The sequence below is a fragment of the Hyperolius riggenbachi genome, chromosome 1, assembly GCF_040937935.1.
Source record: "Hyperolius riggenbachi isolate aHypRig1 chromosome 1, aHypRig1.pri, whole genome shotgun sequence".
Classification (NCBI taxonomy): Eukaryota; Metazoa; Chordata; class Amphibia; order Anura; family Hyperoliidae; genus Hyperolius; species Hyperolius riggenbachi.
Genome location: NC_090646.1, coordinates 624,750,982 through 625,039,339, shown reverse-complemented (window position 1 = coordinate 625,039,339; position 288,358 = coordinate 624,750,982). Strand labels below are relative to the sequence as shown.

The 288,358-nt window shown below is 46.3% G+C and overlaps 2 protein-coding genes across 2 annotated transcripts in view; both read right to left on the bottom strand.

Annotated features, from left to right (window-relative positions):
- LOC137543581 (membrane cofactor protein-like) overlaps positions 1-115,001 on the bottom strand; it is a 121,586-nt gene extending 6,585 nt beyond the window's left edge. Inside the window, exons 1-9 of the mRNA XM_068264724.1 lie at positions 114,887-115,001; positions 108,888-109,048; positions 102,906-103,008; positions 99,371-99,562; positions 86,881-86,977; positions 85,074-85,153; positions 81,305-81,484; positions 78,478-78,657; positions 57,207-57,395 (exon numbers count right to left, since the gene is read on the bottom strand). Coding sequence (XP_068120825.1) covers positions 57,207-57,395; positions 78,478-78,657; positions 81,305-81,484; positions 85,074-85,153; positions 86,881-86,977; positions 99,371-99,562; positions 102,906-102,975 — 988 coding nt within the window. The 5' untranslated portion in view covers positions 102,976-103,008; positions 108,888-109,048; positions 114,887-115,001. The remainder of the gene's footprint in view (positions 1-57,206; positions 57,396-78,477; positions 78,658-81,304; positions 81,485-85,073; positions 85,154-86,880; positions 86,978-99,370; positions 99,563-102,905; positions 103,009-108,887; positions 109,049-114,886) is intronic.
- Positions 115,002-161,937: 46,936 nt separating this feature from the next.
- On the bottom strand, positions 161,938-279,977 carry LOC137529223 (CUB and sushi domain-containing protein 3-like). Its single transcript, XM_068251208.1, has 16 exons — positions 279,938-279,977; positions 278,929-279,120; positions 270,511-270,607; positions 268,341-268,420; positions 258,244-258,423; positions 248,863-249,042; positions 226,750-226,846; positions 224,347-224,426; positions 218,954-219,050; positions 215,031-215,110; positions 212,427-212,523; positions 210,905-210,984; positions 198,413-198,595; positions 175,725-175,904; positions 164,922-164,983; positions 161,938-161,989 (listed from the first exon to the last, which is right to left on the bottom strand). Exons 2-16 carry the CDS (start codon positions 278,969-278,971, stop codon positions 161,981-161,983), a joined length of 1,545 nt encoding a protein of 514 aa, XP_068107309.1. The 5' UTR covers positions 278,972-279,120; positions 279,938-279,977; the 3' UTR covers positions 161,938-161,980.
- Positions 279,978-288,358: the final 8,381 nt, after the last annotated feature.

Below are 288,358 nucleotides of genomic sequence, written 5' to 3'. Positions count from 1 at the left end.
AGGTAGCCGGTGACTTGGTTCTGCACATGTATGTGCAGCTTATTAAATTACAAATTTAATACGTTAAAAAAAAAAAGTTTTGTTGCAGCCACTGTAGCACGGGCCAGACAAAGTCATGGCTTGTACATTTTACCACAAAAAATTGTAGTTTTTTTTTTTTTTTTTAAAGCAAAACAATGTTTGTTGCATCCCTGGTGAGTGTCACTGACGAGAGAAGCGGCGACTTGGTTCTGCACATGTATGTGCAGATTTACATATCAATGTAATTTGTCCCCAAAAAAACCTGCTTCTGCAAACACTGTAGCACAGGCCAGACAATGTCATGGCCTATACATTGTACCCCAAAAATTGAATAAAAATAAAATAAAATGAATGTTTGTTGCATCTCTGGTGACTGTCACTGATGAGAGAGGTGGTGACTAGTCTCTGCACATGATGGTGCAGGTTTACACATGCAAAAAATGTTTGAATTCTGAAAAAAAAATCGTTTTTTGGCAGCCACTGTAGCAGAGACCAGAACAATGTTGATATACATTTTACAAAAGAAAAAGTTATTGTTTTTTGGAAAAAAAAAATGTTGCAGCTGTGGTGACACTGACAAGAGATGCGGTGTGATTCACAATAGAACGAGAATGACAGCGCAATCGCCTCCAAAATGCTGCATGCAGCGCTTTTGCGATTGATCGCAATCATAAACACGCAGTGTGAATGTATCCATAAGGATACATTGGTAGCAGCGCTTTGCTGATTGCCGGCGATTAGCAAAGAGCTGAAAAGGCGCTAAGTGTGAACCAGCCCTAACATGTTTTTTCAATTGAGATTGGAAGTTTGGAAAGTACTGCTAAGTGGAGCCAAATACTAGCAGTTTGTAGGCTAAATTGCACCCAGGGCGAGGGCGTAAAATGCACCCCCAACGTGGAGACCGCAGTATAGGTAGCCCATATAGTTGCCCCAGTATAGGTTAGATAGGTAGGTGCCCCATATAGGTTATATAGGTTGGTGCACGCATATAGGTTAGATAGGTAGGTGCCTCCAACATAGGTAGCCAGTATATTTGCCCCAGTATAGGTTAGATAGGTATATGTCCCCCAGTATAGGTTAGATAGGTATATGCCCCCCCAGTATAGGTTAGATAGGTATATGCCCCCCCAGTATAGGTTAGATAGGTATATGTCCCCCAGTATAGGTTAGATAGGTATATGTCCCCAGTATAGGTTAATGTCCCTCAGTATAGGTTAGATAGGTAGACGCCCCCCGTATAGGTTAGATAGTTAGATGTCCCCCCGTATAGGTTAGATAGGTAGATGCCCCCCCCCCCTTATAGCCAGGAGGAGGGTGTGCGCAGCGGCGGGAGAGAGAAGTTTCCACTTACCTGCCTTTATCCTGCATGCAGCTTCTATCTCCAGCCTCTCCCGGCGTGCGTCACATCGGTAAGAGCTCCCCCTGTGATGACATGCGGTACGTCATCACAGGGGGCGCTGTTACCATAGTGACAGACGTCGGTACAGGAAGTAGATAGAAGCTGTCAGGATCGAGGAAGGTAAGTTAAAACTCCTCTCTCCCCGCCGCTCTGCCTGGTGCCCGCACGCCCGCCACCTGCCCACCGCCAGCAGCAGAGCAAGCCCCCCCGCAGTGTGAGGCCCCAAGTGGGGGCTTGGCTTGCTTGTATGCTGGCGGCGCCCCTGTTGGTCCCTCTAGACCAGGGGCTCTGTTGTGGTCATGACTTCTGCATCCCCTATTTCTTCCACACACACATCTGACTAGAAAATGTGCTTTGTCCACCTTTCTATTTCACTGCACTGTTTTATATCCTACTAGCTGATGACCCAGCATTGCCTGGGTATGTATTTGGCTGGTGCTGGCTCCACCCACTTTTTCTAACCCTCACACACTTAATGACCAAGTTTGTGAGCTTTGGGGTCTTTAGCATCAATAATTTGTATATTCCCATAGAAATCAAACAAATCAGATAGGCTGTTTGTGGCTCCGCCCCTCTCCAGCATTTGAACCCCAGTCAACCAATGGCCAACTGTAGCAGGTTTGAGACATCTACTATTAACAGTGTAAAAATGGCAGCAATTTAGATATTCCCCTTGAAAATCAACAAATGCATTTTGATTGGCTATTATAGGCTCCACCCACTTCCCTGAATATTAATCAGTCACCCAGTGATCATCTGGGCAAGGTTTGAGAACCCTGCCATTTACAGTGTAAAAATGGCTGCAGTTTATATTTTCCCAGTAAAATTTGTTTTTGGCTCCACCCACTTTTTTGTAACCTGAACACAGTCACTCAATGACTAATTTCTGATTGACTGTGGCTCCACCCCTTTTCTGAATTTGAACTCCAGTGGCCCAATGACCAACTGTACCAGGTTTCGGGCTTGTGCCATTAACAGTGCAAGAATGGCAGCAATTTCAATATCCCCCTTGAAAAACAACAGGTGAATTTTGATTAGCTTTTTTAGGCTCAACCCACTTTTCTGAATATTAATCCCAGTCACCAACTGTGCAAAGTTTGAGAACCCTGCCATTAACAGTGAAGAAGGGCTGCAGTTTACATTTTCAAAGAAAATCTGTTTTTGACTCCACCCACGTTTTGTAATCTTGACACACAATGACCAAGTTTTGAGCTTTCGGGTTCCTGGCATTAAAATGGTGTGAATATAAGCATTTTATCCAGCAAAGAAATCTGATTGGCTGCTTGTGGCTCCGCCCCTTTAGTGAATTTTAACCCCAGTCACTTAATGACCGACTGTAGCAGGTTTGAGGCCTCTGCCATTAACAGTGTAAGAATGTCAGCAGTTTCAATATTCCCCTTAAAAATCAATAGGTGAGTTTTGATTTGCTGTTGTAGGCTCCACCCACTTTCATGAGTATTAATCCCAGTTATCCAGTGACCAACTGTGTCAAGTTTGAGAACCCTGCCAATAACAGAATGGCTGAAATCAATCTAACAAATCTGATTGGCTGTTTATGGCTCCACCCCCTTTAGTGAATTTGAACCCCAGTCACCCAATGACTGTTTTAGGTTTGAAGCCTCTGCCATTAACAATGTAAGAATGGTAACAATGTAAATATTCTCCTTGAAAATCAATAGATAAATTTAGATTGGCTGTTGTAGGCTCCACCCACATTTCTGAATATCAATCCCAGTCACCCAGTGACCAACTGTGTCAAGTTTGAGAACCCTGCCATTAACAGTGTAAGAAGGGCTGCAGTTTATATTCCCCCATGTAAAAAGTTTGTTGTTTTTGGCTCCGGCCATTATTTCTAACCTTGACATACAGTCACTTGTTATAATTTAAGTAGGCCTCAGTTACTTGGCCTGAGTTTAGGTAAAAGGCTTGTCCGCAGAGTATGCCTTTAAAATAAATAGAGTTTCTTGTGATGCAGGCAGAAGCATCTCGGTGTCTGCGTGTAGCAGATGATACACGCAGATACCGAGAACATGTTCCTGAAAGAAGGCCACAGGCCTGCACTGACCTCAACATTGGAGAAATACAAAGAATTGAAACCGAGAGCCCAATATGGTGTAGTATGTCACGACAAATGGAGTACAATATTATAGTAATAAGTAGTATACTCACAAGTCTGGGTTACCACAAAGGCAACCACTGGATGTGCAGGTGGGGAGAATTATAACCTGGCCCCACTCAGGTATTAAGAAGTCGCTCTCTGTAGATAGGAAAAAGATGGGGCTATACCCCTCCACCAAGGGTGGACTAGATCAGTATGAAATTTGAGATAACAGAGGCACCAAATTAGAGTAAAACCATCTAAAATCAGTTTAAAAGGAGGGGGGTTGGTGGATACCACCCTCAGGTATAAAAGGACCAGCCAATTAGTCGTTATATATAAACAATTTAGTTTATTATAGATTCTCCAGACATGCAACGCGTTTCACGGGTCAAATGCCCGCTTCATCAGGCAATCAGTGTTGGAGATACACAAGGCTGTATCAATATTCAGGCCCAGCGCCTACTGTGGCGCTGGGCCTGAATATTGATACAGCCTTGTGTATCTCCAACAATGATTGCCTGATGAAGCGGGCATTTGACCCGTGAAACGCGTTGCATGTCTGGAGAATCTATAATAAACTAAATTGTTTATATATAACGACTAATTGGCTGGTCCTTTTATACCTGAGAAAGATCCAGAAAATCCGCACACTCCGTATGAACCAAGTTCACAATTTAATCAAAACATCGTGACACAGGCCATTCCATCAACCAACGATTCGTTTCGGGGCCACGCAGGGTCCCCTTTGTCAAGGCAATAAAACACAGAATGGTGACAACATGTAAAATAGTGAAGAACCTCTTATAAGCAATACCCCACTCAATCAATGAATCAATGAACCACTCCCCTTCCTCATCAGATGCAGCTGCTGCACAGAAAAATTACCATAAGTAAACAGATCCTTGCAGTGTGATGGTATCATAAAATGCTGATAAATGCAACACAGTACAGAAAATACACAGATCACATTTACCTGTCACCATGGGTCCCAAGCAAAAACACTCATCCCCCTGCAAAAAACGCACTGGGACACACAAACTGACGTTACGGGCGGAAATCCCGCCTCTCAGCAGCGGAGGAGCCAGCCCGGACCGTGCACCTGGCTGGTCACAGCCAGTGTCACTCAATCACAGTCCAGCTCCTCCCCGCTTAATCCGTGGTGGTGCTGCGCAGAAAAACTGCGTAGTTCCCGGCCGCTCCCCGCATCAACGCCGAGAAGAGGCCCGCCCACCCGCGTGACCCAACCAGATCACGCAGGCTTGCACAACCTGACGCTGCCATGTTCACATGACGCCCCCTATTGAGGAGGCGCCGTCACCACGGCAACCTGCCAAAACATGCGCACCACACAGGGACAACGTCCTAGCATGTGCGCACGGGCATGCAAGGGCCCGCCCACAAAAGTCTGCTGCCTAGCAACACAGCCAGGGGGAAAACAAAAAACATAGAACCGCGCATAAACGCGAGCAAAAGGCAGAAAAGGTCTGCTGGAAGCCGCGAAGGGGCATCGCAGTTCCCACATGCGGGGGACGGTGCATGCTGGGGAACATACATGGCAGACAGGCAATCTGCAAGATAGCACCAGCGGACTTTTATACCTGAGGGTGGTATCCACCAACCCCCCTCCTTTTAAACTGATTTTAGATGGTTTTACTCTAATTTGGCGCCTCTGTTATCTCAAATTTCATACTGACCTCAACATGTACACCACAAGAACAGTAAACATAGCCCATGTTTTCTAAATACCAAATTCCTGTAAGTATGTCAAAAGCCTCATTAAATATTAATCGAGTAGGTGGGTATTATGACACCACGAGGGGGCTCAGCCAATAGTCTGGTCTGGGGGATGGCGAAGATGAGATCACATTTAACTCTTTCCTAGTCGGTATTAAAGACCCAGACGAGCTGTCAGAGAGCACTCTGATACCTGCTCTGCTTCCTACTTCATGCTACCTAGATGCTGACTAGGACCTCTAAGTATCTTTATTCTATATGTAATCTGATATAATGTATGCTGTACATAGGTAGTCTAGATGTAGTCTAGATGTAACTTAGAATAGATCTAAGAAGACCTGATTACAGTCACTAGGAAGGTAATCAAGAAGCTTGTAACGCAATATGAAGATTGGCGTGGCTAGGATATGATGAACTGTATCTATCTGCATTTCTGTTTCCTGAATAAACTCCTTAAACATTGAAGAAGCCTGAGAAAAGTCTATCTCCTGCTTGCTGTGATGAGTCGTGTGTGCAACTCTTGCTGATGAGTTTGCTGGTGCCGGAAAAAAGGTGATTTAGAACAGTTTATAACAGAGGTGCTGAAACCCTTTGCTGTCTAGCAAAAGAGGCAGACAGGGGCCAGGGGCCGAAGTTTTCAAGACATTCCACAGCGAAACAAGCGGAGTAGACGCGGACTGGAAAGCTTATCAAGCTGATAAGTCGTGTCGTGTGCGTGAGCCAGCACACGGGCGGCAATTCGAGGAAATCAGCGGCGAAACTCTTGGACGTTAAACTTAATCTGCAGGTGCACATGCAGTTACAAGCCTAAAACAGGATCGGAAGGAACCCTCTGAGGCCAGCTGGCAACTTGCTGCGAGAGATCGATCCACTGAGGGGGAGTGGGGGCCCCCTCAGAAGTTCCGGGGTCCAATTTGAAGTTTCGCGGAGAACAGTTGCGAAAAGCTGATGAATTGCCAAGTGTCCGTTGATCAGGCAAGTGTAGAGTTTCATTCGTTTAAGTTTCATGCAAGTGTTTGGTATTACATGTTGACAGTTTGTTCCAGCATTGGTTATTCTACTTTTTCTAGAGAGTGTTTTTCCTGGTCTTCACGTGTTGGTTTTTTTTCTCTCGTGTTATGCTAGTGGCTGCTGCGTGCAGTTCAGGTTTTTTTTTTTCCTCTTTCGCCCATGTGTCACAGCGTGAGTCTGGGAGGTTTGCCAGATATGGGTGTCCCCCGCAGGAGAGATAAGAGGGGGCTAAGGCTTTCGAGTAGTAGAGGGGGGGAGAGGAGATTGGGTAGAGAGAAAAGAGGGAGTGTGAGACAGTCCAGTTGTAAGCTGTGAGTTGTTAGACGTGTGTAAGGTTTAAAGCACGAATTAGCTGTTGAAGTATGTTTTCTCTTCTTTCTTTTTTTTTTTGGTGAGCTGGGTAGACAGGAATGCACAGCCCACGTCTCTGGGTCGCTTTGAAGGTTGGAAACAGTTTATAGCTACAGCTGAGATAATGGGTGAGGGGCCACTGTACTTTTTTTTTGTTTTTGTCTTTCCTCTGTCCGTAGGGGTGTTTGTGAGCTGGTTTGCAGGCTGGGGAAAGTCGTGACTGGGGATCCTTAGGTCTGATAGCATTTAGGATTACAGCTGTGACGGGGGGTTTTTTCTCAGGTTTTTGCAGGCATCCGAGAGTGTATGAAGCGGAATGCTGATTTTCTGCAATATGTGTTGATGCTATATGTAACTAGGCATGAAATGTTTGTTCTGTTGATTTTGTTTTTTTCTCCTAATGTGTATAGGATTAAGAGGTTGCTACGGGAGATTGATAGCAGCCATCTTAGCTGGCAGTCCAGGACTCAAAATGGCAGCATTGGGGAGGGCCCGCCTCCAGGAGTCATGGCCCCCACACGTCATGGCAGGGGGGGAGGAGGGGCTGGGGGGATCCACATCACGTCAGGCTGTGCTCGCGGCTCCGGGAAGAGCAGCTAAAAGGAAGGGGGGTAGAAATAATGAGACATTCTACTGAGTATCTCGGATCCCGAAGTATTTCCCCAGAGCCTGGGTCCAGGGAAAGGAATGCCAGAATACGTGCACCAAGCAGTTGCTGCGAGACTAGCATGGTCACGGATAGGAAGTGTTTCCCAGCTAGCTGCAGGGAGACACGTAAAAGTCAGATATTTCCCAGGGTGGGATTTGCAAGCGCAGTGCAGATCAGGAAAGTATCTGTAGTGGGTTGCTTATGGGATTATTCCTTTAAGTGAGGCATCTTAATGGAAGGTGCAGCATGAGTTCCCAAAAGAGTAAAAGGGGGGACAGTGCATCAGGGGGTGCCGGAGTTGGAAAAAAGGGAGTTGGACCAATCCAGGTATCCGTCGCCGCGGCTGCAGAGCGGTGATGTTTTTTTCCGGTTTTGGTCGTGAACAGGGCCAGAGCTTGACTAAGAGGTCAATGCTGGGCTGAGTGTGTTTGTGTGTTTTTCTCGTCCACTGATTGGTCAAATATGTTTTTTCCAGCTCCTATCAAGTGTAGCACACAGAACAAGAACTGGCAGCAGTTCATGGGGCAATTATAAAGAGGACAGAATTGCCATTTACAGAGTGACAGTGTATCAGTACAGGTTTGCCATACGACTACCTACCAAGTGGGCATTCAGGGATCTGCATACAGGCATTTGACGCTGGAATGCTTAGCCCTGCACCCTGTGTAGTTTAAGTGCAAAGTGCTCCTTCCTACAGGGAGGCAGCCATTTTTTTTGTAGTATGGGGTAGTAGCACGGCAAACATTGGTCAGAGGGTACAACACACAGAACTTCTAGCGGAGCTGGTATCGCAATGAGGTTCTAGATAAGTAAATGCGAAAATGAGTAAGAGCATTGCAGGCTCACCTGCAAAGCAGCAACAGGTGTGGCATCCGTAATCTGTGCATGCGACGGCCGCGTATGTACAGAAAGGGGGGGGGGATGTGGAGGGAGCTTGCAATGAGGTGAGAGCTTCCAAAGGTGAAGTCCGCGGGAGCATATTTTACACAGGTAAGTACTTAGGATAGTACTTAGGTAGGGGAGAGAAGTTTAACTCCAATCTACCAAAAAGAGTAAACAGAGTTCATGAGAACCATAAAGCAACGAGATCAATTACGGTATATATTGATCAATTTAAAGTGTACAGAGTACAAGCCGCAGGGCGAATCCCAAATCATTAATAAGAATTGATTTGTTTGTATTTCGATTTCAGGAGTTTGGCAAAATGGACTCGAGACAGCTGCAGTGCTGGCAGCAAAGATGGAGATGTCAGTCGGATAAGCGAAAGGTTCCAGATGCCAATCTGAGTTTGGAGAACAGCGAGATTCCTGAAATTGGAAAGAGACTAAAAAACGAGGTTCCTGAAATTGGAAAGAGACTAAAAACCGAGGTTCCTGAGATCGAAAAACGACTAAAAAAACTGACTGAGCAAAGCATAATGCAAATTGCTAATGTTTTTCTTTCCCAAGGAGGTGCTTTTATAATGAAGAGTACCGTGCTGATGGTGATCCTAGGCTGCCATTTCCTCCTAGGAGAACAAAGAGAGGACATTCTCATGAATAATAAGGGGTTAATGAGAATGCAAGGCCCAAGCATGTTAATGTTTGGTGACAAAGGTACTAATCCTTTCACTTCTCCCTCCGCTTGGCACAGATGGACCAAGCAGGGATGGAGGAAAAGAGCACTTGTGCCAGGTGAAAACAAATTTCATGGTACAAGGTGGGTGACAGGTCTGAAGGGTCAGGTGTGTGGGCAGTATGAATTGAATGGAAGTGTAAATCTGCTATTGAATGTCACACTCCCAGAATCGATGCACCGATCTAAAGTTTTGTTAAAAGGTACATTGCAGCAGTGGTGCTCAGCAGAGCTCGAATATTCGAGTAGCTCGAATATTCGAGCTCTTTTTCAGCTATTCGAGCTCGAATACCGAGCTCGAATAGCTGTAGCTATTCGAATGGGCTATTCGAGTGAACTCGAATAGCCCACTCACTATTCGAGCTATTCGAGCAACCAGCGCTATTCGAGCTCGAATACCGAGCTAAAATAGCGTCATAGCCTAGATTGATGTCCTTAGAGCCAATCAGAGGGCTCCCAGGCCCTCTGACGGCAGCCAATAACAGAGGGGGACCCTGGCCAGCCCCTACCCTATAAATAGCGGCCGCCATGTTCCGTTTTTCCGTCCTTGCCTGACTTTGTACAGAGAGAGATCTGCTCCTTTGTGCTTTGGCTTAGCAAGTGCTCTATTGTGGTCAACTACCTAGCGTTTTTGCTCACATACACCTGCTCTATACACCTATATTGTTGTTAGCTAGATAGAGATTGTATTTTAGTTAGTAGCTTGTGTGTTACATAGAGACAGGCAGCTGCTGCAGGCAAGCTTACACAGCTTTAGGCCTCAGGGCCTTGCCTGTGTGGGCAGCTGTCCTCCTGTCCTCTGTTACTTTATTTCTCATCTTATCTATACCAGTGTTTCTGCTGTCCTTTACTACTGAGTGATTGTATTTTGTAGTTATTATACTGTAACTGTACTAGGACACTCACTGTCACTGTTTAGCTCCTGCGTGTGTGCGTGCACAGTACACACTCTATTTCCTTCTGATTACTACTGATTATTGTAATTTCTAGTTGTACTTACTACTGTTACTACTTACTACTAGGGACACTCAGTCACTGTTCATAGACTAGCTCCTGCGTGTGTGTGTGCGTGCACTGTCTGTACAGTACACACACTCTATTTCCTTCTGATTACTACTGATTATTGTAATTTCTAGTTGTACTTACTGTTACTACTTACTGTACTAGGGACACTCTGTCACTGTTCATAGGCTAGCTCCTGCGTGTGTGTGTGCGTGCGAGCACTGTCTGTACAGTAAACACACTCTATTTCCATCATGCAACTAATGTAAATAGCTGCAAAAACAACCTAACACCCTGGACTGACTTCAAAAGTATTAGTGAGGAAGAGATCTCAGACATCCTCTGTCGTCTCCGCCAGACAACCTGCGACCTGGACCCTGGACCAACTAAACATATGCTGAAATGCCCTGACCTGCTTGGTCCAGCATTTCACAAAATAGTAAATTGCTCTCTGCAAGCAGGGAGGTTTCCTACCTCTCTAAAAGAAGGAATAATCAAGCCCCTTCTTAAAAAACCTTCCATGCATCCAGATGCTATGAGCAGCTACAGACCTGTCTCCAACCTTCCCTTCTTAGGTAAAGTTATTGAAAAGGCTGTCTATCTGCAACTTGAAACCAGGCTGTCAGTAAACAACATCCTGGACCCTCTACAATCTGGCTTTAAGAATCACCACAGCTGTGAAACAGCCCTCATCCAAGTCTGCAACGATCTGCTCATGGCAAGGGACAGAGGGGAATGCTCCATCCTAATCCTGTTGGATCTCTCAGCGGCTTTTGATACAGTTGACCATGAAATCCTGCTTAACAGACTACAGGAGTACTGTGGCATCAGTGGATCAGTCCTCCAGTGGTTCAGATCATTCCTGACTGACAGAACACAGAGAGTATCCCTAGGACCTATAATGTCCAAACCTGCACCTCTACAATTCGGAGTGCCACAAGGATCAATCCTATCCCCTCTGCTGTTTGCAATCTACATGTTGCCACTCGGTACACTTATCCAACGACATGGCCTGACGTACCACTGCTACGCCGATGACACACAGCTATACCTGTCCTTCAAACCTGGTGGAACAGACCCTACCCCAAAAATAAACTCTTGCTTAGCTGAGCTTCAGGCATGGATGAATGATAACTGGTTGAAACTGAATGCTGACAAAACTGAGGCCCTGTTTGTCCAAAGCCAGTGCTCGCCATCAAAACAGCTCTATCCTAAAGCAACACCAATCAGGATTGGGAATTCAGACATAAACAGCTCCAACCTTGTGCGCAGCCTTGGCGTACTAATCGATGGGGAATTGAGTTTCAGAAACCAAATTTCATCTGTAGTTAAATCTTCCTTCTTTCATCTGAAGAACATTGCAAAGATTAAACATCTGATTCCCCCAGAGGATCTTCCAACCCTAGTCCACGCCTTCATCACATCACGGCTGGACTACTGCAATGCCCTTTATGCTGGCCTCCCCAAAAAGGACCTGCGTCGCCTGCAATTAGTGCAGAATGCTGCTGCCAGATTGCTAACAAACCAGCCTCGCCACTGTTACATTACACCGATCCTTCGCTCACTGCACTGGCTACCAGTAGAATGGAGAATACTCTTCAAGATTATACTGCTGACATTCAAATCCCTCCACAATCTGGGCCCTGGATACATGAAGGACTTGCTGAAGCTGCACCACACCTCTCACAACCTCAGATCATCAAGTTCTATAAACTTGGTCACTCCCAGAGTGCACCTCAAAAAATCTGGAGACAGAGCCTTCTGTCATGCTGCCCCTACTCTTTGGAACTCCCTACCACACCCAGTAAAGACAGCAACATCCCTGGAGCTATTCAAATCCAGACTGAAAAGCCACCTGTTTAGCCTGGCATTTCCAGATTTATAAAATTCTTCCTCTGTACCACGCTGGTCAGAGCCATGCTTATGCGCTTTGAGTCCCACGGGAGAAAAGCGCTTCACAAATGTTATTTGTTGTTGTTGTATTTCCTTCTGATTACAACTGATTATTGTTATTTCTAGTTGTACTTACTGTTACTACTTACTACTAGGGAGGGACACTCAGTCACTGTTCATAGGCTAGCTCCTGCGTGTGTGTGTGCGTGCACTGTCTGTACAGTACACACACTCTATTTCCTTCTACTTAATCTGATTACTACTGATTATTGTATTTTCTAGTTAGTGTACTAGGGGACACACTCACTGTTCACTGTTCACACTTACTGATTACCGATTATTGTATTTTGTATTAGTACTGTACTAGTAATCACTTAGCGATCTAATCACTTAGTGATTAGTGTCACCTCACCCACCAACCCACTCCATTAAAGTACCCCACTTTTTCACCCGCCCTTTTAAAAAACTTTTTTGTTTACGCCCAAAACATCTAAGATGTCTGGAAGTGGCAGCCAGCGCGGTTTGGGCAAGGGGAAGGGCAGCAAGGGAATCAAGAGGAGAGGGAGCAGCATTGTGGCAAGCCGCAGCCACGCCACCATGCACAGTTCCGCAGCAGCAGCAGCTGCGTCAGTGGCTAACATTCCTCCTATAGCCACTGGCCGTGGACGCCTTGGGCGCCGCCCAGCAGGAGCAACTCACGCTGCAGAGACACAGCAGCAGCAGCGTGTAGTACCTGCTCCTATTTTCCTCCAGCCGGGTCGGAAACGTCCCATTGAGGAAAAGGATGCAGCCACTGTGGTGCAACTGATGACGGAGGATGAGCAGCCCGCCATCACCTCTGCATTCGAGGCCTCCACCCTCACCACCACCACCACCCCTGTTCGCAGCAGCCGCCCAGCAGGGCCTGGGGAGGAGGCCAATTCACCGTCACTTGGCGATCTGTCATTCAGCAGTCTTTTGACCCCAGGCATCATGAGTCAATCGCTGTTGTTGGCGATTTGGAGGAGGAGATGCTGATGGGCACTTTGGGGGATGAGGGATTGGACAGCAAGACTGTGGAGACAGTCAAGCAGCCCATCCATGCATCAGGAGAGGAGTTTGGGGGGTCATCATCCCAGCAGGACATGTTTCAGGAGGGGGAGGATGATGATGATGATGATGACGTGGTGACAGACAAAGACTGGGTGCCGCCACCACCAGCACCTGGGGATGTCATCATCAGCAGCTCTGAGGAGGAGGAGGATGCGCTTGTGGGCCTTGCAAGGAGGCGCATCATTGCAAGCATTGGCAGCAGTAGGCAGGTCCCACAGCCTGCTGGTGTCTCAGGCTCAGCAGCAGCAGCATCTGCCAGTACCACCACCAGCCGCACCCAAGCCCCCCCCCCCCCAACCACCACAGGGAGACAGGCAGCAGCGGCTCAAGGCCGTAGGGGGTTGTTCTTGTCACCAATCTGGCGATTTTTCACAATGCCCACAGTTTTCAGCAAATACGCCACTTGCAACCACTGTCAGCGGAAGTTGAGCAGAGGTGCAGACCCCTTAAAGTTCAGCACCAGCTCGCTCATCAACCACCTTGCTGCTAAACATTTACACCAGCATGAGGAGTTCCAGAGGCTGAAGGCATCTGGTGCTGGCAGTGGCACCACACCCATCACTGCACAGCCTTCAGCAGCAGGAGCAGCAACAGCAGCCACCCGCCCTCCTGCTCCTCCAGCAGCACCAGCAGGAGTGCGGAAACGCACTGCTCCTCCCCCCTCTGCAACTCCTGCCGCCGACACTGAGGCCTGTTCTGGCAGCCAGTCCTCAGTGGCCTCCTCTGCTGTGTCCGCTGATTCCCGTGCTAGCAAAAGGCCACGCCAGAGCCTTTTGAGCGAGTCCTTCCAGGGGGTGGTAAGAGCTCTGCCTCCCAGCAGCCGTCGCGTGCGGCAGCTGAACGGCTTGCTGGCACGGGCCATGTGCTCCCAACTCCTGCCGTACACGCTCGTGCAGGAGGGGAGTGACATGCGTGCGCTGCTTGCTTGTGCAGCCCCAGACTGGCAGCTCCCCAGCAGACACTACTTTGCCCGCAAGGCCATTCCTGCACTGCACCGCTTTGTGATGGCCAATGTGGAGCGAGGGCTGGAGCACGCGGTTGGTGAAAGGGTCCACGTCACCATGGACTCCTGGAGCAGCCGCTTCGGGACAGGCCGCTACCTGTCCTTCACTGTTCACTGGGTCAGCTTGGTGGAAGGGGGTGAGGATGGGAGAGCAGCAGCGGGCACAGCAGCAGCAGCAACACAGTGGGTGGTGCCACCCCGCAGGGTCAGGGGAACTGCAGCAGGTTCCTCCGAACCTCTGCCATCCTCCAGCACACCTGGCCAAACCCCCCGCCTCAGCAGCAGCGTGAAGCCACGCCACTGCCAAGCGCTGCTGCACTTGGTCAGCCTTGGGAAGACCAAACTGACGGCAACCCATGTGTTGGCCAAACTCCAGGAGCAGGAGAGGATTTGGCTGACCCCCAGAGGCCTCAGAGTCGGAGAGGTGGTGGCTGACAATGGGGCCAATCTGGTTGCCGCAATTGACAGGGGAAACCTGACCCACATCCCCTGTCTTGCCCACGTGCTGAACCTGGTGGTGCAGAAGTTCTTGCGCACCTACCAGGGGATGGGCGAACTGCTGGAAACGGGAAGGAATGTTGTGCGTCACTTCCGGCGCTCGGCTGCAGCCTGTGCGAGCCTGGAAGACGTGCAAAAGGAGCTGGAGCTGCCACGCCATCGGTTGATCCTTGACGTTTCAACTCGCTGGAACTCCACCCTGGCGATGTTGGAGCGTCTGGTTGAACAGAAGCACGCTGTCAACCAGTACCTTGCCCTGGCCACTGTTTCCGCCGCTCAGAAAAGGGACAAGACCAGCAACATCCCATTCATCATCCCCGATGACGACTGGAGGCACATGCAGCAGGTGTGCTTAGTGCTGGCTCCCTTTCTGCAGGCCACTAACATGGTGAGCAGGGACCATGCTATGGTCTGCGAGTGGGTGCCCCTGGTTTGTCTGCTGAACAGGGCCCTCGATGCTTTGCTGGAACAGGGAGCAGCAGCCTTGGTCCAGCAGGAGCGGCATGCAGCTGCACAGTCCACTTCTGAGGGGGAGGAGGAGGAGGACTTGGTGGAGGTCCCTGACCTTGCTGCTGATGAGGGGGATCAGCACAGCGCAGCTGAGTTGGTGCGGGGGTTGGGGTGAGGATGAGGCTGAGGAGGCAGAGGAGGAGGATGAGGACAGCACTGCCGTCGATGTGCCAGCACACGTGGCCCGCCTCTTCCCAATGGCAGCGCACATGCTGATGTGCCTGCGCAAGGACCCCAGGGTGATCCAGATGAAGCAGAGGGAGGACATCTGGATCAGCATGATGTTGGACCCGCGCCTCAAGGGGAAGTTGAGCCAGTTCCTGCTGCCTGCAGGAGGAGAGCCAGCGCAACAAATAAGGAGCTTGCAGCAGGCCCTTGTTGAGCGCTTGGAGGAAGCCTTCCCCCAACCTTCCACCCCCACTGTCCAGCCAGCACAGAGGCAGCAGCAGCCGGTGCCTGCATCCAGCAGCAAGCGCCCCACAGACCTGCTGTCTCTCAGCAACGAGCTCTACAGGACTGTAGGGGCTCCGGCAGCAGTGACTAGAGAGGAGGTGCATGCAGCAGCATCCTCCTCCGGTCAAAGCCAGCGCCTGACCCGCATGGTGGCTGACTACATGGGGTCCTACAGCGGGCTTGACAGCGATGCCCCTGTTGATCCCATGGAGTATTGGGTCAAGCGCCTGGAGATCTGGAGCGAGCTGGCGCAGTACGCTCTGGAAGTGCTGTCCTGCCCCCCTTCCAGCGTGCTGTCCGAGCGCTGCTTCAGTGCAGCTGGTGGCGTAGTCACCGAGAAACGCTCACGTCTGTCTCACAAGTCTGTGGACAGACTGACGTTTCTCAAGATGAACCAGGCGTGGGTGGAAGGCGAGTTCCTGGCCCCTGTTGTCGGCGAGAGGGGGACATGAACTGGCTGCCAGAAGAACCATCGTTAATGTGCCTTACCACCCTTTACCACCTCCTGGCTCCTGCTCACAAAGCCAGCCTGGTTCACTTTGACTATTACGTCGCCTGCAGCCACACATTTTACATCTACAGTGGGCTGCTGTGTACTGCCCTTCTGCTGTCTGTCTGTCTGTCTGTCTGTCTGTGTTTCCCACTGCCAGGGTACACAGATTTACCTTCTGCTGCCGCTCTGCCACCAGCTATTACGTCAAACAATAGCTGCCCCTGCTGCCTGTATTTACCTTTAAAAAAAAAAAAAAAAAAAAAGGTTTAATTTTTCTGAGGTGCCCGGGTTGAAAACTGTGTTGTCCCAGTTGTGTATTGGACACGATGTGGGCTGCACGACCGCTGTCTGGGACCTCCTGTTGTGTTTATTTACAGCCCTGGTATCACCGCTAGGTACCAGGGCTATTATGTCACGCTGCCTACCTACCTGCTGCCACACTCACACTACTCCTCCATTTCTCCTGCTGCTGCTGCTGTCTGTCTGTGTTTCCCACTGCCAAGGGTACACAGATTTTACCTTCTGCTGCCACTCTGCCACCAGCTATTACGTCAAACAATAGCTACTCACATTACTCCTCCATTCCTCCTGCTGCTGCTGCTGTCTGTCTGTGTTTCCCACTGCCAGGGTACACAGATTTTACCTTCTGCTGCCACTCTGCCACCAGCTATTACGTCAAACAATAGCTATATCTGTGTAATTTGCTGTAAAAAAAAGAAAAAAAAGTAAACCATTAAAAAAAAAAAAAGGTTTAATTTTTCTGAGGTGCCCGGGTTGAAAACTGTGTTGTCCCCGTTGTGTATTGGACACGATGTGGGCTGCACGACCGCTGTCTGGGACCTCCTGTTGTGTTTATTTACAGCCCTGGTATCAACGCTAGGTACCAGGGCTATTATGTCACGCTGCCTACCTACCTGCTGCCACACTTACACTACTCCTCCATTCCTCCTGTTGCTGCTGCTGTCTGTCTGTGTTTCCCACTGCCAAGGGTACACAGATTTTACCTTCTGCTGCCACTCTGCCACCAGCTATTACGTCAAACAATAGCTACTCACATTACTCCTCCATTCCTCCTGCTGCTGCTGCTGCTGTCTGTCTGTGTTTCCCACTGCCAGGGTACACAGATTTTACCTTCTGCTGCCACTCTGCCACCAGCTATTACGTCAAACAATAGCTATATCTGTGTAATTTGCTGTAAAAAAAAAAAAAAAAAGTAAGCCATTAAAAAAAAAAAAAAGGTTTAATTTTTCTGAGGTGCCCGGGTTGAAAACTGTGTTGTCCCAGTTGTGTATTGGACACGATGTGGGCTGCACGACTGCTGTCTGGGACCTCCTGTTGTGTTTATTTACAGCCCTGGTATCACCGCTAGGTACCAGGGCTATTATGTCACGCTGCCTACCTACCTGCTGCCACACTCACACTACTCCTCCATTCCTCCTGCTGCTGCTGCTGTCTGTCTGTGTTTCCCACTGCCAAGGGTACACAGATTTTACCTTCTGCTGCCACTCTGCCACCAGCTATTACGTCAAACAATAGCTACTCACATTACTCCTCCATTCCTCCTGCTGCTGCTGCTGCTGCTGTCTGTCTGTGTTTCCCACTGCCAGGGTACACAGATTTTACCTTCTGCTGCCACTCTGCCACCAGCTATTACGTCAAACAATAGCTATATCTGTGTAATTTGCTGTAAAAAAAAAAAAAAGTGAACCATTAAAAAAAAAAAAAAAAAGGTTTAATTTTTCTGAGGTGCCCGGGTTGAAAACTGTGTTGTCCCAGTTGTGTATTGGACACGATGTGGGCTGCACGACCGCTGTCTGGGACCTCCTGTTGTGTTTATTTACAGCCCTGGTATCACCGCTAGGTACCAGGGCTATTATGTCACGCTGCCTACCTACCTGCTGCCACATTCACACTACTCCTCCATTCCTCCTGCTGCTGCTGCTGTCTGTCTGTATTTCCCACTGCCAAGGGTACACAGATTTTACCTTCTGCTGCCACTCTGCCACCAGCTATTACGTCAAACAATAGCTACTCACATTACTCCTCCATTCCTCCTGCTGCTGCTGCTGCTGTCTGTCTGTGTTTCCCACTGCCAGGGTACACAGATTTTACCTTCTGCTGCCACTCTGCCACCAGCTATTACGTCAAACAATAGCTATATCTGTGTAATTTGCTGTAAAAAAAATAAAAAAGTAAACCATTAAAAAAAAAAAAAAAAAAGGTTTAATTTTTCTGAGGTGCTCGGGTTGAAAACTGTGTTGTCCCAGTTTTGTATTGGACACGATGTGGGCTGCACGACCGCTGTCTGGGACCTCCTGTTGTGTTTATTTACAGCCCTGGTATCACCGCTAGGTACCAGGGCTATTATGTCACGCTGCCTACCTACCTGCTGCCACACTCACACTACTCCTCCATTCCTCCTGCTGCTGCTGCTGTCTGTCTGTGTTTCCCACTGCCAAGGGTACACAGATTTTACCTTCTGCTGCCACTCTGCCACCAGCTATTACGTCAAACAATAGCTACTCACATTACTCCTCCATTCCTCCTGCTGCTGCTGCTGCTGCTGTCTGTCTGTGTTTCCCACTGCCAGGGTACACAGATTTTACCTTCTGCTGCCACTCTGCCACCAGCTATTACGTCAAACAATAGCTATATCTGTGTAATTTGCTGTAAAAAAAAAAAAAGTGAACCATTAAAAAAAAAAAAAAAAGGTTTAATTTTTCTGAGGTGCCCGGGTTGAAAACTGTGTTGTCCCAGTTGTGTATTGGACACGATGTGGGCTGCACGACCACTGTCTGGGACCTCCTGTTGTGTTTATTTACAGCCCTGGTATCACCGCTAGGTACCAGGGCTATTATGTCACGCTGCCTACCTACCTGCTGCCACATTCACACTACTCCTCCATTCCTCCTGCTGCTGCTGCTGTCTGTCTGTATTTCCCACTGCCAAGGGTACACAGATTTTACCTTCTGCTGCCACTCTGCCACCAGCTATTACGTCAAACAATAGCTACTCACATTACTCCTCCATTCCTCCTGCTGCTGCTGCTGCTGTCTGTCTGTGTTTCCCACTGCCAGGGTACACAGATTTTACCTTCTGCTGCCACTCTGCCACCAGCTATTACGTCAAACAATAGCTATATCTGTGTAATTTGCTGTAAAAAAAATAAAAAAGTAAACCATTAAAAAAAAAAAAAAAAAAAAGGTTTAATTTTTCTGAGGTGCCCGGGTTGAAAACTGTGTTGTCCCAGTTTTGTATTGGACACGATGTGGGCTGCACGACCGCTGTCTGGGACCTCCTGTTGTGTTTATTTACAGCCCTGGTATCACCGCTAGGTACCAGGGCTATTATGTCACGCTGCCTACCTACCTGCTGCCACACTCACACTACTCCTCCATTCCTCCTGCTGCTGCTGCTGTCTGTCTGTGTTTCCCACTGCCAAGGGTACACAGATTTTACCTTCTGCTGCCACTCTGCCACCAGCTATTACGTCAAACAATAGCTACTCACATTACTCCTCCATTCCTCCTGCTGCTGCTGCTGCCGCTGTCTGTCTGTGTTTCCCACTGCCAGGGTACACAGATTTTACCTTCTGCTGCCACTCTGCCACCAGCTATTACGTCAAACAATAGCTATATCTGTGTAATTTGCTGTAAAAAAAAAAAAAGTAAACCATTAAAAAAAAAAAAAAGGTTTAATTTTTCTGAGGTGCCCGGGTTGAAAACTGTGTTGTCCCAGTTGTGTATTGGACACGATGTGGGCTGCACGACTGCTGTCTGGGACCTCCTGTTGTGTTTATTTACAGCCCTGGTATCACCGCTAGGTACCAGGGCTATTATGTCACGCTGCCTACCTACCTGCTGCCACACTCACACTACTCCTCCATTCCTCCTGCTGCTGCTGCTGTCTGTCTGTGTTTCCCACTGCCAAGGGTACACAGATTTTACCTTCTGCTGCCACTCTGCCACCAGCTATTACGTCAAACAATAGCTACTCACATTACTCCTCCATTCCTCCTGCTGCTGCTGCTGATGTCTGTCTGTGTTTCCCACTGCCAGGGTACACAGATTTTACCTTCTGCTGCCACTCTGCCACCAGCTATTACGTCAAACAATAGCTATATCTGTGTAATTTTGCTGTAAAAAAAAAAAAAAAGTAAACCATTAAAAAAAAAAAAAAGGTTTAATTTTTCTGAGGTGCCCGGGTTGAAAACTGTGTTGTCCCAGTTTTGTATTGGACACGATGTGGGCTGCACGACCGCTGTCTGGGACCTCCTGTTGTGTTTATTTACAGCCCTGGTATCACCGCTAGGTACCAGGGCTATTATGTCACGCTGCCTACCTACCTGCTGCCACACTCACACTACTCCTCCATTCCTCCTGCTGCTGCTGCTGTCTGTCTGTGTTTCCCACTGCCAAGGGTACACAGATTTTACCTTCTGCTGCCACTCTGCCACCAGCTATTACGTCAAACAATAGCTACTCACATTACTCCTCCATTCCTCCTGCTGCTGCTGCTGCCGCTGTCTGTCTGTGTTTCCCACTGCCAGGGTACACAGATTTTACCTTCTGCTGCCACTCTGCCACCAGCTATTACGTCAAACAATAGCTATATCTGTGTAATTTGCTGTAAAAAAAAAAAAAGTAAACCATTTAAAAAAAAAAAAGGTTTAATTTTTCTGAGGTGCCCGGGTTGAAAACTGTGTTGTCCCAGTTGTGTATTGGACACGATGTGGGCTGCATGACCGCTGTCTTGGACCTCCTGTTGTGTTTATTTACAGCCCTGGTATCACCGCTAGGTACCAGGGCTATTATGTCACACTGCCTACCTACCTGCTGCCACACTCACACTACTCCTGCATTCCTCCTGCTGCTGCTGCTGTCTGTCTGTGTTTCCCACTGCCAAGGGTACACAGATTTTACCTTCTGCTGCCACTCTGCCACCAGCTATTACGTCAAACAATAGCTACTCACATTACTCCTCCATTTCTCCTGCTGCTGCTGCTGCTGTCTGTCTGTGTTTCCCACTGCCAGGGTACACAGATTTTACCTTCTGCTGCCACTCTGCCACCAGCTATTACGTCAAACAATAGCTATATCTGTGTAATTTGCTGTAAAAAAAAAAAAAAAAAGTAAACCATTAAAAAAAAAAAAAAAAGGTTTAATTTTTCTGAGGTGCCCGGGTTGAAAACTGTGTTGTCCCAGTTGTGTATTGGACACGATGTGGGCTGCACGACTGCTGTCTGGGACCTCCTGTTGTGTTTATTTACAGCCCTGGTATCACCGCTAGGTACCAGGGCTATTATGTCACGCTGCCTACCTACCTGCTGCCACACTCACACTACTCCTCCATTCCTCCTGCTGCTGCTGCTGTCTGTCTGTGTTTCCCACTGCCAAGGGTACACAGATTTTACCTTCTGCTGCCACTCTGCCACCAGCTATTACGTCAAACAATAGCTACTCACATTACTCCTCCATTCCTCCTGCTGCTGCTGCTGCCGCTGTCTGTCTGTGTTTCCCACTGCCAGGGTACACAGATTTTACCTTCTGCTGCCACTCTGCCACCAGCTATTACGTCAAACAATAGCTATATCTGTGTAATTTGCTGTAAAAAAAAAAAAAGTAGACCATTAAAAAAAAAAAAAAGGTTTAATTTTTCTGAGGTGCCCGGGTTGAAAACTGTGTTGTCCCAGTTGTGTATTGGACACGATGTGGGCTGCACGACTGCTGTCTGGGACCTCCTGTTGTGTTTATTTACAGCCCTGGTATCACCGCTAGGTACCAGGGCTATTATGTCACGCTGCCTACCTACCTGCTGCCACACTCACACTACTCCTCCATTCCTCCTGCTGCTGCTGCTGTCTGTCTGTGTTTCCCACTGCCAAGGGTACACAGATTTTACCTTCTGCTGCCACTCTGCCACCAGCTATTACGTCAAACAATAGCTACTCACATTACTCCTCCATTCCTCCTGCTGCTGCTGCTGATGTCTGTCTGTGTTTCCCACTGCCAGGGTACACAGATTTTACCTTCTGCTGCCACTCTGCCACCAGCTATTACGTCAAACAATAGCTATATCTGTGTAATTTTGCTGTAAAAAAAAAAAAAAGTAAACCATTAAAAAAAAAAAAAAGGTTTAATTTTTCTGAGGTGCCCGGGTTGAAAACTGTGTTGTCCCAGTTTTGTATTGGACACGATGTGGGCTGCACGACCGCTGTCTGGGACCTCCTGTTGTGTTTATTTACAGCCCTGGTATCACCGCTAGGTACCAGGGCTATTATGTCACGCTGCCTACCTACCTGCTGCCACACTCACACTACTCCTCCATTCCTCCTGCTGCTGCTGCTGTCTGTCTGTGTTTCCCACTGCCAAGGGTACACAGATTTTACCTTCTGCTGCCACTCTGCCACCAGCTATTACGTCAAACAATAGCTACTCACATTACTCCTCCATTCCTCCTGCTGCTGCTGCTGCCGCTGTCTGTCTGTGTTTCCCACTGCCAGGGTACACAGATTTTACCTTCTGCTGCCACTCTGCCACCAGCTATTACGTCAAACAATAGCTATATCTGTGTAATTTGCTGTAAAAAAAAAAAAGTAAACCATTTAAAAAAAAAAAAGGTTTAATTTTTCTGAGGTGCCCGGGTTGAAAACTGTGTTGTCCCAGTTGTGTATTGGACACGATGTGGGCTGCATGACCGCTGTCTTGGACCTCCTGTTGTGTTTATTTACAGCCCTGGTATCACCGCTAGGTACCAGGGCTATTATGTCACGCTGCCTACCTACCTGCTGCCACACTCACACTACTCCTGCATTCCTCCTGCTGCTGCTGCTGTCTGTCTGTGTTTCCCACTGCCAAGGGTACACAGATTTTACCTTCTGCTGCCACTCTGCCACCAGCTATTACGTCAAACAATAGCTACTCACATTACTCCTCCATTTCTCCTGCTGCTGCTGCTGCTGTCTGTCTGTGTTTCCCACTGCCAGGGTACACAGATTTTACCTTCTGCTGCCACTCTGCCACCAGCTATTACGTCAAACAATAGCTATATCTGTGTAATTTGCTGTAAAAAAAAAAAAGTAAACCATTAAAAAAAAAAAAAAAAGGTTTAATTTTTCTGAGGTGCCCGGGTTGAAAACTGTGTTGTCCCAGTTGTGTATTGGACACGATGTGGGCTGCACGACTGCTGTCTGGGACCTCCTGTTGTGTTTATTTACAGCCCTGGTATCACCGCTAGGTACCAGGGCTATTATGTCACGCTGCCTACCTACCTGCTGCCACACTCACACTACTCCTCCATTCCTCCTGCTGCTGCTGCTGTCTGTCTGTGTTTCCCACTGCCAAGGGTACACAGATTTTACCTTCTGCTGCCACTCTGCCACCAGCTATTACGTCAAACAATAGCTACTCACATTACTCCTCCATTCCTCCTGCTGCTGCTGCTGCTGCTGTCTGTCTGTGTTTCCCACTGCCAGGGTACACAGATTTTACCTTCTGCTGCCACTCTGCCACCAGCTATTACGTCAAACAATAGCTATATCTGTGTAATTTGCTGTAAAAAAAAAAAAAAAGTGAACCATTAAAAAAAAAAAAAAAGGTTTAATTTTTCTGAGGTGCCCGGGTTGAAAACTGTGTTGTCCCAGTTGTGTATTGGACACGATGTGGGCTGCACGACCGCTGTCTGGGACCTCCTGTTGTGTTTATTTACAGCCCTGGTATCACCGCTAGGTACCAGGGCTATTATGTCACGCTGCCTACCTACCTGCTGCCACATTCACACTACTCCTCCATTCCTCCTGCTGCTGCTGCTGTCTGTCTGTATTTCCCACTGCCAAGGGTACACAGATTTTACCTTCTGCTGCCACTCTGCCACCAGCTATTACGTCAAACAATAGCTACTCACATTACTCCTCCATTCCTCCTGCTGCTGCTGCTGCTGTCTGTCTGTGTTTCCCACTGCCAGGGTACACAGATTTTACCTTCTGCTGCCACTCTGCCACCAGCTATTACGTCAAACAATAGCTATATCTGTGTAATTTGCTGTAAAAAAAAAAAAAAGTAAACAATTAAAAATAAAAAAAAAAAAGGTCTAATTTTTCTGAGGTGCCCGGGTTGAAAACTGTGTTGTCCCAGTTTTGTATTGGACACGATGTGGGCTGCACGACCGCTGTCTGGGACCTCCTGTTGTGTTTATTTACAGCCCTGGTATCACCGCTAGGTACCAAGGCTATTATGTCACGCTGCCTACCTACCTGCTGCCACACTCACACTACTCCTCCATTCCTCCTGCTGCTGCTGCTGTCTGTCTGTGTTTCCCACTGCCAAGGGTACACAGATTTTACCTTCTGCTGCCACTCTGCCACCAGCTATTACGTCAAACAATAGCTACTCACATTACTCGTCCATTCCTCCTGCTGCTGCTGCTGCCGCTGTCTGTCTGTGTTTCCCACTGCCAGGGTACACAGATTTTACCTTCTGCTGCCACTCTGCCACCAGCTATTACGTCAAACAATAGCTATATCTGTGTAATTTGCTGTAAAAAAAAAAAAAAAGTAAACCATTAAAAAAAAAAAAAGGTTTAATTTTTCTGAGGTGCCCGGGTTGAAAACTGTGTTGTCCCAGTTGTGTATTGGACACGATGTGGGCTGCACGACTGCTGTCTGGGACCTCCTGTTGTGTTTATTTACAGCCCTGGTATCACCGCTAGGTACCAGGGCTATTATGTCACGCTGCCTACCTACCTGCTGCCACACTCACACTACTCCTCCATTCCTCCTGCTGCTGCTGCTGTCTGTCTGTGTTTCCCACTGCCAAGGGTACACAGATTTTACCTTCTGCTGCCACTCTGCCACCAGCTATTACGTCAAACAATAGCTACTCACATTACTCCTCCATTCCTCCTGCTGCTGCTGCTGATGTCTGTCTGTGTTTCCCACTGCCAGGGTACACAGATTTTACCTTCTGCTGCCACTCTGCCACCAGCTATTACGTCAAACAATAGCTATATCTGTGTAATTTGCTGTAAAAAAAAAAAAAAATAGTAAACCATTAAAAAAAAAAAAAAAAAAGGTTTAATTTTTCTGAGGTGCCCGGGTTGAAAACTGTGTTGTCCCAGTTTTGTATTGGACACGATGTGGGCTGCACGACCGCTGTCTGGGACCTCCTGTTGTGTTTATTTACAGCCCTGGTATCACCGCTAGGTACCAGGGCTATTATGTCACGCTGCCTACCTACCTGCTGCCACACTCACACTACTCCTCCATTCCTCCTGCTGCTGCTGCTGTCTGTCTGTGTTTCCCACTGCCAAGGGTACACAGATTTTACCTTCTGCTGCCACTCTGCCACCAGCTATTACGTCAAACAATAGCTACTCACATTACTCCTCCATTCCTCCTGCTGCTGCTGCTGATGTCTGTCTGTGTTTCCCACTGCCAGGGTACACAGATTTTACCTTCTGCTGCCACTCTGCCACCAGCTATTACGTCAAACAATAGCTATATCTGTGTAATTTGCTGTTAAAAAAAAAAAAAAAGTAAACCATTAAAAAAAAAAAAAAAAAAGGTTTAATTTTTCTGAGGTGCCCGGGTTGAAAACTGTGTTGTCCCAGTTTTGTATTGGACACGATGTGGGCTGCACGACCGCTGTCTGGGACTTCCTGTTGTGTTTATTTACAGCCCTGGTATCACCGCTAGGTACCAGGGCTATTATGTCACGCTGCCTACCTACCTGCTGCCACACTCACACTACTCCTCCATTCCTCCTGCTGCTGCTGCTGTCTGTCTGTGTTTCCCACTGCCAAGGGTACACAGATTTTACCTTCTGCTGCCACTCTGCCACCAGCTATTACGTCAAACAATAGCTACTCACATTACTCCTCCATTCCTCCTGCTGCTGCTGCTGCCGCTGTCTGTCTGTGTTTCCCACTGCCAGGGTACACAGATTTTACCTTCTGCTGCCACTCTGCCACCAGCTATTACGTCAAACAATAGCTATATCTGTGTAATTTGCTGTAAAAAAAAAAAAAGTAAACCATTTAAAAAAAAAAAAGGTTTAATTTTTCTGAGGTGCCCGGGTTGAAAACTGTGTTGTCCCAGTTGTGTATTGGACACGATGTGGGCTGCACGACCGCTGTCTGGGACCTCCTGTTGTGTTTATTTACAGCCCTGGTATCACCGCTAGGTACCAGGGCTATTATGTCACGCTGCCTACCTACCTGCTGCCACACTCACACTACTCCTCCATCTCTCCTGCTGCTGCTGCTGTCTGTCTGTGTTTCCCACTGCCAAGGGTACACAGATTTTACCTTCTGCTGCCACTCTGCCACCAGCTATTACGTCAAACAATAGCTACTCACATTACTCCTCCATTCCTCCTGCTGCTGCTGCTGTCTGTCTGTGTTTCCCACTGCCAGGGTACACAGATTTTACCTTCTGCTGCCACTCTGCCACCAGCTATTACGTCAAACAATAGCTATATCTGTGTAATTTGCTGTAAAAAAAAAAAAAAAAGTAAACCATTAAAAAAAAAAAAAGGTTTAATTTTTCTGAGGTGCCCGGGTTGAAAACTGTGTTGTCCCAGTTGTGTATTGGACACGATGTGGGCTGCACGACTGCTGTCTGGGACCTCCTGTTGTGTTTATTTACAGCCCTGGTATCACCGCTAGGTACCAGGGCTATTATGTCACGCTGCCTACCTACCTGCTGCCACACTCACACTACTCCTCCATTCCTCCTGCTGCTGCTGCTGTCTGTCTGTGTTTCCCACTGCCAAGGGTACACAGATTTTACCTTCTGCTGCCACTCTGCCACCAGCTATTACGTCAAACAATAGCTACTCACATTACTCCTCCATTCCTCCTGCTGCTGCTGCTGCTGTCTGTCTGTGTTTCCCACTGCCAAGGGTACACAGATTTTACCTTCTGCTGCCACTCTGCCACCAGCTATTACGTCAAACAATAGCTATATCTGTGTAATTTGCTGTAAAAAAAAAAAAGTAAACCATTAAAAAAAAAAAAAAAAAAAAGGTTTAATTTCTCTGAGGTGCCCGGGTTGAAAACTGTGTTGTCCCAGTTGTGTATTGGATATGATGTGGGCTGCACGACCGCTGTCTGGGACCTCCTGTTGTGTTTATTTACAGCCCTGGTATCAACGCTAGGTACCAGGGCTATTATGTCACGCTGCCTACCTACCTGCTGCCACACTCACACTACTCCTCCATTCCTTCTGCTGCTGCTGCTGTCTGTCTGTGTTTCCCACTGCTAAGGGTACACAGATTTACCTCCTGCTGCCACTCTGCCACCAGCTATTACGTCAAACAATAGCTACTCACTTTACTCCTCCATTCCTCCTGCTGCTGCTGCTGCTGTCTGTCTGTGTTTCCCACTGCCAAGGGTACACAGATTTACCTTCTGCTGCCACTCTGCCACCAGCTATTACGTCAAACAATAGCTATATCTGTGTAATTTGCTATAAAAACTAAACAAAAAAACCATTAAAAAAAAAAGGTTTAATTTTTCTGAGGTACCCGGGTTGAAAACTGTGTTGTCCCAGTTGTGTATTGGACACGATGTGGGCTGCACGACCGCTGTCTGGGACCTCCTGTTGTGTTTATTTACGCCCTGGCATTACCGCTAGGTACCAGGGCTATTATGTCACGCTGCCTGCCTCATTGACTGCCTGCTGCCACACACTCATCCTCCTCCTCCTGCTGCTGAATTTACCTCCTGCTGTCTGTGTGTTTCCACTGCCAGGGAGCACATACAATGGCGCTTCCACCATGCGCCACCAGCTATTTGTTACGCTCAAAAATAGCTGCATTTCTTTAAAAGAAAGATAAAAATATATATACTTTTTATTAATACTTTGTGATATTATTTTTAGAGGTGTCCGGGTTGAAAACTCTGTTGTCCCAGTTGTGTATTGAACATGATGTGGGCTTCACGACCGCTGTCTGGAACCTCATGCTGTGTATTTACGGCCTGGTACCACCGCTAGGTACCACTGCCTATTATGTCTCGCTGCCTGCCTCATTGACTGCCTGCTGCCACACAATCATCCTCCTCCTCCTGCTGCTGCTGCTGAATTTACCTCCTGCTGTCTGTGTGTTTCCACTGCCAGGGAGCACATACAATGGCGCTTCCAACATGCGTGCGCCACCAGCTATTTATTACGCTCAAAAATAGCTGCATTTCTTTAAAAAATATAAAATAAAAAAGAAATAAGTGAAGAAGAAGAAGATGATATAGAAGAAGAAGAAGATTGTGAGAATCCGCTCGGCTGCCTGCGCAGGCAGGCAGCCTTTTGACCATTGTTTAGGTTTGCTTGCTGCAGGACTCTGGAAAGGAGACCTTCTGTCAGTTGTGCAGCTTGTGTTGCTGAGGGATTTGCATACATTAGTCATGCAAATCCCTTACCTGCCTTCTTTTGATGACTGGCACTATAAAAGCATTCTGCTCCCAGAATGCTTTGCTGGACATTTCTCTTCCATGGTCTGTTCCTGATGGACACTGCTGGAGTGTCAGCCATTGCTATCTAGTATAGTTAATTCCTGGGGGGTGCTTTAGGCTCCCCTATAGCCCAGTCAGGTTGTATTATCTGTTTTGCCTGTTCCGTCTGTCTTGTGTTTGGATCGCACAAGCCCTTGCGTTAGCGGCTGTGGATCCTTCTGATTGAGTCTGGAGTGTAGGTTGGAACAGCGGTTGTTTCTGCCTACCTCATCTGTTCTGTCTGCCGTGTGTTTGGATCGCACTCGCCCTAGCGCTAGTGCTGGGGATCCTTCTGTTCTGTCTCCTGGGATCGCGCTAGCCACTTTTCGCTAGCGCTGGGGATCCTTCTGTTCTGTTACTCTGTCTCCTGGGATCGCGCTTGCTACTTTTCGCTAGCGCTGGGGATCCTTCTGTTCTGTCTTCTGGGATCGCGCTGGCCACTTTTCGCTAGCGCTGGGGATCCTTCTGTTCTGTCTTCTGGAATCGCACTAGCCACTTTTCGCTAGCGCTGGGGATCCTTCTGTTCTGCTACTCTGTACCTGGATTGCGCTGGCTGCTTTTCGCTGGTGCTGTGGATCCTATCTCTCGTTTGTCCCTGTTTTCGTGTGTCTGTCTTGTCCGCTACGCTTGCTGGAGGCTCGGTGAGGTAACCGTTAAGCAAGCGCTCGCGTCCTCTGTTTCATGTTTGTCTGTTAATGGTTAGTTAGGCGTGCTTGTCTCTATTGTGCTTATCACGTGGAGATCGCGCATAACCGCGTGCACTGTTGCGAATGAGTGCGGTGTTCGCGGTTAGCTAGCGTTTGTTATTTTCCGTATCTCCTTATTGTATTATTTGATGTGCCTTTGCTACTCTCGTGCTCCGCCTTGCTGTAACCTTGTGTCACGTCTGGCGATCGCACCTCTCGCGATCGCGTTCCTGCTTCTTATCTGCTGTGGTGTGTGCACAGTCGCGGGTTGGCGACTAATTTTATGCACACACACACACACAATCTGTCTCTGTGCTCACTCTCAATCGCTTCTCTTGCGATTGTGTTTCTTCCCTTCGTACAATTCCTGTCTGGCGTGTGTGGTAGGGCAGAGGAGCTGTTCCTCTGCACTCCACAGCTCCACCTGCCGACAGGAATTTCCCTCTGCAGGTGCATAGCACCTAGCCTGGGTGTCCTCAATTATACGCTTGTGGAGGAAATCCGCCGCGTCAGCGCACGTCTGGTGCGCTGACCACGGAGACGATTTCGCAATCGTTACAGAATGTCCAGCCCAACCAAAATTCCCAGGGCAGAGGGAACCTTCGATTTTGTTCAGATGTCATTGCCTGAGGCAAAGGCATATGTGGATCCTATTATAGGTAGGATCGCACACTACATTAAAGCAGTTAAAAAGTCTGTCCTCGTTCCTGACCCCAACCCATATGGAGATTACCTAGATACTGGGTTGTTTGAACCGCCATTTGCCTCATGGGAGATTGGGGCCTTGTTGGAAGAGTTTGATTTTGATTGGAAAGCCTTTTGCGATTTTTATATCGCAAAGAGCGCGGATGACCTGAATGATTGTCTCGACTCTATGTACCTTTTGATCGATTCTGATGAATGTGATGAGTGTGATGTGGATCTGGTGATTTATGTGTGGCAGACTATTTTGGACGAATTGCACACACACCAACCAATTATTTCCAATAAAGAGACACCATTGTCACATGATTATTCCTGTCTTTCTGGGGTAAAGCAAGTGAGTTTGGACACTGTGCGACCTGAAATGAATGGGTGTGCCTCGACTGTGGACACCTGCGTGAATTCTGATGGAGTTTCTCCCGTTTGTTTAGAGGTTAAATCTGTGCGATCTGATGCCGGTTTCTCAGATGTTCCTGTCGATTGTGATCGGCGTGAGCGTGTCAGTTTTGTCAATGATTTGTGTGATCCCTTGTCATGTAAAAACAGATCTTCTTCTCTCAGTACTACTTTAAGATCCTCCATCTATGATCTTGCTATGGGGAAAATTCCCAAACTATGCAGTTTCAAGAGTAAAATTAATATGATTCCTCATGTTGTTGTCACAACTTCCCCTAACATGGTTCAGTATGAATGCTCAGACCTAGTCAGGTGTGAATGGGAGCCCCCGTTCCAGAAAAAACAGCTCGAAGCATTGGCGTATGAATTGGAGAACGATTCAGAGTCGTTTTGTGAGTACTACATTGCCAGAAGTGAATCTGTCTTGAGAGCATGTATAAGTTATGCTTCCGCCTTAAGAGAAAAAAAGGGGTGTGAATTTGACTTTGTGAGTCCGCTGATTTGTATGTGGAAAATGATTCTGAATGAACTACGTGTACGTCATTCAGGTGACGTTTGTAAAGGTACATTGTCAGCTGGCGGTTCTGAGATCCAGCAATCCAGCTTGGAGACCTCAGAATCCCTGTCTTTGGAGTGTTCGGTTTCGCAACCTAAAGCGATTGTGGATTCGCTAATTTTGCGTTCTGTCTCCTCGGATTCGACATCGTTGGCCGAGTCTAAGAGTGAGACAGCACTTTGGTTTTGTGAACCTGATACTGAAGCACCTTTGCTCTGTCCAGAGAAGATGTCTCTGAGCCTGCCCTGTATCATGAATAAAGACATTATGTCCACCCGCATTGACATTTGCGAGTCTGATTCTGAAGTAAGTACTGACTCTCCACCCAGTAATCTGGATGAGTCAATATTACCTTGTTTAAAATCTCCTGCAGTGTCCCTAGAGGCTCGTCTAGGTATTGCAACCATTGTTACCTGTTTCTCTGCTATTTTGGAATTGCAGTCTGGTTTGACTGCTATGGAGGAATTTCCCTGCAGTGAAATGAAACTCAGAAAGCCAGAGTTAGTTTCACTAGATATTTCTGTGTATCCCTGTCCTGATGATGAAATTCAGTCTCAGTTTATGGTGGAACCTTCCCTGGGACATCTGCCCAGTTCACAAAATAAAGTTCAAGCCCTGCCCTGTAACATGGATAGTTCAGAATCCTTCTTAGGAAACTTGAAAAAGGATGTTCCTGAGGTCCTGTCTGACCTCCTGGAGATCTCCGAGTTCCTCCCAAAGGGTGCAGAACTTGTAGGAGACGTCTCCTGCCCCCCAAGTCCTTCTGAGGTGTTGCCCACTTCAGTAGGCATTGCTGCCTTGCTGGCTACCTTTTCAGCTCTGATGGAGCTTCACGCCTGTGTAGTCAATGATGATATTATTGTCACAGAAATTTCTGAATTTGTATCCGAGTCTTCTTTTTAAAGTCCAGTGCCTGTGACCTCCACTCATGATGATTCTTTGCCCGGTACTGGTTTTGGTCTTGACGTGCCGGACTCTGAGGTTGGCAGTTCCCCGACATGTCCTGAGGTTTCTCCTGTGCTGGTGTACCCCAGTGTGCTCTGTGACCCAGAAAGCCCAAGTGTGCCTCGGTTACCAGCGTACTCAGATGCTTCCTCGGTGGAGACATGCTCTGATATGGCCTGCCTGCTTGCATGCCCAGAAGTGGTCCCTGAAAGTCTTGATCTTGATGGGTGTCCTCGTAATTCTGAATCCGGAATTGTCATTGGTTCCATGGGGGTTCTTGGTAATTCTCCATGTGAGCCTGGTGATTGTTCTACCCTCTTGGGATCTCTGTGGAGCTTCAAAAGGTTCTGGGAGATTCCGGGAGAGATTTTGCTTGGTACCCTGGATAAGATCAACGGTGGCTTTTGTGTTGTAAGGGACACTTCGAACAGGTATTGTGGCAGGTTTGGTATTTTCGGACGCTCCTTGGAAGGTGGTGGGTATTGTCTGGAGGGTGTCGATGGCTTCTTCTCTGGTATCCACAGTCCTGATGGGTGTTACGCTGAGACTGGTAGTGCTGACGGGCATGTTTCGGTGGCTTCTGTTTCCGATGAGGTCGGTTTCGGGTGGACTGACTCTGGAATTGGACCTTGTCGGGCTGGCCCGACCTTCATGAGTCTTCTGTTAAAGTGGTTTGGAGATATCAGTTTTGAGGGTCGTCTGGAATTCGACCCTAGGAGGGGGGGTACTGTGAGAATCCGCTCAGCTGCCTGCGCAGGCAGGCAGCCTTTTGACCATTGTTTAGGTTTGCTTGCTGCAGGACTCTGGAAAGGAGACCTTCTGTCAGTTGTGCAGCTTGTGTTGCTGAGGGATTTGCATACATTAGTCATGCAAATCCCTTACCTGCCTTCTTTTGATGACTGGCACTATAAAAGCATTCTGCTCCCAGAATGCTTTGCTGGACATTTCCCTTCCATGGTCTGTTCCTGATGGACACTGCTGGAGTGTCAGCCATTGCTATCTAGTATAGTTAATTCCTGGGGGGTGCTTTAGGCTCCCCTTATAGCCCAGTCAGGTTGTATTATCTGTTTTGCCTGTTCCGTCTGTCTTGTGTTTGGATCGCACAAGCCCTTGCGTTAGCGGCTGTGGATCCTTCTGATTGAGTCTGGAGTGTAGGTTGGAACAGCGGTTGTTTCTGCCTACCTCATCTGTTCTGTCTGCCGTGTGTTTGGATCGCACTCGCCCTAGCGCTAGTGCTGGGGATCCTTCTGTTCTGTCTCCTGGGATCGCGCTAGCCACTTTTCGCTAGCGCTGGGGATCCTTCTGTTCTGTTACTCTGTCTCCTGGGATCGCGCTAGCTACTTTTCTCTAGCGCTGGGGATCCTTCTGTTCTGTCTTCTGGGATCGCGCTGGCCACTTTTCGCTAGCGCTGGGGATCCTTCTGTTCTGTCTTCTGGGATCGCGCTAGCCACTTTTCGCTAGCGCTGGGGATCCTTCTGTTCTGCTACTCTGTACCTGGATCGCGCTGGCTGCTTTTCGCTGGTGCTGTGGATCCTATCTCTCGTTTGTCCCTGTTTTCGTGTGTCTGTCTTGTCTGCTACGCTTGCTGGAGGCTCGGTGAGGTAACCGTTAAGCAAGCGCTCGCGTCCTCTGTTTCATGTTTGTCTGTTAATGGTTAGTTAGGCGTGCTTGTCTCTATTGTGCTTATCACGTGGAGATTGCGCATAACCGCGTGCACTGTTGCGAATGAGTGCGGTGTTCGCGGTTAGCTAGCGTTTGTTATTTTCCGTATCTCCTTATTGTATTATTTGATGTGCCTTTGCTACTCTCGTGCTCCGCCTTGCTGTAACCTTGTGTCACGTCTGGCGATCGCACCTCTCGCGATCGCGTTCCTGCTTCTTATCTGCTGTGGTGTGTGCACAGTCGCGGGTTGGCGACTAATTTTATGCACACACACACAATCTGTCTCTGTGCTCACTCTCAATCGCTTCTCTTGCGATTGTGTTTCTTCCCTTCGTACAATTCCTGTCTGGCGTGTGTGGTAGGGCAGAGGAGCTGTTCCTCTGCACTCCACAGCTCCACCTGCCGACAGGAACTTCCCTCTGCAGGTGCATAGCACCTAGCCTGGGTGTCCTCAATTATACGCTTGTGGAGGAAATCCGCCATGTCAGCGCACGTCTGGTGGAAGGAGAAGAAGAAGAAGAAGGAGAAGAAGAAGATATAGAAAAAGAAGAAGACGAAATAGAAAAATAATAATAAGAAGAAGATATAGAAAAACAAGATATAGAAAAAGATATAGAAGAAGAAGATGAAGAAGAAGATGAAGAAGATGAAGAAGATGAAGAAGATGAAGATGAAGAAGATGAAGAAGAAGAAGATGAAGAAGAAGAAGAAGATGAAGAAGAAGAAGAAGATGAAGAAGAAGAAGATGAAGAAGAAGATGAAGAAGATGAAGATGAAGAAGATGAAGAAGAAGAAGATGAAGAAGAAGAAGAAGATGAAGAAGAAGAAGATGAAGAAGAAGATGAAGAAGATGAAGAAGAAGATGAAGAAGAAGATGAAGAAGAAGATGAAGAAGAAGAAGAAGATGAAGATGATGAAGAAGAAGAAGATGAAGAAGAAGAAGAAGACGATATAGAAGAAGAAGAAGAAGATATAGAAGAAGAAGATATAGAAGAAGAAGAAGAAGAAGAAGAAGATATATAAGAAGAGGATATAGAAGAAGAAGAAGAAGATGAAGAAGGAGAAGAAGAAGAAGATATAGAAGAAGAAGAAGAAGATATAGAAGAAGAAGAAGATATAGAAGATGAAAAAGAAGAAGAAGAAGTATATACACTGTACTGAACAGAATTTTGGACACAACTTCTCTTTCCACCTTTTTTTTTTAAAGGAACATCCCCACATAATCACTTGCTGTTGTTACTTGGAAAAAAAGATGTTTCTTGCATCATTCACCCTCAAAACAAGTGTTGGAAGGCAGCTATTTTTAAGGCCAATTCGAATAGTCAGCTCGAATAATGAGCTCGAATACCGACTCGAATAGTGAGCTCGAAGTCCGAGGCCGAATCGAATAGTAAAAAATATTCGACTCGAATATTCGACCGAACTCAAATAATTTACTATTCGAATTCGACCAAACTCGAATAATAAAAAGGGGTATCCGAGCACCACTGCATTGCAGTACAATGGGTACATGCAAAAGGTGGAGTGTGTGATTCGGGGGTACCTTGTCTTGGTTATCCAGAGTGAGATGGTTCCAGATTGGAGAGGAACAAGCAGGAGGCGTCAATTCTCTTGCCGGAGAGACGCAGGGGACAACATCACACTCTGGGGTTGCCAACAGAGGGTGTCTCTGAAACAACTATACACACGTAAAGGCTGGAAAGCCGAGGGGTGGTGGTTCTCGAAACAAGAAGTAAAAATCGAGATCAAGCCACATTTCCAGGTGATAAAGAGGGTGGGGAGAGCCAACACAGGGAACCCCATTCTCACTACACGGGTCACAACAGGGGACGATATTAAACAGTCCATTTGCAGCCATTTATCCTCATGCTAGTTGGATAAGTGAAGAGGTACTCTTAATTGAAAGATTGCAGAGAGTACAGTCTTCCCGACCTCAGGTACACAGTGTGCCTCAGGACATAAGGGGGGAAGAGGTCCAATCAGGACAGTTGGGGACATATGTTGTCAGGGAGATGCTAAAAGATCCTGTACAACTGAGATTGGACAAGGAGAGGTATATCGATTTTTCTGGAGAAGGATCGTTTGCATGGAAGCTTCGAGATGTTTGGGTGAACAAATGGAAACGGTGCAACATTTCTTTAGACACCGCCACTTCCTTAGTTCCCACCTCAACACATGTCTTACACCAGGACCTGAGAGGTCAATCTTTTTTGGTGCTAGACGGGGAGGTGAAACAAGTAGAGTTGTCCTCATGCGGGCAATTCTCACAGAGGTACCTGTGTTTGCCGGGGCAAGTCAAATTTAGTGAAGAAGCCTGCTGGCTCAATAACACAGAATGCGAGGCTACCATTCAAAAGATCCACCCTGAAGCCAAACCAATAGTTCCGGTGGCTGAAGAAAAGGTTTGTTTTTTTAACAGTGTCTAATGACACATTTAAGGTACATTTGCATAATTGTTCCGAGAAGGGGGATCTGTCAAGGGGAACATATTGTGTGAGCGGAGATCCCATATGGATCAAGTCATCCAAGTTTGATGACGGTATTTCTCAAATGGTTAAGAGAACTCTAAAGTTCAATGTTTCACGTGAAGGTCCCATCCTGAAAGATAACACGACATGGGACAAAGGGGAACAGGTTTTGAGCCAAGACGACCACACTTTGTTACAACGGTTAAACAAACAGTACACTCAGTTAGAGGTAAGATTTCACCATGATCCAGGTGATCTTAAAGAGGTAGAACACAAAAATAGGCAGGTGAGTTCCAGTCTGACCTGGTGGAAAAGCTTTCCGGTGATGTTCCAGGGACACTCGGACTGGGCCTCTGCAGTTCAAAAGTTCTTCCTGCACCCACTGGTCATCTGGATGGGGATGACAACTTTAGGCATCATTATCCAGGTGAGGTCGCGTGTTAAATTACGCAAAACAAATTAACCTGGTCAAGAGATTGGTGCCTCATAAACAATCTCATGAACCAATATTTCCAAATTAAGGGATATACAGGGTTACGGGTATAGGTGTAGCAGTACCTGTGATGGAGCTGATTGTATAAAGGCGCTCTTTTAGAAGGCACCTGGCACTGCTCCGTTGTGTAACAGACACAAGTTTCACTTTTCTGTGGTCATGCAAGTTTGTGAGTGATACGCAAGTGACGCAAATGCTGAGCATGTGGTATAGAGGGACTTAGAAGTAGGGCATCCCTAGAGAGCCTGGTTACAGGAAGACCAAGAGGTCTTGCCCTCTCTCCCAGGGATAACCATCTAGAGCAGAGAAGTTGTGTGAGCACGAACATCGAAAAGTGAAACCTAAAGAAAGAAACCAGGTACTGTGGGGTTCAGAAGCTGGGATCTGCAGATCAAGCCATTTTAGGGGGGATTGTTATAATTTAAGTAAGCCTCAGTTACTTGGCCTGAGTTTAGGTAAAAGGCTTGTCCGCAGAGTATGCCTTTAAAATAAATAGAGTTTCTTGTGATGCAGGCAGAAGCATCTCGGTGTCTGCGTGTAGCAGATGATACACGCAGATACCGAGAACATGTTCCTGAAAGAAGTCCACAGGCCTGCACTGACCTCAACATGTACACCACAAGAACAGTAAACGTAGGCCATGTTTTCTAAATACCAAATTTCTGTAAGTATGTCAAAAGCCTCATTAAATATTAATCGAGTAGGTGGGTATTATGACACCACGAGGGGGCTCAGCCAATAGTCTGGTCTGGGGGATGGCGAAGATGAGATCACATTTAACTCTTTCCTAGTCGGTATTAAAGACCCAGACGAGCTGTCAGAGAGCACTCTGATACCTGCTCTGCTTCCTACTTCATGCTACCTAGATGCTGACTAGGACCTCTAAGTATCTTTATTCTATATGTAATCTGATATAATGTATGCTGTACATAGGTAGTCTAGATGTAACTTAGAATAGATCTAAGAAGACCTGATTACAGTCACTAGGAAGGTAATCAAGAAGCTTGTAACGCAATATGAAGATTGGCGTGGCTAGGATATGATGAACTGTATCTATCTGTATTTCTGTTTCCTGAATAAACTCCTTAAGCATTGAAGAAGCCTGAGAAAAGTCTATCTCCTGCTTGCTGTGATGAGTCAGTGTGTGCAACTCTTGCTGATGAGTTTGCTGGTGCCGGAAAAAAGGTGATTTAGAACAGTTTATAACATCACTCAATGACCAAGTTTATGAGCTCTGTGTCCATGGCATCAATAAGTTGCAATTTCCCACTGAAATTAAACAAATCTGTTTGGCTGTTTGTGGCTCGCCCCCTTTTCAGACTTTAAACCCCAGTCTCCTAGTGAATGACTGTACCAGAATTGAGGCCTCTGCCATTAAGAGTGTATGAAGGGCAGCAATGTAAATATTTCCCTTGAAAATCAATCAATCCCAGTCACCCAGTGACCAAATGTGCCAAGTTTGAGAACACTGCCATTAACAGTGTAAGAATGGTAGCAGTTTATAATGTCCCATGTAAAAAATGTAGTTGTTGGCACCGCCCACCTTTTTTAACTTTGAATCAGTCAATTACCAAGTTTATGAGCTTTCAGGTTCCTGGCATCAAAAATACGGGTCCTTTGGGGTCCTTGGTATCAATTTGTATATTCTCATTGAAACTAAACAAATCTGACTGTCTGTTTGTGGTTCCGCCCCCTTTCTGTATTTGAACCCCAATTACCCAGTGACCAACTGTACCAGGTTTGAGGCATCTGCTATTAGCAGTGTAAGAATGGCAGCAATTTAAATATTCCCCTTGAAAATCAACAGGTGAATTTTGATTGGGTGTTGTAGGCTCCACCCATTTTCCTGAATATTAATACCAGTCACCCAGTGACCAACTGTGCAAAGTTTGAGAACTTTGCCATTATCAGTGTAAGAATGGCTGCAGTTGATATTTGACCAGTGAATTTTGTTTTTGGCTCCGCCCACTTTTTGTAACCTTGATACACAGTCACTCAATGACCAAGTTTGTGAGCTTTCAGGTTCCTGGCATCAAAAATGTGTGAATGGAAGCCGTTTATTAAGCAAAGAAATCTGATTGTCTGTTTGTGGCCCCACCCCTTTAGTGAATTTGGACCCCAGTCTCCCAATGACCAACTGTAGCAAGTTTGAAGCCTCTGCCATAAACAGTGTAAGAATGGCAGCAGTTTAAATATTCCCCTTGAAAATCAATAGGTGAATTTTGATTGCCTGTTGTATGCTCCACCCACTTTCCTGAATCTTAATCTCCTTCACCCAGTGACCAAGTGTGCCAAGTTTGAAAACCCTGCAATTAACAGTCTACGAATGGCAGCAGTTTACATTTTCCCATTAAAAATGAACGGCTGAAATTTGATTGGCTGTTTTATGCTCCACCCACTTTTCCTGGATTTGTAACCTCAGTCACCAAGTGACCAACTGTGCCAAGTGTGGGAACTCTGGCTTGATTACTGTGAGAATGGCAGCCTTTTCCATTTTTTTCCATTGATATGAATGGGTGAAATCTGATTAGCTATTTGTAGCTCCGCCCAGGTATGCAGGGGGGGTGCGAGACCCCCAGAACATATCATCCCAGGTAGTAAGGGATAGGTATACCAAGTTTCATTCAAATCAGTCAAGCCGTTTTCGAGTGATCGCGGCACATACATACACAGTTGGTATAGTGGTTAGTGTGCTTGTTCACCATACAGTGAGACCCAGGTTCAAATCCCAGCCAATGTGAGTTGGCTTTTATGCTACAAATCCTTAAAGGGAACCTAAACGGAGAAGGATATGGATTTTTCCTTTTAAAATAATTCCAGTTGCCTGAATCGCCTGCTGATCCTGCTGATCCTGTGTCTCTAATACTTTTAGCCACAGCCCCTGAACAAGCATGCAGATCAGGTGCTCTGACTGAAGTCAGACTGGATTAGCTGCATGCTTGTTTCAGGGTGTGATTCAGCCGCTATTGCAGTCACAAAGATCAGCTGGACTGCCAGGCAACTGGTATTGTTTACAGGAAACATCCATATCATTCTCAGTTAAGGTTCCCTTTAAAGGAGAACTGTAGTGAAAGGTATATGGAGGCTACCATATTGATTTCCTTCTAAGCAATACCAGTTACCTGGCTATCCTGCAGATTCTCTGCCTCCAATACTTTTAGCCCTAGACCCTGAACAAGCATGCAGCAGATCTGGTGTTTGACATTTTTGTAAGATCTGACAAGATTAGCTGCATGCTTGTTTCTGGTGTGATTCACACTACTGCAGCCAAATAGATCAGCAGGGCTGCCAGGAAACTGGTATAGCTTAAAAGGAAATCAATATGGCAGCCTCCATATACCTCTCACTACAGTTCTCCTTTAAGCAACCTAATGGTTCTATTGCATTGAGCATAAATGTTAAATTTTAGGCTAGCTTCACTTACTTCTGTAGTGGTACAGTGCTTAGGGTGACGTGCCCACCACACAGTGATATCTGGGTTCGATTCCCAGCTATGGTATGATGTATACTGGTTTTTAAAATAGTATAATTCCCTGGCAGAAGAGACCCTCCTCCCTCCGGTAGGAGGGAATATGTAGAAGGGTGCGAGGTGGGAGGAGGGCAATTAAAATCTCCCTAGCAGAGTGTGTATAGCAGCTGTCCCATAACTAATTAGTGTAGGTAGGCAAATGGTATAAAGGACCTTGCTTGGAGGAGGAGGAGGGAGGGTGAGTGGGTGGGTCCTCCAGCAGTGATGTGTATTTCACTCAATTAGGTGTGGCTCCAGGTATTAGAGCTTTTGAAACATGTTTTCTATCATTTTTCCAGTTGATAGAATTTTTTTAAACTTTCAAAGTTCGCCTCCCCATTGAAGTCTATTGCGGTTCGCGAACTTTTTCACGAACCGAACCTTTCGCGGAAGTTCGCGAACAGGGTTCGCGAACCTAAAATCGGAGGTTCGGCCCATCTCTAGTGGTGTGTGCATAATTACTTGGCCCCCTTTGATCTGAGTGCAGTCAGTTGCCTATAGACATTGCCTGATGAGTGCTAATGACTAAATAGAGTGCACCTGTATGTAATCTAATGTCAGTACAAATACAGCTGCTCTGTGAGGGCCTCATAGGTTGTCTAAGAGCATATTGGGAGCAACAACACCGTGAAGTCCAAAGAACACACAAGACAGGTCAGGGATCAAGTTATTGAGAAATTTAAAGCAGGCTTAGGCTACAAAAAGATTTCCAAAGCCTTGAACATCCCAAGGAGCACTGTTCAAGCGATCATTCAGAAATGGAAGGAGTATGGCACAACTGTAAACCTACAAAGACCTAACAAGGAGAGCGCTAAACTCACAGGCCGAACAAGGAGAGCGCTGATCAGAAATGCAGTCAAGAGGCCCATGGTGACTCTGGACGAGCTGCAGAGATCTACAGCTCAGGTGGGAGACTCTGTCCATAGGACAACTATTAGTCATGCACTGTACAAAGTTGGCCTTTATGGAAGAGTGGCAAGAAGAAAGGCATTGTTAACAGAAAGCATAAGAAGTCCCATTTGCAGTTTGCCACAAGCCATGTGGGGGACACAGCAACCATGTGGAAGAAGATGCTCTGGTCAGATGAGACCAAATGGAACTTTTTGGCCAAAATGCAAAAAGCTATGTGTGGCAGAAAACTAACACTGCACATCACTCTGAACACACCATCCCCACTGTCAAATATGGTGGTGGCAGCATCATGCTCGGGGGGTGCATCTCTTCAGCATGGACAAGGAAGCTGGTCAGAGTTGATGGGAAGATGGATGGAGCCAAATACAGGGCAAACTTGGAAGAAAACCTCTTGGAGACTGCAAAAGACTTAAGACTGGGACGGAGGTTCACCTTCCAGCAGGACAATGACCCTAAACATAAAGCCAGAGCAACAATGGAATGGTTTAAAACAAAACATATCTATGTGTTAGAATGGCCCAGTCAAAGTCCAGATCTAAATCCAATCGAGAATCTGTGGCAAGATCTGAAAACTGCTGTTCACAAACGCTGTCCATCTAATCTGACTGAGCTGGAGCTGTTTTGCAAAGAAGAATGGGCAAGGATTTCTGTCTCTAGATGTGCAAAGCTGGTAGAGACATACCCTAAAAGACTGGCAGCTGTAATTGCAGCAAAAGGTGGTTCTACAAAGTATTGGCTCAGGGGGCCGAATAATTACGCACACCCCACTTTGCAGTTATTTATTTGTAAAAAATGTTTGGAATGATGTATGATTTTCGATCCACTTCTCACATGTACACCACTTTGTATTGGTCTTTCACGTGGAATTCCAATAAAATTGATGCATGTTTGTGGCAGTAATGTGACAAAATGTGGAAAACTTCAAGGGGGCTGAATACTTTTGCAACCCACTGTAAATATTACCCTTGAAAATCAATTGGTGAATTTTGATTGGCTGTTGTAGGCTCCACCCACTTTCCAGAATATTAATCCCAATTATCCAGTGACCAACTGTGTCAAGTTTGAGAACCTTGCCAATAACAGAATGGCTGAAATCTATCTACCAAATATAATTGGCTGTTTGTGGTTACACCCCCTTTAGTGAATTTGGACCCCAGTCACCCAATGACCAACTGTACCAGGTTTGAGGCTTGTGTCATTAACCGTGCAAGAATGTCAGCAATTTTAATATTCACTTTGAAAATCAATAGGCAAATGTTGATTGGCTTTTTAGGCTCCACCCACTTTACTGAATATGAATCCCAGTCACCCAGTAATCAACTGTGCAAAGTTTGAGATCCCTGCCATTAACAGTGAAGAAGGGCTGCAGTTTACATTTTCCCAGTGAAATTTGTATTTGACTCCACCCAGTTTTTGCAACCTTGACACACAGTCAATCAATGACCAAGTTTGTGAGCTTTTGGGTTCCTGGCATCAAAATTGTCTGAATGGAAGCAGTTTATCCAGCAAAGAAATCTGATTGGCTGTTTGTGGCTCCATCCCTTTAGTGAATTTGAACCCCAGTCACATAATGACCCACTGTAGCAGGTTTGAGACTTCTGCCGTTAACAGTGTAAGAATGGCAGCAATGTAAATATTTACCTTGAAAATCAATTGGTGAATTTTGATTGGCTGTTGTAGGCTCCACCCACTTTTTTATTAATACAGTTATCCAGTGACTAACTGTGTCAAGTTTGAGAACCCTGCCAATAACAGAATGGCTGATATCATTATAACAAATATGATTAGCTGTTTGTGGCTCCACCCCCTTTAGTAAATTTGGACCGAAGTCACCCATTGACTGAATGTATCAGGTTTGAGGCCTCTGCCATTAACAGTGTAAGAATGGTAGCAATGTAAATATTCCCTTTGAAAATCAATCTGTGAATTTTGATTGGTTGTTGTAGGCTACACCCACATTTCTGAATAATAATCCCAGTCACCCAGTGGCCAACTGTGTCAAGTTTGGGAACCCTGCCATTAACAGTGTAAGAATGGTTGCAGTTTATATTTTCCCATGTAAAAAAAATTCAGTTGTTGGCGCCGCCCACTTTTTCTAACCTGACATACAGTCACTGAATTACCAAGTTTATGAGCTTTGGGGTACTTGGTATTAATAATTTGTATCTTCCCATTGAACAAATCTGATTGGCTGTTTGTGGCTGCGCCCCCTTTCTGAATTTGAACCCCCAGTTACCCAGTGACCAACTGTACCAGGTTTGAGGCATCTGCTATTAACAGTATAAGAAAGGCAGCAATTTAAATATTCCCCTTGCAAATCAACAGAAGAATTTTGATTGGCTGTTGTAGGCTCCCCCCATTGTCCTCATTATTAATCCCAGTCACCCAGTGACCAACTGGGCAAAGTTTGAGAACCCTGCCATTAACAGTGTAAGAATGGATGCAGTATATATTTTTTCCAGTGGAATGTGTTTTTGGCTCCGCCCACTTTTTTGTAACCTTGACACACAGTCACTCAATGACCAAGTTTGTGAGCTTTCAGTTTCCTGGCATCAAAAATGTGTGAATGGAAGCAGTTTATCCACCAAGGAAATCTGATTGTCTGTTTGTGGCCCCGCCCCTTTAGTGAATTTGGACTCCAGTCACCCAATGAATGACTGTAGCAAGTTTGAAGCTTTTGCCATTAACAGTGTAAGAATGGCAGCAGTTTAAATATTCCCCTTGAAAATCAATAGGTGAATTTTGATTGGCTGTTGTAGGCTCCACCCACTTTCCTGAATATTACCCAGTGACCAAGTGTGCCAAGTTTGAAAACCTTGTGATTAACAGTCTAAGAATGGCTGCAGTTTTCATTTTCACATTGAAAATGAACGGCTGAAATTTGATTGGCTGTTTAATGCTCCGCCCACTTTTCCTGGATTTGTAACCTCGATCACCAAGTGACCAACTGTGCCAAGTGTGGGGACTCTGGCTTGATTACTGTGAGAAAAGCAGCCTTTTCAATTTTCTCCATTGACTTGAATGGGTGAAATCTGATTAGCTGTTTGCAGCTCTGCCCAGGTGTGCAGGGGGGCCGCGAGACCCCCAGAACATATCATCCCAGGTAGTAAGGGATCTGTGTACCAAGTATCGTTCAAATCGGTCAAGCCGTTTTCGAGTGATCGCGGCACACACACACACACACACACACACACACACACACACACACACACACACACACACACACACACACACACACACACACACACACACACACACACACACACACACACACACACACACACACACACACACACACACACACACACACACACACACACACACACACACACACACACACACACACACACACACACACACACACACACACACACACACACACACACACACACACACACACACACACACACACACACACACACACATATCTGATTTTATATATATAGATAGATTAACCTGATTGCTGATAAAATTTGCTGTGTTCAATCTCACCTGGGAGGAACTGTAGTGAAAATATAATGAATAAAATTGCTTATTTTTTTTAATAAAATTAATTTATAGATTATTTAGTCAGTGTTTGTGGATTGTAAAATCATTCCGCTCTCTGATTTACATTCCGACATTTATTAGTGGTGATGACCTCTTTAGTTCTGCCAGAGGATCTGTGCAGAATGTTCATTACTGAGAGTTCTAAGCACAGAGGAAGATCTTGCTTGCCTGGCAGCAGTGGTGCTCAGCAGAGCTCGAATATTCGAGTAGCTCGAATATTCGAGCTCTTTTTCAGCTATTCGAGCTCGGTATTCGAGCTCCGAATAGCTGGAGCTATTCGAATGGGCTATCCGAGTACACTCGAATAGCCCATTCACTATTCGAGCTATTCGAGCAACCCGGCGCTATTCGAGCTCGGTACCGAGCTCGAATAGCGTCATAGCCCAGATTGATGTCCTTAGAGCCAATCAGAGGGCTCCCAGGCCCTCTGACGGCAGCCAATCACAGAGGGGGACCCTGGCCAGCCCCTACCCTATAAATAGCGGCCGCCATGTTACGTTTCTCCGTGCTTGCCTGAGACTTGTACAGAGAGAGAGTTGCTCCTTTGTGCTTTGGCTTAGCAAGAGCTCTATTGTGGTCATTTACCTAGCGTTTTTGCTCACATACACCTCCTATACACACCTATATTGTTGTTAGTTAGTTAGACATTGTATTTTAGTTAGTAGCTTGTGTGTTACATTAGAGACAGGCAGCTGCTGCAAGCTTACAGGTTTAGGCCTCAGGGGGGCCTTGCCTCTGTGGGCAGCTGTCCTCTGTTTATTTCTCTCATCTATACCAGTATTTCTGCTGTCCTTTACTAATAGTATTGTAGTTATACTGTACTAGGAGTAGGACACTCACTGACTGTCACTGTTTATAGGCTACTAGCTAGCTCCTGCGTGTGTGCACTCACTCACTGTCTGTGTGTACACACACTCTATTTCCTTCTGATTACTGATAGATTATTGTTAGTTGTACTTACTTACTACTTACTCTTACTGTACCCGTAGGGACACTCACTGTCACTGTTCATATAGGCTACTAGCTCCTGCGTGTGCGCACTGCACTCACTGTCTGAGTGTACACACACAACACACACTCTATTTCCTTCTGATCGCTGATTGATTATCGTAATTAGTTAGTTCTACTTACTGTTACTACTTACTCTTACTGTACTAGGAGTCTAGGACACTCAGTCACTGTCCATAGGCTACTAGCTCCTGCGTGCGTGCACTCACTGTCTGAGTGTACACACACAACACACACTCTATTTCCTTCTGATCGCTGATTGATTATTGTAATTAGTTAGTTCTACTTACTTACTGTTACTACTTACTCTTACTGTACTAGGAGTCTAGGACACTCAGTCACTGTGTTCATAGGCTACTAGCTCCTGCGTGCGTGCACTCACTGTCTGAGTGTACACACACTAAATTTACTTGTGATTACTACTGATTATTGTAACTGCTAGTTGTACTTCCTGACTGTTACTACTTACTTACTGTACTAGGGGACACTCACTCAGTCACCTCACCAACCAACCCACTCCATTAAAGTACCCCACTTTTCACCCGCCCTTTTAAAAAACGTTTCTCTATACGCCCAAAACATTGAAGATGTCTGGAAGTGGCAGCCAGCGCGGTTTGGGCAAGGGCAAGGGCAGTGTGAGAAAACGCGGAAAAACCGCCGCGTGTGCCAAGAACGAGGCGGCTGATTCCGCGTCCAAAGCGGCGGTTTGCACGCATGGACACGCGTCTGGTGGTATGGTGGAATGCGGAAGAGCCGCCGCATGTCCTGACAGCAAAGCGGCTGTTTGCATGCAACAGCATGTGCTTGGTGTGGCTGGGTCTGTTAGTGCACCTAGGCAGATGGAGAGCTATGCTCGCGCGGGCCTGAATTCAGGACCTTTATACCTGCAGAGGAAGTGTCAGCTGATCAGGAAGGTCAGCTGATTCCTGCAGGACTCATGATTGGCTGAATGGTTCGGGCGGGGCAGCAGAGTCCAGCAACTATATATTCTGCTGCTTGTCAGTTGCTGGTTGTCTGCCATTGCTAACACTTGCGTGAAGGCACTCAGACCTTAGCTAGACCCGACAGTGTGCCAGAACCGGCTGGAGCTGGGAATCCACACTGAGTCAGATTCTTGATAGCTTAAAGTACTAATTGTATGGTATTATTTGTTAGACCAGTTCCAGGGTGTTGAGATCAAGGCCCTCACACCCAAGACTAGGGAACTGTATTATCATTTATGTTATGCTCCAGACTAGTTCCAGGGTGTTGAGAATACGGACCTCACACCCAGACTAGGTTGTGTTATTACTGTGTTACGTTAGCCCAGTTCAGGGCAAAGCCTTACATATTAGCAGCAGGGCTCCCTGCTTTCCAGCCTTGGTCCCTCGCTCAGGGGTCCACAGGCTACAGGAATATCACCCACCGCTCAGGGGTGAATTCCTCGAGAGTATAGGCCGCCAGCTCCTCTGGTGGTCTTTACTCAGAGTTGTTACTGTTGCACCAAACACTTACACTCTCCCTGGTGTCTAGAGGTTAGACATATCTGATTATTGACGATTCCGCAGATCCTCAATAATCGGGTATATCTGTATTTTTGGGGATACTGCGGATCGCCAAGGATCAGATTCTCTCTCTGGTTGCTGACACCGATCGTTACAGAATGGCAGACCGAACCCAAATGGACGCACTGTATAGCCATGTTGAAGTCCTGACCACCGCGGTAAACCAACTTTCCGCGGCAGTTTTGAACCAACAGACCCAGATATGTCAGATATTTGGGGCTATTTCAGGACTTCAATCAGTGCGGTCTCCTCTTAGCACAGACATGCGTATGCCTGTACCTGAAAAATTTTCTGGCGACAGATCTGATTTTCGGAACTTTAGAAATAGAGTGTTATCATACTTTGAGTTAAGGCCTAATTCATCTGGAACCGAGGCACAGAGAATTACGTTCATTAAGACTCTATTGTCAGGGGATTCCCAGACCTGGGCATATGGTCTTCCTATTGGGCATCAGGCCCTGACCTCGGTCGATGAATTTTTTGAGGCTATGGCTATGATTTACGATGACCCAGACATCGCCTCGACTTCTGAACGGAAGCTCAGGCTTCTGCGTCAGGGCAAAGGTCTGGTGGAAAATTATGCTGCGGAGTTTAGGAGGTGGGCAGTCTCGGCTAGATGGGACGCATTCGCCCTCCTAGACTGTTTTTTGGCCGGATTGTCAGATAATATTCATGAGGTAATGATAGGCCATCCTGAGCCCGAATCATTGGATGAGGCAATCTCTTTGGCCATACAGATAGATCGCCGTTTGCGCCACCAGAGACAGATTCGTGGTAGAGTGGCCAGAAGGTCTATCTTACACGACTCTTCTCGGTCTCCCTCACCTCCAGGCGAACCTATGCAAATTGGGTACACAAGGTTGAATCTGGGGGAAAAGAGTCGCAGGAGCCCAAAGAAGAACGCTTTACATGATTCCACTAGGCCAGACAAAAGCTATCGCCTAGGATTAGTCAAAATCATAGGTGAGCAGGGTTCATCCCTGAACGATGGTCGGCTGATCCTTCCTTGTTCGGTTACGTGGGAAGGTCGGACCAAGTCCGCAGAAGCCATGGTGGACTCAGGTTCGTCAGCAAACCTCATCGACTACGATTTTGCCAAAAGTCTGGGGATACCGTTATCTGCACCCGACCGGCAGATTTCGGTCACTGCAGTGGACGACTCTCCATTGCGCAGTGCCCAGTTTCTTTCCCAAACCCCCCTACTGTCATGTTGTTTAGGGGCAGTGCATGAAGAGAGTTTACAGTTCCTGGTCCTGCCGATGAAAGGGTCTGCTGTTGTTCTCGGTATGCCCTGGTTGCAACTCCACTCTCCACTGTTTGACTGGGCTTCAGGACAGTTACTGAACTGGTCAGCTCATTGTCATGAGCACTGTTTAAAGAAGGGTGAGGTGGATAAAACCAGGATACAGGTCGCAGGAAAGGCAGGACAGTGTACAGTTATTTCTAATGGTTCCTGTTCCTCACGGTTTCCTCTCATGTATAAATCTGATAGCAAAAGCCCCAAAGCAGACACTTTAGACAGGGGTTTTTGGCCCAAAACCATTCTACCACCAAAAAAACAGGCTGACAAAAAATCATTTCCTGTGTCCCCGCCCGGGTCAGCGCTGCAGGTGGATTCCACTCCCTCCCTCCCTGGGTGGATTGATGGCCGGCCTGAGTATGAGATAAAAGGAAAATTCTCTAACTTACGTCCTGGAAAGCCAGGAAGGAGATGTCCGGAGTCCACTCCTCAGCGGGGGGGTACTGTGAGAAAACGCGGAAAAGCCGCCGCGTGTGCCAAGAACGAGGCGGCTGATTCCGCGTCCAAAGCGGCGGTTTGCACGCATGGACACGCGTCTGGTGGTATGGTGGAATGCGGAAGAGCCGCCGCATGTCCTGACAGCAAAGCGGCTGTTTGCATGCAACAGCATGTGCTTGGTGTGGCTGGGTCTGTTAGTGCACCTAGGCAGATGGAGAGCTATGCTCGCGCGGGCCTGAATTCAGGACCTTTATACCTGCAGAGGAAGTGTCAGCTGATCAGGAAGGTCAGCTGATTCCTGCAGGACTCATGATTGGCTGAATGGTTCGGGCGGGGCAGCAGAGTCCAGCAACTATATATTCTGCTGCTTGTCAGTTGCTGGTTGTCTGCCATTGCTAACACTTGCGTGAAGGCACTCAGACCTTAGCTAGACCCGACAGTGTGCCAGAACCGGCTGGAGCTGGGAATCCACACTGAGTCAGATTCTTGATAGCTTAAAGTACTAATTGTATGGTATTATTTGTTAGACCAGTTCCAGGGTGTTGAGATCAAGGCCCTCACACCCAAGACTAGGGAACTGTATTATCATTTATGTTATGCTCCAGACTAGTTCCAGGGTGTTGAGAATACGGACCTCACACCCAGACTAGGTTGTGTTATTACTGTGTTACGTTAGCCCAGTTCAGGGCAAAGCCTTACATATTAGCAGCAGGGCTCCCTGCTTTCCAGCCTTGGTCCCTCGCTCAGGGGTCCACAGGCTACAGGAATATCACCCACCGCTCAGGGGTGAATTCCTCGAGAGTATAGGCCGCCAGCTCCTCTGGTGGTCTTTACTCAGAGTTGTTACTGTTGCACCAAACACTTACACTCTCCCTGGTGTCTAGAGGTTAGACATATCTGATTATTGACGATTCCGCAGATCCTCAATAATCGGGTATATCTGTATTTTTGGGGATACTGCGGATCGCCAAGGATCAGATTCTCTCTCTGGTTGCTGACACCGATCGTTACAGGCAGCAAGGGAATCAGGAGGAGAGGGAGCAGCATTGTGGCAGGCCGCGGGCGCGCCACCATGCACAGTTCCGCAGCAGCAGCAGCAGCGTCAGTGGCTAACATTCCTCCCATAGCCACTGGTCGTGGACGCCTTGGGCGCCGCCCAGCAGGAGCATCTGCAACTCACGCTGCAGAGACACAGCAGCAGCAGCGTGTAGCACCTGCTCCCATTTTCCTCCAGCCGGGTCGGAAACGTCCCATTGAGGAAAAGGATGCAGACACTGTGGTGCAACTCATGACGGAGGATGAGCAGCCCGCCATCAGCTCTGCATCCGAGGCCTCCACCCTCACCACCACCACCACCACCACCCCTGTTCGCAGCAGCCGCCCAGCAGGGCCTGGGGAGGAGGCCAGTTCACCGTCAGTTGGCGACCTGTCATTCAGCAGTCTTTTGACCCCAGGCATCATGAGTCAATTGTCTGCTGTTGTTGGCGATTTTGAGGAGGAGATGCTGATGGGCACTTTGGGGGATGAGGGATTGGACAGCAAGACTGTGGCGACAGTCAAGCAGCCCATCCATGCATCAGGAGAGGAGTTTGGGGGGTCCTCATCCCAGCAGGACATGTTTCAGGAGGGGGAGGATGATGATGACCCGGTGACAGACAGAGACTGGGTGCCACCACCTCCAGGGGATGTCGTCCTCAGCAGCTCTGAGGAGGAGGATGCTCTTGTGGGCCTTGCAAGGAGGCGCATCATTGCAAGCATTGGCAGCAGCAGTAGGCAGGTCCCACAGCCTGCTGGTGTCTCAGGCTCAGCAGCAGCAGCAGCAGCATCTGCCAGTACCACCACCAGCCGCACCCAAGCCCCCCCCCCCCAACCACCACAGGGAGACAGGCAGCAGCGCTTCCATGCCGTAGGGGGATGTTTAAGTCACCAATCTGGCGATATTTCACCATGCCCACTGTGTACAGCAAGTACGCCACTTGCAACCACTGTCAGCGGAAGTTGAGCAGAGGTGCAGACCCCTTAAAGTTCTGCACCAGCTCGCTCATCAACCACCTTGCGGCTAAACATTTCCACCAGCATGAGGAGTTCCAGAGGCTGAAGGCATCTGGTGCTGGCAGTGGCACCACACCCATCACTGCACAGCCTTCAGCAGCAGCAGCAGCAACAGCAGCCACCCGCCCTCCTGCTCCTCCAGCAGCACCAGCAGGAGTGCGGAAACGCACTGCTCCTCACCCCTCTGCAACTCCTGCCGCCGACACTGAGGCCTGTTCTGGCAGCCAGTCCTCAGTGGCCTCCTCTGCTGTGTCTGCTGATTCCCGTGTCAGCAAAAGGCCACGCCAGAGCCTTTTGAGCGAGTCCTTCCAGGGGGTGGTTAGGGCTCTGCCTCCCAGCAGCCGTCGCGTTGCTGGCACGGGCCATGTGCTCCCAACTCCTGCCGTACACGCTCGTGCAGGAGGGGAGCGACATTCGTGCGCTGCTTGCTTGCGCAGCCCCAGACTGGCAGCTCCCCAGCAGACACTTCTTTGCCCGCAAGGCCATTCCTGCACTGCACCGCTTTGTGATGGCCAATGTGGAGCGAGGGCTGGAGCACGCGGTTGGTGAAAGGGTCCACGTCACCATGGACTCCTGGAGCAGCCGCTTCGGGACAGGCCGCTACCTGTCCTTCACTGTCCACTGGGTCAGCTTGGTGGAAGGGGGTGAGGATGGGAGAGCAGCAGCGGGCACAGCAGCAGCAGCAACACAGTGGGTGGTGCCACCCCGCAGGGTCAGGGGAACTGCAGCAGGTTCCTCCGATCCTCTGCCATCCTCCGGCACACCTGGCCAAACCCCCCGCCTCAGCAGCAGCGTGAAGGCCCGCCACTGCCAAGCGCTGCTGCACTTGGTGAGCCTTGGGAAGACCAAGCTGATGGCAACCCATGTGTTGGCCAAACTCCAGGAGCAGGAGAGGATTTGGCTGACCCCCAGAGGCCTCAGAGTCGGAGAGGTGGTGGCCGACAATGGGGCCAATCTGGTTGCCGCAATAGACAGGGGAAACCTGACCCACATCCCCTGTCTTGCCCACGTGCTGAACCTGGTGGTGCAGAAGTTCCTGCGCACCTACCAGGGGATGGGCGAACTGCTGGAAACGGCAAGGAATGTTGTGCGTCACTTCCGGCGCTCGGCTGCAGCCTGTGCGAGCCTGGAAGACGTGCAAAAGGAGCTGGATCTGCCACGCCATCGGCTGATCCTTGACGTTCCGACTCGCTGGAACTCCACCCTGGCGATGTTGGAGCGTCTAGTTGAACAGAAGCGCGCTGTCAAACAGTACCTTGCCCTGGCCACTGTTTCCGCCGCTCAGAGAAGGGACAAGACCAGCAACATCCCGTCCATCGTCCCCGATGATGACTGGAGGCACATGCAGCAGGTGTGCTTTGTGCTGGCTCCCTTCCTGCAGGCCACAAACATGGTGAGCAGGGACCATGCTATGGTCTGCGAGTGGGTGCCCCTGGTTTCTCTGCTGAACAGGGCCCTCGATGCTTTGCTGGAACAGGGAGCGGCAGCCTTGGACCAGCAGGAGCGGCAACCAGCTGCGCAGTCCACCTCTGAGGGGGAGGAGGAGGAGGACTTGGTGGAGGTCCCTGACCTGGCTGCTGATGAGGGGGATCAGCACAGCGCAGCTGAGTTGGTGCGGGGGTGGAGAGAGGATGAGGCGGCAGAGGAGGAGGATGAGGACAGCACTGACGTCGATGTGCCAGCAGACGTGGCCTGCCTCTTCCCAATGGCAGCGCACATGCTGACGTGCCTGCGCAGGGACCCCAGGGTGATCCAGATGAAGCAGAGGGAGGACATCTGGATCAGCATGATGTTGGACCCACGCCTCAAGGGGAAGTTGAGCCAGTTCCTGCCGCCTGCAGGAGGAGACCCAGCGCAACAAATAAGGAGCTTGCAGCAGGCCCTTGTTGAGCGCTTGGAGGAAGCCTTCCCCCAGCCTTCCACCCCCACTGTCCAGCAGCCAGCACAGAGGCAGCAGCAGGTGCCTGCATCCAGCAGCAGCAAGCGCCCCACAGACCTGCTGTCTCTCAGCCACGAGCTCTACAGGACTGTAGAGGCTCCGGCAGCAGTGACTAGAGAGGAGATGCATGCAGCAGCATCCTCCTCCGGTCACAGCCAGCGCCTGACCCGCATGGTGGCTGACTACATGGGGTCGTACAGCGGGCTTGACAGCGATGCCCCTGTTGATCCCATGGAGTATTGGGTCAAGCGCATGGAGATCTGGAGCGAGCTGGCGCAGTACGCCCTGGAAGTGCTGTCCTGCCCCCCTTCCAGCGTGCTGTCCGAGCGCTGCTTCAGTGCAGCTGGTGGCGTGGTCACCGAGAAACGCTCACGTCTGTCTCACAAGTCTGTGGACAGACTGACGTTTCTCAAGATGAACCAGGCGTGGGTGGAAGGCGAGTTCCTGGCCCCTGTTGTCGGCGAGAGGGGGACATGAACTGGCTGCCGGAACCATCGTTAATGTGCCTTACCACCCTTTACCACCTCCTGGCTCCTGCTCACTAAGCCAGCCTGGTTCACTTTGACTATTACGTCGCCTGCAGCCACACATTTTACACCTACAGTGGGCTGCTGTGTACTGCCCTTCTGCTGTCTGTCTGTGTTTCCCACTGCCAGGGTACACAGAATTACCTTCTTCTGCTGCCACTCTGCCACCAGCTATTACGTCAAACAATAGCTATATTGGTTGCAAAACCAAAACCAAACAAGCCATTAAAAAAAAAAAAAGGTTTAATTTTTCTGAGGTGCCCGGGTTGAAAACTGTGTTGTCCCAGTTGTGTATTGGACACAATGTGGGCTGCACGACCGCTGTCTGGGACCTCCTGTTGTGTTTATTTACAGCCCTGGTATCACCGCTAGGTACCAGGGCTATTATGTCACGCTGCCTACCTGCTGCCACACTCACACTACTCCTCCATACCTCCTCCTGCTGCTGCTGCTGCTGTCTGTCTGTGTTTCCCACTGCCAGGGTACACAGAATTACCTTCTTCTGCTGCCACTCTGCCACCAGCTATTACGTCAAACAATAGCTATATTGGTTGCAAAACCAAAACCAAACAAACCATTAAAAAAAAAAAAAAGGTTTAATTTTTCTGAGGTGCCCGGGTTGAAAACTGTGTTGTCCCAGTTGTGTATTGGACACAATGTGGGCTGCACGACCGCTGTCTGGGACCTCCTGTTGTGTTTATTTACAGCCCTGGTATCACCGCTAGGTACCAGGGCTATTATGTCACGCTGCCTACCTGCTGCCACACTCACACTGCTCCTCCATACCTCCTCCTGCTGCTGCTGCTGCTGCTGTCTGTCTGTGTTTCCCACTGCCAGGGTACACAGATGATTTACCTTCTGCTGCCACTCTGCCACCAGCTATTACGTCAAACAATAGCTGCTCGCCTACTCCTCCATTCCTCCTCCTGCTGCTGCTGTCTGTCTGTGTTTCCCACTGCCAGGGTACACAGAATTACCTTCTTCTGCTGCCACTCTGCCACCAGCTATTACGTCAAACAATAGCTATATTGGTTGCAAAACCAAAACCAAACAAACCATTAAAAAAAAAAAAAGGTTTAATTTTTCTGAGGTGCCCGGGTTGAAAACTGTGTTGTCCCAGTTGTGTATTGGACACAATGTGGGCTGCACGACCGCTGTCTGGGACCTCCTGTTGTGTTTATTTACAGCCCTGGTATCACCGCTAGGTACCAGGGCTATTATGTCACGCTGCCTACCTGCTGCCACACTCACACTGCTCCTCCATACCTCCTCCTGCTGCTGCTGCTGCTGCTGTCTGTCTGTGTTTCCCACTGCCAGGGTACACAGATGATTTACCTTCTGCTGCCACTCTGCCACCAGCTATTACGTCAAACAATAGCTGCTCGCCTACTCCTCCATTCCTCCTCCTGCTGCTGCTGTCTGTCTGTGTTTCCCACTGCCAGGGTACACAGAATTACCTTCTTCTGCTGCCACTCTGCCACCAGCTATTACGTCAAACAATAGCTATATTGGTTGCAAAACCAAAACCAAACAAACCATTAAAAAAAAAAAAAGGTTTAATTTTTCTGAGGTGCCCGGGTTGAAAACTGTGTTGTCCCAGTTGTGTATTGGACACAATGTGGGCTGCACGACCGCTGTCTGGGACCTCCTGTTGTGTTTATTTACAGCCCTGGTATCACCGCTAGGTACCAGGGCTATTATGTCACGCTGCCTACCTGCTGCCACACTCACACTACTCCTCCATACCTCCTCCTGCTGCTGCTGCTGCTGTCTGTCTGTGTTTCCCACTGCCAGGGTACACTACACAGATGATTTACCTTCTGCTGCCACTCTGCCACCAGCTATTACGTCAAACAATAGCTGCTCACATTACTCCTCCATTCCTCCTGCTGCTGTTGCTGTCTGTCTGTGTTTCCCACTGCCAGGGTACACAGAATTACCTTCTTCTGCTGCCACTCTGCCACCAGCTATTACGTCAAACAATAGCTATATTGGTTGCAAAACCAAAACCAAACAAACCATTAAAAAAAAAAAAAAGGTTTAATTTTTCTGAGGTGCCCGGGTTGAAAACCGTGTTGTCCCAGTTGTGTATTGGACACAATGTGGGCTGCACGACCGCTGTCTGGGACCTCCTGTTGTGTTTATTTACAGCCCTGGTATCACCGCTAGGTACCAGGGCTATTATGTCACGGCGAGCTGCCTGCCTCATTGACTGCCTGCTGCCACACACTCATCCTCCTCCTCCTGCTGCTGAATTTACCTCCTGCTGTCTTTGTGTTTCCACTGCCAGGGAGCACATACAATGGCGCTTCCAACATGCGTGCGCCCACCAGCTATTTGTTACGCTCAAAAATAGCTGCATTTCTTTAAAAAAAAAATTGAAAAGAGAAATACGTGAAGAAGAAGAAGACGATATTGAAAAAGAAGGAGAAGATGAAGATGAAGAAGAAGATGAAGAAGAAGATGAAGAAGATGATGAAGAAGAAGATGGAAAAGAAGAAGAAGATGAAGAAGATGAAGAAGATGAAGAAGAAGAAGATGAAGAAGAAGAAGATGAAGAAGATGATGAAGATGATGAAGAAGATGAAGAAGAAGAAGAAGAAGATGAAGAAGAAGAAGAAGAAGATGAAGAAGAAGAAGAAGATGAAGAAGAAGAAGATGAAGAAGATGAAGAAGATGAAGAAGATGAAGATGAAGATGAAGAAGAAGAAGATGAAGAAGATGAAGATGAAGAAGAAGATGATGAAGAAGAAGAAGAAGAAGATGATGAAGAAGAAGAAGAAGAAGAAGAAGAAGACAATATAGAAGAAGAAGAAGATGATATAGAAGAAGAAGATCTAGAAGAAGAAGAAGAAAGATAAAGAAGAAGAAGAACAAGTATATACAGTAACACTACTGAAAAAAATTAAGGACACAACTTATCTTTCCACATTTTTTTTTAAAGGAACATCCCCACATAATCACTTGCTGTTGTTACTTGGAAAAAAAGATGTTTCTTGCATCATTCACCCTCAAAACAAGTGTTGGAAGCTATTTAAGGCCAATTCGAATAGTCAGCTCGAATAGTGAGCTCGAATACCGACTCGAATAGTGAGCTCGAAGTCCGAGGTCGAATCGAATAGTAAAAATTATTCGACTCGAATATTCGACTGACCTCGAATAATTTACTATTCGAATTCGACCTAACTCGAATTTTGAAAAGGGGTATTTGAGCATCACTACCTGGCAGTTGGAAAGAGCCATTATTTCCCACAATGCAATGAGGTTCACAGACAGCAAACTATCAGGACCATGGTCATGACTTAACACTGTGGGAGGGGTTTCACCATAATATCAGCCACACAGACACCGCCTGATCTATTCGAGAAAAAGTAAAGAGTTATTTGAAAGGGGGTATCAGCTACTGATTTGAATGAAGTTCATTCCTGGGTAAAAGTTCCTCTTTAACCCTCTGGGGACTGGCTGCCTAACCCCCCCTTAAGGACCAGACCATTTTACATGTGGGGGGACACATTTGGGGGGAGGGGGGGCAGGCAGCCGAATCCCCAGTATAGACAGCTATGCATGATGTCCCCAGTGTAGCCAGGTGTCCCCCGTATGGCAAGCAGTCTTTACTCACTTCCCAGGCTCCAGTGATGAGCAGCCCTAGCCCCCCTCCGTTCTGGCCGGCATCCCCGCTCGCACTGCCGTTAAGCTCCGGGTCGCGGCTTGATGACATCATCAAGCCAGGACCCGACACTTAAAGGGGAACTGAAGAGAGAGGTATATGGAGGCTGTCATGTTTATTTCCTTTTAATCAATACCAGTTGCCTGGCAGCCCTGCTGGTCTATTTCTCTGCAGTAGTATCTAATTAACACCAGAAACAAGCATGCAGCTAGTCTTGTCAGATCAGATTTATAAGTCTGAACCACCTGATCTGTTGCATGCTTGTTCAGGGGCTATGGCTAATGGTATTAGAGGCAGAGGATCAGCAGGGCTGCCAGGCAACTGGTATTGTCTAAAAGGAAATAAACATGACAGCCTCCATATACCTCTCTTCAGTTCCCCTTTAAGGCATTGCGAGCGGGGATGTCGGCAATCTCAAAAATAAGTAGACAGGAACAAATCTCCGGCAGATGTATATCCATTCTCTTTAACCTATCCAAAACTAGAACATCAAGTTTTTCATGGATTAATATTCTTGCCACTATTCCATAAAGTTCTTTGAACTAACCCAGCTCACAATTTGGCATTTCGGGCGTCCATTGAAAATCTTCAACACAGGTTAGATTTTTCTGCCCTCTTAACCTATAACCCTGGTCACATCCCAGTGTTACGGAATCTTTAACGTCATAGGATCCATCAGTTTTATTCCCAGATATTATCGTTCCATTCTCCAGTTCAGGCTCCGGACAGTATAATTCTGATGGGCAATAAATGAAACTAAGTTAAGGAAAGGTGGGGGGGGGGGGAAAGGCTGCGCATCCCTAAACACATGCTGCAATTGAATGGTTAATGGCACAGGCATACACCGCCTCTGCCAGACTGAAAAATGCATGCCCTGCATCCAAGACAAGTGCTAACATTTATTAAACTAGGAGGTACTTTAGCTTCCAATATGGTTTGCATGCAAAGTATATTATACTAGACACTTGCGCCACGGTGAGGCAAACCTCCGGGCAAGTGACCTAACCTAAATTTAAAACCTCGGGAGCAGCTAAGCAGAAAAAAATGTGTAACTTACATGCAAACCATATTGGAAGCTAAAGTTCCTCCTAGTTTAATAAATGTTAGCACTTGTCTTGGATGCAGGGCATGCATTTTTCAGTCTGGCAGAGGTGGTGTATGCCTGTGCGATTAACCATTCAATTGCAGCATGTGTTTAGGGATGCACAGCCTTTCCTCCCCACCTTTCCTTAACTTTGTAACTATGTAACTGTCAGGTTAGCTGCTCCCAGCCCCTCCTCCTGAGTTTCCTGTTTGCATGATAAGTAGTAGCAGATTTGCATATGATTTGCATCTGAATTAAACGCGAAGTGTGTAGAAAGTCTATATACTGTAGGTGCTACACACTGAGCTGGTCATTTCAGATGCAGCCTTAGTGGTATGCGCTGGCGTTCTCCTCGCTGTTCTACCAAATAAATGAAACTGTCAAAAATATTTTAGCAGTTTGTTAACCAGTTCGGCCTATCTGGACGAGCTTCCTCGTCCAGATAGGCACTGGTGCTGCCGCCGGCTCGTGCGCGCGATCGGGCGCGCCCCCGCGCGCGCTCCCGCTGCCCGCCGCTAGCCCCCCGATCAGTGAATGGGAATATAATTCCCATTCACCGATCTAACTTCCCCGCAGAAATACCGACGCTTTCTCTCCAGAGAGCGCGGTATTTCTGCCCCCAGGAAACAACTTCTCAGCATTTTAGTTCCTAGATGCGAGCTGGTTCGCATCTAGGAATTTTTTCACTGTGGCCATCTTGTGGCCAAATAGTAAACTGCACCCACATACATTTTTGATAAAAAAAAAACATTATTTTACATTTAAAATTAGCAGTTTCCCTCCCACACCAAAAATTACCCACATACACTTTTTTTATTTAAAAAAAAAAAAAACAACAATTAAAAAAAAAAAAAAACAACATAAATAGTTACCCAAGGGTCTGAACTTTTTAAATATGCATGTCAAGAGAATATGTTATTATATTATTTAAAATTATAAGCTTATAAATAGTGATGGACGCAAATTGAAAAAATGCACCTTTATTTCTAAATGAAATATCGGCACCATAAATTGTGATAGGGACATCGTTTAAATGGTATAATAAGCGGGACAGATGGGCAAATAAAATACATGCGTTTTAATTACAGTAGCGTATATTAATTTCAAACTATAATGGCCAAAAACTGAGAAATAATGAATTTCTTCCGTTTTTTTCTTATTCTTCCTGTTAAAATGCATTTACAGTAAAGTGGCTCTTAGCAAAATGTATCACCCACAGAAAGCCTAATTGGTGGCGGAAAAAACGAGCTATAGATCAATTCATTGTGATAAGTAGCAATAAAGTTATAGGCGAATGAATGGGAGGTGAACGTTGCTCGGATGCATGAGATTTTCGGACCGCGGCGCTGAACCGGTTAAATAAAGTCAAATAATAATCAAATAACTTTCCTCAACTAATGTGCAGAAAATCAAACTACAGCCTTGCGTACCAGTCCTTGCTCTGGGTTTAAAACGATTAATTTACCCATATTTAATTATACTAAAAAGATAAAGCTAAACAGATGTTTAATCTATAAGATTGTAAATTTGAAGGCATTAGCAATGTACAACATTTTGTAGATTGGACATTTGTACTTTACTCAATAAACATACTGACAGTTCATCTCTGGCTTATCTCAAGCTGCATCCAGTATCTCCATATTGCCAGGATAGTGGAAGTTCCTTCCCCCGCACAACACCTGATTTTCTTGCTGAATTTCTTGCTGCTGTTTTTTTTAAAGCAAACCGGTGAGGTTGGCATAGGCTTAAAGAGAAACTCCGACCAAGAATTGAACTTTATCCCAATCAGTAGCTGATACCCACTTTTACATGAAAAATATAATGATTTTCACAAACAGACCATCAGGGGGCGCTGTATGACTGATTTTGTGCTGAAACCCCTCCCACAAGAGGCTCTGGTACCGTAAGGTACTCTGGGCAAACTGCCACAATGTAACAATGACACACACAGGAAATGGCTGTTTATAGCTGTCTGTTAAAGCCAGAACAGCTACATAATCTGCCCACAGTAACAATGTCACCATGTAATACATGTCAGAATGTGAATCTGGGAGAGGAAAGATTTTACAATGAGCAAACTCTGACTAAATCATGTATACATAATTATTGTAAAAATTAAGCACCTTTTTATATTAAATTATTTTCACTGGAGTTCCTCTTTAAAGAAGAACTCCAGTCAAAATAACGTAATGAACAAAAGTGCTTAATTTTTACAATCATGTATAAATTGTTTAGTCAGTGTTTGCCCATTGTAAAATCTTTCCTTTCCCTGATTTACATTCTGACATTTATGACATCTTTACTGTTTTGCAGTTGGAAACAGCTGTTATTTCCCACAATGCAACAAGGCTCCCACAGTGTGATGTCAGCACCATGGTCCTGACATCACAGTGTGGGAGGGGTTTCACCATGTGTACATCAAAAAAGGGCACCTGGGAATAAAAAGGGCGTGTGGTGTAGCCAAAATGTAATGATTTGTCAATAACTATATTTTATCATTTCTTGTAATAAAAATCTGAAAATATTGTTTATAACACTGAAAACGATAATATGTGTATAATTGTATAATATTGGGTATAACCTTTTATCATTTCTTCCTGTAATAAAATCTGAAAATATTTATAAAACTGAAATGATAATTTACAGTATGTATAATCGATATAATTGTATAATGTGTATTACCTTAATTTATTGTTTCTTCACATAAGATTTGAAAATATTGTTTATAACAATGAAAAAAATATATATAAGTACATTCATAATAACTGTAGTAAACCATTAGTAAATATTACTAACATTTTACTACACCTAACCCTACTCTCACACAGAACCCTCCCTCTACCTATCCCTAAACCTTAGACCCCCTTGGTGGTGCCTGACCACAAGACCCGCCTGGTGGTGCCTAACCGCAAGACCCCCAGGTGGTGCCTAACCCTCAGACCCTCCTGGTGGTGACTAACCCTAAATTCCCCTGGTGGTGACTAACCCCAAGAGCCCCCTAGTGGTGCCTAACCCCAAAGCCCCCCCCCCCCCCCCCCCCCGTGGTGCCTAACCCTAAGACCCTCCTGGTGGTCCCTACCCCCCCCCCCCCCCCCGTAGTGCCTAACCTTAAAGCTCCCATATTGTTTATCAAATTATTTTTGTAAATCAATGTATACAGTTATAAGCTCCCCTAGTAGTGCCTAACCCTAAAACTCCCATATCATTTTTCAAATTATTTTTAAATTGATATATTTAGTTATTTAAAGGAATTTTGTATTTTCCACTAAATATCGTTTTAGTTATGAAACATTATGTAGATAGAAACAATAACTATGGTAAGTATGTTTATAAACGTTATTATTCACTGGGCACCCACTGAAAACATTATTCACCAGGCACCCAAATTTCCTGTCAGGAGCCCCATTTAACAATATTTAATATGAGAGTCAATGGTGGCGTACTTTTTGTCCACTTGCCTCATGCGCCCAAATTTCCTGCATCCTTTCACCACAATATCAGCCATACAGCGCCCCCGATGATCCGTTTGAGAAAAGGAAAAGATTTCTCATGAGAAAGGGGGTATCAGCCACTGATTGGTATGAAGTTCAATCCTTGTTTACAGTTTCTCTTTCATGTAGATACTTACCTGGGAGGAGGAAGCTTCTAGATCCTAAAGAGGCTTCCCCGTTGTCCTCAGCCAGACCAATCCAATGAAGAGACCTCCGAAGCGCTGCAGAGTGCGCCTGTGCGGTACCACGGACCCGCTCGGGCTCCAGCAGAAAAAGCTGAGCCCGATCGGGTTCATGCTACTGAGCAGGCAGCTTGCGCTTGTACAATAGCAGTAAACCGGAAATGCCTATTTCTGATCGGAAATGTGAAAATTTCACTTCCGTGGAAATTGAATGAGCATCGTTACCCAGGATGCCTTGCTTTATTCCCTGCATGTAAACATTTAGGGGCACACTACTCCATATCCGTGATTGGTTGAAATTTTGCATATGCGTAATGCAAAATTTCAAAGAAAATCATAATTAATTTTGTATGTAATAGTAATATTTCATAGTTAGTTGTAATTTTCAAGTAATTTCATGCAATTTTGTGCCAATTTAGCGGTTAAAGGGAATCTAAACTGAGAGGGATATGGATGTTTCCTTTTAAACAATACCAGTTGCCTGGCAGTCCATTTATTTTTAAAAGGACAAATCCATATCCTTCTACGTTTAGGTTCCCTTTAACCCTCCTGGCGGTCTATTAAAAACCGCCAGGGGGCAGCGCAGCCGTTTTTTTGTAAATTTTTTTTTGTTTTTTAAATCATGTAGCGAGCCAAGGGCTCGCTACATGATAGCCGGCTGCTCAGCGGCATCCCCCTAGCTTCTTCGATCGCCTCCGGCGATGGGCGATCAGGAAATCCCGTTCAAAGAACGGGATTTCCTTAAGGGCTTCCCCCGTCGTGGCCATCGACGTCGTGACGTCATCGGGAAACCCGATCCACACCTTAGCGCTGCCTGGTGCTGATAGGCCAGGCTGCGCAAGGGGTCTAGAGGGGGGGGGCGGCGCGGATAGCGGCGAATCGACGCGGGGCGGCGGCGATCGGTATGCTCACGCAGCTAGCAAAGTGCTAGCTGCGTGCAGCAAAAAAAAAATAAAAAAATTGTACAAATCGGCCCAGCAGGGCCTGAGAAAACCTCCTGCGGGGTTGCCGTCAGGAAGGTTAATAGCAAAGCCCCCATATATGATATTGCTACCAAAATTGCTACATGTGTTAAGGAGAACAGTGGGTACAAGTCAAAAAATAATTTTTCTAAAAGACCTTGTAGTTTTTGAGAAAATCAATTTTAAACATGCAAAGAATTTGCATGTTTGGAAAACTTTTTTACTTGTATATGTTACAGCAAGAACCCGAACCTTGGCCACTTCTAGTTCTGGCCGGCCACTTCGGGTTCTGGCCGGCCAATATGCGAAGTGGCCGCTGTGCTACGGCCAATGTAAAAAATGGAATTATTCCTGTAACATTAATGTATCTTCTGGCCGCAGCGCAGCGGCCAAATGTATCACAACTTAGTTAAGTTAATGCAATTAAGCCAGCGGCGATGTAACAGATGAAGCCGCCGGCTTTTGCTCTGCCTCGCTCTCCTATGGCAGCCGGTGGGGACACGCGTGTCCCCCTGGAGTCGTCCGTCGCGGCAGGGAATCCTGCCGTTCTTGCAGAGTGGGTGCTGGCAGAAGCAATGTCTGCAGCCTCCCCGCTCTGCTTCCCTGGCATGACGAACGACTCCGGGGACACACACGTGTCCCCTCCGGCTGCCCAGAGGAGAGCGAGAGAGGCGGGGGGGGGGGGGGGGGAAAGGAGGAGAGAGCGGCCAGAAGATACATTAATGTTACAGGAATAATTCCATTTCTCACATTGGCCGCAGCGCAGCGGCCACTTCGCACATTGGCCGGCCAGAACCCGAAGTGGCCGGCCAGAACTAGAAGTGGCCAAACTTCGGGTTCTGGCCGTAACATATCCACTATTCTCCGTAACATATGTAGCCATTTTGGTGTCAATAGCTTGTATGGGGGCTTTGTTATTCGCTGCTAAAAGCAGCATGTAATTACGCAAAAATTACATGTAGGCGTAATTGCAAAAATGTACGTGAAATTTTGCGTAATCGTAATTAGCTGATCACCACTACTCCATAATTGCCCACTTGTTTTTTGGACCCAGTAGGCTGGCAAGCCTGTGGGCAGATGGATGTGCACTAGAGAGCCTGCCCATATTTACATGCAGGGAGTGGAGCCAGAGATAGAGGCCACACTGATTACCACAAATCCCAGGAAGGCAAAGCTATTTCCCTTAAAATGTACCTAAGATGAAATGGAGGAAAGGATTTCTTATTTACCTGGGGGGCGAGGATTTATCCAGCTTCTTACTCCCTTGCTATACTGAACACAATCTAGTTCTAAGTAGGATTGGTACTGTATGGTCACATGTTTATCTGATCAGGGGCCTGATGCAGTGAACTGGAAAAGTTGCCATGCGCAGAGAGCACACAACAATTTTTACCATTACTAGCGCAGGGGGGCACTGGCCATTAACCAGTTAGCACCATGTGTGTTACCGCAATAATGCACGCATTGCTTTGGTAACACGTTACCATAGCAACAGGCCCATTAACGCGGTAATACATGGGGTACTAATGTGTTACCAGCCGGTGCCACTATTCCCTAGTAACGGCAACTTTACCAGAGTTTACTGCATCAGGCCGTATGTCACATGAGACCTAAATGATACCCGAGATGACATGTGACATGATGAGAGACATGTGTATGTACAGTGCCTAGCACACAAATCACTATGCTGCGTTCCTTTTTTTTTTTCTCTGCCTGAAAGAGTTAAACATCAGGTATGTAAGCGGCAGTTCCTGTCAGGACTAGGTCAGACTACAGTGATAAGAAATTATAACTATAAAACACTTTTAGCAGAAAATGGCTTCTGAGAGCAGGAAAGGGATAAAAAGGTCAATAGTTCATAGATTTTAGCTCTGGCATAGTTCAATGAATGTGTCATTGAGCAAAAACAATAAATAATAAATAAAATAGGAAAAACTTAGACAGTAATAGTAGATTTAAATATAAAATAAAACTGTGGACTATCTTAAAAAGTCGTTTTAGGAGGAGGATAGATACAATTGTTTATTTCATTCGTTTATTTTATCCCCGGGGGCTGTATGCAATTCACTTTTTCACCTCAGTTTTTTCCTAGGTGAAATTTTAAAACTTGTCAATAAAATGCCTTTTAAACCACCAACAAACATGAAAATACTCAAAATAATTTTGATTGTAGTTTTTCACCAACTTGTAGGTATTTTATCAATTGTAAAATGCTTAAAAGTTTAAAGAGAATATGAAAATTATCATCACCTAGATTACTCAGGAGAAAAAAAAAATGTAATTACATATGGGACCTGGTGTCCTTTAACCAATTCCCGACCGCCCACTATCTATGGGCGGCGGCAAAGTGGCACGCCCAGGACCACGTAACGCCGATCGGCGTCGGGTCCTGGGACGGTGATTTACCGGGGATCGCGCATCCACCGGCATTAGGCTCCACCCACCCACGATGTCAACCCCCCGGCTGTTTACAAGCGCCGGCGGGTTGTTAACCCTGCGATCGCCGCTACAGAGTATATAATACACTTTGTAATGTATACAAAGTGTATTATACAAGCTGCCTCCTGCCCTGGTGGTCCCAGGGATCGAGGAACCACCAGGGCAGGCTGCAGCCCTCCCTGTCTGCACCCAAGCACACTGATCTGCCCCCCCCCCCCGATCACCCACAGCACCCCTCAGACCCCCCCTACCCCTGTTTGCACCCAATCACCCCCCCTAATCACCCATCAATCACTCCCTGTCACTATCTGTCAACACCATTTTTAAGATTATGTCCTAAACTGCCCCCTGGGGGCTTCTGATCACCCCCCCCCCACACCATCAGATCCTCCCAAGACCCCCCCTACACCCCCCGTGTACATCTATTTACCCCTGTAATCATCCACTGACCACCTGTCAATCACCCCCTGTCACTAACACCCATCAGACCAGACCCTAACCTGCCCCTTGCGGGCACCTGATCACCCGCCCACACCCTCAGATCGCCCCCGAAGTGCATTGTCTTTGTCTACATCTGTTCTCCCCTCTAATCTCCCACTAATCACCCCGTCACCACCTGTCACTGCTACCCATCAGATCAGACCCTAATCTGCCCCTTGCGGGCACCCAATCACCCGCCCACATCCTTAGATCACCCTCAGACCCCAGCCCTGATCACCTCGCCAGTGCATTTCTTGCATCTATAGATAATTAGTGATAACAGAGGCGCCAAATTAGAATAAAATGATTAAGATCAGATTAAAAGGAGGGGGGTTGGTGGTTACCACCCTCAGGTATATAATGACCAGCCTATGAGTCGTTATATATAAGCAATGTAATTTATTGTAAAATCTCCAGGTATGCAACGCGTTTCACGGGTCAAAAGCCCGCTTCATCAGGCAATCAGTGTTGGAGATACACGAAGCTGCATCAGTTTTAGGGCCCAGCGCCTACTGTAGGCTGGTCATTATATACCTGAGGGTGGTAACCACCAACCCCCCTCCTTTTAATCTGATCTTAATCATTTTATTCTAATTTGGCGCCTCTGTTATCACTAATTATCTATTGATCTAGTTCACCCTTGGTGGAGGGGTGTATCCCCATTCTTCCTGTCTACAGAGAGCGACTTCTTAACACCTGAGTGGGGTCAGGTTATAATTCTCCCCACCTGCATATCCAGTGGTTGCCTTTGTGGTAACCCAGACTTGTGAGTATTGTCACAGGAGCCCTAGTGGCTGACCGCACTTAGCCTTCTAAACGGTGCCAGCGCACGGATCGTGCGAACTCTGGTCGCAGTCAATGCGCAGGAACCGTTAAGAATTAGCCGCAGACAACTCAGAAGGGAGCCTGTGAGACACGGGTAATTACAACGTCACCCACTGGTTCAGAGTAAACTGCCACCACCGCGGTTACCATGGGACCGTGGAGCCCACTAACTGACTAGTCCTGCGAATAAAACGGTTAAACACACGATATTCTGTCTAGCCAACAACAAACAAACAGTAGCGTATCTTCAGAGACCCAGGATCAGTTCTGTGTGTGCTGATAAGCAGGGTAGCGGACAGTGAATGACTTGGAGAAAGTCGTTTATTCACACAATATGAATAATTAATATATACAGACAATTATTAAAATCAACAATTATTAAAACAGTAATAGCCAGTATAAAAAATAAAAGGGAGAAAATACTTAGTTCCTGGAAAGATGTCCTTTTTGTGGGAAAACAGAGTTCTGGGTTTCAATCAAAGTTCAGACCAGGTGGATGCCAGCATATCCTCAAGCTGGCACCGATGAGTTCAAGATGTTTTCAGGGTGGAGGACACTGAGTTTGGCTCCTCTGCCATTCTTATGCCCCTGATTCAGTAGGAGGGAGTGAGGGCGGGGAGCCACACACCCCCTTAGAAGATGAGCCCTCCCCTTGTCCTGGGGACCAGAAATCATATCTACCCATATATGGGCTCTATCTCACAGAACCGTACAGGTCAGGGCAGATTTATTAACATTTTCAGGTCTGTCTCGATTTACCCAGCGCCCTGATACCAGACATGAGGGGTGGGACCCCTGTGGTATCATCAGGGCACTTTCAAACTGCCTAACTGGCAGTCCTTACCACAGAATGTTCTGAAACTTCCTCAGAACCAGCATCGGGACTCATGCTACACTTCCCCCACGTTTGGCGAAGCTGCCATCTCAGGAACCCCAGAAATATGACAGATCTGGGAAGTTATGGATTATGCTATGAGACTCAGGTTTATTCAGGATGTGTTCTAGCTGCTAACAGCTGACTTCCCTTTGATCTTTACCAGAGAGCAAGGTGTTAAGACCTCCTGAGGATTCGTAGCCTGCCTGGCTGCACCTAGGCATCCTGATCACCCTTTGGTTAATTAACATCTACATGAGATCAGCTAGGTGTCACCTGGTTCCCAGAACAGAAAGGGAAATTGTGCCTTCCACAGGGAACATGTTCAAGCTAATTAACACCTCCCCCCCCAGGCTTCCACTCAGCTAAGACAGATCCCCCAGCTGTTCCTAGGCAGAGGGATACTACACATCAAATCTTGGTTCTATTGATCTGAAGCGCAATCGATGCAGGGAATCGAGTGCGATCGTTCTTTTCTTCACGGGCGGTTCCAGGACGCGCCTGCGGCCCCACAACCGTCCGTGACAAGTACTTTACTCGTTATTGTTTCATCATATTCCATTTATTGTGACATACTACACTATATTGGGCTCTCGGTTTTCATTCTTTGTATTCTTCCGAGCCATTTCTTGCATCTATTCTCCCCTCTAATCACACCCTGATCACTTATCACCCCCTGTCACTGCTACCCATCAGATCAGACCCTATTCTGCCCCTTGCAGGCACCCAATGACCCGCCCACACCCTGAGATAGCCTCCCAGACCCCCTCTGATCACCTCCCCAGTGCATTATTTACATCTGTTCTCCCCTCTAATCACCCATCAATTACCCCGTCACTGCTATCCATCATACCCATCAGATCAGACCCTCATCTGCTCCTCGTGGGCACCCAATGACCCCCCAGATCTCCTCCCCAGTGAATTGCTTGCATTTATTCCCCCCTCTATTCACACCCTGAGACACCCATCAATCACCTCCTGTCACCCCCTAGCACACCTATCGATCAGATCAGGCCCTAATTTGCCCCGTGTGGGCTCCTGATCACTCGGTCAAACCCTCAGATCCCCTTCCAATCACCTTCCCAGTGCATAGATTGCATCTAGTCTCTCCTCTAATCACCCCCGAGACACCCATCAATCACCTCCTGTCACCCCCTAGCACTCTTATCCATCAGATCAGGCCCCAATCTGCCCCCTGCGGGCTTCTGATCACCCGGCCAAACCCTCAACCGCCCCACCGCAGTGACAGAATTATTTTGTTTCCGGATCACTGCTCGTACGACTTAATTGTGGCTGAGACCAACCGTTATGCCACACAATACGCAACAGCCAATCCAAGAAGCTAATATGCCCAGCCTTTTCGGTGGAAGCCACTCCAAGTTTCCGAATGTAATATTTTTTGGGGCCTTCTCCTTAACATGGGTCTAGTAAAAAAGAATGTATTGCGGTCTTATTGGTCTACGCACCCAATACATCACATGCCCATGTTCTCTGCTGCCATGTCCAGGTCACGATTTGAGAACATCCTGCGCTTCCAGCACTTCAGTGCCAATACAACCTGTCATATAAGAGGCCACCCTGCTTATGACCGGTTCCACAAAATTCAGCCCCTCATAGACCACCTGTCATCAAAATTTGCAGATTTATACCCCTGAACAGTCATTTTGGGGCATTTGGTTTCCAGACTACTCCTCACGGTTTTGGGCCCCTAAAATGCCAGGACAGTATAGGAACCTCACAAATAACCCCATTTTAGAAAGCAGACACCCCAAGGTATTGCGTTAGGTGAATGATGAGTTCATAGAAGATTTTATTTTTTGTCAAAAGTTGGCGGAAATTGATTTTTTAGTTTTTTTCACAAAGTGTCATTTTCCACTAACTTGACAAAAAATAAAAATCTATGAACTCACCATACACCTAATGGAATACCTTGGGGTGTCTTTCTAAAATGGGGTCACTTGTGGGGTTCCTATACTGCCCTGGCATTTTAGGGGCCCTAAACCGTGAGGAGTAGTCTAGAAACCAAATGCCTCAAAATGACCTGTGAATAGGACGTTGGGCCCCTTAGTGCACCTAGGCTGCAAAAAAAGTGTCACATGTGGTATCGCCCTACTCAGGAGGAGAAGTAGTATAATGTGTTTTGGGGTGTATTTTTACACATACCCATGCTGGGTGGGAGAAATATCTCTGTAAATGGACAATTGTGTGTAAAAAAAACCCCCAAAAAAACAAAAACAAAACTCATTTACAGAGATATATTTCTTCCACCCAGCATGGGTATGTGTAAAAATAAACCCCAAAACACATTATACTATTTCTCCTGAGTACGGCGATGCCACATGTGTGACACTTTTTTTGCAGCCTAGGTGTGCTAAGGGGCCCAAAGTCCTATGAGCACCTTTAGGCTTTACAGGGGTGCTTACAATTTAGCACCCCCCAAAATGCCAGGACAGTAAATACACCCCACAAATGACCCCATTTTCGAAAGTAGACACCCCAAAGTATTCAGAGAGAGGCATGGTGAATCCGTGGCAGATTTCGTTTTTTTTGTCACAAGTTAGCAGAAATGTAAACTTTATTTTTTTTGTCACAAAGTGTCATTTTCCGCTAACTTGTGACAAAAAATAAAATCTATGAACTCACCATCAGTAGCGTTGTGACGGGGGTGCGACCCGCACCAGGTGGGGTGACCTCAGCCGCTCTAGAGGGGGTGTGCTGGCCCGTGCCCCGGTTCTCTTGCCCGGGACTTGAACTTTGGGGTGCCCATGCTCAGTGCCCCGAACAAACATGGCCGCCGGGTGCTCTACACGCCAGCTGCCAGTTTCTGGGCGGCGCTCGCTGCATGTTCGAATGAAAGTGCAGGCTTGAGTAGCTCCGCCCCCTGCAAACGTGGATGTGGACAACGCCGTTCACCCGCCCACCATCCGCAGCATGGCTCCCTGCATCCAGGAAAGGAGCAAGCCACACTGAAGTGACTGAAGTGAGTGATGTGTGTGTGTCAGTGGTCGGTCTGTTTGTGTTTGTATGTGCATGTGTGTGATATTTCTGCAGCAGGGCTCCCTGCATCCAGGAAAGGAACGAGCCACACTGAAGTGTGTGTGTGTGTTTGTATGTATGTGCATGCATGTGATATTTCTGCCGTGTATGTGATGTTGATAGTCTGTACGTGATGAGTCAGTGGTCTGTGTGTGTTTGTACGTGATGTGTCTGTTGGTTGGTCTGAGTGAGTCTGTACGTGATGTGTCGGTGGTCTGTATGTGATGTGTCGGTGGTCTGTGTGTGTGTCTGTATGTGATGTGGGTGGTCTGTGTGTGTCTGTATGTCTGCGTGTGTCTGTATGTGATGTGTTGGTGGTCTGTACGTAATCTCGGTGGTCTGTACGTGTATGTGCCGGTGGTCTGTGTGTGTCTGTATGTGATGTCGGTGGTCTGTGTGTGATGTGTGGAATTGGTATGTGATGTGTAACCTTGTACTCTGAGCCTGTACTGTAAACTAGCTGCATGGTGTGCTGATCCCTGCTATCTCCAGTGTATGTACAGTATAAGCTGTTACCTCCCCGCGGGCTGCGTCTCCTCTCCATTAGGGGGGGGGGGGGCACCTACCTACCTAATACTGGGGGGCAGCTACCTGCCTCACCGATACTGGGGGGCACCTACCTATCTAACCTATACTGGGGCAGCTACCTGTGTAATCTATACTGGGGCACCTACCTATCTAACCTGTATTGGGGGCACCTACCTACCTAGCCTATGCTGGGGGCAACTATCCTGGCTACCTATATTAGCCTGCTGCCTTACTGTTACATTACAGTTACCCCCACCCATGTGATGTCATGTCCACACCCATTTTTTTTGCCGCTGCACGCTTTTTTTTTTGGGGGGGGGGGGGGGGTCGGTCGGTAAATTATCCGCACCGGGTGTCAAACCCCCTAGCTACGCCACTGCTCACCGTGCCTCTTAGTGAATACTTTGGGATGTCTTCTTTCCAAAATGGTGTCATTTGTGAGTATTTATACTATCCTGGAATTCTAGCACCTCATGAAACATGACAGGTGCTCAGAAAAGTCAGATGCTTCAAAATGGGAATTCACTTTTGGCACCATAGTTTGTAAACGCTGTAACTTTTACCCAAAGCAATAAATATACACTGAATGGTTTGTTTTTTTAATCAAAGACATGTAGCACAATAACATTTGGACAAAAATGTATATAGAAATTTTACTTTATTTGAAAAATGTCAGCGCAGAAAGTTAAAAAACAACAACATTTTTTGGACAAAATTCATGTCTTTTATGAATATAATAAAAACTAAAAATCACAGCAGCAATCAAATAGCATCAAAAGAAAGCTGTATTAGTGACAAGAAAAGGAGGTAAAATTAATTTAGATAGTCGGTTGTATGACCGAGCAATAAACTGTTAAAGCTGCAGTGGTCCGAATGGAAAAAGTGTCTGGTTTTAAAGTGGACCCAAATTAAAAATACAAGATTTCAGAAATAAAATCTATTTTCTAAGTTATAATAATAAATAGCAGCCTTTTTTCAGCTGCATGATGACAAATATAAAATATTTTACATTTATTGGAGGAACCCCTCCCTTTCTTTCAAATTGACGGGATTTTTCCGGCAAACTGGTGGAGTAGATGGTGTCTGGCAATGGAGGAATTGCTAATGGCTGCCCCCAGTATAATCCTAGCTATGAAAAGCGAAGGGTGAAAAGCATGCACTGAAATGATCATAGGTTTGAAGGAGTGTTTATTTATCTTTGTATGTGTCAGAGTGGTGCAACTAAATATTTTTAATTAAAAAAATGTTTGGTTTGGGTCCGCTTTAAGGGGTTTTATGACTGCAGTCCTTAAGTGGTTAAGGTAGTTACTTTAGAATTTCATGCATACTGAAAAACAAACAGAATTTTATTTTTCTGATGATCTCAACCACTTAAAGGATACCACAGTTGAAAAAAAAAAAAAAAGTTTGCAGCAGTGTGTGGGGGGGTTAAAATTACATACCGTTAGCCAGTCCTGCCCCCTCAGTCTGCTGCCGTTAGTCTCATACAAGTCCTAATCATGTGACGCTAAGTGTAATGGAGCGCACACGCAGCGCAGAGGAATCAACGTGCTTCTGAGTCGATCGCTATGCAGCGGCCAGAAGTGAAGAGGGGAGGACATACTGCGCGCACAAGGCGCAGTATGTCCGGGTGGGGGGGGGGGGGTCAATCAAGTCGCCGGGCACCAGGACTTATATGAGACTAACGGCGGCAGATGGAGAGGACAGGACTAGCTAACTGTATGTAATTTTAACCCCCCACACACTGCTGCAAACTTTTTTTCTCAAATGTGGTATCCTTTAAGCCCAACTGGATGAACATTCTCGTCCAGTTGGGCTGCGTGCGCTCCTGCCGCCGGCCATTAGCCCAGCGATCAATGAATGGGATTATAGATCCCATTCACTGGTCGAAGCCCCCCGCAGAAAAACCGACAGCGGTTTTTCTGATTCACAAAAAGTTTCCCGTCCTCCTAATGCGTCCTGGAAGCCTGAACGTACGCTTCCAGGACTTTTTGACTCTGGCCATCATGTGGCCAAATAGTAAAACTACACCCACATCTATTTTTTATTAACAAATGCATTATTTTACATTTAAAATTAGCTGTTTACTTCCGACACCACAAATTACCCAAATAAAATTTTTAATAAAAATAAAAGAATTACAGTTAAAAAAATAAATAATCATAAATAGTTACTAAATGGTCTGAACTTTTTAAATAAGCATGTCAAAGGAGTATATTAATTTCTTAAATTATGGGCTTGTAAATAGTGATGGACGCAAATTGAAAAAAATGTAACTTTATTTCCAAATAAAATAGCGACGCCATACATTGTGATAGGTACATAATTTAAATGGTGTAATAAGCGGGACAAATGGGCAAATAAAATACATGGGCTTTAATTACGGTAGAATGTATTAATTTCAAACTATAATGGTCAAAAACTTTTATATTCCTGTTAAAATGGATTTAGAATAAAATAATTCTTAACAAAATGTATCACCCAAAGAAAGCTTAATTGGTGGCGGAAAAAACAAGATATAGACCAATTCATTGTGAGGAGTAGTAAAGTTATTGGCAAATGAATGGGAGGTGAAAGTTGCTCAGATGCAAAAAATAAACAACCCTTCGGGCTTAAGTGGTTAAAGGAAACCAGGGAGGTTTCATGTAGCATTAATGAATGAAGGAGGCACTCCAATGGCGACAGTTAATCAGAAAAGCTGCTTAACATGACGTTTCAGGGTTTTTCCCCTTCCTCAGGTGTATAAGCACCCAGCAGAACACAGCAAATTTATAACATTAGTGCACCACACCCATGTACAATACACTCCACTTTCATGGTCAGCTGACCAGAAAGGCCACAGTCAAGTTCATGTTAACCCCTAAGGGTAAGTCCAAATTCTTTCTGGGCACTACATTCTAGGTGTCTACCCACAAACGCACCAAGTAAAAACTAGCATAAAGCAAACATTTTGCAATCAAAAGATATGCATAATGATACATTAATACAGATAGCTTATCACTAAAAAGCATAGACTTATTGCCCAGGGATAAGTTTGCTCCCTCTCGCGACCACCAAGTACCGACGACATTGCATCAGAACCTAGAAGGGAGGAAAAAAAAAAAAAAAACACACATTAGTTACAGGAAGCATTTCACACTAAACATATCATTCAGACCCCAAGGGGTAATGAAATCCAATTTTCTTATCCATTTAGCTTCTCTCTGTAACAGTATGTTGTCCCTATACCCTCCTCTGCTGAGTGGTGGTATGTGGTCTAAAACCATCCACCTAAGCTGTGACATACCATGTCCTGAGACAAAGAAATGCTTGCCTAACGGGGTGTGACTGCCTGGCTTGGATGGATCATAACCATGAATGGAGCCCCTGTGTTCTTGTATTCTAGTTTTCACATCTCGCGATTTTACCCACATACATCAGTCCACAGGGACACTTCAGTGCATAGACCACAAAGCTGCTGTTACACGTATACAAAGACCGGATCACAATTTTCATTCCCGTGTGCGGGTGTCTCACATGATCACCCTTTATGATTGAACCACAGCAGGTGCAATTCATGCACAGAAACATCTCTCTCTTTTTGGTCAGTTTGCCCATTTCAACACCTTCTGGAAAGATCCACTCTGCTGACCATATTTTTGATGGTCCTGCCCCGTTTGAAAGAGAACAATGGAGGTTCTTTAAAATCGTACCCCGTAATTTGAATCTTGCTGGAGTATTGGCCAATGCTTATTGACCACCTCACGGACCAAACCCGACTGCCTGCACCATGTTTGCACAAAAGGAATGCGCTTGATCAGTTTTAGGGTGCTTCTCCAACAGTGATGACCTAGGGATACATCCCACCTCTATCTTCACCTTCCCCAGCTCTCCAGGATCATACCCCTTAGCTTCAAATTTATGGATCAGTTTCTCTGCTGCCTTCTGGTACCCCTGTTCTGTGGATGCTATCCATTCCAGGCCGCAAGAACTGTCCCTTGGGTATAGCTTTAATCACGTTTTTTATTGTGAAAGCTATCTACTCTGCGTAGGTTGTTCCAATCTGTAGGTTTAGTATACAGATCGGTTTGCAACCCCTCCTCTGTCACTGCGATGGCTACATCCAGATAGTGTATAACTGTCAGAGCAATCCATTGTGAATTTAATGGTTGATGTGCAGAGTTTGCTTCTTCCACCATCAATCCAAGCCCTTCTCCCTCTCCCTTCCACAAAATTAATACATCTACAAATCTAAAATAACCAACAATATTCGCACAATCAGTGGCATCGCTAGGGGCTTTGATCTTGGGCACCGCCTCCGAACATGTTGCCATGGTGCCCCAGATCAGACTGAGCGGCAGGAGGGGGCACTGTGCAGAGCGGCGGGGAAGCATGCATGGTGTAGTTAAAAACTCACCTTCCGATCCCCACAGGCACAGCCTTCATCTCCTTCCTACTTCCTCCCCTAGCATCCATTGCCTTGGTTACAGTGCACCCTGTGATGACGTGACCGATCTCATCACAGTGCGAGGGATGCCAGGACAGGAAGTAGGAAGGAGATGGAGTGAGTGCGTGCTGGGATTAGAAGGTGAGTTTTTAACTAAACTATGCCCGCTCTCCCGCCGCTCCGCCCAGCGCCCCGCCTCCTCAGCCTGGCACTTACTTGGGGCACCTGGTTATCTAACCTATACTGGGGGAACCTACCTATCTAACCTACCGATCTAACCTATACTGGAGGAACCTACCGATCTAACCTATACTGGGGGAACCTACCTATCTAACCTATACTGGGGGAACCTACCTATCTAACCTATACTGGGGGAACCTACCTATCTAACCTATACTGGGGGAACCTACCTATCTAACCTATACTGGGGGAACCTACCTATCTAACCTATACTGGGGGAACCTACCTATCTAACCTATACTGGGGGAACCTACCTATCTAACCTATACTGGGGGAACCTACCTATCGAACCTATACTGGGGGAACCTACCTATCAAACCTATACTGGGGGAACCTACCTATCGAACCTATACTGGGGGAACCTACCTATCGAACCTATACTGGGGGAACCTACCCATCTAACCTATACTGGGGGAACCTACCTATCTAACCTATACTGGGGGAACCTACCTATCTAACCTATACTGGGGGAACCTACCTATATAACTTATACTGGGGCACATACCTATCTACAGCCAAGCAAAGCCCCTGACCAGGAAAGCACAGCCCCCTGCAAAGCAACCCCCCCCCCCCCTTAGCAAAGCCTTCTGGTCCCAGCCCAGCAAAGCATACAGCCAAACAAAGCCTCATAAAGCCCCCAGCCCATTAAAGCCCCTCAAAATGCCCCCAGCAAATTGCCCAGCAAAGCCCCAGCAAGTCACCTAGCAATGCCAGGCCGGCTCAACATCACTGCCAGCCAAGCTGGCACAGCATCACTGAGCCAGGCCGGCACAGCATCACTGACAGCAATGCCAACAGCATCACCACCAGCCAGGCCAGCATAGCATAGCCACCAGCCCAGCATAACCGCCAGCTAAGTACAGCACACAGGCCAGCTGAAGACAGAAGCCAGGTCGAGGGGCTTATTTATGTGAAATACTGCCTATTGAATATATTTAAGTTACGCCACTGCTATGTTCATGTACATTTGGCCCCACCTATGACCAAGCCCACTTTCCGCAGCATGACCACGCCCATTTTCATTCCCTCTTGGTGCCCCGGATCTCCCAGGAACCTAGAAACGCCCTTGCGCAAAATAATTAATGCCGTTAAACATTGCCTTTTCCAGTTTGTGTATAAATAGGTAAGCAAACGATGGGGCCAAAGGGGACCCCATGTTCGTACCTTGCCTCTGTAGATAATTTTCAAATTTAAAGTAGTTATTACTCAGCACGATTGCCAGACAATCAAGCAAGAAGTAAATAAAGTGATATGTTCTAGGGTTGTTTCCAACAACAGTCCCTCAATATAGGACCCATTAATTGAAGTATGCCAGAGGTAAATCTATGAACTATTGACCCTTTCTATCTCTTTCTTGCTCTCAGAAGCCATTTTCTGCTAGGAAAGTGTTTTATAGTTGGAATTTCTTATCAGTGAGGGTCACACTATAGCAACTTTCTGTCTGAGTCAGGACTGAGTCAGCCACTTACATACCTGATATTTAACTCTTTCAGGTAGAGAAAGAAAAATATAGCATAGTTATTAGTGTGCTTGGCACTGTACATACACATGTCTATCTCATGTCACACGTCACTTCGGGTATCCTTTAATCACCCAGGTGGGATCACATCTACATTTCTCATAATGGTCAGTTATCTGTAACTGTCTATGTGCTTCTGCAACATACTGATTTTTATCCATCACAATAATAGCCCCTCCTTTGTCTGCCTTGATCACCACAATATCCTCATTATTCCTAAAGGCTCGTACACACGTCGGATTTTCGCAAAAACGGCCCGTCGTTTGGACGTCAAATCGGGCGTGTGTACAGTCTGTCGTTCAGCTGATAAGACTGGACTTGAGCGATCCGCTCTGAATGGGAATATCTGTTTGCTCTGATCGCCGGAGGCAATCGGAGGGGGCGGGGGGAAGCCGCTGCACAGCGGCTGTCATGTAGCTAGCTACATGACTTAAAAAAAAAAAAAAAAAGTGCTGCACCGCCCCCTGGCGATATTGTATCGCCCAGGAGGTTAAGCAACTTTTCTGATTAAACGCAAGTTTAACTATCGCCATTGGAGTGCCTCCTTCATTCATGGTTCTTTTATTGTGCGGATGGTGCCCCACAGGGGGATTGTGCACTGGCAGCCCAGGTTATTGTCCTGGGTGAGTGACCGTGTTTGGGGTTACACTTGATTCTGGATGTTTAATGTAGCAGCATTTATACTTACCAGGTGCTTCATCCGGCCCCATGTCAGCCATGGACTCTATCACCCTGTTCCTGCCCCCCCCCCCCCTGTTCCTGGCCCCCCCCCCCCCCATGTTCCTCTGCTGTGTCCCCTGGTATATTTCCCAGGCATGCGTCACCGCGCATGCATGGCCCTGGCTGCACGTGTGCCCGTCGTACTCCCATGGTCCAGGCCATTGTGCGCCTGCACAGTACTAATCACGTAGGTACAGAATGCATCCAGCGATGACTGGGGAATATACCGGGGATACAGCGGGGGAACAGAGGGGGCCCAGGACGGCGATGGAGCCCACGGTCAGCATGGGTCTGGAGGAAGTCCCAGGTAATTACAAAAACTGCTACAAGAAAAATCTCTGGTAATAATCCGATATCCGAACATTTGTATAGCGCTTTTCTCCTGTCGGACTCAAAGCGCTCAAGAGCTGCAGCCACCGGGACGCGCTCAGGAGGCCACCCTGCAGTGTTAGGGAGTCTTGCCTTGAACTCCTTACTGAATAGGTACTTGACCTAGCCAGGATTCGAACCCTGGTCTCCCATGTCAAAGGCGAAACCCTTAACCAGTACACTATCCAGCCACTGGTACACTTTAAGGTGGCCACACCATACAATTAAAAGATCCAATTTTACATCAATTTGATAATTAGTCGGTTGTACCGGAAAATGGAAAGCTTTCTTTTAATTAGTTTTCTATTTTTATTCGATAAAAGAAGATCGGGAGTGCTGTTTTTTTTTTCTCTGTTTTTCAAAATTGTATGGCGTGTGACAGGTTGTCACTTACTTGTTGTACAGACCCAAGCAGGTTTTTTTCTGAGTTTTCAATAATTTTTTTCATAATTGGGGAAGAAAAAAAAACAAAAAAAAAAAAAACACACACATACGTGTGTGGTACATTACTCAGATTTTTGAATTGTTGCAATCAGTCAAAAAAATTGATTGCAGTTCTTGAATTGAAAATATTTTTGAACAATTGTTTTGTGTGTGGCCACCTTTAGAATAAGTTACCCTACCTAACATGTAGAATACTTACTTATACATTTGGGTGGTGGAGGATCCCATGTATTCTGTATAGTGCATTGTATAGTCTTGGATCCATCAAATTTAAATCCTTTGTTACATTCGAATTCCACAATATAGTTTAATCTGTATGGACCATTAAATCCCATAAGCTTTTTTGAGTTTGGCACATTTGGTGAAGGACAATCAACAACTATAAGAAATATAAACACCAATTACCACTGCTGAACACTGAAAAAAAATGTAAATTAATACATTTATATGCTGAAAATAAAATATTTTCTGGTTTGCAATTATAACCTGACCATTAATAAAAACAAGAACAGTATTTACGAAGCTTCACTTCTGGAGAGAAACATCCAGTAACCCTAGCAAAATCAGCATACATATAAAAACATGTAAAACAGTAAAATTCCAATAGTAAAATATCTGTAATCTTTACCGATATTTCACTATGTCCTAACCTTACACTACTCTCACAGAGCCCTCCCCCTACCGATGCCTGACCCTAAGACCTCTCTCTACCAATGATTAACTATAAGACCACCCTCTACTGATGCCTAAGCCCCCCCCCTTACCGATGCTTAACCCTAAAACCTCCCTTTACCGATGCCTAACCCTAAGACCTCCCTCAACCGATGCCGAACCCCAAGACCTAAGACCTCTACCAATACCTAAGCTGCCTCCTCTACTAATGCCTAATCCTAAAATCTCCCTCTACCGACGCCTAATCCTAAAACCTCCCTCTACCAATGCCTAACCCCAAGACCTCCCTCTACCGATGCCTAATCCTAAGACCTCCCTCTACCGATGCCTAACCCTAAGTCCTCCCTCTACCGATGCCTAATTCTAAGACCACCGTCTACCGATGCCTAACCCTAAGTCCTCCCTCTACCGATGCCTAACCCTAAATCCTCCCTCTACCGACGCCTAACCCTGACACCCCCCTTTTGCCACTAATTGCTCCAGAATCGCCCAATAGCAGGCATTGGGCACCCAAATGTCCCTTCTTTGCCACAAATTGTGGCTTTTATAATAGGCACCTATGGTGGCGCCCTTTATTCGATAGGGGCTCCTGCTGCCTTTTTTCCTGATTTGGCAACATTTCGCCTCTGTCACTTGGATCAGGTTATTCAGGTAGATATACGAGCCAAAAAGAAATGGCTTTTGGCAGGGGGAGAGAGAAATTAATACATAAAGCACTGGCCAAACGTTGAGGCTAGGCTCACAGCGGGACATTGCGTTGTGATGCAAAGTTAAAAGTCGCAATGCAGCACTACAACACAATCCAAAAAAGTTGGTAACGCACATTAATGCCTCGTTACCGTTGCATACAGTAGGTACAGTAAATCATAGATGCAATGAAAGTATGCTTTTCTGAACCTGGTAACGTGTGTTACCATAGAGCTACCATACCTGCAGTGTGTTAACATAGCGCTACAATGTGACGCTAACGTTGCTCTATGAACGTCCCATAGGATCAGCATTGCAGTGCAGTAAGCTACGTTATAAGACCTTATACTTCAGCTCTGCAATGTCCCTCTGTGAACCTAGCCTCAATGTAAGATAACAAGTAGCACACTATATTACACCCCAACATTTATCCTGCTGCATTACAATGACCATACAAACCCTTGATAGAACAAGATTAGATGCAATATATCCAGATACACCTCAGGTTTTAAACAACTGTGTCCTGGTGTGTTTTGTGAAACAGTTTACTTTGCCAGGAGTGCAGTTGTTCAGGACTTTGCATTTTTAAGGAGGTGTGTACACCAGACTTGTTCAACAACAACATTTGCCACCCAATTGCACTATTTTTATTTAACTACTTTGCATTCCAATGTTTTTCCCTTTAAGATTCCTGACAATTTTGGCATTTCAGCTGTCACTATTGATACAGCAATAACGTTTTTATTACTTATGCCATCAAAGTGATACATATGTACTTTTTTCAGGACAATCTAGGCTTTCTTTGGGCAATATTTGTTTTTCCCACTATGCCTAGGCAATAAAGATTCATTTAATTCTATAGGCATTGTATAGAGAAAAATAGGTGTAAGTACAGAAAATACAAATTTACCATGGCAACTGCCAGAGTTATAAAACATCTCAAAATATATTACTTGTCTTTTCCTGGTTAAAACAATACCCTACATACCATATTTCATCACTAGTTGGGATGTGGCATACTATTATCACCAACTTGTACGCCGGATAGCGATTGGATCCGATTGCTATGATGCACAGTTTGGGGACCCCAGTGCTGTACAGATACATTGCTAGGCAACAGTGTCGTGGCAATCAAGATCAAAATGGGGGATGAAGGCCACATTTGGGTAACTCTGCCTTGGGCACCATCGTACCTTGTCGCAGCCTTACCTGACCCCCCCATTGCCCGTCTGGCCTATGTCATATCATACGTAAATGAAAGCACAAAGTCCTGAGAGACAGTAGACCACCACAGCCAGACTTCTAACAGGCATTTGCAAGATACAGCAGAGTACAACCCAGGGGTATCAGCTGATGATGGATAAGTGTGCTTTATGGTTGCTTGAGACTCAATGTTAAGAATAGACCTAGCAAATACAGTGCTATACCCCACTCTATATACATACCAATAACTATTAAATGTTAACATACAGTAATTGGAAGTATATTAGCCTTGGGGTAGGTTGGTTGAGAGTTACTGCTGGTAGTTGCATTCCAGAAAACTCTACTTCTCTAATTATTTCAGCTCAGGTTAATAAAGATGAAACTTCTCATTTACTTATGTTTTTGTTACCACAGTCAAACAAAAACACGTGTGTCTATAAAATAAAAATAAAAAAGCATTGCACCTGTACAGCGAGGCTCGGTATTACTCCAGTCTCCATTCTTCGTACAGAACAAAGAGTCATGTTCCATCACAGCATTGCGATCATTGCACATATACGTCACAGAATCCCGGTACTGGTACTCACTTTTCCAGGGACTGAAAGACCCACCTGGGATTGTTGGAGGAGGTGGACATACAGCAACTGAACAAGAACATTACATTGTATAGTTAGCAAAGGTAAAGGACATGCAGATATTTTACATCTATATATACACACACACACACATACACTAGGCCTAGGAGCGATAGGCCACGGCCATGCTCACCTACGGCCTCCCGCCTCCGTCCTCCTGTCAGCCACACACGCGCAGCAGGCAAACAAAATGGACACAGACAGGAGGATGACACAGGGACAGTTAGGTTTTAGTGTATAAGATATAAATTAGATAAAAAGCCTGCTTGTGTGTGCACGTGAGGTCACCAACGTGTGTGCACACGCGGGTTGGGGTCATGAACTAGTAGGTCGCTAGTTTGGGTGCCTTATGGTAAATCCAGCCCTATATATACAGTACAGACCAAAAGTTTGGACACAGCTCATTCAAAGAGTTTTCTTTATTTTCATGACCATGAGCATTGTAGATTTACACTGAAGGCATCCAATCTATGAATTAACACATGTGGAAGTATAGTACATAAACAAAAAGTGTGAAACAACTGAAAATATGTCATTCTAGGTTCTTCAAAGTAGCCACCTTTTGCTTTGATTACTACTTTGCACACTCTTGGCATTCTCTTGATGAGCTTCAAAAGGTAGTCACCTGAAATGGTCTTCCAACAGTCTTGAAGGAGTTCCCAGAGATGCTTAGCACTTGTTGGCCCTTTTGCCTTCACTCTGCGGTCCAGCTCACCCCAAACCATCTCGATTGGGTTCAGGTCTGGTGACTGGAGGCCAGGTCATCTGACACAGCACCGCACCACTCTCCTTCCAGGTCAAATAGCCCTTACACAGCCTGGAGGTGTGTTTGGGGTCATTGTCCTGTTGAAAACTAAATGATGGTCCAACCAGGGATGAGCAGAAACGACGCCAGTGCAAATTTACGCATCGTAGTTCGCATCTTAGTTCGTAGGCGAAGTTTTAAAACTACGCTTACGATTTTATGCGTAGCGAAGTACCGTTACGCGTAGTTTATGCCCCCTACGTGTAGTTCACAAGTGTATTGTGAACTACGAATGAGTTATTTGCGTCTATTTTTCTGCGTACGATTGTATGCTTACAAAATTACGCATTGGATGTACGCATAGAAGAGGTCCTGGTACAAGAATTTGCAGAGAAATGAATGCATACATTTTCCGCATAATGGCATAAGCGTCCGCATACACTACGCGTAATTGCGTATTTTAACGCGTAGTCTATGAAATGCATACAAAGCGAATATTTGATTTCGAAGCCGTAGTTTGGTGAAGTGTAATTGTGTAAAACTACACGTAGTTCCAGCGTAGCAAAGTTGGCTAACTACGACCATCCCTGGGTCCAACTAAACGCATACCGGATGGAATAGCATGCCGCTGAAAGATGCTGTGGTAGCCATGCTGGTTCAGTATGTCTTCAATTTTGAATAAATCCCCAACAGTGTCACCAGCAAAGCACCCCCAAACCATCATACCTCCTCCATGCTTCACGGTGGGAACCAGGCATGTAGAGACCATCCGTTCACCTTTTCTGCATAGCACAAAGACACACTGGTTGGAACCAAAGATCTAAAATTTGGACTCATCAGACCAATACACAGATTTCCACTGGTCTAATGTCCATTCCTTGTGTTCTTTAGCCCAAACAAGTGTCTTCTGCTTGTTGCCTGTCCTGAGCAGTGGTTTCCTAGTAGATATTCTACCATGAAGGCCTGATTCACAGTCTCCTCTGAACAGTTCTTGAGAGGTGTCTGCTGCTAGAACTCTGTGTGGCATTGACCTGGTCTCTAATCTGAGCTGCTGTTAACCTGCGATTTCTGAGGCTGGTGACTCAGATGACCTCCACAGCAGAGGTGACTCTTGGTCTTTCTTTCCTCGGGCAGTCCGCATGTGAGCCAGTTTCTTTGTAGCATTTGATGGTTTTTAAGACTGCACTTGGGGACACTTTCAAAGTTTTCCCAATTTTTCAGACTGACTGTCATTTCTTAAAGTAATGATGGCCACTTGTTTTTCTTTACTTAGCTGCTTTTTTCTTGCCATAATACGATTTCTAACAGTCTATTCAGGAGGACTATCAGCTGTGTATCCACCTGACTTCTCTACAACGCAACTGATGGTCCCAACCCCATTTATAAGGCAAGAAATCCCACTTATAAAACCTGACAGGGCACACCTGTGAAGTGAAAACCATTTCAGGTGACTACCTCTTGAAGCTCATCAAGAGAATGCCAAGAGTGTGCAAAGCAGTAATCAAAGCAAAAAGGTAGCTACTTTGAAGAACCTAGAATATGACATTTTCAGTTGTTGCACACTGTTTATGTACTACACTTCCACATATGTTAATTCATAGTTTGGATGCCTTCAGTGTGAATCTACAATGCTCATAGTCATGAAAATAAAGAAAACGCTGAATGAGAAGGTGTGTCTATAGAGATAGATATATATCGATCTATCGAGTGAGAGATAGAGATAGAAAGCTGCCCTCTGAAAGATATGTATGTCTAAGGTTGGAACAATCAAATTTACCAGAATTCAATTTATGACAACAACACTTTCACCTGCACCCTTAATTAATCTTAAGTCCCTGATCATCCTTTTCTACTCACGGGTATGTGATAATCCTTCATCTTTGCATCTGATCTACAGTGAACCTGCAACCAATATCTTCAGCTGCATCGGTGTATGTGATGATCTATTAAACCCTTTCGGGATCAGCCGCCTAACCCACCTTCAGGACCAGGCATTTTTGCAGAAGGGGGGGCGCGTTTGAGGGGGTCAGGAAGCCTGATCCCTGCTGGGTCTGGCTGAGCTGTCTTCCCCCTGTGTGGCTAGGGGAAAGCTATGGCCACACTCGGCGAAGGGGGGGCGGTCCTCCCTCACCTCGGGCTCTCCCCTCTGTGCTCCCCTCCAGCTTCAATAACCATACGTGTGCAGCGGCGGGCAGCTACATACCTTCTGTGCGCTCCAGCGAGAGAGAAGCGTCCACGCTGGAGCGCACAGAAGGTATGTAGCTGCTGCTGCCCATGTATGGTTATTGAAGCTGGAGGGGAGAGCCCGAGGTGTGGCCATAGCTTTCCCCTCATGCTGCAACCCCTCCAGCCCCCCCAAAATGGCCCTCTGCGGGCGCATGGGCTGCAGCCCCTATTGTTACGCCCATGGGCTGAACTCTCAATTAAAACCCCCAAATCCCAGGGCAAAAATCCACAACTTTCCAGGTCGTGGATTTTGCTGCCTGGGGAGGCAGAGCTTTGTGCTGTAACTCTGCATCCAGTCCAATCAATCTCCACCTCTCCCCGCCCCGCTCAGTGAAAGAAGGCTGAGAGGGGCTGGAGGAGGCGGAAATCCGGAGATTGACGCGAGTAGAGGCAGAGCTACTGCAAAAAGCTCTGCCTCTACCAGAAAGGACAATAGAAAAAATTATGGAAACAGTCAGCTGACCATTCACACTAAACCATACATGCCAGTATACAATCGCGCTCAATTTTGTCCTGACAAACTAAATGTACAAATCACAGCGTGATGAGGTCAGTGACCAGCTGGCCGTGTCACGTGACATGAATGATAGCCATAGTTTTCACAGTATTTACACACTTTTTTTTTACCTTCACAGACAGGACGGGAGTTACTCCATGTTCCATCTGCTAGACAGTCTCTGTAATTCCTTTTTGACTGCATTCTATACCTGGATAAATGAGAACAAACAGAACTAATGTTAATGTGGCTCTACAGCCTGGCATAACGTCGGTTTAACAGTTTTATTACCTGTCTTCAGCTCTAAGTAATGTCTTATGTGTGAAAGTCATAATTGCCCTCTTGGTTGCATTCAGCTAGCCGCCACCTTGCACCTTGCATAATTATGTCAATCAGATCAGTGTGATGTATCGCACTGCCATGATTAGAGACTTTGGGTGTTTTGAGGCCTACCCCATGGAGCCGCATTAATCCATGCCATGCACAGATGAAAATCAATCCGAAACAATTATTGTGGCTCTTCAGGGGCGTAGCTAGAAATGAGTGGGCCCCATAGCAAAAAAAAAAAATTATGCCCCCCCCCCCCTTCCAATCCCACAGACCTCCCACCAAAACATTTTGTGGGGAAATCAGATTTCCCCACAAAATGCAACCAGATTGGCAGCAGATTTCCCAAAATAATGCAACCAGATTATCGCCAGATTGTCCGACAAAATGCAATCAGATTGTCGCCAAATTTCCCCAACAAAATGCAATCAGATTGTCGCCAGATTTCCCCACAAAATGCAGTATATGTAGCCAGGTCTATAGTGGGCTAACATTAATTACCTGGAGGGAGGGTGGTTGGGCAGGCTGGCACGCTATTTGGGTTGCAGGCACGGCACTGGGTAGGCAGTTAAGTAGCTGGGGGGGAGGGTAGGCAGATAGGTAGCTGGGTGGCAGGGTAGGCAGATAGGTAGCCGGGTGGGTAGGCAGGTGGGTGGTTGGTTGGTTGGTTGGTTAGGCAGCCGGGTGGGTGGGTGAGTGATTAGGCAGCTGGGAGGGTGATTAGGGAGCTGGATGGGTGGGTGGTTAGGCGGCTGGGTGGGTAGGCAGGTAGGCAGTCGGGTGGGAGGGTGGGCGGTTAGGCAGCCTGGTGGGAGGGAGGGCGGTTAGGCAGCCGGGTGGGAGGGAGGGCGGTTAGGCAGCTGGTGGGTGGGTAATTAGGTGGGTAATAGGTAGGTGGGTGGGTAATTAGGCAGCTGGGCGGGTGGGTGATTGGGTGGGTGGTTTAGTGGGGTAGGGGACAGACTCCTCTCCCCCCCCCCGCCTCACCTGGGGTCCCCCCTACTTTTACGAGCGGCGGGAGGTGCGGCATATTCAGCAGGCTCCGACGGGGTAATCAGCTGCTAGAGGTTCAGCTGCCCCCAGGCTATGGTGTCTCCTCTGTATGCCGCGCGCAATAAACGAGGGAGCAGTGCGCGTGGCATACAGAGGAGACCGCGTAGCCCGGAGGCAGCTGGACCTCTAGCGCCCGATTACCCCGCCAGAGCCTGCTGTATATGCCGCACCTCCCGCCGCTCATAAAAGGAGGGGGGCCCGCCGAGGTGAGGGAGGAGGGGGCGGGCCAGGGCCGGCAGTTTATTAAAAAAAAAAATCCTCTCAGGCAGCTGCGGGCCCCCTGTGACGTAGGGCTGCCACAGGGCCCCATAGCAGCACTATGGCTGCTATCCCCATTGCTACGCCTGTGGCTCTGTAATTAACAAGCTGACACATTGCATTCCAGCGGATCTGGAGGTGTGGCTAGCTTCCAGGGACAACAATGAATAAGGATCACTTGTTTTGGAACACTAACGTGACCAGTATTTTAGGGTTAACACTGCATTTTTGCAACTGACCCTCTCTCGTGTTATGCGTATAATCCATCATTTTATTTGTAATCCTACAGTTTAAACTTACCCTTCATTACAGAAGTAAGTCGCCCTTGAGCCAAAGAAAAAGGACTCTGCTTCAAAATATCCATTTTCTATATCTCCAGGATGCGGACATCGTTTTACTGTGAATAAAACAAAATAACACCCATCATTTAAGGCCTCTGGGCAGAGCCGGAACAAGGTCCACCAGCACCCAAGGCTAAGACACCAAAGTGCGCCCCTCCATCCCTCCCACCCCAGCCGTCACACACTGATTGCTATTAGAGTAAGAGGTGCCCCAGGGCCCCAACACCTTAATCTATAGTTATCTGGCTGGCAGTCACTGCCATGAATCCCCTTTTCTTATTTCTCTCTGCTTCAAACACAGTTGGAGTATGATAGCTGAGTTGTGCGCCCCCTCCTACACTGCGTCCTGTGGCTGAAGCCTCTCTCGCCTTTGTATCGGCCTGACCCTGCCTTTGAGTTTGCTGCTAATAGAGGGGTGTGAAATAACCTGTCGCATACATTAATATAGCCTAAGAAAATTAATGTAGACCCCCCAAAAAAGTGAAGTTGGGGGTAGGTTAAAACCAGTGTTAGCGTGCGCCTGTGATCCTGCTGGGAAGATTGGCTCCCACCTTTGGGTGGCAGCAGTGGCATACTTGCAATTCATGCCCCCCCCCCCCCTGTGAAACTGATGCCCCCCCCATGTTCACACCCCTTGCCTTCACAGCCTGGAAGCCGATCTGTCAAGGGTCATAACGCAAGTGTGGCCATCATAATCTTCACACCCATAACAAGTGTAGCCACAAAAACCCTGATCTGAAGCATAGTCTTCTGTATCAATGGAAGGGAAGGTTAGTAGTTGGGGCTCCCCTGCGATCACCCCTGGAGTTACGCCTCTGTGTCCTGGGTGGGAGACAATAGGTGGAAACTATAAGATAAAACAAATAATTGTAGCACTATCTGTTGGTTTGTCAAGCAAGTGTTGTAGCTACTAGCTAGACAAAACTCTTCAAAAATTCTTATATAAAGGAATCTGAGCACCTGGCTGCAGAAACCGGAAAAAAGGCGCATGTGGCAAGTGGACTAAATGGGCACCGCCATAGGCACCAAAACAAAATGGTGATCTTTAGGTGCCCGGGTGGAAATTTGAGTTAGACCACTATTTTGCTTTATTTGCCGCACGTGCCCTCTTTCTCTCCGGGTGCTGGGCATGGAAGGGGAGCTGCTGCAATCTGCATCCCCAGCCAGATGACCCTGGTGGTGGCTCTGCACTGAGACTTGTCTAGGCACTGCATGTCTCTGCTGTATCGTGCAGGGGGTTCAGGGAGTGTGTGGGGTCATGTGGCCGGGGGGATCCCCCACTGCAGCCATTCTTACACTATTAATGGTAGGGTTCTCAAACTTTGCCCAGTTGGGCACTGGGTGACTGAGATTAATATTCAGAAAAGGGGATGAAGTCACAAACAGCCACTTAGATTTGTTTCATTTCAATGCACATTATCGATGCCACAGACCGTAAAGCTCACAAACTTGGACATTGAGTAATGGTGTGTGAGGGTTATAAAAAGTGGGCACAGCCAACACCAGCCAAATACATACCCGGGCAACGCTGGGTCATCAGTGGGTGGAGACAAATAAAAATTTCACTGGGAAAATCTAAACTGCAGCCATTCTTACACTGTTTATGGTATGGTTCTCAAACTTTGCACAGTTGGTCACTGTGACGGTGACTGGGATTAATATTCAGAAAGGTGGGAGGAGCCTACAAAAGCCAATCAAAATTCACCTATTGATTTTCAAGGGGAATATGTAATTGCTGTCATTCTTGCACTTTTAATGGCACAAGCCTCAAACCTGGTACAGTTGGTCATTGGGTGACTGGGGTTCAAATTCAGAAAAGGGGGCGGAGCCACACCCAATCAGATTTGCTTCATTTCAATGAAAATTACTGATGTCAAAGACCGCACAGCTAGTAAATATATAAAACTCCCTGTACAAATATATAAATCTATACCCTTCCCATAAATGCTGTGGGCTTTTGGGGTGGGCAGCATGCATGTACATACCTACTGAGGGTAGATCCATAGCCCCCGGTCTATATGAGGGCCTCCATCTTCTCTATCCCTGTGCCACAAAAAAAAAAACCAGGTCGAAGAACCCACTAGGATCTGGGGGGAGGCGGGAGGATAAAGTCTCAATACGTAGACAAGATGAGGTAAAAAGACAGTGGGAACCTATCATTATGGAGGGTGGAGAGGGGGGTGGGGACAGTGTAAAGATTAAGGAGGTTGGTAAAAATTCAAGTAGCCCATTTCATGTAAACAAAATTGGTAAATGTGGTGGTAAAAATATAAAGTGCATGGTAACCAATGCTCGGAGCCTTGCAAATAAAATAGACGAACTAGAGTTCATTCTGAATGACAAAGGCTATGACATTGTGGGAATAACCGAGACATGGATGGATGAAAGCCATGACTGGATAGCGAATTTAAAAGGATACAATGTGTTTAGGAGGGATAGAACAGGGAAAAAAGGTGGAGGGGTTTGTCTCTTTGTTAAGAATTCTCTTACAGCTGTCCTCAACGATGAGATGGAGGAAGATTGCGAAGATGTGGAGTCCGTTTGGGTAAATATTCATAATGGAAATAAAAGTTGCCAATTGCTTATTGGGGTATGCTACAGGCCACCTCTTATTAATGAAGCTGCAGAACTGCGATTACTACAGCAGATTGAAAAAGCTGCAGGTAAAAATGAGGTCATAATTATGGGCGACTTCAACTTTCCAGACATTGACTGGAGTATTGAGGCTACCCATTCTGGTAAAAGCAGCAGATTTCTGGCAGCACTACAGGACAATTACTTGACTCAAATGGTAACTGAACCAACTAGGGGGAATGCGTTACTGGATCTGATCATTTCTAATAGACCAGATAATGTATCAAATGTGCAGGTTCAAGAACATTTGGGAAATAGTGATCACAACATGATAACGTTTGATTTGGTGACTGATAGGCCACGGGGCAGCGGGACCACTAAAACTATGAATTTTAGAAAAGCAAAGTTCACTCAAATTAGGCAGGCACTAAGTTTGGTGAACTGGGATAATGTACTACAAGGGGAAGACACTGAAGGGAAATGGCAAGCTTTTAAACTTATACTCAATCAATACTGTAGTATGTATATCCCATATGGAAACAAAATGTCTAGGAATAAAAAAAGGCCTCTATGGATGAATAGAAAGGTTAAAGATAAAATGAAGAGGAAAAAGAATGCCTATCTATATATATAATAGAGTAAGTGCCTCAACCTTCAAACAAGAAGAAGAAGTAGCGCCCTGCCCCCAGGGCCGGTCCAAGCAAGAAGAAGAAGTAGTGTCCTATCAAACCAAGGGCAAAAAAGGGATAATTTGCATATTCAGTAGCAGTGCATTGTGGGTAACCACAAATGTTCACTTATAGCTGAATTATTGCAGATTTGCTTCTGTTTTAAGAAGGAAAATTACACCAAGATTTGATTTTTTTTTTTAGTAGGAGGGCTTTTTGGTCTATTTTATCCTCCTATACATTCTTAGTAGCTTGGGTCACCCTGAGCTGCTTGGTTACTCTGTTGTACTGGTCCAAGCCCTATCTCATACAGCCGTATCAATCCCTGCTATGTACTGATGAGGACCAAATGTCTGAAACAGGCTGTCACATGTGGGACTGATATGACTGTGTAAAACTTAAAACTATAGGCTTTCTTGGCTTACTAAGGGTAAAAAGGAATAATTTGCATATTTAGTAGCGGTGCGTTGTGGGTAATCACAAATGTTCACTTAGGCCTGGTGCACACCAAAAACTGCTAGCAGATCCACAAAATGCTAGCAGATTTTGAAACGCTTTGTCTTATTTTTCTGTAGCGTTTCACCTAGCATTTTGCGGTTTTGTGAAGCGTTTTTGGTGTAGTAGATTTCAGATATTGTTACAGTAAAGTTGTTACTGAACAGCTACTGTAACAAAAACGCCTGCAAAACCGCTCTGAACTGCCGTTTTTCAGAGCGGTTTGCATTTTTCCTTTACTTAAAGGGACTCCGAGCAGTGCAGAAACTATGGAAAGATGCATATCATTTTAAAGCTCTCTTTCTCCTCTTTCCAATGATATATAAACCACCACCCTACGCCTTTTAGTTTTCGCTATTTTCGCGATTGAAATCGCAGCGACCGCTACTTCGATCGCGAAAATAGAGAAAACTAAAAGGCGTAGGGCAACGATTTAGGTGTCACCAGTAAGAGGAGAAAGAGAGCTTTAAAATGATATCCATCTTTCCATAGTTACATTGTATTACACAGGGCGACTTTTTCTGCTGAATGGAGCTGCTGACTTTGAGAAAAAGTCGCCCTGTGTAATACAATGTAACTATGCAAAGATGGATATCATTTTAAAGCTCTCTTTCTCCTCTTACTGGTGACACCTAAATCGTCACCCTACGCCTTTTAGTTTTCTCTATTTTCGTGATCGAAGTCGCGGTCGCGGCAATTGCGATCGCGAAAATAGTGAAAACTAAAAGGCGTAGGGCGGTGGTTTATATATCATTGGAAAGAGGAGAAAGAGAGCTTTAAAATGATATGCATCTTTGCATAGTTTCTGCACTGCTCGGAGTCCCTTTAACATTGAGGCAGAAACGCATCCACAATCCAAAAAATGCCTCACCCCGGGAGTATGCGTTTCTGCAAAACGCCTCCCGCTCTGGTGTGAACCACCCCATTGAGATACATTGACCAAGCAGATCCGCAGCCGCAAGCGGCTGCAGAAACGCTGAAAAAGCCGCTCGGTGTGCACCAGCCCTTATAGCTGAATTATTGCAGATTTTCTTCTGTTTAAGGCCTGGTGCACACCAAAACCCGCTAGCAGATCCGCAAAACGCTAGCAGATTTTGAAACGCTTTTTGTTATTTTTCTGTAGCGTTTCAGCTAGCATTTTGCGGTTTTGTGAAGCGGTTTTGGTGTAGTAGATTTCATATATTGTTACAGTAAAGCTGTTACTGAACAGCTTCTGTAACAAAAACGCCTGCAAAACCGCTCTGAACTGCCGTTTTTAAGAGCGGTTTGCGTTTTTCCTATACTTAACATTGAGGCAGAAACGCATCCACAATCCAAAAAATGCCTCACCCCGGGAGTATGCGTTTCTGCAAAACGCCTCCCGCTCTGGTGTGAACCACCCCATTGAGATACATTGACCAAGCGGATCCGCAGCCGAAACGCTGAAAAAGCCGCTTGGTGTGCACCAGCCCTTAAGAAGGCAAATTACACCAAGCTTTGATATTTTTAGTAGAAGGTCTTTTTGGTCCCTTTTATCCACTAGAGATGCGAAGTTCGGATCTTTTCAATGATTCGGATGATTTGAATCGGATCATTGAGAAGATCTTTGATCCAAATCTCGGATCATTTTACTAGGGAAGCATTGGGGGCGGGGGGGGGGGGGGGGGGGGTGAAACGACTAGCAGGACAGGACTTTCCCTGCAGTGGACAGACAAAGAAGGGGAGGGGGGTGGGCAGACAAAGAAGGGGAGGGGGGTGGACAGACAAAGAAGGGGTGGGGAGTGGACAGACAGAGAAGGGGAGGGTGGACGGACGGACAGAGAAGGGGAGAGGGGTGGACAGATAGAGAAGGGGGGATGGGGGACAGAGACGGGCAGGGAGTGAACAGAAGGGAGGAGGTGAACGAAGAGGGGTGAGCAGAGAGCAGAAATGTTTTTTTGCACACAATACCCAATTGCAATCATATGCTTTACATATATTTCACCTATATGTTCATCTGTATACTCTGAATGCAAACCTCTCACATTGAAAGAAAGCATTCCCCTTTTCTCACCTGGAACACATCATAAATTAAGGGAGAAGATAAGTGCAGCTGTTTAGAGCAGTGCAGGAGGATCATATTGCACAGCAATCACAGTGCCTGTGTTCCAAGCTGTCTGCAGAGTTACTGAGCTGTGCTTCTCAGCCAAAAGTTTCCCATTTGTTCACAACTACAACAGACAGCCTATAATCAGCAGCACATTGCAGCCAGTAGTGTGCTCCACACATATCTGGCAGTGACACCCATGTCCCCTCTCCCAACTACCTGTCCCTGCAAGGCTGGCTGGCTCCCCTCCAACTGAGCGATCCATCTCCACTCTGCTTCCAGGACCCCGGTGCCCGCTGAAAGAGGGGGGCATGCCGCTCCTGGCTCCACCCCTTTTGATCCGAATCTGTTCATTTTGATGGTCCGGATGATTCGACTCACAAAAGAGATTCGGATCAAAGATCCGAATCGTTCATGATCCGGACAACACTATTATCCACCTATACATGCCGAGTGGTTTGGGTCACCCTGAGCTGCTTGGTTACTCTGTTGTACTGGTCCAGGCCCTATCTCATACAGCCATATCAATCCTTGCCATGTACAGATGAGGACCAAAAGTCTGAAACAGGCTGTCACAAGTGGGGTTAATATGGCTGTGTAAAATTTAAAGCTATAGTCTTGCTATACACCAACTAAGGGTTACTAAGGGTGAAAAGGAATTGTTTGCATATTTAGTAGCAGTGCATTGTGGGTAACCACAAATGTTCACTTATAGCTGAATTATTGCAGATTTCCTTCTGTTTTAGGAAGGCAAATTACACCAAGCTTTGATTTTCTTAGTGGGAGGTCTTTTTGGTCCCTTTTATCCCCCTATACATTCTGAGTGGTTTGGGTCACCCTGAGCTGCTTGGTTACTCTGTTGTACTGGTCCAAGCCCTATCTCATACAGCTGTATCAATCCCTGACATGTACTGATGAGAACCAAAAGTCTGAAACAGGCTTACTACATGTGGGTTTGGTATGACTGTGTAAAATGTAAAGCTATATGCTTGCTATACACCAGCAGCTCTGGATGCTTGCTTGGCTTACCAAGGGGGAAAAGGCGTAATTTGAGTATTTAGCAACAGTGCATTGTGGGTAACCACAAATGTTCACTTATAGCTGAATTATTGCAGATTCCCTTCTGCTTTAAAAAGGCAAATTACACCAATACATTGTGCGACATTGCAGGAAGTGACGACAGTGGAACGCACGATGGAACACGGAAGAGGTGAGTCATCCCCGCCCGCTGCCTCTTACTAACAGTGGCGGCTGCTACTGTGCTTAAGCAGGAGGGGGAGGTTCCTGCTGAGCTTAAGCTGGAGGTAGAGCACACATGGGGGACCCAGTTTAGGGGGGGTCTGACCCCCCTCCCCGCCGCTGTGCCCAATACCCCCTTCTTGCCCTCTACCCTCTTATGCGGCGTATGCTACGCCGCGGGTCGGCTAGTAAGGTCTTAAAACAGGAGGGGACCGAGGCTGCACTAAGCAATTATAAGGAGTGCAATCAAAATTGTAAAAAAGAATTAGGCAGGCAAAGATCGAAGCTGAAAAACAAATCGCTAAGGATATCAAATCTAACCCAAAAAAGTTTTACAAGTACATTAACTCTAAAAAAAGAAAGGTTGACTGTATAGGACTCCTAAAGGATGAGGGTGGAAACTCAATGGTGGATGACCAAGGTAAGGCAGAGTTATTAAGTCTTCACAAAAGAAACAGCACTGTTGCAAACTACAGAGGCGGAAGAGTCTCAATCTTCTAACTGTAATATGAAATACTTAACGCAGGAAGAAGTGAAGGCAAGACTAAATAAATTAAAAATAGACAAGGCACCTGGCCCGGATGGCATGCATCCTCGGGTCCTAAGGGAATTAAGATCAGTTATAGATAAACCCCTTTATCTTATCTTTTGTGACTCTCTTGCAACTGGCAGAGTCCCAGTGGATTGGCGTACAGCCCACGTTTTCCCATTATTTAAGAAGGGCAAAAAATCTGATCCAGGAAATTATAGACCTGTAAGTTTAACATCAGTTGTATGCAAACTATTTGAGGGGTTACTAAGAGATACTATACATGACTTCATAGTAGAAAATAATCTTATTTCTCAGCATCAACATGGGTTTACTAAAGACAGGTCCTGTTTGACTAACATGCTCAGCTTTTATGAGGTAGTGAATGCTAATATGGATATTGGGAATGCTGTAGATGTGATATACTTGGACTTTGCAAAGGCCTTCGACACTGTTCCCCACAAAAGTCTGGTGCAAAAGTTGAGGATGCAAGGACTGGGGAAGAGTCTGTGTTCATTGATAGGGAACTGGCTAATGGACAGAAAACAGAGTTGTGGTCAATGGATCGTACTCAAAATGGGAGACTGTTAGCAGTGGGGTCCCACAGGGGTCTGTTCTGGGTCCAGTGCTCTTCAATTTATTTAATAATGACCTAGTAGATGCAGTAGTGAGCAATGTTGCTATTTTTGCAGATGATACAAAATTGTGCAGAATCATCAACTCTCAGGAAGATAGTGTCATATTGCAACAGGATCTGGATAGGATGGCTATATGGGCACATACATGGCAGATGAAATTCAATGTTGACAAATGTAAGGTCATGCATTTTGGACGTACTAATGGTCTAGCACCATACAAAATAAATGAGATACAGTTGGGGACATCAAACTTGGAGAAGGACTTAGGAGTACTCATTGACAACAAGTTAAATAATCATACTCAATGCCAAGCAGCTGCAGCTAAAGCTAACAAAATTTTGGGATGCATTAAAAGGGAAATAAAAACTCGAGATGCTAGCATAATATTGCCCCTGTTTAACTCTCTAGTAAGGCCACATCTGGAATATGGAATTCAGTTCTGGGCACCACATTACAAAAAAAGATATTGCAGTTTTAGAGCAGGTGCAGAGACGAGCAACAAAATTGATGCGTGGGATGGAAGGTCTCACTTATCGAGAAAGGTTAGATAAACTGGGTTTATTTAGTCTAGAGAAGACGCCTTAGAGGGGATCTAATTAACATGTATAAATACATCAGAGGGCAATATAATACCTTGGCGGATGAGCTTTTTATCCCTAGGCCTTCTCAAAGGACTAGAGGACATGATCTGCGCATGGAGGAAAAACGTTTTTGCCATTTATTTAGGAAAGGGTTCTTTACAGTAAGAGTGATTAAGATGTGGAATAAATTGCCACAGGAAGTCGTTATGGCAAACTCTATACCTGCATTTAAAGGGGGCTTAGATGCTTTCCTTGCGTTGAAAGACATCCATGGCTATAATTGCTAGGTAATGCCTAATGATGTTGATCCAGGGATTTTATCTGATTGCCATCTGGAGTCGGGAAGGAATTTTTCCCTTTAGGGGCTATTTGGACCGTGCCTTGTAAGGGTTTTTGCCTTCCGCTGGATCAACAGGGATATGTGAGGGAGCAGGCTGGTGTTGTACTTTATACTGGTTGAACTCGATGGACGTATGCCTTTTTTCAACCAAAATAACTATGTAACTATGTAACAGTGGTGCTGCTCCCCTGGCCACCGCAGAGCATGATGGTTGATATAGTCCATTCCTGTGATTACATCTCCCGGCCGGTAGATATAATCACATGAAAAGACTATATCTCTCAGCATGCACTGCAATGGCCAGCAACAAGCAACTGTGGTACTGATAGTGTACTGATCAAGGACTCTGCCTTTGACATGGGGGACCAGGGTTTGAATCCTGGCTAGGGTCAGTACCTATTCGGTAAGAAGTCCTTGGGCAAGACTACCTAACACTACAGGGTGGCCCCTTGAGTGCACCCCAGTGGCTGCAGCTCTTGACCAATTTTGAGTCAAACAGGAGGAAAGTGCTATACAAACATTAAGATTATCATCATCATCACCAAGGGTATTTCAACCTCTTGTTCTGCAGCACAAGGACAGAGAAGATTGGGGGCGGGGCGCTACAGAACAGCCCCCAGTAGGTAAGAATATGCACACTGCCAACCCCAAAAGCCCACATGGATTAAAAATTAGAAAATAACTGGTGCTGAGCAGTCTTTCTGGAATTACCGTGCATCGCTTGAAGTTGTGAAGTCCAAAGTTCAGAAAAGTCTTTATCAAATAATCCTCAATATTAACAGTGGTCAATACTGTTTTTTTTTTCAGCAGATGATCAACGTTATTAGATCAAACAAAAGACAAATGTGACATGAGGAGAGGAAACTCTATATCCTACTGGGGAAGAAAAAAGGGTGCAAATAGTGGCCCAATGTCACTGTCTACCACAAACGGAGAGACATGATACCCCATGGACTGTATACCTCTTATACTGCCCCCATACCCTCCTCACCCATATGGACTGTATACTTCACCCCCTATACTGTCACCTATAACCTTACCACCCCTATGGACTGTATACTTCAATCTCCATTCTATCACCAATATTCTATAGGACACCCTATGGACCTTATACCCCTATACTGTGCTCTATACCCAACACTATAATATCTCAACCCCCCCCCCCCCATGCTAATGTTTTGCTTTGGCAATGCAAAATGTATTTGATCCTGCCAATTAAGCTTATTTGGATTTAGCTTCCCTCTCCCGAAGGTACCCTTTAAGGAGAGTCGGTAATGTAGGTTTCACACACTAGAGCAGCACACTGCTCTGCTGCTTGCACCAGTGAACTCTGTGAGGGTGATTAGCTAGCAAGATGAGCAGATATCCAGCATTGCTGACCTATTGGCAAGATTCCAGGTTAGCAGTGTAGCAGCTGCCTGTTATGGATTTTCAACTTTCGGCAATAGATTTGTGATTGGAGATCATACCTCCAGCGGATCTTCCAACCCTAGTTCATACCTTCATCATCACATCACGGCTGGACTATTGCACTGTTCTTTATACAGGCCTTCCAAACAAAGACCTGCACTGCCTGCAATTAATACAGAATGACTCTGCAAGACAGTTAACCAGCCAACCCCACCATTGCCACATAACACCAACCCTTTGCTCACTCCACTACCGTTAAATAGGAGAATTCGGTTCAAGATTACCTTATTGACATTCAAATCCTTGCACAATCTGGGCCATGGATACCTGAAGGACCTGTTGCAACTGCATCACACTCTCCACAATCTAGATCAAAAGGATCTTATAACTTGGTCACCCCCAGAGTTCACCTCAAAACCTTTGGAGACCGAGCCTTTTGCTGCCACTAGACTTTGGAACTCCCTGCCACGCCCAATCAAGACCTCTCCATCCCCTTGGAAGCATTGACCCTGAGCAGTGTGATAAAATTAAAATTGGTACTTACCTGGGGCTTCCTCCAGGCCACCGTAGGCTGCGAGATCCCCAACTTCCTTCTGGCTCCATTTTGGGTCCCGCTGGCGGCTCTGTTACTGGCGACACTCTGGCTGAGTGTCAGCCCAGCACTTCCTGAACCGCGATGCTCCGCGTCATCACACCAGCCACTACGCATCATCACGGCGGCCGTCATGACAGTCCTAAGCATGCACGGTTTTCTAACTATGAACCACACATGTGCAGGACTGATACACCGGCCGCCATGATGACGCATAGCGGCCAGTGTGATGACGCGGAGCATTAAGGTTCAGGAAGTGTTGGGCCGACACTCAGCCGGAGTGTCGCCGGTAACGGAGCTGCCAACAGAACCCAGAATGGAGCCAGGAAGACGCCAAGGGATCTCATAGCCTACGGTGGGCTGGAGGAAGCCCAAGGTAAGTACCAATGTTAATTTTAGCCCACTGCTCAGGGTCCCTTTAAGTTCAAACTGAAAAGCCACCTGTTTAGCCTGACATTTATGAATACCTGACTACAGGTAGTCCTCAGTTAACGAATAATTTAGGGACTGTCGTGTAACCTGAATCTGTCCTTAAGTCAGGACCCCCGTTTTTAATGCAGAGCAAGCCGCAGCGGATGGTAGAGCACATCTCACCTGATCCTCGGCGGTAGAAGGTCCCATCATGGTCCCCGGAAGATGCGCAGCCAGTCCTCTCACTCCGTCCACTGTCCCCCGGCGGCTTCACATGCGTCGCATGACACAAATAGGAAGCGCCGCCACTAGGGGGCTCTTCCTGATTGTGTCATTATGCGACGCATAAGAAGCCAACACCGGGAACAGTGGACGGAGCGAGAGGACAGGCTGCGCAGCTTCCGGGGACCTCGATGGGACCTTCTACCGCCGAGGATCAGGTGAGATGTGCTCTACATACCATCCGCTGTGGCTTGCTCTGCATTAAAAAACAGTGAAGAAAAGGTAGTCCCCGGCAGCGTGACGTCATTGCGATGGGGCGGAGCTATGGTATCAGCGGGTCGTTCCTAAGTCGGGCGTACGTAAACCAGGAACTACCTGTATTTCCCTGGTAACATTTTAGCCTGCAACCCTGCATTGATCTGAGACATATCTATGCGTTAGAGTCCTATGGGAGAAAAGCACTTTACACATTATTGTATTGTATGTAAACACACAAATAATGAGAGTTGGTCTAGCGCATCTGTTGGGAAAGGAAAATTATGAATCCAGCTGTGCTAAATATATGGCAGGTTCAGCTGCCCTGTGAAATGTTTGTATTCGGGTAGACCAATTAATCTTTTCCCAGAGTTCAGTTTTAATACAAGCTGAAATTCAAAATAAAAAAGCAATATAAGTCATGTCTTACATGTGCAGAATTCTTCACTTGGAGACCATCTTGAGTCGCTCATGCAAATTACAACATTTTTCTTGCCAAAAATAGTAGTATATCCAGGATGACATTCATACTGCACAGAGGAGCCTGGAGAAAATGATGTTTGGCCTTGAAACTCATTCTTTAACCTACTGTTAGGTATGTCAGGTGGAGGTCCACAATCACCTGTCAAAAAAAAAAAAAAAACACACCACATCAAAATATACCTTAGAACTGCTTAACTATCAGGATACCCAGGGCCATCTCTCACAACAGACACTGCAGGCCATTGCCTGGAGCATCATTGTGTCCCAAGGGTACTGCTGGAGCCTGGAATGTGTACACTGCCAGATAACCAAATGTAGCCATCACAAACTTACCTCGGGAGCATTCCTGTGATGACACTGGCTCTTCCGGGAGCCTGCTCAAACAGCCGGCTCCCTCTACTGTCCACACGTGCACAGCCCTGCATCCCTTTAGATGGGCATACCTGACCAAGCACTCGTCTTATTCACTAAGGCCTGGTCCACCCAGGCCGTTGCAGATCGGATCAGTTTTAAACGGATCCGTATTTCTAAGCTTTTTTTTCTCCCCCCCCGTTTTTCCAGCATACGTTTCCAGTCCGTGGAAACGTATGCCCAGCCATGGGGGGAGAGGCAGCCGCCATGAGGGGATAGTGGCAGAGGTTGGTGGGGTCATCTCCTCCCCCCACCTGAGTTCTGGCTCCCCTCCAGCTATTTGTGCAAAATTGGTTAAAATGTAAAGTATACAGCAAGCGGGGAGCTTACCATCCCTTTACTTCCTTCCCTCACTGCCTGCAATGCCACCCTCTATACTTTGGATGGCGGCATTGCATGTGGTGACGCGGCGAGCGGAGGAAGTAGAGAGATGGTAAGCTCCCCGCTCGCTGTATACTTTACATTTTAACCAATTTTGCCAAAGTAGCTGGAGGAGGAGCTGGGACAGGGGACCCAGGTGAGGGAGGGGGACGACCACCCTCCCCGCCAACTGCTGTCACCCCCGTCCTGGCTGCTACCCCCTCCAGCATGGTGGCTCCCTCACCACCCACAGGCTGTGACACAGAAACAGATCCATTTCTGTGTCCAAAACTGTGTAGAAGGGGATCTGTTTTCCTATTCCCCTGCACTACCCCTCCATGTATCAGGATCCAGATCCATTGCGTGAAAATACAGCAGATCCGGTCCTTCCGTTCAGGTTTTGAAAACAGGTCCCCGCAAAAGCAGACTGATCCGTTTTGTGTTTGGATCAAGACTGCTGCTATTTTTAACCTTGCTATCCGTAGGTCTGGTTTTCATCAGGTTTTAAAAAAACGGAGCCACGGATACGTTTCTGGACTTAGTGTGAACCTACTCTCAATCCTGTTGGTTCTATATGGAGCACCACAAGCACATCAGGGGGCCTGGCATCGTGGTAAAGCTATTTTTTATTATTTATGTTATACCATACATACTTGCAGATAAGACAACCTGCAGATAAGCAGACACTTTTTTTTAATGAAAAAGAGCATGACTAATCCCACCTCCTAACTTCCAGAGGTGTCACAATATAGGTCACAGGTGGTTTCTGCCCCCCCAATAGGTATCCACAAGTGTTTTCCCCGGTATAGTAGCTCCTCCCTGTGTGTATCCCAGTACAGGTAGACAGTGGTAGCCTCCATGTATAGATAGGTGAATGTGTCCCCCAGTATAGGTAGTAGTAGCCTTCCTGCATAGACAGCTAAATATGCTTACTCAATGTAAGTAGTCAGTAGTCGCTCCCCTGAATAGGTAGGCAGAGGGGTCACCCCTCCTCCCGGTATTGGTAGTCAAAGGTAGCCTCCCAGTATAAGTAGCCAGTGACAGCCTACCACCTGTACAGGAAGACAGAGGTACCTCCCCCTTGCCAAGTAATTAGGTACACAGATGCTACCCAAGCAGAGCGTGAGAGGAGCAGAGTGTTAACTTACCTCTCCAGGTGAGAGGTAAGGTGAGACGCCGCTGGTGCCATGGAGACCAGGACACTGAAGAGAAAGGCTGATAGATCTTGTCCCTGGATCCTGGGGTTTATTCACTAGAACAAATAGCATGCCTTAGAGTTAACACGCCTTATCGGAGTTAGCACACCTTATCAGAATCAACATGCCTTATCAGCGTAGCATAGCGAGCACTACGAACTTATGCCTGCTAATTGGCAATGATGAGAGCTCCACTCGTCCTGCCCTGAGCCCCTGTGGGTCCAATCACTTTAAAATACATTATCCCCTCACTTTGATTGGCCCAATATTGTCAAGTGATGGGCAGCCTATTGGGCCAAAGTGCGGGGATAATGTCCTTTAAAGTGATTGGACCCGCAGGGGCTCAGGGCAGGACAAGTGGAGCTCTTGTCATTGCCAATTAGCATAGGTTCTTAGCGCTCACTATGCTACTCTGATAAGACGTGTTAACTCTGATAAGGAACGCTATTTGTTATACTGAATCAACCCCATGGAAAGGTACTACTTGGCTCACACTCTGCACCTCAGGGGGCCCACCGCCGAAGCAGGAAAAAATGGCGCACACAGCAACGGAAACTTTCTGGCGCACCATTAAAAAGCACGGTAAACATAATTTACCGTTTTGAAGTGCAACATTGTGGCGCACAGCCTCTATTTAAGTGCAGGGGGGAAATTATAGCGCAGGGCACTTCAAAACGGTAAATTACGTTTACGGTGCTTTTCAATGGTGCACCAGAAAATATCCATTTTTCCTGTTCCAGGCGCTGTGGGCATGGACTGTGCTCCCCTCCTACCTGCAGACTGCCTCCTCCACAGCGCTGTGTGCGGTGCTTACACTCCCGCTGGATGCTCCTCTGGTCTGGGTGGCAGCGGGCGCTGGGAAGACGTTCTCCTCCGGAGCCCGGTGTACTGGACCTCCAGCGGCGTGTTACTACTCCTCTTCTGTGCAGTTCTGCTGCACTTCTCCAGCCACGGCTTCCCCAGCGCTCTGTGCAGTACCTGGCTGCACTCCTCTCATGTGTGTCAGAAGCCGAAGCCCAGTGCTGTGCGGCAGCGGTGAGTGATGGGACAATTGTATGCTGTGGAAATGCTGCCTGGCCGCCCTGTCTGCGCTCATTTACCACCATGTCCCATCAAAATCAGACTCTCCCAGCAGCTACATTGTGTCCACTGGCCCAGCAATTAAATAACATTTTTAATTACGATAAATCATTAAAACACTATTTATCGTTTTGATGTATTCCCCATCAAAACGATAAATAGCGTTTTTAATGATTTATCGGCGGCTCCGTGCGCCATTTTTTCCCCACGCCATTTTTCACTGTATGCCCCACCGCAGCTCTCCATAAGGCCTGTGGTGGACCCCACTGGTGGATAAGCTGACACTCCTACCAGCACCCCCACTTTGGAGCTTTTCCATGAAGATATATACAGTAAGTTGAATGTACTTTACTAATTGTCACTTTGAATGGCATATGTGGTAACCCCAGAGTAATCACAGGTATTCCTGCATATTAAAGACAATTCACAACTCACAGTGGACAGAGGAGATGATGATATGAAGTAGGACTATCCTCAGTATAACTGATATACATTTTCTCTCCATTCAAGTTGTCTGAAGCTGGAAATGTGCCCAAACCTACAAGTGATCAAGATTAAAAAATAATAAGTAATGAAAGAGAAACATATACAGAAGCACGTCCAGTGAATCTAAAGCGACATGTGACATAAGGAGATAAACTTATTCACATACAATAAAAGCCCTACTAAGAAATTATGTGAAGTTCCTTTCTGTTTACCATTATAGGAAGCGTTAAAACAAAAAAACAAAAAAACTTGAGTTATCTATGTAAAAGTGCTTCTCTAAACTTGCCCAACTTAGTTGAAGTTAGAGAGACAATGTGAACATGAACAGAGGTGCCAAAAGGATAAAAGTAGCTAAAAAGAAAAAAAAAAAAAAAATATGGGGGAGGCAGTGGTGGACTTACCCCCTCCAAGCAGACACAAAAACAGGTTGATATATCAACAAGCAAATTTATATATACACTCCAAAGGGTCATGGCAATGCGTTTCGTAGGTGTGGCCTTGCTTCATCATGCAATAGGGGATGGAGCATACAGCAACAAGTATCTATGACTCAGCCATGCGCCTCTGTCTCAGATCTTCACACCCACAGTGTAGCCACAAAAACACCTCATCTGAACTAATCCCCTGTATAGGTGGAAGGGAAGGTTGGTAGTTGGGACGTCAAAACAACTGCTTCCCTCTGGTTAAGCCCCTGATAAGACCATTTGCTTAACCATTGCAGACTCAGTATATAAATCCATGGATTATATATAAAGCTTACCTGGTTCTTGTTGTGGAAAGCTCCAGAGGCAAAGGCTAAATGAAAGGTCTTATATGTAAGCTAATGACCTTTACTCAGTATGTCAACATAAACCCTGGCCAGGACAAAGAATTCTTCTGTTAATTATTACTTCTGTGTGTCAATTAGTCATCCTATATTTAAAAGACATTGCGCCAGTGAGAGGAGACAGCTTTTATTGATCAGATGTGTTCAGTGAGGCTGGATAGTGTACTGGTTAAGGGCACAGTGGTGGGAAAATTGAGTGCCTGCTAGCGACAGATGTTTGGGTGCCGCCATAGGCCCCCACGGAAATACCAGCATTGAAGGGAAATTCAGGCGCCCAAATTTCTAGGGATGCTCATTCTGATTCAGCGGAATTGAAATTTCCAATTAGAAATTGCGCTTCTGTATCGGAACGCGGAACTTGTCAAATCACAGGAAATTTCCTCGGAAGTTCCACCATGCCAATAATTCATAATTTTCAGCCAATCAGAAGACTTGGGATGAATAAGCCAATCGAAGAATGAGGATTTGTAAGCGGTAGTGGGAATTTCAGCGGAAATCAGGCATACTAATAGTTGATAACGTTAAGCCAATCAGAAATCTCGGAATGGGTACGCCAATCAGAGACTGAGGATTTGTAGCACGGTAAGCAGTAGGCGGAGATTGGCAGTAGGCGGAAATTGGCAGAAAACAAATCCGCGGAAAGCAGAATACCATCGGAATACCGCTAAATACTGTCAGGAATCTGCATTGGTGGAAGGCGGAATTTCTGCGGAAATCGTCACTTCCGACCATGCCTACAAATTTCCCCTCAATTCTGGTATTACAATGGCGGCTTTTGGGAGTTTTTTTGAGGCGATTAATGGCAGCTATGTGTACTTTAAAACCCTTCGCGTTTATGTAAAGTGCAGCAGGTGCTTTGCAGGATAACGGTGTTCGGCATCAAAACTCACTACATGTAGTTTGATATTGCAAAACGCACATGTTAACACTGATAAAGCATACTTTTCATTGACTGTATGCTTCACTGTATACGACAACATGCAGACGCATGGTGCCTCTTTCCACTTCTGTGCATTGCATTCCTGCTGTTACAGGGAACGCAACACAACTCCCACTGTGGATGTAGCCTTAAAGGACTTCCAAGGCGAACTTAAAAAAATCTATTTTGTACTCACCTGGGGCTTCTTCCAGCCTCGAGCAGTCGTCTCAGTCCCTCATCGCAGCCCCAGTCCTCCTCGGTGTCCCCGTTGGCCGACCATAAGGATCACAATCCGGCGGTGGGGTCGGCTCTGCTGCAGTCTGCCCGTGCGTCCACATCATCTGACGCGTACCAGTTGTGCGCAGGCGCAGTATGCACCAGATGACATGGACGCGCAGGCACGAGTGATATATAAACATTGAAACTGTAATCACCTTATTTTGCTGTTTTTATGGCTGAATAAAGCTATCCAGTTTCCCTAAAAGTAAGAACTCCAAAAATACACTCACCTAAAGGATTATTAGGAACACCTGTTCAATTTCTCATTAATGCAGTTATCTAAGCAACCAATCACATGGTAGTTCCTTCAATGCATTTAGGGGTGTGGTCCTGGTCAAGACACTCTCCTGAACTCCAAACGGAATGTCAGTATTGAAAAGAAAGGTGATTTAAAGAGAATCTGTATTGTTAAAAATCACACAAAAGTAAACATACCAGTGCGTTAGGGGACATCTCCTATTACCCTCTGTCACAATTTCGCCGCTCCCCGACGCATTAAAAGTGGTTAAAAAACAGTTTTAAAAAGTTTGCTTATAAACAAACAAAATGGCCACCAAAACAGGAAGTAGGTTGATGTACAGTATGTCCACACATAGAAAATACATCCATACACAAGCAGGCTGTATACAGCATTCCTTTTGAATCTCAAGAGATCATTTGTGTGTTTCTTTCCCCCTGCAGCTATCTTCCACTGAAGTGGCAGGCTGTTTCTTCCTGCAGAGTGCAGACAGCTCTGCCTGTATGTAATTCTTCAGTATGTGAAAGCCCGGCCAGCTCAGAGGACGATTTATCCAGCTTGTAAAAGATAAGAGAGAAGCTGCTCTAATCTAAATAACACACAGGCAGTGTGCATAGAGGGGCCTGGAGGGGGGAGTGCATAGCAGAACCACAACACTAAAGAACTTGGCAGCCTTCCAGACACAGGCCGACAAGTCTGACAGGGGAAAGATACATTGATTTATTACAGAGACTGTGATAGTACAAAGTGCTGCAGTAAGCCAGAACACATTAGAATAGCTTTTGGAACTTGGATGATAAAAAAACAGGATGCAATTTTTGTTACGGAGTCTAAAGAGTGTGGCATGGTTGTTGGTGCCAGATGGGGAGGTCTGAGTATTTCACAATCTGCTTACTTACTGGGATTTTCACGCACAACCATTTCTAGAGTTTACAAAGAATGGTGTGAAAAGGGAAAAACATCCAGTCCTGCGGGTGAAAATGCCTTGTTAACGCTAGAGGTCAGATGAGAATGGGCCGACTGATTCAAGCTGATAGAAGGGAACCGTTGACTGAAATATCCACTCGTTACAACCGAGGTATGCAGCTAAGCATTTGTGAAGCCACAACACACACACAACCTTGAGGCGGATGGGCTACAACAGCAGGAGACCCCATCTGGTACCACTCATCTCCACTACAAATAGGAAAAATAGGCTACAATTTGCACAAGCTCACCAAAATTGGACAGTTGAAAACTGGAAAAATTTGGCCTGGTCTGATGAGTCTCAATTGTGTCAGAATTTAGCATAAACAGAATGAGAACATGGATCCATCCTGCCTTGTTACCACTGTGAAGGCTGGTGGTGGAGGAATGGTGTCAGGGATGTTTTCTTGGCACACTTTAGGCCCCTTAGTGCCAATTGGGCAATGTTAAAATGCCACATGCTATCTGAGCATTGTTTCTGACAATGCAGTGTTCTCCCCAGGATCAATCAGCCGGGCGGAGCGCCCGGGTAAGTTTAATTACCGCCCGGCTGATGAGACTGCGTGCCCCGTTGTCTCCGAGCCCCGGCTGATAAATCTGCGTGTCCCTGTCATCGCGAGCCGCAAGTGTCCGTCCAGCTGTCAGATGCGCTGCTTCCCCTCTACACTCGAGATCTCGCGCTTCCCGGCGAGCTCGTGCTCTGATAGGCTGCAAATAAGAGGCGTGACATTAGCGCCAGCCGCCTTCTGCAGAGCCGTGTGCCGCGTGTATGTCTGTGAGAGCTGTGCAGGGATGTGGGTGGAGAGAGAGGCATGTGCGCAGCTCACTGACGGATGAATCCGTCTTGCTCCATAGATATGCAGGCTATGAGATATCTGCGGCGCTGGATGGCAGAGGTGGATGGTGTGCTCCGGGTGATCAGCAGGGCTGTGCACTGTCTCGCAGCACGGAGCAGGTACTAAAGCTCGGGGAGACCTTTGGGGAACACCTGAGGATCAATGTGAGGAGCGATCTGCTGCCATGAGAGGGAGGGAGAGGGGGCCTACCTACCCACCCACTAGTCTGACCTACCTACCCACCCCACTAGCCACTAGTCTGACCTACCTACCCACCCACTAGTCTGACCTACCTACCTACCCCACTAGCCACTAGTCTGACCTACCTACCTACCCCACTACCCACTAGTCTGACCTACCTACCCACCCACTAGTCTGACCTACCTACTCACCCCACTAGCCACTAGTCTGACCTACCTACCCACCCACTAGTCTGACCTACCTACCCACCCCACTAGCCACTAGTCTGACCTACCTACCCACCCCACTAGTCTGACCTACCTACCCACCCACTAGTCTGACCTACCTACCCACCCCACTAGCCACTAGTCTGACCTACCTACCCACCCCACTAGTCTGACCTACCTACCCACCCACTAGTCTGACCTAAGTACCCACCCACTAGTCTGACCTACCTACCCACCCCACTAGCCACTAGTCTGACCTACCTACCCACCCCACTAGCCACTAGTCTGACCTACCTAACCACTCACCCACCACACTAGCCACCAGCCTGACTGACTTACCCTCCCACTCACCCCACTAGCCTGACTTACTTACCCACCCACCCCACTAGCCACCAGCGTGAACTATTACCCACCCCACTAGCCACCAGCCTGAACTACTTACCCACCCACCCCACTAGCCACCAGCCTGAACTACTTACCCACCCACCCCACTAACCACCAGCCTGAACTACTTACCCACCCACCCCACTAGCCACTAGCCTGAACTACTTACCCCACCCACTCACCCCACTAGCCACCAGCCTGACCTACTTACCCACCCATCCCACTACTAGCCTGACCTACCTACCCACCCCACTAGCCTCCAGCCTGACCTAGTAACCCTCCCACCCCACTAGCCTGACCTAGTAACCCTCCCACCCCACTAGCCACCAGCCTGACCTACACCTCACTGGCCTGAACTACTTACCCACCCACCTCACTAGCCACAGCTTGACCTACTTACCCACTACATTACAGTTGGCTACGCCCATGTAATGGTTCCACCCATTTTCCAGCACATGTCATGGCCACGCCCATTTTACCCCACCCGGCTACTTTTTCATGCCACCCGGCTGAAAAATTTTTCTGGGGAGAACACTGCAATGTCCATCCCTTCATGACCACCATGAACCCATTTTCTGATGGCTACTTCCAGCAGGATAATGCCTCATGTCACAAAGCTGAAATAATTTCAAATTGGTTTCTTGAACATGACAATGAGTTCACTGTACTAAAATGGTCCCCACAGTCACCAGATCTCAAGCCAATAGAGCATCTTTGGATGGAACGGGAGCTTTGTGCCCTGGATCTCCATCAACTGCAAGATGCTATCCTATCAATATGGGCCAATATTTCTAAAGAATGCTTTCAGCACATTGTTGAATCAATGTCACGTAGAATTAAGGCCGTTCTAGTGAAAGGGGGTCAAACACCGTATTAGTATGGTGTTCCTAATAATCCTGTAGGGGAGTGTAGAAGTCAATTTCAATAGTGACTATGCAGCTTTACATATAAAAACTTGGAGAGGTGTGGATGTCTCAGCACCCTGTGAAAAAAAGACACAGGAAACAAAAACGGGAGCCCAATAGTGTAGTATGTTATGAATCAAAGTGGTTAGCAAAATGTAAATGGTTACTCACAAAGGTGGGTTGCAGGGGGGCAACTGACCACAGGAAGCAGGTGGAGACAAACCCGACTCCACTCGGGGTGGTCCTACTGGACCTGGATATGGTCGCTCACCTTGGAAAGAAAGGGGACAGATATCGACAGTGGTGGAAACCACGTGTGTTCTGTCTCCACCCTTTGTGAAAAGAAAAAAAACTCGATATTAAATAAAATGACTATTAATTAGAAATGTTAAAAAGGACATTGTTTTTATAAATTATAAGTGGGAGATAACAGTGTTTTAATACCATGCATATAAATGAGAACATATGCTAAAAGGCTGGAGCAATGAGACACAGTGCAAAATCAAAGAGTGGTGTGCAGCTACAAGGTGGAGGGGAGTCCCAAGCCCCAAAAGTAAAAAAAATAAAAGCAACAATGTACCTAAGCGCACTAATGGACAGTGGATGGCTATTCCTGCAGGTACAGTGATGTCTCAACAAGACAGGTCAGCCGATATAGTGAGCATAAGGAGCAATACAGTACCTCTTCCAGCCGTGTGTGTGGTGGATGGTACCTCTTTCTGTGCATAAATCTTGCTGTAATCCCGATATCCAGGGACACGCTGGTGCTCTGCTCAGCGTGGATGGAAACTGACCACGTGATCTCCTGGTCAGCTGATACCCAGACTTCCTGTTCCTGGCTTCTCTGCACTCCACCAGTGGCTCCAATCCCAGTAGCAGTGAAGGCAAACAGCAGCACTTCCTGGTTGGGGGAAAATGAGCAGAAATAGTGTACACTGTGCGCTTAAAGAAGCCACGCAGGGGGTTATCACTTACTAGATAAGAGCTTGTTTATTTGCACATAAAAAAATCTGCAGCCTCACTACCCGACTCGAGTTTCGGCATTATGCCTTCGTCAGGGGGTGGGGCTACAGTCCCAGTGAGCAGATTAAGTCCATAAAGCTCCTCCTCCTCAAAGGGCAGTTAACCCTTGCTGAACAAATGCGGAGGGAGGGGAGCAACACAGATCTTCAATGAATAATAGTAAAACAGTGATAAGCAACAGCTTACAGTAAAATAGTAAAAAATAATAAAATAATAAAAACATCAAAAACCAACAATCAATTGCATGAAATATCCACAATTAAAGAAGATTACTCATCCCTAAAAACAATTATTCATCCCTAATAAAACAATTCAAGTCAATATTAGCGTTTAAACCATTTGGTGCTAGAGTCTGAAGCTGGAAAATCCAGCGAGTTTCCAATTGGGACAGAGTTTTTATCACATTGCCCCCACGCCAATGAGGCGTGATGGTGTCAATGGCATAGCATCTAATCCCTGTAGGGTCACGGTTATGAAATTTCAGGAAATGTTCAGGTACACTATGTTTTTTCTTTTCAGGGTTCATAATGTTATATACATGTTCCGAGCATCTTTTTTTTCGCACGTCTACCAGTTCTTCCTACGTACTGTTTGCCAGACTCTAGCACCAAATGGTTTAAACGCTAATATTGACTTGAATTGTTTTATTAGGGATGAATAATTGTTTTTAGGGATGAGTAATCTTCTTTAATTGTGGATATTTCATGCAATTGATTGTTGGTTTTTGATGTTTTTATTATTTTATTATTTTTTACTATTTTACTGTAAGCTGTTGCTTATCACTGTTTTACTATTATTCATTGAAGATCTGTGTTGCTCCCCTCCCTCCGCATTTGTTCAGCAAGGGTTAACTGCCCTTTGAGGAGGAGGAGCTTTATGGACTTAATCTGCTCACTGGGACTGTAGCCCCACCCCCTGACGAAGGCATAATGCCGAAACTTGAGTCGGGTAGTGAGGCTGCAGATTTTTTTATGTGCAAATAAACAAGCTCTTATCTAGTAAGTGATAACCCCCTGCGTGGCTTCTTTAAGCGCACAGTGTACACTATTTCTGCTCATTTTCCCCCAACCAGGAAGTGCTGCTGTTTGCCATCACTGCTACTGGGATTGGAGCCACTGGTGGAGTGCAGAGAAGCCAGGAACAGGAAGTCTGGGTATCAGCTGACCAGGAGATCACGTGGTCAGTTTCCATCCACGCTGAGCAGAGCACCAGCTTGTCCCTGGATATCGGGATTACAGCAAGATTTATGCACAGAAAGAGGTACCATCCACCACACACACGGCTGGAAGAGGTACTGTATTGCTCCTTATGCTCACTATATCGGCTGACCTGTCTTGTTGAGACATCACTGCACCTGCAGGAATAGCCATCCACTGTCCATTAGTGCGCTTAGGTACATTGTTGCTTTTATATGCTAAAAGGCACTGAAGATAAAATGTAAAGTATAAAACATAGAATACTTTTTTATAGATACACATTTATGATTTATATTTTATGAAGACTTGGCCAGCTACATAAGAGAAGGGAGACATTACAGGCAGCGCTAGGCTCTCTAGGCTGTGCTGACCTGTGTGTTAAAGAGGAGCTGTCAGCCATACTATCTCAGGAAAAACAAACAAATATAAAGTAGATAAATACTTGCTCTACTTACATAACATATGTATTGCACTGTCCACGTTATGATTACCTTGAATTTTATAAAGGAAAAGTAGAGAATCCTATTCTAGACAGTTTCCATATTTACTGTGGCTATTTTGAAGCCAGTCATGATGTAATATCCGCCCTAAAGGCAGCCATACACTGGTCGATGTGCCCACCAGCTGACAGATCCCTATCTGATCGAATCTGATCAGATAGGGATCGTATGGCTGCCTTTACTGCAAACAGATTGTGAATCGATTTCAGCCTGAAACCGATCACAATCTGTTCAGCTGCTCCTGCCGCCTGTCCCCCCCCCCCCCGTATACATTACCTGATGCGGGCTCCCGGGCGTCTTCTCCGCATCTTCTCAGCGCTGCACCCGCTCCATCCCGGCGCTTCCTGTATCACTCCGCGACCAGGAAGTTCAAATAGAGCGCCCTCTATTTGAACTTCCTGGGTCACTGCAGTGACCCAGGAAGCGCCGGGATGGAGCGGGTGCAGCGCTGAGAAGATGCGGAGAAGACGCCCGGGAGCCCGCATCAGGTAATGTATTTTTCATCGGATCGGCCGCCGCTAGCGACGCGCACTTTACCCGCGGGCGATCGAGGGTAATTTCCCGCACGGCGCGATCGACGGACCGATCCGATTTCGGGAGGAAATCGGATCGTCGTCGGCGTTTACCGCGAACGATTGGCAGCAGATTCGATCCCAGGATCGAATCTGCTGTCGAAACGGCCGGGAATCGGGCCAGTGTATGGCCACCTTTAGTCTCCTCTGCCTGATTTGCCCACCCTTCACTATAGAAAGTGCATTGTTTCAGCCTGAGAAATTTTGGCCAATCAGAGAGGAACAGATGTGTAAGAGGGGAAAACAGGAGGGAAAGAGGCTTCAGCCAATCAGGCTGCATTAGGTAAGTCTGAGTGGGAAGTATAGAAGCTAAAAAAAGACAACCCAGCATCTTCTATTTTGTGTACCAAATTTTCTGTGTACCAAATAAGAGTCAGGTAAACTGGGGAATGATCATTTAACAACAAGAAAAATAGTGATTTTAACTTTTGGATTGCCTGGTTAGCATCCTTATTACTTGTTACCAGATAAAAAATAAATAATTGATTTTGGTACTTATCCGTTAGCCGGGCACATCCTCTAGGTGGCGATAGAACTCCAGCAGAGTTACATCTTTCCCTACTATCCATGGCGGTCTGGAGGGGGAATAGTAATTATCGCCACCTAGAGGATGCGCCCGGCATAAGTACCGTATAAGTACCTTGATTTTTTATTTTATGCTCCACAGTTACTCTTTAAAAAGTGGCTGGTCACTGTTATATAAGAGCATTAAGGTGCATAAAGCTAAACTTATCAGTAGTAGTGTTGTCCGGATCACAAACGATTCGGATCTTTGATCCGAATCTCTTTTGTGAGTCGAATCATCAAAATGAACGATTCGGTTCACAAAGGAGGTGGAGCCAGGAGCAGCACCCCCCTCTCGCAGGCAGGGGGGTCCTGGAAGCAGAGGAGAGATGGATCACTCAGTTGGAGGGGAGCCAGCCTTGCAGGGACAGGTAGATGAGAGAGAGGACATGGTAGAGATGCGAAATTCGGATCTTTTCAATGATCCGGATGATTTGAATTGGTTCATTGAAAAGATCCTTATCTCGGATCATTTTACAAGGGAAGCATTCAGGGGTGAAATGACTAGCAGGACAGGAGAAGGGGGGGGGGGGTGGACACAGAGAAGATGGACAGAGGGCAGGGAGTGGACAGAGAAGGGAGGAGCAGAGAGCAGAAATGTTTGTTTGCACACAATACCCACATGCTGCAATCATATGCTTTACATATATTTCACCTATATGTTCATCTGTATACTCCCAACTCCCATTCCCCAAAGCATTCCCAGAAGTAAAGTGCAGCTGTTGTTTAGAGCAGTGCAGGAGGATCATATTGCCCTGCAATCACAGTGCCTGCCCTGTCCTAGCCCAGCACGCTGCCTGTAACGTTACTGAGCTGTGCCAAAAGTTTCCAATGTGTTTACTATGCACAACTGGAGCAGACAGCCTATAATGAGCAGCACATTTCAGCCAGTATGTGTGCTCTACACATATCTGGCAGTGGCACCAATGTCCCCTCTCTCTCATCTACCTGTGGCTGTGGCTGTGCAAGGCTGCCTCCCCTCCAACAGAGCATCCATCTCTGCTCTGCTTCCAGGACCCTGCTGAGAGGGGGGCGTGCTGCTCCTGGCCCCGCCCCCTTTGCAATCCAAATCACTAATTTTGATGATTCGACTCACAAAAGAGGTTCGGATCAAAGATCCTAATCGTTCATGATCCGGACAACACTAGGACATGGATGCCAGTGCCAGATATGTGTAGAGCACACATACTGGCTGTAATGTGCTGCTCATTTTAGGCTGTTCCGTAGTTGTGCATAGTGAACACATGGGAAACATTTGGCTCAGAAGCACAGCTCAGTAACTTTGCAGACAGCATGCTGGGCCAGAAAGACAGGGCAGGCACTGTGATTGCAGTGCATAATCATTCTTATGTTGAGTGTTCGAGGTGAGAAAAGGACACATTGGGATAGGGAATGCTTTCTTTCACTGTGAGACGTTTGCATTCAAAGTATACAGATGTACATATAGGTGAAATATATTTAAAGAGGAACTGTAACGACAAAACGGCCCCTGGGGGGTACTCACCTCGGGTGGGGGAAGCCTCCGGTTCCTAATGAGGCTTCCCACGCCGTCCTCCATCCGTCAGGGGTCTCGCTGCAGCCCTCCGTGCAGCGGTGACGTAATATTTACCTTCCTGGCTCCTGCGCAGGCGCTCTGACGGCTGTCGGCGCCGAAGTAGGCGGAAATACCCGATCGCCGTCGGGTCTGCTCTACTGCGCAGGCGCAAGTTTCCGGCGCCTGCGCAGTAGAGCGGACCCGACGGAGATCGGGTATTTCCGTGCCGAAAGTCGCCACAGCGCCCCCGCTGGAGCCAGCAAAGGTAAATATTGAACTGACAGTCGGCACAGTCGCCGGCTGTTCGGAGGGCTACGGCGAGACCCCCGTGGGACAGAGGACAGCGTGGGAAGCCTCATTAGGATCCGGAGGCTTCCCCCACCCGAGGTGAGTACCCCCCAGGGGATCTTTTTAATGTTACAGAGTCTCTTTAAAGCACGATTGCAACATGTGGGTAATGTGTGCAAAAAACATTTCTGCTCTCCCCTCTTTGTCCACCTCCTCCCTTCTCTGTCCACTCCCTGCCCTCTGTCCATGTTCTCCGCTTCTCAGTCTGTCCACCCCCCCTCCCCTTCTCTGTCCACTGCAGGGAATGTCCTGTCCTGCTAGTCATTTCACCCCCGAATGCTTCCCTAGTCAAATGATTCAAGATTCGGATCAAAGATCCGGATCTTTTCAATGATCCGAATCATTGAAAATATCCGGACTTCCCATCTAGGTGGAGCGCACAGAGTCATGGAAGGCAGCTTGAGAAACATAGAAGACGGCAGATGTCACTTACCAAATTTGAAAATAAAATCGGCAAAATGAGCCTCTAGTGGGAAATATCCCACGCTGAGCTAAATAGATTTACTGGCAGTCGCTGATCAGCGTGCTCGCCGTATAGCGAGGGGGCGTGGCTAAAGACGTCACGGCCGGAAGTTTGGGTGGCGCAATTTTGGAAGAGGTCGTCGCATTTGCCAGTAGTCCTTTGTAGCTAATAGGCTTACAAAGCCGTTTAAAAGAACGTAGTTTATTTGGACACTAGATGGCAGCATAGGATAAGAAATCAATTCAGAAGCATTAAACGAACTTTTTCTTCAGAGTATTCCGTGTAAAAAATTATGAATTGAATATAGATGGATTTTGGAAATTGTGAAAGTATTTTACATGTTGTTGATCAATCAAATAACTTAGTAAAGCTGGTGCAACTTATGTATATATGTACATGAACTATGATATCTAAAATAGATATAAAAATGCAAATTATGAAGGTAGGTGAAATGATTAATTTATTTTTCACGAGCCCTTTCCACTACAGCGTTTGCGATTGCTTAATTGCAAAACCGCTAGTGATTTTAAAATCACTACGGTTTGCTTTTTAACATAGGAATCACGGTAGGTAATTTCCACTACCGCGATTCGTTTTTTACTTAATCGCGATGCCGCCGCGGAACGATTTTGGCCGCGATTTCGCTATGCAGTGCATAGCATAGCAAAATTACGATCGCAAACGTCGGGAAATTTTTTTCCTTTTGCTGAATCGCAATCGCTAGCGTTCAGCGTGAACGCTAGCGATTGCTAGTGGAAAAGGGCCCTTAGAGGGATATTGAAGGGTGACCGTGTGAAGGTGGTGGATGGTGGGGTGTTAGGGAATAGAGATGGCTCAAACCTCCGATTTTAGGTTCACGAACTGGGTTCGCGAACCTCCCGCGAAAGTTCGGTTCGTCCGAATTTTCGCAAACCGCAATAGACTTCGATGGGGAGGCGAACTTTGAAAACTAGAAAAATTTATGCTGGCCACAAAAGTGATGGAAAAGATGTTTCAAGGCGTCTAATACCTGGAGGGGGGCATGGCGGAGTGGGATATACGCCAAAAGTCCCGGGGAAAAATCTGGATTTGACGCAAAGCAGTGTTTTAAGGGCAGCATTCACATTGAATGCTAAATTGCATGCCTAACATCTCGCATGTGTGTACATCAATCAGGGAGTGTAATTAGAGTACTGCTTCACACTGACAGACCAAACTCACAGCTGTTTGTGTAGTGACGGCCGTGCTGGACTGGTGTGCACCATGGCCAGATTGCAGGCCGTGGCGATTTTCAAGCCCATATGGGCGTCGGGCTGAGGTAGCTGAATGACAGAACAGTGACTGTCCAGCTGATCAAATTTGGTCTGTCCACAATGAGGCAACGACCTTATTATCTTTGGTGTGCCTTCAAACACCCCCCCCCCCGGGACACTCATATAGCCGGCGGTCATTGCTTCATTGTGATACGCAAGCCCCTTCACCGCGGCAAGGTAATGATCATGAAGGGGCATTGGCACATGTACATGCCCTTTGTTTTGTTGTGGCAGCCGCAGTGCAGCCAGAAAAATTAGGCAGGCATGTACATGCACCAGAAAAATTATTATAGCGGCCGCTGCTAGCAGCAGCCTTAAAATTTCAGGAATCCGCCTGGAGTCCTGGACCCTATTGGTGGTGGCGGAGAAGGCAGTCAAGCAGTCTGCAGGCAGAGATGCTGTGTGGGAAGCAACTTAGTCTTGGAGCAGGCAGTCACACGGCGTGCAGGCAGAGATGCTGTGTGTGGGGACTGACTCTGGCCACGCGTATCCTTTCTTCGCATCCCCTGCTATTGCAGAGGGGAACGCGAAGAAAGGATACGCTTGGTAGGGCTGCGCTGGCATCAGATTTGAAGTCTAGGAATGGAACAAAGCTGACGGCGGGAGAACGCCGGCTCGGGCACGACCGGCGCGGGACAGGGCGGCTGCTGGGGGCTTGCAGAAGCCCCAGGTAGGTGGAACACTGTGCTTAAATTGTATTTACAGTTCCGCTTTAAGTGCTTTTTAAATGTCCGACATGCGTACACAGCAATAAGGTAGTGTAAGGGTTATGCCTGGTTCACAGTGACAGACGAAACAATGTGCTTAACGCACCGCAAACAACCGCAAAAAGCTTTAGTGATAATGTCAGGTGAGAAAATAATTGTTTTTACTAGTTGACACCTCCAGGACATAAATGTTAGTCCGCTCAGTGGCAGTCTTTGTGTAGTGGTGTGGAGTGGCCACCGTTAAGTGACCAACAAAACACTGATTCTGCACTGAGGCCTTATACAGGAGGCAGTATTGGATACTAGATGCCAGTAGTGGTGGTGAAGAATTATTAGGTTATGGTCGGTGCACTACTAGGACCAGTAGACTTGTCCCTAATAGCTAATGGGTGCACTGGACACATAGGATTGCAATATAACAATAGTTATACAGTAGTATAAGTCGTATATAGTTAACAATAACATACATGCACACGATCTCCGCTAATCTCCGCCAACAGGACCTGACGCCAGTTGGCGTTAGGTGGTCAGGATGGGGTTAAAATGATGAGGCAGGGAATAAAATGTTAGCTCATAGGGTCAGTGATGAGGCAGGGAATAGACTGTAAGCCAAATTTAGGGGAAAGCAGAGTTGTGCTGATCCACCCTGAGAGCACAGCAGTGAGAGAGCCAAGGTCCCCTGAAAATCTGGAGCCATGCCGTGCTGCGCTGGGCAGGAGAGCTGAGTTTTGGGCAGTGCAGAGATGCACCAATCCCTGCTGGGAGAACACAGCAGCTAGAGTACAGTACAGAGCTACAGAACTCTATATCTATAGGATATTGGTGATCGGGATCAGATCGGGACTAATATCTATAGGATATTGGTGATCGGGATCAGAGACTGGAGACACTGGAAGCGCAGGTCAGGTCAGGTGGATCAGCGCAACTGTGCCCTATAGAACCCTCCGCAGAGGCAAATAGACCTTATCCTGTTCGCTCTTGTGAAGCCAGAGGATCAGCACTGACCTGCTGCTTGGTGTGAGGCCAGGGGATCATCCAGTGCCAGCGCTGAAGCTTCCCCATCAATAGCATGGCAGCAGTGCAGAGGGTATCCACCAACAGCAGAGGTGGAAGTGAGCGTCCAGTGACCACGTGGGTGGCAGCAGCACAGCTGATTAGCTGTGTCCCCATGGGGGAGATGCCACCCCAGCATCTGCAGCCCGACGTCCCCTGAGTCACGGTGAAGTGCGGTGAAACACACTGGCCCGCAGCCTCGACCATGTGGACAGCCACTGCACAGTCGAGAATCCGCCCGATCAGCTGCATCCGCATGTCGGAGATAGCACTCCAGCGTCCGTAGCCCGACGTCCCCGGGTGGTCTCTGTGAAGGGGGAGTGCACTGCTCTCCATTGGTGTGGAGGAGGGAGACCAGGAGAGAGGCAGCCGAAGGAGAAGTGGAGAAGAGTTGGAACCCACCCCCCATGGCACCATCTTTGTTACAAGTTTATTGGCACACTGCAGAGCAATCACACCACTTAGAGTGCTGCTTGGCTGATTGACATGGCGGGCATGGCTTTGGGAAATTGGCTGAGAGCTCCAAAAAGAATGGTAATTGGTGTGGGTGGACCTGCCCAAGGAAGGAGGCATTGGATCCAATCACTTACCACTGTGCAGGCAGAAGGGACAAAGGGACATTCTTCTTGTGTCCTAATAAGTAACGATAATTGCTTGCATGGACACCTTAGGACTATAAGATGCACTGACTTCTTCCCCTCACTTTTGGGGGAGAAAAAGTGTGTCTTATGGTCCGAAGAAAACGGTACTTACCTAAGGAGAGGAAACGCTCTGGACCCTATAGAGCCTTTCTGTTCCTCTCACGGTCTTTGCGTTCCAGCACTGGCTCCTCTGTTCTAATGTCCCGCGGAGGCTTCGGAAGTCTTTGGAAGCACTCATTATATCACTCATAGGGCTTGATTCACTGAAGGTTCATACACACCTACCAACTATCTGTCCAACTATCTGCCAAACTTGTCTGTTAAGCCCCATACAACTTTTGTTGTGAAACAAGTTAAAACAATAAAAAAAAGTATTTTGCTACCGTTCAAACAGCTGATAAGACTGATAAGACGTCAATCCAACTGTTGGATTGACTTCTTATCAGTCTTATCAGGTTTTTGAACAATAGCGAAATACTTTTTTTAGTTGTTTCAACTTGTTTAACAACAAAAGCTGTTTGACAATTCTGCTACATAAAAGACCGCTGTTGAGCCTGTGAATGGGGCTTAACAGACACGTTTGGCAGATAGTTGGACAGATAGTTGGTAGGTATGTATGCATGCCCGCTTCTAGCGCCGTGCTGCCCGTGCGGGCGCCCTGAGCGCTATTGGGAGGGGGGCGCTGTAATGGAGGGAGGAGCTGCAGCCGTGGGGAGGGCAGCCCGACCTCTCCCTCCCTTCCTCTCCCCGGGCCGACCTCCGTGCTCCCCCCTCCGATGCAGAGTAAAGTGCAGCAGGAAGTGCTGGAAATAGTAACTAAACAGGAAGCAGCGTGTATCAGTGTGTATGCAGAGAGGAGAATACCGGCGGCTAGTGAGCGGCGATTGGAACCAGGGAGGTGAGTTACTATTTCCAGCGTTTCCTGCTGCCCTTTACTGTGCATCGGAGGGGGAGCACGGAGGTCGGCCCGGGGAGAGAAAGGGAGGGAGAGGTCGGGCTGCCCTCCCCGCGTCTCACTCCCCCCTCCATTATATGGGGAGGGTTACTTACCTACCTACCCTGGGGGTCAGCTACATATCTAACCTATACTGGGGGGGGCACCTACCTAATCTAACCTATACTGGGGGGCAGCTACCTAATCTAACCTATACTGGGGGGCACCTACCTAATCTAACCTATAATGGGGGGCACCTACCTAATCTAACCTATACTGGGGGCCCCTACCTAATCTAACCTATACTGGGGGGCACCTACCTAATCTAACCTATACTGGGGGGCAGCTACCTAATCTAACCTATACTGGAGGCACCTACCTATCTAATCTATACTGGGGGCACTTACCTATTGTAAGAAACTATACGTTTGTTGCTATTGGCAACAACACAACACACCTTTATTCCGGCACCAGCAACTCATTAGTAAGGGCTCTTTCACACTAGAGGCTGCGGTAGAAAAGGCTGAAAGTCAGCCTTTTGCTAAACGCCAATACATAGCGTTTTCAAAGCGTTTTCAAAGAGTTTTACAGCCCATATGAAAACGTCCTTTTTTTTTTCTTCTATAAAAATAAGTGATCAAGATAGCTGTAAAACGCTTTGAAAAGGCTTTGAAAAGGCTGAAGTTGGCGTTTTCCATTGACTAGCATTGAAACGCCAACAGCCAACTTCGGCTGTAAACAGCCCTGAAAAAGCTCCTGGGAGCAGTGAAACGCAACGCTCCAAAACGCTGAGTTAGATGTGAAAGGTAAAATGAAAGTCTATGGACTTTCTTTTAGCTAGCAAAACGCCAACTTCGGCCGTGGCGTTAAAACGCCGAAAAATCCCTCTGGTGTGAAAGGGCCCTTAGAGCTGCAAACATGACTCTCTCTCATCACAGCAAACAGTATAGGAGATAGAACTTCTTTAGACGTCTTCAAAGGTTCAGGTGTTTATTCAGTAAACCGATATACAGATACAGTTCGTTACATCTTAGCAAAGCAGATTCTTCTATAGTAAGTCCGTTGCATTACAGCTTCTTGATTACCTTCCTGGTGAATGGTAATCAGGTTATCTACTGTCTATACCACGTTACATCTAGACTACATAGACCGGGGGCCTATCTATTATATACAACATACAGTTATAAAGTAGGACAGTGGACACGACATAAATAAAGATAAAGTAAAGGTTGGGGCAGGAGCCAGAGAATAAGTAAGCTCTGCAGCCTATCTCCTGCTTTTAATACTCGTCACTACAGAGTTAAATGTGACATCATCTGAGCCATACCTTCACCCCTACAATTGGCTCAGACCCCTTGTGGTGTCATAACACACACCTACTTAATTAATATTTAGCTCGCTCTATAACCTATATATACGAAGAATGCAATGTTTGGTAAATATGGCTTTGTTTACTGTTCCCGCGGCTTAACTGTTGAAGGCAGTTAGACCGGTGGCCTTGTCCAAAGAACAGGTTCCTGGTAACTGCCAGCCTTGGAAATGTTCAGTACCAGTTCTGCTGAAAATCAGAACTGTCTCTTTTCTCTCTAAGAGAAAATCCCCTTAAAGGGCAATTCTGCACAGCAATCCTTTTTCACTAACTCAGTTCAAGTAACTGAGGCCTATATAATACTTAACTTCTAACACCTATCTAACCTATTCTGGGGGCACCTACTTATCTTACCTATATTGGGGGCACCTACCTACCTAGCTAGCCTATACTGGTGGAAACTATATTGGAGGCACCTACCTAACTAATCTATGCTGGGGGCAACTATTCTGGCTCCCTATTAGAGGCACCCACCTAGCTAACCTGTACTGGGGGCACCTACCTTATCTAACCTATACCAGGGGTACCTGCCTATCTAACCTATACTGGGGGCAACTATACAGGCTACCTTTACTGGAGAGACCTACCTGACTAACCTATACTGGGGGCAACCATACTGGGGCACCTATGCCTGGCTACCTATACTGGGTGGACCTATAGCTGGCTACCTATACTGAGTGCAACTAGACCTGGCTAACAGTGGTGCTCACCGCCAGGTCGTGATCACGCTTACGCGTGGATTCACGACCATTTTGACGCATTCTGCCTCGGACACGCTAAGCCGTGAATAGATTTTCAACCACGAAAATCTGCTTCGGCTTCGCGTGAATGCGGACAGAAATCCGCATTCACGCTCGTGAAACCCGGCGCTGAAGTCGTGGTTAGCGGAAATGCGTCAAACTATGCGGAAGTGACACATTGCAGGCCAATCAGAGGGCCCCAGCCAGGCCCTAGCAACCAATCACAGGAGGGGAGCTATGCCCTCCCCTCCTGAATATAAAGCGGCGGCCATGATGGAAAAGCTCTGTCCTTGCTAGACTGTGGTGCTGAGAGGATTATCTCCAGGCCATTGTTGTTTGAGCAAGTGCATTTATTGTGTTAAAAACAAAGCGTTATTTTTGCTAACACTGCTCTTATACTGTACACAGTTAGCTAGTCAGTGAGTGATTGCTGTAGTTAGTTGTAGTCAGTGTAGTGTAGTGGGAGTGTGGGAGTCTAGTGATTATTTAACTGTGTGTAGTGCAGGCAGGTTCAGTGCTGCAGTGTAGTCAGTGTAGTGGGAGTGGGGATTATCTGTGTGTAGTGCAGGCAGGCAGGTTAGTGCAGCTGCAGTGTTCACTTGTATATTCCAGTGACAGTTATACACTTGTACTATTTGCAGGCAGCCAGTCACCCCGCCGGCGCCGCCACTCTCTGCCAACGCTGTTCATTCATTCTGTCAGTGACCTTGTGCCGTGCCCAGTGCCCACTGCTCGCTCGCTGGCATATAAGCATCTCATTACACACTTGTATATTATTTCAGTGACAGTTATACACTTCACTTGTACTATTTGCAGGCAGCCAGTCACACCGCCGGCACCGCCACTCTCTGCCAGCGCTGTTCATTAATTCTGTCAGTGACCTTGTGCCGTGCCCAGTGCCCACTGCTCGCTCGATGGCATATAAGCATCTCATTACACAGTGTGACATCCTTGTGTGCCCACTGCATCCTTCAGTGACCTAGTTGTATATCCAGTGCCCACTGCTGTGCCCACTGCATCCTTCAGTGACCTTGTACTGTGCCCACTGCATCCTTCAGTGACCTAGTTGTATATCCAGTGCCCACTGCTGTGCCCACTGCATCCTTCAGTGACCTTGTACTGTGCCCACTGCATCCTTCAGTGACCTAGTTGTATATCCAGTGCCCACTGCTGTGCCCACTGCATCCTTCAGGGACCTAGTTGTATATCCAGTGCCCACTGCTGTGCCCACTGCATCCTTCAGTGACCTAGTTGTATATCCAGTGCCCACTGCTGTGCCCACTGCATCCTTCAGTGACCTTGTACTGTGCCCACTGCATCCTTCAGTGACCTAGTTGTATATCCAGTGCCCACTGCTGTGCCCACTGCATCCTTCAGTGACCTAGTTGTATATCCAGTGCCCACTGCTGTGCCCACTGCATCCTTCAGTGACCTTGTACTGTGCCCACTGCATCCTTCAGTGACCTAGTTGTATATCCAGTGCCCACTGCTGTGCCCACTGCATCCTTCAGTGACCTTGTACTGTGCCCACTGCATCCTTCAGTACCGTTGTACTGTGCCTGGTGCATCCTTCAGTGACCTTGTACTGTGCCCACTGCATCCAGTGATTCATTACTAGCAACATGTCTGGCAGGGTTTCGCGGGGTGAGAGGAAAGTGAGTTCAATTGCCTCAGCCACTTCTGGGACTGCTCCACGTCCAGGGAGAGGACGCCCAGCTGTACGTGGTCGTGATGCAGCAGAAAGGGGGGCAGCAAAGCCTGGCCCCAGTCAGCGGACGCCATTGTCCAAATATTTTAAAGTTTCTGGTCCCCGTGTGGTGGTTGAGCAAATGGAACCTGACGTACTCATGGACATCATGACTTCCTCCCAGACCTCTACTGTGAGCACCACTCCAAGCAGCAGCAGCAGCCAACGTCCCACGCTTGTTGTGACATCCACCCCAGCACCCACTGGTCAGCAGCCCTCCCAGGATGACAGCGTTCTGTCCCTCAGTCCGGCATCTGGGAACCTGCTGATGCAAGAAGCTCAGGACTTACTGGGGAATGATGTGGCAGAGATTAAGATCGGGCCACAATCACAAGCGTTGTTGAGTTCTGGTGATGAAGAAGAGGGGTCTGTGTCTGGGGATGTAGGGACAGAAGAGGAGGCGGGGGAGTCAGAGGAAGAGCTGGATTATGATGATGCTGCTGATGATGACGACGTTGTGGACCCTAACTATGCGCAGCCTGCTGAGTCCGGGGAAGAATGGTCAGAGCAGGATGACGAGTCACCTCGGCCTAGGCAAGGATATCGCCATATGTCAGGCAGGGGCAGGGGCATCGGCAGCAGTGGACGTGGAGGAAGTAGACAGGACACTGCTTCAGCCGGCACCACCACCATGCAACCCCCGGCAACTACTACCACACATTGTTCCGCTGCACCCTCTGCTAGTGGGGGCCGCAGTAAATTAAAGTCACCAGTGTGGGATTGCTTTGAGGAATGTACTGATGACAAAAGGTATGCGGTGTGCAGGTTATGCAGCAAAAGATTGAGCCGTGGGAAAAGTCTGAGCAAGATGGGTACCTCATCCCTCCAGGGCCACCTGAGAAGCCGCCACTGCCGCGAGTATGCGGAGTTTAAGAGGAAGCAGGCACTGCTGGAAGGGGTTCCTGAGAGCAGAAGGCCCATCAGCGCAGCAGCATCATCCCTCCCTCAGGGTCGTGAATCCCCCACAGCAGCAGCAGTAGTAGCACGCAAGTGCTCTTCCACCTCGGCTACTCAGGACACAGACATTGAGGCTGGCAGCCATTGCTCGTCTCTCTCCTCTGTCTCCCCTGCATCCCAGCGTCGTCAGACCCTGCTGAGCGACACCTTTCAGGGTCTGACCAAGCCTCTGCCTCCAAGCCACAGGCGGATCCGCAAACTAAATGGCTTGCTGGCCCGGGCCATGGCATCACAGCTGCTTCCCTACTCCCTGGTGCAGGAGGGGAGCGCCATGCGGACGCTGCTCCAATTTGTCATCCCCGAGTGGCAAGTCCCCAGTCGCCACTATTTCAGCAGGAGCGCGATCCCAGCACTCCACAAGTTTGCGGTGGAAAACGTGGCCCGTTCCCTGGACTACTCTGTGGGCAAGTGGGTCCACATGACCATGGACTCGTGGAGTAGCAGATTTGGGACAGGTAGCTACCTGTCCTTTACGGCCCACTGGGTGACACTGATGGAAGGGAGGGAGGACAAGAGCGTATCAGCCCAGCTAGTGGTGCCACCACGCGGGATCAGGGGGGATGCAGAAGGGTCCTGTCACGACACTCCCTCTGCACCCGGAAAGCAAGCCCGCCTCGGCAGCAGCAGCGCCAAGCCTCGGCACTGCCAAGCCCTTTTAAAATTGGTGACCCTGGGGAAGGAGAGGCTTACGGCCACCAACGTCCTGGCCGCCCTCAGGAAGCAGGAGCGGAGGTGGCTGACCCCCAGAGGCCTGGAAGTGGGGTATGTGGCATTTAATTTTTTGGCCAGCACTATGACGCTGTGCTACTACTACTACCACCAGTATGTTGGCATGGTCCTTCTGTGCTGCTGCTGCTGAACTGACCGCCCGCATTGTCCTCCTCCTCCTGACTCAGTCGCTTCCCGCTGCTGCACTCTGCGTTCACACTGCCCGGGTCACTGGGTGCATTTAATTTTTTGGCCAGCACTATGACGCTGTGCTGCTACTACTACCACCAGTATGTTGCCATGGTCCTTCTGTTCTGTGCTGCTGAACTGACCGCCCGCATTGTCCTCCTCCTCCTGACTCACTCGCTTCCACCAATGTACTCTGTCTGCGTTCACACTGCCCGGGTCACCGGGTGCATTTAATTTTTTGGCCAGCACCATGACACTGTGCTGCTACTACTACTACCAGTATGTTGCCGTGGTCCTTCTGTGCTGCTGAACTGACCGCCCGCATAGTCCTTCTCCTGACTCAGTCGCTACCACCACTGCACTCTGCGTTCACACTGCCCGTGTCCACTGACAACTCTGCTGCGATGTCATTGCTAATTGCTGCAAAAAAACAAAACAAAAAAAAAACAAATTACAAAAACCTCTCTGGGGCCTTTCTGGCGTCAGCCACTCATCCTCCTCCAGCGGTACCTTCGCCGCCAAGTGCCATTGGAACTCGCCTTCACCTCTTTGATTGCTTAACGCGTATATCCCTTTTTAAAACCACGTATTACCAATTAATAGCCCCATTTACAGTGGTGATTTGTCTTTAAAAGCCATTAAAAAAAAAAAAAATTGGAATTTTTTATGTTGAAGTTATGTTGCCCCTTATCACCTCGATAATCCATGCAATTTGGGGGATTGTAGCATGTATGGGGGCTTTGTTATTAACGTTAAAAGAAAATCCGCCTCCGGGCGGGAATCCACGCGTGATTACGCCATTCATGGCAGAAAATCCGCGTGGTTGCGTGGACGCGGACGAAAATCCGCATGCGGCGGGGCCGAATGCGGATTTTTTTTTGCAACCACGCGGATTGCCGAATTCGTGGATGAGGCACATCCGAGCATCCCTGCTGGCTAACCTATCCTGCAGGCACCTATAGCTGGCTCCGCGGGGGGGGGGGGGGCACAATTTTTACACCCTCGCCCTGGGTGCATTTTAGCCTACAAACTGCCCTGTGTGTATGAACCTTAAGACAAATAGCACGCCTTATCAGAGATAACACGCCTTATCAAAGTTAACACACCTTATCAGAGTAGCATAGTGAGCACTACATACTTATGGCAATGACAAGAGCTCCACTCATCCTGCCCTGAGCCCCTGCGGGTTCGTAGCGCTTGCTATGCTACTTTGATAAGGAGTGTTAACTTTGATAAGGCGTGCTATTTGTCTTAGTGAATCAAGCCCATATTGTGCATGCCCAGCATGGAGCGGCCAGTCTTTGGGAGCACATCTCATTTAAGCATACCCATGCGATCGGATCAGGGTCCTTTTAAATCTTTGCCCAAATTTAAAATGTACATATACACGATAGATTTCTTACTTACAATACACAGCATTCTTATACCAAGCATGAAGATATATTGTCAGGCCCATTTCTTTCTCTCTCTCTTTTTTTTTTTTTTTTAAACAAATCAATTTTACTGATTAGACAAACAAGAAAAAGGTATAAACATACCAATACGTACAATTAACAGTACAAAGGTCACTTAGCAATGGTACACCATTGAGGCAAGGATGATGCAGTAATATCGAAGTTACAGAAATCTATTGCTTGTATAGAAGTTGCTGTAAAATACATATAAATTGTATAAATTGTGGCATTAAAGTAGCAACTAATTTGATAATTAGCATACATCAAGCATATTTGTAGGCATCCATATTTATTGCTATTATTTTAAAGCCTATAACAAAAAGTGAACAAGGGAAGAAAAGAAAAAGAGTGAGAGAAAAGAGGGGAGGAAAGGCGAGAAAAGAGAAAGAAGGAAGGGGAAGAAGAGAAAAGGAATTCTCCAATGCTCACCACCATGGATCAGAGATATTGCAAAATACCAGAGTTAAACTTCGTTATTGAGTGTTCATAAGGGCATAAACTTGAGTTTAGATTAATCTTCTGGACCAGAAGGAAGAGCTTCTACATTGTTGTACCAGGGGGCCCATATTTATCAAAGCATTGAGGACAGTTACGGCTTTTATATGTTAAGCGATATAGAGGTAAGGTGTTCATAACTGTTCTTTTCCAGAAGTTAAAAGAGGGAGGCTTATCTGATTTCCATGTTCGTAAGATTTCTTTGCGTGCATAAACGCATAGAACTCTAATTAAGTATTGAGGGTGCTTGCCTGGAAATGGCGCCGGGAAAAAATGGCGCATGGAGCCGCCGCTGAAGTGTTCAAAACGCTATTTTGTGTTTTAATGTTAAAACATTAAATAGCGTTACGCTATTTAATGTTTTAACATTAAAATGCACAATAGCGTTTTGAACACTGTAGCGGCGGCTCCATGCGCCATTTTTTATTGGTACACAAATAAAAAATAAAATAAATATATATATATATATATATATATATATATATATATATATATATGCGTATATATATATATGTATGTACAGAGGGGCTGCAGCACACAACAGGAAAACAGTGACAGGGGATCTTGGTTACGCTTTAACGCGCTTAAGCTCATCAACTGCGCCAAAGTGTCCCCAATCTGGTGAGTCCTACTCTACCATGCAAAATGCCAGTTTTATATATTTCTTATGGAGCCTGGGGACCCCCAGCGCTGCGTGCATGCTTTGCATAGAATTGCATAAAAACATTTGGTTTGTGCTGCTCACCCCTTGGTAATTTATATATATATATATCTGTGTGTGTGTGTATATGTGTGTGTGTATATACTCGGACTGGGACACTAAGGGCCCACCGAGAAAGTTTCAGCGTTTATGAAAAAAATATATTTCAATATTTCGTTTAATAAAATGTTTTGTTAAAATAAATCATTAAGTAATGTTTATGAATTCTCGTATTGTTAAAACGCTATTGTATTTATTTCATATATACAAAAAGGGCGTCGGGAAAAAAGGGCGCGTGGTGTAAACGTTAATCTGAAATATCGTTTATCAAAAATATATTGCAATATTCCGTTTATTTTAATGTTTTGTAAAATTAAATCATTAAGTTATGTATATAAATTCCCGGTTTAGTAAAACACTATTTAACCACTTAACCCCCCGCGGTACAAATTTCTCCGTCCTTTTTCTTCCCCCTAAAAAACCAGGGACGGAGAAATCCGTACCTACCGCGCTACCGCCGGTCGTGCGCGTGCTCCCGCCGCTCGTGCACGCCGAGCTGTAAAGCGCGTCCGCATGACGCGTTTGGCGTCATGCGGACGGCCGGACGCGCTTTACGGCTCTTTACGACGGGGAATGCGGAAGAAGAGGACGCTTTGCCCGAGGACGACTGGCAGTCGTCTGAAAATGAAACTTAGCGGCGAAGGGAGACCGGAGAGCACCGAAGGACCGGCGCGGGCACAGGACGGCTGCAGGAGGCTTGGGAAAGTCCCCAGGTAAGTGAATTTATTTTTCCCCGCCAGTTAAGGTTCCCTTTAAGCACAGTAGCAGCCGCCACTATTAGTAAGAGGCAGCGGGCGGAGATGACTCACCTCTTCCGTGTTCCATCGTGCGTTCCACTGTCGTCACTTCCTGCAATGCCGCACACTGCATTGGCGTAATTTGCCTTTTTAAAACAGAAGGAAATCTGCAATAATTCAGCTATAAGTGAACATTTGTGGTTACCCACAATGCACTGCCACTAAACATGCAAATTACCCCTTGGTAAGCCAAGCAAGCATCCAGAGTGTATGGTGTATAGCAAGCCTATAGCTTTACATTTTACACAGCCATATCAAACCCACCTGTGACAGCCTGTTTCAGACTTTTAGTCCTCATCTGTACATGGCAAGGATTGATATGACTGTATGAGATAGGGCTTGGATCAGTACAACAGAGTAACCAAGCAGCTCGGGGTGACCCAAACCACTCGGAATGTATAGGGGGATAAAAGGGACCAAAAAGACCTCCTACTAAAAAAAAGCAAGGCTTGGTATAATTTGCCTCCCTAAAACAGAAGTAAATATGCAATAATTCAGCTATAAGTGAACATTTGTGGTTACCCACAATGCACTGCTTCTAAATATGCAAATTATTACTTTTCACCCTTAGTAAGCCAAGCAAGCATCCAGACCAGAACCACTGGTGTATAGCAAGCCTATAGCTTTCAATTTTACACAGCCATATCAAACCCACATATGACAGCCTGTTTCAGACTTTTGATCCTCATCTGGACATGGCAAGGATTGATATGGCTGTATGAGATAGGGCTTGGACCAGTACAACTGAGTAACCAAGCAGCTCAGGGTGACCCAAACCACTCGGAATGTATAGGTGGATAAAAAGGACCAAAAAGACCTTCTACTAAAAAAATCAAAGCTTGGTGTAATTTGCCTTCTTAAAACAGAAGAAAATCTGCAATAATTCAGCTATAAGTGAACATTTGTGATTACCCACAATGCACCGCTACTAAATATGCAAATTTTTCCTTTTCACTAGTGTTGTCCGGATCATGAACAATTCGGATCTTTGATCCGAATCTCTTTTGTGAGTCGAATCATCCGAATCATCAAAATGAGTGATTCGGATCACAAAGGGGGCGGGGCCAGGAGCGACACGCCCCCCTCTCAGCGGGCAGCGGGGTCCTAGAAGCAGAGCAGAGATGGATCGCTCTGTTGGAGGGGAGCCAGCCTTGCAGGGACAGGTAGATCAGAGAGAGGGGACATCGGTGCCACTGCCAGATCTGTGTAGAGCACACATACTGGCTATAATGTGCTGCTGATTATAGGCTGTCTGTTCCGTAGTTGCGCACAGTGAACAAATTGGATATTTTTGGCTCAGAAGCACAGCTCAGTAACTTTGTAGACAGCGTGCGGGCTAGAAGTGCAGGCACTGTGATTGCAGTGCAATATGATCCTCCTGCACTGCTCTAAACAGCTGCACTTCACTTCTGGGAATGCTTTGGGGAATGCTTTCTTTCACTGTGCGACATTTGCATTCAAAGTATACAGATGAACATATAGGAGAAATATATGTAAAGCATATGATTGCAGCATGTGGGTATTGTGTGGAAACAAACATTTCTGCTCTCTGCACGTCCCTCCTCCCTTCTCTGTCCACTCCCTGCCCGTCTCTGTCCACCATCTCCCCTTCTCTGTCCACCGCAGGGAAAGTCCTGTCTTGCTAGTCATTTCACCCCCGAATGCTTTCCTAATAAAATGATCCAAAACTCGGATCAAAGATCCAGATCTTTTCAATGAGCCGATTTGAATCATCTGAATCATTGAAAAAAATCCAAACTTCCCATCTCTACTTTTCACCCTTGGTAAGTCAAGCAAGCCTATAGCTTTAAGTTTTACACAGTCATATCAAACCCACATGTGACAGCCTATTTCAGATGTTTGTTCCTACTCAGTTCATAGCAGAGATTGATAAGGCTGTATGAGATAGGGCTTGGACCAGTACAACAGAGTAACCAAGCCGCTCAGGGTGACCCAAACTACTAAGAATGTACAGGAGGATAAAAGAGACCAAAAAGCCCTCCTACTAAAAAAAGCAAAGCTTGGTGTAATTTTCCTTCTTAAAACAGAAGCAAATCTGCAATAATTCAGCTATAAGTGAACATTTGTGGTTACCCACAATGCACTGCTACTGAATATGCAAATTATCCCTCTTTGCCCTTGGTTCGATATGACACTACTTCTTCTTCTTGCTTGGACCAGCCCCTTCTTCTTGCTTGGACCGGCCCTGGGGGCAGGGCGCTACTTCTTCTTCTTGCTTGAAGGTTGAGGCACTTACTCTATTATATATATAGATAATAGATAATTATAACGATTCACAGAAGAGTTTTCATAAACAACGTTTAATTACTTTTAGCTCAATTGTATTTTAACGATTTTAAAAGTTCCAGATCCTTAAACTTTTTTCCGTTTATTACTAATCTATACTGTGTAAACGATATTCTGCACCATTTGCAGTCTACAATGGATAAACCGTTAAGAAGTCATTTACTAACCTTTAAACCTTAATTCAGATATTTTGCAAAATATATTCATTAGGTTATGTATTACGAAATATTGGATTGTGAAAAAACCTATTCAATGTATTTTTACACGGTTGAAAACTTACAATGACGTTTGCACATTCACACTCATGATTACAATTACAAGTGATTTACAAGTGAATTTCTATAAATATTGTTGAAGTCCTGTTTGATTATTTTTTTGGGGTTATGATTTTGCCATATCAAGTTCCTAAAACATATCTTTACGTGTTGTACTACTCTTAAGTTCCTAAACGATATATTTTTTTTTTAATCGGGTTTAATCGTCCCTAAAGTCAATCAGTGTATGAAGTGTTATATGCATAAAACGCTATTCTGCTGCATTACAGAGTGAAACTTAAAATAACGTTTGTATATTCACATTTATAATTAGGAGGTAAAACTGACTGCAAAAATGATGTATCAGTACTGTTAAATATATTTTTTGAAATAGATTTAACAAAATCAGGATCCACAAACATGTGTTAACATAGTAGTATGTATTCATTTTATTGTTCCAGTGCATACATTTGATATGATTGGATGAAAAAGATTGTATGAATAGTTGCCAATCTTACGTAACTGGTATAATTATTGCTTATGTCATGTGTCTACTGTCATGTGTAGTCATCGTCTGGGAGTGTATTCTGCAGATGCAGGTTGTCAAGTGAACATTACTGCACTACTCCAATGGTTAATAATTACAATAATCAATTCTTAATTAGAATGATTGAAATCTAGTCCTTATTTCTACCATTTCATACCTGCCATGGTTTATATACTGCCATCACTGCTGCTGTGCCTTTTCACCAGTTTATTCGATCCTTGAGTTCTTCTTGTTGATGCCTTATTGCAGCTGACTTGCCCCTCTGTCTATGTTACAGCTTAGCTATTAGATCCAGTCAGGAGCTCAAATCATTTGCTGTGCACCTTGTCATTAACTAGATAAGGACTGCAGTGATTGAGATCTACGCCCTGTTTTGGTGGGCTCCTGGCTGGCAGGGCGTAGATCTCAATCACTGTCCGCAGCGCACATCCGCCGTTTCCGCCGCTACCCGCTGATCGCGCCGCTCAAACCCGATGATTCTAGCCACATCTCACAGGCTCTGCCTGTCTCTATGACGGCAGAGTTATGTGAGCCGGTCAGGAGCCGATTTCATTGGCTCCTGGCCCTGTCTTTCGATGTAAGCCGTTTCCATTGGCTTATATTGAAAAACAGGGTCAGGAGCCAATGAGAGCGGCTCCTGACCTGCTCACATGACTCTGCCGTCATAGAGACGGTAGAGTCTATGTCCTGAGGGTCTCGGTGAGCGGCGATGACGGCGTTTGCGTCGGGTATGTGCGGCGATTTGTCGGGATTCCGTCGGGATTGGACCGGCGGTCTCTGGTCTTTAAGTGCCCAGAGACCGCTGGTCCTTAAATGGTTAATGTAATGAACGCAGAGGGCCATATGCAATTCCCTTTTTCTCCTCAGTTTTCATCTAGGTGATAATTTTTCATCTTTGGTTTAAAATAACTTCAGCATTTTACAATGGAAAAAGTACCAAAAAGTTGGTGAAAAAGTACTGCCAAAATTATTTTCAGTATTTTTTTGCTTGCTTTAAGTAGGCTTTAAATAGGCTTTTATTGACAGGTTTTAAAATATGGCCTAGGAGAAAACTATTGCATATGGGGCATAGTGTCTTACCTTAATGGACAGGTTTTTTAATCAACGAAAGAAGATTTTGATCAGCTCGTACAGCACTTGTGTATGTCATGAGATGATAATTGTGTTGCATATTTTTTGCTAGTGTCGTTAATGTGACTTGCTTAGGTATTAGTTCACAGTTTATAGTAACTGTACTCAGGGGCGTACCTAGAAAGCCCCGGGCCCCCCTGCAAAAAAAAATTCCGCCCCCCCCCCCCTCCAGGGCCCGCTCGGGGACTTTTTGGGGGCAGGAGGGGTCGCAGCATAAGAGAAGAGCGCTGGCCGCAGATCGGTAGGGAGGGGGGATATTCCCCCCCCCCCCTCACCTCGGGCACTCCTCTCAACGCTCCCCTCCTGCAATCATTGGTGGTGCTCGTGGCAGCCGCGGCAGGCAAGCTGAGCACATACCTCCTTCTGGCCGGAGGTCTCCGATCACTAAGTGCTTCATAGAACTTCCTGTTTACACAGGAAGTTCCAAAAGCACTTAGTGATCGGAGACCTCCGGCCAGAAGGAGGTATGTGCTCAGCGTGCCTGCCGCCGCGGCTGCCACGAGCAACACCAATGATTGCTTGCAGGAGGGGAGCGCTGAGAGGAGAGCCCGAGGTGAGGGGGGGGGGATTTCCCCCCTCCCTACCGATCTGCGGCCAGCGCTCTTCTCTTATGCTGCGACCCCTCCTGCCCCCAAAAAGTCCCCGAGCGGGCTCTAGGGGGGGCCCCGGGCCACCCCACGACGGCAGGGGTTGCATCCCCTATTGTTACGCCAGTGACTGTGGTCTGTTTTCTGTAACCAAACCATGAACAAGAATTGAAATTCATCCCAATCAGTAGCTGATACCCCATTTCACAGGAGAAATGTATTCCTTTTCTCAAATGGATAATCAGGGGGCTGTGTATGGCTGTTATTGTGGTGAAGCACCTCTCACAGGATACTGTGAGGACTATTTTGCGGTCAGTTTCCTCTCTGCATTCCTCTCATTGCATTGTAGGAAATAACTGTTTACATCTGCTTAAAACTGCCAAAAAAGCAAGCAGCAGGTACTTACAGTAACTTCCCATTACATAAGTAAAAAGGTCAGCATGTGATAAATGTCAGAATGTAAATCAAGGAGAGGAAATCTTTTACAACGGTCTAAACACTGACTAAATATTATTTAAATTAATGTTATTGAAATAAAGCAATATTATTAAGTACATGCACTTAAAGAGGAACTCCAGTGAAAATAATGTAATAAAAAAAATGCTTCATTTTTACAATTATTATGTATAAATGATTTAGTCACTGTTTGCTCATTGTAAAATCTTTCCTCTCCCAGATTCACATTCTGACATGTATTACATGGTGACATTGTTACTGTGGGCAGATTACATAGCTGTTTCTAGCTGGTCTGGCTTTAACAGACAGCTGTAAGCAGCTATTTCCTGTCTGAACATTGTTACATTGTGGCAGTTTGCCAGGAGTACCGTACGGTACCAGAGCCTCTTGTGGGAGGGGTTTCAGCACAAAATCAGTCATACAGCGCCCCCTGATGGTCTGTTTGTGAAAATCATTATTTTTCTCATGTAAAAGTGGGTATCAGCTACTGATTGAGATAAAGTTCAATTCTTGGTCGGAGTTTCTCTTTAAGTACATTTAAGTGCCAGAGTTATCTTTTTTTTTTAAAGATTCTTTTTATTGAATTTTAACACATAAAAAACACTTAAAGGGACTCCGAGCTCTGAGTAAAAATAAAATTTGAACTTACCCGGGGCTTTCTCCATCCCAGCCCTGGTCGGGACGTCCCACGCCGGCCTCCTGGCTCTTCTCCCGGCGGCTGTCCACATAGAGCGGACAGGCCGGGCCCCCGGGCGACACTGGCGAGTGTCGGGGCTTCTCCTTCCCTATACGTCACAAATGACGTCACACGCCGGCCGCCGCGCGTCATGACAGCGGCCGGCGTGACAGCACGGCGCATGCGCGGTTTAATCGCGCATGCGCCGTGCTGTCACGCCGGCCGCCGTCATGACGCGCGGCGGCCGGCGTGTGACGTCATTCGTGACGTATAGGGAAGGAGAAGCCCCGGCACTCGCCAGTGTCGCCCGGGGGCCCAGCCTGTCCGCGCTATGCGGACAGCCGCCGGGAGAAGAGCCAGGAGGCCGGCGTGGGACGTCCCGACCAGGGCTGGGATGGAGAAAGCCCCGGGTAAGTTCAAATTTTATTTTTACTCAGAGCTCGGAGTCCCTTTAAGACAATAAATCCCCTAGAACAGATGGGGATACCAACATTTACAACCATAAGAAGAAGATTTACATCCATAAACCCATATTTAGAATATAATACACAGCTAACAATGTATTAGGGTATTAAACGCATAGCAATAAGTTTACATGCCAGAGTTATCTTAACCCTTAAAGATTAGAGTATGCTGGTTAAAAAAATTGCAGCGGTTACCCATCATAATCGACATTAACAACAGAAGTCGTTCACCTGCCTTGGCTACCCACTTCACCATGTATAGGATGACAACGTTTCAGTCATCCAATCAGGATAAGCTTTGATCGGCATTCGTGCATGTATTTAAATGTAAGGTAATGTGAGTTGCTTACATTGAAAGACAGGGCCAAGAAACAATGACATGACCTTATGACCTGCTCATCGGTGTGTGAAGTCATACAGACCATTAGGTTGAGTGATTTTTGGATGTGAGACGTCTGGGAGACAGCGGTGAGATCAATGGGAGCAACGAAAATGGCGCATGCATAAAGCGTTTCTGTTTTTAAATCTACGCCCTGACAGCCACTTATCCATCTAAACAGGACATAGATTTACTGTAGTGTGTTTCAAAACTACGTAAAGGAGTAGGATACAAAAGGTACAAGGTGGACACGCGCACTTTCAGTGAAAATACAGAATTGAAAGAGTGGTAACAGTGGTTAAGGACTACTTGTTAATTGCTCATGAAAGAATAAAGTAAAGGTCCAACCAAACACCCCCTTTTTTTTACTTGTGAAATTGCCAATAACTTTTATATGTCACATGACCCTCTTCCTATTGAAAAAAAAAAAAGGTGGAAGCAAAATGGCTGACTAAAAGATGACCGCCATGTTCACCACCCATCTTGAAAAGTTTCCCCCTCACATATACTAATGTGCCAGAAACAGAAAGTTTATATCACCAACCACTCACATTTTTATGAAAGTGTATTCATGTAAATAGCCCACTTTGTACATTTGTATGTAGTTGTCTTGGTCTTCTACCAGCCCCCGCCAGATGTTCCGTTACCTCACAGTCACTCATGGGCTATCCTTTTCCACAGCCTAGTTTGTTTTTACTGCAGTTTACATGCTTTTTGAAGGTATATTGTGGCCTACTTGTGCTTGTGCAAGCCCGGCCATGTGTATACTTCTTTGTGTACTCACCTGCATTAGCATACTGCACTACCTCAGTATGCTAATGAAGATGGCATAGAGAAGAAGGATACGCGTGTCCAGGCCTTTGAGCAAAATCGAAAATAGTAGTTGGTGGAGTATTTGAGGCGCTATAAATTACTTCAAGTGTACAAAAGGGATGCAGGGGCTGGTAGAAGCTCCAGGCATTTTTCTGTTCTGTCCTAGGGGTATGTATAATGTTAAGAACAAGTGTTAATAATGTACGCGGCTCAAGTTAAAGATCTAAATTATCAAAAATGTGCATTTCTATACGAAAACTTATCTGCTTTCTGTAACACACTCAAAAAAATAGGATCCAAATTTCTCATTTCAGTGTAAACTTTTATTTAATGTACATTGAAAGCAGTGCTGCTCGGATACCACTTTTCACCATCTGGAACTAATTCGGATCCGGATACCCCTCTGTCCGATCTGGGTGGGATATCTGGATCAAAAATGTTCCAATCCGGGTCGGATATCCAACCCCAGTATCCGACGGATTCGGATATCCGGATGGAAAACCGGAAGTTGCCTTCAAATTGCCTTAACAATGTTTTTTAGGGTATATGAGTCATGTAGCATCATTATTTTGTAAAGGGAAACACTAAAATCCCCCCACCCCCCTAAAAAATGGCCGTCAATTAACATCAGGACTAGGTTCCGGGAAGCAGTCGTACTGCCACAGTTGGGGCCTCCCCACAACTTGGACAGCACAGACACCTCCAATAACATTACGCAGCTATTGTGTTCATATAATCGCTATGGCACCTAGTGTTGGTACCACGGCACAGGTAAAACATTAAAAAAGGAGAGGTTCCAGGAAGCTGTCGTACTGCCGCAGTTGGGGCCTCCCCACAACTCGGACAGCAAAGACACCTACAAAAAAATTACACAGCAATTGTGTTTAGATAGTTCACCATGGCACTTGTAGAGGTACCACGGCTGAGTAAAAAATTAGGAGAGGTTCCAGGAGTGGTCGTACTGCCGCAGTTGGGGCCTCCCCACAAGGAGCGCATGCATCTGGCTCCCCTCTTACACAAATGAGTATGGGAGGAGCTGGGAGGACATCGCCCGTATAAGCAAGCCATTCAGCTGGTGTATGCGACGGCTCCCGGGAGGCTGAGCCCTGACCATGAACGACTCACTCAGCAGGGTCTGGTGGTGGGGGCATTTTAGGCTTGCACGGGAAGCCGAGGAGGGAGCAGAGGAGACCACTAAAGAGGACTGGCTGCCTGAACAGGCCTCAGTGTCAGCAGGAGTGGCAAAGGGGGTTATGGTGCTCTGACCTCTGCAAAGGCCAGCGCCAGCTTCCTTCAGCCTCTTGAACTCCAAATGATCCGTTTGGAGTTCATTGGCCAGATGGTTGATGAAGCTGGAGGTGCCATAAGTGGAGGGGTTAGACCCTCTGCTCAGCTTCACATGGCATAATTTGCAAGTTACAAACTTGCTATCAACTGAAGTCAGATGGAAACACTGCCATATTGGGGATTGTAGTTTGCCCTTACGTTGCTCAGAATGGGATGCTGATTATCTCCCAGTGGTGGCTGGGGCTTGGGGTTGAGTGGTGCAGCTAGTGGTAGTAGTGTCACTGGCAGGCTGTGGGTCACACATTCCATGCCCACTGCTGCTCCTGCCAATCCCTGCAATGCCGATCCTGCGTGCCAGAATCACTGAATCCTCCTCCTCAGAGTCAGAGCTGACATCCTCCTCCGGTCCATGGTAGTCTGGGTCCCTCACCTCATCATCAAGATCAAACTCCCCCTCCTCAAACAACTGCTGGGATGATGAGCCCACCTCAAACTCCTCTTCTGCTGACACATCATGGACGCCCCCCCCCCCCCCCCCAACAATTACTGTCACCATCTCAGACTCTTCCGCAAAGCCAATTTTGCTCAGAATGTTTTCTCTAGGGCTGGTGGTGGCCTCATTGGCCTGCTCGTCGTCATCCACCATCAGCTGCATCACAGGTGCGGCGTCTTTCTCCTCCAATTTGTGCCGCTGACTCTGCTTGAAAATGTCAGCAGCACGCTGCTGCGTCTCTGCAGCGTGGCTCCCCCTAACAGCTGGACGGCCAGTGGGTAGCGGCGGAATGGAGACTTATGCGGTAGAACTGCTGACGGAGGCCGCAATGTTGCTCCCTCTCCTCTTGGCCTTGCTGCCCCTCCCCCGGCTGCCAGTGCCAGAGACATAGTACAAGACTGTTGATGACGTCACAGATGATGTGTGGGGTACTTGTACTTTATTAGCGGCGGCGGGCTTGGACTGTGAATCAGCACGGAGTGACAGACAGCAGAGTACAACAAGACATACTGACACTGCTCAGTCAGCAGCACAGCAGCTGCAGCACTGCAATAATCTGTAGTAGCCGCTAACACAGTACTACTCTCACTCTAACAACTAATAGCACTGCAACTACACAATATAACACAGTAATACTAACTACCTAACTACTAAGGGTAATAGCAGGCCAGCCAGCAGCAAGAAGCCTGGACTGTGTGCGCACACAGCAGCACACACAGACAAAGTAGTGTTGGGCAAACACCTAGATGTTCGGGTTCGCGAACGTTCGCCGAACATCGCCGCGATGTTCGGGTGGTCGACCCGAACTCCGAACATAATGGAAGTCAATGGGGACCCGAACTTTCGTGCTTTGTAAAGCACCCTTACATGCTACATTACCCAAATTTGCAGGGTATGTGCACCTTGGGAGTTGGTACAAGAGGGAAAAAAAATTAGCAAAAAGAGCTTATAGTTTTTGAGAAAATCAATTTTAAAGTTTCAAAGGGAAAACTGTCTTTTAAATGCGGGAAATGTCTGTTTTCTTTGCACAGGTAACATGCTTTTTGTCGGCATGCAGTCATAAATGTAATACATATAAGAGGTTCCAGGAAAAGGGACCGGTAACGCTAACCCAGCAGCAGCACACGTGATGGAACAGGAGGAGGGTGGCGCAGGAGGAGAAGGCCACGCTTTGAGACACAACAACCCAGGCCTTGCATGAAGACAAGAAGCGTGCGGATAGCAATTTGCGTTTTGTCGCCATGCAGTCATAAATTTAATACAGATGAGAGGTTCAATAAACAGGGACCGGAAACGCTAACCCATCACAGATGTTCATTGTTCATGTTACTTGGTTGGGGTCCGGGAGTGTTGCGTAGTCGTTTCCAATCCAGGATTGATTCATTTTAATTTGAGTCAGACGGTCTGCATTTTCTGTGAAAAGGCGGATACGCCGATCTGTGACGATGCCTCCGGCAGCACTGAAACAGCGTTCCGACATAACGCTGGCTGCCGGGCAAGCCAGCACCTCTATTGCGTACATTGCCAGTTTGTGCCAGGTGTCTAGCTTCGATACCCAATAGTTGAAGGGTGCAGATGGATTGTTCAACACAGCTATGCCATCTGACATGTAGTCCTTGACCATCTTCTCCAGGCGATCGGTGTTGGAGGTGGATCTGCACGCTTGCTGTTCTGTGTGCTGCTGCATGGGTGTCAGAAAATTTTCCCACTCCAAGGACACTGCCGATACCATTCCCTTTTGGGCACTAGCTGCGACTTGTGTTGTTTGCTGCCCTCCTGGTCGTCCTGGGTTTGCGGAAGTCAGTCTGTCGGCGTACAACTGGCTAGAGGAGGGGGAGGATGTCAATCTCCTCTTTAAAGTCTCCACAAGGGCCTGCTGGTATTCTTCCATTTTGACCTGTCGGACTCTTTCTTCAAGCAGTTTTGGAACATTGTGTTTGTACCGTGGATCCAGAAGGGTATAAACCCAGTAATTGGTGTTGTCCAGAATGCGCACAATGCGTGGGTCGCGTTCAATGCAGTCCTAGGCCGAAGAGGTCATAGCCTAGGGTCACAAAAACCTGTTTATTTGGGCTATTTCAATGGTAGTGATGGTGACGTACATAAATCTCAGCCATGGCCGTTAGCAACGTCTGAATTTCACAAAATGTCTCATGCAGGTAGAAGACATATTGTTAGACGTGGATTCCAAAGATGGGGTGCCTACATCTCTGCAAACCAGAGTTACAGGGGTTCAAAATTGGTAAAATCCCCCATAGGCTTTCATTGGGCCTCCTATTTACAGTTCCAAAATCTCACATCTTTTCAAAGGGCAATGGATCAGCAGTGGCAAATTTTCTAGCATTGTAGGGACCCTTAGGGGGAACATGACTGGTGAGTTTCGGGCCCCTAGGCCGAAGAGGTCATAGCCTAGGGTCACAAAAACCTGTTTATTTGGGCTATTTCAATGGTAGTGATGGTGACGTACATAAATCTCAGCCATGGCCGTTAGCAACGTCTGAATTTCACGAAATGTCTCATGCAGGTAGAAGACATATTGTTAGACTTGGATTCCAAAGATGGGGCCCCTACATCTCTGCAAACCAGAGTTACAGGGGTCCAAAATTGGTAAAATCCCCCATAGACTTTCATTGCCTCCCTATTTCACTTTCCAAAATCTCACATCTTTTCAAAAGGCAATGGCTCAGCAGTACCAAATTTTCTAGCATTGTAGGGACCCTTAGGGGGAACATGACTGGTGAGTTTCGGGCCCCTAGGCCAAAGAGGTCATAGCCTAGGGTCACAAAAACCTGTTTATTTGGGCTATTTCAATGGTAGTGATGGTGACGTACATAAATCTCAGCCATGGCCGTTAGCAACGTCTGAATTTCACGAAATGTCTCATGCAGGTAGAAGACATATTGTTAGACTTGGATTCCAAAGATGGGGTCCCTACATCTCTGCAAACCAGAGTTACAGGGGTCCAAAATTGGTAAAATCCCCCATAGACTTTCATTGCCTCCCTATTTCACTTTCCAAAATCTCACATCTTTTCAAAGGGCAATGGCTCAGCAGTACCAAATTTTCTAGCATTGTAGGGACCCTTAGGGGGAACATGACTGGTGAGTTTCGGGCCCCTAGGCCAAAGAGGTCATAGCCTAGGGTCACAAAAACCTGTTTATTTGGGCTATTTCAATGGTAGTGATGGTGACATACATAAATCTCAGCTATGGCCGTTAGCAACGTCTGAATTTCACGAAATGTCTCATGCAGGTAGAAGACATATTGTTAGACTTGGATTCCAAAGATGGGGTCCCTACATCTCTGCAAACCAGAGTTACAGGGGTCCAAAATTGGTAAAATCCCCCATAGACTTTCATTGCCTCCCTATTTCACTTTCCAAAATCTCACATCTTTTCAAAGGGCAATGGCTCAGCAGTACCAAATTTTCTAGCATTGTAGGGACCCTTAGGGGGAACATGACTGGTGAGTTTCGGGCCCCTAGGCCAAAGAGGTCATAGCCTAGGGTCACAAAAACCTGTTTATTTGGGCTATTTCAATGGTAGTGATGGTGACGTACATAAATCTCAGCCATGACCGTTAGCAACGTCTGAATTTCACGAAATGTCTCATGCAGGTAGAAGACATATTGTTAGACTTGGATTCCAAAGATGGGGTCCCTACATCTCTGCAAACCAGAGTTACAGGGGTCCAAAATTGGTAAAATCCCCCATAGACTTTCATTGCCTCCCTATTTCACTTTCCAAATCTCACATCTTTTCAAAGGGCAATGGCTCAGCAGTACCAAATCTTCTAGCATTGTAGGGACCCTTAGGGGGATCATGACTGGTGAGTTTCGGGCCCCTAGGCCAAAGAGGTCATAGCCCTAGGGTCACAAAAACCTGTTTATTTGGGCTATTTCAATGGTAGTGATGGTGTCCTTGGAGTGGGAACATTTTCTGACACCCATGCAGCAGCACACAGAACAGCAAGCGTGCAGATCCACCTCCAACACTGATCGCCTAGAGAAGATGGTCAAGGACTACATGTCAGATGGCATAGCTGTGTTGAACAATCCATCTGCACCCTTCAACTATTGGGTATCGAAGCTAGACACCTGGCACAAACTGGCAATGTACGCAATAGAGGTGCTGGCTTGCCCGGCAGCCAGCGTTATGTCGGAACGCTGTTTCAGTGCTGCCGGAGGCATCGTCACAGATCGGCGTATCCGCCTCTCCACAGAAAATGCAGACCGTCTGACTCAAATTAAAATGAATCAATCCTGGATTGGAAACGACTACGCAACACTCCCGGACCCCAACCAAGTAACATGAACAATGAACATCTGTGATGGGTTAGCGTTTCCGGTCCCTGTTTATTGAACCTCTCATCTGTATTACATTTAGGACTGCATGGCGACAAAACGCAAATTGCTATCCGCACGCTTCTTGTCCTCATGCAAGGCCTGGGTTGTTGTGTCTCAAAGCGTGGCCTTCTCCTCCTGCGCCACCCTCCTCCTGTTCCATCACGTGTGCTGCTGCTGGGTTAGCGTTACCGGTCCCTTTTCCTGGAACCTCTTATATGTATTACATTTATGACTGCATGCCGACAAAAAGCATGTTACCTGTGCAAAGAAAACAGACATTTCCCGCATTTAAAAGACAGTTTTCCCTTTGAAACTTTAAAATCGATTTTCTCAAAAACTATAAGCTCTTTTTGCTAAAATTTTTTTCCTCTTGTACCCACTCCCAAGGTGCACATACCCTGTAAATTTGGGGTATGTAGCATATAAGGAGGCTTTACAAAGCACGGAAGTTCGGGTCCCCATTGACTTCCATTATGTTCGGAGTTCGGCTCGAACACCCGAACATCGCGGCCATGTTCGGCCCGAACCCGAACATCTAGATGTTCGCCCAACACTACACGTGACCCGTTCGGCCAATCACAGCGCTAGCCGAACGTTCGGGTAACGTTCGGCCATGCGCTCTTAGTTCGGCCATATGGTCGAACAGTTTGGCCGAACACCATCAGGTGTTCGGCCGAACTTGAACATCACCCGAACAGGGTGATGTTCTGCAGAACCCGAACAGTGGCGAACACTGTTCGCCCAACACTAAGACAAAGACACAGGACCTAACTAGCAGGCACAGGCAGCTGCTGCAGCTGAAAGACTGACTGACAGACTGGCACTAACAAACTATACACAGACTTGCTAATTACAACACAGAAAAAAATAGTGTAGTGAAGGTGTTTAAGTGTAAAAACGCTGGGTTTATCACTCAGATAACGCACTTGCTTCAGCCAAACACACTGGAGTTGTCTCTCAGTGGCAGTCACAAAGCAAGGACGAAAGTCTCATCATGGCCCCCTCCTTATATACTGGAGGGACTGGCCGAGGTTCCCCTCTGTGATCGGTTGCTTGTGCTTAGGCTGGGAGCCCTCTGATTGGCTAAATGACGCTCTGATTGGCTGAATGATGTCATGGACGTCATCTCCATGGTAACAGTACCCGAATTTGGATATCCGCATGATATCCGCGGATATCCGGGCATGTGACAAAATATCCGCGGTTTGCATTCCGGATTTGGGCCCAGGTACTCGGAATCCGAATCCAGGTCAGATAGCTGAAAAAAGTTTGGAATATCTGGCTTACCCGGATATCCGGAATCCTGATGAGCAGCACTGACCGCAATACATTATTTTTGATTAGACCCATGTTAAGGAGAAGGCCCCAAAAAATGTTACATTTGGAAACTTGGGAGCGGTTTCCACCGAAAACGCTGGGCATGGTAGCTTCTTGCATTGGCGGTTGCGTATTGTGTGGCATAACGTTTGGTCTCAGCTACAATTAAGTCGTAGAGACCAGCAGTGATCAGAAAAAAAATTCTGTCACTGTGGTGGGGCGGGTGAGGGTTTGGCCGGGTGATCAGAAGCCCGCAGGGGGCAGATTAGGGCCTGATCTGATGGATAGGAGTGCTAGGGGGTGACAGGTGGTGACAGGAGGTTATTGATGGGTGTCTCAGGGGGTGATTAGAGGGGAGAATAGATACAATCAATGCACTGGGGAGGTGATCGGAAGGGGATTTGAGAGGGATCTGAGGGTTTGGCCGAGTGATCAGGAGCCCACACGGGGCAAATTAGGGCCAGATCTGATGGGTAGCTAAGCTAGGTGGTGACAGGAGGTGATTGATGGGTGTCTCGGGGTGTGATTAGAGGGGGAATAGATGCAAGCAATGTACTGGGGAGGTGATCGGGGGGGGGGGGGGGGTCTGAGGGCGATCTGAGGGTGTGGGCGGGTAATTGGGTGCCCGCAAGGGGCAGATGAGGTTCTGATCTGATGGGTATGATGGGTAGTAGGGATGCTCGGAAAATTCCGCAGAATTATAAATTCCGTGATTCCGGCCGGAATTAGGTTAATTCCGATTCCGGTAGTCAAATCGGAATTCCTATACCTCTCAAACGGAATTCCGCGAAAATTTTATAATTCCGACGGAATTTTCCGGAATAGCATAAAAATATCTCTCTTCCATCCATCCATTGCAGTAGGGAATTGCAGATTTTCAAAACAGCTTATATACCATAGCTGGGATTTGAACCCAGAACCTAGTGTGTAGTAGGTATCTGTCTTAACCTCTAGACCATGACCCACACTACATGCTAAAGCTGGCGGTGGCATAAACCATACTTCCATTATGATCAATTCGATAGAAAAAGTAGCATGATTAAGGATTTGTACTTTTTGAAAAGCATGCTTATATACCATAGCTGGGATTTGAACCCAGGACCTAGTGTGTAGTAGGTATCTGTCTTAACCTCTAGACCATGACCCACACTACATGCTAAAGCTGGCGGTAGCATAAACCATACTTCCATTATGATCAATTCGATAGAAAAAGTAGCATGATTAAGGATTTGTACTTTTTGAAAAGCATGCTTATATACCATAGCTGGGATTTGAACCCAGGACCTAGTGTGTAGTAGGTATCTGTCTTAACCTCTAGACCATGACCCACACTACATGCTAAAGCTGGCGGTAGCATAAACCATACTTCCATTATGATCAATTCGATAGAAAAAGTAGCATGATTAAGGATTTGTACTTTTTGAAAAGCATGCCTATATACCATAGCTGGGATTTGAACCCAGGACCTAGTGTGTAGTAGGTATCTGTCTTAACCTCTAGACCATGACCCACACTACATGCTAAAGCTGGCGGTAGCATAAACCATACTTCCATTATGATCAATTCGATAGAAAAAGTAGCATGATTAAGGATTTGTACTTTTTGAAAAGCATGCTTATATACCATAGCTGGGATTTGAACCCAGGACCTAGTGTGTAGTAGGTATTTGTCTTACCCTCTAGACCAGGGGTCCCCAAACATTTTGGGTTGAGGGCCGGGTCAACATACTTCAGACCGCTGGTGGGCCGGAGTAAACATAAAATGATGTAGAAGTCTTTGCGGACCAGACAGTGAAGCATACCCAGGTGACAATCTGCAAGCCAATTGGACAGCAGTGTCACCTGATGTGGAATTTGATTGGAAACCAGCAAAATTTCTGCTTTCTGGCTTCCATGTGGATGGGGGGTGCTGCACTGCAATTCCATATGTGGACCACCAATATTTAAAGATGTAGCTGACTGCATTTATAAGCAATACATTTTCTGTGTGGGGGGCCGGTAAGAAAGCCACATTTGGCCCGCGGGCCTTAGTTTGAGGACCACTGCTCTAGACCATCAACCACACTCAGGGCCAGGCTTTAGCATGTAGTGTGGTCAGAGGTGGGACAAGGTCCTTCAGCACCCAAGGCTGAGACAGCAAAGTGCGCCCCCCCATCCCTCCCACCCCAGCTGTCACACACTGATTGCTATTACACTAAGAGGTGCCCCAGGGCCCCCACCCCCAACACCTTAATCTCTACTTATCTGGCTTGCAGTCGCTGCCATGTATCACCTTTTCTTATTTCTTTCTGCTTCAAACACAATTGGGAATGACAGCTGAATGAATTGTGCACCCCCTCCTACACTGCGCCCTGAGGCTGCAGCCTCTCCAGCCTCAGCCTTACTAGTGGGTAAGACAGATACCTACTACCATGCAGTGTGGTTCATGGTCTAGAGGGTAAGACAGATACCTACTACACACTAGGTCCTGGGTTCAAATCCCAGCTATGGTATATAAGCATGCTTTTCAAAAAGTACAAATCCTTAATCATGCTACTTTTTCTATCGAATTGATCATAATGGAAGTATGGTTTATGCTACCGCCAGCTTTAGCATGTAGTGTGGGTCATGGTCTAGAGGTTAAGACAGATACCTACTACACACTAGGTCCTGGGTTCAAATCCCAGCTATGGTATATAAGCTGTTTTGAAAATCTGCAATTCCCTACTGCGATGGATGGAAAGAGGAAGAGGAAGAGAGAGATTTTAAATGTTTTCCGCCGGAATTCCGTATAAGTCGGAATTCCGCGGAACTGCCCCGGTATACTGTTGGAATGGAACGGTAACGGAATTTCTATATGACGGAATGCGGAATTGTGCCGGAAACAGAAATGGGCTATTCCGACCATGCCTAATGGGTAGCAGTGACAGGTGGTGACAGGGGGGATTGATGAGTGATCAGTGGGTGATTAGAGGGGAGAAAAGATGTAAATAATGCACTGGGGAGGTGATCGGGGGGTCTGAGGGAGATCTGAGGGTGTGGGCGGGTGTTTGGGTGCCCGAAAGGGGCAGATTAGGGTCTGATATGATGGGTAGCAGTGACATGTGGTGACAGGGGGTGATTGATGGGTGATCAGTGGGTGATTAGAAGGGATGTGAACAATGCACTTGGGAGATGATCTGATCAGGTGCCCGTAAGGGTCTGATCTGATGGGTGGCAGTGACAGGTGGTGACAGGGGGTGATTGATGGGTGATTGACAGGTTATCAGTGGGTGATTACAGGGGAAAATAGATGTATACAGTACATGGGGGGGGGGGGGGGTGATCAGGAGCCCCCAGGGGGAAGTTTAGGACCTGATCTAAAATATAGCCTTGACAGATAGTGACAGGGGGTGATTGATGGGTGATTAGGGGGGTGATTGGGTGCAAACAGTGGTCTGAGGGGGTGATCAGGGGGGTCTGAGGGGTGCTGTGGGCGATCAGGGGGGCAGGATCAGAGTGCTTGGGTGTATACAGTAGAACATAAAGTTTTTCATGGATTAATATTCTTGCCACTATTCCGTCAGTGCGAAATTGATGGTTTAATAAAGTTCTTTGAACTAACCCAGCTCACAGTCTGGCATTTCGGGTGTCCATTAAAAATCTTCAACACAGGTTAGATTTTTCTGCCCTCTTAGCCTAAATCCCTGGTCACATCCCAGTGTTATGGAATCTTTAACGTCATAGGATCCATCAGTTTTATTTCCAGATATTATCGTTCCATTCTCCAGTTCCGGCTCCGGACAGTATCATTCTGATGGGCAATAAATGAAACTCAAAAATATTTTAACATTTTGTTAAATAAAGTCAAATAATTCAAAACTGTCCTGACCTGATGTGCAGAAAATCAAACTACAGCCTTACTTACCAGTCCTTGCTCTGGGTTTAAAACTATTAATTTACCCATATTTAATTACACTAAAAAGATAATGCTAAACAGATGTTTAATCTATAGGATTGTAAATTTGAAGGCATTAGCAACGTACAACGTTTTGTATATTTTGTAGGACATCTCTACTCTGCACGATAAATATAACTATGGCTTATCTCAAGCTGCATCCAGTATCTCCATAAGTTCCTTCCCCAGCACACAGCACACCACCTGATTTTCTTGCAGAATTTCTTGCTGCTGTTTTTTTACCTGGCGAAACATGTCAGGTCATCTGGCGTGACATGGTTGCCACACATGCTGCTGAGCCAGGCCCGCCTTCCGGTGCCCCCTGTGAGTCCTCAGCGGCCGCTCCTAGCTGCCCCACGTTCCTGCTCCTTTCCATCAGCTGCTGCAAGTGTTAGCGGAGGATCAATGGTTGTGATCCAACACTGTCACTAGTGGACTTCTCTGGACTGTTGTATCTCTCCCCTAGCCGTGAGCTCCGGCGGTGGCTTGAGGGACCTTGAATACAAGTTCTGCTTTTGAGACACCGTCGCCCGGAGTGGGTACAGTATACGGTTTTTACTCAGTTAGGTCCTGTTTCCACTACACGCAGATTGGATGCAGAATGGATGCAGAAAAACTGACTACAATGAATGCCTATGGGCCAGTTTCCACTAAATGCAATTTTTCTGATGCAGATTTTCCCATAAGCATTCATTGGAGTCAGTTTTTCTGCATCCATTCTGCATCCAATCTGCGTGTAGTGGAAACAGGCCCTTATTATGCCGACTTGTGAACTGTACATGTGCATGGTGTGGCTACACATGCTTATTTGTTATTGCAATCTGCTTCTGTCTGCATGAGCTTTCTACTAACCTGGTTCCGGACTTGCATCCTTGGTCATACAATGGATTTCATATGCATTTAACATCTTGATAACAGATATTGCTTTCCACCGCTGCAGCTTTGCTTTAGCAACTGTTTTGAGCAGGACACTGTCATTTTTGGCATATTGATCTGGGCAATTGACTTTTTGGGATCCCTAACCACATTAGGTGGTCTGAGTTAGCAGTGGTTGTTTGTGGGTATGTGAGCAGTGGTTGTATGCTGACCTTCTGGCAATGCTGTGTATGTGGCATCTTTTATGGTTGATTTTTTGATAACATTAATTAATAAATGTTTTTGTATTTTTATAGTTTTTTGTATTATGGTGAACTTATTGCACATGCCTCCCAACCCCCCACTTCCCTTGAATTTTACGTTTGTGCTGTTTTTTTAAAGCAAATCTGTGAGGTTGGCATAGGCTTAAAGAGACACTGAAGCGAAAAAAAAATATATGATATAATGAATTGGTTGTGTACTATGAATAATTTCTAGAAGATTAGCAGCAAAGAAAATATTCTCATACTTTTATTTTCAGGTATATAGTTTTTTTTCTAACATTGCATTATTCTATAATATGTGCATATTACACAACACTCAGCATTCAAAATGAGTCTTTCAGAGCAGTCTGTGAAGTAATGACCTCTCCTCTGGCAGAGGAAAAGTAAACAGTTCAATTACAGTTGAGATAATAAAAGTCAGATAACAGCCCTCTCCACGACTAACTTATGCTGGGAATACACGTTTCGTTTTTGCCTTCGTTTTAGCCTTCGTTTCGATTGTGCCTTTTGTCCTTTTCGTTCCCGAAATAATCGAACGTACGGTTAATATCACCACCCACGGTTTCGTTTTTTTTTCCGATTCTGATGGTTTCGTTTTTCCAATAATCGAAGGCTGCAAAGAAACGAAACGAAAATCCCTTTTTACAGGGACGGACTAACATAAACGAACATATAATCGATCTGAACAGCCATCAAGCCTACCAATGGCTCGATTAGATGGATAAAGAGAGATAATATCAAACATGTTCGATCACTAGTCGTTCGTTTTTGGGGTCTATTAATCGAAACTATAATGAGATTATGACTATTTTCACATACGTTTTCAACACTCGATTCGTTTACTGAACGAATCGAAGGTTAAAACGAAGGCAAAAACGAAACGTGTATTCCCAGCATTAGTCGGAGAGCTTAATGGCTTGTTTGCATAGAGATAACAACTGGAGTTTCTCAACTCTTCCTGTACTGGAAACAATTACACTGATGTATCTGATCTTAATGTTTTATTTCTTAGCTGTACTACACATACAAATCATAATATCATAAATTTTTTTTCGCTTCAGTGTCTCTTTAAAGAGGAACTCCAGTGAAAATAACATAATGAACAAAAGTGCTTAATTTTTTTTAATAATTATGTATAAATTGTTAAGTCAGTGATTGCCCATTGTAAAATCTTTCCTTTCCCTGATATTTATGACATCTTTACTGCTTTTTTTGCAGTTGGAAACAGCTGTTATTTCCCACAATGCAACAAGGCTCCCACAGTGTGATGTCAGCACCATGGACCTGACATCACAGTGTGGGAGGGGTTTTACCACGTGTACATCAGCCGAAATTTAATGATTTTGTCAATAACTATATTGTATCATTTCTTGTAATAAAGATCTGAAAATATTGTTTATAACACTGAAAACGATAATATATGTATAATTGTATAATATTGTGCATAACCTTTTAACATTTCTTCATGTAATAAAATCTGACCCCCTTGGTGGTGCCTAACCCTAAGGCCTCATTTACACTTAATCAGTTGGTACGCGTGTTTTTTTTTCTCCATAGCAGTGCATTGTGATAAATATTTCAGTTAAAACGCGTTAAAGGGAAACTTCAGCCTAAACAAACATACTGTCATTAAGTTACATTAGATATGTTAATTAGAATAGATAGGTAATATAATCTCTTACCCACCCTGTTTTAAAAGAACAGGCAAATGTTTGTGATTCATGGGGGCTGCCATCTTTGTCATGGGGGCAGCCATCTTTTTGGTTGAAAGGAGGTGACAAGGAGCATGAGACACAGTTCCAACTGTCCTGTGTCCTGATAACCCCTCCCAGCTGCACACGCTAGGCTTCAAATGTCAAATTCAAAATGTAAAAAAAAAAGAAATTGCACCAAAACAGCAGAACGAGAACAACATCATCAGAAATCCCATCATGCTTTGCACAGCATTAGGGGAAAAGTGCCCGGGCAGTTTTTTCTGTGCAGCTAAAAATGAGGCTTGTATAAGAGAAAAAAAGTTCTGATGCTGTGAAACAGTTAAAGAAACACCAGGCCTTCCCAGTGCTGCTGAGTCAATTTTTAGTCTGGAGGTTCACTTTAAGTGTGAAACGTGCCATAGGAAAACATAGGACTTACTTTGAAAATCAGTTGGCATTTCAGTTATAACTGAGAGCAACTAATTAAGTGTAAAAGGGGCCTAAGACCCTCCTGGTGGTGCGTAACCCTAAATCCCCCTGGTGGTGCCCAACCCTAAGACCCTCTTGGTGGCACCTAGCCCTAAGCTCCCCCTTGTGGTGCCTAACCCTAACACCCCCCCCCCCCAGTGGTGCAGAGCCCTAAATCCCTCTGGTGGTGCCTAATCCTAAGACCCCCCCCCCCCTGGTGGTGCCTAAGGCCCGGTTCACATTAGCGTTCCAGGTCCGGCTTCCCCGGACCCTGAACGCTCCGTACACAACGGATGGTGAACGGATACATTGTTAATCAATGTATCCATTCACACTCGTGCACCGTCCGGATCCGGATCCGATCCGGGAACGCAGCTCCGGGACGGTCCGGCTTTTTTTCCAACATGAGCTATTTTTGAGTCCGTCCCGGTGCGGCGGCGGACCCGGGCCGGATCCTGACCCTTCGCATGCGGCCATGCTGTGCAATGGGATACGGACGTTTCCCATCACACTGGCAATAGGACCGGATGCTTCCAGCACCGGTCCTATGCCACCTGGGGGGCCCGGACTACACGCCGGTATCCCCCATGCTTGCAGTGCATTTCCGGCACTGCAATGTATCTAGTTCCGGCTACTTTATTGTAGCCGGAACTGATACATGCATCCGGCGCAACTTGTGGCCACCGCAGAGACCCGTACGGACTCGAACCGCAAGTGTGAATGGGGCCTAACCGTAAGACCCTCCTGGTGGTCCCTAACCCTAAGATCCCACTGGTGCTGCCAAACCCTAAGACCTCCCTAGTAGTGCCTGACCCTAAAACCACCATATCATTTATCAAATTATTTTTTAAATTGATATAGTTATTTAAGGAATTTTGTATTTTTCACTATTCCACTAAAAATTGTTTTAGTTATGAAACATTATGTAGATAGAAACGATAACAACGGTATGTTTATAAATGTTATTATATGGTAAGTATGTTTGTAAATGTTATTATTCAATGGGCAACCACTGAAAACATTATTCACTGGGCACCCAAATTCCCTGTTGGAAGTACATTTAAAGGGGAACTGAAGTAAGAGGTATACGGAGGCTGCCATATTTATTTATAATCAATACCAGTTGCCTGGCAACCCTGCTGGTCTATTTCTCTGCAGTAGTATCTGAATAACACCAGAAACAAGCATGCAGCTAGTCTGGTCAGATCTGACTTCAAAGTCTGAAACACCTGATCTGCAGCATGCTTGTTAAGGGGCAATGGCTAATAGTATTAGAGGCAGAGGATCAGCAGGGCTGCCAGGCAACTGGTATTGCTTAAAAGGAAATAAACATGGCAGCTTCCATATAACTCTCTCTTCAGTACCCCTTTAACGATATTTAACATGAGAGTCAATGGCGGTGCCCTTTTTGTCCACTTGCCTCAATCGCCCAAATTTCCTGCTTCCTTTCACCACAATATCAGCCATACAGAGCCCCCTGATGATCCGTTTGAGAAAAGGAAAAGATCATGGGAAAGGGGGTATCAGCTATTGGTTGGGATGAAGTTCAATCCTTGGTTACAATTTCTCTTTCATGTAGATATCATGTAGATAGTTGCCAACTCATGCCTTTAATTACTGACACATCTAAGCTATACAGGTTCTGGACCTTACACATAATCAGTGCCTTAACTGCACCTACCTAGCCACGAAACCTGTATAATTCATATGTGTCAGTAATTAAAGGGATGAGTTGGCAACACTAGTAGATAATTACCTGGGAGGGGGAAGCTTCTAGAACCTAAAGAGGCTTCCCCGCCCTCCTCAGCCAGACCAATCCAATGAAGAGACCTCCGAAGCGCTGCAGAGTGCGCCTGTGCGGTACCACGGACCCGCTCGGGCTCCAGCAGAAAAAGCTGAGCCCGATCGGTCCATGCTACTGCGCAGGCAGCTGGCGCTTGCACAATGGCAGTAAATCGGAAATACCTTTTTCTGTTCGGAATTGTGAAAATTTAAATTCCGTGGAATCTGAATGAGTGTCGCTACCCAGGATGCCTGACTTCATTCCCTGCATGTGCGTAATGTCACATCGAATTTCACAATTACGCATCGTAATCGAAATGCAACATTTCGGAGAAAATCGTAATAAGTATTGTATGTAATAATAATATTTCATAGTTTGGCGTAATTTCCATGTAATTTTCGTGTAATTTCGTGCAATTTTGTGCCGATTTAGCTGTTAATATCAAGCCTGTGGGCAGATAGATGCGCACTAGAGTGCCTGCCCATGTTTACATGCAGGGAATGGAGCCAGAGCCAGAGGCCACACTTGCAGGGAATGGAGCCAGAGGCCACACTGATTATCACAAATCCCAGGAAGGCAAAGCTATTTCCCTTAAAATGTATCTGAGAAGAAAGGGGGGATTTTTACTTACCTGGGGGCGGGGCTTTATCCAGCTTCCTACTCCCTTGCTGTACTGAACACAATCTAGTCTAAGTAGAACAAACAAAAGTTTGCTTTCTTAAAACAGAAAGAATTTGCGATAATTCAGGTTGGAGTGAGCTTGAGATGTCTCCCAGTGCATCACTGCTGAATATATGCAAATTAACCATTGTTGCCCTTAAAAGCTAAACACACCTACAGAACCGCTGGAATGCAATGATGTGTCAGCTTGTTAATTTGTAAAGAGCCATAAAAATCCAACATGCATACAGACTGTTTCGGATTTTTTTTTTTTTTTTTTTTTGCCTTTCAGATTAAAATCACTTAAAAACCAGCCATCACACGGATCTCTCCATCAGGTTGGCAGCGATATTGCCCTTCCTTCACTGTTTAATCATCATGCCGGCTTTAATCAAATCTGTTCTTTATCAATCAAGAAAAAACAACAAAAAAATACATTTTAGAGCAAAGAGCCCCATTCCTCTTGTCTCCACAATTCTTTCGCCTTCTCCTCCCCAACACCTCTTTTATCTGCTAGATAAACCACGTACAGTCTTGCCAAAAATATATTGCATACTGCTTCCAATGACAACTGCTCTTTTTTGAATACAATTAGGTTCCTTGCGTCCCACAGAACTTCCTTGAAAACAGAAAACACTATCCACCCTCTCCTATCCTTCTCCTTTTCTCCCAGTGACACTCCACCCATCACCATTGAAAAAGATGTGACCCTGACCTCCACCACCACCTCTAGAAACCTTCCCAACCTCCTCCGAAAATCCCTTGCAAAATCACCCCCCCAGAAAACGTGGTCCACATCCTCCTCTCCTCCACACCCTTCTCTTGGGCACCTTCCTGAGACAGCTATACCCCTCCTTTTGCAAAAACCTCTAGTAGGGAGTGCTGATACCAGGCCCATCCACACCACATCCTTCTGCCTGTTTGTTATTCCTTTTATACTCATTCTCTTCCATATTGCCTCTGTTTGCACACTTGTCATTCCTTTTATATAACAGATCATATCATTCCTTGTAATCCACTTTTTTATGTTTTGCTTGCTGATGTCTGTCAAGGCTGCTCCTGTCATGTTGAAGTTATCCAGAATGTCTTTGACTTTTTGGTAGCATAGCGCGGTTGTAAATGCGGCAGGCTTGCTCAGGTCCTTAGTGACCCATCCCAACTTATTCCACAACCATCCTCCCAAGTATCTCACAAAATCCTTCACCCTCCCTTCTGACTCCAACACTCTACGGACAGACACCAGATAGTGCAGAGACAAAAAGGAAGCAACATCAGGGAAATCCCAACCACCCAGAGATACACCCTTGTGAACCGTCACCCGTGCCACCCTCTCCATCTTTGAACCCCAGAAGAAGACAAACAACATTCTCTGCACCTCTTGCATCCACCTTTTGCCAGGAGGCAAGACCAAACAAAAATACAATAACAACGGCAATATCACAGCTTTCACCACCAACACTTTCCCTGAAAAGGACAACTTCCGCAACCTCCACAAATTCAACTTTCTTACCACTTTCCCTTTCACCTCATCCAAAGTCTTTCTACCTTTCATCTCTGCATCAAACACCACACCCAACACCTTGATCTCCTGACTCACCGGCACTTTCTCCACTTTCAAAGGTACAGGCCTCCCAAAGGAAACCAGTTGGGACTTCTCCCAATTCACAGCCATTCCAGACATTCCACAAAACACCTTCACATGCAAATTCACCCTGTCAATATCAGCCTGAGACCCGCCCACAAACGACACATCATCCATATAAGCCAAATACTTCACCTGCTCTCCACCACCACCTGGCACAACAAACCCTTTCACCACTTTATCCCGCTGGACATACCTCAGCAAAGGCTACACCACACAAATAAAAGCCATAGGCGACAGCGGACACCCCTGCCTGACTCCGGACAAAACGGGGAATGACCTGGACAAAACCCCATTTACCAAGACTTGGCTCGAAATTCCAGTGTAAAAACTTCTAATAACTTTTAGGAGACAATCAGGGACAGGGACCCCTAATTTTGCCATCACCCCGAACAGGAAGGAGTGTGATACTCTATCAAATGCCTTTTCCAAATCGATACCCTCAATGACCATCGGCACTTTATTTTCCTGTGAAAAATGTATCATGTCCCTTAACAAAACCAGGTTATCGACGCTTCTTCGACCGGGGACCGCACAGGTTTGCCCCTCTCCAATCATAGATGCCATCACCCTCCTTAACCTGTTTGCGACCAATTTCGCCACTATCTTGTAGTCCACATTCAACAGCGAAATCGGCCTCCAATTTTTTATCAGTTTTTTGTCTCCTTTCTTATAAATCAGGGTGATGACTCCCTCCCGCATTGATAGGGACAACCGTCCAGAAGAAAAAACCTCCTGGACCACCTCCACCACTTCCCCACCAATGATAGGCCAGGCCCACCTAAAAAACTCCACTGGGAGCCCATCCTTCCCTGGAGTCTTGCCTGTTTGCATGGCACCCACTGCCGCCCATACCTCCTCCGTGGCCACCGACTCCTTCAACTGCTGCACCTCCAACGGATCCAAACACTCCTCCAACACCTCATCACAATACTCTTCCATCTCCACATCCGACCCAACATTCCCTCCTCCATACAAATCCACATAAAACTTCTGCACCTCTTCCACCACCTCAGAACCAACCACTTCTTTCTCATCCACCACCACTGACTCTAACACTTCCCTACTGGACACCACCTTCTTAAAGAAGAAACGGGAGCAAGACTCCCCCTCTTCCAAATCTCTCACTTTCGCCTGATACACAATCCTCTTCCCACGCTCCATCAACATTCCCTTCATTCGCTGTCTTGCCTCCTCCAACTCTTCCTCCACCTCATACCCCCATTCCTTCATCTTCACCAGATACTGCAATCTCACTTTCCACCTTTCTTCCTCCTCTCTCTGCAAACACCTCTTCTCATACGCCAGATTCCGGGAAAAAGCCAGAAATCCTCCTCTTCACCCAATCCCACCATTCCAACAAATCCACAAACCCTCTCTTCCTACATACCCATCCTGCATACTCCACCCTAAATCTTTCAAGTACATCCACATCCTCCAACAACTCCACATTCAACTTCCAGACTCCCTTCCCAAACACCACTCTCTCCGACGCTTCCAGGGAACAAAGAATGGCTCTGTGATCAGAAAAAGTGACCTGGTGATAAGAGACAGCAGAAACCAACACATACCTAGAAAGTAAAAAGTAATCTATGCGTGACTTAACCGTGCCCGTATCCGAAAAGTAAGTATATTCCCTGTCCCTGCTGCCTGCCGCCAAAGCTGCATCCTGCAGTCCAAAATCTGTCACAATCTGGTTGAGGATCCTACTGGTGGAGTCCAGCTTGGTCTCTCCTGACCCCACTCGATCCCCAACCGATCTTATACAGTTCAGATCGCCGGCCACAATGGTCTTAATGCGGCCTGGCAGATTGAACTTGAGCACCTCCAAAAACTCCGCACTCTCTTTTTTGTCTGCAGGAGCGTAACAGTTAAAAAGACGGTACTGGGAACCAAAAAAATCAAAATTCACAACCATCATCCTTCCCGGAATGATGACAGCATGTGACAAAACCTTTATGCCTGGGTTATTAAACAGCACGCCAATGCCCTCATTCCTACTCTGGCAGGCAGGGGACCAGATGGCATTGCCCCCTGCCCATTCCCCAGAGCCTGGTACCGTCTTCAAAATACACTCCTGCAGACAAAAAATATCCGCCCTAAAATTTGCGAGGTCCTGCAGGACTGCAGCCCGGCGGTATGAGGAGCCGATCCCCCTCACATTTACAGACAGCAGGGACAGGACCATCACCAAAAGACACCACGTGTTATGCACCCTACACTCAGCCATCATCACTTCTTGGATGCCCTGGGACTCTTCCTTAAGCCCACTGTAGCGGGCTCCTGCTTTCCTTTTCTGTTTTTCTTTCTTTTTTGTTTCTTTGACTCCGCCATATTCCAGTCCTCTGGACCAGAATCTCCAGCAGCACTTGGCCCAGGCACCTCTGGGTTAATCCTCCTAGCTGGTTTGGTGTTTTCCCAGCTAGTGGGTACAGGAGACTGCGTCATGTCAACTTTTAACTCTCCCTCAGAAATGTCACTAACAATACGCATTTTTGACACATGGGTGTCATCACTCTCTGATTCGGTCACAGCATCTTTTCTTTCCTGATAAGGTGGTGGATAATCGCTGTCACTCTCTTCTATCACCACCTCTTTCTCCCCTTCCACCTTCCCAGGGTCAGTTATGTCCATCTCACTCTCCTCCTCCCCATTTGCATAACCTCCTCCCACCTCCTCTGACATCATGCTGGCTGATTTCCCTCCTTTATTTGAATTTGGGGAGCCGTTTTTTTTGGAGGGAAAAAAGGGAGTCCCCTGCTGGGATCTCCCCACAGCAGTGTCAGCCTTTATCTTTTTCCCTGCGCTTTTCACAGGGTTGGAATGTGCTGGCAGAGTCTTCTGCGAGAGAGCAGAAGAAGGGGTGGAGTCAGGATTGTGCAGGGGATCAGCTGACTGTACAGCTGTTTCCCCACCTGTATTCCTCTCATTCTCGCCGGCTGAGCCGGCTCCAGGGACTGTGGCACTACTGCTCCCAGCGGACCTGCGGCTACTAGCGTCCATGGCAGGCTGCTGGGGGTCTGTGCAGACATCAGGCACCTCTGCCTGGCTGATGAGAAGCACGGGGGAGGCTTCGGTACTGGTGGCAGGGGTTGGGGAAGCCTCAGCATGCTCTCTAGGCTCACGCTGCGGGTCCCGCTCAGCAACAGCTGAGCTGGTGACGTCGCTGGCATCGGGGGAATCCCGCTCTGCTTGAGAGCCGGGCACATCTTCGGGGAGCTGCTCTGGGGGGGGGGGGGGTTCCTCCACAAAATCTCTCTGCACAGCCCCAGCCTGACTCTCCACAGCGGGGGGACTCGGGGCAACCTCAGTCACAGCACATAAATCAGCTTCTCCAGTCCTACTCGCTGCAGACACGGCAGCGGCAGCCTTCTTGCAGGCAGGACCAGCAACATTCTGCACATCACAGGGAAACTCTGCAGACAGAGGCACGGCGTCCTCTTCACCCCCACTCCCCACAGCATCATCATTTTCATTCACGTCCTCGGCAAGTTTCCTTTTTTTAACTCGCTGTGGCTTTGACACCTCCTCTGCCTGCAGCATCTGGGAATCAGTCACATCATCCACAGGGGGGGCAGGGGGGGTCTCCGCAGCGGTTGGGCCCGAATGACACACACTGGTGCCCTCTCCAGCTGCATCAGCAAAGGGAGGCTCAGTAACAGCCTCAGGGTCCCGGGGCTCCACATGGGGAGCCATTGACCACCTCCTTCCCCTGCTGTATGAACCAGCTGCAGCAGCATACGTGTAAATCCTTGTTTTGCCACGCCTTTCACAATCTTTGGCCAAGTGGCCAGCCAGACCACAGAGGTCACACACTTTCACCTTCTTACAGCTGGAGCCAGGGTGCACTGGCTCCTTGCAATGTCTGCACCGCTCCTCAGAAACACAACTTCCGGCTCCATGCCCGAACATATAGCACCTGCAGAGGCTGCCCAGGATACGTGACATAACCTCTCTCTCCAGCAATAGAGAAAACAGGGGGCGGGTGAACTACATCATGCCAGCAACCCTCCTGTCTCTTGAACTTCACAAAAAACTTCATTTTGCTTCTGTAAACACCAATATGGTTATATATTTTTTCAGCATAACTCACCTCCTCAAAATATCTGAGCATAAACAGCCTGACCACATCTGGCTCCACGAATGGATTGTACATATGTACATAAATCTGTCTCGCCTTTTCATTAAATAATGGCGTGACCGACTCCAACCAATTAACATACTCTTCCCTGCTCTCTCTATAATCTGCCAGCACTTTTAGCGCATCTTCCTCATTATGCATAGTAATATCATAGGCCCCTTGTCCTGGAAAATCTTGTATTGCGAACATCTTGCTCTTATTTAGCTTCAACCCCTCCACCAGTACCTTATCGATGAACGCCTTTGGTCCATGCTTCCTCCAATCCGTCTTTACTACAAAGCGAACTGAGTTCCGAAGTTTTGGCATGCCTCCTCCACCTCCTCCACTCGACGCAGCTGCCATCCTCCCCTCGTTTATCCAGGGCCCCCACAAGGAGGACCCTTAGAATATCTCTCGTACCAAGACCAAATAACTATATTGTTTCGGATTGTTTGATCCTCATCAGTGCATGGCATGGATTAATTTGGCTCTATGGAATAGGGCTTGTAACACCGAGAGGTACAGACTAACCAGCAAGCTCATGGTGACCCAGAACTCATTGGAGTGTGTAAGGGACTACAATGGTCCTAAAAGCCCCCTACTAAAATGCTAAGAAAAACAAAAGTTTGCTTTCTTAAAACAGAAAGAATTTGCGATAAGTCAGGTTGGAGTGAGCTTGAGATGTCTCCCAGAGCATCACTGCTGAATATATGCAAATTAACCATTCTACCCTTAGAAGCTAAACACACCTCCAGAACCGCTGGAATGCAATGACGTGTCAGCTTGTTAATTTGTACAGAGCCATAATAATCCAACATGCATACAGACTGTTTCGGATTGTTTGATCCTCATCAGTGCATGGCATGGATTAATTTTGGTACTGTATGGTCACATGTTTATCTGATCAGGGGCCTGATGCAGTGAACTCTGGTAAAGTTGCAGTGTGCATGGAGTGCACAACAATTTTACCATTACTAGTGCAGGGGGGCACTGGCCATTAACCCGTTAGCACCATGTGTGTTACCGCGATAATGCACGCATTGCTTTGGTAACACATAGCAACAGGCCCATTAACCCGGTAATACATCGGGTACTAATGCGTTACCAGCCGGTGCCACTATGCCCAGGGCCGGTTTAAGCAACAATGGGGCCGCAGGGCAAAATAAACCTGGGGGGCCCCCCAACATATACCCCGGAACAAAAATTGGCATTAGAGGACCTTTTTTGCAGCTGGTATAACAGGGTGTGAAGTCCCAATCGGTCGGAGCTCCACATTCTGGCTATCCCAGCCTGCATGGGGGACAAGGGGTTAAAAAGTTTCAGGAGGGGGGACCCCACATAATTTAAAAAAAAAAAAAAATTCCCACACTCTAAACATAAAAAAAATTGGGAAAATAGGAAAAAATGCCAGGGATCTTCATACAGCCATATTGCGGCTGTATAGCGATTCCTGGCCAAAGCGCTGCGGCTGCGTATAGACCCCTGGAAACCCCGTCAGGAAATTTATTGCGCTTTCGTTTGATGCATGTAAAATTACACTACCGTTAAGGCCCATACACACGTCGGATTTGCGCGAACGACGGGTCGTTTGAACGTTCCGTCGTTCGCACGTTTCCGCATGAAATCCGGCGTGTGTACAGACTATCGTTCGGGAGATAAGACTGGTTACCAGCGATCCGCCCGGCGGATCGTTGGTAACCAGTCTTATCTCCCGAACGATAGTCTGTACACACGCCGGATTTCATGCGGAAACGTGCGAACGACGGAACGTTCAAACGACCCGTCGTTCGCGCAAATCCGATGTGTGTATGGGCCTTTAGGTTTGCTACTAAAAGTGACATTTACAGGATTTAAAAGTATACTTTTTTCCTTCGAAACTTTAAAATCGATTTTCTCAAAAACTATAAGGTCTTTTTGAAAAATTGTTTTTTCCTCTTATTCCTAATGATCTTCTTAACATATCCTGCAAATGTAGGGTTTCTAGCATTTAAGGTGGATTTGCTATTAACCATTAAAGTCGGCAGGTTTTTAAATGTGTATTTTTTTTTCCTTTGAAACTTTAAAATCGATTTTCTCAAAAACTATAAGGCCGATTTGAAACATTTTTTTCCCTCTTGTAGCCACTGGGGGCCCCTACAAGCTCTGGGGCCCTGGGGCAGCTGCCTCCTTTGCCTTAATGGTAGCGCCGGCCCTGACTATGCCCTAGTAACGGTAGCTTTACCAGAGTTTACTGCATCAGGCCCTATGTCACATGAGACCTAAATGAAACCCGAGGTGACATGTTACATGATGAGATAGACATGTGTATGTACAGTGCCTAGCACACACATAACTAGGCTGTGTTCCTTTTCTTTTCTTTCTCTGCCTGAAAGAGTTAAACATCAGGTATGTAAGTGGCAGTTCCTGTCAGAACTGGGTCAGACTACAGGGTGACCCTCACTGATAAGACATTACAACTATAAAACACTTTCCTAGCAGAAAATGGCTTCTGAGTGCAGGAAAGAGATGAAAAAGGTCAATAGTTCATAGATTTTAACTCTGACATACTTCAATGAATGTGTCATTGAGCAAGAACAATAAAACAGGAAAAACTTAAACAGTAGATTTTAATATAAAATAAAACTGTGGACTATCTTAAAACATCATTTTTAGGAGAAGGAGGATAGATAGAATTGTGTATTTCATTAGTTTATTTTCACCTCGTGTGTCCTTTAAGGTAGTTACTTTAGTTACCTTAGAATAGTTCATGCATTCTGAAAAACATAATTTTATTTTTCCAATGATCTTAAAGGAAACCAACGATATTTCATGTTTCATGTAGCATGAATGAATGAAGGAGGCACTGCAATGGCGATAGTTAAACTTGCGTTTAATCAGAAAAGCTGCTTAACATGACATGTTTTGGGGTTTTCCCCCTTCCTCAGGTGTATAAGCACCCAACAGAACACAGCAAACTTATAACATTAGTGCACCACACCCATGTACAATAGACTCCACCCCCATGGTCAGCTGACCAGCATGGCCAAAGTCAAGTCCATGTTAACCCCTAAGGGTAAGCCCAAATTCTTTCCGGGTACTACATTATTATTATTATTTATGATTTATGTAGCGCCAGCATCTTCCGTGGCGCTGTATAATAGAGTTTGTGAAGGAGAACACCGCTCTACCCCACCAACGGAGGATTGTGCTGGACCAGGTTAGCAAGACCTCAGGAATACTTCAACACAAGGAAGGTCCGCACCAATTCGCCGTGAATCCTCTTTATTATTAGGAGATATCCAAATTTAAAACATCAAATCTCAAGCTGACATGTTTCGGACCTACTGGTCCTTAATCATAGCTGAGTTTGCATGGAAACCTTTGACATATATATGCACACCTGATCCAAAGCTCCACCCTTTGTCCACCTCCATAGGGGCGGTCTCACATAGGTGCTAGAGCTGGGATATATCAATGTACCTCCCGTACCACACAACAACTGGAGGATGTTGTGTGGTACGGGAGGTACATTGATGATTTACTACTCTTATGGAAGGTGGCCTCTGCAATGTCCAGTTTTTGGTGGAGCACTTTAATGCTAATAGACTGAATTTACAGTTCACATTTGAATGTGACAGTGTCTCCATCAACTATCTGGACCTTGTAATAAAAGGCGATCCTGACAGCAGGAGGGTCAGTACTATCACTTACAGAAAGTCATGCAGTGGAAATTCCACCCTGAGAGCCAACAGTTGCCATCCAACCCATACTATAAAGGGCATTCCAGTTGGAGAATTCATCAGGGCGAAACGTAATTGCTCAGAGGAGGGGGATTTGGCCAGGGAACTTGACATCGTGGAGGCACGACTTAGTGATAGGGGTTACCCCAGGTGGGCCATAAAGAGAGGCAGATCAAGAGCATGCTCTCGATTTAGATCGGATCTGGTACATGGCACCTCGATTAGGGGGACCACCAGTCGGAAGCCCACATTTGTGACCACTTTTTCGGCAGAATATAAAGAGGTTACAAACATCGTTACTAAATATCTGCCTTGCCTATGCTTAAAGCGGACGCAGGATTATGTCCCATTATTAGTGACGGTATTAGAATAGCCAGCCGACGTACACCTACCCTTGCCAGACTCCTGTCCCCAAGCCTGTTTGAATCAACACCACACTCTACTACATGGCTTTCCCTGACAGACTCTTTCAGGTGTAATGTTTCCACGTGTCGATATTGTCATGTACATGTGAAGACAAGCTCTGCTGTCTCTGCCATCAGTGGCCGCAGTTTTCCAGTAAAACAATTTATTAATTGTGGTACCAAAGACGTGATCTACTTGATCACGTGTACTGTATGTTCCATTCAATATATTGGTTGCACCACCAGGCCACTGAGGCAGAGAATAGCAGAGCACTACCTGGGACAGGGGTGGTTATCCACCAATATCTCTAATGTTGCGAAACACTTTAGGGATGTACATGAAACATGACCGGCTTTCAATTTCAGGGCGTTGAGAGAGTTCTTCCATCTAAGCGGGGTGGGGATCTCTATAAACGCCGACTTAGGAGAGAGGCTATGTGGATATTTAAGTTAGACACCAGAGTCCCACGAGGCCTCAATGCTAGGTGGGATTTGAGTCTCACTACTCAGTGATGTTCTCTCCCTCTGCCTGTACTTGTAGGATTTGTCAATTTGAATAATTGTCTCTATAATTGCGCTGCTCTTTATTGACCTCATTTATTGAGATCATTTTTGACATTTTATTATTTCTGATTTTATTATTTGTATTGTGTCTGTTAATATATGTGTTCATATACGTGTATTTTTTATGGCTCTATGCATTGTCAGAATTAATTGTATTCCAGCTCTAGCACCTATGTGAGACCGCCCCTATGGAGGTGGACAAAGGGTGGAGCTTTGGATCGGGTGTGCATATATCTGTCAAAGGTTTCCATGCAAACTCAGCTATGATTAAGGACCAGTAGGTCCGAAACATGTCAGCTTGAGATTTGTTTTAAATTTGGATATGTCCTAATAATAAAGAGGATTCACGGCGAATTGGTGCGGACCTTCCTTGTGTTGCTGTATAATAGCATACAAGGTATAACAATACAGAGTATACAATACAACACTTGATACAAGACAAGAGGGTATAACAGCTAATACAGTGAACAAATTAACTACATGTTTTTACAAAAGGTGGGGGGTATGTACACCTATTACACAGCAATGGAAGACAAAAAGAGAGCCCTGGCCAAAAGGCCTTACAGTCTAAACATTTAAGGTATAGGACAGTCAGTAGGTAAAGGGAAGCTGTGTGTGGAGTGGTAGAAATGGTGTTTAGTGGGCAGGGTCCTAGGTAGGAGAGTATGCTTTATTGAAGAGGTGAGTTTCCAGATTGCGCCTAAAAATAGTAAGTGTGGGTGAGTGGCGGATGTGTTGAGGGAGAGTGTTCCAGAGGAGGGGAGAGGATCGAGAGAAGTCTTGCAAGCGGGAGTGGGAAGAGGTGATCAGGGAAGAAGACAAAAGGATATCGTTAGCAGAGCGGAGATTGCGTGTAGGATGGTATCTGGAAATCTACATATCGGTGTCTACCCACAAACACACCTAGTAAACATGAGCATAAAGCAAACATTTTGCACTCAAAAGATATGCATAACACATCAATACAGACAGCTTATCAGTAAAAAGCATAGACTCACTGCCCAGGGATACATATGCTTCCTCACTCCACCACCCCCAACCGATGACATTGCATCAGAACCTAGAAGGGAGGAAAAACAACACATTAGTTACAGGAAGCATTTCATACTAAACATATCATTCAGACCCCGAGGGGTAATGGAATCTAATTTTCTCATCCATTTAGCTTCTCTCTGTAACAATAGTCTGTTCTTATCCCCTCCTCTGCTGAGTGGCGGTATGTGGTCTAAAACCATCCACCTAAGCTGTGACACCCCCTGTCCCGAGACAAAGAAATGCTTGCCTACCGGGATGTGACTGCCTGGCTTGGATGGATCATACCCACGCACGAATGGAGCCCCTGTGCTCTTGTATTCTATTTTACACATCTCTCCTTGGTTTTACCCACATACATCAGTCCACAGGGACACTTCAGTGCATAGATCACAAAGCTGCTGTTACACGTATACAGAGCCCAGATCACAATTTTCATTCCCGTGTGCGGGTGTCTCACATGATCACCCTTTATGATTGAACCACAGCAGTTGCAATTCATGCACAGAAACGTCCCTCTCTTTTGGTCAGTTTGCTCATTTCTTTTTTGTTTCAATAAGTTTTTATTGAGTTTATAACAGAAGAAAAAGTACATAACAGGCAATTTAAGCCTAACGGCTTAAAGAGAACCCGAGGCGGGGTTCTTACATCGCAATCAGAGGCTGGGTCTTTCTATCTATCTGTTGCTAGTTAGTTTCCTCCAAATCCCCCCCCTGCGCGCTGTCAGACCCCATAAAACACAGCCGCGCTGGCGACACGCAGTGTGTCGCAGCCGGCTGTGTTTATCTCACTAATGCCAGTCTCGCCGCTCCCCCGCCTCCTGAATCGCTCCAGTCCCCGCCCACGTCCCTTCCCTCCCCGCTGATTGGAGGGAAGGGACGCGGGCGGGGAACGGAGCGATTCAGGAGGCGGGGGAGCAGCCGAGACTAACATTCGTGAGGTAAACACAGCCGCATAGCGCGGCTGTGTTTTATGTGGTCTGACAGCGCGCAGGGAGGTCTTTGGAGGAAACTAACTAGCAACAGAGGCTGGGTTCTATAGGCAGACCCAGCCTCTGTATGCGGATTGCGATGTAAGAACCCCGCCTCGGGTTCTCTTTAAGGGTGTGCATAAAATCACAAAAATCTTTACATTACATTACATTACAGCAGCAGTAAACAGAAGACAACATAGTACATAAACTTGTGGGTAGAGTGATGTTTTGAGAGATACTGTATGTCTGTCCCTATTGGTTCTTATTCATAGGTAAACTTCAAATGGGGAAATGAAACTCAAGTTTTGAACCAACAACTATAAAGAAGGAAATTTGAAGCTATTGGCAGAGGTTAGAAGGGAAGGGGAATTAAGTGTGTGTGTGTGTGTGTGTGTGTGGGGGGGGGGGGGGTTAGGGGAGTGAAGGGGGAGGGAGAAAGATAATTAGTCTACGAGTATGGTCGACTGAGGGAACAATAGTGCCCACTGGCCAGTTTTTGACTTGTGGAGTAAAAAGAGATATTTTTCCCTCTCAGCCTGGAAGCATTTTTTATGCATGGAGATGAAAATCGACTTTAATCAGGATGCTAGTAATTGAAGGGCAGTCGGGGGGAAAGCCAGTGGGCAGTTATTGCTAGTCTTGTGGCGATAAACATGTGGGATATTATAAGCTTATCTTGTTTGGGGAGCATATGAGCATCTAGGTGGGGCAGGGCTAGGCCTGGGAGTAGGGTACCCGAGTATGAAGGTAATCGATTGATGAGGCGTTCAATTTGCTTCCATAGCGGGCAAATCTTAGGACAAAACCACATGATATGTGGGAGGGATCCAGCAAGACCACAGTCTCTCCAGCAGAGAGGGTATGTCTTAGGTTGGAACTTGGATAATTTGATTGGAGTGTAGAACCATTGCCTCACTCAGAGGGTGAAGGACAGAATCTCTGCTCATAAATCTGCACTTAGAAAAAAACGAAAGGAACAAGCAGTCTCTGCTCATTTTACGGAAAGGTCACACGGAGTGGCATCATTACGGTTTCAGGTGTTGCAGCAGATTCATAGACCCAGAAGGGGTGGGGGCTGTTTAAAATGATTGTTAAAGGCAGACGCTTGGTGGATTAGACAATTGGGGACTCTGCATCCTTGGGGGTTAAACTGAGAATATGATTTGTTACCAGTATTGTGATTTGACTTTATTGAATTTTGAGAAGGTTATTCGCCATATTGCAGGCCTCTCTGCTATTGATCACTATTTTTGTCAATTAGCTACTGATTATTAATTCCCCTATTCCCAGTTTTTTATAAAATGTTTATAATAAAATAATTTTTTAGGAGGAGAAGGTGGTTGAATTTCATGTCCAGTACACAATACCTTTGGGCCTTGCCCTTTTTTCTTTTGCTATTTCTCTCTAAAAACCGATTAGTGGCGGTGTTATGTGTGTCTGGTATTTACTAGATTCACATGCCTAATGGTGGTCAATGAGGGTTTATAGCAAAACAATTTGTGATGTGCATTTTCCTTTGAATCCACTAGATGGCATTTTTACAATGTACGCGTGCGCATGCGGGTGATGCGACATATTTGACGCATGACATCAATGCGTCTTACGCGGTAGTAATGCGACGTCTTTTGACGCGTTGATGCGACTTTTTTGACGCATTGGTGTGACGTTTTCGGCACACCGTTCTGTGATTGGAGGATGTAACATTTTGGATACTCCCATGTGACGTTTTTGGGTGCCTTTTTTGAACTTCTTTGTTCAGGTATGTGATTGGACAGCTGGATGTTGCTCCTAGTTCTCCATCAGGTCCACCTTTGTAGTGATTGGTTATAGCTTAGGGGGGAGGGGTATAAATAGAGTATAGGCAGGTAATGGTGACATGCTATCAATTGACAAAGAACGGTTGATCCGTTCGAAACGGCGACAGTCCATTGTGAGCAGAATTGGGCTGCAATGAAGGCGTAACCTATACCTGAGGAGATCTTCATGCATCTGTATGCAGCTAATAGCTATCACTACTACTGAGCTATAGTTACATTTCGGAAGTCCGGATGTCATGGCTATTTTTGTTCACATTTTTTTGTGAATAAATAACCTGCTTTTTAAGAATTCGGTCATTTTTTTGCTTGTAGAACCATTGCCAGCGTAATTTAAGGTAATTGTCCCAGTGGTCAGAACAGTGAGAAATTTTTCTCATCTCTCTGGAAGCTCTGTTTCAGGCATCTTGAGAGGCAGTGATGTTGAGAGATCTGTTCCAGGAGGAGATCTGCCAATAGGAAGTAGGGCGGGAAGCCGTATTGAGGTAGGAATATAAGTGGAATACCTTAATTCGGATGGAATGGGGGCTGTTGAGGGAGGTCGCAATATCTCTGGGAAGGAATCAGTTTGCTCATTTCAACACACCTTGTGGAAAGATCCACTCTGCTGACCATATTTTTGATGGTCTTGCCCCGTTTGGAAGAGAACAATGAAGGTTCTTTAAATAGTACCCCGTAATTTGAATCCTGCTGGAGTATTGGCCAATGCTTATTGGCCACCTCACGGACCAAACCCGACTGCCTGCAATATGTTTGCACAAAAGGAATGCGCTTGATCTGCCTATCAGTTTTAGGGTGCTTCTCCAACAGTGATGACCTAGAGATACATCCCACCTCTATCTTCACCTTCTCCAGCTCTCCAGGATCATACTCCTTAGCTTCAAATTTATTGATCAGTTTCTCTGCCGCCTTCTGGTACCCCGGTTCTGTGGATGCTATCCATTCTGGCCCGCAAAGGACTGTCCCTTGGGTATAGCTTTAATCACGTTTTTATTGTGAAAGCTATCTACTCTCAGTAGGTTGTTCCGATCTGTAGGTTTAGTATATAGATCGGTTTGCAACCCCTTTTCTGTCACTGCGATGGCTACATCCAGATAATGTATAACCGTGTCAGAGCAATCCATTGTGAATTTAATGGTTGGACATGCAGAGTTTTCCTCATCCACCATCAATTCAAGCTCCTCTTGCTCTCCCTTCCACAAAATTAATACATCGTCTACAAATTTAAAATAACCAACAATATTCACACAATACTTCATGTTGCTAACAAACATTGCCTTTTCGAATTTGTGCATAAATAGATTAGCAAATGATGAGACCACAGGGGACCCCATGCTCGTGCCTTGCCTCTGTAGATAATAATTTTTAAATTTAAAGTAATTATTCAGCACCATTGCCAGACAATCAAGCAAGAAGTAAATAAAGGGATGTTCTAGGGTTGTTTCCAACAACAGTTCCTCAATATATCTCATTCCTTCTTCATGAGGAATGGAGGTGAACAACAAACTCTGCACATCCAATGTTGCTAGCCATAATTTATCCACCACTGAAACATCAGTTAACAGCTGAAGCAAATCAGTATTGTCTTTCAAACATTCTAGAACACCTTTGACCAGTTCCTGCAGATAGAAATCCATATATTTGGACAAGGGATAAATAATAGACCAGATAACAGACACTATCGGGGCAGCCTGGAGGGTTCTTCATACTCTTGTGTATCTTGGGTAACAGATACAGGAGTGGTACCTGCGGATGTTCAACCACCAAAAAGTCTACTATACTTTTATCTATGAGTCCCAAAAGTAGGGAGTCATTCACCATGTGATCAACTTCAGACTTAAAGAGAATCTGTACTGTAAAATTCTTACAATAAAAAGCATATCGTTCTATGCATATGTTCTCCTGTGCCCCTCTGTGCAGTTTCTGCCACTCCCTGCTGCAATCCTGGTTTGTAATTGCCATTTTTATGCAGTGTTTACAAATAAAAGACATAGCAAGTGAAAGGCTGAGAGTAGCTCAGTGTGTGAGTCATACAGAGTGTGCAGGAGGCCTGGAGAGGGTGTGTATAGCTTCTATCCAATCACAAGCAGCACAGCACATTCCAGCCTGACTGCCTGAGCCCAACAGACCCGACAGAGGAGAGAAGATTAGATCATATAACAGAGATAACACAGCCACTGTGCAACTAGGAAAGGCTGCAGTAAGACAGAGCACATTAGAACAGCTATAGGAACTTATAGGATAGAAGAAATAACGCTCACAATTTTAATACAGAATCTCTTTAATCACCCAGGTGGGATCACATCTACAGTTCTCATAATGGTCAGTTATCTGTAGCTGTCTATGTGCGTCTGCATCACAACAGTAGCCCCTCCTTTCAGTGGCGGACACAGCCAGCAGTGGGCCCCTGTGCAAAATTGTAATTGTGGGCCCCCTATGACCTGCGCCGCGCGTAGCGCGCCGCGGCAAAATATGGGCGTGGCTACAACCTGCGGCGCGCGAAGCGCGCCGCGGCAAAAATTAGTGGATAGAACCTACGCGCCGCGGCAAAAAAATGGGCGTGGCAATGACCGGATGAGGGCGGAGCTAACTGTAACTTAAAGCGAACCCGGGGTGAGGGTTTATTTCCTTTTAAACAATACTAGTTGCCTGGCGGCCCTGCTGATCTATTTGGCTGCAGTAATAAACTGAATTACACCAGCAACAAGCATGCAGCTAATCTTCTCAGTTCTGACAATATTGTCAGAAACCCCTGACCTGCTGCATGCTTGTTCAGGGTCTATGGTTGAAAGAATAAGAGGCAGAGGACCAGCACGGCAGCCAGGCAACTGGTATTGCTTAAAAGGAGAGAAATATGGCAGCCTCAATATTATTCTCACCTCAGGTTCCCTTGAAAAGTGCAACGCAAAGACAGTGGGCCCAAGTTTTGGTGACCCTTTCCCCAGAAAATTCACATAATTGTGCAGGTTTTCTCAAGAAAATACACATATATGCCCAGAAAATACGTGCAATCATGTCGGCAGATATGCCCAGAAAATACGTGCAATCATGTCGGCAGATATGCCCAGAAAATATGTGCAATCAAGTCGGCAGATATGCCCAGAAAATACGTGCAATCAAGTCGGCAGATATGCCCAGAAAATACGTGCAATCAAGTCGGCAGATATGCCCAGAAAATACGTGCAATCAAGTCGGCAGATATGCCCAGAAAATACGTGCAAACAAGTCGGCAGATATGCCCAGAAAATACATGCAATCAAGTCGGCAGATATGCCCAGAAAATACGTGCAAACAAGTCGGCAGATATGCCCAGAAAATACGTGCAATCATGTCGGCAGATATGCCCAGAAAATACATGCAATCATGTCGGCAGATTTGCGAAGAAAATACATGCAATCATGTGGCAGACCTGCCCAGAACATACACCTGCTAATATAAATAAAACAAAAACATTTACTCACCTGCAGCAGCAGACCTCCTGTCCCAGCCTCCATCCGGCGCGCAGCTCCCATGGGTGGTTGGGTGGATAGGTAGCCTAGTGGGTGGGTGAGTGGGTGGGTGGGTTGGTAGCCTGGTGGGTGGGTGGGTGAGTGGGTGGGTTGGTAGCCTGGTGGGTGGGTGGGTAGGTAGCCGGGTGGGTGGGTAGGTAGCCGGGTGGGTAGGTAGCCTGGTGGGTGGGTGGGTAACTAGCCCGGTAGGTAGGTAGGTAGCCCGGTGGGTGGGTAGGTAGGTAGCCTGGTGGGTGCGTGGGTAGCCGGGTGGGTGGGTAGGTAGCCTGGTGGGTGGGTTGGTAACTAGCCCGGTAGGTAGCCGGGTGGGTGGTTAGGTAGGTAGCCGGGTGGGTGGTTAGGTAGGAAGCCTGGTGGGTGGGTAGCCGGGTGGGTGGTTAGGTAGGTAGCCTGGTGGGTAGGTAGGAAGCCTGGTGGGTGGGTAGGTAGCCGGGTGGGTAGGTAGGTAGCCGGGTGGGTAGGTAGGAAGCCTGGTGGGTGGGTAGGTAGGTAGCCTGGTGGGTGGGTAGGTAGCCTGGTGGGTAGGTAGGTAGCCGGGTGGGTAGGTAGGAAGCCTGGTGGGTGGGTAGGTAGCCTGGTGGGTGGGTAGGTAGGTAGCCTGGTGGGTGGGTAGGTAGCCTGGTGGGTGGGTTGGTAACTAGCCCGGTAGGTAGCCGGGTGGGTGGTTAGGTAGGTAGCCAGGTGGGTGGTTAGGTAGGTAGCCGGGTGGGTGGTTAGGTAGGTAGCCGGGTAGCCGGGTGGGTGGGTAGGTAGCCTGGTGGGTGGGTTGGTAACTAGCCCGGTAGGTAGCCGGGTGGGTGGTTAGGTAGGTAGCCGGGTGGGTGGTTAGGTAGGTAGCCGGGTGGGTGGTTAGGTAGGTAGCCGGGTAGGTAGGTAGGTAGCCGGGTGGGTAGGTAGCCGGGTGGGTAGGTAGCCGGGTGGGTGGTTAGGTAGTTGGGTGGGTGGTTAGGTAGGAAGCCTGGTGGGTGGGTAGGTAGCCGGGTGGGTAGGTAGCCGGGTGGGTGGTTAGGTAGGAAGCCTGGTGGGTGGGTAGGTAGTCGGGTGGGTAGGTAGGAAGCCGGGTGGGTAGCTATCCGGGTGGGGGGCCCGACTCCTATCCTCCCTCCCTCCCTTCCTTCCTCACCTCGGGGGGCCCCCTCCCGATATGCGCGGCGGGAGAGCGAGCGGCAAATGCAGGAAGTCTTCAGGGCTCTCCAGGCATCCGCTAGAGGCCCAGCCGCTGAGTCTCCAATATGTCTCCAACTGGAGACATATTGGAGACCAAGCGGCTGGGCCTCTAGCGGATGCCTGGAGAGCCCTTCCTGCATTTGCCGCTCGCTCGCTCGCTCTCCCGCCGCGCATATCGGGAGGGGGCCCCCCGAGGTGAGGGAGGGAGGGAGGATAGGAGTCGGGGGGCCCCCCGGGAATAAAATAATAAAAAAAAAATATATATTAAAAAAAAAAAAAATACTTAATGGGCCCCTGAAGAAAACGGAACTTCAGGGGCCCTCGTGCGGCGGCACGGCCTGCACGGCCGTATGTCCGCCCCTGCCTCCTTTGTCTGCTTTGATCACCAAAATAGCCTCATTATTCCTAAGAGTCTGCAGTGCTAGCTTCTCATTAGGTGACAGAGTAGGCCTCACTGCATTCCTCTGCCCATTCCATGATTTCTGCACCTCTGAAAAAAAAACAATTTCTTAACCCCTTGGGGTCTGAAGGATATGTTTAGTATGAAATGCTTCCTGTAACTAATGTGTTGTTTTTCCTCCCTTCTAGGTTCTGATGCAATGTCATCGGTGGTGGGTGGTGGAGAGAGGGAGCAAACGTATCCCTGGGCAGTGAGTCTATGCTATGTAGTGATAAGTTGTCTGTATTGATTTATCGTTATGCATATCTTTTGATTGTAAACTGTTTATGCTCATGTTTACTAGGTGTATTTGTGGGTAGACACCTAGAGTGTAGTGCCCAGAAGAATTTGGACTTACCCCTAGGCATAAATCCCAACTTTTGAAGTTGCCAAAGAGGGACACTTAAGCCACGCCCCATGCGACCTTAAGCCACGCCCCTGCTTTTGCAGGAGGGTGACACTGGGGGAGGAGGGTAGGAGGAGGGTGCCGGTGGGTGGGGGAGGAAGGTGCCCCTGGATGGGGAGTGGGGTGCCCGTGGGTGGGGAGGAGGGTGCCAGTGGGTCATCTTACCCATCCATGCACACGTACCGGCAGCCAGCTTCACTCTGTTTCCTGTTTCCTATGATGTCATAGGAAACAGGAACTAGAAGAGAAGAGCTGGCTGACACCCAGATCATTTTTTTTTCACCTCTGCCCAGCCAGCCGGGACACTGGGGGGTGATAGCGGGATAGCAGGAGGAGCCCCCCAACCTGGGACAGTCCCGCAGGATGCAGGACAGTTGGGGGGCTTGCCTTAAGGGTTAGCATGGACTTTGCTGTGGCCTTGCTGGTCAGCTGACCATGGGGGTGGAGTCTATTGTACATGGGTGTGGTGCACTAATGCTATAAGTTTGCTGTGTTCTGTTGGGTGCGGAAGGGGGGAAACCCTGAAACATGTAGTGTTTAGCAGCTTTTCTGCTTAAACGCAAGTTTAACTATTGCCATTGGAGTGCCTCCTTCATTCATTCATGCTTTTTCTATTGTGCAGATGGTGCCCCACAGGAGGATTGTGCACTGGCGGACCAGGTTATTGTCCTGGGTGAGTGACAGTGTTTGGGGTTACACCTGATTCTGGATGTTTCATGTAGCAGCATTTATACTTACCAGGTGCTTCATCCAGCCCAATGCCGGCCATGGGCTCTATCACAGTGTTCCTGGGCCCCTATGTTCCTCCGCTCTTTTCCCTGGTATATTTCACCCTGGCTGCACGCATGCCCCTGTCGTACTGCCGTGGTCCAGGCCGTTCTGCACCTGCGCAGTACTAACCACGCAGGTACAGAACGCACCCGGTGATGACTGGGGAATGTACCGGGGGATACGATACAGCGGGGGAACAGAGGGGCCAAGGAGGATGGCGATGGAGCCCACGGTCGGCATGGGTCTGGAGGAAGCCCCAGGTAACTATAAAAACAGCTACAAGAAAAATCTCTGGTACACCTTAAAGTTGGCCAGTGGCCACACACCATTCAATTAACTACTTAAGCCAATCTGGACGGATATATTTGTCCAAAAATCGCCACTCAAAGGCAATCTGGATGAACATATCCATCCAGCAGTGTTGCAGCGTTTGCGCACGCATATCCGCGTGCAGGCGGCTTGTTCCCCGCCGCTATTACAGGAGATCGATAGGGGAAAGAGGAACGAGTGTTCCCCTGAGGCAAACGATCCCTTGAGAATGAATCAAGATGCCTCCAATCAGGAGGTATCTTAATTCATGAAAACGTATGTCACAAGTTGTAAAAATAAATAGCTTTTGCAGTGCTCGCACTTCCTGGTATCTTCCAGGAGAGTGCTTAGCGCCACCTAGTGGGCAAAAAGTTAATTTAAGGTAAAAGTAGAAAAAAACCAATGCACACTGAATAAAAACGGATTGACCCCCCCACTCCCCAAAAATTACAGGTTTTTTTTTTAAATACATAAATAGTTACCTTAGGGACTAAACTTTTTAATATGTATATTGTGAAGGTATATTACTATTATTTTGAGCCTATATGAGCTTGTAATTAGTGATGGATGCAAAACTGAAAACATGCACCTTTATTTCCAAATAAAATATCTGCGCCATACATTGTACTAGGGAAATATTTTAAACGTTGCAATAACCGGGTGAAATGGGCAAATAAAATGTGTGGATTTTATCCACAGTAGAACATTTTATTTTAAAACTATAATGGCCGAAAACTGAGAAATAATGATTTTTTTAAAAAAAATTCTTATTATTCCTGTTAAAATGCATTTAGGATAAAGAATTCTTAGCTAAATGTACTACCCAAAGAAAGCCTTATTGATGGCGAAAAAAACAAGATCTAGATCATGTATGTGTAAAAAAAATATAGGCGAATGAATGGAAGGAGTGCTGACGGGAAAAATGCTTCTGTCCTAGAGGTGAAAACACCTGCGAGCTGAAGTGGTTAACAGATCCAGTTTTACATCAATTCGATAATTACGATCAGTTGTTCCCAAAAATCAAAAGCTTTTTTTTTCATTTGTTCAAGAAACCTGATCGAATTTCCCATGTTTATTCAATAAAAGATTAGGAGTGGTGGATTTTTCTGATCATTTTTTTTCAAAACTGTATGGTGTGTGGTAGGTTGTCAATTACTTGATGTACAGACTCAAGCAGTTTTTTTCTGAGTTTTCAATCATTTTTTTCATAATTGGGGAAAAATGGAACATATGTATGTGGTACAACGGTCAGATTTTTGAAATGTTGCAATCAGTAAAAAAAATTGATTGCAGTTCTTGAATCATAATGATATTTAAAAACATTTATGGTGTGGGGCCACCTTTAGAATAAGTTACCCTACCTAACATGTAGAATACTTACTTATACACTGGGGTGGTGGAGGATCCCATGTACTCTGTATAGTGCATTGTATAGTCTTGGATCCACTCATTTTAAAGCCTTTGTCACATTCGAATTCCACCACATAGTTTAATCTGTATGGACCATAAAATCCTGAAAGCTTTTTTGAGTTTGGCACATTTGGTGAAGGACAATCAACAACTATAAGAAATATAAACACCAATTACCACTGCTGAACATTGAAAAAAATGTAAAAAAAAAAAATGTAAAGTAATACATTTATATGCTGAATATAAAATAATTTCTGGTTTGTAATTATAACCTGACCATTAACAATAAAAACAAGAACAGTATTTACTAAGCTTCACTTCTGGAGAAGAAACATTCAGCAACCCTAGCAAAATGAGCATACAGTGGGATGCAAAAGTTTGGGCAACCTTGTTAATTGTCACGATTTTCCTATATAAATCGTTGGTTGTTACTAGTGTTGGGCGAACACCTAGATGTTCGGGTTCGCGAACGTTCGCCGAACATCGCCGCGATGTTCGGGTGTTCGCGCCGAACTCCGAACATAATGGAAGTCAATGGGGACCCGAACTTTCGTGCTTTGTAAAGCTTCCTTACATGCTACATACCCCAAATTAGCAGGGTATGTGCACCTTGGGAGTGGGTACAAGAGGAAAAAAATATTTGAAAAAGAGCTTATAGTTTTTGAGAAAATTGATTGTAAAGTTTCAAAGGAAAAACTGTCTTTTAAATGTGGAAAATGTCATGTTTCTTTGCACAGGTAACATGCTTTTTGTCGCCATGCAGTCATAAATGTAATACAGAGAAGAGGTTCCAGGAAAAGGGACCGGTAACGCTAACCCAGCAGCAGCAGCACACGTGATGGAACAGGAGCAGGCGCAGGAGGAGAAGGCCATGCTTTTTGAGACACAACAACCCAGGCCTTGCATGAGGACAAGAAGCGTGCGGATAGCATGCTTTTTACCGCCATGCAGTCATAAATGTAATAAAGATAAGAGGTTCAATAAACAGGGACCGGGCGTCAACGCTAACCCAGCAGCAGCAGACGTGATGGAACAGGAGGAGGCACAGGAGGAGAAGGCCACGCTTTCAGGTGCAACTCAGGCCTTGCATGAGGACAAAAAAAATGTGTGCGCAAAGCAGGGGAGGACTGGCCCAGGGGGACGGGGGGCAATTGCCCCCCGGGCCGCCCGAATCTTAAGTAATTAGGGCCGGCCGCTGCTATACGCAGCGGCCGCAGACATACCACAGGTGACAGGTTCGCAGTGGGGATCGCAACCTCGCGCGATATTTCCCGGCAAGTTGAAGTATCCAATCAAAGAAGGGGCTGAGGCAGCCGGCCGTGGTGTGCCCTTGTGCGTGGCTGCGCCTGCGGTGGATGTGAGCGGCACAAGGACACAAATAGCTTAGGTCTTCTCCGGCCCGGTGGGTTGACCCTGCTTGACTCCGCCCCCCGCCTGGAGCCATTGCCACCCGCAACGTGCTGCTGTGCCTGCGGTTTCATCGGAGTGAGCTGTCTCACTCTTCAGCTTTCTGTGCTGGGGGGGCTGGGGGCCTGGAGCTGCGGCTACGTGTGGCTGGCCTGGCTGGAGGAGTCGGACACAGTCCTCCCCTGTGCTGCTGTGCCGGAGGTGTCGTCGGAGTGAGCTGTCTCACTCTTCAGCTTTCTGTGCTGGGGGGGCTGGGGGCCTGGAGCTGTGGCTACGAGTGGCTGGCTGGCTGTCCTGGCTGGAGGAGTCGGACACTCTGGGGGGCTTGGAGTCGGAGATGCCACCTATAGCTGCTTGCTGCTGTGGAGGAGGAGGAGGTGTAGGACTGAGGAGACAGGAGGATAGAGGAGGTTGGGTCCAGGTCGCCAGAGGAGAAGGTGGTTTTTATAAATTTTGTTTCTGTACTTCTTCTCCCTTCTTGTCACTGAGTTACTCACACTTTGCTGCCTGCCCGCTACTGCTGTCAAATTCAATTCTCTGCCCAGGCCAGTGCCCTCTGAGTTTTTTTTTGTGTGATAATCATCTCCATTCTGACCCTGGCCTGAGGGGGAACATTTTTTCTTCTTGTGGTGTGATTGGTGGCAGGGGAGGGGGGAGGCAGGCAGTTAGGCACTGTCAAACAGGTAGTTGGAGGGGGGGGGGGGTAGGTGCCAGACAAGTAGTTAAGTAGTTTGTATGGTGGGTGGGCAGGAGTGGGGTTAGGCATCACCAGGTAGGTAGGTAGGTTTGTGTGTGTTTGTGTGTGGGGGGGGGGGGTTGTTTAAAGGAGTTATCAGGCATTTTTAATGAAATAAGTGCTACTTACCCGGGGAGGGGGGGGGGGGGGGGGGTAGGTGCCAGACAAGTAGTTAAGTAGTTTGTATGGTGGGTGGGCAGGAGTGGGGTTAGGAGTCACCAGGTAGGTAGGTTTGTGTGTGTGTGTGTGTGGGGGGGGGGTTGTTTAAAGGAGTTATCAGGCATTTTTAATGAAATAAGTGCTACTTACCCGGGGCTTTCTCCAGCCCCACGCTCCCAGCATGTCCCTCGCCGCAGCTCTGCAGTCATCCATTCGCTGCCACTGCCTCCCAGTCCCTGCCGATGGCACCAGTCCGACCTTGATGTCGGCCTGTACTGCGTCTGTGCGAGCAGCACTGTCAATCACCGCCACGTGGACCGGAGTGTACTGCGCAAGCGCAGTAGTTCTGCGTCTGCACAGTATGCTCTGGTCCATGTGGCGGTGATTGACAGCGCCGCTCACACAGGCGCAGTCGGCCTGACGTCATCGCCGGGGGCTGGGAGGCAGCGGCAGCGAACAGCTGACTGCAGAGCTGTGGCAAGGGACATGCTGGGAGCTTGGGGCTGGACGAGCCCTGGGTAAGTAGCACTTATTTTCATAAAAAAAAAAAAGCCTGATAACTCCTTTAAGGTTAGGCATCAGACAGGTAGATTGTGCGGAGAAATGGGGTTAGGCATCAGGCACATAGTGTGTGTGTGCGTGCGTGTGTGTGTGTCTGGGGCTGTTAGTCATCACAATTTGAAGATTTGCACACAAGAAAGATATGGCTTTGGGCTGGGGATGCCGTGAAACGGGCCTCTAGTTTGTGTTGTCCCCCCAGGCCAAAAGGTCCCAGTCCTCCCCTGGCGCAAAGCAATGCAATGAGTAGTTTTCAGGACACAATGGGCTATTCGGAGGAGCTATTCCCACCCCCACAATCTTCTACCTGTGAAAGGTCAATGGAACAGCCACAAATGTTGTGCCCGGATTCACAACCTTTTTCTGTGGAAAATGCACCTCGCACTGAAATGCAAGGCGAGGCCGAGGATGAACATGACGTCAACAACTCAACATGACGCAAAATGGGGGCGGAACAGAAAGCTGCTTTCAATGTTTTGAAGGCCTTAATTGCCTCCGGTGGCCAGTTAGATGCATCATTCATCACACCCAAATCCCAGAGCCATGTGTGCAGGAATTTGAATCTTAGGAGGTGTACCGAGATCATCTGGACAAGTGACCAAGTGACAAGTGACAAAGTGACCAGTGACAAAGTGACAAGTGACAAAGTGACAAGTGACAAAATGACAAAGTGACAAGTGACAAAGTGAGAAGTGACAAGTGACAAAGTGACAAGTGACAAGTGACAAAGTGACAAGTGACAAAATGACAAAGTGACCAAGTGACAAAGTGACCAGTGACAAAGTGACAACTGACAAAGTGACAAAATGACAAAGTGACAAAGTGACAACTGAGAGGTTGTTCTGGGGAGCTCCACTGCACTCAGTCGCATATGAGGAGAGGTCTCGTCGGGACTGCTGATCCTCCTCAGCTTGCTCAAAGCCTTGAGGGTTCCTGAAGATCCTCTGCTTGGAGTTCGCCAGGGTTCAGCTTGGTGTCGGGGTCGGCGGCGTCCTCCTCACTCCAACGTGGCAGATCTTCTGTTGAAGGAAAAAAAACCAAACATTGTTAAAAGTCCAGTACCGCTTCTGAAGGACTCACCAAGAGATGCAGGAGCGCTTCAATCTAGCGCACCATCGCTCGCTGGGTGATGTCCCTGCCTACGCGCTGGAATTCTACGCTGCACATGCCAGCACGCTTTTGCGCAGTGCCGAGGCGCATTCCAGCAGCTAGTAGCTACCAAGCTTCTGTGGATCTGATTGGGCCACCATGTTGGATCTCTGCCAAGTCCTCCAAAATTTTGAGCAATCCACGTTGCGTGACTGAGCAGTGACAACTCTACAGTCAGCATTACAATACCACTGCTGTGTTTACTGAAGAAATCAATGTTGAAGATGGAAACCGCTGGCATGATGCAAGTGGGGGATTCTGAAGATGAAAACGATCAGCGTGATGATACCAACATCAGGCAACCTGCCTTAGGAAACGCTGGTCCCAGCTATGACAAAGAACAGGACGAGGAACAGCTGGAGTTGGAGCAGGAATTGGATGCCCCCACTGCCGAGGGACAGAGCGGTGCACATTGGACTTCCACAATTTAGCGGGAAAGGACAGCAGAAGAGGAAGAAAGTGATGCTGGTGACGAATATGGTGCATCACAACAATCACAACGCTTACAAGAACATGAAGACAGAGGAGTCTGGCAGGACTCTCTGGCACACATGGCTCAATTCATGCTAGACTGCATTGAACGCGGCCCGCGCATTATTCACTATTCATTATTATTCATTATTCTGGAATCTGGACAACACCAATTACTGGGTTTATACCCAGTTTATACAAACACAATGTTAAAAAACTGATTGAAGAAAGTGTCAGACACAGGGGCGTAACTAGAAATCACAGGGCCCCCCTGCAAAACTTTGGATGGGGCCCCCTACCCCTGCACACTGAATAGGGACTGTCTACAAATCGTTGTCTACAAAAATTTGTATGATTCCTTATCAGTGGCTGAGCAGATGCAGTCATTAGAGCAATTGTGCAGATAAAAGAAAGTTTTTTCCTCTCCTTGCCCTTAGTTGTCAGTCTCTCAGGACAGGGCCCCCTGTGGCTTCTGGGCCCCCCTGCGGCTGCATCCCTTGCAGGGTCTATTGTTACGCCCCTGGTCAGACAGGTCAAAAATGGAACAATTCCAGCAGGCCCTTGAGGATGGAGACTTTAGAGAGGAGATTGACATCCTCCTCCTTCTCTAGCCAGTTGTACGCCGACAGACTGACTTCAGCAAACCCAGGAGGACCAGGAGGGCAGCAAAGAACACAAGCTGCTGCTAGTGCCGAAAAGGGAATGGTATTGGCAGTGTCTTTGGAGTGGGAACATTTTCTGACACCCATGCAGCAGCCCACAGAACAGCAATCGGGCAGTTCCACGTCCTCCAACACCAATCGCCTGGAGAAGATGGTCAAGGTCCAGGACTACATGTCAGATGGCGTAGCTGTGTTGAACAATCCATCTGCAGACAGACGGTGAGTGTGACAGGCAGCACAGAAGGACCATGGCAACTCACTCATAGTACCACAGTTTGATAGTGCTGCCCAAAAAATTATATGGATCCGTGGACCCGGGCACTGCGGGCAGTACTGGGAAGTGGGAACGCAGATTTTAGTACCTAAACACACGATACAACATGTTTTCCGGGGTCGGACTCTGAGGCACATACAGATGGTCCGGATCATCATCCTCATCATACAACTCTTCTCCTGAGTCTGACCCACCCACCACCTCTGCCACCCCAACATCCCCAGACACAGACCCCTCATCGTCCTCAACATTAACTTGGGATGCTGGCCTGAGCCAGACCTCCTCCTCCACATCAGGCCCCATCATCTCCTCAATGGCAGCCCTCATTAATCGTTCTGGCGACGGACCGATGGACACAACATTCTCCTCCGTACTGTTCTTGTTTTATACATAAATGTAATAAAGATAAGAGGTTCAATAAACAGGGACCGGGCGTCAACGCTAACCCAGCAGCAGCAGACGTGATGGAACAGGAGGAGGCGCAGGAGGAGAAGGCCACGCTTTCAGGTGCAACTCAGGCCTTGCATGAGGACAAAAAAATGTGTGCGCAAAGCAATGCAATGAGTAGTTTTCAGGACACAATGGGCTATTCGGAGGAGCTATTCCCACCCCCACAATCTTCTACCTGTGAAAGGTCAATGGAACAGCCACAAATGTTGTGCCCGGATTCACAACCTTTTTCTGTGGAAAATGCACCTCGCACTGAAATGCAAGGCGAGGCCGAGGATGAACATGACGTCAACAACTCAACATGACGCAAAATGGGGGCGGAACAGAAAGCTGCTTTCAATGTTTTGAAGGCCTTAATTGCCTCCGGTGGCCAGTTAGATGCATCATTCATCACACCCAAATCCCAGAGCCATGTGTGCAGGAATTTGAATCTCAGGAGGTGTACCGAGATCATCTGGACAAGTGACCAAGTGACAAGTGACAAAGTGACAAGTGACAAAGTGACAAAGTGACAAAATGACAAAGTGACAAAATGACAAAGTGACAAGTGACAAAGTGAGAAGTGACAAGTGACAAAGTGACAAAATGACAAAGTGACAAGTGACAAAGTGAGAAGTGACAAGTGACAAAGTGACAAGTGACAAAATGACAACTGACAAAGTGACAAAATGACAAAGTGACAAAGTGACCAGTGACAAAGTGACAACTGAGAGGTTGTTCTGGGGAGCTCCACTGCACTCAGTCGCATATGAGGAGAGGTCTCGTCGGGACTGCTGATCCTCCTCAGCTTGCTCAAAGCCTTGAGGGTTCCTGAAGATCCTCTGCTTGGAGTTCGCCGGGGTTCAGCTTGGTGTCGGGGTCGGCGGCGTCCTCCTCACTCCAACGTGGCAGATCTTCTGTTGAAGGAAAAAAAACAAACATTGTTAAAAGTCCAGTACCGCTTCTGAAGGACTCACCAAGAGATGCAGGAGCGCTTCAATCTAGCGCACCATCGCTCGCTGGGTGATGTCCCTGCCTACGCGCTGGAATTCTACGCTGCACATGCTAGCACGCTTTTGCGCAGTGCCGAGGCGCATTCCAGCAGCTAGTAGCTACCAAGCTTCTGTGGATCTGATTGGGCCACCATGTTGGATCTCTGCCAAGTCCTCCAAAATTTTGAGCAATCCACGTTGCGTGACTGAGCAGTGACAACTCTACAGTCAGCATTACAATACCACTGCTGTGTTTACTGAAGAAATCAATGTTGAAGATGGAAACCGCTGGCATGATGCAAGTGGGGGATTCTGAAGATGAAAACGATCAGCGTGATGATACCAACATCAGGCAACCTGCCTCAGGAAACGCTGGTCCCAGCTATGACAAAGAACAGGACGAGGAACAGCTGGAGTTGGAGCAGGAATTGGATGCCCCCACTGCCGAGGGACAGAGCGGTGCACGTTGGACTTCCACAATTTAGCGGGAAAGGACAGCAGAAGAGGAAGAAAGTGATGCTGGTGACGAATATGGTGCATCACAACAATCACAACGCTTACAAGAACATGAAGACAGAGGAGTCTGGCAGGACTCTCTGGCACACATGGCTCAATTCATGCTAGACTGCATTGAACGCGGCCCGCGCATTATTCACTATTCATTATTATTCATTATTCTGGAATCTGGACAACACCAATTACTGGGTTTATACCCAGTTTATACAAACACAATGTTAAAAAACTGATTGAAGAAAGTGTCAGACAGGTCAAAAATGGAACAATTCCAGCAGGCCCTTGAGGATGGAGACTTTAGAGAGGAGATTGACATCCTCCTCCTTCTCTAGCCAGTTGTACGCCGACAGACTGACTTCAGCAAACCCAGGAGGACCAGGAGGGCAGCAAAGAACACAAGCTGCTGCTAGTGCCGAAAAGGGAATGGTATTGGCAGTGTCCTTGGAGTGGGAACATTTTCTGACACCCATGCAGCAGCCCACAGAACAGCAATCGGGCAGTTCCACGTCCTCCAACACCAATCGCCTGGAGAAGATGGTCAAGGTCCAGGACTACATGTCAGATGGCGTAGCTGTGTTGAACAATCCATCTGCAGACAGACGGTGAGTGTGACAGGCAGCACAGAAGGACCATGGCAACTCACTCATAGTACCACAGTTTGATAGTGCTGCCCAAAAAATTATATGGATCCGTGGACCCGGGCACTGCGGGCAGTACTGGGAAGTGGGAACGCAGATTTTAGTACCTAAACACACGATACAACATGTTTTCCAGGGTCGGACTCTGAGGCACATACAGATGGTCCCGATCATCATCCTCATCATACAACTCTTCTCCTGAGTCTGACCCACCCACCACCTCTGCCACCCCAACATCCCCAGACACAGACCCCTCATCGTCCTCAACATTAACTTGGGATGCTGGCCTGAGCCAGACCTCCTCCTCCACATCAGGCCCCATCATCTCCTCAATGGCAGCCCTCATTAATCGTTCTGGCGACGGACCGATGGACACAACATTCTCCTCCGGAGAGGGCTGCTGCTGACCACTGGCTGCTGGGGTGGATGTTATAGCTTGCGTGGGGCGTTGGCTGTTGCTGTTGTTGGGAGTGCTGCTCACAGCGGAGGTCTCTGAGGAACTCATGGTGAGCTCATATAGTGGTTGGCGGTGAGTGGAGTATTACTGATCCCAGCAATATACACACTGACTGGCAGAGTACGCAATGCTATATAGTCTGGCTGAGCGGTGTACACAGAGTGTCAGTAAACAATGGTATAAAGTCTGGCTGAGCGGTGTACACAGAGTGGCAGTAAACACAATGCTATATATAGCGTGGCTGAGCGAGGTGCACAGTGGCAGTACACACAATGCTATATAGTCAGGCTAAGCCGTGTACACAGAGTGTCAGAAAACACAATGCTATATATAGCGTGGCTGAGCGAGGTGCACAGTGGCAGTACACACAATGCTATATAGTCTGGCTGAGCCGTGTACACAGAGTGGCAGTAAACACAATGCTATATATAGCGTGGCTGAGCGAGGTGCACAGTGGCAGTACACACAATGCTATATAGTCTGGCTGAGCCGTGTACACAGAGTGGCAGTAAACACAATGCTATATATAGCGTGGCTGAGCGAGGTACACAGTGGCAGTACACACAATGCTATATAGTCAGGCTAAGCCGTGTACACAGAGTGTCAGAAAACACAATGCTATATATAGCGTGGCTGAGCGAGGTACACAGTGGCAGTAAACAATGCTATATATAGTGTGGCTGAGCGAGCGGTGTACTACTGTTCCCAGCAGCGACACACAATGACTGGGGGGGACCCTGGCTAGCGTGGCTGGAGAGCGAACTACCCTGCCTGCCTACCCAAAGCTAAACCCACAGACAAATGGCGGAGATATGACGTGGTTCGGGTATTTATTTACCCGAACCACGTGACCGTTCGGCCAATCAGAGCGCGTTCGGGCCCGAACCACGTGACCCGTTCGGCCAATCACAGCGCTAGCCGAACGTTCGGGGAACGTTCGGCCATGCGCTCTTAGTTCGGCCATGTGGCCGAACGGTTTGGCCGAGCACCGTCAGGTGTTCGGCCGAACTCGAACATCACCCGAACAGGGTGATGTTCTGCAGAACCCGAACAGTGGCGAACACTGTTCGCCCAACACTAGTTGTTACGATGGAAAATGTCAGTTAAATATATCATCATTCTAGGAGACACGCACAGTGATATTTGAGAAGTGAAATTAAGTTTATTGGATTTACAGAAAGTGTGCAATAATTGTTCAAATAAAATTAGGCAGGTGCATACATTTGGTCACTGTTGTCATTTTATTGATTTCAAAACCTTTAGAACTAATTATTGGAACTCAAATTGGCTTGGTAAGCTCAGCGACCCCTGACCTACATACACAGGTGAATCCAATTATGAGAAAGAGTATTTAAAGGGGAACTGAAGTAAGAGGTATACGGAGGCTGCCATATTTATTTCCTTTTAATCAATACCAGTTGCCTGGCAGCCCTGCTGGTCTATTTCTCTGCAGTAGTATCTGAATAACACCAGAAACAAGCATGCGACTAGTCTTTTCAGATCTGACTTTAAAGTCTGAAACACTTGATCTGCTGCATGCTTGTTCAGGGGCTATGGCTAATAGTTTTAGAGGCAGAGGATCAGCAGGGCTACCAGGCAACTGTTATTGATTAAAAGGAAATAAATATGGCAGCCTCCATATACCTCTTACTTCAGTTCCCCTTTAAAGGGGTCAATTGTAAGTTTTTTTCTGAAGAGTAGCAACATGGGGTCTTAAAACCACTCTCAAATGACCTGAAGACAAAGATTGTTCACCATCATGGCTTAGGGAAGGATACAGAAAGCTGCCTCAGAGATTTCAGCTGTCTGTTTCCACAGTTAGGAACATATTGATGAAATAGAAGACCACAGGCTTAGTTCAATTTAAAGCGGACCCAAACCAAACATTTTTTAATTCAAAAGATTTAGTTGCACCACTCTGACACATACAAATATAAATAAACACTCCTTCAAGCCTATGAGCATTTCAGTGCATGCTTTTCACCCTTCTCTTTGCATATCTAGGGTTATACAGGTGGCAGCCATTAGCAATTCCTCCTTTGCTGGACACCATCTACTCCACCACTTTGCCGGATTATTTGCCGGCAATATGAAAGGAAGGTCTATTATAACAATAGGGAGTGCGCTGGACATAAATTGGTATGGTAATAGAGTAAGGTAAAAAAGGTTTTTATTTACACCACCATATCATTAAACAATTTTCCAGATAATATATCCATTCATATATATAGATTACTGCATATACACTTTTCAAGCAATCTCTCCGCTCACATAAACATTCACTCATGGTTCCCTTAAAAAATGCTCAAATTAGCATAAAAATATTTGTACATATGTACATAAAATTGATTGTATAAAAAATTGAGAAGTTGTGTACAGGTATCTGGAAGCCTTCTCCCAAAAAATTTTGATGGCTTTTTAGGGCTAAGTTCATGGGCCCATACAATTTATAGTATACTTGTAACGATCGGTGAAGCACAGAGAGAATCTGATTACCGGTGATCTGCAGTATCACTGGGAATACAGATATATACCAGATTATATGTGATCTGCAGTATCACCGATAATCCGATATACAAGCTAACCTCTGTTCACCTGAGTAGAATGTAGTGTTTGGTGTAACAGTAACACTTTGAGGACTAAGCCTCAGTGCAGTAAGGTATACTGCACGGATTCCTTCCGAAGACCTGGACTCTCCAAGACGGGAGGAGTCAGGCTGCGAGTAGGAAGGATTGTCTAAAAGTAACACGCTGGAGGAAGTGTCACTGATAGAACGGGGAACCGCCTCCAACAGTGAGGTCAGTTCTCGAGGTCGGACAAGCCAGGTCGTACACACACGGACAGATAAGGTACAAATACAGTAGACGGAGGCGGAGTCTAAAGTACAGGCAGGGTTCGGTAACAGGGTATCAGAAATATCGAGGTACAAGATCAGGAGGCAGAAGCAGAGTCTAAGGACGAGCCGGGGTTCGGCAACAGAGTATCAGAAATATCAAGGTACAAGATCAGAGTTCAGGAGGATAGTCAGGCAGGCAAAAAGTCATAACAGATAATCACAATCAAACTAGTACTTTAAGCTATCAACATAAACTAGCTAAGTGTAGGATTACAGCTCCAGCTGGTCCCGGCACACTTGCTGATCTGACTATGGATCTGGGTGCTCCCACGTATGTGATCGCATTCGCACGCCAGACAAAGAGCAAGTGAACAGCCAGCAGTATATATACACAAGGACCTTTCCAGGACCTCCCTAATTGCTGGACCAATGAGGGTGTGGAAAAATGTCAGCTGACCCGCCTGGTCAGCTGACTCACTTCTGACTGTTATTTAAACTCAGCCTCTGTGCGCGCGCGCGTGTCACTCTGAGCCTTGGTGGACTATCAGTCCCAGCCACACCAGTACTGTCTTGCAATGTATCTAGTGAACCGCTTGCGGGGCCGCCTCCAATGCGGATTCCGCCGTTCTCAATGCGGATTCCGCCGTTCCCAATGCGGATTCCGCCGCTCTGCCTAAGCGGCATGCGGCGGTTTTTCCGCGTTGTGAAGCCCTGCTGGACGCGGAAACAGCCGCCTCACTATGAGAGACGGCGGCTCTTCCGCGTTTCCTCACACTACCCCCCACCCGAGGAGTGGACTCCGGACAACTCCCACCAGGTTTCTCGGGATGTAAGGCGTGAAACGCTTTCCTTAATTCGTCCGCATGCATGCGGTTCCCAGGTACCCATTGTCTCTCCTCAATGCCATACCCTTTCCAATGTACGAGATATTGTACCGAGTTTTGTACAATACGTGAATCTAAAATCTTTTCTACCTCGTACTCAGGTTGGTCATCTACCAACACAGGAGGAGGAGGAGTGGGACCCACATGGACTGCTGGCTTAAGCAGGGATACGTGGAAGGACCTTACCCCACGCATGCTAGCGGGAAGATCAATGGAATAAGTAACGTTGTTGATCTTCTTAGCTACTGAAAATGGACCCACAAACCTGGGGCCCAGTTTATCCGCGGGCTGTCTCAGGGTCAAGTGACGTGTGGACACCCAGACCAAGTCTCCTGGCTGGAACTTCCACTCCAACGAGCGTCTCTTGTCAGCCTGACCCTTTTGACTCTGGAATGCCCTTTCCAGATTACTCTTCACCGTCCCCCAGATGTCTTTAAATGCCCTCTGCCAGGCCTCTAGGGTTGGAAATGGAGAAGAGGTAACTGGCAAGGGGGAGAATTTAGGCGACCTCCCAGTCACAATCTGGAACGGAGAAAAACCAGACGACGAACTTTTCAAATTGTTTTGAGCGAACTCTGCGAAGGCCAGAAATTTTACCCAGTCATTCTGTGCCTCCGCAACATAACATCTTAAGAACTGCTCCAAAGACTGATTAATTCGTTCAGTCTGCCCATTGGTCTGTGGGTGGTAGCCTGACGAGAAAGACAGCTTCATGCCCATTTGGTGGAAAAATGCTCTCCAGAATCTAGAGATGAATTGGACTCCCCTGTCCGACACTATGTTTTCCGGAATGCCATGCAGCCGGAAAATGTGGATGATGAATAGGTCGGCCAATTCCTGGGCTGAGGGGAGTCCTTTCAAGGGCACGAAATGGGCCATCTTGCTGAAGCGGTCGACTACCACCCAAATGACCGACATACCTTCAGACCTGGGGAGCTCACCCACGAAATCCATGGACAAGTGGGTCCATGGCTCACTCGGGGCGGGCAAAGGCTGTAAGGTACCGACAGGTGCCAGCCGGGAGGGTTTACTCTTAGCACATATTGCACATTCCCTAACAAATTCCCTGCAATCAACTGACAGGGAGGGCCACCAGGCACACCTGGCTACAAGATCTTGTGTTCTGGCGGCTCCGGGATGTCCAGCATTTTTATGTGCGTGGAACATTTCTAGGATCTGGAGACGGAAGGGCAAGGGAATGAACATAACCCCTTCAGGCTTCCCTTCTGGGATGTCCTGCTGAAAGGGGCTCAACGTCTCCTTCCAGTCTTCCCAAGTATCCGTTGCAGCCAGCACCAATCTTCGCGGAACAATCGTCTCAGGGACGGAGGGCTGTGCTGTCTCTGGCTCAAAACACCTGGACAGCGCATCAGCCTTAGTATTCTTACTGCCCGGGGTGTACGTAATCACAAATGTGAACCTCGAAAAAAACAGGGACCATCGAGCCTGACGGGGGCTTAACCTCTTAGCCCCCTCGATGTATTCCAGACTCTTGTGGTCGGTATAAACCGTGATTGTATGCTCTGCTCCTTCTAACCAATGACGCCATTCTTCAAAGGCTAGTTTAATGGCTAAGAGCTCCCTGTTACCTATATCGTAGTTTCTCTCTGCTGGAGAGAATCTCCGAGAAAAATAGGCACACGGGTGCAATCTACCCTGTAAGCCTGAACGTTGAGACAGCACAGCCCCCACCCCGACTTCTGAGGCGTCTACCTCAACAATAAAAGGGAAAGAAGTGTCCACGTGTCTTAGTATGGGTGCTGCGCAGAACAGCGCCTTCAAAGTAGAAAATTCCTGTAAGGCCTCAGGAGACCAGTGAGTGGTATCTGCCCCTTTCTTTGTGAGACTGGTGAGAGGAGCAATAACTGTGGAGTACCCCTTTATGAACCTTCTATAATAGTTGGCAAAGCCCAAAAAACGTTGCAAAGACTTTAACCCCACCGGCTGAGGCCACTCCAGAACAGCGGATACCTTGGCAGGGTCCATAGACAGGCCCGAGGTGGAGATTATGTACCCCAGAAAAGCGACAGATGTAACCTCAAAAATACACTTTTCCAACTTGGCGTACAGCATATTTTGTCTCAGTTTGTTTAGCACAAATTTGACATGGACCCTGTGCTCGGAGAGGTTGTTGGAGTAGATCAGTATATCGTCAAGGTATACAAGCACAAATCTACCAACACCTCCCTGAATACCTCGTTGATTAATTCCTGGAAGACGGCAGGTGCATTGCACAACCCGAAGGGCATCACTAAGTACTCGTAATGCCCGTCGGGTGTGTTGAAGGCCGTCTTCCATTCATCGCCCTCTCTAATGCGGATCAGGTTGTATGCACCCCTCAGATCTAATTTTGAGAAGATCTTGGCGTCTGTGACCTGTGTGAATAAATCGTCTATTAATGGTAACGGATAACGATTCTTCACCGTGATTTTATTTAGGCCACGGTAATCGATGCAAGGTCGAAGACATCCGTCTTTTTTCTTAACAAAAAAGAAACCGGCCCCCGCAGGCGACCGGGAGGGGCGAATGAACCCCTTGGCTAGATTGTCACGGATGTACTCCTGCATAGCCACTTTCTCTGGTCCAGACAAATTATACAGGTGACCCCTAGGGGGCATACAACCGGCACGGAGATCGATGGGGCAATCGAAAGGGCGATGAGGAGGTAACCTATCCGCAGCCTTGGGACAGAATACATCCGAGAATTCTGAGTATTGCTCGGGAACACCCTCCACATGAACCTTGGTCTGACCTAATATCACTTTCCCTAGGCACTGTTGGGAACAGAAGTCTGACCAACTGGTTAATTGTCCAGCAGCCCAATTAATCTGTGGCGAATGGAGCTGCAGCCAGGGCATACCCAAAACAATTGTGGAGGTGGTCATGTGTAATACAAAGAAACTTAAACTCTCCCTATGCAGTACCCCAGTAATGACTTCCACCTCTGGTGTCTGAGACAGCGGACGGTCCCTTTGTAGCGGGGAGTCGTCCACGGCAGTAACCTGGATAGGTGGTTTTACTGGGGTGAGAGGAATGCCCAACTTCTCTGCAAACTCGGAGCTCATAAAATTAGCCGCGGAGCCTGAATCAATAAAGGCCTCCGTGGTTTCAGATTTGTCCCCCCATGTAATCGTACAGGGGAGAAGCAACCGTTTTTCTTTTAGGGGTGTGAGCTGGGCGCCTAGGGTGTCACCCCTTACAACTCCTAGGCGGTAGCGTTTCCCGGCTTATTTCTGTTTGGCTTGATGGGACAGTCTTGTACCCTATGCCCCCCTTCACCACAGTATAAACATAGTTGTTCCGACATTCTCCGTCTTCTCTCCACTTGAGTCAGCTTAGACCGACCGATCTGCATCGACTCAGGTGGAGGCAAGACCGGAGACGATTAGACAGAAGGAGACGGGGTTACTAGGGGTGCAGCGGGAGACACTGCGTAAGAAGTCAACCTGACATGATGACTGCCCCTAGTCTGTCTCTGATGGCGTAGCCTACGGTCGATTCGAATGGCCGATGAGATGGCCTCGTCGACTGTCTTGGGCTCGGGTTGGCTCAACATTAGGTCAGAGACTTCATCCGACAACCCAGACAGGATATAATCTAACAGGGCATAAGTGCCAAACCTGGCCGTAACTGACCACCTACGAAATTCGGCCGCGTAATCTTCGACTGGACCCCTGCCTTGCCGTAAGAGCTTAAGCTTCCGCTCAGAGGTCGCAGCAAGGTCAGGGTCGTCGTAAATTACTGCCATGGCTTTAAAGAACTCCTCTACCGAGGTAAGGGCTAAGTCACCGGCGGGCAAATTGTACGCCCAGGTCTGAGAGTCACCAGTTAGCAAGGTCTTAATAAATGTGACCCGTTGGGTCTCAGTTCCTGAGGATCGGGGTCTCAACTCGAAATATGATAACACTCTACTCTTAAAATTCCGAAAGTCAGACTTGTGGCCGGAAAATTTATCAGGTACGGGCATACGTATGTCATCACTAGGAGGGGATCGCACCGAATCAACTGACGTCTGGAGGGTCTGCACAGAGCCAGATAGGGCATCAATTAATGCTTTGTGCTGGCCCAGTGCTTGATGGATCTATCCACCGAAGTGGCAAGCACATTCAGAGGGTCAGCGCGTGCGTCCATCTGTTTTTTGGTCTGGCGTTCTGTAACGATCGGTGAAGCACAGAGAGAATCTGATTACAGGTGATCTGCAGTATCACTGGGAATACAGATATATACCAGATTATATGTGATCTGCAGTATCACCGATAATCCGATATACAAGCTAACCTCTGTTCACCTGAGTAGAATGTAGTGTTTGGTGTAACAGTAACACTTTGAGGACTAAGCCTCAGTGCAGTAAGGTATACTGCACGGATTCCTTCCGAAGACCTGGACTCTCCAAGATGGGAGGAGTCAGGCTGCGAGTAAGAAGGATTGTCTAAAAGTAACACGCTGGAGGAAGTGTCACTGATAGAACGGGGAACCGCCTCCAACAGTGAGGTCAGTTCTCGAGGTCGGACAAGCCAGGTCGTACACACACGGACAGATAAGGTACAAATACAGTAGGCGGAGGCGGAGTCTAAAGTACAGGCAGGGTTCGGTAACAGGGTATCAGAAATATCGAGGTACAAGATCAGGAGGCAGAAGCAGAGTCTAAGGACGAGCCGGGGTTCGGCAACAGAGTATCAGAAATATCAAGGTACAAGATCAGAGTTCAGGAGGATAGTCAGGCAGGCAAAAAGTCATAACAGATAATCACAATCAAACTAGTACTTTAAGCTATCAACATAAACTAGCTAAGTGTAGGATTACAGCTCCAGCTGGTCCCGGCACACTTGCTGATCTGACTACGGATCTGGGTGCTCCCACGTATGTGATCGCACGCCAGACAAAAAGCAAGTGAACAGCCAGCAGTATATATACACAAGGACCTTTCCAGGACCTCCCTATTTGCTGGACTAATGAGGGTGTGGAAAAATGTCAGCTGACCCGCCTGGTCAGCTGACTCACTTCTGACTGTTATTTAAACTCAGCCTCTGTGCGCGCGCGCGTGTCACTCTGAGCCTTGGTGGACTATCAGTCCCAGCCACACCAGTACTGTCTTGCAATGTATCTAGTGAACCGCTTGCGGGGCCGCCTCCAATGCGGATTCCGCCGTTCTCAATGCGGATTCCGCCGTTCCCAATGCGGATTCCGCCGCTCTGCCTAAGCGGCATGCGGCGTTTTTTCCGCGTTGTGAAGCCCTGCTGGACGCAGAAACAGCCGCCTCACTATGAGAGACGGCGGCTCTTCCGCGTTTCCTCACAATACTATAACAGTTTGTCCAACCTATCAACAGATATGTACAACCTTTGCACCTTAAGATACGGAAGTTCCAATCTCCGCTCCAATAATAGCCTGGAGCCCAAGCGCCAATGATTGCCGCGGAGTTCCGTTACTTCCTATGACCACTAAGTATGTCACTTACGGATCCGTGGTCTCAGCGATGTTTATTCGGTGGGTCCAATGGCTCCTCTTTCATCAAGCCGCTCCGGTGACTCGCTGCAAGCCAAGATCGTTCAGCCAAACCGGCTTCAATTGCAGCTTCCGGTCCTCCAATCTTGAGGCGTGACGTCACTTCCTGGTGCGTCTCACTCAAGTTGCTGCGGCTACTTCCTTGCGTTTCACACTGTAAAATCCTTCTCCACTAGTTTTCAGTGCAATTGATCTCCAGTGTCCCACCCCTGGTATATATACATGGCGACTCTACTTTGGCCTCCAGATTCTGATGAAGACGGCCGTGCCGTTGAAACATGTCAATCTATGCTGAGCAGTTGTGAGGGGCGCCCCGTTTAAACTGTGGAACGGTCTACTTTGTTTCAACTGGAGATCAATTGCACTGAAAACTAGTGGAGAAGGATTTTACAGTGTGGAACGCAAGGAAGTAGCCGCAGCAACTTGAGTGAGACGCACCAGGAAGTGACGTCACGCCTCAAGATTGGAGGACCGGAAGCTGCAATTGAAGCCGGTTTGGCTGAACGATCTTGGCTTGCAGCGAGTCACCGGAGCGGCTTGATGAAAGAGGAGCCATTGGACCCACCGAATAAACATCGCTGAGACCACGGATCCGTAAGTGACATACTTAGTGGTCATAGGAAGTAACGGAATTCCGCGGCAATCATTGGCGCTTGGGCTCCAGGCTATTATTGGAGCGGAGATTGGAACTTCCGTATCTTAAGGTGCAAAGGTTGTACATATCTGTTGATAGGTTGGACAAACTGTTATAGTATACTATAAATTGTATGGGCCCATGAACTTAGCCCTAAAAAGCCATCAAAATTTTTTGGAGAAGGCTTCCAGATACCTGTACACAACTTCTCAATTTTTTATACAATCAATTTTATGTACATATGTACAAATATTTTTATGCTAATTTGAGCATTTTTTAAGGGAACCAGCACGCTCTATGAGTGAATGTTTATGTGAGCGGAGAGATTGCTTGAAAAGTGTATATGCAGTAATCTATATATATGAATGGATATATTATCTGGAAAATTGTTTAATGATATGGTGGTGTAAATAAAAACCTTTTTTACCTTACTCTATTACCATACCAATTTATGTCCAGCGCACTCCCTATTGTTATAATAGACCTTGTTTTTTGTTGAGACAGGGAATAGGGGGTAACCTTGTCCTGGAGAGTTGCAGCAGGAGGCAGGTTGCTTCTGTGGAGGTCTCCACACTAATAACTGATTACAATAGAATCTTAGGCAGCGCCCTCCAGTGCTTTTAGAATATGAAAGGAAGGGAGGGGTTTCTCCAATAAATGTAAAATATTTTATATTTGTCATCATGCAGCTGAAAAAAGGCTGCTATTTATTATTATAATTTAGAAAATAGATTTTATTTCTGAAATCTTGTATTTTTAGTTTGGGTCCACTTTAAGGCTCCAAGTGGAAGACCAAGAAAAATCTCGGATAAACAGAAGCAACAAATGGTGAGAACAGTCAGAGTCAACCCACAGACCAGCATCAAAGACCTACAGCATCATCTTGCTGCAGATGGAGTCACTGTGCATCGTTCAACCATTTGGTGCACTTTACACAGGGAGATGCTGTATGCAAGAGTGATGCAGAGTAAGCCTTTTCTCCGCCCACAGCACAAACAGAGCCGCTAAAGCACATTTGGACAAGCCAACTTCATTTTGGAATAAGGTGCTGTGGACTGATGATGAAACTAAAATTGAGTTATTTGGGCGTTATGCATGGAGGAAAAACAACACAGCATTCCAAAAAAAACACCCGCTACCTACAGTAAAATATGGTGGTGGTTCCACCATGCTGTGGGGCTGTGTGGCCAATGCAGGGACTGGGAATCTTGTCAAAATTGAGGGACGCATGGATTCCACTCAGTATGAGCAGATTCTAGAGACCAATGTCCAGGAATCAGTGACAAAGCTGACGCTGCGCCGGGGCTGGATCCTTCAACAAGACAACGATCCTAAACACTGCTCAAAATCCACTAAGGCATTCATGCAGATGAACAAGTATAACGTTCTGGAATGGCCATCTCAGTCCCCAGACCTGAGTAGAATTGAAAATCTGGGGTGTGAGTTAAAGAGAGCTGTCCATGCTCGGAAGCCATCAAACCTGAATGAACTAGAGATGTTTTGTAAAGAGGAATGGTCCAAAATACCTTCAAGCAAAATCCAGACTCTCATTGGAACCTACAGGAAACATTTAGAGTCTGTAATTTCTGCAAAAGGAGGATTTACTAAATACTGATTTCATTTCTTTTTTTTGTGGTGAAAATTATGCACCTGCCTAATTTTGTTTAAACAATTATTGCACACTTTCTGTAAATCCAATAAACTTCATTTCACTTCTCAAATATCACTGTGTGTGTTTCCTATTTGATATATATAACTAACATTTTTTATCGCAACAACCAACGATTTATACAGGAAAATCATGACAATTAACAAGGTTTCCCAAACTTTCGCACCCCCAGGGACGGAATTGGTGGGGGGGGGGGGGGGGGGGGGGCTAGGCGGGTCTCTTGCCCCAGGCGCAGTTTGTTGAATTCTTAAAAAGGCGGCAAAATGAATGGCAGTTTGAGCGCCAAAACCTGACCTTTTGGCGCCAAAATCTGACCTTGCCCCAGGCGCAACTTGGTCTAGATCCATCCCTGCTCATCCATGTACATGTAAAAACATGTATAAAAGAATACAAAATTAAAGATTAACCTCCCTGGCGTTATGATTACTTCCAGTTTTAGAGTCTAAAAACAATTTTTTTCACAAGTTTTAGACCCTAAAAACAGGAAAAAAAAAACATACCAGAGAGAGATCTGCAGCAGCTCCTGCATATAACTCACTCAGGCACTGGATTACCGCTCTGAGCTGCGGATTTCCGTCCCGAGCCTGACTCAGGATTACCGCTAAGGTGGTTAAAAGATTATAAAACATCTCAAAATATATTACTTGTCTTTTTCTGGATGAAATACTTCATCACTAGTTGGGATGTGAAATACATACTTCATCACTAGTTGGGATGTGGCATACCATTATCACCAACTTGTGCGCCCGTAGCGATTGGATCAGATCTCTATGATGCACAGATTGGGGGACCCCATTGCTGTACAGATACATTGCTAGGCAACAGCACAGTGATGCATCTGTACAGTGTTAGGTCCCGGAGCTGTCGCCCTAGCGATCGCGTCCGACTGTTACAGGCATTAGTGTCCACTAATCTTAGGGCTAAGTATAGGTAACACTAGGGGTTAATTCGTTAGGTAGGAGTTAAAATTTTAGTGGGGGGTGAGAAACACTTTATTATTTAAGGGGAACACTGTTACTTTTTGTTTCACCTTCATGAATGAGTACTGCTATTAGCAGCAGTCATTCGCTGTTAAATAAATATACGAGCACATGCAGGACGTGAATTTCACATCCTGGAATGAACAGGAGGACCAATTGGGATTCACATCCTGTAAGCTTAAATGGTTAAAAGGTTTAGATTACTTAGAGAGTAACCAAGCAGCTCGTTCTCCTTTAGTCCCCTATACTTTCTTAGTGGTTTGGGTCACCCCGAGCTGCTTGGTTACTCTATTGTACAGGTCCATGCCCTATCCCATAGAGAAATATAAATCCCTGCCATACACTGAGGAGGACCAACAGTGGGAAACAGGCTGTCTTCATGTGTTGGAATGGCTCTGTAAAATTTAAAGCCATAGGCTTGCTATACACCAGTTCTGGATGTAAGCTTGTCTTCAGGGGCATAACGCAGTGGTGCATTGTGGGTAACCACAGTTCACTTAAAGTGGCCTGAAACTCCGACATAACATTCAATAAAAATGTGTTTTCCTACTTTTTATTACTCATACAGTTATCATTTTTGCATTTGTGCATAAGTAATATTGTCTGTTTACAAATTACAAGTTTCCAAAGTGTAGTTTATCGTACCCTGAAAACTGGCATTGCATTTTATTCAAACTGCTTTTTATTTTATATTAACATCTTCTAATGAGCTTTTCTGGATTGTGTGTGTGTCTAAAGCACAGAGAGCTCCTTTTCACTGGTTAGACTGTGTTTACACACATTGTAACAACATTGGAATGTAAACAAAGATACTGTTATCTACAGTTTGGATGTGGATTGAAGCTTAATGGCAGGACAAAGCTTTTGTTTAAACATTTCAGTGATGTTCTGCTTAAAAATGCTCTAGGATAGTAGCTTTAAAGCCATTAGGAATCTTTTAGAGCAAAGTAGAAATGCTGGCTTTCAGACCACTTTAAAGCTGAATTTTCTCAAATACCTTCTGTTTTAAGAAGGCAAACCACACTAAGTTTAAACTACTTACAAAGATTTATCTAAAAGTCCGGCTGCACTTGAGTTTCTGTGTCATGGCAATCAAGATCAAAATAGGGGATGAAGACCACATTTGGGCAACTCTGCTTTGGGCACTGTAGGACCTTGTCACGGCCTTACCTGACCCCCATTGCCCTTGTGGCCTATGTCATATCACATGTAAATGAAAGCACAACGTCCTAAGAGTCAGTAGGCCACCACAGCCAGACTCCTAACAGGCATTTGCAAGATAGATTTAGTAGAGTACACCCCAGGGGTATCGGCTGATGATGGATAAGTGTGCTTTATGGTTGCTTGAGACTCAATGTTAAGAATAGGCCTAGAAAATACAGTGCTATACACCACGCTATATGCATACCAATAACTCTGTATTAAATGTTAAAATACAGTAAGTGGAAGTATATTAGCCTTGGAGGAGCAGTGGAACCCAGTCTAAGCACAGTAGAGTCCACAAACAGCCCACAGTGAGTACTGCCGGCGATTTGTGCTGGTTGGTTGAGAGTGACTGCTGATAGTTGCATTCCGGAAAACTCTACTAATTATTTCAGCTCAGATTAATAAAGATGAAACTTCTCATTTACTCATTTTTTTTTTGTTACCACAGTCAAACATAAACACAAGTGTCTATAAAATGAAATAAAGAAATAGCATTTCACCTGTACAGCGAGGCTTGGTATTACTCCAGTTTCCATTCTCCGTACAGAACAAAGAGTCATGTTGTTCCATCACAGCATTGCGATCATTGCACTTATATGTCACAGAATCCCGGTACTGGTACTCACTTTTCCAGGGACTGAAAGACCCATCTGGGATTGTTGGCGGAGGTGGACATATAGTAACTGAACAAGAACATTACATTGTATGGTTAGCAAAGGTAAAGACATGCAGATATTTTATATCTTTACTAGCTGATGGCGCGGCGTTGCTCGGGTATGTATTTGCTTGGTGTTGGCTCAGCCCACTTTTTCTAAACCTAACACAGAATTACTCAATGACCTAGTTTGTGAGTTTTGAGGTCTTTGGCATCAATAATTTGCATTGAAATGAAACAAAATCTGATTGGCTATGGCTCCACCCCCTTTTCTGAATTTGAATTCCAGTCACCAAATGACCAACTGTACCAGGTGTGAGGCTTGTGCTATTAACAGTGAAAGCATTGCAGGAATTACATATTCCCCTTGAAAATCAATAGGTGAATTTTGATTGGCTTTTGTAGGCTCCACCCACTTTTCTGAATAATAATCCCAGTCACCCAGTGACCAACTGTGCAAAGTTTGAGAACTCTACCGTAAGAATGGCTGCAGTTTACATTTTCCCAGTCAAATTTGTATTTGTCTCCACCCACTGATGACCTGGCATTGCCCGGGTATGTATTTGCTTGCTGCTTGGTGTTGGCTGTGCCCACTTTTTCTGACCCTAACACACAATTACTCAATTAACAAGTTTGGGAGCTTTGTGGTCTTTGGCATCAATCATTTGCATTGAAATGAAACAAATCTGATTGGCTGTTTGTGGCTCCACCCCCTTTTCTGAATTTAAACCCCAGTCACCCAATGGCCAACTGTACCAGGTTTGAGGCTTGCGCCATTAACAGTGCAAGAATGTCAGGAATTACATATTCCCCTTGACAATCAATAGGTGAATTTTGATTGGCTTTTGTAGGCTCCACTCACTTTTCTGAATAATAATTCCAGTCACCCAGCGACCAATTGTGCAAAGTTTGAGAACCCTACCATTAACAGTGTAAGATTGGCTGCTGATTTCATTTTCACAGTGAAATTTGTATTTGTATGCCCACTTTTTTTGGTCTCCTCTCCCTTCCTTTTCTCCTCACAGGTATGTGATGATCTTTCATTTTTGCATCTGATCTGCAGTGAACCTGCAACCAATATCTTCAACTGCATCTGTGTATGTGATGATCTATTGTATCTGATCCATTTTGCTATCCTGATCTGGCATATTATCAACATCAAAGTAGCATATACAGATTTCCATTACTAAGTGCCATTGAAATTCTGGCTTTTGTTTGTTTCACACTTTATTTGCCGGTGGCTCGTCTATAATTTCAAACGGTCTGTAACACCTACAACTTTGTTTGACTTGCAGGAGACTCTAGAGACCACTCCCAATGCTTAATTTGCAAAATCTCTGCCAGCTGAGCAGGCCATCCTGATTACACATTTGCTCATGAGTAGATAAGGAGGACCTATAGTCGGTTCTGCTGACATCGGTTTCAAAGGGCAGCTTTCTAAGGGTGGAACAATTGAATTTACCAGAGTTCACCAGCAATCCAGCAGAATTCAGCTTTACACTAAGGTAACTTCCTCTACCTTGTAACCTCACCTGCATTGCTGAACACTATATCCAAGCCTAGAGAGAATCCTTCCTCTCTCCTACTCCATGCCTCCTCCACCATTGTCCACTCATCTACCTCAGTCCATACCACTGTCCACATTATCCCCACACAATGTAATGTATTCTCCCTCCCCCACCCACTCCACCCCTCCACCATTACGGTACCACATGCTCTTCCCCCACCTGCTTCTACAACTTGTCCCCCTCCTTTCTCCCCACACCCTCTACCCTCCCATTTTTGGTACCTTTAATTCTATACTCCTCCCCCTCCCAGCTCCTCCCTCTCAGCCAATGACTTCGCTACCCACCTTACTACTAAAATTGCAACAATGTACAATGAAATCTCCCTCCTCTATGCCTCCCTTCTCAACCCCCTCCCAGGTCGTTCCCTCACCTCCCCCACACCGCTCCCTTGTCTCATCCCTTGCTCCTGCCACCACTAACAAAGTTAAGTTGGCGACTCATCCCAAAGCCCCACCCCGCTTCTCTCCCCTTAGCCGTGCAGGTCGCCCATGCATGCACAGAAGACGCCGACCCATTGGGGGTTGGCGATACTGCAGAGGCTGCTAGTGGGACCCGGGAGAGGCCTGGATGTGCGACAAGGGTCAGATGTGACCTCTAGGGGCTGGAAAAAGGCAGATAATGAATTGCATGTGTAGTACGGATAATTAAAGAAGGAGGATTAGCCATACTATGCCAAGGAAAAAAAACATATATAAGTATTTAAATACTTGATCTACTTACATAACACATAATGTACTTTCCACGTTTTGATTTCAGTAAATTTTATATAGTAATTGAAGAAAATTCTGTTCCTGGTGGGAACTAGTGTTGGGCGAACAGTGTTCGCCACTGTTCGGGTTCTGCAGAACATCACCCTGTTCGGGTGATGTTCGAGTTCGGCCGAACACCTGATGGTGGTCGGCCAAACCGTTCGGCCACATGGCCGAACTAAGAGCGCATGGCCGAACGTTCGGCTAGCGCTGTGATTGGCCGAACGGGTCACGTGGTTCGGACCCGAACATGCTCTGATTGGCCGAACGTGTCACGTGGTTCGGGTAAATAAATACCCGAACCACGTCATTTCTCCGCCATTTGTCTGTGGGTTTAGCTTTGGGTAGGCAGGCAGGGTAGTTCTCTCTCCAGCCGGACTAGCCAGGGTCCCCCCCAGTCATTGTGTCGCTGCTGGGAACAGTAGTACACCGCTCAGCCACACTATATAGCATTGTGTTTACTGCCACTCTGTGTACACCGCTCAAAACCACTGTATAGCATTGTGCTCTGTGTCGCTGCTGGGAACAGTAGTACACCGCTCGCTCAGCCACACTATATAGCATTGTGTTTACTGCCACTCTGTGTCTGCTGGGAACAGTAGTACACCACTCGCTCAGCCACACTATATAGCATTGTGTTTACTGCCACTCTGTGTCTGCTGGGAACAGTAGTACACCGCTCACACTGTATAGCATTGTGCTCTGTGTCGCTGCTGGGAATAGTAGTACACCACTCACCCACACTATATAGCATTGTGTTTACTGCCACTCTGTGTACACCTCTCACCCAGCACTATATATAGCATTGTGTTTACTGCCACTCTGTGTCTGCTGGGAACAGTAGTACACCGCTCGTTCAGCCACACTATATAGCATTGTGTTTACTGCCACTCTGTGTCTGCTGGGAACAGTAGTACACCGCTCGCTCAGCCACACTATATAGCATTGTGTTTACTGCCACTCTGTGTCTGCTGGGAACAGTAGTACACCGCTCGCTCAGCCACACTATATAGCATTGTGTTTACTGCCACTCTGTGTACACTGCTCACCCAGCACTATATAGCATTGTGTTTACTGCCACTCTGTGTCTGCTGGGAACAGTAGTACACCGCTCACCCGCCACTGCATAGCATTGTGCTCTGTGTCGCTGCTGACAATAGTGGTACACCGCTCACCCAGCACTGTATAGCATTGTGCTCTGTGTCGCTGCTGGGAACAGTAGTACACCGCTCGCTCAGCCACACTATATAGCATTGTGTTTACTGCCACTCTGTGTACACCGCTCACCCAGCACTATATAGCATTGTGTTTACTGCCACTCTGTGTCTGCTGGGAACAGTAGTACAAGGCTCACCCGCCACTGTATAGCATTGTGCTCTGTGTCGCTGCTGGCAATAGTGGTACACCGCTCACCCGCCACTGTATAGCATTGTGCTCTGTGTCGCTGCTGGCAATAGTGGTACACCGCTCACCCACCACTGTATAGCATTTCTGTACTGCCACTGTACTGCTGCCAGTCAGCGTGTACTTTAAGGATAAGTGAAATGAGGAAGAAATCCGGTGAAAGAGGGAGGGGCAAGGGAAAAGGTGTTTCCCCTGACGGTTCACGTACAGGCCACAGGGGAGCACCCAAGAAAACCCACTCAATACCACCCATGTTGTCCAGGACAACAACCCTCACAAATCCAAAATAACAGGACCAGATAATTACTTGGATGACCTCTCAAGCGTCCAGCAGTGGGTTAAGCAGCACCAGCACATCACGCACGAGGTCCGAGTCCTCAGCCAGTTACAAGGAGCCAGTGGGCACAAAGCTGACACAACCGGCAGCGACACCACGCACACAACTGCCAGATAACCAGGCCGAAGAATTACCTCAGGACACAATGGGGTTTTCGCAGGTGCTATTCCCAACCCAACAAACTTCCACCTTTGAAAGGTCAATGGAGGAACAGCCAGAAATGTTGTGCCCGGATTCACAACCATTAACTGTGGGAAATGCACCGCGCACTGAAATACAAGGCGAGTCCGAGGACTTTGAAACCCAAATCCCAGAGCAAGTTGGGCAGGAGGGGTTGCAATTGCAGGAGGTCGGCCGAGAAGATCTGGAAGACGACGTTGGAGTGAGCTGCGCAGAGGTTGTTCTGGGGAGCTCGACTCCATGGCGGCGGCCCCCCACAATGACATATGATGAGTTTGAGGAGATGGAAGAGGAGGGTATGGACAATGTGGACATAGACCCAGATTTTGTATGTGAACGACAACATCGCCGTCGTAGCAGCACAGATGAGTCTGTTGAAGAACCCACTGCTGCACGAGTTCGCCTTGTGCCACAAGGTAGGCGGCGCGAAATTTCAGGCACCACAAGCGTGGAAGTTCCTTTGAGACGCAAAAGAGGCGCAAACAGAAATCGCCAGCAAGGCAGGTGCTCCAAAGTCTGGGCTTTCTTTGAAGACTGCACTGAGGATGGGACCATGGCGATTTGCAAGGTGTGCAAGACCCGCCTGAGCAGGGGGAAAAGTATTAACAACCTCTCCACCACCAGCATGAGCCGCCACATGCTATCCAAACATCCCACTCTGTGGGCAAACGCGGCAGGACAGGGTACCAGCAACACTGCCTCCCTTGGGGTCACCAGACTCACCACCAGACCCGCCTCAGCAGCAGCAGTAGCCCAGCCATTGCTTGGTTCACAACATTCACAAACATCAGACGACACTGACACTGTCACTTTCCGGAGTAGTGCTCTTGAGGTCTCCCAGTGTTCATCAAACACAACAACCAACAGTCCTTCAGTGTGCAGCCCTACGGTTCAGTTGTCTGTCTCGGAGATGTTTGAGCGCAAGAGGAAATTGCCAGCAAATGACCCCCGGGCCGTGGCAGTAACAGCCAGCATAGCCAAGCTTCTGGCCTGCGAAATGCTGCCATATCGAGTGGTGGAGACAAACAGCTTCAAGGGCATGATGTCAGTGGCCATCCCACGTTACGTGGTTCCCAGCCGCTACCACTTTGCGCGCTCTGCAGTGCCTGAGTTGCATGAGCACGTGGTCAGCAAAATAACCCGAAGCTTGAAGAATGCCGTTGCCTGCAAGGTTCACCTCACCACTGACACCTGGACGAGTGCGTTCGGCCAGGGTCGATACATCTCCCTTACCACGCACTGGGTGAACCTTGTGGAGCCTGGCAGTGATTCCTCACCTGCTACGGCTCGGGTGTTGCCCACGCCGCAAACAGCTGCACCGCCATCCCTCCCACTGGATAACAACAGCAGCACCTACCTCTCTGACTCCTTCTCCTCCAACGCATCGCAAAGCTGTACCTCATCCGGAAACGCTAACCCAGCACCAGCAGCAGTAGGATCGTGGAAGCAGTGCAGCACAGCTGTTGGCATGCGTCAGCAAGCGTTGCTGAAGCTGATCTGCCTTGGGGATAAGCAGCACACAGGGGAGGAAATTTGGAGGGGAATAAAGGAACAGACGGATTTGTGGCTGGCACCGCTGGACCTGAAACCGGGCATGGTTGTGTGTGATAATGGGAGTAATCTCATTCGCGCTTTAAGGTTGGCTAAGCTGACACACATCCCTTGCCTGGTGCACGTGATGAACCTAGTAGTTCAGCGGTTCCTGAGGACATACCCAGGCGTGGCCGATCTTCTGTTGAAGGTGCGACGAGTGGCCAAGCATTGTAGAAATTCCAGTACTGCTTCGGGGGCACCTGCCAAGATGCAGGAGCGCTTCAATCTCCCCCACCATCGCTTGCTGTGTGATGTCCCTACGCGCTGGAATTCTACGCTGCACATGCTAGCCCGCTTTTGCGAGCAGAAGAGTGCAGTGGTCCAGTACATGACGGCGCAGTACCGAGGCGCATCCGGACAGCTGCCAAGCTTCTGTGGATCCGATTGGGCCAACATGTTGGACCTCTGCCAAGTCCTCCAAAATTTTGAGCAATCCACGTTGCTTGTGAGCAGTGACAACTCTTCAGTCAGCATTACCATACCACTGCTGTGTTTACTGAAGAGGTCAATGTTGAAAATCAAGGAAACAGCTGTCATGATGCAACAGGGGGAATCAGAAGGAGAAAACGATCAGCGTGATGGTACCAACATCAGGCCACCTGCCTCAGGAAATGCTGGCCCCAGCAGCTATGACGAAGAAGAGGAGGAGGAACAGCTGGAGTTGGAGCAGGAATTTCCTGCCACCACTGACGAGGGCCAGAGCGGTGCACGTTGGACTTCCACAATTCAGCGCGAATGGTCAGCAGAAGCAGACCAGGAAGAAGGTGACTACTATGATGCATCACAACAATCACAACGCCCACAAGAGGATGATGATGGTTCTGGCAGGACTCTGGCACACATGGCTCAATTCATGCTAGACTGCATTGAACGCGACCCACGCATTGTGCGCATTCAGGACAACACCAATTACTGGGTTTATACCCTTCTGGATCCACGGTACAAACACAATGTTCCAAAACTGCTTGAAGAAAGAGTCAGATAGGTCAAAATGGAAGAATACCAGCAGGCCCTTGTGGAGACTTTAGAGAGGAGATTGACATCATCACCCTCCTCTAGCCAGTTGTACGCCAACAGACTGACTTCCGCAAACCCAGGACGACTAGGAGGGCAGCAAATAACACAAGCCGCAGCTAGTGCACAAAAGGGAATGGTATCGGCAGTGTCCTTGGAGTGGGAAAATTTTCTGACACCCATGCAGCAGCCCACAGAACAGCAAGCGTGCACATCCACCTCCAACACCGATCGCCTGGAGAAGATGGTCAAGGACTACATGTCAGATGGCGTAGCTGTGTTGAACAATCCATCTGCACCCTTCACCTATTGGGTATCGAAGCTAGACACCTGGCACGAACTGGCAATGTACGCAATAGAGGTGCTGGCTTGCCCGGCAGCCAGCGTTATGTCGGAACGCTGTTTCAGTGATGCCGGAGGCATCGTCACAGATCGGCGTATCCGCCTCTCCACAGAAAATGCAGACCGTCTGACTCAAATTAAAATGAATCAATCCTGGATTGGAAACGACTACGCAACACTCCAGGACCCCAACCAAGTAACATGAACAATGAACATCTGTGATGGGTTAGCGTTGCCGGTCCCTTGTTACGGAACCTCTCATCTGTATTACATTTATGACTGCATGGCGGCAAAAAGCATTGCTATATCCGCACGCTTTTTGTCCTCATGCAAGGCCTGGGTTGTTGTGTCTCAAAAAGCGTGGCCTTCTCCTCCTGCGCCTGCTCCTGTTCCATCACGTGTGCTGCTGCTGGGTTAGCGTTGCTGGTCCCTTGTTACGAAACCTCTCATCTGTATTACATTTATGACTGCATGGCGGCAAAAAGCATTGCTATATCCGCACGCTTTTTGTCCTCATGCAAGGCCTGGGTTGTTGTGTCTCAAAAAGCGTGGCCTTCTCCTCCTGCGCCTGCTCCTGTTCCATCACGTGTGCTGCTGCTGCTGCTGGGTTAGCGTTGCCGGTCCCTGTTTATGGAACCTCTTATCTTTATTACATTTATGACTGCATGGCGGTAAAAAGCATGCTATCCGCACGCTTCTTGTCCTCATGCAAGGCCTGGGTTGTTGTGTCTCAAAGCGTGGCCTTCTCCTTCTGCGCCTCCTCCTGTTCCATCACGTGCGCTGCTGGGTTAGCGTTGCCGGTCCCTGTTTATGGAACCTCTTATCTTTATTACATTTATGACTGCATGGCGGCAAAATGCATGCTATCCGCACGCTTCTTGTCCTCATGCAAGGCCTGGGTTGTTGTGTCTCAAAGCGTGGCCTTCTCCTCCTGCGCCTGCTCCTGTTCCATCACGTGTGCTGCTGCTGGGTTAGCGTTTCCCGTCCCTGTTTATGGAACCTCTTATCTTTATTACATTTATGACTGCATGGCGGTAAAAAGCATGCTATCCGCACGCTTCTTGTCCTCATGCAAGGCCTGGGTTGTTGTGTCTCAAAGCGTGGCCTTCTCCTCCTGCGCCTGCTCCTGTTCCATCACGTGTGCTGCTGCTGCTGGGTTAGCGTTTCCGGTCCCTGTTTATGGAACCTCTTATCTTTATTACATTTATGACTACATGGCGGTAAAAGGCATACTATCCGCACGCTTCTTGTCCTCATGCAAGGCCTGGGTTGTTGGGTCTCAAAGCATGGCCTTCTCCTCCTGCGCCTCCTCCTGTTCCATCACGTGTGCTGCTGCTGCTGGGTTAGCGTTGCCGGTCCCTGTTTATGGAACCTCTTATCTTTATTACATTTATGACTGCATGGCGGTAAAAAGCATGCTATCCGCACGCTTCTTGTCCTCATGCAAGGCCTGGGTTGTTGTGTCTCAAAGCGTGGCCTTCTCCTCCTGCACCTCCTCATGTTCCATCACGTGTGCTGCTGCTGCTGGGTTAGCGTTGCCGGTCCCTGTTTATGGAACCTCTTATCTTTATTACATTTATGACTGCATGGCGGCAAAATGCATGCTATCCGCACGCTTCTTGTCCTCATGCAAGGCCTGGGTTGTTGTGTCTCAAAGCGTGGCCTTCTCCTCCTGCGCCTGCTCCTGTTCTATCACGTGTGCTGCTGCTGGGTTAGCGTTTCCGGTCCCTGTTTATGGAACCTCTTATCTTTATTACATTTATGACTGCATGGCGGCAAAATGCATGCTATCCGCACGCTTCTTGTCCTCATGCAAGGCCTGGGTTGTTTCTCAAAGCGTGGCCTTCTCCTCCTGCGCCGCCCTCCTCCTGTTCCATCACGTGTGCTGCTGCTGGTGCTGGGTTAGCATTACCGGTCCCTTTTCCTGGAACCTCTTCTCTGTATTACATTTATGACTGCATGGCGACAAAAAGCATGTTACCTGTGCAAAGAAACATGACATTTTCCACATTTAAAAGACAGTTTTTCCTTTGAAACTTTACAATCAATTTTCTCAAAAACTATAAGCTCTTTTCAAATATTTTTTTTCCTCTTGTACCCACTCCCAAGGTGCACATACCCTGCAAATTTGGGGTATGTAGCATGTAAGGAAGCTTTACAAAGCACGAAAGTTCGGGTCCCCATTGACCTCCATTATGTTCGGAGTTCGGCGCAAACACCCGAACATCGCGGCCATGTTCGGCGAACGTTTGCGAACCCGAACATCCAGGTGTTCGCCCAACACTAGTGGGAACCATGTCTTTTGCCCACAGTTTGAGGCTAAATACTGTTGTCATTTTTTCCTTTAACTTTTTCTTCTTTTCTCCACCAATCGCTGAGTCACCTCAGCCTTGCTTGTAAACACAAGTGAGCAGAGGATCATGTTTCAGCTAGGAAGCTAGGCAGGGAAATAAAGGGAAGAGGAGGAATATATAATAGATAAAAAGAACCCCCAGCATGCAACTGTTTGGCAATGGCTATTAAAGGGCCAGTGCTCCTTAAAAGGACTCCGAGCTCTAAATAAAAACAAAATTGGTACTCACCTGGGGCTTTCTGCAGCCCACCGTAGGTTGGGAGGTCCCACGGCGGCGTCTTGGCTCCTCTCCCAGGGCCTGGCCAGAAATAGCTGCCCGGCGGCTCCCGGCGACACTGGGCCCGAGTGTCACCGGGAGCTGCCGGGCAGCCATTTCTGGCCAGGCCCTGGGAGAAAAGCCAGATGGACGCCATGGGACCTCCCGACCTACGGTGGACTGCAGAAAGCTCCAGGTGAGTACCAATTTTGTTTTTATTTAGAGCTCGGAGTCCCTTTAAGTATGTGATAACTCCAAACAATAACAGCAGAAAAAGTTTTGAATGCAGGGTGAGCATCTTTATCACTTAATACACTCAGACCAGTTGCTGTTGAAATTTGATTTTTATGGTTACATATGCTACATTAGTAGCAAAAAAAAAAGACAGTGGAGCAGGCACAACACATACAAATCATGAGTTTATTTTTGCTTCAGATTTGCTTTAAACCTAGGTGTGTCTTATAGCCAAAATAATATGGTAATTAGCTTTTGTGGTATTGTGTGCTGTTTTTTTTTTTTTTTTTTACCTTGCATTTATTGCACTATTCATGATAAGCATTTATTTTGGTGTTCTCAGATATTTGTTGAAAAGAGTGGTCATCTGCTAGCTGCCTGTGCTGCCCTGTAAAGGGGAAACAGTAAAAAAGGGCGCAGGAGGCTAGTGGACAAATCGGGCGCCGCCATTCACTCCCATAATAAATATCGTTTACTGGGCGCCGAACAGGAAAAAAGGGCGCCCGAGAATGATAACGTTTTCCAACGGCGCCCGAAGATTTTTAATGTTTTATAACTGCTTGTGATGATTTACGTTTCCTATTTCAATAAAACATTATTTTAAATGTTATCCCTTACTGTTTGTAAAACATTATTATTCACAAAATAAAGCGATCAGTACGTAACCTAAATTGTAATATATTTTATCCCTTACTGTTTCTAAAACATTATTCTACACACAATACAGTGATCACAAAGAAGGGTCTTAGGTTTAGGCACCATCAGGGGAGTCTTAGGTTTAGGCACCACCAGGGGGGTCTTAGGTTTAGGCACCACCAGGGGGGTCTTAGGTTTAGGCACCACCAGGGGGTTCTTAGGTTTAGGCACCACCAGGGGGATCTTAGGTTTAGGCACCACCAGGGGGGTCTTTGGTTTAGGCACCACCAGGGGGGTCTTAGGTTTAGGCACCAATACGGGGGTCTAGGGGTTAGGGGTAGGTACAGGGAGGGTTACTTACTATTTTTTTTAAACGTTATTATACATTTAACTTTTTAAACAGAAGATTAACCTTTTTTACAATTGCCGATTTCATGCACATTATTTAATGATTTATAACTTTATAAAACATTGTTTTTAAACGAAATATAGTACAATATATTTTTAAACGTTATCCATGTTTATCGTTTAAAACCCCGCGCCCTTTTTTCCCAGCGCCGCTTTTTAACGTACGCCTGTAAAGGTGCCCATTAATGGTACCATTTTTTCATCATATGCAATCTTTTGTTGCACTTTTTACAATCAAAAGTAAGAAGGTAATTCTCGATTGTTCCCATAAACAGGTCGATTAGGGCATTTTTTCTCTTCAGAAACGATCGTAAAAGCCACATTTCGTATCCACAGAATTTTCAATTCCAATCGACCAAATAATCATTTCACATCGATCTTCACCAAAACTTCTGCACAATTCGATTGTAAATATTGCATCGAAAGATCGCATCTGATGAAAATATTGACTAAGAGGGGTGGGAGGAGGCGGAGATCAGCGGAGATTGACGCAAGCAGGGCCGGCGCTACCATAGAGGCAAAATGGGAAATTGCCCTAGAGCCTGTAGGGGCCCCCAAGGTGTCTCCCCCAACTTAACTGTTGTTCCCTGGAGCCCCTGCAGAGTCTTCGGCTGAGCCAGGGGGTGTCAGCCCCTTTGGTGGAAATTTGGCTGCAACAAAGTGTTCCTATTGTTTGTACTAGAACTGGCCCTAGACGCAAGTAGAGGCCAGGGATGCTCCAAAAAAAATATTCGGATGAAGTCCGAATAATAGGTTTATATGGATTTCATCCTGCTAATTAAAGCACCTGTGTGGGTGGGCGGGGGTTGGGTTACTCTTAACAAGTCTTCTTTGATCGGTCCCTCGGCGCCTCCCATGATGCGTTCCAAGCCGCGGTCACGTGATTACAAACATTTACTCCTTCCGGGTTGAAGGAGGAAGTGTTTGTAGTCACGTGACGCGCTTGGAACCCATCATGGGAGGTGCTGTGGGACGGCGTTTCAGCTATGGCCTTAATGCTGAAAAGGACTGAGAAATAAAAGGAATTATTTTTGTAGGCCTCAGACTCTCTTTAACAGTACAAGCAAGGCAGATACCACAGAAAGAGAAAACAAAACAAAACCTTGTTTTAACTATTTGCTGTAATGGCAAAAATGAAAGCACTGTACAAACAATCATATTGCAACACTAGTGATATTTAGGCAACACCACTTTTCAGAATGACACCAATGCTGTTAACGATTCCCAATGTTGTTTTCACAGTATTTACAAACATTTTTGTACCTTCACAGACAGGTCGGGTGTTACTCCATGTTCCATCTGCTAGACAGTCTCTGTAATTCCTTTTTGACTGCATTCTATACCTGGATAAATGAGAACAAACATAACTAATGTTAATGTGGCTCTACAGCCTGGCATAACGTAGGTTTAACAGTTTTATTACCTGTCTTTAGCTCTAAGTAATGTCTTATGCGTGAAAGTCATAATTGACAGTGATGATTGTAATGAGCTAATTACGATTACGCAAAAAATTATGCAAAATTATGAAATACTACTATTAAATACAAAATTAATTACGATTTTCCCTGAATTTTTGCATTACGATTACGATGCGTAAAAGCGAATTTTGATGCAAACTTTCGGCCCACCACTGATAATTGCCTTCTTGGTCGCATTCAGCTAGCCGCCACCTTGCATAATTATGTCACTCAGTTCAGTGTGATGTATCGCACTGCTGTTATCAGACTCTGTACCTCTGAGTGTTACAAGGCCTACCACATAGAGCCACATGAATCCATGCCATGCACTGATGAAGATCAATCAATGAATCTGAAATGTCTGTATGCATGGTGGATTATTGTGGCTCTGTAATATTAACAAGCTGACACATCATTGCATTCCAGCAGATCAGGAGGTGTGGCTAGCTTCCAGGGACAACAATGGATAATGATCACTTGTTTTGGAAAGCTAACGTGACCAGTATTTTAGGGTTAAAAAATACATGTAGAAGGCTGCACATCCCTGACCTAATATACTACAATTGAATGGTTAATCGCTGTGGCGTACACCGCACTATGGGAGCTGCTAGCCTGGTAGTTACAAAATTATGGAAATAAATACAGGTAGAAGTCTGCACACATGAGGTGATAATTAATTCAAATGCAGCCCATATGGTGAGCGCTGGCTTTATTCTCTGCTGTCCATACTGAATGTAAGTTACACATTTTTGCTTAGCTGCTGCCAGGGTAAGGACATATGCTTTTAACTTAGGTTAGATAGTGTAGGACATCTGCTTCGGAGAATTACCTCAACGTTGGTGCAGATGTCTAGTAGATTGTATTTTTGCATGCAAACTATAATGGCAACTAAACTTTCTCCATAAACCGGTATTGCATTGTTTGGATGCGGGGCGTGCAATTTTAGTCCAGGAGGGGCGGTGTACGCCACAGCGATTAACCATTCAATTGTAGTATCAGGTCAGGGATGCGCAGCCTTCTACCTGTATTTGTTTCCATAATTTTGTAACTACCAGGCTAGCAGCTCCTGCTTTCCTGTTTGCATGGTAAGTATTTATTTATGAATATGTTTTGCATCTGTTTGATTGCTGAGTGTGTATTTGAGCTATATAAGTGGTGCACATGAGGTGATAAGTCATTCAAATGTAGCCCATGTGGTGAGCGCTGGCTTTATTCTCTGCTGTCAGTATTTTAGGGTTAATAATAACACTGCATTTTTGCAACTGACCCTATCTCGTGTTACACGTATAATCCATCATTTTATTTGTAATCCTATGGTTTAAACTTACCCTGCATTACAGAAGTAAGTCACCCTTGAGCCAACGAAAAAGGATTCGGCTTCAAAATATCCATTTTCTATATCTCCAGGATTCAGACATTGTGTTACTGTGAATGAAACAAAATAAAATGATTGTTGTAAAGCCCAGCTCCACCATTCATTTAAGGTCTCTGGACAGAGCTGGGACAGGGTCCACTAGCACCCAAGGCTGAGACACCAAAGTGCGCCCCTCCATCCCTCCCACCCCAGCTGTCACACACTGATTGTTATTAGACTAAGAGGTGCCCCAGGGCCCCAACACCTTAATCTATAGTTAACTGGCTGGCAGTCACTGCCATGAATCCCCTTTTCTTATTTACCTCTGCTTCAAACACAATAGGGAAACGATAGCTGAGTGGGTTGTGCGCCCCCTCATACACTGCGCCCTGTGGCTGAAGCCTCTCCAGCCTCTGCCTTGGCCCGGCCCTACCTCTGGGTTTGCTGCTTAATCAAAATTGTTACTGCACCAATGGCCACGATATGATGTGCAGGGATCCACTCTAGAGTATGAGCGGCAGTAGTAATGAATAAATGAACTCTAATTAGGGCCAGTTTCCACTACACGCAGATTGGATGCAGATTGGATGCAGAATGGATGCAGAAAAACTCTAATGAATGCCTATGGGAGCATCAGAAGCATTCATTGGAGTCAGTTTTTCTGCATCCATTCTGCGTCCAATCTGCGTGTAGTGGAAACAGGACCTAAACTCTTGACGTGAAAGCAGTTTGACAGGAACAATGTCTTTATATCAGGATTACTGGGAGCGGTTGGCTGTGTCAGCTCTGAGGGGAACTTAATGGAGGCTGATAACATTAGTAGCAAAAAAAGACAGTGAAGCAGGCACAACACATACGGTTCATGAGTTTATTTTTGCTTCAGATTTGCTTTAAACCTAGGTGTGTCTTATAGCCAAAATAATATGGTAATTAGCTTTTGTGGTATGGTGTGCTTTTTTTTTTTAACCTTGCATTTATTGCACTATTCACGATAAGCATTTATTTTGGTGTCCTCAGATATTTGTTGAAAAGAGTGGTCATCTGCTAACTGCCTGTGCTGTCCTGTAAAGGTGCCCATTAATTGTACAATTTTTTCATCATATGCAATCTTTCGATCCACTTTTTACGATCAAAAGTAAGAAAGTAATTCTCGATCGTTCCCACAAACAGGTCGATTAGGGCATTTTCTCTCTTCAGAAACGATCGTAAAAGCCAAATTTCGAATCCACAGAATTTTCAATTCCAATCGACCAAAGAATAATTTCACATCGATCTTCACCAACACTTCTGCACAATTTGATTGTAAATATTGCATCGAAAGATCACATCTGATGAAAATATTGACTGCGAGGGGAATGAGGAGGCGGAGATCAGCGGAGATTGACGCAAGCAGGGCCGGCGCTACCATAGAGGCAAAAGGGGCAATTGCCCTAGGGCCCCAGAGCCTGTAGGGGCCCATTTGGCTGCAACAAAGTGTTCCTACTGATGAATTTTGATTGGGGGGGGGGGGTGTCTATTTGGGGGCCCTGGGTATAATTTTGCCCGGAGGCCCCATTGTACTAGAACTGGCCCTGGATGCAAGTAGAGGCCAGGGATGCTCAAAAAAACATATTTGGATGAAATCCGAATAATAGGTTTATACAGATTTCATCTTGCTAATTAAAGCACCTGTGTGGGTGGGCGGGGATTGGGTTACTCTTACCCATCAGAAGTCTTCTTTGATCGGTCCCTCGGCACCTCCCATGATGCGTTCCAAGCCGCGGTCACCTGATTACAAACATTTACTCCTTACGGATTGAAGGAGGAAGTGTTTGTAGTCACGTGACGCGCTTGGAACGCATCATGGGAGGTGCTGTGGGACGGCGTTTCAGCTATGGCCTTAATGATGAAAAGGACTGAGAAATAAAAGGAAGTACTTTTGTAGGCCTCAGACTCTCTTTAAAGTGATCCTTAAGTCAGAAAAAAAAGACTTTTACTCACCTGGGGCTTCCAATAGCCCCTGCAGCTGTCCGGTGCCCTCGCCGTGTCCCTCCGATCCTCCTGGCCCCGCCGGCAGCCACTTCCGGTTTCGCCGTCAGGAGCCGACAGGCTGGGAACGCGAGTGATTCTTCGCGTTCCCAGCCACAATTGCTGCTATATGATATATACTCTATGCTATAGCAGCATACAGGGCGCAATTGTGGCTGGGAACACGAAGAATCACCTGCATTCCCAGCCTGTTAGCTCCTGGCGGCGAAACCGGAAGTTGCTGCCGGCGGGAACACGAGGATCGGAAGGACACGGCGAGGCCACCGGACAGCTGCAGGGGCTATTGGAAGCCACAGGTGAGTAAAAGTCATTTTTTTTTTGACTTATACTGTAGGATCACTTTAACAGTACAAGCAAGGCAGATACCACAGAAAAGGAAAAAAAAAAACCTTGTTTTAACTATTTGCTGTAATGGCAAAAATGAAAGCACTGTACAAACAATCATGTTGCAACACTAGTGATATTTAGGCAACACCACTTTTCAGAATGACACCAATGCTGTTAACGATTCCCAACGTTATTTTCACAGTATTTACAAACATTTTTTTACCTTCACAGACAGGCCGGGTGTTACTCCATGTTCCATCTGCTAGACAGTCTCTGTAATTCCTATTAGACTGCATTCTATACCTGGATAAATGAGAACAAACATAACTAATGTTAAAGAGAAACTCCGACCAAGAATTGACTTCATCCCAATCAGTAGCTGATACCCCCTTTTACATGAGAAATCTATTCCTTTTCACAAACAGACCATCAGGGGGCGCTGTATGACTGATATTGTGGTGAATCCCCTCACACAAGAAGTTCTGAGTACCGAGGTAGTTCTGGCAGTTTCCTGTCTGTGAACCCTGTTGCATTGTGGGAAATAGCTGTTTACAGCTGTTTCCAACTGCCAAAACAGCAAGCAGCAGCTACATCACCTGCCAACAGTAAAAATGTCACCATGTGATAAATGTCAGAATATAAATCAGGGATTTAAAAGATTTTACAATGGGCAAACACTGGCTAAATCATTTATACATAATTATTCTAAAAACGAAGCACTTTTTTATTACATTATTTTCACTGGAGTTCCTCCTTAATGTGGATCTACAGCCTGGCATAACGTAGGTTTAACAGTTTTATTACCTGTCTCCAGCTGTAAGTAATGTCTTATGTGTGAAAGTCATAATTGACAGTGATGATCGTAATGAGCTAATTCCGATTACGCAAAATTTTGCGTACATTTTCGCATTTACGCTTATGCATGATTACGATTTGTAAATTCAATTGAATTCGTACAGTGATTTGTAATTTCGCCTAAAATTTCGCATGATTTTCACGTAATTCCGTGCTGAATTTGGCAGTTAACAGCAAAGCCGCTATACATGGTAGTTCCACCAAAATTGCTACATATGTTAAGGAAAATATTGGGTACAAGTCAAAAAAAGAGTCTTTCAAAAAGACATTGTAGTTTTTGTGAAAATCGATTTTAAAAATGCAAAGAAAAAATGTTTTTTTAAAGTAAAAAAATGACAATTTAAAAATATTTTTCTTTGCATATTTAAAATTGATTTTCTCAAAAACTACAATGTCTTTTTAAAAAATTCTTTTTTTTTACTTGTACCCAATATTCTCCTTAATATATGTACCAATTTGGTAGCAATAGCATGTGTGGGGGCTTTGGTATTAACCGCCAAAATCAGCACAAAATTTCACGAAATTGCGCAAAAAATTATGCAAAATTATGAAATACTACTATTAGATACGAAATGAATTACGATTTTCCCTGAATTTTTGCATTACGATTACAATGTGTAAAAGCGAATTTGGATGCAAAATTTCGGCCCACCACTGATAATTGCCCTCTTGGTCGCATTCAGCTCAGATCAGAGAATAATGGCGCACAGCGCCTATGCATAAAAATGGCGCCACATTAAAAAGATACGCTTATCGCTATTTATCGTTAGTAGTAGGAAAACGGCACACAGTAACGTTACTGATCAATCGTGCCGTTCATATGCCAAACAGCAGATGTTATTGTGCACAGTAACGTTATTTATCAATAGCTCCCTACATAAGCCAAACTGCAGGCGTTATTTAACTGCAAAATAGTGAATGGATTTAATGTAACACTGTCAGGGTTAGGGTTAGGCACCACCAGGGAGGTCTTAGGGCTAGGCACCACCAGGAGGGTGCTTAGGGTTAGGGTTAGGCACCACCAAGGGGGTGGTTAGGGTTAGGCACCACCAGGAGGGTGTCTAGGATTAGGCACCACCAGGGGGGTGGTTAGGGCTAGGCACCACCAGGGGGGTGGTTAGGGTTAGGCACCACCAGGGGGGTGGTTAGGGTTAGGCACCACCAGGGGGGGTGGTTAGGCACCACCAGGAGGGTGCTTAGGGTTAGGCACCACCAGGGGGTGGTTAGGATTAGGCACCACCAGGGGGGTGGTTAGGGTTAGGCACCACCAGGGGGGTGTTAAGGGTTAGGCACCACCAGGGGGGTGGTTAGGGTTAGGCACCACCAGGGGGTGGATAGGGTTAGGCACTACCAGGGGGTGGTTAGGGTTAGGCACCACCAGGGGGGGTGGTTAGGGTTAGGCACCACCAGGGGGTGGATAGGGTTAGGCACTACCAGGGGGTGGTTAGGGTTAGGCACCACCAGGGGGGGTGGTTAGGGTTAGGCACCACCAGGGGGGTGGTTAGGGTTAGTGATAGGTACAGAGAGAGTTCTGTGTGTTAACGCTAAACAACAATAGGGCTTTAACGTTAAATAGCGATAAGCGTCAAACGGATTAGTGGCAACACCGTGCGCCATTATTCACAGGCGCCATTTTCAGATGGACCCATTCAGCTAGCCACCACCTTGCATAATTAGGTCATTCAGTTCAGTGTGATGTATCGCACTGCTGTTATCAGGCTCTGTACCTCTGTGTGTTACAAGGCCTACCACATAGAGGCACATTAATCCATGCCATGCACTGATGAAGATCAATCAATGAATCCGAAATGTCTGTATGCATGTTGGATTATTGTGGCTCTGTAATATTAACAAGCTGATACATCATTGCATTCCAGCAGATCTGGAGGTGTGGCTAGCTTCCACGGACAACAATGGATAATGATCACTTGTTTTGGAAAGCTAACGTGACCAGTATTTTAGGGTTAAAAAATACAGGTAGAAGGCTGCGCATCCCTGACCTAATATACTACAATTGAATGGTTAATCGCTGTGGCGTACACCGCCCCTCCTGGACTAAAATTGCACGCCCCGCATCCAAATAATGCAATACTGGTTTATGGAGAAAGTTTAGCTTCCATTATAGTTTGCATGCAAAAATACAATCTACTAGACATCTGCACCAACGTTGAGGTAATTCTCCGAAGCAGATGTCCTACACTATCTAACCTAAGATAAAAGCATATGTCCTTACCCTGGCAGCAGCTAAGCAAAAATGTGTAACTTACATTCAGTATTGACAGCAGAGAATAAAGCCAGCGCTCACCATATGGGCTGCATTTGAATGACTTATCACCTCATGTGCACCACTTATATAGCTCAAATACATACTCAGCAATCAAACAGATGCAAAACATATGCATAATTAAATACTTACCATGCAAACAGGAAAGCACTATGGGAGCTGCTAGCCTGGTAGTTACAAAATTATGGAAACAAATACAGGTAGAAGGCTGCACATCCCTGACCTAATATACTACAATTGAATTGTTAATCGCTGTGGCGTACACCGCACTATGGGAGCTGCTAGCCTGGTAGTTACAAAATTATGGAAACAAATACAGGTAGAAGGCTGCGCACATGAGGTGATAAGTAATTCAAATGCAGCCCATATGGTGAGTGCTGGCTTTATTCTCTGCTGTCCATATTGAATGTAAGTTACACATTTTTGCTTAGCTGCTGCCAGGGTAAGGACATATGCTTTTAACTTAGGTTAGATAGTGTAGGACATCTGCTTCGGAGAATTACCTCAACGTTGGTGCAGATGTCTAGTAGATTGTATTTTTGCATGCAAACTATAATGGAAGCTAAACTTTCTCCATAAACCAGTATTGCATTGTTTGGATGCGGGGCGTGCAATTTTAGTCCAGGAGGGGCGGTGTACGCCACAGCGATTAACCATTCAATTGTAGTAATAGGTCAGGGATGCGCAGCCTTCTACCTGTAATTGTTTCCATAATTTTGTAACTACCAGGCTAGCAGCTCCCATAGTGCTTTCCTGTTTGCATGGTAAGTATTTAATTATGCACATGTTTTGCATCTGTTTGATTGCAGAGTGTGTATTTGAGCTATATAAGTGGTGCACATGAGGTGATAAGTCATTCAAATGTAGCCCATGTGGTGATCGCTGGCTTTATTCTCTGCTGTCAGTATTTTAGGGTTAATAATAACACTGCATTTTTGCAACTCACCCTATCTCGTGTTACACGTATAATCCATCATTTTATTTGTAATCCTACGGTTTAAACTTACCCTTCATTACAGAAGTAAGTCACCCTTGAGCCAACGAAAAAAGACTCTGCTTCAAAATATCCATTTTCTATATCTCCAGGATTCGGACATTGTGTTACTGTGAATGAAACAAAATAAAATGATTGTTGTAAAGCCCAGCTCCACCCATTATTTAAGGTCTCTGGACAGAGCTGGGACAAGGTCCACCAGCACCCAAGGCTGAGACACCAAAGTGCGCCCCTCCATCCCTCCCACCCCAGCTGTCACACACTGATTGTTATTAGACTAAGAGGTGCCCCAGGGCCCCAACACCTTAATCTCTAGTTATCTGGCTTGCAGTCACTGCCATGTATCCCCTTTTCTTATTTCTCTCTGCTTCAAACACAATAGGGGAATGATAGCTGAGTGAGTTGTGCGCCCCCTCTTACACTTCGCTCTGTGGCTGAAGCCTCTCTAGCCTCTGCTGCGGCCTGGTCCTGCCTCTGGGTTTGCTGCTTAATCAAAATTGTTACTGCACCAATGGCCACAATATGATGTGCAGGGATTATTATTATTTATTATTTTTTTTTTTATTTATAAAGCGCCAACATATTCCGCAGCACTTTACAAAGCACAATAAAACGACAAGCGACAAGGGGAACATAGATATACTAACAAATTGCAAAACAGAGTTCCAAGCAGCACAAATATTGTGACAAAAACAGTAAACATTAGGAGGAGGACCCTGCCCTTGCGAGCTTACAATCTAGTGGGTAGTGGGGGACACATTAGGTAAAGGGCTTAATTTGAATCCTTGTGCAGATTGTTTAATACACCTCCCTATATTGCCTGATGAAGCGGGGTTGAACCTGCGAAACGCGTTGCATTTCTTTTTGGAGTTCCTAATAAATGTGTTTGACTGTCTGAATCGCAGACGTTGTCGTGTCTGCTTGAGGGAGGTAAGACCACCACTTCCTCCTTCAATTTTGCCATTTAAGTTGGTTTTTAAGCTCATTTAATCTAATCTTATACTTTTGGCGCCTCTGTTCATTGTATACAATTTTGAGTCCACCCTTGGTAGAGGGTTGCTACCCTTTCTTCCTGTCTACAGAGAGCGACTTCTTAATCCTGAGTGGGGTCAGGACAATCTCCCCACCTGCCTTTACAGTGGTTGCCTGCTGGTGACCCTGACTTGTGAGTATTTAGCAATACAAACTTATTGCCACTTTTTCCGGTACGAATTACACTATTAGGGCTCTTGGTGTTCCCTGTTTTTATCTCTTTGCAGCATTAGGTAAGGGGGTGAAAGATGGATGAGGCAGTGACCCTTTGCCTCTGATTACATTGTGTCAAATAAGTAAATAAGGGCTATAGAATGTTATAAGCTTGTCTGAAAAGGTGTGTTTTAAGAGTGCGTTTGAAGATGTCCAGGTTTGGAGCGTGACGTACAGGCTGTGGAAGAGAGTTCCAGATAAGAGGCATCCACTCTGGAGTATGAGCGTCAGTAGTAATGCCTCAAGATCCGCACCATCAAAAGTGGGTTTGCTGCTGTAACCCGATTTATCTGTTAGCACTCGGCCCCGGCTGAGAGGAATCAACCAGACACTGACTCAGATGTGATTATCAAAGATTTATTCCTGACCTAACAGTGGTCACCAGTAACTTCTCTCAACCAACAACACTTCCTGTAATGAATAGCGGAGATACCGTCGCAACAGCAAGCGGCATGGCGGCTATTTCCGCGTCGCAGCCAGTGGTTTCCGCCGCACAGTTACATGCTGGTGCTTTGCCTGGTCCTTCTATCGCTCATAGACTAAGGGCTACGCGCAAGCGCGCCGAGCGAAAGGACCTTTATGCATCTAGAAGGGGAGTCAGCTGATCACTCGGTCAGCTGACTCCAGCTATGCTCTGGATTGGCTGAGTGATCAGGGCGGCGCTATAGAGCGCGTTTAGTATATATAGGACATGACTGTCAGTTGTTCCGCGTCTGCTGTTGCATATGCTACGTGTTAGCACTCAGACCTAGTCAGATCCCAAAGTGTGCTAGAACCAGCTGGAGCTGGGGATCCACACTTAGCCAGATTCTGTTGATAGCTTAAAGTACTAATTGAATTGCATTATTTGTTATGACCTTCTGCTAGTTTGACTACTCTTCTGCTCTCTGATTCGGTGCCTTTGCCTATCTGATTTAAGTTGCCGACTCCGCCTGAACTACTACTCTGCTTTAGCTTCCTGTCTGTACCGTATCTGTCGGTGTGTTGCCGAACCTGCTTGTCTGACTCTTTTGCCCTTACCAGGGAGCTTAGTCCTGGTGAGGGACTCTCAGTTAAGTTATCACCTGCTCCTCAGGTAGATAGCTGAAATATAGTCTTAATCACCTGCTCCTCAGGTTAATAGCTGCAGTACAGTCTTATTCACCTGCTCCTCAAGGTTGATAGCTGCAGTACAGTCTTAATCACCTACTCCTCAGGTTGATAGCTGCAATACAGTCTTAATCACCTGCTCCTCAGGTGACTAGCTAATATCATACTGTCTAGATCTCCTGCCCCAGGGAATCACCTACTGCAGCACAGTCTGAATCACTCGCTCCTCGAGTGATCACTCTACATTGTCTCACCGGGCATCACCCGCTCCTCGGGTGAAACTATCACTATTCCTCTGTGTCTCCAGCCAGCTGGAGTACTGATTACTGTGTTCTTTAGAGATACCCCCTTCTACCAGCCCCTCTGGGATAGTGGTATATCAATATTTACTGTTGCACCAAACACTATCTTACACCTGTGTGTCCTGTGTCTTGCTATACTTGTATTATTGGTGATTCTGCAGATCATCACATAATCAGGTATAACATCTGTATTATTGGTGATATTGCAGATCACCAATAATCAGAAAATCTGTTCTTGCTGACACCTATCGTTACACTTCCCTTGTACATCATAGGTCAAAATAATACAGTCTTCTCCTCTTTACAGTCGGTGCACCAGTAAAAGCTGCAGAATAAAAAGGTTAAGTTACACAATAACTTGTACATCCACTTTGCTGACTCTTTGGGCTCGATTCACAAAGCGGTGATAACTCAGTTATCACGCCTAAAAGACTTTAGGCGTGATAACCTTTGCACTAGCAAAGTTATCACCGCTTTGTGCTCTAACTCACGCGAAGTTTCCGCGCGTACTCGCGTACGCGCGCGCGCAAAGTCCCATAGGGCTTAATGGGCACTTCGCGCGAAGCACGGTGCGCTGTGCGCTACGCGCGCAAAACTTTGCGTGCGGGAGTTCGCGCGAATTCCTTCAGATCACGCCTAAACTAAGTTTAGGCGTGATAAAGGGCTTTTCACAGGCGTGCAAAGTGTTTGCACCGCTTTGTGAATCAGGCCCTTTATCTCTGTCAGATGTCACTCCACTTTTCACTGTAGCACACTTTAGTATCACAAGATGCAATGAAACTCCTCCTCCACTTATCTTCTTTAAAGGACTTCCGAGGCCAAATGTTTAAAAAAAACATTAAAAAAAGTTATATACCTGTGTAACTTTGTAGGACACGGAGGACGCCGTCCGCGCCCTCCGTGCCGTTCCGCCGGGTCCCCGCCACTCATAGCCCCCCCGGACGGCTCACAACCCCACGGCCAGGGTCGAGCTCTCTGCTTGTATCAAGATGGCCGCCGGCCCTGGCCGCGGCTGCGCACTCCGCATTGCCGCTAGTGCGGCTGCGCAGCTCCAGGGCCAGCCCTCCGATCCACGCATCCTGTTGCATTTCACATCGATCTTCACCAACACTTCTGCACAATTCGATTGTAAATATTGCATCGAAAGATCGCATCTGATGAAAATATTGACTGAGAGGGGTGGGAGGAGGCAGAGATCAGCGGAGATTGACGCAAGCAGGGCCGGCGCTACCATAGAGGCAAAGTGGGAAATTGCCCTAGGGCCCCAGAGCCTGTAGGGGCACCCAAGGTGTCTGCCCCAACTTAACTGTTGTTCCCCGGAGCCCCTGCAGAGTCTTCGGCTGAGCCAGGTGGTGTCAGCCCCTTTGGTGGAAATTTGGCTGCAACAAAGTGTCCCTACTGATGATTTTTGATTGGGGGGTGTCTGTTGGGGGGCCCCGGGTATAATTTTGCCCGGAGGCCCCATTTAGAACTGTCCCTGGACGCAAGTAGAGGCCAGGGATGCTCAAAAAATCGTATTCGGATGAAATCCGAATAATAGGTTTATACAGATTTCATCCTGCTAATTAAAGCACCTGTGTGGGTGGGCGGGGGTTGGGTTACTCTTACCCATCAGAAGTCTTCTTTGATCAGTCCCTCGGCACCTCCCATGATGCGTTCCAAGCCGCAGTCACGTGATTACAAACATTTACTCCTTCCGGGTTGAAGGAGGAAGTGCTTGTAGTCACGTGACGCGCTTGGAACGCATCATGGGAGGTGCTGTGGGACGGCGTTTCAGCTATGGCCTTAATGCTGAAAAGGACTGAGAAATAAAAGGAAGTATTTTTGTAGGCCTCAGACTCTCTTTAACAGTACAAGCAAGGCAGATACCACAGAAAGAGAAAAAAAAAACACCTTGTTTGGTACTTGTGTATTATCCCGTCTAGCACAACGGCTCGGCAGTTAGACAGGCTGAAAAAGTCTGCACTCTGTTACTTGATCAGCTGATTCACTACAGAATCAGCTGCTGCTCCCTTCCCCACAGCTTTCCTCACGGAGTGAACGTAAAGACAGGTGTAGAATGAAACTCAATGGTATCTATATACTGCACATGGCCACCAGGGGCAACATTTTCTTTACTTGGCTTTAGGAAAGAGCTCACACACTGTGCAGTACAGTTCGTCGCATAAAGAGATATGCTTCGCCATATCAAGTTGATAAATATGCGCAGTTCCATGATTTTCCCCGGGATATAATGAGGCGCGCAGCAGAGAGGACATGTGAGCAGCAGAGCACACAGTATGAACAAGTCTTGTGCAGTGAGAGCCGTGGCCAGTGTCAGCATGTTTGCCGTGGTAACCGCAGTGCTGCTGGCACAATACGTTTTCACCATGAAGAAGAAGAACGGAAGAAAAACAAAAATAATAGAGATGGTAAGAAAGAGCTGTAGCCATAGAGAGTGATTATGCTGGACTGGTCGGCACGCAACCCACATGAACTTATTCACAAAAACGGAGCATCTGCTGTTCCCCGGTGGTGAATCAGCTGATCAAGTAACTGAGTGCAGACTTTTTCAGCCTGTCTAACTGCCGAGCCGTTGTGCTAGACGGGATAATACACAAGTACCCCTTGTTTTAACTATTTGCTGTAATGGCAAAAATAAAAGCACTGTACAAACAATCATATTGCAACACAAGTGATATTTAGGCAACACCACTTTTCAGAATGACACCAATGCTGTTTACAATTCCCAATGTTGTTTTCAAGGTATATACAAACATTTTTTTTTTACCTTCACAGACAGGTCGGGTGTTACTCCATGTTCCATCTGCTAGACAGTCTCTGTAATTCCATTTAGACTGCATTCTATACCTGGATAAATGAGAACAAACAGAACTAATGTTAATGTGGATCTACAGCCTGGCATAACGTCGGTTTAACAGTTTTATTACCTGTCTTCAGCTCTAAGTAATGTCTTATGCGTGAAAGTCATAATTGACAGTGATGATCGTAATGAGCTAATTACGATTACGCAAAATTATGGGTACATTTTCGCTTATACGTAATTACGATTTGTAAATTCAATTGAATTCGTAAAGTGATTCGTAATTTCGCCTACAATTTCGCATGATTTTCACGTAATTCCGTGCTGAATTTGGCAGTTAACAGCAAAGCCACTATACACGGTAGTTCCACCAAAATTGCTACATATGTTAAGGAAAATAGTGGGTACAAGTCAAAAAAAGAATTTTCCAAAAAGAGCTTGTGGTTTTTGTGAAAATCGATTTTAAAAATGCGAAGAAAAAATGTTTTTTAAAGTAAAAAAATGACAGTTTAAAAACGATTTTTCTTTGCATATTTAAATTAGATTTTCTCAAAAACTATAATGTCTTTTTGATACATTCTTTTTTTGACTTGTACCCAATATTCTCCTTAATATATGTACCAATTTGGTAGCAATAGCATTTGTGGGGGCTTTGGTATTAACTGCCAAAATCAGCACAAAATTTCACGAAATTGCACACAAATTCCACAAAAAATTATGCAAAAATTATGAAATACATACGAAATTAATTACAATTTTCCCTGAATTTTTGCATTACGATTATGATGCGTAAAAGCAAATTTCGATGCAAAATTTCGGCCCACCGCTGATAACTGCCCTCTTGGTTGCATTCAGCTAGCTGCCACCTTGCATAATTACGTCATTCAGTTCAGTGTGATGTATTGCACTACCGTTATCAGACTTTGTACCTCTGGATGTTACAAGGCCTACCACATAGAGCCACATTCATCCATGCCATGCACTGATAAAGATCAATCAATGAATCCGAATGTCTGTATGCATGTTGGATTATTGTGGCTCTGTAATATTAACAAGCTGATACATCATTGCATTCCAGCGGATCTGGAGGTGTGGCTAGCTTCCACGGACAACAATGGATAATGATCACTTGTTTTGGAAAGCTAACGTGACCAGTATCTTAGGGTTAAAAAATACAGGTAGAAGGCTGCACATCCCTGACCTAATACTACAATTGAATGGTTAATCGCTGTGGCGTACACCGCCCCTCCTGGACTAAAATTGCATGCCCCGCATCCAAACAATGCAATACTGGTTTATGGGGAAAGTTTAGCTTCCGTTATAGTTTGCATGCAAAATACAATCTACTAGACATCTGCACCAATGTTGAGGTAATTCTCAGAAGCAGATGTCCTACACTATCTAACCTAAGTTAAAAGCATATGTCCTTACCCTGGCAGCAGCTAAGCAAAAATGTGTAACTTACATTCAATATGGACAGCAGAGAATAAAGCCAGCGCTCATCATATGGGCTGCATTTGAATGACTTTTCACCTCATGTGCACCACTTATATAGCTCAAATACATACTCAGCAATCAAACAGATGCAAAACATATGCATAATTAAATACTTACCATGCAAACAGGAAAGCACTATGGGAGCTGCTAGCCTGGTAGTTACAAAATTATGGAAACAAATACAGGTAGAAGGCTGCGCACATGAGGTGATAAGTAATTCAAATGCAGCCCATATGGTGAGCGCTGGCTTTATTCTCTGCTGTCCATACTGAATGTAAGTTACACATTTTTGCTTAGCTGCTGCCAGGGTAAGGACATATGCTTTTAACTTAGGTTAGATAGTGTAGGACATCTGCTTCGGAGAATTACCTCAACGTTGGTGCAGATGTCTAGTAGATTGTATTTTTGCATGCAAACTATAATGGAAGCTAAACTTTCTCCATAAACCAGTATTGCATTGTTTGGATGCGGGGCGTGCAATTTTAGTCCAGGAGGGGTGGTGTACGCCACAGCGATTAACCATTCAATTGTAGTAATAGGTCAGGGATGCGCAGCCTTCTACCTGTATTTGTTTCCATAATTTTGTAACTACCAGGCTAGCAGCTCCCATAGTGCTTTCCTGTTTGCATGGTAAGTATTTATTTATGAATATGTTTTGCATCTGTTTGATTGCTTAGTGTGTATTTGAGCTATATAAGTGGTGCACATGAGGTAATAAGTCATTCAAATGTAGCCCATGTGGTGAGCGCTGGCTTTATTCTCTGCTGTCAGTATTTTAGGATTAATAATAACACTGCATTTTTGCAACTAACGCTATCTCGTGTTACACGTATAATCCATCATTTTATTTGTAATCCTACGGTTTAAACTTACCCTTCATTACAGAAGTAAGTCACCCTTGAGCCAACGAAAAAGGACTCGGCTTCAAAATATCCATTTTCTATATCTCCAGGATTCGGACATTGTGTTACTGTGAATGAAACAAAATAAAATGATTGTTGTAAAGCCCAGCTCCACCCATTATTTAAGGTCGCTGGGCAGAGCTGGGACAAGGTCCTCCAGCACCCAAGGCTGAGACACCAAAGTGCGCCCCTCCATCCCTCCCACCCCAGCTGTCACACACTGATTGTTATTAGACTAAGAGGTGCCCCAGGGCCCCAACACCTTAATCTATAGTTATCTGGCTTGCAGTCACTGCCATGTATCCCCTTTTCTTATTTCTCTCTGCTTCAAACACAATAGGGGAATGATAGCTGAGCGAGTTGTGCACCCCCTCCTACACTGCGCCCTGTGGCTGGAGCCTCTTTAGTCTCTGCCTTGGCCCGGCCCTGCCTCTGGGTTTGCGGCTTAATCAAAATTGTTACTGCACCAATGGCCACGATATGATGTGCAGGGATCCACTCTGAAGTATAAGCGTCAGTAGTAATGCCTCAAGATCCGCACCATCAAAAGTCCATATTTATTTGAATAAAATCGGGACCCAAACGCCGCGTTCGTGCAAACGCGCGTAAAAGCTTGGTACAAACGCTCCCATTTACTTGAATGGGAGCGTTTTAACGCCAAGCCCGGAAAACACTGGCGGTAAAAGCGTCCGTCTGAACCAGCCCTAATGGAGGCTGATAACTTCTCTGATAACAGGAATGCTCACACCCTTAAGGTAGCCATACACTGGTCGATGTGCCATTAGATCGACCAGCTGACTGATCCCTATCTGATCGAATCTGATCAGAGAGGGATCGTATGGCTGCCTTTACTGCAAACAGATTGTGAATCGATTTCAGCCTGAAACCGATTCACCTTCTGCTTAGCTGCTCCTGCCGCCTGTCCCCCCCCCCCCCCCCCGTATACATTACCTGATGCTGGCTCCCGGGCATCTTCTCCACATTGCACGGCTCTGTTCCGGCTCCATCCCGGCGCTTCCTGTGTTACTCCGTGACCAGGAAGTTCAAATAGAGCGCCCTCTATTTGAACTTCCTGGTCACTGCAGTGACACAGGAAGCGCTGGGATGGATGGAGCCGGAACAGAGCCGTGCAGCGCGGAGAAGACGCCCGGGAACCAGCCTCAGGTAATGTATACTTGATCGGATCGGCCGCCGCTAGCGACGCGCACTTTACCCGCGGGCGATCGAGGGTAATTTCCCGCACGGCGCGATCGATGGACCGATCCGATTTCGGGAGGAAATCGGATCGGCGGCTGCGTTTACCGCGAACGATTGGCAGCAGATTCGATCCCAGGATCGAATCTGCTGTCGAAACGGCCGCGAATCGAGCCAGTGTATGGCCTGCTTTAATACAGTTAGCAGCAGATTCTCTTACTTCATCTGGGCAGCTCTATCTTGCATCAACAAATGAATCATCATCACATTGGCCTCAATTCACTAAGCTTATCTCCTGTCTTTAATAACGTTTGTAGAGTTGTTACCATGGTGATAAGGCATGTAGTATTCAGGAAACATTTTACCTCAGGCAAACCTAAAGTTAACTTTTCTGTCTTTAAGTTAACTCTCCAATCCTTAAAATAACTCCAGAGTTAAAGACAGGCTGTTAATTAACTGTGTGTGAAAATAACTACAGAGGAGGTAAATTAACTACAGAGGAGGTACATTAACTACAGAGGAGGTAACTTAAGGAATGAAGAGATAAGATAACTCTCTCACTGTGTGGAGGTAAGTTTTCTCTTGCCTTATTATCTCCAGCATGATCTTAGTGAATTGAGGCCACAATAGCCTCAATTCACTAAGCTTATCTCCTGTCTTTAATAACGTTTCTAGAGTGGTCACCATGGTGATGAGGCATGTCGTAATCAGGAAACATTTTACCTCAGGCGAACCTAAAGTTAACTTTTCTGAAGCGCCCCCTATGCTGTTATTGCGGCCTTCCTTGCCGCAATAGTAGTATAGGGGGTGCTATTGTGGCTGGGTATGCGAAGAATCACTCGCGTTCCCAGCCTGTCGGCGGCTGACGGCGAAATCGGAAGTGGCCGCCGGCGGGTCCAGGAGGATCGGAGTGACTCTACGTGGGCACCGACCGGCTGCAGGGGGCTGAGGGAAGCCCCAGGTGAGTAAAACTCGTTTTTTATATGTGACTTAAGGTTCACTTTAAAATAACTCCACAGTTAAAGACAGGCTGTTTATTAACTGCGTGTGAAAATAACTACAGAGGAGGTAAATTAACTACAGAGGAGGTAACTTAAGGAATGAAGAGATAAGATAACTCTCTTACTGTGTGGAGGTAAGTTTTATCTTGCCTTATTATCTGCAGCATGATCTTAGTGAATTGAGGCCTATGTCTCTGTTTCTTTAAAGCTTTATCAACAGGCAGTCTCTAGTTACACCACATTGATCAGGGTATGCCTTTTCAGTACTTTGGGTTACCTATCTCTATATCTCAGCAAACCTCCACTGACACTGGCCCCTCTCTGAATAAACACTGAGGCTTGTAGCTGCTCAAAGGCCCACACTCATCTGCATTGCCTCAGTCTCTCTCTCTACATGTCAGCTCAGATCTGGCCTGCACAATCTGCCTCTGGCCTCCGCTCTCTGTCTGGCCTGGCTGCCGCTTCTCTCCTTTCTCTGCCACTAGTCTGTTGGTCTTCACCGGGTTCCCTCTTAGACTCATGGGGGACTGCTGCGGACCTCCTCCCTCAGCCTCCTCTCCCACTCTCCGCCACCTCCTCTCTCATCCAGAGCGCTCCCCTGACTGAACTGCGTGCTGAAGGAAAAACTGGTTAAAACCAGTTCCCTCTAGCTAGGTCTCGCATGTTCTGCCCCTCCTGCACCTGTGCTGTGCTGCTTTGACCAGCTGGGCAGGGGCTTCTGGAAGTTTCCACTGCTTTGTGTACTTGGTCGCCTAGCAACCCAGCCTATGTGACCATCTTAGCGCTTCAGCTTCTCTCTCATGCACCGCCCTAGTTCCACCAGGCCAATAGCTAAGGCGAATTTTAGCCTTAGCTGCTGAACTCACCCCACACATCAAAATACATTAAAACAAGGTGTGACCCTCTTTTAGAGGGTTACACTGCTAATAGAGGGGTGTGAAATAACCTGTCGCATACATTAATGTAGCCTAAGAAAATGAATGTAGACCCCCCAAAAAAGTGAAGATGGGGAAGGTTAAAACCAGTGTTAGCGTGCGCCTGTTATCCTGCTGGGAAGATTGTCTCCCACCTTTGGGTGAGAGCAATGGTGTAGCTGCAATTCATGGCCCCCCTCCCTGCCCCCCCCCCCCCAGTGTTCACACCCCTTCCTTTGCCTCCCCTTGGTGCCCTTCACAGCCTGGGGGCCCATCTCACAAGTGTCATAGCATAAGTGTGGCCATCATAATCTTCACACCCATACAAGTGAGGCCACAAAAAAACCCTGATCTGAGGCATAGTCCCCTGTATCAGAGGAAGGGAAGGTTAGTAGTTGGGGGCCCCTGCGATCACCCCTGGAGTTACGCCCCTGTGTCCTGGGTGGGAGATAAAGATAAAACAAATAATTGTAGCACTATCTGGCGGTTTGTCAAGCAAGTGTTGTAGCTACTAGCTAGACAAAACTCTTCACAATTCCTATATAAAGGAACTAGCTGATGACCCGGCGTTACCCAGGAATGTATTTGGCTGGTGTCGGCTCTGCTCACTTTTTCTAACCCTAACACACAAACACTCAATGACCAAGTTTGTGAGCTTTGGCATCAATAATTTGTATATTCCCATAGAAATTAAATTAGATTGGCTGTTTGTGACTCCGCCCCTCTCCAGCATTTGAACCCCAGGCACCCAAAGACTAACTGCAGCAGGTTTGAGGCATCTTTTATTAACAGTGGCAGCAATTAAAATATTCCCCTTGAAAATCAACAGGTGAATTTTGATTGGCCATTACAGGCTCCACCCACTTCCCTGAATATCAATCCCAGTCACCCAGTGACCATCTGGGAAAGTTTGAGAACCCAGCCATTAACAGTGTAAGAAGGCCTGCAGTTTATATTTTCCCAGTGAAATTTGTACTTGGCTCTGCCCACTTTTTGTAACCTGGACAATGACCAAGTTTGTGAGTGTCACGGACGGTTGCGGGGCCGCAGGCGCATCCTGTAACCGCCCGTGAAGAAAAAGCGATCGCACTCGATTCTCTGCATCAATTGCGCTTCAGATCGATAGAATCTGGGTTGAGTGTGTAGGAGCAGCTGAGTCTTTTCTCAGCAGAGAGATAGCATCAGCCTAACTGCAGGATGGCTCTTTTGATATGCTAATGAGCCTGAGCCTAATCTGCTGCAGAGAGTCCCTGGCTTCAAGCTGTGCTGATGGCCCATCCATCAGGTATAGGTGACAAGCACCATGACAGAAGCAATCTAGAGTGGGACAACTCAGACACGCTGGCTCCTTCCCCCAGCAGGGAAGCCGACATGTGGCTTGCTGCTGCCAGCTTCAAAAGGACCTCACCTAGGAATGACCTGCTATCAATCCCAGATGTAGATCATATTCCATAAACTGCTATATGTGTCATATTTTCTGTGTTGCCAGGCTGGCAGACCCTCCAAACTAACAGAGCATGGAGGGCCCTGGCTGGCGTTGGTTCTGAGAACATTTCAGAACATTCTGAGGTAAAGACTGCCAGTTAGGCAGTTCAACAGTGCCCTAATGATACCACAGGGGTCCCAACCCTCATGTTTGGTATCAGGCTGCTGGGTACATCGAGGCAGACCTGAAAATATTAGTAAATCTGCCCTGACCTGTACGGTTCTGTGAGATAGAGTCCATATATGGTTAAGGTATGATTTCTGGTCCCCAGGACAAGGGGAGGACTCATCTCATGTTCTAAGGGGGTGTGTGGCCCCGCCCTCACTCCCTCCTACTGAATCAGGGGCATAAGAATGGCAGAGGACCCAAACTCAGTGTCCTCCACCCTGAAACATCTTGAACTCATCCGTGCCAGCTTGAGGATATGCTGGCATCCACCTGGTCTGAACTCTGAACTTTGATTGAAACCAAGAACTTTGATTCTTCCCACAAAAAGGACATCTTTCCAGGAACTAAGTATTTTTCTCCCTTCTTTTATTTTTATACTGGCTATTACTGTTTTAATAATTGTTGATTTTAATAATTGTCTGTATATATTAATTATTTATATTGCTGTGAATAAAAGACTTCCTCCAAGTCATTCACTGTTCCGCTACCCTGCTTATCAGCAAACACAGAACTGATCCCGGGTCTCTGAAGAGACGCTACTGTTCGTTTGTTGTCGGCTAGACAGAATACAGTGTGTTTAACCGTTTTATTCGCAGGATTAGTCAGTCAGTGGGCTCCTCGGTCCCATGGTAACCGCGGTGGTGGCAGATCTACCCTGAACCAGTGTGTGAAGTTGTAATCACCCGTATCTCACAGGCTCCCTTCTGGTTTGTCTGCGGCTATCTCTTAACGGTTCCTGCGCATTGACTGCGACCAGAGTTCGCACGATCTGTGCGCTGGCACCGTTTAGAAGGCTAATCGCGGTCTGACCACTAGGGCTCTTGTGACAGTGAGCTTTTAGGTCCTTGGCTTCAATAAAAACAAATCTGATTTGCTGTTTGTGGCTCCACCCCCTTATCTGAATTTGAACCCCAGTGACCCAATGACCAACTGTACCAGGTTTGAGGCTTGTGCCGTTAACAGTGAAAGAATGGCAGCAATTTTAATATTACCTTGAAAATCAACAGGTGAATATTGATTGGCTTTTCTCGGCTCCACCCACTTTGCTGAATATTCATCCCAGTCACCCGGTAACCAACTGTACAAAGTTTGAGAACCCTGCCATTAACAGCGAAGAAGGGCTGCAGTTTACATTTTCCCAGGGAAATCTGTTTTTGACTCTACCCAGCGTTTGTAACCTTGACACACAGTCACTCAATGACCAAATTAGTGAGCTTTCGGGTTCCTGGCATCAAAATTGTGTGAATGGAAGCAGTTTATCCAGCAAATAAATCGGATTGGCTGTTTGTGGCTCCGTCCCTTTAGTGAATTTAAACCTCAGTCACTTAATGACTAACTGTAGCAGGTTTGAGGCTCTGCCATTAACAGTGTAAGAAGAATGGCAGCAGTTTCAATATTCCCCATGAAAATCAATAGGTGCATTTTGATTGGCTGTTGTAGCTCCACCTACTTTTCTGAATATTAATCCCATGCACCCAGTGACCAACTGTGTCAAGTTTGAGAACCCTGCCATTAACAGTGTAAGAATGACTGCAGTTTATATTTTCCCATTTAAAAAGGTAGTTGTTTTTGACTCCACCCACTGTTTCTAACCTTGACATACAGTCACCCAATTTTATGAGCTTTGGGGTCCTTGGCATTAATAAGTTGCATTTTTCCATTGAACATAAATAAATCTGATTGGCTGTTTTTAGCCCACCCCCTTTTCAAAATGTAAACCCTAGTCTCCCAGTGACTGACTGTACCAGATTAGAGGCCTCTGCCATTAAGATTTTAAGAATGAAAGCAATGTAAATATTCCCCTTGAAAATCAATAGGTAAATATTGATTGGCTGTTGTAGACTCCACCCACTTTCCTGAATATTAATCCCAGTCATGTCAGTGACCAACTGTGTCAAGTTTGAAAACCCTGCCAATAACAGAATGGCTGAAATCAATTTATCAAATCTCATTGGCTGTTTGTGGCCCCACCCCCTTTAGTGAATTTAGACCCCAGTCACCCAATGACTGACTTTGAGGCCTCTGCAATTAACAGTGTAAGAATGGTAGCAATGTAAAAAAAATCAATAGGTGAATTTTGATTGCCTGTTGTAGGCGCCACCCACTTTCTAAATATTACTTATAGTCACTCAGTGGCCAACTGTGTCAAGTTTGGGAACCCTGCCATTAACAGTGTAAGAATGGTTGTAGTTTATATTTTCCCATGTAAAAATGTAGTTGTTGGCGCTGCCCATTTTTTCTAACCTTGACATACAGTCACTCAATTATCAAGTTTATGAGCTTTGGGGTCATTGGTATCAATAATTTGTATATTCCCATTAAAATTACACAAATCTGGCTGTTTGTGGCTCTGCCCCTTTCTGAATTTGAACCCCCAGTCACCCACTGATCAACTGTACCAGGTTTGGGGCATCTGCTATTAACAGTGTAAGAATGGCAGCAATTTAAATATTCCCCATGAAAATCAACAGGTGAATTTTGATTGGTAGTTGTAGGCTCCACCCATTTTCCTAAATATTAATCCCATTCACCCAGTGACCAACTGCGCAAAGTTTGAGAACCCTGCCATTAACAGTGTAAGAATGGCCGCAGTTTATATTTGACCAGTGAAATTTGTTGTTAGCTCCGTCCACTCAATGACCAAGTTTGTGAGCTTTCAGGTTCCTGGTATCAAAAATGTGTGAATGGAAGCAGTTTATCCAGAAAGGAAATCTGATTGGCCCCTTTAGCGAATTTGGACCCCAGTCACGTAATGACCCACTGTAGCAAGTCTGAAGCCTCTGCCATAAACGGTGTAAGAATGGCAGCAGTTTCAATATTCCCCTTGAAAATCAATAGGTGAATTTTGATTGGCTGTTGTAGGCTTCACCCACTTTCCTGAATCTTAATCGCATTCACCCAGTGACCAACTGTGGCAAGTTTGAGAACATTGCGATTAACAGTCTAAGAATGGCTGCAGTTTACATTTTCCCATTAAAAATGAATGGCTGAAATTTGATTTGCTATTTTATGCTCCGCCCACTTTTCCTGAATTTGTAACCTCGGTCACCAAGTCACTAATTGTGCTAAGTGTGGGGACTCTGGCTTGATTACTGTGAGAATGGCAGCCTTTTCCATTTTTTCCATTGACATGAATGGGTGAAATCTGATTAGCTGCTTGTAGCTCCGCCCAAGTGTGCAGGGGGGCCGCGAGACCCCCAGAACATATCATCCCAGGTAGTAAGGCATCTGTATACCAAGTTTTGTTCAAATCGGTCAAGCCGTTTTCGAGTGATCGCGGCACATACACACATACAGTGGGTTGCAAAAGTATTCGGCCCCCTTGAAGTTTTCCACATTTTGTCACATTACTGCCACAAACATGCATTAATTTTATTGGAATTCCACGTGAAAGACCAATACAAAGTAGTGTACACGTGAGAAGTGGAACGAAAACCGTACATGATTCCAAACATTTTTTACAAATCAATAACTGCAAAGTGGGGTGTGCATAATTATTCGGCCCCCTGAGTCAATACTTTGTAGAACCACCTTTTGCTGCAATTACAGCTGCCAGTCTTTTAGGGTATGTCTCTACCAGCTTTGCACATCTAGAGACTGAAATCCTTGCCCTTTCTTCTTTGCAAAACAGCTCCAGCTCAGTCAGATTAGATGGAGAGCGTTTGTGAACAGCAGTTTTCAGATCTTGCCACAGATTCTCGATTCGATTTAGATCTGGACTTTGACTGGGCCATTCTAACACATAGATATGTTTTGTTTTAAACCATTCCATTGTTGCCCTGGCTTTATGTTTAGGGTCATTGTCCTGCTGGAAGGTGAACCTCCGCCCCAGTCACAAGTCTTTTGCAGTCTCCAAGAGGTTTTCTTCCAAGTTTGCCCTGTATTTGGCTCCATCTATCTTCCCATCAACTCTGACCAACTTCCCTGTCCCTGCTGAAAAGATGCATCCCCCGAGCATGATGCTGCCACCACCATATTTGACAGTGGGGATGGTGTGTTCAGAGTGCTGTGCAGTGTTAGTTTTCCACCACACATAGCGTTTTGCATTTTGGCCAAAAAGTTCCATTTTCATAGTCCCCAACCGTCGCGTTTTCGTCGGGACTGACCCGATTTGGGAGGGCTCTCCCGCTATGACCCCCCAGTGTCCCGGCTGGCTGGGGGGTCAGATGCAGGGGCGGACTGACTATTGGTTTAGGAAGGGAGGCAGCCAGTGAATGGGAGCTGGTGGCAAAGTGGCGGAGAAGGGGGGAAGTCTCCCCCCCTTCCCTCACCTTGGGGCTCCCTTTCCTGGCTCTCCCTTCCGGATTAATGTGTCTCCTCCGATGGCGCAGCGGCTGACAGCGGGCGGGAAGGACTTACCGCTGTTACGCAGATGCCGGAGAGAGCTGTGATCTGTGTTCCGCAAGTCTGATCTACTCAAGACCAGACTAGCGGCGCACAGATCACAGCTCCCTCTGCCGGCTGGAAGGACATCGGTAAGTTCTCCCCGCCCGTCAGCCGCTGTGCCATCGGAGGAGACACATTAATCCGGAAGGGAGAGCCAGGAAAGGGAGCCCCAAGGTGAGGGAAGGGGGTAGACTTCCCGTCTTCTCCGTCACTTTGCCACCAGCTCCCTTTCACTGGCTGCCTCTCTTCCTGGGGGCACCTATACACCTGGCTGCATATACTGGGGGCACCTATACACCTGGCTATACTGGGGAGACCTATACACCTGGCTACATATACTGGGGAGACCTATACACTTGGCTGCATATACTGGGGAGGCCTATACATCTGGCTATACTGGGGAGACCTATACACCTGGCTACATATACTGGGGAGACCTATACATCTGGCTACATATACTGGGGACACCTATACACCTGGCTGCATATACTGGGGACACCTATACACTTGGCTACATATACTGGGGACACCTATACACCTGGTTTTACTGGGGAGACCTATACACCTGGCTACATATACTGGGGAGACCTATACACCTGGCTGCATATACTGGGGAGATACTTTAAATTGATATATTACTAATTTTAAAATGTTAATATGAAGGAAAATGAACCAAGATAGAAAGGACCAATGATCAGGGGTGTGGCAGGGGCGTGGCTTAAGTGTCCCTCTTTCTCATCTCAAAATGTTGGGAGGTATGCCATTTTGGTCTCATCTGACCAGAGCACGTTCTTCCACATGTTTACTGTGTCCCCCACATGGCTTGTTGCAAACTGCACACGGGACTTCTTATGCTTTTCTGTTAACAATGCCTTTCTTCTTGCCACTCTTCCATAAAGGCCAACTTTGTACAGTGTGCATGACTAATAGTTGTCCTATGGAAAGAGTCTCCCACTTGAGCTGTAGATCTCTGCAGCTCGTCCAGAGTCACCATGGGCCTCTTGACTGCTTTTCTGATCAGCGCTCTCCTTGTTCGGCCTGTGAGTTTAGGTGGCCTTGTCTTGGTAGGTGTACAGTTGTGCCATACTCCTTCGATTTCTGAATGATCGTTTGAACAGTGCTCCGTGGGATGTTCAAGGCTTTGGAAATCTTTTTGTAGCCTAAGCTTGCTTTAAATTTCTCAATAACTTGATCCCTGACCTGTCTTGTGTGTTCTTTGGACTTCACGGTGTTGTTGCTCCCAATATTCTCTTAGACAACCTCTGAGGCCCTCACAGAGCAGCTGTATTTGTACTGACATTAGATTACACACAGGTGCACTCTATTTAGTCATTAGCACTCATCAGGCAATGTCTATAGGCAACTGACTGCACTCAGATCAAAGGGGGCCGAATAATTATGCACACACCACTTTGCAGTTATTTATTTGTAAAAAATGTTTGGAATCATGTTTGATTTTCGTTCCACTTCTCACATGTACACCACTTTGTGTTGGTCTTTCATGTGGAATTCCAATAAAATTGATTCATTTTGTGGCAGTAATATGACAAAATGTGGAAAACTTCAAGGGGGCTGAATACTTTTGCAACCCACTGTACATACATACATACATACATGCGATTTTATATATATATATATATATATATATATATATATATATATATATATATATAGATAGATAGATAGATAGATAGATAGATCTGAGCACCAGGCTGCAGAAGCAGGAAAAAAAGGCACATGCGGCAAGTGGACTAAATTGGCACCACCATAGGCACCAATACAAAATAGCCATCTTTGGGTGCCGGGGCGGATATTTGATCACTAGACCGCTATTGTACTTTATTTGGCACACGTGCCCTTTTTCTCTCCAGGTGCTGGACATGGAAGGGGAGCTGCTGCAATCTGACCTTGCTGGTCGTTCTGCACTGAGACCTGTCTAGGCACTGCATGCCTCTGCTGTCTCGTGCAGGGGGTTCAGGGAGTGTGTGTGGGGTCATGTGGCTGGAGAGCTCCCCCCTGGCACTGCTGGCCACAGCTACAGCCTCCTTCGTCCTAGCAGCCGCCCGGGGTAGTGCTGCCATGGCTGGACGGACAAAGCACTGGTGGCGGGACGGCTTCCAGTGCCCAGTCCCGCAGAGATCCGACGCGGAGGACGCCACCATCTGCTGCGGGACCTGCGTGCTGCGCTATTGCTGAAGCTCGACTGGGTCACTGAGGCAGCAGGGGGCACCAGAAAGTGGCAGGCGGGACAAGCAGAGCCAGGACTCAGCAGCAGGTAGCCACAGCTGTCAGGTTGCCAGCGGGCAGCACATGGGCAGGAGCAGGCTTCCACTTTACATATCGGTATTTAAAGGGGAACTGAAGTAAGAGGTATACGGAGGCTGCCATATTTATTTTCTTTTAATAAATACCAGTTGCCTGGCAGCCCTGCTGGTCTATTTCTCTGCAGTAGTATCTGAATAACACCAGAAACAAGCATGCAGCTAGACTTGTCAGATCTGACTTTAAAGTCTGAAACATCTGATCTGCTGCATGCTTGTTCAGGGGCTATGGCTAATCGTATTAGAGGCAGAGGATCAGCAGGGCTGCCAGGCAACTGGTATTGCTTAAAAGGAAATAAATATGGCAGCCTCCATATACCTCTCTCTTCAGTTCCCCTTTAATATTGATATTTACACTTTCATAGTAAAATATCAGTACTTAATACCAATGTTTTACTATTGGCGTTACTTGGTGCCCTTTTTTCCGCACGCCCTTTTTGCATATAGTCCCTGGCTGCTCCTATTAAATTATTTTAATTACATTTATTTACATCACCGTGGGTATTTCAACCTCTTGTTCTGCAGCACAGGGACAGAGAAGATGGAGACCCTCTCAGATGGGGGGTCTACAGAACAGCCCCCAGAGTAGGTAAGTATACGCACACTGCCTACCTCAAAAACCCACATGGATTAAAAATAAGAAAATAACTGGTGCTGAGCAGTCTTTCTGGAATTACCGTGCATCCCTTGAAGTTGTAAAGTCCAAAGTTCAGAAAGTCTATATCAAATAATCCCGCAATATTAACAGTGGTCATTCAATGCTGTGTTTTTTTTCAGCAGATGATCGATCTTATTACATCAAACAAAAGATAAATGTGACATGAGGAGAGGAAACTCTATATCCTACTAGGGGAAGAGGAAGCAACAGTGCAAATAGTGGCCCAATGTCACTGTCTACCAGGGGTGCTCATCAGGATTCCAGATATTCGAACTACCGAATACTCAAACTGGTTTTTCAGTATTCGAGCTCGAATAGCTGGATAAATTCGAGTGCACTCGAATTTGCATTAGGTATTTACTTTGAATACCGAGTTCGAATAGCATATCCAAGGAGATGACGTCCATTGACGTCATTGAGCCAATCAGAGGGCTCCCAGCCGAGGCCCTAGCAACCAATCACAGAGGGGAACCCTGGCCAACCCCTCCTCTATATAAGGCGGCAGTCATGTTGAGGAACTCGTCCTCTGTGATACTGAGAGCATCTTCAGTGCTGCTGTGTGTCTTTTCACGGCAGTCGTTTTGGCACCGCAGGAGGTGTCGCGTAAGCTATGGGACCTGGCGGTGGTCCCATGGCGGTCGTTTGGCACTGCAGGATGTGTCACATAAGCTATGGGACCTGGCGGTGGTTCCATGGCGGTCATTTTAGCCGTAAGCTATGGGACCTGGCTGTGGTTTTGGTGCCGCAGGAGGTGTCGCATAAGCTCTGGGACCTGGCGGTGGTTCCATGGCGGTGGTTTTTGCGCCGCAGGAGGTGTCGCATAAGATTTAGGACCTGGCAGTGGTACCATGGCGGTGGTTTTTACGCCGCAGGAGATGTCGCGTAAGCTTTGGGATCTGGCGGTGGTTCCATGGCTTGTTTTTTGCGCTGCAGGAGGTGTCGCGTAAGCTTTGGGACTTGGCGGTGGACCCATGGCGGTGGTTTTTGCGCCGCAGGAGGTGTCGCGTAAGCTTTGGGACCTATACAAAATGGTTGGGATAGGTGAGATAGCTAGGGAGCTGGTTGCTAACATAGGATTGATTGGTTTTTGTTAACACTGTAATTGGTGCTGAAATAATTCAGATTTTCATGCAGAAATCTGTTTGGGTGATTTTTGTAAGCCTCTGATTGGTGCAGAAATTCCGATTTTCATGAAGAAATACTGTTGTTTTCACTTTAAACTTCTTCTAGGGGCTTCCTTGTGATTGGCTTAGAAAATTCCGCATTCCTCTGGAATTACGCATCGTTCCGCGGAATTTCCGCTATAGCGCTAAGGCAATTCTATTCCGATGCGACGGAACGAAATCTCCAAATTCCGTCCGGAATTGCGGAAAAAAGAATTCCGCAGAACGCGGTGAGCATCCCTAAGTGTAGTGTGTATTGTATTGTAGTGACAGTCAGTGCTGAAGGCTAGACTAGGTTAGGGCCTGTGTGCAGGCCAGGCCTGCTAGTGCTAGGCTAGCCTTAGCTACTGTAGGTTACGGTTTACTTAGTTCACTGTACTAACTGTTATTGTGTAGTTAGAGACTGACAGAGAGTACTACTGTCTGTTTACTGTGTGTGTTAGCTTCATTTTTAGTCCACTCAATTCAGTGCTGCAGGGCAGGCAGCTATAATAGGGCTTGATTCACAAAAGAGTGCTAACTGATAGTACGGCCATTTTCGCAAACGCGTTTTTCACGCGAAAACTATATTGTTTCACGTGAAAATTCACAATTGCGCGCAATATGAAAATTCGCACGAAAACGGCCGTGCTATCAGTTAGCACTCTTTTGTGAATCAAGCCCGTGTTTGTTTTCTAATCTGCTGATTCCTGTGCTGTGAGACTGTGCAAATTATCTGTATTTCAAACATTCTGGGACACCTTTGACCAGTTCTTACAGACAGAAATCCACATTCTTGGACAAGGGATACATAATAGACCCGATAGCAGACACTATCGGGGTGGACTGGAGGGTTCGTCATACTCTTGTGTACAGGTAGTCCCCGAGAGGTGACACAGAGGAGGACACTGGAGGAACAGGGGACACAGAGGAGGTACAGGGGACAGAGATGGCATGATGTTCAACAGATTCAGGTTAAGAACGAACCTACAGTCCCTATCTTGTTTGTTAACCGGGGACTACCTGTATTTCGGGTAACAGATACAGGAGTGGTACCTGCGGATGTTCAACCACCAAAAAGTCTGCTATACTTTTATCTATGAGTCCCAAAAGCAGGAAGTCATTCACCATATGATCAACTTTAGACTTAATCACCCAGGTGGGATCACATCTACATTTCTCATAATGGTCAGTTATCTGTAACTGTCTCTATGTGCTTCTGCCACATCCTGATTTTTATCCATCACAACAGTAGCCCCTCCTTTGTCTGCCTTGATCACCACAATATCCTCATTATTCCTAAGAGTCTGCAGTGCTAGCTTCTCATTAGGTGACAGATTAGGCCTCACTGCATTCCACTATCCCAGGGGTCTCAAACTCGCGGCCCTCGATACAATATTTTGTGGCCCTCGCCGGCAAAAGCTTCCTTATAGTTCGCTTCAGTGCTCCCAAGTAATCCGCCGCTAAACGAGGGCTGCAGAGCCCCCAAATCGTCTGGGGGGCAATCCGCCAGCATTTCCTGGAAGGGGCAGAGCTTTCAGCTTCATCTGACTCTGCCCCTCCTGACGTCAATCGCCACACGGATCGCCGCCCCTCTCTGTGAAGGAAGAGTGAGAGGGGCAGGCAGAGGCGGCGATGCGCCGCGATTGTGAAATTCCTTATGCGGCCCAGCCTCATCCTGTCTTTGCCTCCTGCGGCCCCCAGGTAAATTGAGTTTGAGACCCCTGCTCTATCCATTCCATGCACCTCTGAAAAAAGCAATGTCTTAACCCAGGCTTTCTGAAGCAGGGTTCCTTGAGGACTCTACAAGGGTTCCTTTGAATGTTTCTCCATTGTGGGTGTTGGGGAAAGTATGAGACAGAGCACGCTATAATAGAGTGTACTTTAAAAAGAAGCACTAAATTGGTGGTCAGAATAATAATGAACACATTAATAACAGGCACTAGAATAAGGAAACATTGTAATGAAGGGCACTGTAATAGGTCATAAATGGCTACACCAGCTTTTAAAGAGACTCTGAAGCGAGTTAGCTAGCCATTGATTAGAGTAAAGGACCTTACATAGAGCTAAACTGCCGCTATCCTGTGGCAAGGCAAGGGGTCTTTACCCCCCAAAATCCCCTCTGTTATGCCTGGAGAGCACTTCCTGAAGAGGCAGAGCTAATGGCTGTAGCTCTGCCTCTCAGCGCGTCAATCCCGGCTGATCGCCGCCTCTCCCCGTCCCTCTCACTCTTCCTTCACAGAGAGGGGGAGGGGCGGAGATCCGTGTGGTGATTGACACGCATGGAGGCAGAGCTGCAGCTCATAACTCTGCCTCCATGAGCAGTAAAATCCACAACCAAGAAAGTCATGGATTTTGCAGGGGGGAGGGGGGGGGGTAAAAACTCTCATTTTGCCGCGGGATAGAGGCGGTTTAGCTCTATGTAAGGTCCTTTACTATAATCAAACCCTATCTCACTCGCTTCAGTGTCTCTTTAAAGACCATGCCACCCGCAAAATAAATTCAGGGGTTCCCCGAGATCCAAAAATGACTTGCAGGGGTTCCTTGTGATCCAAAAGGTATTTTCAGGGTTCCTCCTGGGTAAAAGGTTGAGAAAGGCTGTCTTAACCCCTCGGGGTCTTAATGATATGTTTAGTATGAAATGCTTCCTGTAACTAATGTGTTGTTTTTCCTCCCTTCTAGGTTCTGATGCAATGTCATCGGTGGGGGGTGGTGGAGAGAGGGAGCAAACATATCCCTGGGCAGTGAGTGTATGCTATTTACTGATAAGCTGTCTGTATTGATGTATCGTTATGCATATCTTTTGATTGCAAAATGTTTGCTTTATGCTCATGTTTACTCGGTGTGTTTGTGTATATCACAAAGGAGAACTGCGCTTCCAATACTCCAACTTACATCCAGCAAGAAGTCCAGTACCCTAAAAAACAATTAAAAACCGCACATAGTGCTCAATACTGTATGTTAAAAACAATGTTTGCACCACGTGTTCTCTAGGCAGGAGTGTTGTACATGTATGGGAAATTTAATATACACAGTGCATGTAGTGAAATTTATGTAGTCACCAGTAGGTGGAGTTGGTTATATATTGGGCACGTAAAAGTTAGTTATGGTTTATGCTAGTAGTATATAGATGTACATCCATGAGGGATGATAAGTTATGTTTAGCTATCACAATGCTTTGGTTATAATATAGAAAGGTAGCAGGTATGTGAAAATACAAGTAGTATGTGCACTCACAGCACTATGTATAGAGGTGGTGAGCACTTTAATTAGAGCGGTGTATATTGAAAAATCACTGTATAATAATAGTGCATGGACCAGTATGTATTGCGCTGTGGGTAGCTGCAACATATAGGTACCAATGCGATTAATTCACTGAGGGTAATATGGGGAGGGATCATCACTGATAAGAATCATATTGATATACAGTATGAGGTGTAGTGGAAAGTAGGAATAAGCATAATGGGAGTAGTATTGGAATTAGGCTGATACCATTCCATGGGTGAAATGTAGATTAAGCAATGAAATGTTGATATGTGATTTTTACAGCGATATACAGGAGATTGCCTGTTAGGAATAGATAGCTTGATATCTGTATTATATAGTGTAGGAGCCAAGATCTCATATGTTTTACATTAAGTATTCTTTTATATATTAATTATTATATGTAATATGGCAAAGTACGTCCACGAGGTTGCCTAGCGACGAAGGTGGATGGTGTCGTGGGCGGACCTCGTGACGTAGTAAGGCAGCACACGGCGGTATAAGTTAGCGTCAAGCCGGCGTGATCCTAGCCCCTGAATGAGTCACGTATGACGAAACGTGTAAAAAAGGGCGGAGCTTAGGATCACGCTGATGCTCAAACTAGGAAGAGGTAAGCCTGTGGTGGACGTACGGCCCTGAGTTCCGTGGCTAGGGCTCGGATGTTAACTACTGGTGACCTGAAGCGCAATAAAGTATATCTTTTAATCCGGATCCTGGTGCCTGCCTGGAGTTATATACAGATTATATCTGTGATGTGCAGTGAGCAAGAGACACTCCTGTGAGTGGAATCACGAGGGGGGATTGTTGCCCTGCGTCTGAAAGGTGATGGCACGTCCCTGTGGAGTGTGACACGTGGTGCAAACATTGTTTTTTACATACAATATTGAGCACTATGTGCGGTTTTTAATTGTGTTTTAGGGTACTGGTCTTCTTGCTGGATGTAAGTTGGACTATTGGAAGCGCAGTTCTCCTTTGAGATATATGCATTTAAGAAGAGTGAGGTGACTTTTTTATTTAACTGCGATCCCGTTTTTGAACTTGTGTCTGTGGAGCGCAGTATCTTCTCCTCTTTTGAGTGAATAGGTGTGTTTGTGGGTAAACACCTAGAATGTAGTGCCCAGAAAGAATTTGGACTTACCCTTAGGGGTTAACATGGACTTGACTGTGGCCTTGCTGGTCAGCTGACCATGGGGGTGGAGTCTATTGTACATGGGTGTGGTGCACTAATGTTATAAGTTTGCTGTATTCTGTTGGGTGCTTATACACCTGAGGAAGGGAGAAAATCCTGAAACATGTCATGTTAAGCAGCTTTTCTAATTAAACGCAAGTTTATTTATTGCCATTGGAGTTCCTCCTTCATTCATTCATTGTTCTTCTATTGTGCGGATGGTGCCCCACAGGAGGATTGTGCACTGGCGGCCCAGGCTATTGTCCTGGGTGAATGACCATGTTTGGGGTTACACTTGATTCTGGATGTTTCATGTAGCAGCATTTATACTTACCAAGTGCTTCATCCAGCCCAATGCCGGCCATGGGCTCTATCACAGTGTTCCTGGGCCCCTATGTTCCTCCGCTCTGTCCCCTGGTATATTTCCCAGGCATGCGTCACCGCGCATGCATGGCCCTGGCTGCACTCGTGCCCCTGTCGTACTCCCGTGGCCAAGCCGTTGTGCACCTGCGCAGTACTAACCACGCAGGTACAGAACGCACCCGGCGATGACTGGGGAATATACTGGGGGATACAGCGGGGGAACAGAGGGGCCCAGGAGAATGGCGATGGAGCCCACGGTTGGCATGGGTCTGGAGGAAGCCCCAGGTAACTACAAAAACTGCTACAAGAAAAATCTCTGGTACACTTTAAAGGTGGCCAGTGGCCAAACACCATTCAATTAAAAGATCCAATTTTACATCGATTCGATAATTACGATCAGTTGTTCCCAAAAATCAATAACTTTCTTTTAAATTGTTCAAGAAACCTGATCGAATGTCCCATTTTTATTTCATAAAAGATTAGGAGTGGTGGATTTTTCTGATCAGTTTTTATCAAAACTGTATGGTGTGTGGTAGGTTTTGAATTACTTGATGTACAGACTCAAGCAATTTTTTCTGAGTTTTCAATAATTTTTTTCATAATTGGGGAAAAATTGAACATATGGGGCTCGATTCACAAAGCGGTGCTAACCTACTTAGCACCCCTAAAGACTTTTGGGCATGATAAGCATTGCACTAAGTAAGTTAGCACCGCTTTGAGGGAAAAACTTGCGCGCAAAGCTTTGCGCGTGCAAAGTCCGGTGCGCGCTAAAAGTAGCGTAGGGTTTAATGGCGTTGCGCGCGTAAACTTTGTATGCGCAAAAACTTTGCACATGGGTTAATTTTATCACGCCCAAACTGAGTTTAGGCGTGATAATGGGCTTTTCAACAGCGTGCTAACAGTTAGCACGGCTTTGTGAATCACGCCCATAGTGTGATGTGAAAGTTTGGGCAACCTTGTTAATCATCAGGATTTTCCTGTATAAATTGTTGGTGGTTACGATAAAAAATGTCAGTTAAATATATCATATAGGAGACACACACAGTGATATTTGAGAAGTGAAATGAAGTTTATTGGATTTGCAGAAAGCGTGCAATAATTGTTTAAACAAAATGAAGCAGGTGCATAAATTTGGGCAACACAAAAAAGAAATGAAATCAATATTTAGTAGATCCTCCTTTTGCAGAAATTACAGCCTCTAAATGCTTCCTGTAGGTTCCAATGAGAGTCTGGATTCTGGTTGAAGGTATTTTGGACCATTCCTCTTTACAAAACATCTCTAGTTCATTCAGGTTTGATGGCTTCCGAGCATGGACAGCTCTCTTTAAAGTGAACCTCCAGACTAAAAATCTACTCAGCAGAACTGAAAAGGCTTGGTGTTTCTTTAACAGTTTCACAGCATCAGAACCATGTTTTTCTTATAGAAGTCTCATTTTTAGCTGCATTTTTAGCTAAGCTCCGCCCCATGAAAGAAAACTGCCCGGGCTTTTTCCCCCTGATACTGTGCAAAGCATGATGGGGTTTCCTATGTTGTTATTCACGTTGCCTAGCAACTGGGAGGGGTGATCAGGACACAGGACAGTTGGAACTGTGTCTCATGCTCCCTGTCACCTTCTTTCAACCAAAAAGATGGCTGCCCTTATGAAATCACAGACCTTTGCCTGTTCTTTTAAAACAGGGTGGGTAAGAGATTATATTACCTATCTATTTTAATTAACATAACTAATGTAACTTAATGACAGTATGTTTGTTTAGGCTGAAGTTCCTCTTTAAAGGAATACTATCAAACTTTATCAATTTCTGGCAGTAGCATAAATCAAAATTGCAACAATAGTCTGAGCAAACACAGCATATCTTTTTGCTGTGCAGTGTCTTTTTTTTTTGTTTACTTTACCTTATAGAGTGCGTCCCCTGAAAAACTGACGGCGTCGGGGAATGGGGCAGCTCATTATATGAGAGGGGATTCCCATATTACAGTGTAGCAGTGGATTTCAGCTTTCCCCACATTAGAGCGCATTATTCAGCGCATGACCCGCCGAAGTAGCCTGCTATGAGGAGCGAGAGACAACCGCTCTCGCTCCTACTCTGCCCAGCCAATCCGCCCCAGGAGACTTCCGTGTACCGGGCTGCCACCGCAACATCATTGTTTGCTACGCAACGGCAAACACATTAGCTGGAGGAGGGCGCGTCATGATCCTTCCTCTCCTTCCGCTCCTGCTTCCAATGCTTTCAGGAGCACTGACGCGCCCTCCTCCAGCTAATGTGTTTGCCGTTGCATAGCAAACAATGATGTTGCGGCGGCAGCCCGGAAGTCTCGGGGCGGATTGGCTGGGCAGAGTAGGAGCAAGAGCGGTTGTCTCTCGCTCCTCATAGCAGGCTGCTTCGGCGGGTCATGCGCTGAATAATGCGCTCTAATGTGGGGAAAGCTGAAATCCACTGCTACACTGTAAAATGGGAATCCCCTCTCATATAATGAGCTGCCCTATTCCCCGACGCCGTCAGTTTTTCAGGGGACGTACTCTATAAGGTAAAATAAACAAAAAAAAGACACTGCACAGCAAAAAGATATGCTGTGTTGCTCAGAATATTGTTGCAATTTTCATTTATGCTAATGCCAGAAATTGATAAAGTTGGATAGTATTCCTTTAACTCACACCAATTTTTCAATTATATTCAGGTCTGGGCACTGAGATGGCCATTTCAGAACATTGTACTTGTTCATCTGCATGAATGCCTTAGTGGATTTTGAGCAGTGTTTAGGGTCTTTGTCTTGTTTAAAGATCCAGCCCCGGCACAGCTTCAGCTTTGTCACTGATTCCTAGACATTGGTCTCCAGAATCTGCTAATACTGAGTGGAATCCATGCGTCCCTCAACTTTGACAATATTCCTAGCCCCTGCACTGGCCACACAGCCCCACAGCATGATGGAACCATCACCATATTTTACTGTAGGTGGCAGGTGTTTTTCTTGGAATGCTATGTTCTTTTTCCTCCATGCATAACACCCCTAGTTATGCCCAAATAACTCAATTTTAGTTTCATCAGTCCACACAGCACCTTATTCCAAAATGAACCTGGCTTGTCCAAATGTGCCTCAAGTGGCTCTATTTGAGCTGTGGGCGGAGAAAAGGCTTCCTCTGCATCACTCTTGCATACAGCATCTCCTTGTGTAAAGTGCACCGAATGCACAGTGACTCCATCTGCAGCAAAATAATGTTGTAGGTCTTTGGTGCTGGTCTGTGGGTTGACTCTGACCGTTCTCACCATTTGTCGCTTCTGTCTATCCGAGATTTTTCTTGGACTGCCACTTCTAGCCTTAAATTGAACTGAGCCTGTGGTATTCCATTTCCTCAATATGTCCCTAACTGCGGCAACAGACAGCTGAAATCTCTGAGACAGCTTTCTGTATTCTTCCCTTAAACCACGATGGTAAACAATCTTTGTCTTGAGGTCATTCGAGAGTTGTTTTGAGACCCCCATGTTTCTACGTTTCAGATAAAATTAAAAGAGGAGGGAAACTTACAATTGACCTCCCTAAATACTCTTTCTCATAACTGGATTCACCTGTGTATGTAGGTCAGGGGTCACTGAACTTACCAAGTCAATTTGAGCTCCAATAATTCGATCTAAAGGTTTTGGAATTAATAAAATGACAACAGAGCCTAAATTTATGCACCTGCCTAACTTTTATTTAAACAATTATTGCGCTCTTTCTGTAAATTCAATAAACTTTATTTCACTTCTCAAATATCACTGTGTGTGTCTCCCATATGATATATTTAACTGCCATTTTTTATCGTAACAATCAATGATTTATACAGGAAAATCATGACAGTTAACAAGGTTGTGTTAACTTTCGCATCCCACTGTATATGTGTGGTACATCGGTCAGATTTTTGAAATGTTGTAATCAGTCAAAAATGTATTGCAGTTCTTGAATCATAATGATATTTTAAAAAATGTATGTTGTGTGGCCACCTTTAGCATAAGTTACCCTACCTAACATGTAGAATACTTACCAATACACTGGGGTGGTGGAGGATCCCATGTACTCTGTATAGTGCATCGTATAGTGTTGGATCCATTCATTGTAAAGCCTTTGTTACATTCGAATTCCACCACAAAGTTTAATCTGTATGGACCACTAAATCCCGAAAGCTTTTTTGAGTTTGGCACATTTGGTGAAGGACAATCAACAACTATAAGAAATATAAACACCAATTACCACTGCTGAACACTGAAAACATGTAAATTAGTACATTTGCTGTATATGCTGAATATAAAATAATTTCTGGTTTGCAATTATAACCTGACCATTAACAATAAAAACAAGAACAGTATTTACTAAGCTTCACTTCTGGAGAGAAACATCCCGTAATCCTAGCAAAATGAGCATACATGTAAAAATATGTAAAAAAAAGTAAAATTAAAGAATAACCTCCCTGGCGTTATGATTACTTCCAGTTTTAGGGTCTAAAAGCCAGAAAGGATGAAGCCGGCACCATCAAGTTGCTCTTTAGGTTATTTATTAAAGACTGTCATCGAGTACAAATAAGTACAGTGTGCGACGTTTCGGAGCGTTAGAACATGCCCCTTTATCAAGCCATGACAGTCTCAATATGTCATGGAAACAATGAGTTTAAATAGTACATAATATTCAAACCTACCAATCATAGGCTATCTAACTCACTAGCCAATCCCCATCCACTATGTATGAAGTGGACCTGATGGGGAACTTGTTACATATAGTCTAAACCAGGGGTGCCCACACTTTTTCGGCTCGCGAGCTACTTTCAAAATTATCGAGCCCAAGAGATCTGCCAACATACCCCCCCCCCCCCCCAATCGCAGCATAATTGGGCAGCTGTAGAATTCCCCCCCCCCCCCCCCCCCAATCCTGATTTCTAAAGCAAGTCAGCAAGCATCAAGTGAAACTGTACTTGTATGTCCAATACTACAAATCAAATCAAGTACAGACAAAGGTTCAATGCACATGCTAGCTGATATGCTGCATTTGGATTCCTTTGAACTGTTTACAATAGTTATCAGAGATCCTTATCAGATAGGATCCATTATTAACTCATCACACATCATAGCAGTCCTACAAACACATTTGTGCACACATCTCAGCATGCTGCTGGCTGGTAAACTAATTACACTGTGATCAGCAAGCAGCAGCAGACCTTTATCAACCAGGGTGAGACTTCTGTATGTGGATTCTTTCTCTCACCCTTCTCTGCAGGCAGCTCTCGGTTTCTCCTTACGACCTGCCTAGTTTCCCTTCTGGAGCCCCGTGCAACACGCTGTCTCCTCCAGCATTCAATCTTCCCCGCTGATTCCTCTCGCTGTGCATCCTGGAGGGGAGGGGCCTCAGGCTCTCACTGGCTATTCCTCTCCCTTCTCCTCCTTCTCTGGCTGTCACGTGCTGCTCTGCATAGCGTAGCAGAGCAGCACAATTAGATACAGTAGCCGGCGCTGCACTAGCAGCGTCGGGCACACTATTTTAATACCCGGCCGCTATCTACCCAGCAGTCCTTCGCGATCTACCGGTAGATCGCGATCGACGCATTGGGCACCCCTGGTCTAAACCAATAGATTTAAAGCTCACCCACCTGTCCATTTCAGCCATCCCCCTCAAAGCGCACCATCTAACCGCCGCCGCAAGTAGAAGTATACACCCATCTATCTGCCGGACCTGATGGGGAACTTGCGGGGAGGCGGCACCGTAACGTCACTGAGACGCGTAGGACGCGGACAGATATCCGCATGCGTCCTAAAGGGGCAGGACAGAACGTCACTACCCAATGCCGGCCGATCACGTGGAGGGAACCACCAATCAGCCAGCCCTGCGTCTCCCTGTATAGCTGTAGCGGCCAGACAGCCGCAACAAGGCGGCTAGACCGCCGCAAAGAGCAGCTAAACAGCCGCAATGCCATGGCGATGAAAAACCAAAGGGGTAGGAGAAGATGTGCAGAGGGGATGGGGACACAAACATAACTCCAGCAGAGAATTGCGAATGTAGCATCAATATAGAGCAGAAACAGCTGGTTGATATAAAACAATCAAAAGCAATACATGCAGCGACCACTTTAAAGGGGAACTTGATGGTATTTAAGTATACAAAACAAAAATAAAAGTAAATAAAATACAAAAAAATAAAAAAAAAGTAAAATCAAAAATTATAAAAAGGGTGTAAGATCGTAATCTCGATTTAATCCACGGGGCTCAATGGTATCAAGCATGCGAATCCAGTGTGCCTCGCGTAGCAACAATTGTCTATGCCTGTCACCACCTCTTTTTAAGATTGGTATGCTGTCAATAATTTGACAGCGTAATTGGCTGACATTATGTTTACAGCGTACAAAATGGTTGGCAACAGGTTGCTCCACGAGACGCTCACGGATTGCATGCTTGTGAGCTGATAATCTAATCTTACATTTTTGGGTCGTCTCCCCTACATATAATAGCCCACATGGGCATTTTAAAATGTAAATTACATATTTAGAGTCACAATTATAGACCCCTCTGATATTAAATATTTTGCCCGTTCTTGGATGTGCAAATACACTACTCCTGATGACAGAATTGCAGTGGACGCAGTTAAGGCATGGGTACATTCCTCTCCTGGACCCTTCAGGGGGTCTTACTAGAGTTCTCATCTCAGCATGTGTGAGTTTGTCCCTCACTTGTGTGAGTTTGTCCCCACTTCTGCGCTCTAGCTACACTGGACTAAAAGTTCACCATAATCTTACACCAACAGAGAGATTAGCGCTAAAGGAACTGTCATCTAATACTCTGATCACTATTAAACCAGCTGATAAAGGGGGCGCAGTGGTAGTAATGGATACCTCGGACTACCTGGAGGAAGCTATGAGGCAACTCAATGATACATCCACTTATACCTTGCTACCCTGCGACCCCCTACCAGACATTAGACAGAAGATCAATCATCTATTAGATCAAGCGGTTAGCCAGGGGACAATTGATGCTAAATTAGCTAGTTTTTTGAAAATAGAGCACCCTAGGACTCCACATCTGTATTTGTGTCCAAAGATACACAAGAGGTTACAACAGCCCCCGGGTCGACCGATAGTGGCCGGGATTGACTCTGTCCTGTCCCCGTTGGCTAAATATTTAGATTTCATTTTAAGGCCATTTGTCATAGCGCAGAAGTCTTATGTTCGGGATACTTCTATGTTTCTTGAATTTATTGCTACACTTACTGATATCCCAGAGGGCAGTCTCTTGGTTACTTTGGATGTGGAGAGCCTCTACACCTCCATCCCGCATGATGGGGGTGGGGAGGCTGTTCGTCATTCACTGTTTACTGCTTCAGATTTTGATAGACATCAGATTGAGTTTCTTGTAGAACTGCTGGGACTGGTACTTACCTGCAACTATTTTGTGTTTAACGATCAATTCTTCTTACAGGTTCGGGGGACAGCGATGGGGTCCAATGTGGCCCCGTCCTACGCAAACATATATATGAATGAATATGAGGAGTCTTTTGTTTACAATAACTCTTGTTTTAAAAAACATGCCATTTACTGGTTAAGATATACAGATGATGTGTTTTGCGTGTGGGCGGGGCCACGTTGGACCCTTGACCAATTTGTGGGCGAACTGCACGATCAGTGTGAATTTATCAAATTAACATCTCATTGTGACGTTAAACAAGCTAACTTTTTGGATACCATGGTAAACTTATCAGATGGTAGATTTGACACTAATCTGTATGTGAAGCCGACTGACAGGAATGCCATCCTGTCATATGAAAGCTTTCATCCTACTAACACAATTAGGTCTATACCCAAGGCACAGTTTAAAAGGGTCAGCCGCATAGTGGGTGATAACAGCAGGAGGGAGTTTAGATTCAATGAAATGACACAAAAATTTATTGATAGACATTACCCTGAGGACCTGGTTGCGGAGGCATGCAGGACGGCAGTGGGTACGATTCCAAGATCTAGGGCCGATATGGGTAACCGTATTCCTTTTGTGACAAAATATAATGTCCTGAGCAAGGACGAAGCAAAAATTATTAAAAAACATTGGTCACCTCTTGCCCAGTCGTTGCCCTTGGTCCCTGAATTTCGAAATCCTCCGCTATTCTCCTATACAAGGGCCCCTACATTGAGGGACAAACTCACACATGCTGAGATGAGAACTCTAGTAAGACCCCCTGAAGGGTCCAGGAGAGGAATGTACCCATGCCTTAACTGCGTCCACTGCAATTCTGTCATCAGGAGTAGTGTATTTGCACATCCAAGAACGGGCAAAATATTTAATATCAGAGGGGTCTATAATTGTGACTTTAAATATGTAATTTACATTTTAAAATGCCCCTGTGGGTTATTATATGTAGGGGAGACGACCCAAAAATTTAAGATTAGATTATCAGCTCACAAGCATGCAATCCGTGCGCGTCTCGTGGAGCAACCTGTTGCCAACCATTTTGTACGCTGTAAACATAATGTCAGCCAATTACGCTGTCAAATTATTGACAGCATACCAATCTTAAAAAGAGGTGGTGACAGGCATAGACAATTGTTGCTACGCGAGGCACACTGGATTCGCATGCTTGATACTATTGAGCCCCGTGGATTGAATCGAGATTACGATCTTACACCCTTTTTATAATTTTTGATTTTACTTTTTTTGTATTTTTTTTGTATTTTATTTACTTTTATTTTTGTTTACCATCAATTTCCCCTTTAAAGTGGTCGCTGCATGTATTGCTTTTGATTGTATTATATTAACCAGCTGTTTCTGCTCTATATTGATGCTACATTCGCAATTCTCTGCTGGAGTTATGTTTGTGTCCCCATCCCCCTCGGCGCATCTTCTCCTACCCCTTTGGTTTTTCATCGCCATGGCATTGCGGCTGTTTAGCCGCTCTTTGCGGCAGTCTAGCCGCCTTGTTGCGGCTGTCTGGCCGCTACAGCCATACAGGGAGACGCAGGGCCGGCTGATTGGTGGTTTCCTCCACGTGATCGGCCGGCATTGGGTAGTGACGTTCTGTCCTGCCCCTTTAGGACGCATGCGGATATCCGTCCGCGTCCTACGCGTCTCCCTGGTAACGTCAGTAACGTTACGGCACCGCCTCCCCGCAAGTTCCCCATCAGGTCCGGCGGATAGATGGGTGTATACTTCTACTTGCGGCGGCGGTTAGGAGCGGAGATGGTGCGCTTTGAGGGGGATGGCTGACATGGACAGGTGGGTGAGCTTTAAATCTATTGGCTTAGACCAGGGGTGCCCACACTTTTTCGGCTCGCGAGCTACTTTAAAATTTGCAGAGGCCAGGAGATCTACCAACGTCTAAGCACGCCCCCCCCCCCCGCGTAGGTTAGCCAGGTATATGTGCCTGCAGCATAGGTTACGTGCCCTCAGTATAGGTTAGCCAGGTATACGGGCCCCCAGTGTAGGTTAGCCAGGTATATGGGCCCTCAGTGTAGGTTAGCCAGATATATGGGCTCTCAGTGTAGGTTAGCCAGGCATATGGGCCCTCAGTGTAGGTTAGCCAGGCATATGGGCCCTCAGTGTAGGTTAGCCAGGTATATGGGCCCCAGTGTAGGTTAGCCGGGTATATGGGCCCCCAGTGTAGGTTAGCCAGGTATATGGGCCCTCAGTGTAGGTTAGCCAGGTATATGGGCCCTCAGTGTAGGTTAGCCAGGTATATGTGCCCTCAGTGTAGGTTAGCCAGGTATATGGGCCCCCAGTTTAGGTTAGCCAGGTATATGGGCCCCCAGTGTAGGTTAGCCAGGTATATGGGCCCCCAGTGTAGGTTAGCCAGGTATATGGGCCCTCAGTGTAGGTTAGCCAGGTATATGGGCCCCCATTGTAGGTTAGCCAGGTATATGGGCCCCCAGTGTAGTTAGCCGGGTGTATGGGCCCTCAGTGTAGTTAGCCGGGTGTATGGGCCCTCAGTGTAGTTAGCCAGGTGTATGGGCCCTTAGTGTAGTTAGCCGGGTGTATGGGCCCCCAGTGTAGTTAGCCGGGTGTATGGGCCCTCAGTGTAGTTAGTCGGGTGTATGGCCCCTCAGTGTAGTTAGCCGGGTGTATGGGCCCCCAGTGTAGGCTAGCCAGGTATATGTACCTGCAGGCAGTCAGAGGAGAAGAGGCGGCGAGGAGAGACTCAGGCAGGCCAATGGGATGCAGGGGAGAAGCGGCGGCGAAGAGAGAGGCGGCGCGGCCGCTACGTCATGGCTGGGGGCGGCGTCGGGTACGTTACAAGTACGCACGTTGCAGGCTGCTCGTCGCCGCCCCCAGCCATGATGTAGCGGCCGCGCCGCCTCTCTCCTCCCTCTCTCCTCTCATGCATCCTTATTGGCCAGCAGCTAAACACGAGCTGCTGGCCACAACAAATTTTACGAGACGCGGCCGAGAGGCCGCGATCTACCAAGAAGGCGGTCGCGATCTACCGGTAGATCACGATCGACTTATTGGGCAGTCCTGGCTTAGACTATATGTAACAAGTTCCCCATCAGGTCCACTTCATACATAGTGGATGGGGATTGGCTAGTGAGTTAGATAGCCTATGATTGGTAGGTTTGAATATGATGTACTATTTAAACTCATTGTTTCCATGACATATTGAGACTGTCATGGCTTGATAAAAGGGCATGTTCTAACGCTCCGAAACGTCGCACACTGTACTTATTTGTACTCGATGACAGTCTTTAATAAATAACCTAAAGAGCAACTTGATGGTGCCGGCTTCATCCTTTCTGAAGATTTTCGCTCAGGTGGTGCTGGGCTAGCCGTGGCACATCCTATTGATCATCTAGGGGTTGGTGCATTTCTACATCTTCTGCTGCAGGGTCTAAAAGCCATGCAATTTTTTTTCACAAGTATTTAGACCCTAAAAACAGGGGAAAAAAAACATACCACAGAGAGATCTGTAGCAGCTCCTGCATATAACTCACTCAGGCACTGAATTACCGCTCTGAGCCGCGGATTTCCGTCCCGAGCCTGACTCAGGATTACTGCTAAGGAGGTTAAAAGATTATAAAACATCTCAAAATATGTTACTTGTCTTTTTCTGGATAAACCAATACCCTACATACCATATTTCATCACTAGTTGGGATGTGGCATACCATTATCACCAACTTGTGCGCCTGTAGCGATTGGATCAGATCTCTATGATGCACAGATTGGGGGACCCCATTGCTGTACAGATACATTGCTAGGCAACAGCACAGTGATGCATCTGTACAGTGTTAGGTCCCGGAGCTGTCGCCCTAGCGATCGCGTCCGACCGTTACAGGCATTAGTGTCCACTAATCTTAGGGCTAAGTATAGGTAACACAAGGGGTTAATTCGTTAGGTAGGAGTTAACATTTTAGTGGGGGGTGAGAAACACTTTATTATTTAAGGGGAACACTGTTACTTTTTGTTTCACCTTCATGAATGAGTACTGCTATTAGCAGCAGTCATTCGCTGTTAAATAAATATACGAGCACATGCAGGACGTGAATTTCACATCCTGGAATGAACAGGAGGACCAATTGTGATGTGAAATTCACATCCTGTAAGCTTAAATGGTTAAAAGGTTTAGATTACTTACAGAGTAACCAAGCAGCTCGTTCTCCTTTAGTCCCCTATACTTTCCTAGTGGTTTGGGTCACCCCGAGCTGCTTGGTTACTCTATTGTACAGGTCCATGCCCTATCCCATAGAGAAATATCAATCCCTGCCATACACTGAAGAGGACAAACAGTCCCAAATAGTCTGTCTGCATGTGTTGGTATGGCTCTGTTAAATTTAAAGTATACCGGAGGTGACATGTGACATGATGAGACTGGGCATTATCTCTGGTGCATTGGCTATCATTCATAAAGCATTTCCGCATGCGGAAATGCTTAAAACAGCTGACTTTACCGAACACTCGGCAAAGTCAGCATTCATAAAGGCTCTTTCCGCATGAAAAAATGACACTACCGAGCAGAGTGATAAATCACCGCCTTGTGCGGTGATTATCGGTACAAATGTAGCAAAATGTTAATTCATAAAGATTACCTCAAGCGGTGTGAGGTCGGGAAGTACCGCTCCCTCTGATGTGGCGATACTAATGTAAGTGAATGGAGGCACACAGACCTCCCAGGCAGCTGCAGCAGAGCGGAACACGGAGAAATGTATCAACTCAGCAGCTTCCGTGTCTCCGCCTGCCTACCGCCTGCCTAGTTCGGGGAATCTCCGCATTGCTACCGCACATGGATACTTTTTTATGAATGCCACCCAGAAGTCTAAAACACCGCCAGCGGTGTTTTCCCGCATTGATTCCCCTTACCGACAGCTCCTTTATGAATGATAGCCATTGTCTTCTAGTTATCTCCTGCTGAGTACAACAATGCCTAATTGCTAGGCAGATAGATGGTCAGATACCCGAGTTAAATATCAGGTATGTAAGTGGCTGACTCAGAGATAAAAAGGGGAATTTATTATCAGTGAGGGTCACACTGCAGTCACTTCCTGCCTGAGTCAGGACTGAGTCAGCCACTTTATACCTGATATTTAACTCTTTCAGACAGAGAAAGAAAAAAAGGAACACAGCATAGTTATTTGTGTGCTAGGCACTGTACATACACATGTCTATCTCATCATGTCACACGCCACTTCGGGTATCCTTTAAAGCCATAGGCTTACTATACGCCAGTTCTGGATGTAAGCCTGCCTTCAGGGGCATAAAGTAGCGGTGCATTGTGGGTAACCACAGTTGTTCACTTAAAGCTGAATTATCGCAAATACCTTCTGTTTTAAGAAGGCAAACCACACTAAGTTTAAACTACTTACAAAGATTTACCTAAAAGTCCAGCTGCACTGGAGTTTCTGTGTCATGGCAATCAAGCTCAAAAAGGGGGAAGAAGGCCAAATTTGGGTAACTCTGCCTTGGGCACTATCGGACCTTGTCGCAGCCTTACCTGACCCCCATTGCCCTTGTGGCCTATGTCATATCACATGTAAATGAAAGCACAAAGTCCTGAAAGACAGTAGGCCATCACAGCCAGACTTCCAGGCATTTGAAAGATAGATATAATAGAGTACACCACAGGGGCATCGGCCGATGATGGATAAGTGTGCTTTATGGTTGCTTGAGACTCAATGTTAAGAATAGTCCCAGCTAATACAGTGCTATACACCACTCTATATGCATACCAATAACTCTGTATTAAATGTTAAAATACAGTAATTGAAAGTATATTAGCCTTGGGGGAGGTTGGTTGTGCTGGTTGGTTGAGAGTTACTGCTAATAGTTGCATTCCGGAAAACTCTACTTCTCTAATTATTTCAGCTCAGACTAATAAAGATGAAACTTCTCATTTACTTATGTTTTTTGTTACCACAGTCAAACATAACAACGCAAGTGTCTATAAAATGAAATAAAGAAATAGCACTCCACCTGTACAGCGAGGCTCGGTATTACTCCAGTTTCCATTCTCCGTGCAGAACAAAGAGTCATGTTCCATCACAGCATTGCGATCATTGCACATATATGTCACAGAATCCCGGTACTGGTACTCACTTTTCCAGGGACTGAAAGACCCATCTGGGATTGTTGGCGGAGGTGGACATATAGTAACTGAACAAGAACATTACATGTATGGTTAGCAAAGGTAAAGACATGCCCCTGTCCTCCTCCTGTCGACTACACATGCGCAGTAGCCCAAAAAAATGGACACACCGACAGGAGGATGATGCAGGGACAGTTAGGTTTTATTGTATAACATATAAATTAGATAAACAGCCAGCCCATTGAAAAACTGGCACTAGGCCTCAGACACAACCCCCACCCCGACCCTCGTGTGCACACACACGTTGGTGACCTTGCGCGCACACAAGCACGTGTGCGCGAACACTAGTTTGGGTGCCTTATGGTAAATCCAGCCTTATATGGCTACTCCCCAACCGCTGCCCCCCTAGCAGTTGGGGTCCCCCAGGGCTCTGTACTGGGCCCCCTTCTTTTCTCCATATACACTACCTCAATTGGCAAGCTTATTTCGTCCCTGGGCTTCAAATATCACCTCTATGCCGATGACACTCAGATTTACCTCCATACCCCCGATCTCTCATCCACCACCATAAACAAGGTCTCCACGTGTCTCTCAGCAATTTCCTCCTGGATGTCTGCTAGGTTCCTGAAGCTTAACCTAGACAAAACTGAGCTCCTGATCTTTCCACCCCATGCTGCTGCACCCCTTCCAGATATCCACCTGACAATCGATAACACAACCATTCACCCTACCTCCCAGGCCCGCTGTCTGGGTGTCACCTTGGACTCTGAACTCTCCTTCATCCCTCACATCCAAAACATCACCAGAGCCTGCAATTTCCACCTCCGTAATATCTCCAAGATCCGCCCCTTCTTAACTCCGGACACGACCAAACTGCTCATCCATGCCCTCATCATCTCCCGTCTTGATTACTGTAACTCCCTCCTTTCTGGCCTCCCCTTGAAACGCACTGCCCCCCTGCAATCAGTGATGAACGTGGCTGCAAGACTCATCCATTCTTCGCACCGCTCCGCATCCACATCTCCCCTTTGTGAATCCCTGCACTGGCTCCCTATCCGTTTCAGGATAACTTTCAAGATTCTATGCCTGGCGTATAAATCTGAGCACAAAACCTGCCCTACCTACATCTCGGAGCTTGTTCACAGGTATACACCAGGTCGCCCCCTCCGATCCTCCAACGACCTTCGCCTCACCACCCCACGCATTTCACACTCCCATGTCCGCCTGCACGATTTCTCAAGAGCTGCCCCCACCCTCTGGAATGCCCTTCCACCACCCATCACACTTGCTCCCTCTTTCAACTCATTCAAGCAAGCCCTCAAAACCCACCTCTTTATGATGGCCTACCCACGTCCTACCACACAGTAACTCTCTACTGAATATTTAACAGCCCCACCTAGTGTTTCCACCCCACCCTTTAGATTGTAAGCCTCTGGCAGGCTCCTCCATTCCCTAGTGTAATCTACAGGATCATGTGCTCCTGTCCTATGACAGCCTGTACTTGTATTAATGGGCCTACCTAACCAGCCCATATTGCATGATCATGTATTGTGTACAATTTGCATGTATAACTTTGTTCTATGTTGTATAACCTTGTTATGTCTGTCAACAGGGCCGGCGCTACCATAGAGGCAAAGGAGGCAGCTGCCCCAGGGCCCCAGAGCTTGTAGGGGCCCCCAGTGGCTACAAGAGGAAAAAAATTCAAATCGGCCTTATAGTTTTTGAGAAAATCGATTTTAAAGTTTCAAAGGAAAAAAATACACATTTAAAAACCTGCCGACTTTAATGGGTAATAGCAAATCCACCTTAAATGCTAGAAACCCTAAAATTTACAGAATATGTTAAGGAGATCATTAGGAATAAAAGGAAAAAACAATTTTTCAAAAAGACCTTATAGTTTTTGAGAAAATCGATTTTAAAGTTTCGAAGGAAAAAAGTATACTTTTAAATGCGGTAAATGTCACTTTTAGTAGCAAACCTAACGGTAGTGTAATTTTACATGCATCAAACGAAAGCGCAATAAATTTCCTGACGGGGTTTCCAGGGTGTCTATACGCAGCCGCAGCGCTTTGGCCAGGGATCGCTATACAGCCGCAATATGGCTGTATGAAGATCCCTGGCATTTTTTCCTATTTTCCCAATTTTTTTTTGTTTAGAGTGTGGGAATTTAAAAAAAAAAAAAAATGATGTGGGGTCCCCCCTCCTGAAACTTTTTAACCCCTTGTCCCCCATGCAGGCTGGGATAGCCAGAATGTGGAGCTCCGACCGATTGAGACTTCACACCCTGACTATACCAGCTGCAAAAAAGGTCCCCTAATGCCGATTTTTGTTCCGGGGTATATGTTGGGGGGGCCCCCCAGGTTTATTTTGCCCTGGGGCCCCATTGTTGCTTAAACCGGCCCTGTCTGTCAACCTTGTATCATTGTATATATATTTATTGTCCAGCGCTGCGTAATATGTTGGCGCTTTATAAATTCAATAAATTATATATATATATATATATATATATATATATATATATATATATATATATATATATATATATATATATATATATATATTGCTTTCAAAGGGCAGCTTTCTAAGGTTGGAACAATCAAATTTCCCAGAATTCAATTTATAGCTCAACAACACTTTCATCTGCACCCTTGATTCATCTGCAAAGTCCCTGATCATCTTCATCCTTTTCTCCTAACAGGTATGTGATCAGTGGCGTAACTAAAGAGCTGTGGGCCCCGATGCAAGTTTTACATGGGGCCCCCCCAAGCACTCTATACATAACAATTGATATGGCGCACCAACACCTGCCAATGGCAACTACAGTGTCAGAGGTGCAAGAAGGGGATGGGGAACAGTGTGTTAAGGATTACTACTATTCAAAGCATCTATAGAAGTGATTATTACTAGCACAGGACCAATAGAGAGCTAATACTGTGATAGAGGGTGGACCCTTCGGGGCCCCTCTGGCCCAAGGGCCCCGATGCGGTCGCTACCTCTGCACCCCCTATTGCTACGCCCCTGTATGTGATGATCTTTCATTTTTGCATCTGATCTGCAGTGAACCTGCAACTAATCTCTTCAGCTGCATCTGTGTATGTGATTAAGTATGTGATGATCTATTGCATCTGTATTCACATTCCAATGTGAGCCCAATACTTTTTCCTGTCTAAATCACCAGGAAAACATTGTTTCCTCAAAAGGGAAACCACAGTAGAAGCAACATTAATAAGAGGGAACAAGGGTCACTGACCCAACATCACAGTTATGTACAGCGAAAAAAAAGTAGTTCCTCATACTACACATTATGGCCTCGATTCATCATTGTCTTTGCGATAACTTTTCCAGTTCGTTAAATTACAGAATTCAATGTTTATCAATTTCTAGTTGTATTCATCAAGGTTTTTCCGCATTCGGTGTGACTTCGATAAAACATTGATAACAATGCGGTAGTCATTCGGTAACGTGTCGATATTTCCATTTTACAGCGGTAATTTAACACAAGGCCATAAGATTCCCGTGGAATTGTGGGTAAAAAGCAGTCCTTTGAACACTACCTAGCAACATTCCGAATAGGGCTTAACACCTGGACCAGGATTCTGGAAGTGGCTTGGGACAATCCCACAATTTCACCAGCTACGGCTTGATAGGAGCCTTTTCTGAAAAAATGTAGTGCTGTAACATATGCGGCTGCGGGCACGCAGGGTGTTTCCGCAGCCGCTTCGGTTCCCTATTCAGAGTCTTTTTCCGTTCCCTCGGCATCTAGCACGCCGAGGACGGAATTGTCATTTGCACATAAGGTTTCTGTATCGCGCGGCCGCACGCATAGACAGGACCTTTATGCTGGGAGGAGGCGCGTCAGCTGACCCGCTGGTCGGCTGACGTCAGAGCGGACGTTTGCCGCTCAGGATTGGCTGATTGGAGTGGGCGCGGCTTGGAGGTGTCCTCTGCTTCTTAAGCCGTCTCTACTCACTCGCAACTCGTCTGCAGTTGCGAATACTTATGTGCTAGCGCTCAGACCTTAGACTAGTATCTGGTGTGTTTTGATCTGGGAGGAAACCAGGGATTTCACACAAGACTAGGAGATTGTTTACTGTATATTATTGATATTCTGTGTATGATTCTGGCTAACCTCTGACTCTGCTAACTGCTATTCGTCTTTGTATTTCTGCCCATCTGATCTAGTTGCCGATACCCTGCCTGATTACCTACTACTCTTTTGCCTTCTGACTCTGCACTGTATATGCCTCTTGCCGAACCTAGCCTGTCTGACGCTCCGACTCACCAGTGGGCCCTCGCCACTGGTGAGGTATTCTTATTAGTGCCCACCAGCTCCTCTGGTGAGGCTCAGCTAAACTAATCAGTTACTGTATTCTATTAGTGCCCATCAGCTCCTCTGGTGAGGCTCAGCTAAACTAATCAGTTACTGTATTCTATTAGTGCCCACCAGGTCCTCTGGTGAGGCTCAGCTAAACTAATCAGTTACTGTATTCTATTAGTGCCCATCAGCTCCTCTGGTGAGGCTCAGCTAAACTAATCAGTTACTGTATTCTATTAGTGCCCATCAGCTCCTCTGGTGAGGCTCAGCTAAACTAATCAGTTACTGTATTCTATTAGTGCCCACCAGCTCCTCTGGTGAGGCTCAGCTAAACTTATCAGTTACTGTGTTCTAATAAGTACCCACCAGCTCCTCTGGTGAGGTCTTGTAAACTAATCAGTTACTGTGTTTTAATCAGTACCCACCAGCTCCTCTGGTGTGGTCTTGCTAAACTTATTGTTACTGTGTTCTTATAGTGCCTACCAGCTCCTCTGGTAAGGCCCAGCCTATCGTTGCACCAAGCACTACACATACCTTGTATTTTGCCAGCTATACATGTATTATTGGTGATACTGCAGATTACCACATAATCAGGTATAGCGTCTGTATTATTGGTGATTCTGCAGATCACACATAATCAGACATCTGTGTTGCTACACCGATCGTTACAAATGCAGCTAGCAATTTAGTTAACCCTGGCACTGCCTGTGTTCTCTTACAAGATGATTCAAGAGAAATGCCGATGTCCTGGTATAAATAAATCCATTCTCTTGCACATTGACATGGTTCTAGACCTTATTCTTGCCCTTCTGCGCCTTTGAATCACTCTCAGCTTATACATAACCACTTCAAATGGCTCCATGTTCTCTGTCAGCAATGATCTGACAGGAATAACGACAGAGCAGTGAAGGAGATAACTAATCCTAAATTTAACACTAAACCACGCCCACTTTCATTTTCATGAATTGCACTTTCTTCTGTTTTAGCACATCATTACCGAATGATTACCGAATGCTCGCTAACAGCTGTAGATAACTTTGATGAATCCTGAAATCAACTTATCGAGTTCGGTATTTTACTGAACTGTCGGTAATTGATTCGATAAGTCTTGATGAATCAAGGCCTTAGTATAACAATAATAGAATCAACACTGTACCGTCCTCATAAAAAATACTTTATTTAACAATAGGAAATATTAATAAAAGCAATTAAAAACACACACAAAATGTAGACCATCATGCCCAAAATTAATATTATAACCTCCTGACCATCAGATGGGATAGCAGTGTATTGGCCTCATAAATATGAATGTCCCACAAAGCATCAATGTATAAACAAATGTAATAAATGGTGGGACAATAGACTGCCACCCAAATATATAGGAATATATGACATGTATAAATATACAGTAACAAAACTCTGAGAATATACAGTGCAAATTGACAACAATATATAAAGTGCTAGTGCAGGATCTATGCAATAACCACTACGGTAATTCATGTAGTGAAAAAAGCACTATAACAGGTCCAGTGCCATTATGGGATCAACATGATCCAGACCAAAGGGGAGTGTGATAGAAAATAAGATATAAGTACACGACAACACCAATGCTATACAGAACAACCAAGAAGGAGCGTGATAAAGATATGAGTAAGCGAAATGCACCTGTGTTAAAGGAACACTATCGATATACATATTTTTTTCTATTGAGATAAGAATTGTTTGGGAAGTGCTGCTAAGTACTGGTGTATACATTTCACTGGCAACCTCTTTGTTTACTGTTATCAAAATACTTTCAAACTTTACTGATGCCGAAACTGAGGGCAGAATGAGCCATGAGGAGAGGGGAAATTCCCCTCTCACTTGATCAGTTAACACTGTGTACACACTCTGTGTGCGTGTGTGTGTGTGTGTGTGTGTGTGTGTGTGTGTGTGTGTGTGTGTGTGTGTGTGTGTGTGTGTGTGTGTGTGTGTGTGTGTGTGTGTGTGTGTGTGTGTGAGAATGTGTGTGTGTTGCTTTCTGAGAAAGATACTCTGTAGTCTGATATGCAACACTGGCTGTGCATTGAAGCAGACACCCCTTCTGCAATTGATTTGTCCCAATATAGCTAAATCCTACTCTCAATAAATTAAAGCTTTTGCCTCTGATATTTAACATGAAAAGTAGGAAAATGTTTACACAGCTACTTAGAGTTAGACATTATTTGTACATTGTAATTTTAGAACACTTGGGCATTGATAGTATTCCTGTAACGATTGGTGCTAGCAAGATCAGAGTTCTGATTATTAGGTGATCTGCAGTATCACCTATAATGCAGATATATACCTGATTATATGGTGATCTGCAGAATCACCCATAATACAGATATACGAAACAGATGCTAAGTGTACAAGTAAGTAGCACTATTTTATTGCACTGCGTGTAGTGATTGGTGCAACAGTATGTACTAACAGTTTTGGCAATACCTCACCAGAGGAGCTGGTTGGCACTGTAGTACAGCACCTTTCACCAGAGACAAGGGCTCCCAACAGACGGTTCGGCAACAGACAGACAGATTACAGTACAGAATCAACAGGCAAAAGCAGAACGGTATCCAGGCAGAGTTTGGCAATTAGATCAGATGGGCAAAGGTACAGAATCAGGAGACAGAGACAGAGTGTTAAACAGGCTTAGTTGGCAACAGGATCAGATAGGCTAAAGTACAGAATCACTAAGAGTTGGTCAGAGCTAGCCAGAGTCATACACAGATAATACACAATTAGTACAAATTAAGCTATGAAACAGATCCTAAGCTTAGTGTGAATTCCCAGCTCCTGCCGGTTCAAACACACTAGGGAACTGACTAAGGTCTGAGCGCTAACACGAAGTATTCACGACAGCAGACAAATTGCAAGTGAAGCCGAGATGTTTAGGAAGCGGAGGAGACCCTCCAAACTCGCCCATCAGTCTCAGCCAATCAGGAGAGGCTAACGTGCTCCCTGACGTCAGCCGACCAGCTGGTCAGCTGACGCGCCTCCTCCTGGCATAAAGGTCCTGACGGCGAGCGCGTGCACGTGCACGTGCTAATGTGCCCCTGAGAACAGTAGAGACACGCGTCCCCGGCGTACTAGACGCCTGAGACGCGGAAAACCTGGCAGGCAGGGACCAAGCAATGCCGGCGGTGGCCCCACCATCCCCCGCAGCCGACAAGCGGCGACCACCCACGCCCGTCCTAGGCGTGCTAGACGCCCGAGGCACAGGGAGACTGGTAGGCAGGGTACCAGAAGCAGCTGCGGTGGTACTGTTATCCACCGCAGCTGATAATTCACTATTCATTACAATTCCTTTAAGTTATCCCGCTTTAATAGAACATTAGTAGCAAAAAAAAGACAGTGGAGTAAGGATCACCATAGCAGGCACAACACATACAATTCATTATCTCATAAGTTTATTTTTTACTTCAGATTTGCTCTAAACCTAGGTGTGTCTTATAGCTAAAGTAATATGGTAATTAGTTAGCTTTTGTGGTATTGTGTGATGTTTTGGTTTTTTTTACCTTGCATTTATTGCACTATTCACGATAAGCATTTATTTTGGTGTCCTCAGATATTTGCTGAAAAGAGTGGTCATCTGCTAACTGCCTGTGCTGTCCTGTAAAGGTGCCCATTAATTGTACAATTTTTTCAACAGATGCAATCTTTTTGATGCACTTTCTACAATCAAAAGTAAGAAAGTAATTCTCGATTGTTCCCATAAACAGGTCGATTAGGGTATTTTCTCTTCAGAAACGATCGTAAAAGCCAAATTTCGGATCCACAGAATTTTCAGTTCCAATCGACCAAAGAATCATTTCACATCAATCTTCACCAACACTTTTGTACAATTTACTGTAAATATTGCCTCGAAAGATTGCATCTGATGAAAATATTGTACCGGAAGTTAACCACCCTGGCGTTCTGATTAAATCGCCAGGGTGGCTGCGGGAGGGTTTTTTTTAAATAAAAAAAAAACTATTTCATGCAGCCAACTGAAAGTTGGCTGCATGAAAGCCCACTAGAGGGCGCTCCGGAGGCGTTCTTCCGATCGCCTCCGGCGGCCAGAAGTAACACGGAAGGCCGCAATAAGCGGCCTTCCGTGTTTCGCTTACCTCGTCGCCATGGCGACGAGCGGAGTGACGTCATGGACGTCAGCCGACGTCCTGACGTCAGCCGCCTCCGATCCAGCCCTTAGCGCTGGCCGGAACTGTTTGTTCCGGCTACGCTGGGCTCGGGCGGCTGGGGGGACCCTCTTTCGCCGCTGCACACGGCGGATCGCCGCGCTGCAGCGGCGATCAGGCAGCACACGCGGCTGGCAAAGTGCCGGCTGCGTGTGCTGCTTTTTATTTCATTAAAATCGGCCCAGCAGGGCCTGAGCGGCAGCCTCTGGCGGTGTTGCGCTCAGCAGGTTAAAGTCTGAAGTTAAAATTAAAAAAAAGATGCTCACCTAAGGACAGGGAAGGCTCCCAAAGACACGTCGCTCTGTACTGCGCATGCGCGAGCACACATTCTTGCGCACTTTTGCAAGCATGGTAAGGAGCAGCCCATCTTCTGGAGCACTTGGGCTTCCGAAGCTTCCCCCAGCGGAAGAGAGAGCAGTCTCCGACCCATAGAAGTAACGGGAAGCCTCTATATGACCCAAAGCCTTTCCTCTCCTTAGTTGAGTATCTTTTTTTTTTATTATTATTCAGACTCCCTTTAATGAGCACCTTAAAGAGAGTATGAGGCCTACAAAAATATCTCTTTTTACTTCTCAGTCCTTTTCAGCATTAAGGCCATAGCTGAAACGCCGCATCCCCACAGCTGAACGCTCAATTAGTACCCCCCAAATCCCGGGGAAAAAATCCACAACCTTCCAGGTCGTGGATTTTGCTGCCCGGGGGAGGCAGAGTTTTGCGCTGTAGCTCTGCTTCCAGTCCAATCAATCTCCACTGATCGCCACCTCTCCCCGCCCCTCTCAGTAAAAATAGAAGAAAGAGAGGAGATGGAGGAGGCGGAGATCCACAGATATTGACTCCTCCCACGATGCGTTCCAAGCTGGGGTCACGTGATTACAAACACTTCCTTTTTCCGGGTTGAAGGAGGAAGTGTTTGTAGTCACGTGACATGCTTGGAACGCATCATGGGAGGCACTGTGGGACGGATCAAAGAAGACATCTGATGGGTAAGATTAACCCCACCCCCTCGCCCACCCGCACAGGTGCTTTCATTACCTGGATGAATTAAAACCTATTTGGATTTCATCCGGTGATCATCACTGGTAGAGGCAGAGCTACTGCAAAAAACCCTGCCTCTACCAGGAAGGAGCCCCGGATTTTGCCCCGGGGATTTTGGGGGTATTAATTGAGCTTTCAGTCGCGGGGATGTGGCATTTCAGCTATGGCCTTAATGCTGAAAAGGACTAAGAAATAAAAGGAAGTATTTTTGTAGTCCTCAGACTCTCTTTAACAGTACAAGCAAGGCAGATACCACAGAAAAAGAAGAAAAAAACCCCAGTGTTTTAACCATTTGCTGTAATGGCAAAAATGAAAGTACGGTACAAACAATCATATTGCAACGCTAGTGATATTTAGGCAACACCACTCTTCAGAATGACACCAATGCTGTTTACAATTCCCAATGTTGTTTTCACAGTATTCACAAACATTTTTTTACCTTCACAGACAGGTCGGGTGTTACTCCATGTTCCATCTGCTAGACAGTCTCTGTAGTTCCTTTTTGACTGCATTTTATACCTGGATAAATGAGAACAAACATAACTAATGTTAATGTGGCTCTACAGCCTGGCATAACGTAGGTTTAACAGTTTTATCACCTGTCTTCAGCTCTAAGTAATGTCTTATGTGTGAAAGTCATAATTGACAGGGATGATCGTAATGAGCTAATTACGATTATGCGAAATTTTGCGTAAATGTTTGCATTTACGCTTATACGTAATTACGGTTTGTAAATTCAATTGATTTCGTATAGTGATTTGTAATTTCACATAATTTTTGCGTAATTTTGTGCCAACTTTGGCAATGAATAGCAAAGTCCCCATACATGGTAGTGACACCAAAATTGCTACATATGGTAAAGAGGAAATTCAGCCTAAACAAACATACTGTCATTAAGTTACATTAGTTATGTTAATTAAAATAGATAGGTAATATAATCTCTTACCCACCCTGTTCAAAAGGAACAGGCAAATGTTTGTGATTTCATGAGGGAAGCCATCTTTTTGGTTGAAAGCAGTTGACAGGGAGCATGAGACACAGTTCCAACTGTCCTGTTTCCTCTGCTCTGGAGATTTACCTCAACGTTGGTGCAGATGTCCAGTATATTATATTTTTGCATGCAAAACTATGATGGAAGCTAAAATTTCTCCATAGACCAGTATTGCATTGTTTGGATGCGGGCATGCATTTCAGTCCAGGGGGGGGCGGTGTGCGCCACAGCAATTAACCATTCAATTGTACAGTATTGGGTCAGGGATGTGCAGCCTTCTACTTTTACTTTGTTTCCAAAATTCTGTAACTACCAGGCTAGCAGCTCCCATAGTGCTTTCCTGTTTTGCATGGTAAGTATTTAGTTATGCATATGTTTTGCATCTGTCTGATTGCTGAGTGTGTATTTGAGCTATATAAGCGGTGCATATGAGGTGATGAGTCATTCGGATGCAGCCCATGTTGGTGAGCCCTTGCTTTGTTTTTTGCTGTCCTGTTTCCTGATCACCCTTCCCTGTTGCTAGGCAACGAGAACAACAACATCATGCTTTGCACAGTATCAGGGGGAAAAAACTCCCGGGCAGTTTTCTTTGATGGGTGGAGCTTAGCTAAAGATGATGCTAAAAATGATGCTTTGGTAAGAATAACAAAGTTCTGATGCTGTGAAACTGTTAAAGAAACATCAAGCCTTTTCAGTTCTGCTGAGTAGATTTTTAGTCTGGAGGTTCACTTTAAGGAGAATAGTGGGTACAAGTCAAAAAAAGAATTTTCCAAGAAGACCTTATAGTTTTTGTGAAAATCGATATTAAAAATGCAAAGTAAAAATGGTTTTTAAAGTAAACAAAATGACAGTTTAAAAACCATTTTTCTTTGCATATTTAAAATTGATTTTCTCAAAAACTACAATGTCTTTTTGAAAAATTCTTTTTTTTGACTTGTACCCAATATTCTCCTTAATATATGTACCAATTTTGGTAGCAATAGCATTTGTGGGGACTTTGGTATTGACCACCAAAGTCAGCACAAAATTTCACGAAATTGCACTAAAATTACGCAAAATTATGAAATACAACTATTTCATACCAAATTAATTACGATTTTTACTGAATTTTTGCATTACGATTACAGTGCGTAAAAGCAAATTTCGATGCAAAAATTCGCATTTGCGAAATTTCGGCCCACCACTGATAACTGCCTTCTTAGTCGCATTCAGCTAGCCACCACCTTGCATAATTACGTCATTCAGTTCAGTGTGATGTATCGCACTACCGTTATCAGACTCTGTACCTTTGGGTGTTACAAGGACTACCACATAGAGCCACATTCATCCATGCCATGCACTGATGCAGCAGATCAATCAATCAACCCAATATGTCTGTATGCATGTTGGATTATTGTGGCTCTGTAATATTAACAAGCTGACACATCATTGCATTCCAGCGGTTCTGGAGGTGTGGCTAGCTTCCAGGGACAATAATGGATAATGATCACTTGTTTTGGAAAGCTAACGTGACTAGTATTTTAGGGTTAATAATGACACTGCATGTTTGCAACTGACCCTATCTCGTGTTACGCGCATAATCCATCATTTTATTTGTAATCCTATGGTTTAAACTTACCCTTCATTACAGAAGTAAGTCACCCTTGAGCCAAAGAAAAAGGACTCTGCTTCAAAATATCCATTGTCTATATCTCCAGGATGCGGACATCGTTTTACTGTGAATGAAACAAAATAAAATGATTGTTGTAATGCCCAGCTCCACACATCATTTAAGGCCTCTGGGCAGAGCCGGGACAAGGTCCTCCAGCACCCAAGGCTGAGAAACCAAAGTGCGCCCCCCCCATCCCTCCCCCCAGCCGTTACACACTGATTGCTATTTGAGTAAGAGGTGCCCCAGGGCTCCCAACACCTTAATCTGTAGTTATCTGGCTTGCAGTCACCATGGGCATTGGCCCTCCCCGGCCAGCTGCTGCCCCCCCCCCCCCCCAGCCACCCGAACACGGAAGTGGCCGGCCCACCCACCCTGGGGTGGCAGCAGAGAGAGAAAAGGGAGCATGTGCACAGCAGGGAAGGGGGGGGGGAGTCTCCCCCCTTCCCTCACCTTAGGGGCTCCCCCTCTCTCTCGCTCCCCCCTTTAGAAATTAGCGGTGCGGGCGGCAGCGGCAGGACACTTACGCTATCCTCTGGGGCGAGTGACTCTCTGTGCGCCGCTGGTCTGGTCTAGACCAGAGCAGCGGCGCACAGATACAGAGCTCACTCGCGCCAGAAGATAGAGTAAGTGTCCCGCCGCTGCTGCACACACCGCTGAACCTGGGTGGTCCCTGTCACTACTCACTACCTAACCTGGGGGGTACCTGTCACTACCTAACCTGGGGGGCACCTGTCACTACCTAACCTGGGGGGCGCCTGTCACTACCTAAACTGGGGGTCACTGTCACTAACTAACCTGGGGGGCTCCTGTCACTACATACACAGGGGGGTCCCTGTCACTACCTAACCTGGGGGGTCCCTGTCACTACCTAAACTGGGGGTAGCTGTCACTAACTAACCTGGGTGGCTCCTGTCACTACATACACTGGGGGGGTCCCTGTCACTACCTAACCTGCGGGGCGCCTGTCACTACATACACAGGTGGATCCCTGTCACTACCTAACCTGGGGGGCGCCAAAATCTTCAGCGTGGTGCGCTACGCGCGCCGCGCCACTTCTTCCCCACCTTTTTGCCCCCCTGGAAAATTTTCTGTGGACGCCCATGCCCAGTAGGTAAGTAAATGCACACTGCCAACCCCAAAAGCCCACATGGATTAAAAATAAGAAAATAACTGGAGCTGAGCAGTCTGGAATTACTGTGCATCCCTTGAAGTTGTCCAAAGTTCAGAAAAGCCTTTATCAAATAATTCAGCAATATGAACAGCGGTCAATGCTGTTTTTCTCAGCAGATGATCAGTGTTATTGGATCAAACAAAAGACAAATGTGACATGAGGAGGGGAAACTATCTCCTACTGGGGAAGAGGAAACAACGGTGCAAATAGTGGCCCAATGTCACTGTCTTCCACAAACTAAGACATAATACCCCATGGACTGTATACCTCTTATACTGCCCCCATACCCTCCTCACCCATATGGACTGTATACTTCACCCCCTATACGGTCACCTACAACCTCCTCAGCCCTATAGACTGTATACTTCAATCCCAAATTCTGTCACCAATATTCTTTACATAAACCCTATGGACTTTAAACCCCTATACTGGGCTCTATATCCACCACTACAATCCCACCCCTCCCATGCTAATGCTAATGTTTTGCTTTGGCAATGCTAAATGTATTTGATCCTGCCAATAAAGATTTTTTTTCTCGTCAGGTACCCTTTGAGAAGAGTCAGTCAGTAATGTAGTTTTCAAACACTGCAGCAGCACACTGCTCTGCTGCTTGCGCCAGTGAACGCTGGGACTCTGTGAGGGGAATTAGCTAGCAAGGTGGGCAGATATCTGGCATTGCAAACCTATTGGCAAGATTTCCGGTAGGCTCATTGGCAGTGTAGCAGCTGTCTGTTATGGATTTTCAACTTTCGGCAACAGATTTGTGATTGGAGATCATACCTCCAGCGGATCTTCCAACCCTATTTCATGCCTTCATCATCACATCACGGCTGGACTACTGGATTGTTCTCTATACAGGTCTTCCAAACAAAGACCTGCACTGCCTGCAATTGATACGGAATGCCTCTGCAAGACAGTTAACCAGCCAACCCCGCCATTGCTACATAACACCAACCCTTTGCTCACTCCATTCTACCGTTAAATTGGAGAATTCTATTTAACCACTTCCCGACCGCCGTATGTACAATTGGCGGCCGGGAAGTGCACCCCGCAAGGACCGCCGTATTGACAAATGGCGGCGGTCCTTGTAGGGGCATGGGCGGAGCGATCGCGTCATCCGTGACGCGATCCTCCGCCTCCGCCTGGCGCCGCTCACCCGCCGCAACATCCCGCCGGCCATACGGAAGCGCCGGCGGGATGTTAACCCGACGATCGCCGCATACAAAGTGTATAATACACTTTGTAATGTTTACAAAGTGTATTATACAGGCTGCCTCCTGCCCTGGTGGTCCCAGTGTCCGAGGGACCACCAGGGCAGGCTGCAGCCACCCTAGTCTGCACCAAGCACACTGATTTTGTACCCCCCCTGCCCCAGATCGCCCACAGCACCCATCAGACCCCCCCCTGCCCACCCCCCAGACCCCTGTTTGCACCCAATCACCCCCCTAATCACCCATCAATCACTCCCTGTCACTATCTGTCAACGCTATTTTTTTTTATCCCCCCCCCCCCTGCTCCCTGCCCCCTCCTGATCACCCCCCACCCCTCAGATTCTCCCCAGACCCCCCCCCCCAGACCACCACCCCCTGTTTACTGTATGCATCTATCCCCCTGATCACCTGTCAATCACCTGTCAATCACCTGTCAATCACCTGTCAATCACCCATCAATCACCCATCAATCACCCCCTGTCACTGCCACCCATCAATCAGCCCCTAACCTGCCCCTTGCGGGCAATCTGATCACCCCCCCACACCAATAGATTGCCCGCAGATCCGACATCAGATCACTTCCCAAATCCATTGTTTACATCTATTCTCTCCTCTAAACACCCACTAATTACCCATCAATCACCCATCAATCACCCCCTATCACCACCTGTCACTTTTACCTATCAGATCAGACCCTAATCTGCCCCTTGCGGGCACCCAATCACCCGCCCACACGCTCAGATTGCCCTCTGACCCCACCTTATCAATTCACCAGTGCATTAATTACATCTGTTCTTCCCTGTAATAACCCACTGATCACCTGTCAATCACCTGCCAATCACCTATCACCCATCAATCACCCCCTGTCACCCCCTGTCACTGCCACCCATCAATCAGCCCCTAACCTGCCCCTTGCGGGCAATCTGATCACCCACCCACACCATTAGATCGCCCGCAAACCCGCCGTCAGATTACCTCCCAAATGTATCGTTTACATCTGTTATCTTCTCTAAACACCCACTAATTACCCATCAATCACCCATCAATCACCCCCTATCACCACCTGTCACTGTTACCTATCAGATCAGACCCTAATCTGCCCCTTGCGGGAACCCAATCACCCGCCCACACGCTCAGATTGCCCTCAGACCCCCCCCCCCCCCCTTATCAATTCGCCAGTGCATTAATTACATCTGTCCTTCCCTGTAATAACCCACTGATCACCTGTCAATAACCTGCCAATCACCTATCACCCATCAATCACCCCCTGTCACTGCCACCCATCAATCAGCCCCTAACCTGCCCCTTGCGGGCAATCTGATCACCCACCCACACAAATAGATCGCCCGCAGATCCGACATCAGATCACCACCCAAGCGCAGCGTTTACATCTATTCTCTCCTCTAAACACCCACTAATTACCCATCAATCACCCCCTATCACCACCTGTCACTGTTACCCATCAGATCAGACCCTAATCTGCCCCTTGCGGGCTCCCAATCACCCGCCTACACGCTCAGATTGCCCTCAGACCCCCCCTTATCAATTCGCCAGTGCAATATTTACATCTGTCCTTCCCTGTAATAACCCACTGATCACCTGTCAATCACCTGCCAATCACCTATCACCCATCAATCACCCCCTGTCACTGCCACCCATCAATCACCCCCTGTCACTGCCACCCATCAATCACCCGCTGTCACTGCCACCCATCAATCAGCCCCTAACCTGCCCCTTGCTGGCAAACTGATCACCCACACCAGTAGATCGCCCGCAGATCCGACATCAGATCACCACCCAAGCGCAGTGTTTCCATCTATTCTCTACCCTAAACACCCACTAATTACCCATCAATCACCCCCTGTCACTGCTACCTATCAGATTAGACCCCTATCTGCCCCTAGGGCACTCAATCACCCGCCCACACCCTCAGAATGCCCTCAGACCCCAGCCCTGATCACCTCGCCAGTGCATTGCTTGCATCTATTCCCCCCTCTAATCACACCTTGAGACACCCATCAATCACCTCCTGTCACCCCCTAGCACACCTACCCATCAGATCAGGCCCCAATTTGCCCCGTGTGGGCTCCTGATCACTCGGCCAAACCCTCAGATCCCCCTCAGACCCCCTTCCGATCACCTCCCCAGTCCATTGATTGCATCTATTTTCCCCTCTAACCACCCCCTGAGACACCCATCAATCACCTCCTGTCACCCCCCTAGCACTCCTATCCATCAGATCAGGCCCAATACAACCTGTCATCTAAAAGGCCACCCTGCTTATGACCGGTTCCACAAAATTCGCCCCCTCATAGACCACCTGTCATCAAAATTTGCAGATGCTTATACCCCTGAACAGTCATTTTGAGACATTTGGTTTCCAGACTACTCACGGTTTTGGGCCTGTAAAATGCCAGGGCGGTATAGGAACCCCACAAGTGACCCCATTTTAGAAAAAAAGACACCCCAAGGTATTTTGTTAGGTGTATGACGAGTTCATAGAAGATTTTATTTTTTGTTAAAAGTTAGCGGAAATTAATTTTTATTGGTTTTTTTTCACAAAGTGTCATTTTTCACTAACTTGTGACAAAAAATAAAATCTTCTATGAACTCGCCATACACCTAACAGAATACCTTGGGGTGTCTTCTTTCTAAAATGGGGTCACCTGTGGGGTTCCTATACTGCCCTGGCATTTTAGGGCCCCTAAACCGCGAGGAGTAGTCTACAAAACAAATGCTTCAAAATGATCTGTGAATAGGACGTTGGGCCCCTTAGCGCACCTAGGCTGCAAAAAAGTGTCACACATGTGGTACCGCCGTACTCAGGAAAAGTAGTATAATGTGTTTTGGGGTGTATTTTTACACATACCCATGCTGGGTGGGAGAAATTTCTATGTAAATGGACAATTGTGTGTTATAAAAATTAACAAATTGTCATTTACAGAGATATTTCTCCCACTTAGCATGGGTATGTGTAAAAATACACCCCAAAACGCATTATACTACTTCTCCTGAGTACGGCGGTACCACATGTGTGGCACTTTTTTACACCCTAAGTACGCTAAGGGGCTCAAAGTCCAATGAGTACCTTTAGGATTTCACAGGTCATTTTGCGACATTTGGTTTCAAGACTACTCCTCACGGTTTAGGGCCCCTAAAATGCCAGGGCAGTATAGGAACCCCACAAATGACCCCATTCTAGAAAGAAGACACCCAAAGGTATTCCGTACGGAGTATGGTGAGTTCATAGAAGATTTTATTTTTTGTCACAAGTTAGCGGAAAATGACACTTTGTGAAAAAAAACTATTAAAATCAATGTCCGCTAACTTGTGACAAAAAAATAAAAACTTCTATGAACTCACCATACTCCTAACGGAATACCTTGGGGTGTCTTCTTTCTAAAATGGGGTCATTAGTGGGGTTCCTATACTGCCCTGGCATTTTAGGGGCCCTAAACCGCGAGGAGTAGTCTTGAAACAAAAATGACCTGTGAAATCCTAAAGTTACTCATTGGACTTTGGGCCCCTTAGTGCAGTTAGGGTGCAAAAAAGTGCCACACATGTGGTATCGCCGTACTCGGGAGAAGTAGTATAATGTGTTTTGGGGTGTATTTTTACACATACCCATGCTGGGTGGGAGAAATACCTCTGTAAATGACAATCTTTTGATTTTTTTACACACAATTGTCCATTTACAGAGGTATTTCTTCCACCCAGCATGGGTATGTGTAAAAATACACCCCAAAACACATTGTACTACTTCTCCCGAGTATGGCGATACCACATGTGTGGCACTTTTTTGCACCCTAACTGCGCTAAAGGGCCCAAAGTCCAATGAGTACCTTTAGGATTTCACAGGTCATTTTGAGAAATTTCGTTTCAAGACTACTCCTCACGGTTTAGGGCCCCTAAAATGCCAGGGCAGTATAGGAACCCCACAAATGACCCCATTTTAGAAAGAAGACACCCCAAGGTATTCCGTTAGTAGTATGGCGAGTTCATAGAAGATTTTATTTTTTGTCACAAGTTAGCGGAAATTGATTTTAATTGTGTTTTTTCACAAAGTGTCTTTTTCCGCTAACTTTTGACAAAAAATAAAATCTTCTATGAACTCACCATACTCCTAACGGAATACCTTGGGGTGTCTTCTTTCTAAAATTGGGTCATTTGTGGGGTTCCTATACTGCCCTGGCATTTTAGGGGCCCTAAACCGTGAGGAGTAGTCTTGAAACGAAATTTCTCAAAATGACCTGTGAAATCCTAAAGGTACTCATTGGATTTTGGGCCCTTTAGCGCAGTTAGGGTGCAAAAAAGTGCCACACATGTGGTATCGCCGTACTCAGGAGAAGTAGTATAATGTGTTTTGTGGTGTATTTTTACACATACCCATGCTGAGTGGGAGAAAGATCTCTGTAAATGGACAATTGTGTGTTATAAAAATTAACAAATTGTCATTTACAGAGATATTTCTCCCACCCAGCATGGGTATGTGTAAAAATACACCCCAAAACACATTATACTACTTCTCCTGAGTACGGCAATACCACATGTGTGGCACTTTTTTGCAGCCTAACTGCGCTAAGGGGTCCAAAGTCCAATGAGCACCTTTAGGCTTTACAGGGGTGCTTACAATTTAGCACCCACCAAAATGTCAGGACAGTAAACACACCCCACAAATGACCCCATTTTGGAAAGTAGACCCTTCAAGGTATTCAGAGAGGGGCATGGTGAGTCCGTGGCAGATTTCATTTTTTTTTGTCGCAAGTTAGAAGAAATGGAAACTTTTTTTTTTTTTTTTTTTCTCACAAAGTGTCATTTTTCGCTTACTTGTGACAAAAAATAATATCTTCTATGAACTCACTATGCCTCTCAGTGAATACTTTGGGATGTCTTCTTTCCAAAATGGGGTCATTTGGGGGGTATTTATACTATCCTGGAATTCTAGCCCCTCATGAAACATGACAGGGGGTCAGAAAAGTCAGAGATGCTTGAAAATGGGAAAATTCACTTTTTGCACCATAGTTTGTAAACGCTATAACTTTTACCCAAACCAATAAATATACACTGAATGGGTTTTTTTTTATCAAAAACATGTTTGTCCACATTTTTCGCGCTGCATGTATACAGAAATTTTACTTTATTTGAAAAATGTCAGCACAGAAAGTTAAAAAAATCATTTTTTTGCCAAAATTCATGTCTTTTTTGATGAATATAATAAAAAGTAAAAATCGCAGGAGCAATCAAATAGCACTAAAAGAAAGCTTTATTAGTGAGAAGAAAAGGAGCCAAAATTCATTTAGGTGGTAGGTTGTATGAGCGAGCAATAAACCGTGAAAGCTGCAGTGGTCTGAATGGAAAAAAAGTGGCCAGTCCTTAAGGGGTAGAAAGCCCTAGGTCCTCAAGTGGTTAAGATTGCACAATCTGGGCCCTTGCACAATCTGAGCCCTGGATACCTGAAGGACTTGTTGCAACTGTATCACACCTCCAAAATCTAGATCAAAAGGATCTAATAACTTGGTCACCCCCAGAGTCCACCTCAAAACCTTTGGAGACAGAGCCTTCTGCTTCCACTACAGTTTGGAGCTCCCTGCCATGCCCAATCATGACATCTCCATCCCCCTGTAAGCCTTTAAGTCCAAACTGAAAAGCCACCTGTTTAGTTTGGCATTTATGATGAACATATATTTCCTCTGTAACACAGTTCAACCTGCAACCCTGTATTATTGATCTGAGACATATATATGTGCTTTGAGTCTTATGGTAGAAAAACACTTTACAAATGTTGTTGTATTGTATGTAAACACACACATAATGAGAGGTGAACCTGTTATTTATGCTGTGTTGGGAAAGAAAATTGAAAATTCAGCTGAGCTGAATATATGGCAGGTTCAGCTGCCCTGTGAGATGTTTGCATTCAGGCAGACCAATGAATCTCTTCCCAGAGTTCAGTTTTAATACAAGCCGAAATTCAAAATAAATAGCAATATATAAATCATGGCTTACATGTGCAGAATTCTTCACTTGGAGACCATCTTGAGTCGCTCATGCAAATTACAAAATTGTTCTTGCCGGGGATAGGAGTATATCCCGGATGACATTCATACTTCACAGAGGACCCTACAGAAAATGTTGTTTGTCCTTGAAACTCATTCTTTAACCTACTGTTAGGTATGTAAGGTGGAAGTCCACAATCACCTGTCAAAAAAGAAGGTCCATATCTGAGCACAAATCAAAATCAACCTTATAATTGCTTAATTATCAGGATACCCAGGACGTCTCTTGCAACAGACACTGCAGGCCATTGACTGGAGCACCCTTGTGTCGCAAGGGCACAGCTGAAGCCTGGAGTGTGTACACTGCCAAATACCCAAATGTAGCTATCACAAACTTACCTCGGGAGCATTCCTGTGATGACTCTGACTCTTCCGGGAGCCTGTTCAAACAGCCCGCTCCCTCTACTGTCCACGTGTGCAGTGCACACGTGCATGACCCTGCATCCCTTTAGATGGGCACGCCCTACCAAGCACTCATCTTATTCACTCAGCCCTGTTGGTTCTATATCACAGGTGTCGAGCCTGGAGTACCAGATCCATGCCAGTGTTTAGGATGGACCAGAGGCGTATCTAGAGAGGTGCAAGTGTTTTCCCTGGTATCAGTAGTTCCCCCTGTGTAGGTAGCCAGAGGCGTGTATCCCAGTATAGGCAGACATTGGTAGCCTCCCTGTATAAATAGGCAAAGGTGTCCCCCAGTATAGGTAGTGTTTGCCTTCATGCATGGGTGGCTAAAGGTGCTCCTCCTCAATATAAGTGCCCAGTAGTACCACTGCATAGGTACGCAAAGGTGTACACCCCCCCCCCATATTGGTAGTCAAAGGTAGCCTCCCAGTATAAGTAGCCAGTGATGTTCTACCCTCTGTACAGGAAGACAGAAGTACCTCACCCCTTCCCCAAGGAATTAGGTAGTCAGAGATGCTACCCAAGCAGAGCGTGAGAGGAGCAGAGTGTTAACTTACCTCTCCAGGCTCCAACAATGAGTTCACCATCCTTCCTCTTCCAGAGGCCCAGTCTTTATGGGTCCAGCTGTGTCTTACATCATGTAAACTGCCGGTGTCATGTGATGAGAGATGCAGCTGGTGCCATGGAGACCAGTTCACTGAAGAGAAAGGACGATGATCTTGTCGCTGGATCATGGGGAGGGACTGCTCCGCTCACACTCTGCATCTCCATGAGGCCCGTGGTGGACCCCACTGGTGGATAAGCCAACACTCCTACCAGCACCTCCAATTTGGAGCCTTTTATTGTGCTCAAAAGTCGGCTTATCTATACACGATAAATTGAATGTACTTTACTAAGGCAGGGGTCACACTTGTCGGCTTTCGTGCGCGTTTTCTGCACAGAAAAACTGTTTTCAACTGAGAACTCATGTTAATCAATGAGCTAGGTCACACTTGAATGTAGATTTCGCACACAGAAAAAAAAAATGACATCTTGCGCAATTTGTCAGTTTTCTCTATAAATTACATTAGCTGTTGTAAGGTAGAGGTCACATTTGTCTTTCAGTTTTCTGAAAAGTGTAGAAACTGAAAGACAAGTGTGACCCCTGCCTTAATGTCACTTTGAATTGAGCCCTGCATATAGGGTAACCCTAGAGTAACCACAGGTATTTCTGCATAATAAAGTCAATTCACCACTCACAGTGGACAGAGGAGATGATGGTATAAAGAAGGACTATCCTCAGTATAACTGATACACATTTTCTCTCCATTCAAGCTGTCTGAAGCTGGAAATGGGCCCAAACCTACAAGTGATCAAGATAAAAATAAGTAATGAAAAAGAAACATATGCAGAAGTAATTAAAGTGAACCTAAAGCGACATGTGACATGATGAGATAAACTTATTCACATACAATACTAGCCCTACTAAGAAATTATGTGAAGTTCCTTTCTGTTTACCAGTATACGATATAGGAAGAGTTAAAAAAAAAAAAAACTTGAAAACTCTGAAGTTCTAAAACAGCTAAGAGAGGTTTCAAAGTTCGAAGGGTCATTAAGCTCTTCTAATTTTATTTTCGCTTCAGATTTGCTTTAACCACTTAAGAAATTTGAGACAGTATATATACATCCCTCAGGACTTCAGTTCCTGCCCAGGGATGTAGATATTCATCTACTGCAGCGGCTGGCCACCACTCGCTCCCGCGTGCGCACCCCCACGGGTACTCATCGCCGCCCATTAGCGGGGAGATGAATGCATTCATTAATCTAAGTCCCTTGTCAATGATCGCTGGCATCAATGAGATGCCTGTGTCATATCTTCCAGAATAACACGTCCACGCATTACTTCCTTTTTAGCATACTTATAGTACGCTAATAGGAAATAATGTGCGAGGACATCTTGTGGCCAAATAGTAAAATTACACCTAGAGTCATTTATTTTAAAGCGGAATATAACCCTGCATTTCAACTTTGCTCTAAAACATTATTTACAGCATATTATATGCAACCAGCATTTTTTTTTTTACTAGACCAGCATTGGAAGGGTTAAACACAGAGGTTTAAAGTTCCGTGGAGAGATATGCAGAAGTTCAGATAGATACATTTATCTAAATAGAATGTAACAAGTGATAAATGTTACACACTCTTTGGCTTTGGCTGTCCTCCAGCTCCTGCACAGTCAGAGAGAGTGAGTCACATTCCACAGTTGTTTTGCTTAAATGTACCTATGTAAGCTTCGGATGCGGCAGCAGTTCTCTCCAGGAACTTTAAAGAGGAACTCCAGTGAAAATAATGTAGTAAAAAAAGTGCTTCATTTTTACCATAATTATGTATAAATGATTTAGTCAGTGTTTGCTCATTGTAAAATCTTTCCTCTCCCCGATTTACATTCTGACATATATTACATGGTGACATTTTTACTGTGGGCAGGTTATGTAGCTGCTCCTAGCTGTTTTGGCTGTTAGAGACAGCTGTGAACAGCTAATTCCTGTCTGTGAACATTGTTACATTGTGGCAGTTTGCCCAGAGTACCGCGGTACTCAGAGCTTCTTGTGGGAGGGGTTTCAGCACAAAATCAGTCATACAGCGCCCCCTGATGGTCTGTTTGTGAAAAGCATTATATTTTTCATGTAAAAGGGGGTATCAGCTACTGATTGGAATAAAGTTCAATTCTAGGTTGGAGTTTCTCTTTAAAGCTGTGTGTGCAACCCTTCCAATGCTGGTCTAGTAAAAATGTTAATGTTTTAGAACAAAGTTGAAATGCAGGGTTATATTCCGCTTTAATAAAAGAACCTATATATATATATATATATATATATATATATATATATATATATATATATATTTAAAATTAACCCCTTACCCCCACCCTCTCCCATAGTTACTTAAATGAATTATAAACAGATAAAAAAAAATGACAAATAAAAAAAAAATAGTTACCTTAGGGACTGAACTTTTGTAATATGTATGCCAAAAGGGTATATTAATGTAAAGTATGAAATTATGGGCTTGTAATTAGTGATGGGCGCAGAATTCAAAAAATGCACCTTTATTTCAAATTAAATATTGACACCATACATTGTACTAGGGAAATATTTTCAACATTTTAATAACCGAAACAAATGGGCAAATAAAATGTGTGGGTTAAAATTATGATAGCATGTATTATTTTAAAGCTATAATGGCTGAAAATGGGGAAATAATGAATTTTTTGCATTTTTTTCTTATTTTGCCAGTTAAAATGCAGTTTAGAATAAAACAATTCTTCGCAAAATGTACCACCCAAAGAAAGCCTGATTGTTGGCTAAAAAACAAGATATTGATTGTTTCATGTGATGTGATAAGTAGTAATAAAGTTATAGACAAATTAATGGAAGGAGCGCTTAAAGGTGATCATTTCTCTGGTACAGAAGGGGGAAAACCCCTCAGCAGTGAAGTGGTTAATATGCACTAAAATATGATATCCACTGGGAGACATCTCCACACTTTTCTGCATAGAACTTTTCAATCTCTATGATGTTAACTATACATTAAAAGGAGATACATTGCACTGCAAACATAAATGTCATTAGATGCCTTAATTACAACATCAGGAAGGTCTCACAGGGATACTAGCTGATTTATGACAAATATATAAGAGCCAGCGGCGTAACTACAATTTTGGGGGCACGCCTGATGTTCACACTCCTTCCCTTGCCTCTCACAATTGTGGTCACAATGATCCTCACACCAATAGGGTACACTGGCGTAACAATAGGGGATGCGGCCCCAGCCGCGGCGAGGGGGCCCAGGACCCCCCTAGGGCCCGCTCAGGGACTTTTGTGGGGCAGGAGGGATCGCAACATAAGAGGAGAGTGTGGCAGATCGGCGGGGAGGGGGACATTCCCCCCTCACCCCGAGCTCTCCTCTCAGCGCTCTCCTCCTACAATCATTGGTGGCGGCGGGCAGCGGCGGCGGCGGCGGGCTGAGCACATATCTCCTTCTCGCCGGAGGTCTTCCGATCTCTAAGAGCTTCATGCTACTTCCTGTTTACACAGGAAGTGACATGAAGCACTTAGTGATCAGAAGACCTCTGGCGAGAAGGAGGTTTGTGCTCAGCCTGCCGCCGCCGCTGCCCGCTGACACCAATGATTGCAGGAGGGGAGTGCTGAGAGGAGAGCCCGAGGTGAGGGAGGGGGGGGGGATGTCCCCCCTCCCCGCCGATCTACCACACTCTCCTCTTATGTTGCGACCCCTTCTGCCCCACAAAAGTCCCTGAGCGGGCCCTAGGGGGGGAGGAGGGGCCCTTTTTTTTGCAGGGGGGCCCGAGGATTTCTAGGTACGCCCCCGATAGGGTAGCCACAATAACACCTGATCTGAACTAATCCCCTGTATATGAGGAATGAAAGGTTAGTGGTTGAGACTATAGAACAGCTCTAGCTCCCCCCCCCCCTCCCCCCTGTTACAGCTGCTGCTTCCCTCTAGTTAAGACCCTGATAACGACATTTGTTTGCTTAAACATCACAGACTTTGAATATAAGTACATGGAGTATGTATAAAGCTTACCTAGCTCTTGTTGTGGAGCTCCAGAGGCAACAGCGAAATGAAAGGTCTTATACGTAAGTTAATGACCTTTACTCAGTATGTCAACAACATAAACCCTGGCCAGTGCAAAGAATTCTTCTGTTAATTATTACTTCTGTGTGTTAGTTAGTCATCCTATATATGAAAGATAGTGCACCAGTGAGGGAGCCAGCTTTTATTGATTAGATACTTTCAATGAGGCTGGATAGTGTACTGGCTAAGGGCACAATGGGGGGAAATTTGGGTGCCGCCATAACAATAACAATAAAAATAATATTTATATAGCGCTTTTCTCCCTGGGGACTCAAAGCGCTGTGACCCTGCATTATGCAGTCTCAAAGGCTCGGGAAAAGAGGTGAGTTTTTAGTCTTTTTTAAAGCTGTCCAGAGAAGGAGCCTCTCGTACTGATTGTGGAAGTGAGTTCCATAGAGTAGGGGCTGCGTAGGAAAAGGCCCGAGCACCAAATGTTAAGTGTATCCTGGAAATAACCAGCTTCATCTTGTTGGCAGAGCGGATGGTGCGTGGAGGGGCATAAAGTTCCAATAGATCCGCTATGTATTTGGGTCTCATGTGGTGTAGAGCCTTGAATGTCAGCAGGCAGATCTTAAAATTGATTCTCAGTGCCTGCCATAGGCCTCCATTGAAATACCAGCATTGAGGGGAACCGCAGGCGCCCACATTTCTAGGGATGCTCATTCCGCAGAATCAAAATTTCCGATCAGAAATCGCATTACCACATCGGAATGCAGAAATTAGTGAGGAACGCGGAATTTGTCAGAAATCACAGAAATTTCCTCGGAAGTTCCGCTATTCCAATAATCAGTAATTTTAGCCAATCAGAAGACCCGGAATGAATAAGCCAATCAGACAATGATTATTAGAATATTAGCTCCTAGGGTCAATGATAAGGTAGGGAATAGAAGGTTAGCTCACAGGGCCAGTGATAAGGAAGGGAATAGAATGTTAGCTCACAGGGTCAGTGATGAAGAAGAGAATAGAATGTTAGCTCACAGGGTCAGTGATGTGAGGCAGGGAATAGACTGTTAGCTCACAGGGTCAGTGATGAGGCAGGGAATAGACTGTTAGCTCACATGGTCAGTGATGAGGCAGGGAATAGACTGTTAGCTCACAGGGCCAGTGATGAAGAAGAGAATAGAATGTTAGCTCACAGGGTCAGTGATGAGACAGGGAATAGACTGTTAGCTCCTAGGGTCAGTGATGAGGCAGGAAATAGAATGTTAGCTCATAGGGTCAGTGATGAGGCAGGGAATATAATGTTAGCTCACAGGGTCAGTGATGAGGCAGGGAATAGACTGTTAGCTCACAGGGTCAGTGATGTGAGGCAGGGAATAGACTGTTAGCTCACAGGGTCAGTGGTGAGGCAGGGAATATACTGTAAGCCGAGTTTAGGGGAAAGCATAGTTGTGCTGATCCACGCTGAGAGCACAGCAGTGAGAGAGCCAAGGCCCCTGAGGGTCTGGAGCCATGCCCTGCTGCGCTGGGCAGGAGAGAGAGGAGTTTTGGGGAGTGCAGAGATGCACCAATCCCTGCTGGGAGAACACAGCAGCTAGAGTACAGTACAGAGCTACAGAACTCTATAGGATATTGGTGATCGGGATCAGAGACTGGAGACACCGGAAGCGCAGATCAGGTCAGGCGTATCAGTTCAACTCTGCCATGAGGACCCTCCACTGAGGCAAATAGACCTTAGCCTGTGGCTTGGTGAGGCCAGAGGATGAGCACTGACCTGCTGCTTGGTGTTGGGCCAGGGGATTATCCAGTGCCAGCGGTGAAGCCTCCCTGCCAATAGCATGGAGGCAGTGCAGATTAGATTAAGGTCTGCCGATGAAATAGCCTACCTGCCAAATCTTCCTACATTCACTGACAAATGCATAGGCAGGAGGGTTTTGGAGGGGGAGGGGCTAGTAAAGTCTATGGGATGTAGGTTACCACAGTGACCACGTGGGTGTCCACATGGTGGAGATGCCGCCCCAGCATCTGCAGCCCGACATCCCCTGAGTCATGGTGAAGTGCGGTGAAACACATTGGCCTGCAGCCCCGACCACGTGGGCAGCCGCTGCACATCCGAGAATCCACCCGATCACCAGCATCCGCATGTCGGGAATGCCGCCCCAGCGTCCATAGCCTGACGTCCATGGGTGGTCTACGTGAAGGGGGAAGTGCAAGGCTGTCCATTGGTGTGGTGGAGGAAGACAAGGAGAGAGGCAGACGAAGGAAAAGTGGAGAAGATTTAGAACCCTAAATGTGCCGTGACCAACCCCCCATGGGACCATCTTTGTTACAAGATGATTGGCACACTGCAGAGCAATTGCACCACTTACAGTGCTGCTTGGCTGATTCACATGGTGGGCATGGCTTTCAGAAATAGCAGGATTGGCTGAGAGTTTCAAAAAGAACGGTGATTGGTGTGGGCGGACCCACCCGAGGAGGCATTGGATCCAATCACTAATAGGAGCTCTTGCTTTCTCCTTCGGTAATGCTGACCACTGTGCAGGCAGAAGGGACAAAGGGACACTCTTCTTGTGTCCTAATAAGTAACGATAATTGCTTGCATGGACACTTTCGGACTATAAGATGCACTGACTTCTTTCCCTCACTTTTGGGGGAGAAAAACTGTGTCTTGGTCCAAAAAATACGGTACTTAACCAAGAAGAGGATGTCAGAAAATCATATAAATGCAGAGAAATTATCTTCATCTTGCTTTAGGCTGATTATATATGTTTTAAAATGTTCTGCAGATTATTTGAGTGAATTTTAAGATTTTATGATTATAAGCAGAGTCATTCTTTAATCAGAGTTAGATTGTTGGTTAGAGTAACCCTTATGGTGGCCATCCATGGTACAATTTTTTCATACAATCTTACCATTTCTATGTAATATAAGGTAACTGCATAAATTATCCTTTCAGTATATTCACTTAATTTAGCCTTATACTACATAGAAATGGTAAGATTGTATGAACAAATTGTACCATGTATGGCCACCATTAGTGTCATTTTCTGCAGTAAGCTGTCTGTTCCCTGTACAAGGTTATGTTTATATTGAGATAGTGCTGGAGAAATCTTCTGACTACTCAGTTGGCTGTAATGCCTGCTTAGCAAGGCTTGCCCATCAGAGACATGCACCACAGAAGCTAAGCCTGCTATACGCTGATATATTAATCCTGTATAGAGATCAAGTATAGAGATCACCAGGGACCTGTGCTGGAAGACTCACACGAGCACCACAGAGAGGAAGGCCCAACAAAGACTCTTCTTTCTTTGCCAACTGAGGAAGTTTGGGATGGCACAGGAGCTTATGTCAAACTTCTACTCTGCCACTAGAGAATCCGCCATCTGCACCTCTATCCTGGTGTGGTATGCTGGATCCTCAAACAGGGACAAATACAAGCTTCAGAGGGTCATCAGGTCGGCGGAGAGAATCATTGGGAAACCACTCCCTTCGCTTGACCTCCTCTACAGCTCCAGACTGCGTTCCAGAGCACAAAGGATCGCAAATGACCGCTCACCAGACCATCGTTACTTTAATGTGCTCCCATCCGGAAGAAGGCTACAGACCATTTCCATCAAGACAGCTAGGCATATGAACTCCTTCTTCCCTGCTGCCGTTAAACTCTTGAATTCCATTCACTGGCTCCCTCCGTCAGGCCAGTAGTCAGATCATATGGTTCCAACGATATGGGTGATAGGTCATCCACTGGCTGTGTTTTTCTGTTTTTCCTGCCACCCGTGTCCCTATTAGTGCCTTACCCTGCTAAAGCTACACCTATCTTAGTGTACAATTTTCTGCACTATTGTGTTTTTACTGTAATGCGTCATCCATCTACTGTTTTTGGTTGCTAGATGTCATGGATGTTTTTAATGTCTTTGTTGTTGCCTTTTGTGTTGCTTTTTTGTGTCGCTGAGTACTCTGTTTGTGCCAAACCCAATTCCGGGCATGACCCAGTCATGCTTGGCGAAATAAACGTGATTCTGATTCTGAAGTAATGAGTTGATCAATGATAGACCTATATATTAAGGTAAATAAGTTTGATTTCTATATAGTTTAGCATGTATTAAAACAGGTGGCTGTTTGTTATGAATACAAAACCAAAACAATAAGCCATGTGATCAAGACAGTACAATCAGTGACCACAGGGGGCGTTCAGAAATCCCCATTAATTAATGATGTACCAAAGAACATACCATATTTTTAGAACATAAGATAAGCTTGAACATACGCATATATCTTGGCATCCATCAGATCCAGAAAGATGTCATAAGAACACCACTTGGAACACCACTTGGGTCAAATGATCTAATTAAAATGTTATTGATGTAATTTTGATTAGAAAAGATGTAGATTGCTTACGTTAATAA

Coding starts and splice junctions, on each gene's coding strand:
- LOC137529223 (XM_068251208.1), bottom strand. CDS start 278,971: ATGAGCGACTCAAGATGGTCTCCAAGTGAAGAATTCTGCACAT. Junction 198,596..210,904: donor CACCCGACCTGTCTGTGAAG/GTACAAAAATGT, acceptor GTTCTTGTTCAG/TTACTATATGTCCACCTCCG. Junction 164,984..175,724: donor TCCACCACCCCAGTGTATAA/GTAAGTATTCTA, acceptor CCTCCCTTCTAG/GTTCTGATGCAATGTCATCG.